Source organism: Hoplias malabaricus, chromosome 4, assembly GCF_029633855.1.
Source record: "Hoplias malabaricus isolate fHopMal1 chromosome 4, fHopMal1.hap1, whole genome shotgun sequence".
In the NCBI taxonomy this organism is placed as follows: domain Eukaryota; kingdom Metazoa; phylum Chordata; class Actinopteri; order Characiformes; family Erythrinidae; genus Hoplias; species Hoplias malabaricus.
Window position 1 is genome coordinate 51,225,568 of NC_089803.1, and position 255,455 is coordinate 51,481,022.

Below are 255,455 nucleotides of genomic sequence, written 5' to 3' on the forward strand. Positions count from 1 at the left end.
CTGGGTACCTACTTAAAAAGTAAGAAACGGCAAAAAATAAGTCAACATTACCCTCTAATGGAGCAGGATTTAAGTCATATCCTCATGTCTTTTCATGACTTTCAACATTTGCAGTGCTTTTTGCCATTTTTTCTGCACTGAGCAGAGAGGAAGCCTAGCCTGTCTGACTAAGCCACTTTATTTTTTACTGCTTTACTAACACTGGGGCTTCATAAAAATTTTAGACCAGTTTCCAGCTCACAAACAGACTGGAGAGCTAACACACTGTGAGGAAACATCTTTGTAATTTTATAAAAAGTATATTTTGATTACAATTGTGAACTTTGCCTTTAACTGCATTGTTTGAATATAGTGGAAGGCCTGAGGTTTCATTACATTTTGGCTTTAAATGTAGGCTTTATTTTGGGGTACATCACTATTAATTGGCTATAGGTATATGTTGTGTGCTGGTGTATGGATAGTGTAAGACAAGCAGATTGCTAAAAAAGCTGCTTTGCAGGATATTTTCTATTCTATATCTGTACAGAGGCAATTTACATGTTGTATTTCAACAAACTCAAAACAGAATGTGAAAAAAAATGACAGAATACAAGATAATAAGACGTGTGTGTGTGTGTGTGTGTGTGTGTGTGTGTTCTGTAGCTGGTAAACAGAGCTGCAGGCTAACTGAAGCAGCTCCTGTTTTCCTGGTAGTCCCACTCTGAGGCTAGATTTCTTTACCTATTGTATGAGAGTGAGATAATACTGTAGCCTTGCAGTAACTCGAACCCAGATTCACAGGGAGGAATGAGAGAGACTCCAAAGAGATGAATAGAGAGACCCAGAAAGGAGAGGAAGAAGGAATGGATGGAGGGATCCCAGAAAAAATAGGACTCTGGTCTGGGTCAGCCGACAAAATCCCCCACCCCCTTCCAGAACACCTGGGAGATGAGGCTGAAACACATTCTATTCTTCACTTCACTAGTAAAGCATGCTATTTTGGGCCCAATATGAGGAATTGGTGGCACAAGCAAAAATAATAATTTAGTAATGTTCTTTTTACTCCATTCATCACTGACCACATTTGTTTTTTCATTTGATTATATAATTTAAACACATTAGCTGCATTTTACACTGTGTTATAATATTATGACAAATGGATTAATTAGTCATTGGTGGAATAGGGCTGTATAGAACTGTGTACCAGCCCCTACCTCTGCACAACACAAGTTACGGTCTCAAACACATTAAGAAGGCCAGCAGTTCTACAAATTAACTCTTGATGAGGCCACAGCTGTTCACTGAAAACCATTCCAGGTGATGACCTCATGAAGCTGATTAAGAGAACGCCAAGAGTGTGCAAAGTTGTCATCAAAGCAAAAGGGGGCTACTGGAGAATCTAAAGTATAAAACATATTCTGGTTTGTTTAATACTTTTTTGTTTACTACATCATTCCATAAGTGTTCCTTCATAGTTGTAAAGTCTTCCATATTCATTTACAATGCAGAAAATAATAATAATAATAAAAAAAAGAAAAACTATTAAATGGTACTGTACATTCACAATATGTGGAAAAAAGCCCAGAACAAACAACCCTCCCTGAGGGTTTTATATATGTGAGTGTATGCTCACCATTTCCTACTCAAAATGTATTGATTTTTTACTTTTCTTAATATTGGTTTCATATTGAGTTCTATATTATTTTAAATAAGTTCACACACCCTTCTTTGTAGGCTTAAGGTTTGGAATGAATTACTGACCAAGCCAGTGAGGTAAGCAGCAATTACTGTGCCCAAGGGTCTCTTGTCAGAGGCCTTAGGGGGTCTATAACCACCAGTCCCATGGGGATTATAATACTTGGGAAAACCCCATTCCAGATATTAATATTAGATGAACAAACAGTCATTTAAAATAGCCAAATGAAAATGAAAATAAGCCACCTGTTTTCAAGCCCCTGAGGTTTTTTTAATCATTCTTATTATTGATTCATGGGATAGGAAAATAAAACACACATGCCATTAGGCTAGATGCTATTATATCTGGGATTTTTTATTCAGTTTTTTTATATTTTTTTGTTTAGATAAGAGATTACTATAAATTAGTCATAACTAATGAAAATGACCAAAAAAAAACCCTCTTTGCCAAGCAATCGAGGATAAAGTTGAGGTTGTGCCTATGGACTATTCATGTAGTGAGATTTATCCTCCTCTCTCTCTCTCGCTCTCTCTCTCTCTTGCTCTTTCTCTTTCTCTCTAGCTCTCTCTCGCAGCATCCCATAAGCCTCCTGCAGTACCATAACTCAACATGCCAACAAGCCTCAAAATGCTAATCACATCCACCAAGACACACACACAAACACACAGCAAGACGCTCACAATAGATTTGTGGGCGAAACCCTATGTGGCCAGTCCATCACTTTGACTGATGCGGAGTCCCTGTAGGGCCCACCTCCTCTGTGTGTTTATTGCTGTTGAAAAGCTGTAACTCTTCCTCATCTTCATGAGGCGAATGTTTTACAGCCCTTCTAATCAGCAGGAGTGACCCGCTACGAGCTAACAAAGAGGTCCCTACAGCGCATCATACACTGTAAATGCCCTATTTCCATACATCAGCTGCAGTTGCAGAGTGAAGAGTCCCATCCTCATCCAAAGAACATACAGTTCTGATTAATAGAAACCTGTACCGCTCCCTACTGTCAAACGTGAGAATGTGAATCTGCAAGTAATGCGTGATCTGCGTCTGCTCACGTAAGCTAAATAATTTGCTACCTTAAAAAAACTGTCATTAGTATTTTGTATAGTTTGATTGTTTTGAAAATGCAATTAACAATTTTACACTGTGCCATTTACACTCCTGAAAAATAGACCAATAGAAATGCAGCAAACTGTGCTTTTAATAAAGCCTTATGTCATCAGCTTACATTGAAAACTAGGACGATTTCTTTGTTTCCTGTAAGATTTAATTCTTTAGTGATACAAGGTTTTTTCTGTTTGTTTGTTTTCTTCAGCAATGATGTACTGTTTTGCTTACAGACATTTTCCTTCTGTTTCTTTTTAGAACATGTAGACAAACACAAAAACAAGCCAGTGGGGGGACATACCCAAGACAGGAGGAGCAGATTGCATTTCAGCGTGCCGCAGTAGCCTACCATGGCCACGATGATTAGAAAACAACACACGGCGATGACAACGGGGTGGACAACAGGGGAATATGTGAGGATTGCTGCCTCTTCCAGCCTGAGAGAGAGAGACAGAGAGAGAGAGAGAGGAACATGGAAGTCATTCTTGGCAGTCTTTATGTTTATTTATCAATCCATCCTTCTTGCCCCCCACTCTTCCCCACCCCCTCACTCCATCTCATCCCACTCTCTCTGAGGACAGCATTTTTATTAATCCACCAAGCTACAAGTAAATAGTGATTGCACTCGGTAGGAATGCAAGCATCTTGACTCTCTCTCTCTCTCTCTCTCTCTCTCTCTCTCTCTCTCACATACACACAGACACAGACATCTTACTTTTTACTCCACTACATTATGAAATCTGCTGTTCCCCTCGGTTTATATGTGAAAAAAATAGTAATAGTAAATTTAGTAATGTTCTTTTTATTCCATTCATCACTGTTCACATATTTTTATTATATCATTTAAAAATATTAGTTGCATTTTACAGTGTGTTATAATATTACGACAAATGGACTAATAGAATAGAAAATATATTCCATTCTAAGACTTTATTCTGTACATTGGTGTTTTTGTCTCTGTTGGTTTGGAGGAGCAGCGGTTTGGAGGAGCAGCATCTTGAGTGTATTTAATAGTTGATATAACATCATTCGTTGATTTAATCTTTGACCATTTCTGCTGTGTTTATCCATTTCAGAGTAATTCATGACAATCTATTAAAAGACTGGGGAACCAGGAGTGACACTAGAGTCTTTTCACCTACAACGTGTTAAGCATGAGACTTGTTACAAAAATGATAATAGGACATTAGAGCCATAATTAGTCATGGTACTTTTACTTTTGAGACTTAAGTACATTTGAAGGTTTGTACTTTTGTACATTTACTCAAGTAGAGATCAACAACGAGGACTTTTACTGGAGTACTATTTTAATTTGAGTACCTGTACTTTTACTCAAGTACATTATTTGTGTAGTTTGTCCACCACTGCTCTTTACTGTATTCAGCAGAGGCAACTACGGGAATGCCATGTTTGGATATTGAGGCTAATCATGAATCAGTGTGGTGACCATTTGCTCAAGGATATGTGTGAACCACCAGCAACCCCTACACACCCACCCACACACACACACACACACATACACACATACACACACACACATCCTTCCACAAAACCTCCTAATTTCTCAATTTTCTCTTCCTGTTGTTTTTTGACACTGTGGAATGATATCTTTTCCCCCTAGAGAGAGGTTTTTAATGGCCCTCAAAAAACATGCACACACACACACACACACACACACACACACACACACACACACACACACACATATGAACCTGAATTTCTGCACTCAGCTGTTATATCATTATGTGGCATTCAGTGCAGATGAGATCTTCATTGCTGCAGAAAGACTGGAGTCAACAAGTTGGGAAGAAGCACCTTTTGTTGCATGCATGCAGGTCACTCTCTAACCACACTTGCATTATGAAATAAATTTTTAATATATTCATTCATTCATTCATTATCTGTAACCCTTATCCAGTTCAGGGTCGTGGTGGGTCCAGAGTCTACCTGGAATCATTGGGCGCAAAGTGGGAATACACCCTGGAGGGGGCGCCAGTCCTTCACAGGGCAACACACACTCACACTCACACACACCTACGGACACTTTTTTTTTGAGTCGCCAATCCACCTACCAACGTGTGTTTTTGGACTGTGGGTGGAAATTCTTTATATATATATATATATATATATATATATATATATATATATATATAGAGAGAGAGAGAGAGAGAGAGAGAGAGAGAGAGAGAGAGAGAGAGAAAACGGGACTCCTAATCATGCCATACCTGATGATAATCAAAACAGTTACTGAATGATAAAGAATAATTAACCTTAATTTTACTGAGCTCTCAAAAAGCTATTACTGATCAAGGAAATAGAGAAACAAGTCAAATATATTTGGCATTTACAGAATTTCTCAACCTCTCTTAATATGTTTGGGATTTTATGGATCCCAAGCATGTCACAGAGAAAGGGTTTAATTTATGAGATATAAAATAACCTGCAGATTTCTGACAAGTAATGATTAAACGTAAGTGTCCTGAAAGACGAGGAAATTGAAATAGTAAATGCTGAAACATTTGATATGGTTTTTTTTTTTCATAATTTTGAATTTTGTCATCATTTCAAAAAGGTTACTTTAGAGAAGACAGGATGTTAGAGTGGTGGAGTTTTGACATCATGCAAAAAAATGTAACATGTACTTAATGGCAGTTTACACTGAAATAAAGGTTGTCTCTGACCTGCACAAAAACATACTGCTGGGGTGGGGTGGGGTGGGGGTAAATACTGATGACATCAGCGTGTGTTTAGAAATGGTGTTTACTGTGTGAGGAGAGGCTTTGAAAGGTTAAATTACTTCAGGTGGACAGTGCACTTCACACCTGCCCCTCTCAGATGCCCTCACCTGGTGTCGGCGGTTAAGGTGAGCACATTGTTCAGGTAATCCCTGAGCCATGCTGCCACTCCCAACACGCACACAGCCATGACCTAAAAGGAAATAGAAAAAGTAGCTTTAGTGCATGACCAGACACACGTACAGTTATGCATCTGGAGAGGTACTCACAATTTTTAGTACACACTACCCCCAACCCTGTTTGTACATGCGTTGGCCTTGGGAGCCTATTTGTGTCTAGTGGAAACGTCTGACACACTGAGATATGAGTAGTAGTTTAGGCACTCGTTGGCATTCTTGGTCCTAAAAATGACACCCAGCACACATCATCACATCTAATTCCCTAAATATAGTGCACTGCAGAATATGAGACCTGCAGATGGGCTTCAAGCTGCCTACAAACAGATAAAGTGTGTGTGTGTGTGTGTGTGTGTGTGTTAGGGGGAGTGAAAATGGGCCCTCAGTCTCTGTGTTGAGTGTTGAGTTGAGCAAAATCTGAACCCACTGTAACGTGAGCGCGCACTCAACCACCTGCTGCTTGGCTTTGCTTTTTCCCACCTGTATTCTGACAAACCCCGCCCACCTTCCATGGTGTTGGCTAACTGAAGCTAGCGCTGTGCTAGGATTAGCTAATAGACAGCTTGTGTACATAAATTCTTTTTTGGCACTATTCAGTTACTTCTTGTCTGATTTATTGCCTGGGATATTGTCTAGTAGTCTATGTGGAAAGCAGTCATTTCTATTGACCTAATTCTGTATATCCTAACATCTTGATTATGGTGCTCTGTTAAAAGAGCTTCTATATATTTTTGAATTCTCTGTGTTCCAAATAAACTTGAATAGAAATCTTGATAGGAATCTTTAAATCATGAATTCGAAGGATTCAATCAGAAGAATTCAGATATGCACATAAGGCATACATTAAAAAAATACATTACAATATTATTAACTAAAACATGAACACTGAAAGGGCAATTGGTGCTGACAAAGATTTATTATTACACACATATTGCATTAAATGTACTAGTTCATTCATTCCACAAGGCGAGATGCTTTTAGCCAACCAGAGTACGATGCGCGACATTACTAGCCAATCAGTGCACGAGGCAGGACATTCACAGCGTTGGAGACGTTCCGTGCCTTAATACAGGCGGAAAAACAAAGAGACAAGAGCCAACGCTATTTAAACTACAGACAGACCGACACTTTCAGTCAACACACAAGTCAGATGCGACAATATTAACCCTCTAACTGAAAATTAACCAATTTATCTATAATAATATTACGTTTAATATTCCATACACCATTCATTGAGCTTGTACCAAACTAATTACTGGAAAATGCATATCATTACTAGATTCACACTGGATACATATTGAGAGGCAGGAATTTTAAAGGCATATCCATCAACAATACGTTAAAATTAATTTACACACATTTGTTCCCAGTAAAACAAGGAACGTCCCTGGGCGTTCAAAATAGGTGTAAAAGTAGTCTGTCCGTCAAGGACATCTTTTAAAAGTCAATGGACGTGCAAAATCCATCTTAATATTAGTTAATAATAGTTAAGTGGTGACCAATCGATAACGTCTGTGGACGTCCAAAACGCGTTTTATACAAGTAATTTATTTCGGGACCAATTAATAACATCAATGGACGTCCAAAATACGTCTACTAGTCGTCTTTTCAATGTCTTTGTTTGGACGTCTTTTCAACTTTCATTTTCAACCTTAAGAGAACGTTGATTAGACGGCAGTCATTGCGTTATTTCAACGTTGAATCAACGGCTAATTGTTTACTGGGTTAGTTCAAACTTCACAATATATATCGCTTCAATCTAAACACAAATAGTAACAAATGCTCAGTAGTACCCAGCCAATTTTATTATAACTAATTCAATTTCTTGCTAGCACGTCAAGCATTGTTTAGATTACCACATTTTCTCCACGATAGAAAAATCACACAAGTATTAGAGGTAGCGGAGTGTCGGAGCTGAAATGTGTCCTGTTTTGATAAAGTGAGTGAATTATAATGACTATTCAGCTATGTTGACATTATATCTACCCAAATGCCCTGTTTTTATTTATTTGGAAAAAAAAATGTTCGAGTCGGCTCCCACAGTTTACCTAAGAGTCAATGAGTCATTTCAATGAACCGATTCAAAGAGCCGAATCCAACTGAGTCCAACTGAAGCGTGTTCTTACCCAGAAGAGTAAGTTGAGCGCGTAGAGCAGGCAGCGCAGGCACTTCACCGAGTCCTCACGGGCCATGGCGCACGCTCTGCGGCCGCGAGACTCATCTCAACTGCCCACGAGCGAACGGTGCCAACTCGCACCTGGCAAAGTTGGCGGTCCACTCGAGCGCTGTTCGGCCTCAGGCAGTTCACAGTAGCACGTGCAACAGGTGATCCCCACCGCTGCCCCCCAACTCTGTTCCTGCGCAAACACGCAGTAAGACGATTTATTCTTATAGCGAATGATCAGTGGGCCGCTGGGAGTTATCAATAATCCTCTTACAGGTTGCGTGTTTAGAAGCACGCGCCTCTAAAGTTTTGCGCTCGTCCATCTGATCCAATGATAGAAGTTAATGTGCGCGGCTGACCTGTTCGGTCCCGTCCGCCGGACACGGCGGGACTGGACACTCGTTCGCGCCCGGAAAGATTCGTCCACCGGGTCCTAAAGGCGAGCAGCAAGTTACGGACCCAGACAGCTGGAGTTTTAGAGCAGAGAGAAGGAATGCAGCCAGCACTCCGCCTCCGAGAGAGCGAGAGGGGGGATAGGAAGAGGGAGTGCGTGAGAGGAGGTATGCACGAGGTTAGGAAGTCCCAATGAGATGTGCATATTGCTGTCAACACAGACAAACTGAATATTGCATTGAAGAGAAATGTGTGTCACGCCTTAACACACATGAGACGTAGATATAAAACAAACCGCGACTGATTTGTGAGTTATGAGTTTGCTTAAAATGGTCGACATTCCGAAATAAGTCTCTGTTAATAATAACAAACGTTTGCGCTTTTGTGTCGTACAGTTTTAGCAGCAGTTTAGACAGAATCTGTTAAACGGCTGTAGCTTTAATTAGTGTATAATTGACATTATGAACATAAAACAAACAAACATCTAAAATAGATAACTAAAATATAAATTATGGAGCCCTGGTGACATACCTCATAATAAACCTAAGGTGTGGAAACGACTCAAAAGTAGAACCAGACAATACCCAGTAAACATTTAGCCGTTGATTCAACGTTGAAATAACGTAATGACTGACGACTAATCAACGTTCCCTTAAGGTTGAAAATGAAAGTTGAAAACACGTCCAAACAAAGACATTGAAAAGACGACTATTAGACGTATTTTCGACGTCCATTGACGTTATTAATTGGTCCCGAAATAAATTACTTGTATAAAACGCGTTTTGGACGTCCACTGACGTTATCGATTGGTCACCACTTAACTAACTTATTAAGATGGATTTTGGACGTCCATTGACGTTTAAAATATGTCCTTGACGGACAGACTACTTTTAGACCTATTTTGAACGTCCAGGGACGTTCCTTGTTTACTGGGTAATGCGCGGGAACCAGTTAATATGGTGAATGAGATATTTAATTTGTGCATACACTTTTATAAGGCGTGAGAATTAGATATTTGAAGCATTTAAGGTGTGTAAAAAAGAGACTTAGTGCATGAAGGGCTACATAGAAAGACTGGGAAAGAGATACCTGCAGCAGCGAGGGCTACAGAACAACTTTGCTGGAAATGGAGAATAAATTGACTTCTGTTTATTTTAAACTTGAAATAAAATATGCTTCTATACTCATTACTGTGAGGTGTGTGATAATTCTGACCATACTAAAAGCACGTGGCCTCAGATATGAAAATTAAAATCCTTCAACCTACAAAATAAAGGCCATGTGTGTGTGTGGCTAAACGGCTAACTCTTGGACCTATGCCCAATGTATAAAGCAAGGCATTGAAACAATGAATAAAAATGTTGAATTCGTTTTCGCAGCTCTAAGCTCTGACGTCACGGCCATGTGTCGCTATAGGCGGCTTAAGCGTAGGTGTTATTTTGCTAAAGGGATATATCTGACCTGATTCTTAGACAAGTGAATATAGATTTATATCCATGGTTGCATCTCAGCCTGACCTAACCAGCTGTACAAGTGTCATGCCACCAGGGGGCAGTAAAGACTAAGCTAGTATGCACTACCAACTCCAGCCACCAGAGGGATGCAGAGATAGACATGGGGAGCTAATTAGCTCTGACTGCCCTCACCTGCTAGGCATGACTTGTATGTTGTCACCTTTTACGCCTATACAGAGCGGTTAACAGTATGACTTCTCAGAGATTTTATTTTCTACATACAGAGGTAATAAGAAAAAAATGAGGAAAATAGCCGTAGCAAGAGAACACGACAGAGAAGAGGGGAAAATAATAAAAAAGAACAAGGAACAAAAGGAAAACAGTGTTCTTCTGTTTATTTCACTCTTTAAATTATACTTTTTTATTTTAAGACACCATCTTTTTGTTTCGTGAATAGCTAGAATAACTGCCTAATTCCACTAAGAATCCATGAGCATTGCTGATCACAACTTCTGTCAGTCCTGTTGACAGCATGAGCAGCAACGAACCCAACAGGCTTAATGCCATTAGCACTGTTCTACAGAGCAAGGAACTCTCCATAAACAGCAATGACAAGCTGTTTTCATAGTACTGGACACTATGAAGTTTCCTTAATCGAAAAAGTTATTTGTACTGTATTTGTCCAGAGTCTAAGGAAGCATTACACAACCATTTTTCAATCACAAAACAATTTAAAAGTATGAAAAGTCACCCCCATCTATCTAAAATATATAAAATAATACTTGTTCTGAATCTGTCTGACACACACACATACAGGCACCAGTAGCTGTTTTTAAACATCTTCCCACTCTGCACTCAAAATCTACTACAGACATGCATCTGTACTGAAATAAAGAAGAACAATGTTCTAGAGTACAATCATACCCTCTTGGAAAATTCTGTTGACTAACATCTATCTATCGTTACACTTATATAGCGCCTTTCTAGGCACCCAAGGACGCTTTACAATCCACACACTGCTCAGAACACTCAATCCACACACACACTGGGGAGAAGCAGCAGCCAAACGCGCACAGCGTACTCTCGACCAGGAACGACCGTCCACCTGGAGGACTGCATCGGGCACTAGGATTTCACCCAGGACAGAGCGCCAATTTCACCCAGGACAGAGCGCCAATCCATATCTGGGCACACACACATAGAGACATTCACTCACACACTAGGACAGTTATAACAGAAGCCAATTCACCTACCCTCCATATTTTTGGACTGTGGGAGGAAACCGGAGACCCCGGAGGAAACCCACGCAGACACGGGGAGAACATGGAAACTCCACCCAGATGGGACTTGAACCCAAGATCCCAGCGCTGGGAGGCGAACGTGCTCACCACTAAGCCACCGTGCCCCCCTAACATACTTAGATGCTGGGATACGTCTCTGTGGACACAGTGTTTACTTCAAGATGGACCCCTCAATATTCACTGATAATTATTACTGTTTGGATTACAGCCTTGATTTATGAGATCATAGAGTGAAATTGCAGCTGTGGTCCAAAGCGTAGGCTGCAGCTGAGGTAGAACTGTTCTATTAAGACCCCTTCTTAATAAACTAGGTCAAACAAATGGAACAGTCTAATGAAGCTGTGTCGTGACGTCACCAGAAAGGTCTTATCTTTCTATATGACTAAGTTAAAGTAGGTTTTATTATTAATATTATACTGTAAGATAATACTGAATATAAAAATGTTATTAAAACGGACACGTTCCCATTTTGCAGTCAGTTTGTCTCTGCTTACACTCAAATTTCAACCTTATACCAGTGGAGGCAGGATATATCTGATTATAGCATCCTTATCTTGAGCCCTGTAATACAACAATCAGAATAGTAAGAAACATTTTATTGACATTTATTTCCAAACGTTCTGTTTACTTATTCATTTAACAGGGAACCGAGACAAGTTAATGTTTAATATTGATGTTTGACCTACTCTACATGCAAGAAGTGAAAGGTAGGGATTAGGGACATAATTATGAAAGCACCTATTGTCAGGTAACACATATCTAACCTGAAATGAAGTGGATTACATTACATTTTCAAGCCACAGTAATGTGACTGCTTGGCAAATGTTTCCTTACAGGATATCGGGATCTTACAGTCAAGTGTACTTTTTAAATTGTGACCTGCATGGATTAAAACAAGATGAGCACACGTCTGAAGATGAGTATGCATCTGAGGTATTCCAGATAACTTAATTTGGAGATAGATGGCGCAAAGCTGCTTGGGAAAGTCTACAGCCTCAAAAGTAAACTAATGGATTTAACTGTTTGTACACAAGTTAAGGCACAGACTGGCTGCTTCCCTTTCAATCCCATGAGAACTTTTTGCTCTTATAATTCTGGGAACTTGCTGATCTTTGTGTTTGTTTTAGTGCTGAGTGATGCTTACTGTGGAATGCGGTCAATGAAATTCATTTCCCTGGCACAGTAAAAGGACAGAAATGTTTGTAGAGTGGACACTTGAAACAAAGAGCAGCTTCCCATTCCCGTTTTCCTACATTCAAATCATCTTGGAGCACTGTTTCACATAGGATACAGGATACTGGTGGTTCATAGTGTGCACTTCATTTTTGGCTGATTTAACACGCTCTAGTATTGTGTTTTTCCTTTTGGTATTAATAATATTGTATGAATATCATACTCTTTGTTCTGAACATGGCTGAATATTTAAAACAAATTATAACACTATGACTGATATAAGGCAGCACAGTGGTGCAGCAGGTAGGTGTCGCAGTCACGCAGCTCCAGGGACCCAGAGGTTGTGGGTTCAAGCCCTGCTCCGGGTGACTGTCTGTGAGGAGTGTGGTGTGTTCTCCCTGTGTCTGTGTGGGTTTCCTCCGGGTGACTGTGAGCAGTGTGGTGTGTTCTCCCTGTGTCTGTGTGGGTTTCCTCCGGGTGACTGTCTGTGAGGAGTGAGGTGTGTTCTCCCTGTGTCTGCGTGGGTTTCCTCCGGGTGACTGTCTGTGAGGAGTGTGGTGTGTTCTCCCTGTGTCTGCGTGGGTTTCCTCCGGGTGACTGTCTGTGAGGAGTGTGGTGTGTTCTCCCTGTGTCTGTGTGGGTTTCCTCCGGGTGACTGTCTGTGAGGAGTGTGGTGTGTTCTCCCTGTGTCTGCGTGGGTTTCCTCCGGGTAACTGTCTGTGAGGAGTGTGGTGTGTTCTTCCTGTGTCTGTGTGGATTTCCTCCAGGTGACTGTCTGTGAGGAGTGTGGTGTGTTCTCCCTGTGTCCGTGTGGGTTTCCTCCAGGTGTTCTGGTTTCCTTCCACGGTCCAAAAAAATGTGTTTATTAAAACACTGACATGATGTCCTATGTATCCTGTGTCTGACCATTTTTTTAAGTGAAGCTAACCTTTCCTCAATAAGTAATAGAAAATTAGGCATGTTGATAAATTCATAATAGAAAATGATATAATAAATGAATAATTACTTACAAGAGTTAATGTAATTCTCTCCTTATAGAGAAACATTTGAGTAATGTTTATAGAAATATATGTTTTACCTAATTTCTTTTACTGTGTCATAACTGTTACTTTTAGGGCATCTTTTGTCAAAGTATAGGGTAAAATCTAATTAAACAAAGTGTGAACTTTTTTCCTTGCTTTTCTCTACAAAAAGAACATGGATTTGGATTTATATAAAAAAGTAAGATTTTCCACATAAAACAGCTAGTAATTTGAACAGGCCCTGTATTCAAGTAAAAGTCACTAACAATTCCTGTTGAAATTAATTAATCATATTAAAATATATATATTACCTTCATAAGAACTAGCTATTTGCAAAATTCCTGCAAACTAAGCATTCCAAAACATTTTTATATTACGTATATATAGTTATCTATTTTAATTTATTTAAACTTTGGTTAATGTTGTTTATTAACTTTAATTTTATTCCTAAATAATTGCTGTACATTTGTTTATAGATTGATTTATGTTTATTTTATAATTTATTTGAAAATGTTAACAGAAAATTAATTTGTGCTCATTTTTGCAGCCTCTGTTAAAATAGAATCTGAGTCTTGAAATAGCAGAGATAACAGGGAACCAGTCTAATCCAGCCTTTACAGTAATATTTTAGATCATTTAAGGATCCTAAACACAATTATGTGAGAGGTCATCAAAGGAGGGCTCTGGAAATCAATACAGTGCAAGGACATATTTTTGGGTGTGACTTCTGTCAAATTATCGGTGCTCAGTGCTTCAATGTATATTTAGCTTAACAAGGCAGAAAGCTGGTTCTAGACCATTTTTATTTTCAACATAACGTGAGAGTGAAAGAATTGGCTCACAACGCAGAGGTTCTTTTACTTAGAAAGATCATTTGACTATTGACTGTAATCCAGCTGAAATATATCACCTGCGGGAATGTGTATTAAAGAGAATGTCTACAGTTGTCTACAATCTCTTTACTAGTTACAGCAGTGGTTACATTAGTTTTTAATCTGACTCACAATGGAAGCTCATAACTTTACTTTGTGCTGTTGTGAACAAGTTCAAATGCTTCTTGGATCAGTAGCTGAAGAAATCTCCAGTAAAAGCCAAAAGTGAATACTGGGGCACAAACCGTGCTCAGTCCAAAAAAATTAAAAAAAAAAACAACAACATGCAAAATACACAATGAATAAACAGCGGCTTTTACAGGGAATAAACTTTACCACCACCATTGTGGTTTTCAAAGCCTTCAGTTCCTGTTAGACACTGGGATTTGTGACGTCACCAGCTCCAGTTCGAGCATGAGCTATGCTAGTGGCAAAGCGACCAGCTAAAAGCGTGTCAAGCGGTGCCGAGCCGAGTTAAGTCGAGCTGATCCCATGCAGTGGAAAAGTCCATTGTTGCAAAGAGCTGTGCTGACCCACAGGGAATTTTATACATGATGACGTTCACACACAGAGCAATGTCGAATTGACCCCGGATTGTCTCTATACCTGCTGGAGAACTACACACTCTCCATTTCTTTGGCCAATAAGAGGAGATGGAGTTTAAAAAAGAATGGTCTGCTAGAGTGAACAGAAAGACCGCACAATACTTTGAACATGATACAAACTGGATTCCAAAAAAGTTGGGACACTAAACAAATTGTGAATAAAAACTGAATGCAATGATGTGGAGGTGGCAAATGTCAATATTTTATTCATAATAGAACATAGATGACAGATCAAAAGTTTAATCTGAGTAAATGTAACATTTTAAAGGAAAAATATGTTGATTCAAAATTTCACAGTGTCAACAAATCCCAAAAAAGTTGGGACAAGTAGCAATAAGTGGCTGGAAAAAGGAAATTGAGCATATAACCAACAGCTGGAAGACCAATTAACACTAATTAGGTCAATTGACAACATGATTGGGTATAAAAAGAGCTTCTCAGAGTGTCAGTGTCTCTCTGAAGCCAAGATGGTAAGAGGATCACCAATTCCACCATTGTTGCGCAGAAAGATAGTGCAGCGATACCAGAATGGTGTTACCCAGCGTAAAATAGTACAGACTTTTAAGTTATCAACCCTGCATAACATCATCAAAAGATTCAGAGAATCTGGAACAATTGCTGTGCGTAAGGGTCAAGGCCGTAAAACTCTACTGGATGCTCGTGATCTCCGGGCCCTTAAACGTCACTGCACCTCAAACAGGAATGCCACTGTCAAGGAAATAACAGAATGGGCTCAGGAATACTTCCAGAAAGGATTGTCAGTGAACACAATCCACCTTGCCATCCGCCGTTGCCAGCTGAAACTCTACAGTGCAAAGAGGAAGCCATTTCTAAGCAAGCTCCACAAGCTCAGACGTTTGCACTGGGCCAGGGGTCTTTTAAAATGGAGTGTGGCAAAATGGAAGACTGTTCTGTGGTCAGAGGAGTCACGATTTGAAGTTCTTTAAGGAACACTGGGACGCCATGTCATCCGGACCAGAGAGGACAAGGATAACCCAAGTTGTTATCAACGCTCCGTTCAGAAGCCTGCATCACTGATGGTATGGGGTTGCATGAGTGCTTGTGGCATGGGCAGCTTGCATGTCTGGAAAGGCACCATTAATGCAGAGAACTATGTTCAGGTTCTAGAACAACATGCTCCCATCTAGACGTCATCTCTTTCAGGGAAGACCCTGCATTTTTCAACAAGATAATGCCAGACCACATTCTGCAGCAATCACAACATCATGGCTACGTAGGAGAAGGATCCGGGGACTGAAATGGCAGCCTGCGGTCCAGATCTTTCACCTGTAGAGAACATTTGGCGCATCATAAAGAGGAAGGTGCGACAAAGAAGGCCCAAGACGATTGAACAGTTAGAGGCCTGTATTAGACATGAATGGGAGAGCATTCCTATTTCTAAACTTGAGAAACTGGTCTCCTCTGTCCCCAGACGTCTGTTGAGTGTTGTAAGAAGAAGGGGGGATGACACACAGTGGTAAAAAATGGCCTTGTCCCGACTTTTTTGGGATTTGTTGACGCCATGAAATTTTGAAACAACATATTTTTCCCTTAAAATGATACATTCTCTCAGTTTAAACTTTTGATCTGTGATTTGTGTTCTATTCTGAATAAAATATTAGATGTTGGCACCTCCTCATCATTGCATTCAGTTTTTATTCACAATTTGTTTGGAATCCGGTTTGTAGAATATAAAACACTGTGGTAAAAAAAGAATCTAAGCATTAAACGTGTGATCAGTGTTTGTTTCAATGGAGAAGACGTACAGATCTGGACTGCTGACAGATGCTGGTTCAATTTTTATTCAGGGATAAATGTAAATATCTGGTATATTTTTTAGTTAATTATGTTACACTAGTGGCTGAGGTGTATAAGCTTTGGCTCTGCACACTAAAAAGGGATTTTGGAGGGTGGTTTAAGCCAAGTAAATAAATTAAATTGTTCTATTTGCCAGCGAGTGTAATATATATTAATGGGTAAATTGTATTTTGCTATAAATATATTTTAAAAGAAATAACTGCAGCTTAAATTATATAATCAAAAATACTCCAAAATTATTGATTAGGCCTGTGCTGCATCATGCACACCCACAATAGTTCTCGGGCATGAGGAGCTGCTGCTGCATGCTTTGTGAGCTTTTGGACCCATAGTTGGCTTTGCCCTGATTGGCTGACCGAGATGGAACGCTGTGAAAATTAAAAAATCATATTCGGGAATGCAGTTTCATTCACATTCTGTATGATATCAATACTGCTTCCATATTATTCAGAATAACACAAAACAAAAAATAAACAAAGCTTTTTATACACTTTATATGTTGCACAGTTGAACATTGTACAGTTTTAACTTTATTCATTTTAGATATAGTTTATTATATATATTTTATTCTATTTCTATTTCTATTTCCTATTTCCTTTGCTCTTGAATTTGTTTAACATGTGCAGACATTCATCAAAGCATATCACTGCGAGATGTACCCTGTACAATTATGTATGTGACAAATAAACTTTGATTTGATTTGATAAATCTGAAAAATGGTCATGGTTCATGAAATGCATATGCAAATTCCCATCCACTATTAGTTAGCCTATTTAAGGATCTAAAAACCCTGAATCTGAAATAGTGGTTATAAACCGTTGAAGGAAATTTCTCTGAACAGGAATGAAACTTGATAAAAACATTTTTACAAAAAATATTGCTTTTTTAAAATAAACAGAGAGAATAAAAAGACTAGTTTTGGGGCAGTCATATAATATAATATAATATAAGTGGGCTTGGGCCTGAAAAGTTGCTGGTTCAATTCCCAGGACCAACAGGAAAAACAGAGGAGGCAGTAGGGACCAGTTATAATAATAATAATAATAATAATAATAATAATAATAATAATAATAATACCATGACCATGAAATGGATTAAGTGGCCAGTGGATTAAAGTGGATAAAGTGTATTCCCAGACATTATTAATTAGAAATTCATGCTGTGGTCCTGTAATCCTTAAATAATTTTTCAACATTTTGTCTAAATGTCTTATTATTATTTAATAAAAAGAAGATGTTTTAAAAAGTTTAAATATACAGTGATCTAGATTCAAATGAAAAAAAAAGACAAAACTGCACTAAATGTTAAAAATAGATTCACGTTTATAATGAAGAGGGTGTCACAAACAGGACTTTGTAGTTTTCTATTGTAAAACTAATATTATTATGGGTAGTATTAATATTACATTTATTTCTTTTCATTCAACCGCATTTTAGATTGAAACGTGTAGTCCGTGTTCAAACAAGAACTACATATACCATGAGTACGGCCGATGAAGGCCGTTTCTACGTCACTGAACTGTTCGTCCAATCACGGCGCTCGTCCTTGAGTTGAGACACCACCTCTTTTACATCGTCTTTTTTTCGGCGTACATCGAGGCAAGGCGCCATATTGAAGAGACCTCTGTTTTGTGTAAAACAGACGAAAACAACACACTCGCCAAAATGCTGTACCTGGAGGACTACCTGGAGAGTGAGTTTGTGCGCTGTGTAGTGGGTTCTGGTCGGTGTGTGTGAGCGTGGTGCCCGCTATGACCAGTGTGAGGGAATAATAGCTGGTTGCGGGAATTAGCCGCGGGGCTAACTGTGCTAACAGCGGTGTGTGTTTTTTTGTGCAGTGATCGAGCAGCTTCCCATGGATCTCCGCGACAGGTTTACGGAAATGAGAGAGATGGACCTGCAGGTTCAGAGTGAGTCCCACACACACACACACACACACACACACACACACACACACACTCACACTCACGCACGCTGCAAATAACAATGTAAAGCCTTTATACACTCAGCTCACATTTACGCCTCGTAGATCTTGTGGTGTGATCTGAATTCAAATAGTGTTTCAGTGTGAGTTAAAATGAGATAATAGTGCAAGACGCTGAGACTTATCGGAACCAAGTTAGTCACAGACCCGAGTAGTTTGAGATAGTAACTTTGCAGAGCAGTTGCCCACATTCAGATAGTAAACAACGGTCTATACACACGCTCCAAGTCCTGAAATGAGTGGAGTTTAAATATAATCTAGAAAAAGCAAAAACGTAACGGTGCACAGAACGTAAGCTTAACTGACATAAGCTAAGATCAGTTCGAGACACGAACATTACATTTATTTCAGTCCCAATAATCGTTATTATCTACATAAGCAATAAACGGATTCTTCAGAGTTTCAACACGTCATGAAAAGAAACATTTTCTTTCTTTTTATAGGATGTTCTGTTATGTATGTAAACAAACATATAAATGTACAATAGTTCATGTACAGAAAGTAAGCTGCCAACACCTTGAATTAAAAATGTCACTTACGGGTTTATTTTTTTATGTTAATTGTTTATATAGTGTTTTTAATGAGCAAGATTGCTTTTTAGATAAATCAAGAATATAAATATGGTGGTGAATTACTCATTTTGCTGATTTTAAATGAAAATACATTAAGACATGCTTTACACAGAATGCACTTTTGTGCATTTTCTTACACAAGTTATATTTATTTGCTGAATGCAATGTTAAATAAAGATGAAAAGGTGTCCTGTATCATATTTATTGCACATTTTGTGATTTATCTTTTTATTTCTTCAATGTATAAACTCATCACATTTCCCGGTTGTAGATGCTTTATGTAAGAACAAAAAAAAATACATAAGAGGCTGTGCAACTTTCTGCATGGCACTGTCCAGCGCTGCACCTAAGTCTCATGCACTTTTAAAACTGTTGAGTGTTGTCATCATTGCCCCGTCCCTTATATATGAAAATAATGGCAGCGAAAAGCGTTATTATTTATATCAGTAAAATGAATTATCTTGTGGGGTAGCTGGAATAAATATGGCTTCCAATTTCTCCTGGAAACCTTTACAGATTTGTAACAGTAGCATATTTGATATTACATAATAAAAGTATTGATCGGCCAAACCAGGTGTTGAATGATAAGTGTAAATGAAACATGGGGAAAACATAAAAACACACATCATGTTGTACTTATTGTTATTGTTATTAATCCTAATACTAGTAATTTCCCAGAACATATGTTATTTACATGTTGGTGCTGTTGGACATTGTGTCTTCAGAAATGCAACTCTACATCATCAGAATTCAAATTATTTCTTTTGTTCCATGCGTCATAAACCTACACACAGACCACGGTATCAAAATGTATATTGGAAATGGGCACGAAATAATGAATTATAACTAAATACAAGAAAACTGTAAGGTATGGATCGTTTTAAAACATTTTACCAGCAGATAAAAGTCTGTCTGACGTATATTTAACTCAACAGATATGCCTTTGAAGAACTCGTTAACCTACACTATGTGAAATTCAAAATTTTGTGTAGAAGTGTGTAGCTTAAATTTTTAAACAGGGAGCTCTTAGTAAGAAAAAAAAATCAAAGTTTAGTATTATATTTAATTATCTATTTTCAAGTCATAACGCTATTCTTGTTTTTCAGACGCCATGGACCAGTTGGAGCAGAGAGTTAATGAGTTCTTTGCCAATGCTAAGAAAAACAAACCAGAATGGAGGGAAGAGCAAATGGAGGTTATTAAGAAGGTACGATGCATATTTATATTATATTGTAATATATATTGATAAAGTGGCGGTATTGAGAAGCAGCTGTTACCTTTCAGTAGCACTTTACAGATTGTGGTAGTGTTACCGTTCATAGGAGAGTTTTCCTACAGTTAATGAATTTAACTTTAAAGTTTCCTTAGCTGCTTCAGTTTTACGCTCAGTGATGCAGGTTGTTAATAATATAGAGTATGTTTAGTTCATTTGATTGTAGAATTCATAAGTGATGTGTAGTTTAATCTGACCATTTTAATAGTTCTGTTTCATGTCGTTATTTTGGGCACGTGTGCAGGGCAGATTACAGTAAACAAGACAACTGCAAAGTAATCACCTTCCTTCTCTTTCTGTCTCTTAGGATTATTATAAGGCTTTAGAAGATGCGGATGAAAAAGTTCAATTAGCCAATCAAATATATGATTTGGTGAGTAATGACAAATAGAAAGCACTTTCAACGTTAATCCGCTAGGTGGCAGCAACACATTGTAAAATTATGTCGGGATTGAAGGTCCCCCCCACCCCCCCAAAAAATGCTGCAGTTTATTTGCACATTGCTCATGGATTCATTGTGGAAATACATTTGGCAATGCATTTCTGCTCCTAATAACTGCACATGATACAACAACACAGATGTAATCAAAGCTTTAAAGTGGATGATTCACAGTGTTTCCTTTAGAATGAATTTTTTGAGCAGTGGTGGCAGGCACCCTCACCCTCACACACCACTCCTCCAACCGGTGCAGCATAGAATTAATGAAAAAGTGAAGAACACATAGACTACAGAATAAATTTTACACATAATTTTTATATATATATTTATATGAATTCAGTTGCATACACTGCAGGCTTAGAGCACTTAATGTTTAGCGATTTCTTTTTTTAAAAATAGCTCCATGGCTCCATCACAGGGAAACTCTGACAACGGTTTTATCACTGGATTAATCACACTTTTCTTTTTTTAAGATTAAAGCTTTTAATAAATGTTTTTTTTTTTTCAAATTTAAAATAAAATAATCAATTTAAGAACAGCACAATCAACAAGACACATTATATTAATGTTCAATACTTTTATTAATTGCAACAAAATTCTGTGATAAATTACAAGTTAAAATACTAGTAATATAAAAACAAATACATAGTGTAGTATACAAGACAAACTGGATAGAGGAATCTTTATTATTCTCTCTGTTGTTTTGATGATTTCTGAATAAAAATCTCTTAATTTACTAAATAATTGTTGGGGTCAAACTTGGTCAGGTGGTTAATCCGTTTTAAAAATGAACACGTTAGCTTTGAAAGCACTATTTTAAAGCTAATATGTAGAATCTAAACAGGCTCCATTCATTAGGCAGTATGGGCAAAACCGAAAATCTATCTTACATTTCCTTTTAAACTACCTTTCTTTCCTCTCCTCTATTTCTCCCACTCTCACGCTCACTTGTCAGGTTTGTAGAGATAGAAGCATTGCTATAGGCATAATTTTTTCACTTCTTGTATTCCTCATTCCAAAATAGAAGCCCCCTGCTTTTGTAATTGCAGTTTCATGTAATTATTTAAATTCTGATGAAGCAGTGGCAGTAATTAAGCCCCCACAAAATACATGTAACGGAACACTGACTCCTTTTCAAGTCTACTCTGGAAGAATAAGTATGTGTATAATCGGCCAACGTACCCTGCCACTGCTAGATTTTAAGGATGAAGGCTGTGCAGAGAACTACAAGAGACTTCAGAAAAACAAAAGATTACTCTGGCTAAAGAGCACAGGTCAAAAACTTTCAAAACCCTACATCACTTATAAGACATTTAGACCTGTCAAAAACACAAAGTACACTTTTTTTTAATGTTTGGTAGCCTCAGTGCCGTATACAAGTTGTTTTTAGTGTTCGCTATGACCAGTGTTACAAGACATCAAGCGAAACAACGATCCAAGTCTGTGTTATTTCATTATGTGCATTTAATATTATATAACTTGTTACAAATGGTACAAAATATCCCTGTGCCATTAATGAGGTTTTATTTTGGTATGTTACATCAGGTGGATCGACATTTGAGGAAGTTGGATCAAGAGTTGGCAAAGTTCAAAATGGAGCTGGAGGCAGATAATGCAGGAATCACAGAGATTTTGGAGAGACGTATGTAGCAGCTCAACCACAACTACATACTCTATTTAGTATAAAACTGTGTGAATTTTGTAGGTAAAATTGGTGAACAATAGTTGGTTAGATAATTATTTTTTTAATAATGATGTCTTAGCTTTGCATACATAATTATATTAATTACATGTACATGTTTGTTTGTATTCTCTAGTAAGATTGATGATATTGATTTTCTTTTCAGTCTGCTTAAGCTTTTCTTGAGATTGCACAGAAATAATTGCTTTTATCTGCTGTAGGGTCGTTGGAAATGGATAGCCCTTCTCAACCTGTTAATAACCACCACGTCCACTCTCACACTACAGGAGAAAGTAAGGCCATTTTCATGTGTATACTTTTGATCATATCTATCTGTTGTGTGTTTAAAATATCAGTCATTATGGCAGAGAAAATGTAAACGAAAAATTCAGTGATATTTGATACAAAAAAATGTCTGTTTGTACATTAGAGAATACTTCTAAGATAAGTATTTACATATTTTTTATAAAAAAAAATTTTAAATAAAGATTTTAACTTATGTTTAGCTTACAATAATTGCTAGAGAAATGTTTACAATATGTAGTCATTGTGTAATTGATTTATTTTTATTATTTAAAAGGGGGGAGAAAAAAAATAGCTTAGAGGAATAGCTTTCTCACACTTTCTCTCTAATATATTTTTGTCATGTTTTCTTTCTTTTTCTCGTGTGTGTGTGTCTCTCTCTGTGCTCATCAGAGAGGAAGTATAGCGCGCCAACCCACCACACTACCGAGCATGTGCCAGAGAAGAAGTTCAAATCTGAAGCTCTGCTCTCGACGCTCACATCAGACGCCTCTAAAGAGAACACGCCGGGTAGGCCCAACACACACACACACACACACATTGCATCCGTCCTTTCATTATATTATTATTCTGTCATTTATTTTGTCAAACTTCATAAGCTAAGTTTGTAAGAGGATTTTGTGCTAAAAGGATCTGTCGTATCTGTCTATACTTGGGTAATGAATTATGAATGTGTGTATTTGGACTACATTTTTTTAATGTATTCATTTTCTAACTGCAGAGATCTGATCTAAATTTAAATATTTTGGTTATTTATACAATATATGTGTGGCAAATTGAGGTTAGGTTTAAAACACCATGCACGAAAGGTGTATTGATGTGTGTGTGTGTGTGTGTGAGACAGGCTGCAGGGTGAACAGTACCTCTACATCTTCAAACAATGTGTACAGTGCAAACCCATCTCAGCCTATTTCCTCCTACAACCTGAACTCTCTGCCAGCGGGCCCAGCTGCTGGTGCAGGAGCTATCACTATGGCAGCAGCCCAGGCAGTACAGGCCACAGCACAGGTAAAGCATGTCCCTCACTCATTGTTTGCTGTAATATACCCTCCCTCCCTTCCTTCTTTCCTTCCTGCCTTGCTCCCTTTATACTTCCCTATCCACGTTTCTGTATGTCTGTCTTTTTTTTTTTTCAGGACGACACCACATGTCAAAAATGTTACATTGATTTTCTTTATGACCACAATTAACATATTCTATATAGCAGGGGTTCTCAACTGGTCTCAGCCCTCGGGTCATTAATTCGTGGCCCACTTTTATAGAATACAATCCAAGCAAATTTATTTTTGAAAAATAGCCTTCAAAAACACATTTAAACATACATATGCAGGCAAAGTGAATTTAAGAGCAATTCTTTTGTTAAAGATATTGAGGAGGAATATGACAACTGCATGTAGTTACTATAAAAAAATGAATATCAAAACTGCACAAAATAAATAAGGCCACAAAATGAGATATTTCACTTCTCTGCATATCTCTGCATTCAGAGTACAATGGTAAGAAACTGAGGGGCACCATGCCAACTGCATGTATAAAAGTTTTGTTTGTAAACGGCACATTAGTTTGCGTGGTTTCATGCTCTCATGTCCCAGCACTTCATTACAAATAACACACTGGGGTTTCTGTTTGTGTTTGTCCTCATGAACGAAAACCCACATACTCCGGGTTATATTTGCATTTCGCCTCTGAACAGCATCACAAATTTAAAGAGTAGGGCAACCGACAAACGAATGGTGGTTACCATGGCAATGAGAATGCTGCATGTTTCTGATGCGTGCCTCTCTTGTTTTCTTTTCTCAAGATAAAAGACGAGTACAAAATCAGATGAGCATTAATTATTCTTAATCTTTATTATTAATATTTGTTAATTTATTCATTTATTTTTCTCAACCCACCAGTGGAGACAGTTGAGAATCGCTGCTATACATTGACCTGAAATGCTTTGAGAAGCGTTAGTGTAAATAACATATTTGTTTGCACTCTCGTTTCCTCCAAAAAAAAAGAACGCTCCTTGGTAGGTGGATTGGCGACTCAAGAGTATCGTGTGTGTGTGTGTGTGTGTGTGTGTGTGTGTGTGTGAGAGAGACCCTGTGAAAGACTGGGTGTGATTCTGGGTAGGCTCCGGCCCCACTGTGACCCTGAACTGGAAAAATCAGTTACTGAGTGTGCATGCATGAATGAATGTTAGGTTGCTGTTGTGAGGTTTCATTTTGAAATGGACATTTATGGTTTTTGTAAATTCTGTATTTCAACAATTAGATCCTTGTCCTGTGAACTGTTAAATGTATGAAATGTGCTTTGTGAGATGAATGCATGCTCTCACGTGTCTGTGTGTGCACTTGTGTTACAGATGAAAGAGGGCAGAAGGACGTCCAGTCTAAAGGCGAGTTATGAGGCCATTAAGAACAATGATTTTCTGGGTCGTGAATTTGCCCTGAACAGAGAGTCTTCTGGCTACTCTTCCTCTGCACTGGCCTCCACTCTCACACAGTCCCTCACACCCAGCAACAGCTCAGATTCCCGCACAGGACGCAAGAACAAGTAAGAAATACAGATGCACCAACTAGGAGTAATTAGATTGTTAGTTGTTTTTATTTGTTTTTGTTTTTTTTTCTTTCTACTAATTGTCTCATATTAAGAAATAAGACAATGTCAGTGAAATACTTAATATAATGGCCATAGTGTTATCCAGTTTGATTACTGGTATTGTTGATTTTGCATGTGCTTATTGGTTGTGTATATTAATCATACAAAGGGATTTGATGTTAGAACAGTGCCTGGCAAATCAGGACTCTCTTTGAATTGTACAAGGCAAACTCACTAACAAATAACTTTTTTTAAACAAAAACTTTCCCCAAGGAACACTCTAGTGACATTGTGTCCTTGCTTTTTGAATCTTGTTTAAAAAAAAAAAAAAAAAAAAAAACCTAATCAGCCACAACATTAAAATCACTGACCAGTGAATTGAATAACATTTATATCTTGTTATAATGGCACTTGTCAAAGAATAGGATAGTAGTTATTAGTACCTACTCATATTGGTCCAAGGATGGACAGCCAGTGGACTGGTGACAGTGTCATGGACACCCTTGGCTCATTGATGTTCATGGGCAGCAAAGGTTAGCCCGTCTGATTTGATCCCACCAAAGCATTACTGTAGCACGTTTTGCTAAAAATGTTTAAACCTGCCGTGATAGAAACGTATGAATAAAGAGTGCATTGCAGCTTGCTGCGTATGGCACTGCAGACTGGACAGTACCCATGTGGAAACCTCTCCGTAACAGAAATCTATGTGGGGTCTATATTGGGCATGAACATCTGCTGCTTATATTTTGGTGCCACAAAACATAGGACACTTTCAAAGTTCTTATGGAGTCCAAGATTTGGTGTGTATGAGCTGTTTTAATATGGGGAAGATCTATACAGTATTAGGCATGGTTTTAATGTTATGGCTGATTGTTATAGAATCTTCACGATGCAAAATTGACTGCAATCTTTCATGAAAAATATTACATTAAGTAATGTGTGCTATATTGCTATTCTCAACGGAAACCTCAGGAAGTGTGTTTTTCCGGACTTGTACCGTTTGTAAATGTGCAGGCTAAATACCCACTTCCCCTCTTCTCTCTTTCCCTCTGTGTGTCTGTATTTATCTGTCTATCTTTTGCACCGTAACTGTGTATGAGCATCTCTCTCTCTCTCTCTCATTCACTCTCATTCATTGTGTGTGTGTGCCTCCCCCCCTTTCTCTGGCAGAGGCAACACGAAGTCTTCCAACCACCAGTCCTCCTCCTCTTCCTCCTCCTCTTCTCTTTCGTCCTGCTCCTCCTCTTCAGCTCTGGCCCATGAACTGGTCCAGCAGACAGCTGCACTGCCTGAGAGTGACAGTAGCGGTCAAGTGGACTGGACCTATGACCCCAATGAGCCTCGCTACTGTATCTGTAACCAGGTATACACACACACACCCTTTGCTTTAAGCAGGCTACACTTCAGTGAAGGTGACCAGAAGTCAAAATGACTGTGCATTCCTGAACAGGTATAAAAAGGACCAAGAAACACTGATAATAATTACATTACTTCAGACGTTACTTGAATGAGGAGTGTACATTCGGGTGGGTCAAGATTACACATGTTCTATGGCTGTGCTCGGTGCACGACCTTAAATGCACATGCTTGGCTGCACATATATTTAAAAGAGAGTTTTGTTCTGTATCCATTCTAAGTTGCATTGAGTGAATATATTTTTCAGAAATCTGAACATATAAATCTTTGTCTTGTTTACTGCTTTGCCCTGTATTTAAACTGTTAGTTATACTGGTTGCCTAATATATAAATAGTTATGGTTATAAAATACCATTTAATAATGTAACATCATTCTGCATCAGCTTTGTACATTCCCCAAACATTCCAGTTTAGCAGCTAGCTCTAAAGTTCCTTGACCACAACACACTTTGGCCTACCACAACTACTGAATCTACTGATCATATATCAACAATTCCTGAATCTTCAGAACAAACAGCTGTTCATTTGTTGTGCTGAATCTCATAGATTACATAAGTAAAATAAATAGTGGTCTCTTACTCTGATAAAAAATATTAATGAGTATTAAACTTACAGTGACTTTCCAATGAGTTTGAGTATTGTTCCAGTCGTAACATTTTGACATGCACACCATTGTCAAAGAAAATCATTTTAAATAAATATTTTAATTCAAACTTTGTTTATTATATTACATTTGCTGTTGGAGATTTTTCAGTGTTTCCCCTGCACCTTCTCAATATGGTGGTAGTTCTTAGTCTGAAGCCAAATTAGCTTCTGTGGGTGCATACAAATAAAATGTAATGTGCCTAATAAAATGTAATTTCACCTAAAAAAGCCACAGATATTGGCCCTAAATAGTTTTCTTATAGCAGTGTAATACATGTGATTATCAGGGTGTTCACTCGGTGGCATGTATTCTTTTGGTATGTGTGCAAATGCATTGTCTCCTTCAGAAGACTTTTTTTTTTTTTTTGTCTTTGCACGTTCCACCAAACAATATTGCTTTTGTTGAAACTGTGTTGACGAAAGATTAGTTAGTGTGTGTGTGTGTGTGTGTGTGTGTGCGCGCATCAAAGCACCAACTAGAGCCATGTCTCTCTGTCTGCAGGTGCACGCCTGCATCAGTGTGTTTGTGTGTACTTGGGTACATAGTTGTCTAAAAACACCTCTTTGTGTTTTCAGGTGTCTTATGGTGAGATGGTTGGCTGTGATAACCAGGATGTAAGTACTAAATCCTTTGCTGCAGGCTCACTCTCTTCCACATATCGTCCCTGTCAACCATATAAACACACACACACACACACACTTAGTCACTCACTGACCTCTTCATAATGGATTCTACAAGAGCCCTTAATTTCCTCCCTCTCTTAACTATGAATTATATTATACCTGCTGATTACTAGACGGATTATTAAGATTATTAACTGAATAGTTGGGGTTCAGGTAAAGATAAACTTACATATATATACCACCAGATTCTGTAAAACAATGATGACAGCAAAATACCCTAATACTAATAAAATATTATAAAATCAGTACATTATTTTAGTTATATTTATGGATTTAAATTTATATATTTTTGTATTGTTTGTTAATTTAAGGTTGTATTATTATTGTTGTTGTTATTAATAATAATAATATTATCAGCATTAATCCATTTCAGGGTCTCGGTAGAATCAAACTATTGAGTTCTGAGTTCTGTAAAATCCAAAAACCTGCATTTTCTCATTCCCATTTTTATGAAAACCATAATTTAGTCTCTTTTTTCCGTGTCTTTTTCACGTTCTATATTCCAAGTCATAATCAATTTTAAGTTAATTTTTTCTGCTTGGTCTCCGTAATAACTCTCATGAATCACTTTATTTAGTGAAAGAAGCTTGCTGTCCATTAAACTTTAGAGTCTCTGACTGTTGGATAGGATTTACAAACGGATCTATCCTTTCTTGTGTTGCTCAGTAGTTGAATGGTCAACAGCTCAAAGATGTGAAAGTCATACACTGAAAAATAAAGTAGTGTATTGCAAATAGCTCTATGGGAGTCTCCACTTCTGGTTTTATAAAAGCATTTTAGAATTTTAAACATTGCACAGTAACACACAATCCCATGATATTCACTTTTGCCCTGACATGAAGTCAAAGGATTTAACAGGAAATAGAGATTTGTATTCTCAGATCTCTATACGGGAAAAAAGTATGTATTACATCCACAGTGTAATAATAAATATTCAGGATAATCCTTGTGAAAAAGCAGATTGGCTTTCTTTCCCCCTTCAGGTTGCAGTCAGTCTGTGTTAGTTCACTCCTATATGATTGTTGCCATTTTTAGAAGAGTTGAATTTGGGAAGTGCTTTGATCTTAACTATCCTTTCTTCTTTCTGCAGTGTCCAATCGAGTGGTTCCACTACGGCTGTGTTGGCTTGACTGAGGCACCCAAAGGAAAATGGTATTGCCCACAGTGCACAGCAGCCATGAAGAGGAGGGGAAGTAGGCATAAATAGACATTCATCATCCCAGGGCTGATCCTTCTACTTTACAGTCCACAACATTTGCCCATATTTTTCAAACTGGCTGATGCCCCCTTCCCTCTTTAAAAGCTGTCTTAGAGACCGTTTTACCAGTGTGATCTGTGGTTGCATCCATCTAGGTGGTAAAAAATATGCCTTTGAAGGAAATGTATCCGGTCGGAGGTCTCCCTGGCTGTAATTGTAAATGGTTTGAGATTACTTCAGGCCATTCTGTTATTCATCTTCCACGAGTCCTAATTGGTGGGGGAGGGTTTGCCGTGCACCCAAAACTCAGACATTCCTCAGTCTGCCACGCGTGATGGAGGGGGCCGTCATGACCTCCAGCACACATTAGTGCTGTGTGCTCTTCTTAAAACCATATTCACAGAGACGAGACAGACTTGGAAAACAAGTCCACAGCTGCGTGGACTATGAACCCCAGACATAAGATTTTTAGATTTTGCCATGCACATGAACCAATTAGGGTGGTTAAAAATGGTTTTGTAACAAGTACCAGTGAGGACTGATTTAACACAAGTAGCCCAAGACAAGCCATTGTCCTACGTTTTTATGAAGGTTTTGCTTATATCTGCTTATCTGTTGGTGTGCCCTTTCCTTTTTTTTTTACTGCAGAGTACCCTGTATTGACAAAATCTTAGCAAGTCTTGCATGCTGACCAAATTACAAATGACTGCGGAAGTTGCCCACTAGCAGTCAAGCCTAAATGTGTGGTATCCTGTGTTTATGAATGGATGACAATGTCATGTCTTGGGGAAGGACTTTTAAAAATATAAGATCTCTGTATGATGTACTATAAAAAGAACAAATTGATAATAATCAGGGCCCTGTGAATGTATAAAGTATGTGTATGTGTCTAGCCTGTACTGCACTGAAATGGTGATTCAAAATTCAAAATCCAGAGATGTAGGGGAAAAAAATCAATAAAACGATCAACATCTTTTGGTATTTCTTCTGCTAAAGGATCTCTTTTTTTATTTTTATTATTATTTATTTTGGATCCTGTCACTGAACTACACTCAAGTTCAAAATGTGAGCCTTGTTAAATTTAAGCTAGCGTTTTGTAAGGTGTGCATTCTGAATTAAACCAAGTCAGCTTTAAACCAAGTCAGCTTGGTTACTCTTCTCGCAGGATGTTGGTTGCAGTGTGCTTAAATATCCACGTTTTTTCCCTCTTTACCCTCTCCCCACACGTTTTTTTCCTCTTTACCCTCTCCCTACACGTTTATTTCCTCTTTACCCTCTCCCCACGCGTTTTTTTTTTCCTCTTTACCCTCTCCCCACGCGTTTATTTCCTCTTTACCCTCTCCCCACGCGTTTTTTTCCTCTTTACCCTCTCCCCACGCGTTTTTTTTCCTCTTTACCCTCTCCCCACACGTTTTTTTCCTCTTTACCCTCTCCCCACACGTTTATTTCCTCTTTACCCTCTCCCCACAATTTTTTTTCCTCTTTACCCTCTCCCCACACGTTTTTTTCCTCTTTACCCTCTCCCCACACGTTTTTTCCTCTTTACCCTCTCCCCACACGTTTATTTCCTCTTTACCCTCTCCCCACACGTTTATTTCCTCTTTACCCTCTCCCCACGCGTTTTTTTCCTCTTTACCCTCTCCCCACGCGTTTTTTTTCCTCTTTACCCTCTCCCCAAGCGTTTTTTTCCTCTTTACCCTCTCCCCACGCGTTTTTTTCCTCTTTACCCTCTCCCCACGCGTTTTTTTCCTCTTTACCCTCTCCCCACGCGTTTTTTTTCCTCTTTACCCTCTCCCCACGCGTTTATTTCCTCTGTACCCTCTCCCCACGCGTTTATTTCCTCTGTACCCTCTCCCCACGCGTTTTTTTCCTCTTTAACCTCTCCCCATGCGTTTTTTCCCTCTTTACCCTCTCCCCACGCGTTTTTTTCCCTCTTTACCCTCTCCCCACGCGTTTTTTTCCCTCTTTACCCTCTCCCCACGCGTTTTTTCCCTCTTTACCCTCTCCCCACGCGTTTTTTTCCCTCTTTACCCTCTCCCCACGCGTTTTTTTCCTCTTTACCCTCTCCCCACGCGTTTTTTTCCCTCTTTACCCTCTCCCCACGCGTTTTTTTCCCTCTTTACCCTCTCCCCACGCGTTTTTTTCCTCTTTACCCTCTCCCCACGCGTTTTTTTTCCTCTTTACCCTCTCCCCACGCGTTTTTTCCCTCTTTACCCTCTCCCCACGCGTTTATTTCCTCTTTACCCTCTCCCCACGCGTTTTTTTCCTCTTTACCCTCTCCCCACGCGTTTTTTTCCTCTTTACCCTCTCCCCACGCGTTTTTTTTTCTCTTTACCCTCTCCCCACGCGTTTTTTTCCTCTTTACCCTCTCCCCACGCGTTTTTTCCTCTTTACCCTCTCCCCACGCGTTTATTTCCTCTTTACCCTCTCCCCACGCGTTTTTTTCCTCTTTACCCTCTCCCCACGCGTTTTTTTCCTCTTTAACCTCTCCCCACGCGTTTTTTCCCTCTTTAACCTCTCCCCACGCGTTTTTTCCCTCTTTACCCTCTCCCCACGCGTTTTTTCCCTCTTTACCCTCTCCCCACGCGTTTTTTTCCCTCTTTACCCTCTCCCCACGCGTTTTTTTCCCTCTTTACCCTCTCCCCACGCGTTTTTTTCCCTCTTTACCCTCTCCCCACGCGTTTTTTTCCCTCTTTACCCTCTCCCCACGCGTTTTTTTCCCTCTTTACCCTCTCCCCACGCGTTTTTTTCCCTCTTTACCCTCTCCCCACACGTTTTTATTTATTCATTTTTTAACAGTAATAACTTTCCTATAATGGTAAGTTTTAATTAACTTTAAATAAAACACTGATTAACACCAGCAGTGAGTTCTTTGCTCCTGCTCCCCTTTTCTAGGTTGAACTTAGCTTCACTTCATAGAATCCACTGCTCTTAATCTCAGACTAAAGGCAACATTTTTTCCTCCCTGAGGATCAGGAGAGCAGTAGCAGCTCCAGCACAGCTCTCTACCCCCAGGAGGAAGTTACTGTTGATTTTCTGTCCCTCACATATACACACAGATTTTTTTTTCTTTCCCCCCCTTCTGTGGACTAACTCAGACCAGGTGCTGAACTAAAGCCCTCCTGCTCTGCTCTCTGCACTCACAACACCTTCAGACTGTAGTGCTGTTGTTTACCGGTTCTTACTCTGACCTGTGTATTTTATTTTCTTCTGTAGCCAGGAGACATGTTTTCTTCCATCGGAGGGTGGGGGGTGGGCAGTAGTAGTCTCAGTCATGAGCCTTCTATGATGAGAGTGTTTTTCATCAGCACTGTGGCTCAGCTGGAAGAAGAAAGATTTTTTTTTTCTGTTCTCACCATTCCATGAACAAACCAGCAACACTGGGAAGGTTCTGAGCAGTTAAAGCCTTGTAGTGCTTTAAATAATTGTTCAGCTTGTGAAGAGTTGCAGTACATTCCGCATGTGTACAAAGATTTGAACACCTACGGAAAACTAAAGGAATATACAGGAACATGAATGTGGTCTTTCATAGTAGATTTATATTAAATGATTAGTTTCAGGTGTGATATATTCAGGTACACAGCCAATTTACATTAAAATATTCATATATATGTTCTCTCTTGTCCCTGTATTTATTTTCACCTGATCAAAAATTGAATGTGTCCTGTGCAACTACCAGCTGCGAGGAGAGCTGTGAAAATCTTATTCTATAATGCACTGTTTGGCCAGAAATGTGTGGACATGTGCTCATAGAAGAAACAACATATTAATCCCCTTGGGGAAATTGAGAAAAGATTTACAGATCCACCATGACCTTGATCCTGATGAAGTGGTTACAAAAACATGAACGCCTACTCTTTAAACTTTCCCTCTTTGACATGTTCCCACTTTTTGCTGCAGTAACAGCTTCCACCCTTCGGGGAAGGCATTTAACTACATTTGAACATTTCTGTGTGTATTTGGTAGAATTGAACCTGGTAAACCACAGATTTTGGATGATGATGATCCTGAACCCTGCTCCAACTCGTTCCGAGGGTTTTGAGTTCTTTATTAATCACTCCAGAGGACACAGGTCCACTGCCCAATGCTCCATCCCTCGGGCTAATGCTTGGTATTGGACATGGGGTTTTAGACTCGTGTACAGCTGCTCCACAGCATCCCATTTCATGCCTTTTAAGATTTGTTTGAAAACGTTTGATACGTTGGACATTTGTGTTCATGGGGAGCAATGGGTTGAGGAAAAAATTCAAAATCATTTATGATTCCAGTTGTGTTTGTACACTTTTTTTTCTTGCTTTTATGTGTATGTTTTACTGGTGACTATTTTTCTATTATTTAAATATTATTGTATCTGCTCAACCCCTTCTATCTTCCATAATAACTTTTCATGTATCATGAGCATTGTTACTGGAGAGAACATATGTGTGAGTGAAATAACCTAAGATTTAGTTTAAAACTGCCTTATTAACATGTCCATGTGGGTGAGAATACGCTAGAATACGTACCATGTGATAAATCCACACCACTTAAAGCCTCTGTGGATGACATCTAAATATTAAATGTGATGAACAAAGAGGGACTAATACATTGACTGGACACTACTTGTTTAAAATGAGGGCATAGTTAATAGATGGAGCTAAATATTACGAATTTTTTACACTCTAAATATGTTTTTATAAGCTGATTTTTATTATATTTGAATGTGGGTGGGATTAAGGGCTGTAAATATGTTTTTCTAACTTCTTAGGGCCATCGCAGTACTGTAAGGAAACATTTCAAAGTGAGAAAGAGGAGATTCTTTTAAAGTCCCGCCCCTCTCCGTGCTCGGGAGCGGAGTGAATTGTGGAGGTCTCGTCTCTGAAGGAGCTCCAGGCGTTCCTCCGGAGAGTTGTGTTTTCCTCCCTGGTTTGTCTCGGAGGGCTGCTGCGTTTGACGGATACTCGTCCCCGATGCTGTGCCGTGGCTGTGAGTGCGGAGCGCGCTTCTCTGATCGTGGGGATGCTGCTCGCGCCACGGCGGTGTAGGAGCTGCACAGCTCCCGCGCTCCTGCTCGCGCTCACCGCTCTCTTCTTCTACAACTCCTCCACCGTGGACCGGACAAGGCTCCGTACCGCCCAGCAGGACCCGACCAACGAATCTCGGATGGACCGGAGTGGCAGGGACGCGCTGCTCTTTGAGCCACGACAACTTCTCTCCCTGCTGGAAGTAAGTGTCAGCTTCTGGTGTGGCCAAAAGTTTCTGGACACTCGCTCGTCCAACATCTGTGGAACGTTTGAAGGCATTAAGAAGGATTGTGTCCCCTCTACTGTGGTAATAGCTTCTGTAGAGGCATCTATGTGAGGATTTCACTGCTTTCTCACACATAAATACCCTATTTGTGAGGCCGGGTCCTAATGTTGGATGATGCTCTCTAAATCGTACTAAATACTCTTTAGTAGAAATATCATCTTTCCAGGGAACACTAGCTTAACAACCACAGTGTTGACACATTTATATATCCCACTGGTGGTCCTAAAATAATATCCTGATCCAGATGTCAGGCAATGTTGTAATCACATTAAATAAAACTTTTGGGGGTGGCTAAAATCCACCGATGTCTGGTTACTATCACTTCCATTGGTTTCTTGAAGAATTTAGCATTTGACACCATTGACTTTGACTGCATTAAAAGAACACTTGGTAATATTTTTACATTAAAAGTACAGCTTCAAAATAATTGTGATGCTCCACTGACCTGTAATACAGACCTGTAATCTATTCCAGACTCTGCACTGCAGAAATGTCACTATGTAACACCAACCCCCACCCCCACCCATCCTTGATTTCAGAACAGTGATGTAAAATTGAATTACACCTTGCATTAGCAAAAACACCCAGTTATACCAAGTGTTCCTTTAAATAGTTAATTATGCAGCAGTTGTCTTAAAGATGCTTTTGGCCTGGTGAAAATTTAGAGGTGAAAATGAGAGGTCAGAGGAGCAGAACCAAATGAAATAAACTCACAACATGGATTAGATAATGGGCTTTTTTTTAAAAAAAAAAGGCAGATAAATATGTGGGAGAACCTGTTGATGCAGAATTCTCTAATAAAACATAACACAAATTTTATAATTGCAAATTAAAAACATTATGAAGCCAATCATCAGGTATTCTCTTGCTTTGTTTAAGTGAGTGGTGTGGTTTAGAACATTTTCCCCCATTTCTGGTCCTCATCATCTACTGCCCTGCACAAATTAGGGATTTTTCGGGTTTAACACACACACTTCACCCAGTGAGGGGCTGAGCTAATTAGTTGCATGATGTGTGTTGAGCAAGGCGAACACCAAAATGTGCAGAAGAGCAGGCCTCTAAGACGATAATTAGGAAAGACGTGCAGATAATAAACACATTTATTGGACTAATTTGATAGTACAGAGCCCTGCTGGTGACATGCATTATTGCATATTTACAAATTACTAACGTGAGGGAATAATGTTCTAAAGCATAGCCACATCTTAGTAAAGCATGTACGGTATCTACAATCAATGCTATGACTTAATTTTTTTTTTTTTCTTGCAACTTAGCTACTCCACCCCCACCCCCCACCAACATCCCAGTCGACAAGGAACGTTCCAACAACTTTGGCTAACGTTATGTAAAAGTTTGCCTAATGTTAGAAGCAAATGTGCTTACAGTAACAACAATGGAACATTCCATAAACGTTACTTGACATTGATAAAAGTTCTCTAAATGTTAGTCTGAAACGTTCCATATGAACATTCCATGAACGTTCTTTTAAATATATATATATATACACATACGTGTGTGTGTGGAAATATATGTATGGTATTATTTAGACACATTTTAGGAAATATCACCTGATTTACCTTTTACATCAATGAACTTTTTATATTTAAATCGTATTATATATAATTCAATAATATATTTAATATACTACTTTTTATCTTATCTTTTACATTTCTCCTAAATTTTCTAAACGGAAATTTCATAAATAATGCATGAAAAACTTCTGTTAAGAGAAATAACCATTTTCCACAGTGCATACTGTTGCCAGGTTACAGAGATTTAGCGGTTAGAGGAACAAGTTTAATCCGGATGGAGTCTGTTTTGTCACTTTATTGTAGACGGGCCCTGTACTGACAAGATAAGTGAGGAATAAAATAATGTTTTAATATCATTACCTGTTTTGTAAGGTTTATTGAACATTATATAAATACATCCCATAGATTTAGTAGCTTTACAGTTTTAACAGAGCAAATATTAGTTCACGGCTATTTAGCTAGCTAGCTAGCTATCACGCTATCTAGCTTAGCTAGTGCTAGCTCTGTATTAAACCTTAGGTAAAACTGATTGTATAGGCTCTTAAATTTTCTCGCAAATGTTACTGAATAAGTTATTCATTTTCAGGCTGTTTTCTGGTATGTGGCACATTTTTTTAAACATCGTTTATATTGTTTCTGGTATTGTTTATTTCATCAGTATTACAGGTCTGTTATAGACAGTCAAGGTAGCTTTACATCTCTGCTTTACATTGATTTTGAGTCAAATAAGTTTCTCGCTTTTGACTTTTGACCAGGGGGAGTGGGGCGGGGGGACGGGGGACTACAAACTGGTTAATCCCCCCGTCAAAGGCAAGAAACTTCTGTGATTCCGGGTAGGCTCTGGACCCACCGTGACCCTGAACTGGCAGACAATGAATGAATGAATGAATGAATGAATGGTTTCTGCAGTAGTTATGGGAATTATGTTATCCTGAGACATATTCGAAAGCAAGCAGACATTACTCTTGTGTACAGTCATAAACTATCAAAAGAACACAAAAAGAGCTACCAGATTGTGTTCTTGCTAAATTCTTCAGTAAATTTATTTGCATTGCTCTTTAAACTTATGCTGTACAGTACAACCTTAACACAGGTGAGTAATTTAGTCATGAATAAGAAGGAATAAGACCTCACCTCTTTCACAGGGCAACACAGACACACACACACACATTCACTCAGACCTACGGACAATCTTGTCACCAATCCACCTACCAACGTGTGTTTTTGGACTGTGGGAGGAAACCGGAGCACCCGGAGGAAACCGACGTGGACACAGAGAGAACACACCACACTCCTCACAGACAGTCACCCGGAGGAAACCCACGCAGACACAGGGAGAACACACCACACTCCTCACAGACAGTCACCCGGAGCGGGAATCGAACCCACTGCAGCAGTATTCTCTTTACAAATTTGTTTTATATATATAAATATATATATATATTTTTTTTTAAATCTGGAAGTAATCCCACTAATTCAAATAATTTAATTAAAATTTGCCTGAGATTTCACCAAGCCAAAAATTTACAGCTTTTGAACATAAATTTTAGAAGTATTAAAGTATTTTTGGAGGAAAAGCTGAATGCTGGCTAGCAATGGGCTAAGTGACAGTGTGGAAGAGGGTTTATTTATGTGCACACATGATTCTGCTCAGTATCGATATAACACACCTGCACCAGTTCATAATAGACACAGGGCAGAATATATGTGTCAAGACATCCCAGATGCCCCGACACAGATTTATTAATCTTTGACTTTAGTCCAAATGGAAAGTGTATGTGTGTGTTGCGAGAGGTGGCATGAACCAAAGGTTGAAAAGAAAGTTGAGAAGAGTGAGCGAGAGAGCTGCAGGAGCTTAAGCTTGTATTGTTGACATGTGCCTATGATAATCCCCCTGTTAACTAACTTTAAGCAGGAAGAGTGTGTTCCATGGAGTATGACAGCTGTGTCTCTGTCGGCTGTGAACCCCCAACCTGCTACCCACCATGACCTCTCTTTTTCTCTCTCTCTCTCTCTCTCTCTCTCTCTCTCTCTCTCTCTCTTTCTCTCTCTCTATCTACCCAGATATTGTTATCCAATATCCTACATAGAGCACCGTGTGTGATGCCAATTGACTGTCATTTGAAATATTCATGAATTTTGATCATTTTATATACAATGTAATTATACAATGGACATTTTTTTATTTCTTATTTTTCTGCAAAAATCTCTAATAAACATGAAGTGTTGATAAATGGAAAGCGGTGATTATTAAATTTACAGTGTATTTCTGGGGGGAAAAAATAATCTTAAAGATATAGATTTTTGAATCTGTAGATTGTGATGTTAGAAATATTAGTAAACTTCATACATCTTTATTTCATTGCACATAATTATATAAATATGTAAATATGTAAAAAACAAAATTTCCTAAAACCCTTTGTTGTTTATTTACAGCCTGAAATGTAAAAATGTTTTTAGAAACAAGGAATGTTTTTAGATGTAAAATGTGTTCTAATGTCGTCAGTGTTATACAACTTCTCAGTGTCTACAATCATTTGTGCTTCTTTACTTTCTGGAAACATGTCATTTTTTTTTTCATGCTAACATCTAATCCTAATTCTTTACCAACTGTGAAGCTTTATTTTGAGCAGTTCACAGCAGTCATCTGTGTTAATATTATGTTCAAAGCAACACCTGTGTTCTTAGGCATGCAGACTGTGTGTGTGTGTGTGTGGAGGCATCCTGGCTCAGGTCAGATGTCATGTGTTTGTCTCGGCAGAATTAGGTTGTATGCTTATCTCATGGTTGTTAAGTTTGTTTGCTGCTCCACAGCAACAAGCACTTCAACAGACCTAATGACTGAGTCGCACTGTTTTGTGGATCACCATAATAAGTAGATGTGTTGCCCCAAAACTTAACATGATGGTCTCCATTTAGTCTGAAAGCAGTTAATGTTTGTGTGTGTGTGTGTGTGTGTGTGTGTGAATGGACAAGATTTGTGTTTTGTTACATAATGAGTCAGTTTATCAACTGGGCTCTGGGCTTAGGTCCTTTGACTCTCTTCCAAAATCCTTACAGTTCCATTCATGCTTTCTCTACAGCTTATACATCCTCAGTCTAGACCTCCCCCAACACTCAACCCACCCTAACCGGCACACACACATACACACATCCTCACAGTGAGCAGGGATTACCTCATGATGCTGAATTTAGTGACATATCAGCCTTGAAAGACAACCAGTATCCTGGCCAATAGGGCTTCAGGTCAGGAGGCTGATGAAAGCAACAAGGCTTCAGTCATACTGTGTTCTTCTCTTTTTAAATTAGATTAAACAAACCTGATTATATTTTTTAGTGAAGGCTTAAAACTTGCCTTTCATTGGCAGTCACTACAGTAGAGAAGAACAGAGCAGAGAGCATCCAAATTTACATAAGAGAGTCCCCGCTGCTTAGTATGTTAGGTATGATTTGGGTTGTGGATCATTCTCAGAGCTGCAGTGACAATGATGTGGTGGTGTGTTAGTGTGTGTTGTGCTGGTATGAGCTGTTACTGCACAGTCTGTGTCGGTCAAACTTTAGACCTTCATCAGTGGCTGGATATTTTTGGTTGTATAATAGAGAGGGTTGTGTCAGGAAGGGCATCTGGTGCAAAACTGTGCCAAATTGACAACGTGGATAAATTGATCCGCTGTGGCATCCCTGATGGGGGCAGCTGAAGGTAGAAGAAGAAGGACTATTCTCAGTCGAGCCGTGACACTGAGGGGTCCAGCAGCACTGCTTTGTCTCTTCCACTCATACCAGCACCACATGAATGTTACTGCAGTGCTAGTATAACCCACCACTCAAATCATACCTGCTCTGTGGTGGTACTGTGGGGTACCTGACCATTAAAGAGCAGGGTGAAATGGGGAAAAGAAAGTATGCAGTATAAATAGATGGACTAGTCTGTAACTGGAGAACTGCAAAGTCAATAAAATGGACAATGAGTGTAGTACATACAAGGTGTTCCTAACCCAGTTATCATTATATATATATGTTCATTTACTGTAATATTCTTTATGTAGTTTAAATCAGTTGTGCTCATGAGAATCTTAACCATTTGACTGCTTTTGGTGTACGTTTATATGTACAGTTTGAAATCGTCAGATGATCTTTACCTTGATAAACAGATGATGAATGAAACAATAGAAATAGTCACAGCTCATGACATTTACTGAGGTTTCGTCACTTAAAACTAGACATGCATGGGCGCAAGAGTTAGGGATTAATTGTACAGACGACTTGTAGAGTGGGGCGATTAAAACCATTCGTACGGGTGCACCCTGTGTCAGACTTCAGTTTTTACAATTCAAGGTTCTACATAGAGTAGTCACAATTACTCAAATGTTATCCATTATCAGTAGATTATTGTTGTAATAGATGTGCCGAGTCCCCTTGTAACATATGTCACGTTTTATTTTTGCACTATGATCACTGGTGTAAACATTGCCCCAGATGTTTCCCTTGTCATATTCGGATATTCCGTAAAATCTCCCTTATTTGTCAGCCATGCTGTCTGGGGTACTGGCCTTCACTTCACTAATAGCCAGACGCTGTATCCTTCGCCTGTGGAAATCTCCTAATCCTCCTCTAATTTCAATTTGGCTTAGGGAAGTGTTACAACACTAAAAATGGAAAAAATCCTGGCAACCTCCAATGGCCGTATCACTAACTTCTATGACAAATGGCGCCCTTTTCTTGCATATATTGCATCATTGACCTCTTTATCTGTGGATTGAGTACCTACTCCCCCCAGCCCTCACTTCTTTCCCTCTTTTTTCTTTTTCTTTCTTTTCTTCTTTGTTCTAATTTGAATATGGAGACCTATATTTATATTATTACTTTACATGAGTTCTGTTATTTATGCTACTTAACATATTTTGTACTCTATGCTTTTACATCTGTTTGTAGTTGTGTCTCTGTTAAAAAAAAAAACAAAAAAACAAACAATAGAAATAGTTCAGGATTTTGTTATTTTAAGGCACATTAAATTTAAGAATATCTTTATGAGACATCTTTACAAGCATGTCCCCATAAAGCTGCCATTACAGATATGAGGTGTTGTTACAGTAGTAACAATGTATAGCTTTAGCCATGGCATTTCTGTCCTTGAGGAATGATGGATGTTTCCCAGCACGATCTCTGTGGTTTAAGTGTGTAGGCTGCATGTAAGAATGTAATCTGAGTGACATGATTGAGTGCAGAAAATGGCTTGCGTGATGTTGACCACTTCAGCAGTATGCCTGGATATTAAATGTATATATAGTGAGTGAACATATTGTACAGTTTTACCAGGCGTTGCTTGTGCTGCAGAGGCTAATGTCTTTTAAGTGAGAGAGAGAGAGAGAGAGAGAGAGAGAGAGAGAGAGAGAGAGAGAGAGAGAGAATGGTTTAATGGTTTGAGTATTTTGTTGTTGAGAGTATTTTTAACTTGGGACTCAGCCGACATGGTAGACTTTTGAACCTAATCCATGGAGCCAGTGGTAACAGAACTCCACTTTGAGAGAGAGAGAGAAAGGGCCTTGATGAGAAGTATTAGAAGAAAGAAGGATGGGGAGACATAGAGGGGGACAAGTGTAGAAAGTTTGAATAAAAATGTGGAGTTGTTGCCAAATTTTCTGCCAGTAACAAAGTAAAGCATCCTCTTAGTATGGACAAACAGGCTCAGAAGCCATCAGTGAATACCAACAACCCACACCCCCACCCCCCCCCCCCCCCTCTCTCTCTCTCTCTCTCTCTCTCTTTCTGTCTCAATCTGTATGTGTGTGTCTTTCATATGCACAGTTGTTCACACAGTAACTGCATTTCTTTGCAATTTCTTTAGGTTCTTAGCTATGTCCCACTGTCAAGAGATATTAGTAAAACTGTTAAAATGTATTCAGAAAAAGTTGGCACAACTGAACATTTTTTAACATGTTCTCATTTGGGCTTGACTTCCCCAAGTTCTAATTTGGGGGTCCAAAATTTAATACACACCGCTGGCAAAGCCAGAATTCCATTTTAGGGAACACTGTCACAGTACTCTGTGCACAGGGCCGTTATGTCCCAGAAACGTTGCTGTATGTTGCCAGACAAATAAAGTCTCTTATTTATAGACATGTTTTGGAATATTAAAAAATAATAAATATATAAATAAAAATAACCACCTTCTTAATAGCCGGTGACCTGGTACAAAATTGTACTTTTTTTAACAATATAATTTAGTTCAACAATTTAAGGGAATGTTTACATTTGTAGGGTACTGCAGTTCTCTCTGGTTTGTTTATGTTCAGAAGCCCTTTTATGTTGTAATGGTATGTTTGAGAGAAAAAATTACTTTTAATTTGTCTGTAAATTTTTATTCGTTCTTTTTAAATTACCACAGCAACACATTTGTAACTTGAGCTGTTTAGTTTTGTACACTTTCTGTCTGTGTTTACTTTCATGCAGTTCGCCATCTTGTGAATTTGAAGACACTTCCACCTTAAGCAATCCGAAACAGCAAAAATAAGTGAATATATTCTACCTATGGAGCAGGAATAGTTCAATATCCTCATCTTGGTTCATGCTTTTTGAGTTCTCTTTGTTGTCTGCCATGAGGAGAGAGAGAGAGAGAGAGAGAGAGAGAGAGAGAGAGAGAAAGAGAGAGAGAGAGAGAGAGAGAGTCTGACTAGCATGCCTGTTTTAAGCATGCAAACAGACCTGAGACCTAGCAAACAATGAGGAAACCTATTCAGATTTTTATATACAATCGTGACCATTGCCTTTGATCATGTTCTCAGCAGCTGCTTATAGTACACACAAACATTTGACTTTATCTACGTGTCTCTAAACAATACTGTTACTTTTTTCATGTCCTGAAAGGGTTATAATAAACATGTTGTTTTACACTAAAACATTAAAGCATAGACAGCATGTTTGAAGCCTTTGTGAAGTCTTCCAGCGATTATACTGCTTTGGCACCGTGAAGTGAGAAAGGAGTATAATAGTTGCTTGTTTGATTTGGAGAGGACTTGCTTTAAATGAAGCAGATGGAAGCCACCCTAGACATGCAAAACATTCCAAGTATAGTCTTTTGACCTTGACTGGACAGCCTAATGGTTTGTGTGTGTGTGTGTGTCCTCTATTTTGGGGTGGTCAGAACTCTCTGTGAGTGTTTGTGCATTTGCGTGCAATGTCATATGAACTGTAAGAAGCTCTAGGGCTCCAGGGGTTATGACCCTTTAGGGACAGGACAGGAGGTGGCCTTTTTCAAAATAGTTGGATTATTTATAGCTGGGTACAGTGTGGAATTTCGTACCCCACGTAGCAAATGAAGTTTCACACACACACACACAGGCCCTGGTCAGAGTGACTTGACATGGGAGTCCCCAATGTCTCAGTGTCATTGCTCCTGTTTGTGGACAACAGCTCATTTCTTCTAAAATCAAGACTGTTTATAGGATATTGGTCCCCATTTACTGCAGTGATATTCTTTGTTTGGATTTAACAGCATTCAGCCACAGTAATCCAAGTGAGATCAGGGGGCTGATGTGGATGGAAAAAGCCACTCTACTCCAGAGGAATTGGACTGAGTGAGAATGCAGTTCCTTAGTCCAATGTTGGGGTCAGGGCTTTATTCCCTATTGGGGATGCTTGGTATTGAGTAAGATAAAGGACCCTGTGTGCAGTTTTCCATGGAGATTATACTAACTGTGTGTCCACACTGGTGCAGCTTTGAAATAGCAGAATTCCTTAAGTAAATTTGTAAGACAAAATGCAGACACTGTGTTTTTGCTGTTTTGTATATTAATTTATTAATTCGTCCATTAATAATAATAATAATAATAATAATAATAATAATAATAATAATAATAGCCTTTCCTCGTCTCTATTATTAAATCTCTATCCATAAAATTTTCTGGCTAAATCTCAGAGGATTGGAGGAGTTTCAAAACAATGTCAAACTGTGGAGCTGGTCTGGTTCTGAACACTCCCACTAACATTCCCTGTGATGTTAACACTGCAGTTACTGACAGTATAAAAAGTGCAAACAATCCATACTGACAGTTTAGAGTAAAACTCCACTGATAAACTCTGAATTTTAACATCTCTCTATCCACTCTCAGTCTTTATCCCTGTTTTTTTTCTCTATCTGTTTTAGTTTCTGCCATCTCGGTTTTCTCTTTCCATTACTTTCTCTGTCTGTTTATCTCTCTTCCCTTTGCTGTGTATTAGTCTATTACTTTCTTCCTGTTTCCTTTTTTCCACTCTGTTAACTTTCTCTCGTACTTTCTCACCATCTTTTTTATTCTCTCTTACAGTTTTACTGACTTTTAGACACTTATTTTCTTAATCTTCTGTATTTTCTTTCTGTTACTCTCTCTGTTTATTTCTTCCTTTGTAGTGTTTAATATCTCTCTCTCTCTCTCTCTTTCTCTCTTTCTCTCTCTCTTTCTCTCTTTCTCTCTCTCTCTCTCTCTCTCTCTTAAATCAAAGTAGCTTTAAAAAAAAAAGTAAAAAGTAGTTAACACACAAAGTAGTAGACACACACACACACACACATTCATTCACACCTACGGACAATTTTGAGTCACCAATCCACCTACCAACGTGTTTTTGGACTGTGGGAGGAAACCGGAGCACCCGGAGGAAACCCACGCGGACACGGGGAGAACACACCAACTCCTCACAGACAGTCACCCGGAGCGGGAATCGAACCCACAACCTCCAGATCCCTGGAGCTGTGTGACTGCGACACTACCTGCTGCACCACTGTGCCACCCACAATAATACTAATGAAAGTAAAATTAGAAAATAGTTAAATACATAAATAAATGTAATACCATTAGTAATACTACTTTATGTTTAGATGTGTGTAGTTAAAGTGAGGGGTCTAAACAGGGTGCTAGACAGTTACTCACTGTCCCTCAACTGGTTGCCACATGTTTTGCAGCAAGGGACACTGCATTCCCTTCACAAAGCAGAATTCTTTATTTTTTTGGTTTCTGTCGAAATCTCAAAATTTGGGAGTGTCTTTTGTTTTGATAAAAATGTCGTCGAATTGGAATACATTTTTGACAGTGGAGGTGAAAGTGCAGCTCTGTCTCAACCTCATCACTCTCACAGGGATCAAACAGTCTTCTGAGTGCTTCATTTATCTGCATGTCACTGTGGTCACTGAGCCTGTACTTGGTTAGGATAGGTCTTCGCTGTGGATCTCTGACTGTGTACAGATGTTCTGTTAATCCGGGTCCAGTAGCATCGTTGTTCAGAGTGTCTTTTAGTTTCAGTGTCTCAGTGTTCCAGATATGTGTTTTTGCTGTGTTTACACTGATTTGACTGTGGTCACTAATGCTGGACTGGGGCTGCTGTGGGTTAGTGGTCCATGGGTTAATTATGGTGCTTTTTCACTTACTTGCTCTACACGACTCTACACGGCCTTGGGACCTATCACCCACCCCCACAAAAAGTTGTTTTTTATTTTATTTTATTTATTTATTTATTTATTTTTTTTCTGCCAGTGATATCCCCGTCTCTAACAGGAACCACAGGCTTTGGAATCCACAACAACAGTGGCTGTATTTTTAAGTGTTGTTGCCTCATTGTGTATTTGTGTGTTGTTGTTGTTGTTGTTGTTTGGGACTGAACCACAGTTCCATGTCCCAGTTCTTTGTTGCTTCATCTTCCCAGTGATCAAATCTAAGGAGTGTTTGAACTTCTTCAAAAGACTGTGGTGTAATTTTTACAAGCTGCAGTTGTGAGTGGGATAAAAACAAATGTGATATTTACAGTAATTTGATGAGCAAGTTTGTAATGGGTGCCCGCATTTTGTTTGCTTTGTAAAGTTTACATGTAAAATTTAGTCCCTACTTGGCTCATTTGGAACCACAAATAATGGGACTAAATAATATCCCGTTCCACATCCCAGGTACCAACTTTGCCTATTGAAGTCGAGTAAATTATGGACTATGCAGTAGAAAAGCACCATTGGTCTCAGAACCAGCTGACAGAGGGTACTTTGTCTAGAGCTGAACTCTTGAGTTTGAAGTGCTTTATACTGCAATGTGCTCAGATCACTGGATTTTTGATGGAGCCAAAATTGTAAAATCAATGGGGATCGGCCTAATGTGTTGAACTTTTAATACCTTTCTGCAGAATTTTGCATGAAGGCCCTGTTTGGGATGCTTTTGGTATTTAGGAGTTCAGAACCAGTTTTTGATCTGAATTTTGTGGAAATATTTTATGCTTGTCTAAAAAGCGCTTCATGCATTTTCTCTCGGTTCATTCAATCGGTCTCTCTCTCTCTCACTCTCTCATTGAGGGGCCTAGTTCCCTCAGCTCATAAATATTTCCATCTGGGAGCTCGGCCACATGACAATTTAGAGAACTCAAAAGCTAGCTCTCTCTCTCTCTCTCTCTCTCTCTCTCTCTCTCTCTCTCTCTCCCTCCTTCTTTCCCAATTTTCTTCACTGAAATCTCACTTCCACCTTTTAGTTCTCTGTAGTTTTTCCCAACTTTCTCTCTACTGCATCAGCCATTTCCTCCTTCTGCCCCTTCATGCTCCTTCTCCACTTCACTATAGTCCCTTTTTGCTCCTCTTTCCCCCTCACTGTAGATGCTAATCTAAACCATGCAATTACACTGCTGCCTTAGTTTCCCCAGGCCCAACCACGACCAGGACACAAACATTATTATTTCATTATAGAACTGCCCCAAACAGGCCTAAACTGAGTGCTCCCCAGAGAGAGAGAGAGAGAGAGAGAGAGAGAGAGAGAGAGAGAGAGATGCAAAAGAGCAGAAAGGAGAGAGAGAGAGATGCAAAAGAGCAGAAAGGAGAGAGAGAGATGGGCAAGCAAAACAGGAAGAGTTCAAACCCAGCAAATTTAGGTCATATTTACTTATAAAGAACATTAAAAAAATGACAGTGGCAGTGGAATCCTATCATCATAATTACTTAAAGGAACACTAAGTAATACTTGTACCCTAAAATCATAGCTTTTAAATAATTGTGATACTTTGCTGACCTGCAGTAGTGAGAATAGAGCATCTGGCACTGATTCTCAGAAACTGCATTATATAACTTTTGGAGGAGGACAGGGTATTGGTGTTGTCATCATCAACAGATATTGACATGAAAAATATAGATTACCACCGTGGTGCTGCAGGTGGTGTCGAAGTCACATAGCTACAGGGGCCTGGAGGGTGTGGATTCAGGTCCTGCTCCAGGTGACTGTCTGTGAGGAGTTTGGTGTGTTCTCCCCGTGTCTGTGTGGGTTTCCTCCAGGTTTTCCATTTCCTCCCACAGTCCAAAAACACACGTTGGTAGGTGAATTGGCGACTCAAAATTGTCTATAGGTGTGAGTGTGAAGGACTGGCGCCCTCTCCAGTGTGTGTTGCTGCCTTGCGCCAAGTGATTCTGGGTAGGTTCCGGCTCCACCATGACCCTGAACTGGGTAAGTGGTTACAGGCAATGAATAAATGAATATAGATTATCAGGATCAAACTATATTATCTGTAACTGCTTATCAAGTTCAGGGTCGCGGTGGGTCCAGAGCCTACCTGGAATCATTGGGCGCAAGGTGGTCATTGGGCCCAATGTCCGCCTTGCACCCAATGATTCCAGGTAGGCTCTGGATCCACCGCGACCCTGAACTGGATAAGCAGTTACAGAAAATGAATGAATGAATGAATGAATGAATGAAGGATCAAACTACATTTCTCACAGTGATACACCCCAAGAATCAAAAGCTTACAATGAAATGGTCATCATAAAATAAGAAATTAATATCACACAATCAGCACTAATAGTGTATACATGCCACACTTAAGGAATACTCTGTAAGAAGTTTTATGTCTCCTGAGCTCCCCCTACCTGTTGTTGAGTGTAATTCACATTTACAGTATTGTTGTGAAATCATGTCTCTTGCACACACACACACACACACACACACACACACACACCTGAGCCAAGGGGTATTTACATCACAACAGCTCTCAGGGCTTAAATTGATGAGCACACTCAGGGCTTCTGGTGATCCCACACACTACCTCATGGGAAATGAGAAATGTGTAATAAAAAAATGATGACTACAAGATAAAACCCATATAATGCTTATAATATACACTGGAGTATGTTATTACAGCCAAAAATGCAACTTTGGTGGTACTCTAGCTATTATAACTACACAGCAACCAATAGAAAAACACTTACTAGCAGAATTGCTGTCTAACGCTAAAAAGTGTGCTACCAATGGCCCTCATTCATCAGTAGCTCTCAGAACCTGATTATAACATTGTTGTCAACAAAGCTTGGATTCCACTGACACAAAGTTTATCTCTGGCCATTACAACCCCACAACAGCTACAGTAGATCACTTATTATTATTAGAATCAGTGTCTAATGCTAAAATGTTCGCAAATCGGGCTAAAGTTAGCAGCTGCAAACCCTGCTCAGTAACACTCAACAACCTGATCATAACACTTTTGTCAACAAAACTTCTCACTAATACATAAAAAAGGGCACCAACATTACTTACTACTCTTACAAGAATAGGAAAGTGTCTATCTTGTGTCCTCATATCTGTTCCAAGTCACTCCACTGAGTAAAGTCAGGTCATTAAGTCTTGAAGAGCTGTTCTTACTCCCTCTCTTTCTCCTCCTTGCTCTCTCTGCCATAATGTCCGTACTGGGAAATCCGAGCTAGATTCTTCTTGTAGCAAGGTAAACAACCATGTGCTGTAAAGTGTTACACAGTTCTTGTGAGAGATATGTGCCCCGTAATTCTAAGATTGCTTGGCCAAGTATTTTAGGGGAGCAGCCCCGGGAGCAGTAACAGAGGCACTATTCATCGTATTATAGGGCGAAAGAGCCTCACAGACATTTTGAAGCTTTCTTTTTATGGTAAAAATGCTGCATAGTGTTCCTTTAAATGCAGTACAGTACCACTGAGGAGGAAATCAAAACAGTGTTCATCTTTACTCTGATTGAGTAAAGAGAAAAGAGCTTAGCTGTTCTAAAAAGAGCTCCACTTCTACAGATTCTGTCTTCTTTCTCCAAAAAGAAAAGAATTGCCTTGAATTGCAGTAAGTTCCAACTCAAGTTGTATTTTCAGTTGTTTGTAATCAGCTGCCCCTGTTCCATTGCAGATTGAATGTAGATGTAAGAGTCAAGTTGGCTAATTCAAACAAATCTAATATTTTAACCAATGTATTACTTGAATGGATCTCCTCGCAGATATAGCAATCCAACACAGTGTTGGTCGATTGATTTAAAGTGAAATGCTACAATGACCCTGCTACAACATACCAAAATATCACTGAATATGCTTGTCAGTATGTAGATGGTGAGAGCATGTGCTCTTATGGTTTTATTTTATGGCATTATTTGAATCTTGTTTGTGAGAGCATTGTTCATGGAGCACTCAGAGATTCGTTGCTGTGGTACAAAACAAATGTGCTTGCGCATACTTGTGCCTGACATGCTCAAACGTACATTGCTCACGTTCAGGTTTCACCAATTCATGCTCAGATGTTCAGTGCACAGTTTTATCCTGTGTACTCGCTATCCATTTGTGATCATGCATGGATATTCAGTGAATTTAATATTGGTCTCTATGACTCCTCATAATCCAAGAGCTTTGAATCTGTTGAAGTCAAAGCAGGCTGGAGCGGTGTGCATGCTGACCTTTCTCTTTTCAACCAATGAAAATGGGGAGAGGAGCAGTGGTAGAAATTTCATTGGTCAAAATTCATAACATTTTCTAATTGGCTGAGGACTGACTGGAGGCGTTGTTCTGTCAAAGTTAATGAGACTATATTTAAAAGGAATTTAATCCATAGTGGGAAATGAATTGGAGCATACTCCAGTATCAAATATTTGCACATGAATACAATAAAATGTATTTAAAATTTAACGTAGTTCGACAGCTATGACAAGGGAAGAGGTTTACTACTTTTAGTTAATTTTCTTATAGTTATTGTCCCTAAGACATTAACTGACCAGTTGCAATGTTGAATGTTCTGTCTCATGCCTTAAGGTAATGTCTAAGATTGTGGGTCTGCTGGTTTGTTAATGTTCAGAAACTCTGTATCTATTAAAGTGGAATGGTATGTATGAGGAGATGTGCTATGTTTGTTGTTTGTACGTGGCTGAAGCTTAACTTGTCTGTACGTATTTATTCACTGTTTGAATTACCACAGAAACTAATTTGTCCTTTGAGTTGTTTAGTTCTGTAGCACTTTTAGTTTCCTTTTTTGTAGTTAGTACTCTGCCAAATTTAGAGTCAGTTCCAACTGAAATAATCTGAAACAACAAAAATAAGTCAGTATTACCCACCTATGGAGCAGGAATAAAGCAATATCCTCATTGCTTTTCAAGATTTTTCTCTCAAGCGATTTGGGGCTTCATAACATTAGAATGGTTTCCAGCTCGCAAACAGACCAGAGAGATAGCAAATGGTGAAGAAACATCATCTGAATTTTATAAAAAATAAAATCAAATACAATTTTTTGTATATTTCTCCAACGTATCATGAGCAGTCAGCACCTGCAGAGTGTTTTCACTTTCAAACTGCAGTGTCTTAAACGGACAAATTAAAAGAGCCAGGATTTCATACATCAGAGGTCTAAAGAACCAATCCTGCTAACTTGGGTTTGGGCTTATGATTCGCAGGTTAGGTGGCACAGTGGAAGTGGAGAGAGAGGTGGGGACTTATGTTATTGCATAATCCCTGCTCACTTTATGAAAGCAAAAGTATACATGTTTATGATTTTATTGCACTCAAAAACACTTTTTCTATAATTATAATTCAGAGGATGTTTCCTCACCATTTGCTAGCTTTCTAATCAGTTTGCATGCTGGAAAAATCTCTGGCGTTGGTACACAGCCCTAGCTTGTTTAATGTGGAAAAAAAATGTAAGGCTCTTGGTCCAGAATGGCTCAGGCATTTTCTTTGTGTGTTGCTGGCTGTGCTGCTGGAAACGGCATCTGGAGGCGTCTGGATGGTGGGGAAACTTATTTTTGATGTCACAGATTAAGGTGGAATTGACTCCAAATTTGGGAGAAGTGCATGAAAGTAACCACGTACCAAATGTGCTACAAAACTAAGTAGCTTGAGTTACAAATAAGTTTCAGTGGTAGCTCAACCAGTGAATAAAAACGTACAGACAAGTTAAACTTCTGCCACGTACAAACAGTCCGTTTCCTACTCAAGATTATCATTTCACCTTAAATAATGCGGATCTTCTGAATGCACACCATGGGGTTGAAGGGTGTGATTAGCTGTGAGAACAGCCGTTCCCCAGAATCATCTATGTGATCTATGTGACGTCGCCACTGTTTTGAAGGCTACATGACACCTACAGAATCCCTTCATGAGAAGTGACACATACATAAACATTTATAAATACTTATTCCAAAATGGGTCAATTTTGATGTCACATTGACAGCTTATTTTCTATCTCTTTTTTATTTTGGTATGACAGGGTGACAGGTTTTCACTGGCTCCTAAATTGAGTTCCATTTTACTATTTAAAATATTTCTATGAATACCCATTCAAATACATGACACTCTAATCAAACCTTTATGAATGTTTTCACTGGCCCTTCATAAAAGTATATTAAAGATATTAAAATGGAACTTGCTAGAGAAATGTTTGCTTTCAGTTTGTTCTCAAAAAGAATGTTGAGTTGTGAGTGTCACCGACAAAATGAACCTCCCAAGACAGTGAATCAGTGAAGGGATCAAAAGCCAACATCTGTCATCGTATTGGTGTTCATCAGTGCCCAAGAAATAGGTGACATGCATTTATGTGAAGGTGCCTTTGGGATTTTATAGAGCTGTATTCTCTTTTGCAAGGAAGCACATGGTTATTTCTGCATGACTATGCCTGGTTCCTTGCTGTGCTGTACACCAGAGTCTTTTTATTGACACAGAGTTTGTATGCTCGACTGTTCTACAGTCCAGACCTGTCTCTTTTAGCTCATCCTGAAGAGGAGAATCATCCAATTCCTGCAGATGAAGTCTTATATGGAAGAATACAGAGTAAAAATTCCACTTGCACAATGTCAACATTTAGTACTCTCAGTTCCCAAATAAAATAAATAAAAAGAGCAATTAAAAGGAAAAGTTATTTATCAAAGTGGGTCCCAACTTTCTCTTACAGCTGAGTTGGTCAGTGACAACATTGGATATCTATCTATTTATCTACCTACTACATTAAGATTTGATCATTTATAGTTTAATATCATTATCAAAATAATTGTGACATGTCAGACGTATAGCAAAAATGACACCAATATATTTGTACATCAAAGAGTTAACCTGTGGTAAATGTTTTGACCAAGTTTGGAGCAGTTCCTAGTTGGCAGTCTCTCCTCTCCCACACTACTCTTGCGTGACGGCCACCACATCAGTCTCCTCCTCTTGGCTGCATGCTTGGCTTTTTGAAGTCCTAATCCTGTGCAGAGTATAAACTTGGCTTTCTCTTCCCTAACCTTTTTACCTGACCCATTGTAGAGGCTTAAGTGGGTCTGTAATATAATGAATACAGGTCTTTCAGACTGACTGGCGGCCTGACTGATTAGCCACTGATGTTATGATCCCTACATTTTATACAATGATAGAGATTCTTTCCAGAGATCATCTCGTTAAGTGAGCCATTTACTAACCATTGAACAAGAAGTCTATAAATTATTTACTCCTCTTAAGTCATGTTTACACTTATTATTAGTCTCTGTCAAATATAAATATCAGTTAATTACCATGACTGATAACTGTTGTATGTTGTAAGTTATGTAGTTAGGAAGAATGCCTTCAACATGGAAGAATGCCTAACTCAAGATGAGGTTGCATCACCTTCACACATTTATTCATGCATCTTTCTCTCTCTCTTTCTCTTTCTCTTTCTCTTTCTCTTTCTCTCTCTCTCTCTCTTTCTCTCTCTCTCTCTCTCTCTCTCTCTCTCTCTCTCTCTCTCTCTCTCTCTCTCTCTCTATAACCTCCTTTAGGAGCACAGGTCTAAGAGGAATTGTGCAGGAAAAGCCATTTTGTTAACTGGTCATCACATTGCCTCAGATACAGAGGTCCAGTTGTATCAGAGGGTGCTCCAGGAACAGGGCTACCATGTGGATCAGGGGCGCTACGCTGAGACAAGTTCAGGCCTTAGACACGATGGGAGAGGTAAGTGTGTGAAGTGATTCTGCCAGTGCTTTGACTGTTTGTCTTTGGCTTTCTGTTTTAGCATAAAACGTCATTACACGATTTGATTTTCTAATATAATTTAACATTTTTGACACAAAAATGAAAGGTAGATTTAAAGTAAAGCCACTAATTGTTTAAAAAGACAGTTTTTTCTGACCAGTTCTATTGGCTCAAAACATATATTAGTTTTGTTTCCAATAAACAGCAGCTGCTATCTGATATGATCAGGTTTGATATTTTTTAGTTACTTATGTGAGTGCAATAGACTACAGGTAGTAGGGTGACCAGACGTCCTCTTTTACCCGGACATGTCCTCTTTTTTTAGACTTCAAAAAATGTCTGGGATTTTGTTTTTCTAGAGTTTATATAGAATTTGGAGAAGCGTTTCGTTCACAAACTAGTCCCGCCCTCCCCTACTCCGATTGGTTCGCTTGAGTGAGAAGGGGGAGTGGTGAAGTAGCCTAAAATCTTCTGATTGGACGGTCTGACTGTAGAGCTACCGTTATTGGTCGATTAACCTTCTCTGTAAACATTTAATTGGTCAGTCTGCACGTCAGAATTCGCCCCCCCCCCTCCCCACACACACACACACACTTTTTTTTTCTTTTCACCATCTCAGATCTGGTCACACAATGGACCAGTTTTCCAGAGGGCAACAGCATCACTACAACATTATCAACAGCAAACACCCATTAGTTCTAAGACGGACAGTTGTGGTGTGTGATAGAATGATAACTACACCATTTCAAACTACTGATAAAATTGTATTTCCATATTTAGTCATGTAACTGTTGTAGTATCTTAACTCTGTGGTTCTCAGGATATTGCATTTGCAGCTCTCTCTGTCCTACTTCTCCATGAAGCATTCAGAAACTTCCCCTGTAGGTTAACACGGCAATAAACATAAGTTACAAGCACACGTCACACTGCTAGTAAGCAGTATACTTCGTGGCACCTAACAAACACTTGAAAGATATGACACATGAAATATTTGACTATGCTTTTGCAGCACAGCCATTCAAAAAATGTTAATGATGGTAAACATGAACGCTAGCGGAGACAGTCCCTTGACTAAGATTTCTGAACAAGCTGCATGTTTTGTCATAAGGATTTCATTGGACCTGAATATTTCATGCCAAAACATCAATAACATATTTTATGAATGCATTTTAGCCTGCAGCCATCCACATTTTCCCATATTTATCACACAAGGTCCACCACTTTATAGATATAAATGGGGAAAAAAAAACTAAGGCTACAATTTAAATATTATACTGGATTAAACAATTTTCTTTCGTTTTTTGTTGTTCATTTCATATATTGCATATCCAAAAGTATATTGCAACTACAGACCCCCTTCCCCTGTGGATAATTTCCAAAGATATGGAAAAACTTAACTACTAATATTTAAGCATATTGTCAGCTATTTTTAATATCGCTAAACTAAGCACATAAGCAGTTTCAGACAATGAATTAATTAATATTTTTAAAATAAATGTATCTGTTTTTACCACTTATTGTGTTGTTGAACTAGTCAGACGTTACAATGAAAGCTTGTTTGAATAAGTATTTAACAATGACAGTTTTTCAGATTTTTATACAGTAAATGAAAGAATGATTTTCACAGCACAGATGCTATCGTAAAGCCCATGACTTTAATGAATCATTTCTATGTATTCCTTTATATGTAAATATATCATTTGTGTAAAGAGTACATTTTGATTTTTATGTTTGTTTGTTGTATTCTTGATTTATATATATATATATATATACATTACAGTTCATTACACAAAGCAAAAGCCTTTAAAATGATAATCATGCAAGTGTGTTTACAATATAGGGAAGTTTAGTGTAAAAATAGAGGAAATAATCTGATTGCTTTGGTAACAGATAGTGACTGGACCGGTAGCCTACACATTACACTCACACATACTTATAAAGATGAAAGATTCTTAGGATAAGGGGTTCATTTGGATTAATGACCTCTACTCATTCTTTTCTTTACACACACACACACATTTTCCATCTGGCCTTGTAGGGGTGTGTAGAAAGATGTTGGGGGTATAAGGGACCTGATTGTTTGATTAATGGACAGGTGGGTAAGGTCTGATCATTTTGACCCCTGCTGAGCTGCAGTACTGCTGAAGCATCACAGCTTGCCTCCCAGACCCACCCTGCCATAATCAAGCCCCTCCACCCACTCATATAATCCTGTAGAGAGGTCATTGTGTTGGAACAATGGGACAGCTCTGACCAAATATACCATCTAATTCTTTACCGGGGTTGATCATAATACAGGTGCTGGGCATAAAATTAGAATGTCATGAAAAAGTTGATTTATTTCAATAATTCCATTCAAAAAGTGAAACTTGTAGATTATAATCATTCATTACACACAGACTGATATATTTTAAGTGTTTATTTCTTTTTATTTGATGATTATAGTTGACAACTAATGAAAACCCCAAACAGCAGGTAGCGTCGCAGTCACACAGCTCCAGGGACCTGGACGTTGTGGGTTTAAATCCCGCTCCGGGTGACTGTCTGTGAGGAGTGTGGTGTGTTCTCCCTGTGTCTGGGTGGGTTTCCTCCGGGTGCTCTGGTTTCCTCTCACAGTCCAAAAACACACGTTGGTAGGTGGATTGGCGACTCAAAAGTGTCTGTGTGTGTGAGTGAATGTGTGTGTGTGTTTGTGTTGCCCTGTGAAGGACTGGCGCCCCCTCCAGGGTGTATTCCTGCCTTGCGCTCAATGATTCCGCGTAGGCTCCGGACCCACCACGACCCTGAACTGGATAAGCAGTTACAGATAATGAATGAATGAATGGCCAACTGAAAAGTATGAACATGAAAAGTATGAGCATGTACAGCACTGAATAGTTAGTTGGGGGTCCTTTTGCCTTAAATTACTGCAGCAATGTGGCATGGAGTCGATCAGTCTGCGGCACTGTTAGGTGTTATATGAGAGCCCAGGTTGCTCTGATACTGGCCTTAAGCTCTTCTGCATTGGGTCTAGTGTATTGCATCTTCCTCTTCACAATACCCTATAGATTTTCTATGGGGTTAAGGTCAGGCGAGTTTGCTGGCCAATTAAGAACAGGGAGACCATGGTCCTTAAACCAGGTACTGGTAGCTTTGTCACTGTGTGCAGGTGCCATGTCCTGTTGGAAAATGAAATCTGCTTCTCCATAAAGTTGGTCAGCAGCAGGAAGCATGAAGTGCTCTAAAACTTCCTGGTAGACAGCTGCTTTGACCTTGGACCTCAGAAAACACAGTGGATCAACACCAGCAGATGACATGGCACCCCAAGCAATCATTGACTGTGGAAACTTTAAACTGGACCTCAAGCAACGTGGATCAGACCAGTCCAGTCCTTTTAGAAAGTAAGACGCTTCTGACACTGTCTCTGAAACCCATGTCTTACATAAGTCTGTGCGTGGTGGTTCTTGAAGCACTGACTCCAACTGCAATCCAGTCTTTGTGAATCTCCCCCACATTTTTGAATGGGTTTTGTTTCGCAATACTCTCCAGGGTGCGGTTATCCCTATTGCTTGTACACGTTTTTACATCTTTTGCTTCCCTTCGACTCTCTATTAATGAGCTTGGACACAGAGCTCTGTGAACAGCCAGCCTCTTTAGCTATGACCTTTTGTGTCTCGTCCTGCTTGTGTAAGGTGTCAATTGCCGTCTTTTAGACAACTGTCAAGTCAGCAGGCTTCTCCATGATTGTGGAGCCTACAGAACTAGACTGAGAGACCATTTAAAGGCCTTTGCAGGTGCTTTGAGTTAATTCACTGATTAGAGTGTGACACCACGTATCTTCAATATTGAACCTTTTCACAATATTCTAATTTTCTGAGATACTGAATTTGGGAGTTTCATTAGTTGTCAGTTATAATCATCAAATGAAAAGAAATAAACACTTAAAATATATCAGTCTGTGTGTAATGAATGACTATAATCTACAAGTTTCACTTTCTGAATGGAATTATTGAAATAAATCAACTTTTTCATGACATTCTAATTTTATGCCCAGCACCTGTATGTTACCCTAGCATCTTTTCATACGCTATTACTTTTTAATCAGTAAGGTGTGTGTGTGTGAAATGTTTTAGTTAAGATTATATAGGAAACTAAACAAACATAGAGCTTCAGGTCAGTTTTATTTGAATTATTGTCATCTGTTTATATATATATATATATATATATATATATATATATATATATATATATATATATATATATATATATTAGGGCTGGCGATATGAGCCCAAATCATTATCATGATCAATTCTACATTTTACCATGATTACGATTAATGAATGATTATATTATTTTTGTATTTTTGACCCTCATAGAAAATGCTTGTACTATAAATATGCTCCAGTATAAAATATGGAATATTTTCTCTCTAATGCTGCTGGGAGCTTGTTCCTCTATTGATGTCTGAGCACTGTTTACTGTCCAATGTCGTCTTAATTAAAGTCAAAGCAAAACACATCCAAACCACAGACGTTGTGTTTTTCTTTGGTACGAGCCGCTTGAGTCACTGGTTTAGCCTCTGCATTTAGGTTGTATCCATGCTAAAGGTGAGTAGCATGATTTTAAAGGGACAGTACATGAACACACAGTGGGAACATAACACATTTTTATATTTTTTTTAAAGACTCCTTGAATCCACTTATGTTAAATGTATAGTACTTTTGGTAACTTGCGGTCACAATTTATCTCCACAAAACAAGTTTTTAAATAAACTGGAATAAATGCCTTTGAGTATCGTAGGCTCATACCAGCAGACTGGTGCTTCTTTTGTGTGTGTGTGTGTGTGTGTGTGTGTGTGTGTGTGTGTGTGTGTGTGTGTGTGTGTGTGTGAGAGAGAGAGAGAGAGAGATGTGTTACATGCTTTCACATGGACATGTGTGTATTTAACACATATACTGTCGGCAGATGACTGTCAGTCAGATTGACGAGTGGCCTTGCTGAACACACACTGGCCAGATCAAAGCATAGCATAGTTTTTTTTCATAATTAAAAAGGGTACTTTCTGGCTTTGGCACAGAATTGTACAAACTGTTAATGTGATTGCTGAAGTAGAGGAAAAACATCAGCAATAAGAGTGGTGTACACAAGGTGTCTACGTAATCACTGTGTAGAAGATTTGCCATGCTTATGTTTGTGGAGTGTTGGCTGCAATTTGAAGTCAGGCATGTGCGTGGTCTAGATGTTCATGTTGTGGGAACCAAAATCTGCCTTCACACACACATTGTGGGGACTTGTTGTCCTTATGGAGACAAAAACCATGTCCCCATGACATAAATCATAACATTTTAAGGTGAAGATGTTTTAAGGTCAGGGTTAGGGGTGGTTGTATTAGTACAAGTATTTTTCATCAAATGAAAGGAGGTTTATGTAATGTCCACTTCAACCATGAAGGTGCTTGTGTGTGCGTAATACACTGACAGAGATAAAGACACTCATTAATCTATGAGCTGCTTGTGAGCTGAGCCTGTCCAGTGCTGACATTAAAGGTTTTGTGCTGTTAACCCAGACAATAACAAAGTGTGGGCTTTGTTATTGTCTGAATCTTTGTAAGTGCAGTGTCTTCTTCCTGATTGGAAGCCCATGTACATGTTAGAAAGATTTCTCCTGAGCAGAGCACTATGTAATAACAGAATGCTGAATAGACTCATTACACTCACTGCTTTGTGTTGGATATGGACATTTGTTGAGATTCAGCATGCTATCATAATTCTCCATTTCCCTATTCATAATACACTGCAAGGTTATATAATATATTGTTTGATAATCATTATTGCAATATTGGCCTCAACAGTACTGCTGCAGTATTCAAATGAGCTTTCAAATGAGAATCATTAAATTAATTTTCACAAGGGTGCTGAAATTCAATTTTCCAGCAGTCTGAAGGGAAAAAATCCCAGGAATCCTGATTCAGATCAGATATTTGAACATGCAACTTTCATATTTCACTTACTTTTTTTTATAATTCAGGGCAGGTTACAATGAATATTACCAAAAGTGACCACAATGTGTCAATTTTCACAATCTTAAATACGTAAATACGGTTTGATCCTCTGAGATGCCTCTCAGAGAGAACAGAACTGACCTTGCTTTCACTATGCGTAGGTTGAAACCATTTCTATAGAATCAGATTAGTGAAATAAATAAATAAATAAACAAACATTTAAACGATACTTCTAGACAATCAAATTCAAAAAAACAGCTTTGAGCGAGAATAAAACTTACTGAAGCAAAATGTGATCGCAAACATAGAACTTATAAATCACATACAAATTATATATATAATCCTAAACTATTTCGCATTTTACTACTTTAATAATATGTCCTTTTGCGAACATATTTTGTCTGAGATCATTTTTGAAATATAAGCAGGTTTTTTGCCGAACTGCCTACAGGGCATTTTCCCTTACTGACTGACTGAGTGACTGACTCCTATTGTTGAAATACGCATACGCGAATAGTTATTTCACTTTCTGCTGTATGTTCAGAGATATTTCCAGAGAGAACTTAAGGTGGTGCTACACATTGTGCTTTTCCATCTGTTCATGAACTAAATTTATAACCATTCAGTTCATTTCCACTGACGCAAACCAGAAAAATTAGTTTCCAGTTGAAATCAAAGAAAAGTAGGTTCTTCAGCAGGAACCCGTGGCTTCGTCCGTGGACAGGTCGAGGTTCAGTATCTCGAGAAAGAGCTCAGAAAGAGCTTGGAACTCGGCAACATTTACACATGTATTATATCTCACAGAGAGAGGAGGACTGCTGAATTTGTCTTATTTCTTTGCCTTATTGTCTTTGCCTGGAATATTGTAACGGGAAGTGGTGGGGAGACATTCTGTGGCATTAGTGTGTTTATAAAACTACACATGCTTTACTCTAAAGGGTTATATTGAATAAATAAGTAATTGTAATTCTTAAAATCAACAAAATGTTCTTGTTCTCCCTTTTTCTTTGTTGGTAGATCATCTAGTATTTATCTTTACACAAAATGAACAAGAGAAACATTAATGCTGGTGTTAAATATTATGAACAAACTTTGTGCTTCTTTTTAATTGGTGCATTTATTAGAGACATTACAGATCAGGGTAGGGGCCATTCTTCAAACAATTGGAGGGTGAATTTAGGGAGTTCTATTTAGAGATGCTAATGGTTGAGGAGAAAATTGGAGGAAACCCTACCCTTCTCTGCTTGCAAAAACTGAGCTTTTGATGGATGATCCTTTTATAGTCATTCTTCAGATCCACATCTATTTACCAGCTCGAGTTTAAAATGATGTACTTTGAATTTTCACTCTTATTTTGCCTGTGTTGCATGCATCAAATTAAAAATGTGTTTATATTTACATGATCGCGGCGATCAGTGAGAACATTAAAAGTAATTTATTTGTATGTTTGCCGGGTAAATAATGGCTACAGGGAATTAACAAAAATGTTCATGCATTTAACAAAATATCACAGCTTCTCTAGAAATTAGGCTTGTATTTACTTCTGTTTGTTCATTAGCTTTATTGAATTTGGAGGCTATTCTTATGTAATGCACATAATAGACACAGAGTATATTGTTGAGTATATGAGGCTTAGTATTAAAGGGATGGAAATAGCTTCCATATGAAGTAGATTGTTTGTAGAGATTCGTTAGTAGAGCAGGATAGAGAGGCGATTTCCCACAATGCCCTAAGGTTTTACACAGAGCTTCCTGTCATTCAGAACAGGGCGGTACACAGACCTCAGTGCCAGACATACACTAGCCAATTTCCTCCAGCTCTGCTGACCACCACAATAAATCCCAGATGTGGCCCTGTTGCATTTAGTCTTTTTTCTCTCTCTCTCTCAAATGCTCTCCTGCTTTTTGCTCAGCTCATTTACACACCCTTCTCCAGGCATTTGGTCCATGGGGTCTCTGAGCTTCGGAAGTGATTTCAGAATGAACTGGAAGCAGAGGGATTTTCTGTGATGATTAAACAGTGTGTGTTGGCCGTTGTCAGACAGTGGAAACTAGCTCTATGACACTGATGCTTGGACAGGGGTGACCTGCCCTATGGCTTTACTGTTCTATGAAAGGCTCACTGCAGCAGGCTAATTAGGAACGTTAGGCCTTCTGTGCTTTAATTTGGAATACTGAAAGTTAAAAGAATTTGCCCTCTGGCTTTGATGTTTTAAAACAACAGATGTATTCATTTTGCAACATCTGCTGTTGTTTTATTTTCATGAAATGCAAGATTATGTTTATCCTGTTTATATGGGTTCCAACACAGTCCAGTTTTATCTTTTTCTCTTTGTGTTTCTTGTTTACTCTTGCACGCCTTCTCTCTCTCTCTCTCTCTCTCTCTCTCTCTCTTGCCCTCTCTACCTCTACCTTATCCTATCCCACACTTTTTCTATTATTTCTTACTTAAACTTGCTATTTATTACTTTTTATTATCATTTTGAGGCTGAAAGAAGATATAATGATTTTATGGTCTAAGATTTAATTGGAATATTCTGTTCCCTTTATTCAGTGTGAGAGTGGGAAAGAGTCTTTTAATTCAGCTATTCTCTCTCTCTCTCTCTCTCTCTCTCTCTCTCTCTCTCTCTCTCAGTCCGTCAGGAATGGTCGCTCCTGATATGCCTTAAAGGCTCTGAAAAAAGCTGTCTACGCAAAATCAACTTTGCCCACCCACAACCATTCCAGAGGGTAAGTCTAACCACTTTTTCACTTGTGGTCTGTTTTTGGACCATGAGCAGATAAGGTAATGCCAAGAAATCAAAGTCTTTGGGGGGGTTTGTGTTTGTTTTATATAACACACACTTTGCACTTCATCCTGCTTGTTGTTATTAGGACCGGATGTGAAATCAGATCTAGCCATAAGATTCAGTGGCAAAAATATTTATAGAACACACAGGCCCAGTCCAAGTAGCGAAAGAGCTTTCCCTCATGCTGAGATCTTAGCTCACTCTCCACATAAAGCCTGAACTCCATTACAAGCAAAAACACTGTCAGTGTGTCTTTAACATGTCACCATAACCAAGCCAATGCATGCCAGGCCTCATAAAAAAACATTCACTGGTCTTTGATAAAAGCCTGTCGACTAGCCCTAAAAGCAGTTCTGCCGTGCCTCACAATTATAGTCCAAGCACAAGTGTTGTTCACTGTTAAAATTGTGGACAAAATGACCATAGATATTTACAGGTTATTTTAAAATTGTAACCATGACTCCCGGTGGACATTGAAAACATTCAAATTGTGCTTTCAAATCTCTTCCCAGGTCAACATTATACCAGCATTTGTTGGCGCATTTTTGGACATGAGTGGAGTCTGTCGGTTTCTGACAAACAGCCATTTGACAGGTGAGTGAAATGTCATTTAAAGGAACAGTAGATAGCATTTTTACATTAAAATTGCATTCATTTTGATTCTTCATCATCCTGTAATAGGAATAACAGAAACTCTGTTGTGACCACTCCAAGTTCAGCACTGCAGAAACTACACTATGTAAATTTTGGAGGATGGTAGGAAACCACCTTCCTCCTCACTGATTTCAGGGTAATATTGTAAAAGTCAATCATGCCCTGCAGCTCTAGGGAAAGCTCAGGAGCAAAAATAGCAACTCCTACCTCATGTTCTTTTAAATGTATGTATTCACTGTGGTTCTTCATTCAGTTGTTGCTAGTATGATTAGTTCATTGAATTGTTTTGACACCTTTGTCTGTACCTAAGGCAACAAATAGATTCTAGATTAATACAAAATTTCTCTGAAAGTCATGAGCCGTCAAAAGGCTTTTGTTGCTTGTTAAAAGCACTGTTCTGGGTCAATATTAAACTTCTTACTTGTTGTATGAAAAGTGGAGTGTGCCATATGACAGATTCCTCATATATCAAAACTGATTATGAGAATAACTATTTGCTGTAGTACACTAGCATTTACTCTGGTGTAGAAGGTTTCCTGGTAAAAAGCCCAGGGATTAAAGCAGGGCCGAATTATGTAGAGCTGGTCCACTTCTATCATGCTGCTGAGGGTCAATGAGGTTCTGTGTGTTGTGATGTGTGTTTAATTTAATGTTGTGTCTGAATAGCAGAGAATTACAACTAGCAAATATTTGTGACACCTGTTGTTAGAAAAAGGATCACCGCTTTGAAACGCAGGAGAAATCAGCTAGCACCCAAATGGATTGAAACTTGGCCTCGGTTTAATGATTTAAAGAATTTAGGGACAATCATTGCAAAGCTGTTTTTGTTGTTTGGTCACTAAGGTCAAATCAGTGCTGTTTGGTGCTTTTAGTGAGAAATCATAGCCTCTTGCTCCAGCCTCTTTCTCCACTTCTGTACTCATAGCCACTACACCTGTAGAGACAAACCTGAAATGGGTATCAGTTTTCACAAAGTTTCAGGCTTATGGTGAATATTTTCAATAATCGCAATTACATTAATCTATTTAATGCTTCTGCAGTTTGCAGGGCTTAGAGGCATTGTTTTCTTGTCTGTAAACAGTTGATTGTTCGTCAAGTGACTTTGATTTCATAGATTTACAACAGCATAAAAATCACACGAAGGCTAACAATAGAAAAACTGTTCAAGTCTGGGTTCAAGTCCCATCTGGGTGGAGTTTCCATGTTCTCCCTGTGTCTGCGTGGGTTTCCTCCAGGGTCTCCGGTTTCCTCCCACAGTCCAAAAACATGGAGGATAGGTGAATTGGCTTCTCTAATAACTGTCCTGGTGTGTGAGTGAGTGTGTATGAGTGAATGTGTGTGAGCCCAGATATGGATTGGCGCTCTGTCCTGGGTGAAACCCTAGTGCCCGATGCAGTCCTCCAGGTGGACGGTCGTTCCTGGTCGAGAGTACGCTGTGCGCGTTTGGCTGCCGTTTCTCACCAGTGTGTGTGGATTGAGCGTTCTGAGCAGTGTGGATTGTAAAGCGTCCTTGGGTGTCTAGAAAGGCGCTATATAAGTGTAACGATAGATAGATACATACATAAAACCCCATTGTTACTCAAGCATTTAAATTAAGTGTAGGTTAAAGCCTTTTTTTTTTTTTTTTGTTTATTTCTTGTAAGCATCTTAAAACATGGAGTTTGATATAAATGTGGAGGTGACAAGAGATAATGAAAGAATCACAGAGCATTTAAAAATTCAGTTTTGATTAAGGAAGATCTTCATTTAGACTGCGTGTATGTGTCTGCCACAGTCACACTCTTCCAATTAAGCATTGTTTGGCTGACTCATGTAAGTGCTTTTGTGTCCCAGGTCTAAACTCACTGTGTAATTACTGAGAAAGGTCAGCGTCTTAGGTGATATTTACATAGACTGCCTCCTCACTGTAACTGTTTAACAGGGTAAATATACACTTCACATGCCTCATAATTATAGTAATAGGAACGTTAGCTCAGGTTCATAATGCAGCTACATATAATATACTCATCATTTTGTTCAGTTTAGCCAGATGAGACAGTGAATAGCCGGCATTCAACAATAAGCTTTGAAGATTAAAAGGTCTATTTGTGTTCTCTTTTTCAAGGCAATAACGGTCATCATCAGTGAGTTTGTGGGATGCAGATAAGAGCAGTTCTCCACTTTGAGACAACAGAGATTGATTTTGACACATTGCCATGTAGCCGTGGCGTCTTCATGAAAGGAAGACTTTGTCTTTGGGTCTGGAACAATATTGTCTTTCCCCTTGGCCCGTTGCCCACACAAACGCTGATGTCCGATTGAGTCCTGGTGGTTTGAGGGACTGCTGGGGAAGGCTGGGTGCTTTTCATGATTACATCTGGAGGCATGGAACACACACAAACATGCAGGTTATGTGCAGGGTTACTGACTGAGCTGAATAAGGATTCAGTATTGGTCTTGCACTCAAGCACTGAATGTGGTCTGTGGTAAAGGCGCAGCTTATGAACATATTTATGAACTTTCCGTGAAAGCCAGCCTTGCTGCTTTTCCAAGATTCAGCTTCATTGCTTTAGTTTGGTTTGAGTGGAAAAGAGTAAATGCTGGTGTCTGTTTTTGTATAGTAACGTATAATTCCGCAGTGATTAGCTGGCAGCTTAAAGAATAATGCATTTTTTTATATATTTTTGCAAGGGTTTATCTTACAATAAGAAATAGACCCTATGTCTAAAATGGCTCCCTATTCACTATTCACTATATTATTCACTATATAGTGTACTACTAGGAAACTGAATTCAGGATGGTAGCGAAGGATTTCCGACACTAGCTTATGTGCTTGCCAGACCACCAACCGGGTTGGCCTTGAAATGGTATTTTCGCTTACTGATTGACTGACTGTCTGACTCCTAATGCTGAAACACGCATGTGCGATTAGGAACTGTTAGTTCAGCTGTATTTCACAAAGAGAACTTAAGGTGGTGCTGCCACTACACTATCTATTGTTAGTTAAGCCATATTTCACATTCCAGTTTGTGAACTAAATTTGGAACCATTCGGCAGGTTTGCGAACCAGAAAAATTTTTTCCCGGCTGGAACCAAAGACCAATAGGTTCTTCAGTGAAACTGTGGCTGAATAATAGTAAATAAGACAGGAACACATTCAGTTTGTGTGTGTTTCTGGGGCTGTGTTTGGCTCTGTGTTAGTTACGTTTCTCCACTGTTCACGAGCTCAGCAGGACGGCTTGGACCTCGGCAGGACCTCGGCAACACTGACACATGTATTACATCTCACAGAGAAAGGAGGACAGCTGAATTTGTCTTATTTCCCGTGAGTGTATGGCAAAACATTTTGTGGCATTAGTGTGTTTATAAATCTCATGGACATCATTAGACCTGTTTTGGGGTGATGTAGCCTCCCCTAAATGTTTTTTAGCCCCCCAATTCTTTCATTTTCAACAATGGTTCTCTATCTCCACTTAGCTGTTAGCTATTGGTCTGTATTGCTATATTGTCCCATATTTGGACACTGAAAGATGCATTCCATTTTGAAACGATACAGGGCGCATTTGTGGCATATTTTTCAAGTAAGACTTTTATATTAGAGACAGACACATGCAGCACTCTCTCTCTCTCTCTCTCAGTCAGAGCGAGAGGCAGACTCCTAAAGAGAGAGCACACTTTTCATTGGTCATCACCTTTATTTACCCAGTCAGCAACCAGAGTTATCTGTTCATCATTCAGTGCTGCAGCCAGTGGAGTCACAGTCCCTCCTACAGCGGTCTGAAACACTGAGAACTACAGCTCTGCTTTAGATAGAACTAATGTTATCTTAGCTCCTTGTGGCTTTGCTTAATCTATACATCATCAAAGAAATTTGCTGCTATGAGGCAACACATTGTATGGATAAGTAATTGTAACTTATAAAATCAGGATGGCATGGTGGCGCAGCAGGTAGTGTCGCAGTCACACAGCTTCAGGGACCTGGAGGTTGTGGGTTCAAGCCAAAAACACCTCTATGATAATGGCTATATGGCTAATGGTGGTCTGGCAAAACTAAGTTTGCCTAATTTCTCTTTGCCCTTGTTCTCACCAAACAACCCAGTGGATTATGGGTAATCTGCTACCTGCTAGTGTACACTACTTTTTGCAGTGCATTGTGGGATTTATTGAGTGCATTGAAAATTTTCCACTATGTTTTTGGGCACCAGTACAAAATGACAGAACCCCAAAGTAGTGCATTATGTAGTGAATAGGGCACAGTTTTGGACATGGAGTTTATTTATAGGGATCTTCACCGTAGTAATATTTCAATATACTTTCACAGAATGGTATTGTATTGTTAAACCATTTTTATTGTTTTATTTTAATCTATTTTATTTCTATTTATTTTTATGACTTTCATTTTAGATTACTGAGTCACTAATATAACTGATAATGACAACTGTTAAAGTTAGAGTAAACGATTTACATGTGTTTTAACTAATAGATGTTGTAAAAATAGAACTTTGTGCTTATTTATAAGAATATGAACATGAAGTGTGTGGTGTGTCACCAAAGGGACTGAACTGCAGAGGCATTTTTATGAGCAGAGCAGAGCCAGACACACATTAGCTAGATATGTTGAGCAAGGAAAATATTCATATTACATAAAACATTTCTGTGCTAACCACTCTCAGTAACACCTTTAATCCTTAAACTGTCAATTTCAGTTCTGTTCTTCCTTCTTATAATACCAATCCATCTTGTCCTAACTGTACATTATTATAGTCCCCTTTTAATCATGTTCTTCAATGGTAAATATTCCCTCATAGCTTCAACACGTTTAATTTGGTTGGTGTTGAATTGTTAGTGCTGCAGTGACACTAACATGGTGGTGGTGTGTTACTGTGTGTTGCCCTGTTACAAATGGATCAGACAAAGCAGTGCTGCCTAACCTAAGGAAGACCAACACAAACTATGCCTCAGCTGTCTCTGACTTCACATCTTTTAGGTGGGAAATAGAGGACAGTGGATTTGCAGTGTTTAAAAGCTTCAGCAATACTACAGTGTCTGATCCACTTGTACTAGTGCAACACACACTAGCAAACCACCACCACAACAGTGTCACTGCAGCCCTGTGGTAACACTGGCCATTCATGAACAGGGTGAAAGAAAGCTATTAAAGGTCTGCAGATTATATTTCTACATTTACAGATTTTGAATTACAAAATGGAACTGATAAAATAGACAATAGGTGTAGAATCTAGGAGTTGGTTTTAATGTTATAGCTGATCTGTGTCTGTGTTCCTCATGTGCATAGTTTGCCTTTATGACTAAGAGATGAATTCTCCTGAGTATTAATCCAGCTGAACTGCACAGCTCCAGATACAATTACAAATATTTCTCCATTCTTACATGTCCCCGTGTAAAGCATTGTAATTGTTCTGCCTTTTTTTGCCAGTAGAAGGCTTTGCTTCTGTTTTAATGTCTTGCTCCTAAACATTATATGTTTAGCTGACATAGATCTTTGTTTTTCCCTCCAGAAGCATCATTACCCATAATTCCATCTGCATGTACGCCCTCCAGGCCAGGACAGGAAGGGACTAAAAAAGACAGGTCAGATCACCTTAAACATAATAACCTAACCCAGTGGTTCTTTTTTTCTACACTCACTGTACATTCTCTGAGTTCCACTGACCAGGAGCACTTTGTAGATATATAATTATAGACTCATAGTCCATTTGTAGCTCTGCACATTTTAATTTCACCATGTTCTTTAATGGTCAGGACCACCACAGAGCAGGTATGTTTTGGGTAGTGGATCATTCTCAGCGCTGCAGTGGCACTGACATTGTGGTCGTGTATTAATGTGCATTGTAGTGTGTATTAGTGTGTGGTACAGTTGGATCAGACACAGCAGTGGAGTTCACTCTGTTAGACACACCTACCGTAGCTCATATGTTTCTGCATGGTTTGTGCTCATCATCCTGTAGTCCTTCATCGCTCAGCAACGCTGAGAATGATCCATCACCCAAATCATACCTGCTTTCAGGGGGTTTTGTAGGTGTCCTGAGCATTGATGAACAGGGTGAAAGTGGGAAACAATGTATACAGAGCAACAGATGGACTCCAGTAGAACTACAAAGTGCTCTTGTGGGGTCAGTGGAGCTGAGAAAATGGAACTAGTGAGTGTAAAAACAAGGAGATGGTCATAATGTTTGATTGGTTGATTGTTGGAAATGTTGCTATTCACTCTAAAACATGCGCTCTAATATAAAGTTTTTCCCCCTTTGTTTTTGATTGTTTTTCAAATAATACACATTGTTAGAACAACATATTAAGTGAAGTTAAAACCTTTGTGTAGATTGCCCCATTTTTCTTATCCTTGTGTTTGCTCCTGTTTTTTAGGAACCTACCTTCAACCAATGAAGGCCTTTTTGCTATGGTGAATGTATATGTTTTGGTCACATCAGCTACACCCCTCACTGCGTTCCTTCATCAAACAGGTCTGGTCAAGTCTCAGCTGGACAAATACAGTTATGCAACCAAGGTAAAGTAGCTTGCCCATCTGTGTAATTAACCACACTGCTACAATGCTAACATGATCAGAGACTAGTGCACTAAAGGCATTCTGGTCTGGAATGGACAGGCAGTAACCAGAAATTTCTTATTAATAAATGTATATAAATATATTTCATTATGAATTCTGCTACCAAATGTTCTCTAACTTTTATTAATACTTGATATTATTGTTGGCTTTATTAATGGTTGGTTAACGATTTTGTGAGGTATTCTTCTTTAAGCAGTGGTAGAGAACCCCAAGAAACACGCTCATGCACACAAACACCTATCTGTGTTCAATTTCAGAGTCTTTGTAATGCTCTTCTTTTTTAGTTTAATCATTCACCCAAGGACTGGGAATGTTCTTTTTCTCTTATTTTCCCTGTAGCAAGTGAGACTGTGATAGCCGATTCAGTCCTGCTATCAGCTTCTAACAAATGGACAGCATTGTATGGGCAATGGCAATTTAGGGCATATTCACGCTTGGATAAAAGCAAACCCTGCTGCGATTGCCCTGATAGTGTGGTTAGAACAACTCTAATACTAGTATTAGGACCAAGAATTGAACACCAAATAAGTGGACTGAGACCCCACCAGAATGTAGGTCTTTGTCTGCTTTCAGGCTCACTCAGTTTGTTTGAAATATGATGGGACTGAAGATATGTAAATGGATCAAACATAGAATCAACTGTCATCTCTTCTCTACATGCCCTCTGTTATCTGCAACAGCAAAAAAGTCTGACACCAGCACAGTGTCTGTTCACAACCTTCAAATCTGGGAATATGGAAAGGATTGAGTTGTAAAACATGGTTGATGCATGTTCAAAGAATGTTTGATTGTTTTAATTTCTCATGCGACTGCATTTCTGTATGCGTGTGCGTGTGCTTGTGTGTGTCCATGCAACACGTAATCATAAACTTACAATGAAGGTGGCCAATAAGCGTGAACCATGTCTAAAAACTCCAGCAACACTGCTGTGCCGGTCATCCATCAGTGTGTCCCATCTTTCATCAGTGGTCACAGTACACCAACAGGACCCTGCCCATGGGACACAGTTGGCAGGATATTTTTGCTTGGTATATTGATACAGCAGTGACACATAGTTGGTTAAAAACATCAATAGAACTGCTGTATTCGTCCCACTTGCCACAAAGATACATACTATCACGCAGTCAGCATGTCAGGGTTACTTTAGTGCAGACTATAGAAGGACAGGACTTTTAAACTACCGTGAAGTCCTTTTCTCTCAAACTGTATTTAATTATCATGTTGTTGAAAACGATATCTCACTACTCATTAATTTACTTCAATTTTAGTCTAAAACCTACACATATGCACCAACTACAAACTAAGTTGGAAAGTTGGAATTTATTGTATAATAAAATAAAAAATAAAATCTGTGGTTTGTTTATTCTCTTAAGACTTTATTTAACTGAAAATGGTACAAGAATATATTTCCTATATATTTCACTGGCCAACCTGATTGTAATTTGTAAATATAAGAACATTTTGAAATTGATGCCTATAACACACTCCAAAATCTGGGACAGAAGCATGTTTACCCCTGTATTTAGCCTCATTTATTCTCAACGTTAAACATGAATAAACAGATTAAACCTTGGAAGTGAATGTTAAAAGATTTGATTCTATGTAATTTCATCATGAAATTTTTGCACGATGTGAAGAACAGCTGCTGTGTCCAAATAATGCAGAAAACAAAAACTTGACAAAAATTGAGATGTTTGCTTTTAATTGGACAGCGAATATCTCAGGACGTTGAAGCTTTTCCACACATTTTAACCTCAACCCGTTTATTAATCGACTATTAGTTCACTATAAGCTGGATGTGGACTAGATCATTGTTGGAACCTCACATTGTCAGCTGTTGAAACTCCTTTTTGTAAGCCATCTGATCTTCATTGCTGTCCAGCTTACCACCATGAGCTTGGAAATCAGCTTGGAATGGTTGACCATGATGAAGGCAGCATTCTAGTATTCTAATGTACACTCTCAGAAAAAGGGTGGCACAGTGGCGCAGCAGGTAGTGTCGCAGTCACACAGCTCCAGGGGCCTGGAGTTTGTGGGTTTGATTCCCGCTCCGGGTGACTGTCTGTGAGGAGTTGGTGTGTTCTCCCCGTGTCCATGTGGGTTTCCTCCGGGTGCTCCGGTTTCCTCCCACAGTCCAAAAACACACGTTGGTAGGTGGATTGGCGACTCAAAAGTGACTGTGTGTGTGTTGCCCTGTGAAGGACTGGCGCCCCCTCCAGGGTGTATTCCCGCCTTGTGCCCAATGATTCCAGGTAGGCTCTGGACCCACCGCGACCCTGAACTGGATAAGGGTTACAGATAATGAATGAATGACTCTCAGAAAAAGAGGTACGAGTACATTATTGGTCACTTAAGGTACAAACAGTGTAAATGCACTTTTAAAGGTACAACAGAGGTTTTAAAGTTCTGTTGTGTTCCCTAAAGGTACATTACATTCTCTTGTCCAGAAGGAGAGGTGAATGTGAATCTTTATTATAGATCTGTGTAAAATAAGGACATGAACTGAGGTGTATGAAATCAAAACAAATTTCAAATCTAATTATAACAGAATAAGGTACAATATTGTTCTCTAAATACAAGTTCTGAATATGTACCTTGATGGTACCATCACAGTGATCAGTGTAGGATATGGAATTGTCCAGGTGGGTCAAGGTGAAGTGACACCCTAATGGCTTTGAAGGCCTGCTGCAGTGGTAGGCAAACCGATAACAAACCAGCGTAGAGGGTAGGCAGGATGGGAGGGGACCAGTCTCTCACTTTGAAACAATGGGGATGAGGGCAACAGGACATAATTCATTCATTCACAAGGGTCGTGCCCAAAATATAAAAATAAAGAAATAATAAAAGAAAATTCAGAACTGACACTATTATCACTTTAAACATGTAGGAGCTACTGTTTGGCAAAGGGATAGGTCTTAAAATATCCGTGAAAATCCATGCCAGCTGTTTAGAACAGACTCTGAACACCCAGTTAAAGGCAAATTTAGATGTTGTGCTCTAGGTCGCTGTTTATGATGAGGGTGTAGTGTTGCTTAGTTTGTAGACAGTGATTGTCTGGATAGTATACCACATGCCTCCTTTTTGGATTTCCTAATACATTTCTTAGGTTGTCCTTGGATGAGCTGTAAGCCTCCTGGTTTCCAGACCTTCAAGCAGCAGAGTACTTTACTCCCAGAATGTAGTGTGTTAGGTTTTGCATACAGCATTTAAGGCATAGTTCTATAACTGATTGAACTCAACAAAACAAAATTGACCTCCAGAGAAACGATAGGCAAAGTCTTTGTTCCTTAAACAAGATGAACATACAAAGATTTTGCACTTTCAGTACTTGCCATATGCTGCTCATTAGGTTTTTATTGCTTTGTAAGTGTGCTCATCACAAGCAGAGTGAGGAGGAGAGAGTGTGTGACATATTTCAGTGCATTTAAGAGGCTTTAGGCAGATCAAGCCAGTCTGCATTTGGAATCCACATGTAGATATGAAGGAGCAGCAGCAACATGTTTTAAATCTTTACAAACAATTGCTATTCAAAAGAATCTATATGTTTTTGTGTGTGTACTGTGTTGTATATTTGTGTGTTCAGGTTTCTTTTTTAATTTTATTTTACTATTATTCATTTTTTAATGCAGACCTGTGATATTTACAGAGAGAGAGAGAGGAACAGAGCACTCATAAATCAGAGTAGCCATATGCAGCGCACTCATCTCATCTTCATCTCATTTACAGTCATAAACAAACTCACTACACACTGCTGCCACCTGTTGTGCCATAACCAGCAGGCTGAGGGTTTAATGATTGCTTTCAGAAGGCAAAATGTGCAACCGTGTGGTTTCTCCTAAGTCATAAGTGTAAATACAGTTGAAACCAAAAGTGTATACACATCTCACGCCACACATTTCAGTGTCTCAATGTTTATTTTGACATCAGTCAGGGAATCTACTTTGTTTAATCAGAGGAAACCTTAAAATTAAACCTTAAAAATATTAATTTCATTTAATTATATATTACTTATGAATCAGATTCACAATATACATTTTACTGGAACAATATTTTACACACACCATGTTGATTGTCTCTTTAATAAGTCGGTAGGATTCCAGAAATGAGTGTAAAAACCTTTAGAAACATCTGATTGGTTGTTCATTGTTTAATTTGAAAATTTCAGACCACTGACCATTCACAAGTGCAGGATGTGTCCAGAGGAACAGGAGGAGACAGGAACAAAACACACACACAAAAAAACGTGATCAAAATAACAGAGATTCAGAGTACAAGGCGTGGGCAGATATAGACTGTACATATGCTTATGTTTATTAATCATTAATTGAGATTGGTAATTAATGCATACATTAGCTGAAATTAATTTTAATGTTAATCCAAGTCCCAAATTCACAGAGTCAGTACCAAAGTTATGATGGCATTTCTCGCTCTGTTTGCCCTGTATCTTTGTTCAAATATTGCCTCCTACCGGTGAAGAAACAAATGACATGTCTTATGTTGCCATGTCTATAGGAACTCAGAAACAACACCTTGCTTTTTTTACACAGATGTTTCCTTTTGCTGGACATATCTTGCAGCACTAGCACTGAGTGTACAATTTTTATGTTACAGCTGCTGGGATTTTTTTGTGAGAGGCTGGAGCACCCAAAGGCTCGCCAGGCATTTGAACTCATGAAGCAAGTCATCAGTGAGGTGCTGACTGCTGCTATTCTAGCCACAGGGGAGTCCAGCTCACCACTCAGGTTTCTGTTCCATTCATATGCTCATACACACATACACAGTTATTCAAATATACACAGCAGCAGACTGTTTACCCCAATATAAGTTACAAAAATAGCTTGGTGAAAAATCCAATGCAATATAATGTCCCACTTGCTCCAAATGTAGTCAGAAATTGTAAAAGAATTTGTTGCTCTTTTTCTGTCCCTATGATTCTCATACATCCATTCACACGAACACTCAGATATATATAAATGTGCTGTAAGGCAAATTTGTAATCATTGGCATACAGCTGTCTCTGAAAACTGGAACAAACTAACATGTTTGTAAAGCAAAGACAGATAAGACACGACGTAAATTTTCTCTGTACTTTGTAATTTGTAGAATGCCTTGAACCATATTAGCATTAATTTATTCGTTCATCTTCTTCATTCATAATTGCTTCTTCCTTGTCAGCTGTTGTGGTTTGGGAGCTAGCACTAAATCATTGGGCACAAGGCAGGAACACACACACAGGGTGCCGGTCCATCACAGGAGAACATACACACACCCAGTCACCACATAAGCTTGTGTACTATGTGTATATGTAAAGTGAGTTCAGTTTAAGGCAAGTGTTTAATGATTAAGCCATGCATTTTAGATGATGGAGTGGCAAGGTGGCGCAACAGTTAGTGTCACCGTCACACAGTGTGTGATGCCCTGTGACCCTGAGAGCAAGGAGACGGCGGACTACTGTTGGCCCACTGAGGGCAAAGTTGGAGGTCCACTAGTGCGCTGGTGATTAAACAGAATTTTTGACAAAATGCCACATTTCATACATTAGGTTCTTTAATTATCCTTTATACATAAGTTTAGTAAATCATTTTAATCCAGCACAGTGTCAACATTTTTAGCAGAATCATTGTGTATTAGGCATACACATTATTATATCTCTCAGAGTTGTTGGTAATATTTGTATTAGTTTGTTTTCCAGAATAAAAGTCTCTGTGAATGTAAAATCTGTTTGAGGAGATTATAAATGAGTTATATCCGGTACAGGACAGTGATCTGAGTGGTCCGATGGTGGACTGTGGTCTACAGTCAGTGGTGTGCCAGCCTTTTTATGCCAGTGGACCGATATATGCTCGCTGTCTGGGGATGGACTGGCACCTAATCCGGGGTGTGTACCTGTGTTGCACCCAGAGATTCTGTGTCGGCTATGGACCCTAACTGGATGAGTGCTTACAGACAGTAAATTAATATTATGTTTCATGGTTCTAATAGATGAGTTAAAGCTTCCATGACTTCTTTACTACCAGGCTTTACAGTTAGGTCGGCCATCTTGACAAAGCCGTCCACTCCCACAATTCGTTCACGTTTGCGCGTGGCTTTTTTCCCTGTATGTCCAGTGATCCGTGATGAATCAATCCATCCCAGTAAACAAGAAACGTCCCTGGACGTTCAAAATAGGTCTAAATGTAGTCTGCCCGTCAAGGACATATTTTAAACGTCAATGGACGTCCAAATTACTTCTTAATAAGTTAGTTAAGTGGTGACCAATCGATAAGGTCAGTGGACGTCCAAAATGCGTTTTATACAAGTAATTTATTTCGGGACCAATTAATAACGTCAATGGACGTCCAAACTACGTCTAATAGTCTTCAATGTCTGTGTTTCGACGTCTTTTCAACTTTCATTTTCAACCGTTGATTAGACGGCAGTCATTACGTTATTTCAACGTTGAATCAACGGCTAAATGTTTACTGGGATTGTAGAAAACACCCAATAATAAGAGATCCTTCAAAGTTTTCCGTTCCAAACACGCGTTCTGAAGTATAACACAGTGTTTAAGACGAGCTGTGTGTCGTCTCTGAGTTTCCCTGCGGCTGTGTTTACACGAGATCTGAGCATATACAGTCCATGCTTGTATACAATGTTTTGAATCATTTATTTTAATTTGCACTCGATTCATGAACCGATTCACCCAATGAGTCGACTCTAAACTCAACCCATCGTGCAAGTCCCTCAAAGTGTCCAACAACCACACACAGCACATAATTCACGAAACATCAGTGGATTTTTATATCTATCACCATTTCTTGAGCTTTGATTCTCGAGCACGCGTGTGGGCGGTTACAAGGTTGTTGCCCTGTTGTCCACCACCGCCCGGTCATAAACAAGAACCAGTGAATCAACAAAGGTACCGCGTTGACTAACCGATTTTCTGAGGGAAACCCTGAATACATAAGCTCTGAGAGAAAGGAAAATTGGCTTAATTGCTCTCTCTCTCTCTCTCTCTCTCTCTCTCTCTCTCTCTCTCTCTCTCTGTTCATAGGTGCCGATTATGCTTTCAGTTACTTACCTTTACTTTGCACTACAATGACTCGGTTCATCCGGTGGTGGTCAGGGTAAGACTGGACACCTGGTATTAACATGATGTTTATTGCCATATATTTCAGACTCCTTAAGAGTTTAACAAAAAATTAATGTTTAGGACATAACATTTAGAAATGCTAACCTCAGAAGAGATTTTGAGCATTAGTGGATGTGTAAATTTGTTTTTAGAAGTTTAGAAGTCAGACAGGATCAAGAGGTACGTCACTGTTCTGGGGGGGTCCCAGATAAAATTTCAGTCAAATTTCTTGTACCCCTTCAGCTTTCTTTAATACCAAAAAACGGCAAACATATTTTCTCATCTCCCTGCTGCTTTCATAAGATTGATGAGTTTTCTTTTACAAGGAATGTAGCTGCTATTTTATCTTCATCATTCCTCCCACATTTCTCAGAGTGTCTGTAAATGCTTCACAACACGTGGTGCGATGGAAACTTGGCTTTACATTCACTGATAAAACTACCTAATCGGTTTTGGACACTAGATGGCAGACCAAATCCACCCTTTATACCCTCCAGCAGTTCAATTCCTTTTTCACTGTCTCTCCTCACTCACTTAGGTACAAACTGACTTACACTTTGACGGTATGAAGGATCCAAAGTTGAATGGACAGATCACTAAAGAGTATGTGTTAGAAGATATGTTGAGGCTGCTGGTTCCAGCATGCAGTCACAATGATGGATGGCCTGCTCAGGACACAGCTGAAATTAAGGTACAGAAAAAACCTATATGAGCATTTCAGAAATCTATAAACACTGCCTACTCCATGATTTCTTTCCATTTTATACTGTGAAAACGTTTAAATGTTGTAATGTTAGTTTTTAGCATGATAGATTGTTTATGTGCACATTTATATTTCATTTATTTAATTTCATTGATCTGTACAATACATTGTCTCAACAATGACTCATTGCTGTAATATAATTGTTTTTTTTTATTATTATTTATTTATACATTTTTCCCCTTTTTAACATGACTTTCAAGTGCAGTTCCACTGTTTATCCTTTGATATTTTTTAATACAATATTTGTTTTATAGAATTTCCGTTAAGTGCGTTGAGCTGCGTTTATGTATGAAATGTTCAATACAAATGAAGTCTCTATAATAATGAATAATAGTAAAAAAGTTATATTATATTATTATTTTTTACTCTATTAATTTCTGTTGTTATTAAACTGGCAGTTATTCTTAATTTACTCAATCATTCTTAAATTTTCCATTTACTCAGAGATTCAGAGTTTTGAATATAGACTTGATTTGAATGCTCTATCTCTGTGCAGTACAGTGATTGTGTCTCGCCAGACGGTTTTTGTTTGTCAACGGATGAAATGCAGTTACTCCTTCAATTTTATCAACATCTAAAGGCACCAGACAACTTTCATCTGGTATGTCACTATTGTTTAATTCAGTAACTGCTGCTTATTACACAGATGTCGATCGTTGTAACAGTGCTGACTATATACTAGAGCAATATGCTACAGACAGCATATACTTGTAATAGTTACCTCCATCTTTTATTCCCCTTTCATTTTGTTGCATACTTTAATGTAGAGATGCTTTTGGAATGAAGACATTGATTGTGGTATTCCTCTTTTTTGTGTGTGTGTCTTCACAGCTACACCCAAGATCATCTAATTTCTCCAATCTCCAGGATGATCTCATTCAGAAGTTCCCTGCTGCAAAGGTTAAAGGGAAAGGGCCAATGATCTCAGTCCTGCTCCAACAGCTCAGCTCTTACTTTACAAAGAACTTTACAGAGAAGTAACTATCATACACATATAACATTTCTATTCCACAGTTTTGTCTTGAGGAAACATTTATTCATAATAAACCCTATTGCTGGAGGTTAAAGCTTTTATTATCCTAAAATTAATTAAATTTATATTTCCTATCATGCATTATCATATTAATACATTTAATAATATTAATAATCTTGACTTCACATCTGTTAATTATTTATTTTTCTTAGGTACCAATGATTTTTTTCATATCATGACATCTAACAGTACATGTGTAATAAAATGGTTGAGTATTTTGTTTCATTTTGCTAATTCTGTAAAAAAAAAAAAACATTATTATTAATAATAATAAACTACAAAATAAAATTCATATTTAAATATAATATTTAAAAGTAAAATTTCTCTTTTAGGTACTGCATGAATTTAAATACATGTGATATATGCATGTTAGCATTGTAATGTGTGGTAAGATGTCTGCAAGTATGTTCTAAAATATAACATCAGGCAGATTATTTAGCAAATGATTTCATAAGAGTACTGTATGTTGTAGATATTGAACTGCAGAAGTGTTGAGTTGATACAAATATTCTGCACTTTTCACTCTATAGAAATATATTTCCTGTGATGTTAATCCAGGCAGTAGTGCCAACTTCAGCATATTCCCACATTTGCCCTATCTGCTTTCTTTTGATGAAAATATTTATGTCATTCAAATAAATATATTCACACTGAAGCAGACCAAGAAATTACTTACACTGTCATTATGTGTGGGATAAATATAATTGATACATTATAGAGTAAAACCAAATGAGCAGAAAAATCCTTATTTGGATCACTGGTTTAAGAAGCACAAGTGTATATAATCAAATATCATTCACAAGCCTGTTACAGTCTGCTTTTTTCCCCTTTCTAATCTTTCATAGCTGTATCAGCCTGAATCACACACATAAAATCCATCTGTCCAGATGTTTGTTTAAATAAACCAAATGCTTTTTTTTCCTGTGGGGTCTGGAATAATCAGTTGTTTTTATGTTAGTGTTATGATTAAAACAATTAGAGAAATCTGACTTGCCTGCTGCTACAATAGAGGCTGTTGTTATAAGTGTATAAGTGAGTTCATGTTTGAGAGAGAGAAGAGAGAGAGAAGAGAGAGAGAGAAGAGAGAGAGAGAGAGAGAGAGAGAGAGAGAGAGAGAAAAGAGAGAGAGAGAGAAAGGAGAGAGAGAGAGAAAGGAGAGAGAGAGAGAAGAGAGAGAGAGAGAGGTGACTAGTTGCAGCAATCTTGAGGCACTTTGTAAAAGTGGTAAAACACATCCTACATGGGTCATTATCATGTCTGGGTCGCTGAAGCTCAATCAAAAAATAAAAATAAAAATGACAAATTAGAACCCTTTAGCAAACCGAGGCTACTTTGTGTGTTCATGTGTTTGTGTGTTTCCTTATGTCTGGGCACTTAGATGTGAACAGGGAGAGTGACAGAAAATCACTAATTTTAGTGTGACTGGATTTCCTCATTAGTGGTTTGTTTGCCAGTTTTATTAAATATGTGTGTAGAATAAATAGAATTAATAAAGAGCTTTTTTTTCCCCACAGCCAGGATGACCATTCAAGTCTTGGACACAATAGGTGGCATTCAGATACATCATATTCAGGTATTTCCAGTTCATTAATATATGCAAAATTAGAAAATATGAGTTAATGTTCCTAACTAAATAAAATATTAATGGCATGACTGTGTCAGTTGTTGCTCTGTCGTAGAAATATTGCAAGTTCAAACCTTGATTATGTTTTATCTGTTTGAGGCTAAGAGTCCGCCAGTGCATTAGGGCATACCTGGCCTCACGCCTTATGTGTGGGTAGGGTGTTCTCCCTCTCCCCATCGTCATTCAGTGCAATACAAATGCAAGCATGTGTTGGCTGAGGCGACATATGGCAGTCAAGTGTGTGAGATGTCCTGTGATATTGCATGAGCAGCAGTTCTAAAAGATGCACTTTCACTCTTATTGGTTGGTGGTATTGTATTGCCAGTGGTAATATGACATGATTTACTGATTTGTGAAACTACAACCAATAATTTGTACTAGGCAAACACACTGACCAGTCACTGGATAAATATCACGCACCTTGTATCTATATTCACTGTCCATTTTATCAGTTCCACTGGCCATACAGGAACACTTGTTTTGCAATATTTATACAATTACAGACTGTAGTCCACCTGTTTCTCTGCGTACTTCCGTTTCCCATATAACATCCTGATTTTCAATGGCCAGGACCCCCATGTGACAACCAGTGAGCAGTTATTATTTGGGTGGTGGATCATTCTCAGTGGTGCAGTGGTGGTGATGTGTTAGTGTGTGCACAAACTGTGGTGCAACAGATGAGCTACTGTCTATGACTTTACATCTACAAGGTGGATCAACGAGGTAGGTCTGTCTGACAGAGAGGACAGTGCGTGGACACAGGGTTTAAAAACTCCAGCAGCACTGATGTGTCTGATCCACTGAGAATGGTGGATTACCCAAATCGTACCTGCTCTGTGGTGCGCTGAGGGTCCTATCCATTGAAGAACAAGGTGAAATGGGGACAAGAAAGTATGCAAAGAAACAGGTGGACTACTATCTACAAAGAGCTCCTTTATGGTCCTGTATGAACAATGAGGTGTTCGAGGTAGGTGTTCCAGTCCAGTGATTGTTTATTGTGTATATTGTGGAATATATTAGATTTCATGTTATATATGTTTAAATGACTTGTTCTCTATATAAATGTGTAAATTTAATTTCACTTAGAAAATTAACCAAACGTAACTTGTCCAGGGATTTTAAACGGGTATCTAATAATAACCTTTATTTTGCAACAGCTGGCATTTGTTTGATTGAAGTTATTCTATTGGTCTATAGAAAGGTGTGTGGATCCCCATCTTTGGCAGCTGTACACAGATCCTCCTCTAGTTCTGGCTCCACCCTTTAATCCCTGGGTGAAAGAATACAGGGCTGAAGTTCCATTTGATGTAATCACAATACGGATCAGGCCAGAACCTATGAATGCACAGTGCCACGTTCACCTTGATGAGCACAATGGACCCAGGTACGTCTGAATTGTAACAGTTCATTAAAATTCTGTTCACCGTATAACCTGCCCACTTTTCCAAGTGTATGCGTTGTTGAATTAACTGTATGTTTGTGCCAAGTCATGCAACCACTAAATAAATGCCTTGACACACACACACACACACATATGCAAACACACCCATACCTCAGCAATGGAACAATGAACAAAGATCCAGCCTGGTACTGTTCCAGCTTTCTTGCACTAATCATCCTCCACCTCTGATGTGTCAACTCACGATCTTGTTGGCCCTTGATTGATTTATTAGATTTATTTCTGGAGTTGCGTTCCCATGCCTTCTGACCACCTACACACACACACACACACACATTCAGTCCTAGATTACAGTTTAACATAACATGCCCCTTTTTTATTGTAGTGCATGTGCTCCTCTCAGTGAAAGAAGATGAATTAGAATTTTCGAATGTAATGCTGAAGTACACATTCATGCCTGGAACAAAAATATAAAAATCCCTCTTTTTTTATATCTGAAGTGAAATAATGTCATTTTAAAATATACAAAACAGGGAGTAATGTCACATGAATGGATTACTTTGCTAGCAGACCTGAGTGAGACCACAGACTTGCCTGGAAATATGCCAAAAAGAAGCCCAGAAAATGCTGTGACAGACTGGGGGTAGTGTTGACAGGTGCAGACTAGGATGAAGGCAACTATCATATTAGTGTTATATTGTTCAGTGTTTAATAAACTGAGCTGAATCGGCTAATGCTTGACTTGGTTGCTCATGTAAACAAATAGTGGTGTAAAGTTTCAGTGTGGTTCTGTGAACATTATGTTCATGATTATGAAATGATAACCATTTTACCTCCCAGTGGATAATGTGCACTAAAGGACATTTATACATGTGTTGAGATGATGTTGTAAGATAAATAATATTTTTTGCATCATGGTTCCTGTCACACGCACCATCAATCTAACCATAGTGTGCTTTTCTGGCATGAAATCATTAATTTGTGGTGTATAGGGCCAGAACCATAATTAAGGAAATATATCTCATAGAAATACGTCATTATACAACACGGTCTTAGTCATCAAGCAGAATACTCATGTGGATACCCTTAGATGTATAAATAGAAAGTAATATATACAAAAGAGGTTTAAATCACCCATGAGGTTTAACATGTGCGACGTGTTCAGTTTAGTAAATCACTTTCTCAGTTTAACTAAAGTGTGCTCTTAGCTTATAATTTCCTCTGCATTATAATATGTGATCAAAAGGAATGAGACGTTATACTGGAATCAATTATATACTGAGGAAACTGAAGGCCTTATATGTTCAGCTGAATATTTAAGTCCCTAAATATATGTTATGTCTGATTATTATCAGACTACAACATCTTAGGGTTAGGGTTAATCATGCTCTGTTTCTCAGAACTCTTTTCGCTGTTTTCCTCAGAATCGCAAACTACCCTGTTGGCCTGGGCAACAGCCGAATCAACATTTTGGTCATGGATGAATCAGGGGCAGAGCCTGTCGTCATGACGATATACACTCTGCACATATTCCGGGAGAGCCGACCCAGTCTGCCCATGTTTGACGAATATGTGATGTGCGGCTTTGTACAGGTACAAATGACTCATGTAAATACACACACTATTAGTTCTGTACTGTTTTTGCTATGTCTTGTTAATAACAAAGAAAGGCTCTGGGATGATACACATGGGAAAAAAAATTCTGTGTAATATATATGTATATAAATATATTTCTTAGAATAACTTGGAATAACATTGCCTGTATAGTTTAAAATCACTGTAGAAATCAGGACTACTTCCCATATCCAGCACATTCTCTTTTGGTTAAATTGCTGAGTATTCCTTTTCTCAGTATTCGGAGTGTTCATGAAAGTTGGCTGCTCCTTCCTCTCATAATTTTAGAAAAACTTTGCGATCAGACAACAAGAAAGTGTAATATGATTGAAGTATGGATTTATGGCACTTAGCAGAGTGGTGTCTGTGTGGATGTGTGTAGACCAAGTGTTCTGTGTGCAATGTGATGGTGGTGAGGAATTGAGGAAATTGGTGGCAGATCATTGGAAGCAAAGAGATTCAAGCAAATTCCACCATTTGATGCTAAATCCGAGCTTTCGCACTTCAGCATGACTTCGGCCGTTTCTGGTGTGTGAAAAGGGAAGAGGATCATTCAGCATGTCTTTGATTGGATGTTTTTAAAAAGCCTTCATTTTACCATCTGATAAGTTATAAGTAAACAGGAGCTGTTATTTTTCCCAGATCTCTAGTTTTCTAATTTGGAAAATTCAACTTGTTAATCATTCTTTTAAGCAAATGAATCATTTTACCAAATTTGGCCACAATTTCCCATAATCCACTCTTTTAACACAGCCTAGTGAAATGCTAGTGCTTTTATTAGGCAACGTAAACAGCATTCAGAAGGTAGATTATAGAGTTTTTATGTTGTTTGTGAGCTGTGCTGCAGTTTTCTCAATTAAAACATTTAATATTGATGTAAATGTTACACCTGCCACATTCCTGGTGAATCCTGACTGGATGATAGCGTTCACGATCCCATTTAGTTACTTGCTTAAAGATGCACACTCTTATTGTAAGAAATGTGCCAAAATGGTCAGTCTACCACAAAGTCATATGACAAATATATTTAGAAATTGCAGCAGACCAACGTATTCAAGTGTTGGAGATGTTTAAGTGAAATATGTGACGAATAGGAAAGATTGCTTTGAATATGGTGGCTGTTTTATTTTAAAATATCAGTATTGTTTCAGTATTACTGAATTGCAGGCATGTGCAAATATTTTTTGAACACAGTTGTGAGAATTGTAACCAAGAATTAGTTAACAAAAATAGGTTATGCATAATTTGCGAATGATCAAATATGAAAGTGGGTGGAGCTCAACAGACTAAATTGCAAAGTGCTTATCTTAACAACCTTCAATTTCAGTGCAAATCTCATTTCTTCCCCTTGATCATGAAATATGGTCACTGATATAGTAGTTTTGTAGCGGCTGTACATTATGTATACCCAACTCAGCCACTACATCGCTAGCTGTTCACAGGGGTCATCAGGTAGGCACCTCCCTTGAATTAACCCACAACACCTTTGCAAGGCTCAACAGTAAAGTCTGGCATCTCAGACCCAACCCCCTCCAAGCCAGCTATATAGCCAGTTATATAGTTATATAACCCTTAGGCTATATAACCTACAACCGTAAAACCACACCGGCCTAAGAGGCTGTGTCTTGATCCACTGAGCCCCATTCATCAGTGTGCACTATAGCGACCCCCGGAGGCTAATCAGACCCATGCAGTGCATCTGAGTAATGAGAGGGACTACTAACAGATGATGAAGGTTAATGTCTCTATGATTTATTGTTTGATCTTATAGTATTTCAACAGGGTTTCTGTACTATGAACTTGAAGCCCTAATTATAATACACATTCATTTCACTGACAAGGAAAACCGAACCAGCTTAACCATGCTTCAAAAATACTTTATTAAACGTTACAGTGTTTCTTAAGAATGTAAGCCTTTTGTTATTGATCGTACTGCATGACATTTAAGTAATATAGCAAATTCATTTAGTTGACAGATGAGATTTCTTATTTGTGTCTGTGCATATGGATGTGTGCAAATTTGAAGCGTGCGCTTCAAAGAAAGTTCATTGAAAGTTGAAATTCTGTTCTTGCATGGCTTTAATTTATTAGTCACATAAACCATTTTAGGGTTTTTAATGGGCTATAAACATGGAAAGCAATGAACATTCAGTTAAAGGTGTATGTAATAGATGTTTGGACCTGCTTAAAAATCCAGGCAATTTAAGGTGTTAATAAACTCCTAGGTGTTTGTATGTGTGAATAGTGATGAAACAGATCTAAACCATACATCTGTATTAACATTCTCAAACATAATAGTTTCATTTTTATATTTAGTTCTGGCCAAAAACACAAGTTTAATTGTGCCTTTAATTCCACAAGTCGCTGTCCCACACGAACACACACTCTGCACAGAAGAGAACATTATGTTTAAACAAGATTAATTACTGAAAACATGGTCAGTCTCTCACATGCTCTTACCGTAATTTTTTCATTTTTTTTTTGCACACACACACACACACACACACACACACACTACAGTACTACAGCCTATGCTTCTGCCTTTCATCCCAGCCATAATGTAGATATTCAGGTTTCAGTGCAAGCTGATAGGGCTGATCATGGCCACAATGATAGTGTGGATCTGTCACACTTCTCCACAGCGAATAACCGTGGCAGTGTGTATTGATACAAAGGTCACACTAGACTGGGTCAAAGTCAGGTTGACTGCAAAACTAAATGTATTTTACATGAGAACTGAAAAATCTGAAACTTTACATAACTGAGGACCATTGTTTCACATTAGATTCACATCCTGCATTGACTGGTTTTAGGGTTAGGTTTTAAGATTCATGAATAAGTAATGAATAAGTGAATAAATAATCACTCTTGTTGTTTCTTATTATACACACACATGTGATTGGATTGGATTATTAGAATTCACAACACAACACAACACCACAGCAGAACACTGCTTTGAGGAAATAACTTTGGCTGTGCAGCAGGTTTGTAGTCATATTTTAAAAGGGTGCTAACAAGTTTTTCCCAAGCATTTGTGTTTGGATGCTATTTCAGGGCATGTTTATTCTTGTACATCAGCTGGTGGGTCTCTGCACATTTCTAAACTAATTTGGATGCATAAAAAATATGAGCACAATATGAGCTGAAACCAGACACTGAATGTGAAGTCACAAGACTTAAACGGTAAATAAACGTGCCGAGAGAGAAGCAGAATTGTTGAAAACAAACAGCGTACCTCTTTGGTTTGTGCAGCAGAGGAATTTCTGCAAATATTTTGAATCTTTTGTTTATTTTGCCACCTATTTGCAACCCCCAAAATGCATAATGCCCAAATTGGTGCTTTGTTCTGATGACTGGCTCACGAAATATACTTCATACATTTTTTTTAACTTATTTGTGTTCAGTTTTAAATGTCAAACCATGACAAGAATCATGGAAGACTTTTGCCTTCCTCTTGGGAATGTTATGTTGCTCAGTATGTTACTCTGTAAGGGTTTGTAGCGTGCCTTTTCTACTCCTCTTGAGATTTTGCTTGGTCCCTGGCATTGCTGTGCAGCTGGATGCTCTTCAGGCAATGTGTCACCAATCAGAGGTCTGGATTCACACCATAAATACAAGGGCGGTAAACATTGCTTTTGTTCCCAGTGAGAAACTGCTGGGGTGTCAGAATCCAGGGCATATTTATTTTCCTTTTTTTTTTTCGTGTGTGTGTGTGTGTGTGTGTGTGTGTGTGAGAGAGAGAGAGAGAGAGACAGAGAGGCGGTAAGGGTGAGCACTAACTGTAAGATTTAATCCATACCTCAAGATAAAAACAGAATAATCTACCTTCTGAATGTTATCATATAATGTTATATATGTCACTAGTTTTTAATTTAATGTTTATAATTAAACTATATACTGTGAACTGGCAGCTAGATCGAAGAAAATGAACAAATGCTACTTTCCAAACAAAAAAAGATGGAACTCAATACAAAACGTCACAAAAAATAAATTAATTAGTTCATTCATTCATTGTCTGTAACGGCTTATCCAGTTCAGGGTCGCAGTGGGTCCGAAGCCTACCTGGAATCACTGGGCGCAATCAGGAAGTGGTTACAGACAATGAACGAAAGAAATCATTCATTCATTCATTCATTTCATTCCAATTCAGGGTCGCGGTGGGTCCAGAGCCTACCTGGAATCATTGGGCGCAAGGCGGGAATACACCCTGGAGGGGGCGCCAATCCTTCACAGGGCAACACACACACACATTCACTCACACACTCACGTACACTTTTGAGTCATCAATCCATCTACCAACGTGTGTTTTTGGACTGTGGGAGGAAACTGGAGCACCCGGAGGAAACCCACACAGACACAGGGAGAACACACCAACTCCTCACAGACAGCCACCCGGAGCGGGAATCGAACCCACAACCTCCAGGTCCCTGGAGCTGTGTGACTGCGACACTACCTGCTGCGCCACCGTGCCGCCCAAGAATAAATCAATAATCTTTTTTTTATTTGATGCCAGCATCATGTGTGAAAAAAAGCAAAAATACTGTAGAATGTCTGTAATGCTGCCAAAAAAAACTAATTAACTTATTTGGCCACAGGGCATTGACATGATTGGTCTTAAAAAGAAAATCTTATAGAGGCTTTCAGAAATAATATATGGAAGGATTCATCATTGGGTGAAAGGCTGCATGGGCAAATAATGAAACTATTCAAGGATCATGTTTCTCAGTGTAAAATAACAATAAAGGTGGACATTTCTTCATCTACGGTACATAAAGTAATTGAAAACTTCAGAGAAAACGGAGAAATCTATTCAAGGTACATGGCCCAAAACCAATATTGGCTGACTGTAGTCTTCAGGCCTTTATTCTGTTGTGGATACACTGTCAGAATATTGCTGTCACTGTGGAGGTACCCTGGAGAGTACATTTCTGTACCTTTATTACAAATATTATTGTGCCATATTCTAAATTAACTGTAGATATAAAAGTTGATTTGATTTCATATGTCCCATGTAATCTGCAGGACTTATTTTACACAGTTCTGTAAGGAAAGATTACAGATATTCACCTCTCCTTCTGGAGAAGAGAATGTAATGTACCTTAAGGGAACACAACTGGACTCTAACACCACTGCTTTACCCTTTATTCTGAAAGTGGATCACAGCCTGGGGTTCGAAAAACCACTGTGACTATGAACAGTTTTTGTTGCATCCACAAACGCAAGTTAAAACACTATCGTGTCAAGAAGAAACCGTATTAATTCACAGGATCCAGAAGTACTGCTGCCTTTTCTGGACCTGAGCTCATTTAAAACCAACTGAAGTGAAGAGGAAAATGTGTTAGACGCTGCGCACTTCTTAATTTAAAGATTTGCATGGTTGCAGTCATGTTCTCATTTGTTTTAATATTTCAAAATCCAGCTGTGTTTAACATTTTTTTTTCTATAAACAGATTGTTATATATAACATCTCTGCAGGAAACTCTTGAAGAAATGAATAACTTTGAGTTAATTGCCATTTTGGCTGAGATAAATATGGTTTTATATAGTCAGGAATATTACAGTTTATATTACATGTAGTTATTTTTATATTAAATATGGCCAAGATTTAATATGTCCGGTTTTAACAGACTCATCAAATATTCATAATATACAGCTTTTAAATTGTTAGTACAGCGTTTTAAATGCTTTCTGAGCTGAAAAGGCTGCCTTTCCCTCGGACGATGATTATAACGCCTGTTATTAGCGATTCATGTTCTCATGTTATTGTGGCTGTGGTCTTGTTCCACTGGCTCTGCTTGGCTAACCACACTTCATTAGGAGATATGCTAAAAGATGCTTTTGCTGGTGACTCATGCTCTGTTTTGTGTGAAGCACCATGCAGCATATGGCAGCATATGCTTGTATCTGATGTGGAGCTAACAAGCGCAATTAAAGCGCAGCTCTTTTGAAATGATTGATTTGCTGCTAAATGAATGGAAACTGTGTGGAAAATCAACATCTCTTTGGTTGTGGTAAACCAAACAGCTGTAATTTATAGCAAATTGCTAAAACAGCGATAAGATATTGCTAGTGCTGCTAAAAGTGCTGCACGCATCATGCTGAGAATTCTACTATGCATTTAAATCTTTCAACTACTATAGTGACATTTATCTTGCTTGATGTGCAAACAGACATTTGTGTGGGAGGACAGGGAGTAGCAGGAGCATACCAGCGATGGCCTGGGAAATAAATAGGGGATTTTGTGTGTGTGTGTTGGTGTGTAGATTTGTTGGCTCTGAAGGCCCCATGCCTTCACGTTCCTGATAAATTACTGTGAAAGAACACACCCATTGAACCGGCAAACAAGTCAAAATTTTGAATATGTTTTTGTGACAAATTAAATTGAATGTCCCTGCCCTATATTATGAGTAAAATTACCTTGTCCTAAGAGTACTGATGTTAATACAGAGATCATTTTAACTAATAGTTTTCTATCTGTAATTCACTAATGCCAGTTCCACTCATGCACTTTCTTTCAAATATAGATTTTAAATTACACATTTTATTGACAGCTCATTTAATAAAATGTATTTACAGCTGTCATCATGCTGTGCATTTGTTTCATTTACCAGCAAAACACTTATTGCACAATTTCAGTGAGCAATATTGGTCATTTTAAGGCATGATATATGCAATATGTATTGTATGGAGCTTTCTTTAGGATGAAATTTTAACGTATTTATATATAAATTTCAACTGTTTGGGCATTACTTATCTTTAAATGCCCAAAGGTTTCAGCAGCCAACAAGTGTTTAGCACAGCTTGGAACAGTATGCTTCTCTCTCTCTCTCTCTCTCACACACACACACACACACACACACACACTCAGTTCATCTGTGTTTATTTTTTATTTGCTTTTCAATTTTTTTTGGATTCGGGTTTGTAAATCTTAGAACCATAATGCTTTTCTGTCTTTCTCACTATGAGAGCTGTAGGAATAGTTTTTGTGGAGGAAACTACATTTGGGAGCAGAAACCACAGTGTGGTTTTGGGGGAACTGGAAGTTTTCCTGCTGAAGTGATGGGCGTTTTTGCGCCTGAAGTTGACATTCAGACATTGCCCAAGGAGCTGGGTTATTTAAAGTGAAGCATAACAATTCATTGAACACCAGAACAAAGCTTGAATGATTTGTCTTCTAGATGTGAAAAAATTGTGTAACAATAGCAAAGCATATGAGGCAAATACACAAAAGTAAATAAACAAATAAAAACAAAAAACACCATAGATGCTGTGTTTATTGTTTGTGTGTGTGTGTGTGTGAGAGAGAGAGAGAGAGAGAGAGGAGACGGAGATGCATGGGACAGGCACGGTGGTCTTTAGGGAAAAACAATGCTTCAAACTTAATTCTTTCCAACTGTACAGCGTTTAGGGATGAGCCTTTATGCGTCAGAAAAATCGTGTCATTTAACCACTTCCATTCACACATGCATCTCCAGTGGCATCTAAAATCTGTACGTAATGCGCCCTATGTAAAAACAAAATCCGAACCAACTGGACTGGTGCATTGCAAGTTTGGAGCTTGTCTTTAGAAACACAATGGATTTAAGAGTTGTGTCCAAATAATTCTTTTTTTTTTTTGTGAATTTATCATGATTTTTGGCACAAAAAGTGCTATCTCAGTTCTTTGCCTTAAATTTTGATGACCACATTTAACATAACAAATTTAATATATCATTTAAAAATGTGAATACATTTTAACTAATTATTTATTATTATAATAATACCTATTTTAATAATACATACAGTTCTTATCATTCTGTATCTATATCTTTTTTTATTTGTTACTATCTATCAGTACCTTTTGAATTTGTAGATTAATAGTGTCATTACGCTGTAAGAAAATGAGTTTATAGTAATTGCCAACATATACACATTATTCCAGGCTTTTAAATTGAAGTGTAATTTTGCAGCTGGTCGACAGCCATTTTATAGCATACACACTGACAACTCTAAAAAGTAATGTGAATAAATTGTGGAATAACAACAAACATACTGGGCTACACTTAGAAACACAGTTTATATCGTTTTGGGTTTGGGTTTTTAAGTCACATTTTGTGTTCAAAGTAATGCAAAAAGTGTTGTCCTTAACCAAACACATTAATATTATCTAGGACAGAATGTGTTGTTTTTAATACGTCAGTTTTAAGAGCAGACAAGCTGTGCACTTAAGCTCAACTCACTATAATGCACATTGTCTTACAGTTTTCATTTGAATCACATTTTGTTTTCAAAGTAACACAGAATGAGATGTCCTTAATTAAGCACTTGGATATATCTAGGACAGAGTGTTTTCTTTAAATACATCTGTTTTAAGAGCAAATGTATGACTTTTATGCACAGACAAGAAGTTCATCTTAAATGTAATCCATTGTTCAGGCCTTAAAATATGAGTGCAGCTATGGGCCAATGAGGAAGAGCTTCAATTATTTTGAAGCTGAACTGCACATTTTCTTACCCACCGTCTGATCCCCTTTTCTTAATTTTCTTTCTTTTTTCTCTCCTCGTCTAAGTTTGCCTTTACATTCCTCCATGCAGCAGGCAATGCACACATTGTTAATTTTCTTGCTCCATCATACACACCTCAGCTCAGAACGTAAATTAGCTGCTTAGCTGGAGGAGATATGTAGTTGGTGGATAGTAGCAAGTTACATTTGCTGGTTACTAGGTTTCTATTATTATACATTAATATATGACGTGGGCGGCATGGTGGCGCAGCAGGTAGGTGTCGCAGTCACTCAGCTCCAGGGTCCTGGAGGTTGTGGATTTGAGTCACGCTCCGGGTGACTGTCTGTGAGGAGTGTGGTGTGTTCTCCCCATGTCCACGTGGGTTTCCTCTGGGTGCTTCAATTTCCTCCCACAGTCCAAACCACACATTGGTTGATGGATTGGCGACTCAGAAGTATCCATAGGTGTGAGTGTGTAAGTGAATTTGTGAGTTGCACAGTGAAGGACTGCCGCCCCCTCCAGGGTGTGATCCCGCCTTGTGTCCAGTGATTCTGGGTAGGCTCCGGACCCACCGTGACCCTATACTGGATAAGCTGTTACAGACAATGAATGAACTATATGACTTATAATGTGACCATATGTTGTCTATTTTGTGATAAATGATGTAATATGTATGTTTATAGGGTATATATTTTAGGTATCAAAGAACACTCAACAGCTGTGTATATTATTGTAAAAGAGCTTTACACAAATTACAGTCTCTATATAAGAATAGAATATGTTATATAATAAATACTATATAGAACTTATATTTTTATTTTTTCAAAATTACTACTATTCCTTCTATATTTTTCTTTAATCATAGTACTATGTTTATAGCGACTGCTGGTTTGTAAGAATCTCTTTGCTCCATTTAGAAGCAGAAAGTCAACCTCTGATCTCAGTGTACGGTCAGTCCCATGCCTGGAGTTGTCATTAGTTGAATGACCCTTACATCCCCAACCTCTTTCCTCATCTGTGGATTCTATGTCCGCAATTAGCAGAGGAAAGCTATCATATGTCCTCTTGGTACTGCAGAGTCACAGAAGAGGTCCTGCTTAACCAATATATCCTTTTCACTGCAGTGTTGCAGAAACCCATGAATGTCTCCAAGACATAACGGTCCATTACGAGATTTTTTTTTTTCCTCTCAGCATGGCAGTTGGCATATGCTTGACATTCAGACAAATGGCTCTCTTCTCAAACTTAATTTGTCTGACCCTAACCGCAAGGACAGAGAAGAGAAAAAGAGAATGTCAGAAACCTGGAATATTTTCCAGAATCCCCTTCCTCATATGGTTTGATTTTGATGAATTGTGGATTACTACACAACGAACATGGCAACTGCATATCAATAAATGCAGCACTGCATGATTTCACTTTGGAAAATGACCAAAGAGAATCCACATATGGGCTTTCTCTTTCTTGTCTGTCAAATCACAGGTTCCACTGACGTGAATCGCAGTCTATGAAAATAAAACTGCATTTTGGTTTGTGCTGCAAGATTCTCCCACCAACTGCTATATCATCTTGTCTCTACTTCAATTCACCACATCCCTCTCTTTTTCTCCTTCCATGGGTCACTGCGATGTCCAGGCTATAGATGGGGGGATGGACCACCAGGCATCCCCTTCTAAAAACACAGAGTCCATTCACCCCAGCAGGCTTTGAAGTATTCTCATGTGTCAGAGATTCTGGTGGAGGACATTGTCAGGCTAATGGGAAAAGCTTGCCTGGATGTTGAGGCAATTTGATTTTTAATAAGTTGAACAAGGCCTAATGCCAATGTAGCAGGTATGCAAACAAACGTCACTCCCTCCCACAATGCACTGATACATACAGTCTCTTTCTATTCTATGATACCAGTGTGGCATAACAGAGGAATATGTTAAAAAACAAAAAAAACTAAATACCTGTTTTGCCTGTTGAACAGATCTACTGCAATCCTTATCTTGGGATTTTGGCAATGGCTTTATCTTCAGGCTGAAGTCTGTCATGAGATTACACTGCTGAAATTGGACAAATAATTACTAAAATAACTTTTCAGGGGAATAAAATACAGTCCTAAATTTTAATGCTCTGGTTCTCAAAGTTGGCTGGGCAAGGCAAATTAATGAAGCATGTTTGAGCACTCCTAGCACAATGTGTCCGAGTGGGGGCAAGGGGCATAGCCACGGGTAGATTAAGGCCCCCAAACTGCCCACTCTATCGTTCATAGAGAATTCCCCACATGTGAGTTTATGCACGTGTGTGTGTTATTGTATGTGTTCGACTTGGTGTGTGGGGGTTTTAGCGGGCGAGGCGTTATTCACCCTCCTCTGCCAGTTCTGCCAAACAACAAGCCTTTTCCCTGTTCACCTTTTTAAGGTTGTTTTAAACTGAATGGGTTATATTAGAGTAAAAGTAAAATATTTACAAAATAAAATATAAATATTTGATTTATATATAAATGTTTGATGCATTTGTATCCTGAAGCATTAAAAATGTTTTTTTTAAACTACTTATAGATAGACAGTAAAACTAGTGCTAATTTATCATGTATTATGAAGTATCTACAGACCATAGATTACTGCCTGTGCATCTTCTGAAAACAACAGCATAGTAGGGCTACAGCTCATGATTCTCTTTTTTCTGTGTTCTGAAATAATGGCCAGTGCTCAGAAAAAACTGACAAGATGCCACATTGCACACTAATGTTGTAATACATTTCAGCTTAAAACTCTCATGACTGCACAACTTACATAGTACTTTTGTAGCTGTCACAAAAAGCTTTATAGTTGTTACCACATAATGAGTGTTATATTTCTTATGAATTCAACTCAGTAACAGGTTTGTCATTTCAGCTGCTTGATAAGATAATTGCCCCATTTGAAAGATAATTTTAATCACCGCATTTTTTTTTCTTCTTTTACATAATTTAACCCTACATGCGTTTGCCGTTATGTAAAAATGTTCATGAGCAATTTCCAAATAAAAAAAGAACCAATTTGAATGTATTTTGCTTTTCTTGCAAAGATACCCTTTTGGAACTGAGAGGTTTTAATCTGACAACATCGTATTTCTATAACCTTAGTACCAGTTTCCAGCTCATTGTGTACTTGTGTGCATGGGTGTGTGTGTTTTTGTACATCTAAATGGTGACAGGGAGCAAAGCACTCATTTCCTCACATTGTCAGGAAGGTTTAAGTTGAGCGTAGCGAGGGCTTTGAAGTGTGCCAGATGGGAATTCATGTCTTGTGATGGAGAAAAGCACCACTGTGCATCTCATCGTAAGCGCTAGATCACCCTCACCAATGCTTCACAAACACTCCCTCTGTTCACCTCAGCCCAGTTATCCAAGGCCACAGAGTGCACTCCCACAATGCTTCACTTCATCTAACCTTATTAGTCAAAGGAAAGAGCAAACCTGACGTACTGTGTCACATTCACACAACGTTAAATGGAACACAGGTGTTTTTTTTCTGGCTGGAATATAACTAGCGAAGGTTTTCTTTTTGGGGTCTTAAAGTCTCTGTTCATATTGACAATCTGAAAAAGTAAACAGAGGCGTGAAAACTTTATAGGTCGATGCTGCATGGCCATCTGCTGCAGAATAGTCCCCTAAGGTCCTGGAAGTCCATTGAGCGTCCGCCCCCACCCCCGGAGATAACTTATAATTATAGATAGTGTTTGGTAAAAACAAAACAATTGCTTCAGCTGTTTCGCAGCAGACATGACTGCCTGTTCCGTGCTGTAGGCATTTAATGCTTGGTCATTAGCCATGGCCTAATGGTTAGAGAAGAGGGCTTTTGGACTGAAAGTTTGTTGGTTCGATTCCCATGACTTCCAGGAAAATTGTGGGTGGTGGGTTAGGAATACATACCTTCTTTCTACACTCATTGTTCATTTCGTCAGCTCCACTGGCCATACAGGAGCACTAGATAGCTCTAGAGTTGCAGACTGTAGTCCATCTGTTTCTCTGCATACTTTTTTATCCCAATTTTACCCTGTTTTTCAATGATCAAGACCCGCCCACAAGACCACCACACAGCAAGTATGATTTGGGTGGTGGATCATTCTCAGCACTGCAATGACACTAACATGGTGGTTGTGTGTTTGTGCTGGAGTAGAGTGGATCAGACACAGCATGGTACTTGAGTTTTAAACACTGTCTACTCTATTAGACACTCCTACCACATTAGTCCACCTTGTAGATGTAAAGTCAGAGACAATAGCTCACCTGTTGCTGCAGTTTGTGTTGGTCATCCTCTAGTCCTTCATCAGTGACACAGGGCACTCTTGGCTGGATGTTTTTGGTTGGTGGGCTATTTTCAGTCCAGCAGTTACTTAAACAATCTAGCAGCACTGCTGTGTCTGAGATTTATCCACCACCCAATTCATGTCTGCTTTGTGGTGGTTCTGTGGGGTCCTAACCATTGAGGAGCAGGATGAAATGGGGATAAGAAAGTATGCAGAGAAACAGGTGGACTGCAGTCTGTAATTGTATATGTCTAACACACTAACGCTTCACTGTACATTTCAACAAATGAAAGCAAACATAGCATAGAATCATGGGGAAAATGGGGAGCTATTGCAGAGGAGTTACAGCAAGGCAAATTAATGCATGAAGGCATGTTTGAGCACTGCTATCATTGTGTGTCATAGTGAGGAGGACTCCTTGATGTTCTTGATGAACTTTTTCAATGAGGGTCAATGGTTCCCAAAACTTTTCTGCAGTGTTTGGGAACCCTTTGGCCCACATTGAAAAAGTTGAACATCAAGCAATATAGTTGTACAAGGAATGAACACATGTACTGTAGACAGATTTTAGTACACAAATGAACACACACACACACACACTTCTTTAGTTGTTCCCGTTAAAGTGCTATTTTTGGTTGTTAAAACAAAAAAGTTTTAGAAGTTATGAGGACCACTGACATGTGCTCACAATTTCACAGTACAACTAAATGTGAAATATTCTTATCCATGTAAGGACATCTGGTCCTCACAGATATCTAAAAACACGCCCCCTGCACACACACACACACACAACTGTGTCCAGAGCTGCTGCAAGGATCAGTTCTGGAAATGAAGGGATTGTAACTGATCAGTGTATGCGCGTGATCAGACTGGGCTTTTGAAGTCTGTCAGATTGAGCTGCTCACACAGAGCTAACACTCTCCCAACCAGAATAAAACAGAGAGAGAGAGACAAACAGGGAAAAAGAGATGTACCACCCACTTGGAGAATTTTATGTAGCAGACAAACTAATGTCATTCTGATGGATGTGTATATACCCCTATCTGCTATAACATTAAAGCCACCTCCTTGTCTCTACAGTAAACATAATTTTTATCAGCTGACCATATAAGATCAATTTGTTCTACAGTTACGGACTGAAGTCCATCTGTTGCTCTGCACACAATGTAAGCCCCCTTACTTGGTAATGGCATGTTACTGTGTTGTGCTGGAATGAGTGGATCAGACACAGCAATGCTTTTTGAAACACTGCCCACTCACCATCCAGTCTGTTATTAAATTAAATCAAAATTAATTTGTATAGCCTATCACCACCTTAGTATGTTGTTATGCTCCTGTGTACTGATATAATCATAGTAGTGATAGTAAGTAATGACGCTGGTGGTAATAATAATAATAGGGCAGCACAGTAGCACAACAAAGTCTCTGAGGAGTTTGTTGTGTTCTCCCTGTGTCTGCGTGGGTTTCTTCCGTGTGCTCCGGTTTTCTACCATGGTTTAAAACACACATTGGTAGGTGAATTGGCGACTTAAAAGTGTCCTTAGGTGTAAGTGTGTGAGTGAATGTGTGAGTGTGTGTCGCCCTGTGAAGGACTGGCGCTCCAGGGAGTGTCTTGCGCCCAGTGATTCCCGGGTAGGCTCCGGACCCACCACAATCCTGAACTGGATTAGTGATTACAGAAAATGAATTAATGAATTAATAATAATAATAATAGTAATAGTTAAGAGTCCATGAAAACTTCATTGGGGGTAGGCTGCTCGTCCAAGGCAAGTGGCAGTATCTGGAGCATGCGTAGCTGGTCTCAAAGGGGTAACAGGAGAGCCCGACAGTCAGTCCTTCATTAGTATCTGGCTGAAAAGATAGGCAGTCATTTATTCAGAAAACGTTTCCTGCACACTGACCTTGTTGGTCTAAATCTTTCATATATACCTGAGATTTAAGAGAGAGAGAGAGAGAGAGAGAGAGATAGAGATACATATATTTGTGTAAGACATATACATTGTGTGCTTGTTTTGTACAACTCTTCTCTTTTTAAAAGGTTTATGTATGCGTATGTACTTGTGAGCTTGTGAGGTGCCCAATGCCAGGATTAGCAAGGGAGAACAAGTTGGCCTATGCCTTGCTGATGCACATCTGGAATCAGTGCATGGAGCCAGAGCTGTTGAGTTGATGGAAGAGAAGTGGAACATTTTTACTCTTTCACATATGAGGCTAATGAGGTGGAATCTACTTCTTTCTTTCACCTACCACTCCACTGTTACTCCTTTGTTTGGCAGCTGCACTATATGGCGAAGATGTCTGCTCCGCATTGGTGTGGTTGTGTAGATATATGTGAGGAGATCAATGGTCCGGGTGTGTGACGCATGTTGAAAACAGGATATGGGCTCTGGCTTCTTGATAAGCTCTGGCAGAGGTGTGTGTGTGTGTGTGTGTGTGTGTGAGTGTAAATGGAAACAGGTTTCAGTCTGGCTGGTTGATGTGGTGGAATGAAATGAGCCAGTTCCGTTCCAGGAACCCACTCTAGGACATGTGGGTTTTCTGTAGTAGCCATAAATGTGTTTTAGGGGATTTGTGTCATGGTAATCCTTACCACCATGAAGCCAGAGCCTCATTAAGGAAATGAATTGGTGTTTGGGTGTGTGATAATACTTATTCACACATAAATAGATGCATGGGTCTTCTGGAATAGAAGAAGTTTGACTTTGTGGATATGAGTAGGTTAGTGATTTGTGTATGGAATACCCTCTCAGCAGCTGGATAACTGACATATATATATATATATATATCTTTTTTTTTTTTTGTGGCCATAATTCACGCTTCATTACACCCAGGCAGAATGAGCATTAATTGTGCCTCAAACAGCCTTGAAGGACATCTGGTCCCCAGATCAGTGATGCAAATCACCACTCATACATTCTCAATAGATAATATACATATACATTTGAGACTATACTTTGATAAGTGGTCCACGACCCTCCACCCAAATGCAATAGTTCCATGCCCCCCACTAGGTGGCCCACCACCCATTTTTGTAACCAATGATAGAAAGGAACACTATGAAGTACAAACCGGATTCCAAAAAAGTTGGGACACTAAACAAATTGTGAATAAAAACTGAATGCAATGATGTGGAGATGGCAAATGTCAATATTTTATTCAGAATAGAACATAGATGATAGATCAGAAGTTTAATCTGAGTAAATGTAACGTTTTAAAGGAAAAATATGTTGATTCAAAATTTCACAGTGTCAACAAATCCTAAAAAAGTTGGGACAAGTAGCAATAAGTGGCTGGAAAAAGGAAATTGAGCATATAACGGACAGCTGGAAGACCAATTAACACTAGTTAGGTCAATTGACAACATGATTGGGTATAAAAAGAGCCTCTCAGAGTGTCAGAGTCTCTCTGAAGCCAAGATGGTAAGAGGATCACCAATTCCACCATTGTTGCGCAGAAAGATAGTGCAGCGATACCAGAATGGTGTTACCCAGCGTAAAATAGCAAAGACTTTTAAGTTATCATCATCAACCGTGCATAACATCATCAAACGATTCAGAGAATCTGGAACAATTGCTGTGTGTAAGGGTCAAGGCAGTAAAACTCTACTGGATGCTCGTGATCTCCGGGCCCTTAAACGTCACTGCACCTCAAACAGGAATGCCACTGTCAAGGAAATAACAGAATGGGCTCAGGAATCCTTCCATAAAGCATTGTCAGTGAACACAATCCACCGTGCCGTCCGCCGTTGCCAGCTGAAACTCTACAGTTCAAAGAGGAAGCCATTTCTAAGCAAGCTCCACAAGCTCAGACATTTGCACTGGGCCAGGGGTCTTTTAAAATGGAGTGTGGCAAAATGGAAGACTGTTCTGTGGTCAGATGAGTCACGATTTGAAGTTCTTTATGGAACACTGGGACGCCATGTCATCCGGACCAGAGAGGACAAGGATAACCCAAGTTGTTATCAACGCTCCGTTCAGAAGCCTGCATCACTGATGGTATGGGGTTGCATGAGTGCTTGTGGCATGGGCAGCTTGCATGTCTGGAAAGGCACCATCAATGCAGAGAACTATGTTCAGGTTCTAGAACAACATGTGCTCCCATCTAGACGTCATCTCTTTCAGGGAAGACCCTGCATTTTTCAACAAGATAATGCCAGACCACATTCTGCAGCAATCACAACATCATGGCTACGTAGGAGAAGGATCCGGGTACTGAAATGGCAGCCTGCAGTTCAGATCTCTCACCTATAGAGAACATTTGGCGCATCATAAAGAGGAAGGTGCGACAAAGAAGGCCCAAGACGATTGAACAGTTAGAGGCCTGTATTAGACATGAATGGGAGAGCATTCCTATTTCTAAACTTGAGAAACTGGTCTCCTCTGTCCCCAGACGTCTGTTGAGTGTTGTAAGAAGAAGGGGGGATGCCACACAGTGGTAAAAAATGGCCTTGTCCCAACTTTTTTGGGATTTGTTGACGCCATGAAATTTTGAAACAACATATTTTTCCCTTAAAATGATACATTCTCTCAGTTTAAACTTTTGATCTGTGATTTGTGTTCTATTCTGAAAAAAATATTAGATGTTGGCACCTCCACATCATTGCATTCAGTTTTTATTCACAATTTGTTTAGTGTCCCAACTTTTTTGGAATCCGGTTTGTATTTTTACTTTAAAATAACAGCATCAAAATCATTGATTTTTTTCAGTCACATGTAATAAGTCATTTCTACTTTGGGCTCAGCACTCCAGAAACAGCACAAGGGCAGCTGTGGCCTTGAGGTTAATGAAGCGATGTCAGAGAGTCACCAGTTCTCTGGACCTGCAAGAGAATATTCATTCACGGCTGAAGTGCCCTTGAGCAAGGCACCTAACTCCTAACAAAATTGCTCCCCCCACACCGAGGTTGTTGACAGCCCCATACTCCAGTTGTGTGTGTGGTCACTGCCCCTAGTATGGGTGCAGAATTGCTCACTAGTGTGTTCACGGCCACCAATGGGTCAAATGCAGGGAATCAATAAATAGATGTTTCTTCTTCTTTCTTCTAGGAAACCACCCCATTCCCTTTAAAATCAGGACAGTCCTGTAATAGAGAATTACAGTCTGCATTTCTAGGGGGAGCCCAGGAGAAAACTTACCTAGTGTTCCTTAAATTAAATAATTAGCAGGGACAACATTCATTCATTCATTATCTGTAACCGCTTATCCAGTTCAGGGTCGCAGTGGGTCCAGAGCCTACCTGGAATTATTGGGTGCAAGGCGGGAATACACCCTGGAGGGGGCAACACAGACACACACACACATTCACTCACACACTCACACCTACGGACAATCTTGAGTCGCCAATCCACCTACCAACGTGTGTTTTTGGACTGTGGGAGGAAACCGGAGCACCCGGAGGAAACTCACGCGGACACGGGGAGAACACGCAGGGACAACAGTCAACTGAAATACGAAAGGCTACATCACATTCAAGATTGGTAATGTGCACACTTGGAACAAGCACGTCTGTGCATTCACTGAACAACTTTGCGGTTCTGTTTAGTGTCCGTACACTTCAGCTAAAGGCCTTAAATTTCATCTGATGCCCACATTATTTAATCAAACCTGACAACCACAGATACACACACTGAAAGATCTGTGGAGTGTCGAGTTCATATAACATTGCAGCATAGGCCGGCCTGGCACTGGAAGACTGATATGCTGCCAGGGTCTTTACAGAGAGCAAAAGCAGGAGTGATCTCAGTCATCCTCTACAACACAGCTGTAGCTCAGCCAACACAAACCCTTGCCTCAACCCAAAGGCCCCAGCCTTTTTTTATACAGCTGTTCATCATCAAATCAAACTGGACGTTTAATGCATTTTTTTATGTCTGAATATCTGTATATCAGTCAAGTAAATAAGTGTGCAGCTGTTACTGTAAACCATAGCAACTATTCTATGTCTTCAAGTTCAAATCTTGATGTTTCAGGCCATATTTAGGGCAGCCATATGATTAAAACCTCAGTAGTATTGATTCTCTTGTTACGGTCACACCTGTCAAAGGGTAGGACACATTCGGCAGTCAGTTGATGTGGTGGAAACAGGAACACTGTACAAGGATCTGAGCAACAATGACAAGGGTCTAATTGTGATGATCATATGGTTTTGTTCAGGGCATCTCTAAATCACCATGTCTTGTGGGGTGTTCCTTGTGTGCAGTACCTACCAAAAGGTGTTCAATAAAATTGGACAACGGGTTAACCAGCGAATGGATTTGTTCTGGGTCCAGTCCCTAAGAGATGCCCTTTTTCAAGCCTTTTGGTGTGTGTGTGTGTGTGTGTGTGTGTGTGTGTGTGTGTGTGTGTGTGTTTGTTTATTAAGTACTGAAGGAAGACTACCCTTGAAAAGGCACATATAATGGTGAACCGTAACAACTTAATATAGAGCAGTCAGGAGTTTTTTATTTGTGTGTGTGTGAGTACTCCCTGATAACAAGCCTTATATGGACATCTACATTATCATGCCTCTAAACACTAAGAATGTGTTAACATTTTAAATCAATTTAAGAATTTCATTTATAAGGAATTTGCTTAGATTGAATGGTATTATTTTATTCATTTTTGACATGTTTTGGGATTTGTCCATATTTTTTCCTGGAAAATTATATATGGACATTGGCAGGTTATTGGAATCAATGGAAGTTAAGATATTTTAGCCTGTGTTATCTTTGAAAGCAAGACTGTACTCTATGACTGCAATAATAAAAAAAATGACTTGAATGAAAAGATGATGTCATCTAAGCTACATCCCTTGGGTCCCCAGGTGATTACAGAATGCACATGATGCAATCCTTACGCCTTCTGAAGTATTATGTGTTTAGGTTTATTGCTTTAATTGCCTAGCCACAGGTCGTGGTATGGCTTGTAAAGCTTTCTCCATAAAATATCTCAAAACATTCCACAGTGACGAATGCTCGTTTTCCTTCTGTTGCTACCCGACTGGGATGGGGCCAAAAAGTAGTGAGCACTGAAATGTCTGTATGATGTTTTTACTGCTACTCTCCTGTTTTAAAGTGATGTAAAATCAACTTCTGTTAAGTAATCTTTAATTAATTGTTATGACTGTATTATTTTCAAAATAAAATAACATTTTAACCATGGTGTGAATAACAAAAACAAATCACACAAGGCATTAAATTTTGAAGATCTCCAGGGTCTCCAGGTTTTTTCTTTTGGTTCAAAACCCACCTCTGGTCAGGGCCAGTGAGTTTGATGTGTTCTACCTGTGTCTGTGTGGGTTTCCTATGGGTGCTCTTGTTTCCTCCCACAGTCCAAAAACATAGGTTCGTAGATGGGTTGGTTATTTCAAAATGTCCATAGCTAAGAGTGTGGGAATGACTGAGTGAGTGCGTCATGCCCTTTGATAGATTGGGTGTGTTACTGTCTTGTAATTCTAGCTAGGCTCTGGACCAGAGGTGATTGCTCTAAGACTGCAAGGGAAGCTCAGCTTTCCCTAAAATGTAAAAAAATAAGTGATCAAATATATTCTGTTTTGTGTACATGTCATTGAATAAATATGCACTACAACACGCTCAGCATTTGTTCAGAATCAGCTTCTTATCACTGGTAAAGACGCAGCTTTCCTCTCAATCATTCCCACAGCTTCACAGTGCTTTAAACAGTGAGGACGCTGAGCGTCCACAGAGTTCAATAGCGAAGCAGCGAAGTGCAGTGTCATTGGATAAATGCTGGGCTTTGTCCCGCCCATCGTCTCTGGGGGTCTATGGGGCAGTGGGCTGGCCTCGGCTGGCCCGGACGCTCAGCTTCTGCATGTTGATTGGATGATCTGTCTGAGGCTGAATCCCTTTTTGATTGACAGCGAAATGAGCGAATCAGCGATCCTTTGGTGTAAAGATCTGTGTAAGCATTAAATTTTCATTCTGTTCTGAGTTGAACCGGAGAATTTCTTAAACCTCTTAGCGGCATTTTCTTTGTTGAAAACGACTAGCGACAAATCGAGCTTCTATTTCTGGTGGGTTTTTTGTAGCTGCTTGTGTTTGGAGACTGACTTCTATCACTCTTTCTGACTTCTATCACAGTTTCTGTCCAGCGGGTGCTGCTGAGCCCCTCCACCGTCACAAAGCACTCACAGGCGGACACACTTCACATGGGTCAAGACCGTTTAAGCCTAGCTCTGCTGGCCATTGAGAGGACACTAGTCAAGTCACTGGAAAAGACACCTTGTTGGTACGACAGGGGCACAGATCATTTTCTTGAAAAGGAACGGTGGGTAGAATTTACGTATAAATAAACCGACATATTTTATGATGTAGGCCGAAATTGAGCTTCCCCTCCTTGAAAGACCAGCATCCGCCACTGCTCTGGACCCACTGTAACCATGAACAGGATTAAGCAGTTGCAGGAAATGAATGAATGAATGGAGTACATAAGTATATTTGTTAAAATTCAATTACATTTATATGTGTCAAGGAGAGTCATCTCAACAAAAATATGTATATACTTAAAAAGGACATCTGCTGTGGGGAAACTCGGTTCTCTGGTTTGTTTAAGTTCAGAAGCTCAGCATTTTAAATGTGAATTGGTATGACTTGTTTGAATGTGGCTGAAGTTTAACTTTAATTCACTCTTTTAAATACCACAGAATCTCATTTGTAACTTGAGATGAATAGTTCTGTAGCACTGTTGGTAATGCAATTAGCTGTCTCCTGATTTTGGAGATATTCCACCTTAAGTAATAAGAAAGAGCACAAATAAGTATTGCCCACCTATGGAGCAGGACTAGAGCAGTATCCTCATCTTGGTTCGTGCTTTTCAATGTTTGGAGGTCTCTCCACTGTCTAAAAAAAAAACTCCAAATGCCTTTGAAAGAGAGAGAAAACTGTGCATATTGTAAACACATTAGACCAGTTTTGTGCACACAAACAGACTGGTGAGATGTGAACATTACCTTGAATGATTGAATAAATGAATGAAGTATATTTGAACAAAAGTATTTTTGTTAAAATCAAATTATATTTGTCAAGGAGAGTCATTCCAATGGATAACAACCACTCGAGTCATTCCAGAGTCATTCCAATGGATTTCAACCACTCACATTCTCTTCCCTTACATGATATTAGCTCTGTTCGTCTGTTATTTCACTGACTGTTCAGATCCGCTAATGTGAACTGACTGAGTCCTGGATGCCTTTGCTTTTGTTCCATTAGACTGCAGATCGGCCCCGACAGTCGCTGTCAAACAGATAGCTTTCATTTGAAACTGTGAAGCGGCTAAAGGATACCACAAATCTGCACACTCTAAATCTGACCGAACATGCTTTGATCTGCCATGAGATTGGACACTTCGGGCTGATGATGCAGTACAAGGTTACAATGTTTGACCTTGTTGGGTGACCCCAGCTACCAACAGCTTTCATCCTGACCTGTAAAGTGATTGCATTGGTAATCACTGTCTTAATATCAACCACAACAGTGTTAGTGTCATTTAGTGTGTTTCGGATCTTTCTAGGGCATCAGCTTGAGGTTAGGAAAATTACCTAAGAGTCATCTCTGCGGCAACTGCATTATCAAGCCTGTATGATAGCAATATCTTTTTCGAGGAAGATTTAAAACACACGTTTTCCTTAAATAGGTCTAAGGAGGTTCTGTCTTTCTGTCTTCGATTTTGTGTAATAGTTAGCTCATCATAGATATTTATGTGCGGTAGCCCCAGAGGCTCATGTTCCTCCTCTTCAGTTTATCCCTTGCTATGAATCCCTTTCCCTTGTGTCCTGAAGTTAGGCTGCAATAATGGAAGTGTCTGGGAATGTGTTTGAGAGGAAAAGAGAGGAAAGCGCATATGCATGTGCATGTATTTCATTTGTGCATGTGCCTGAGTATGAGAGTTGATCTGTCCAGGTCCATGCAGTTATCATTCTATTTCCATATGGTGTTTAGCTGCCAGCAATTGCTCACTAATCTCTAATACAGATCAAAATGGGAGCACAGAAAGTAAAAATCCTCTCCACTTGAACACTAACACAGAGGTAGGGGAATGCTTGGCTTCGATCTGCTACAGATTATTGCATCCATGTGTATGCATGTACAGTATGTATAACAAGGGTTCTGATAGTATGTGTTTATATATTTCTTTATAAATAAATATATATTTTAAGAAAAAGAGAGAGCTTAACAGTGGTTTCACCATTTAAAAACAACATCTGGCCTTTACATTATCTGATCATTTCATGGTGAATGGACCAATAAAAATGATCCAGTTTTTCTGTGAGTTGACATTTAACAGATGTGCAATAGTTTGTAATGAGTTCAGGTACCTTAAGGAGCACCCACTGTGGACACAGACATTCAGTTGTACATGCATAGTTGTATAATATTCACAGTAAAGAATGAACTAAATCTAACAACTCTAGAGCAGCTGCACCATGCCTATTGCCAATAGTGGGCTAGCCCTGTAGTATTGGGCTACAAAGCTGCATACTCTGGAGTGATGGACCACCACCCAATACCTCTGGGATGAATAGGAGTGGCTTTTGTAATACAATTATAAAACATTCCTAATACAGACAGAATTCCCTGTTTTGGGAATTCAGTGAGAATGAGATCACAGGCCATGACATGTATATGGAGACATTAACCTCTAACAGAATCATTATTATTGCTTGTTCATAAAATGTTTTGGGAAATTTCTTTGGTAAACTGTTAGGACCTTTTCTTTCATTCATTGTCTGTAACAATTCAGGGTCATGGTGGGTCCTGAGCCCACCCAGAATCACTGAGCACAAGGCAGGAACACACCCTGGACGGGGTGCCTGTCCATCACAGCATTGTGCACTCACATTATAACTCAGTTTAGCATGTCCAGTCCATCTACCAGCTTGTGTTTTTGGACTGTGTGAGCTAAACTGAGCACCCCGGAGAAAAACCCATGCAAACACAAGGAGAACGCACCAAACTTCAGACTGTCAAGGCTTAAACAAGGCTTAAACCCATTATTTTTTGTTTTTATCATTAGGAGCGATGTACCTTTAGTTCCAGTAGTTTCATGAGCAACTATGAAGAATCAAACGGAATTATACTTTTTGACTTTATCTGTGTCTAATAAAACAACATAATACTAGCATTGCTCATTTTGGCCATGAATCTATCAGGAAAGAACAAAACAGCCCCTCAGGCTCACCCCCCACTGACCCTCGTTCAGCTGAATTTATATAAAATTCAGTTTATAAAATTGTTTAAATTCTATGCTATTCGTTATAAATGCAATATTTTAAATGGCATAATATCAGCCACCATATTTAAAGGTAACATTTTATTAAAGCGATGGAATGTTAATATTGATGTTGTTTGCTTGAATTAAATGAACAAAGACTTTTAAACAATAGGCACAGTGGCGCAGCAGGTAGGTGTCGCAGTCACACAGCTCCAGGGACCTGGAGGTTGTGGGTTCAAGACCCACTCCGGGTGACTGTGAATTTGTTGTGTTCTCCCCATGTCGGCGTGGGTTTCCTCCAGGTGCTCCAGTTTCCTCCCACGGGGTAGGTGGATTGGCGACTCAAAAGTTTCCATAGGTGTGAATATGTGAGTGTGTGTCGCCCTGTGAAGGACTGGCACCCCCTCCAGAGTGTGTTCCTGCCTTGTGCCCAATGATTCCGGATAGGCTCCGGACCCACAGCGACCCTGAACTGGATAAGCGGATAAAGACAATGAATTAATAAATTAATAACAATAATCATGAATATATTACTGTACCTATACATACTTTGGGAAAACTCAGCACAACTGAACAATTCATTTAAAGAAAAATGAAGCTTTACAGATACATAGCACTTCATATGTACAAAGGCCCTAATATATTTTTACATCTGTTTGCTATTTTGTGTGAAGACATCTGCCTGCAATGAACTGTGGAAACTCCTAGCCAGTGCCCAATGAAAGAGGCATTTTGGCTTGTAGTCCAAAGCTGTCAGTCAACAGGTGAAGCCCACATAAATGTAAAACGTTTTTATTTAGGATAGAGGCATGTGATAGAGGATGTGTAGGATGTTGCTGCTCTATCTTAATTGTTGATAGCTCTTATTATCAGAGTTCTTTTATTTTTTTTTTTATTGTATTTTATTTATTTTATTTTTTTGATCGTCCTTCTCATTTCATCACTCTATTAGTCACTCCTCCTGACTCCTACAGACCCTGACATGTTTATTCAGTTCTCTTAATGCACTTATTCTTTTCCTTCATTCGTCTTTTCCACTTTGCCCTTTTGATCCTTCCAGATCCTTCTCAGAAATGGACAGCATCCAGTCCATCAACCAAACAAAACATGGTCAAACGGTTAAGAACAAAGCCAATCTGCTTTTATTCTACCTAATTTTCCCTTGAATAATGAATAAAGGACTGTTGCAAATTGCTTCCATTTTTATCCAGCTAGTCTCTTTCAGAAGGACTCTATAGAGGTTGGGATTAGCTGTAAACCCAACAATTCCATAAGATTACATCCTTATCTAATCCTATTCTCACTGGATTACATGGAGTTGCCTTTGTGGGGCCACTTCACTCTGTCACAACAAAGGATACACCACAGATGGACTAAAATGGCAGCTGTGCACCTGCTCCAGTCAGACGGCAGCATTCATTGTGCAGCTTTACTGTGACATTAATTAAATGGCAGGGGAATCTGTAAAGACAGATGTGATTAGCACTTATTGCTTTTATGTCTTTATATACCTGGACTGCCCTATACACTCACTACGCTCGCTGCGTAGGGCCCCGCAAATTAACGAAAGGCCCCTCATCTCCCCTTCACATGAAATTAAAGAAGATGAAGTGAAACCTTCCTGTGGGATATGAAAATAGGAAAAACAAGAGCACAGCGAACTAGGCAAGCTTAGTTTTGCCTGACCACCATTAGGCATATAGCCAATTACACAGAGGTATTTCTAGCATTTCAAAAATAGGAAAGCCCGCATTACATACCCTTGGAAGGCCTGGAGAAGCTTTGGTGCTTCAAATCAATGTCTTAGTGTTTATTATGTGATTGTGTTGTACAGATATGGAGGGCAGGACTGATAAATGCAGAAATGAAAAAGGAACACAAAGTTTTGTTCATAGCATATTACACCGGCATCAGTGTTTTTGTTCATTTTATTTAAAAAGAAAGACTAGATGATCTACCATTAAAAAGAACAAAGAAGACCATTTAGTTGATTTTTAGAATTACAATTACTTATTTATTTAATGTAACAGGTTAAAATACGGGAAGTTTAACGTGGCTGTGCGCAGCTATATGGAGTTTTATAAACACACTTACACCACAAAATGTCTCTCCATTTCAGGCAAAGAGACACACTCAAAGACACATGAAATAAGACAAATTCAGCAGTCTTCCTCTCTCTGTAAGATATAATACATGTGGAAATTTTGCCGAGTTCTGAGTTTGTCCTGCTGAGCTTGTGAACTCAACAATGTTGAGGTGAGGCTCTGGCCAATGCACATGGTGTCATGCCAAACACAGCCCCAGAAACATACACAAACCGACAATGTTCCTGTCTTATTTCCTTATATTCAGCCACAGTTCTCGCTGAAGAACCTACTGTTCTTTGGTTAAAGCTGGGAACACATTTTTCTGGTTCAGTTTATGTCAGTGAATACGCGCTGAACGGTTCCAAATTTAGTTCACAAACTGGAATGTGAAATATGGCTGAACTAACAACAGACAGTGTAATAGCTATGATTCTAAGTTCTTTCTGTGAAATACAGCTGAACTGACAGTTCCTAATCACATGTGAGTTTCAACATTAGGAGTCAGTCAGTAAGTAATGCCGGGATTAGACTATACAAATGTATCCCGATTTGGCATGATTTTGTTGTATCCGCAAATTTCCAGTGTCTGAATGGAATATGAGCATGGGGGTGATTAATAGTCGTGTAGTGTGACATAATCAAAGAACAGTGTGGCGTCTGGTATGCTCGATGACAACACAACAAACAGTTTAACATGTAACCGTTTAGAAACTGATGAAATGCTCTTGACATGTTAAAACATTACCTCAAGTTCTCTTTGCAGGATAGACAGTTTATTCTCTCCTCCTCGAAACACACAGGAATGGGTTCCCAATTTTGTTTTGTTCTCTTCTTTTTGGAACACAAAACCGCCAGCAGCACACACGGCACTTCTGTAGCTATGATTGACAGTGTCTTGACCCGCCTCCATGAGAAACTCTGAACTCACGCATGTACGTGAACGAAGTATGGTCCGCATCATACGTGTAGTGTTACCAGTCTCCCGACCAAGACACAATTTTATAGAGCTAGCCTGACAAAGTGAATGTTGTATATCGTTTCGTCTGATCCAGGCATAAGCAAAAATGCCTCTTCTAGGTCGGCCCAGTCCTGGAAAAAGATTCTATGAGACAGAGCTGCTGGAACAGTAGCCAGGTAAACCTATTACCGTTCTTCTTGAGGTTGGATTTTTAATGAATAATAGTCTACAAACATAGCCGCAGGAATATATTTTAGAGAGAGAGAGAGAGAGAGAGAGGTGGCATGCTCAGCTGCTCTCCACAAACTTAAATGCCTCGAAGCGCCACAGAATCATGAACCAAAACTTGAAGCTGAAAGTGAATTTCTAATCAACGTAATCTTGTCTATATCGATTATATCGATTATTATTATTATTTTATGTCCCCACTGTGTGTTCATGTACTTTAAAACAACGCTACCAAGCTGTAGTCTGCAGTCATATGACATGGAAGCAACCTCAACACTGAGGCAGACCCAAGCAACTCGAGCAGCTCATACCAAATAAAAACACAGCGTCTGTGGTTTGTGGTGAACATTTTGTGTTTTGACTATAATTAATACGACACTGAACAAAAAGAAATCAAATGTAAAAAACAGTTTTAGCGACTAAAGCGTATTCACACCCCAAATATAAACAGAGCTCAAAAAACAAGAGAGGAAGAAGTTACCATCAGCATTTATAAACAATCCTATATTTAATATTGGAGTATACTTACATTACAAGCTTCATCACTGAAGTATAAGGGCCAAAAATACAAAGTCATTCATTAATTGTGAACGTGGTAAAATGTACAATTAATTGTGATATTGATTTGTGCTCACATCACCCAGCACTAACATATTCTGATGTTTTTATACTGTCTGGTACTTGTTTAAACTTCCTCAAATACACCAGTACACTCTAAAAGTATTTACTATTCCATTCCACATTAAAAAATGACTTCCAAGTTACTTCCAAGTGCCAAGTTGAGTTCTTCCAAGTTTCACTTCCACCTTAAATGACTAATGCCGAGTTGGATGCTAGAGAGCTAATCATAAAGTTAATTATGTTAAAACTGTTTATTTATATATTGTTTTTTAATAAATATTGTTTATTTTTTTCTGTATATGGCTGTTTATTCTTAAGCCAAAAAAGGAGGGAGAATACTTGTGGAGAATCAGGTGTAACTGTCAAAAAAAATGGTCACATTTTGGCTCACAGAATTCATGTAGGAGGGCCCCTTATCAAAATTTTGCTATGTGCCCCAGGAAAGTCTGGACTGTCTCTGCGCCTGGATCATATCAAATTGGATCATATTGGAAGAAATATAACTTAATCTCTGTCAGTGTAATTGAATTCAGAGCTACTCAAGTTCAGTAAGGTTTTGTTTTCTGACAAATGCATTGACTTGAAAAATGTGCATAAAAATCATGAAATGCCGGCTGGCTTATGGCAACCACTCAGATATTTCACCATTTTTTACTGTTTTTTTTTTTTTACTCTCTGGAAGAGTTTCTTGCTTCTGCTGTAAAACTACTCAATTCTTAATCTCTGCAAAATACTTAAAGTACTTAAATAACAAAATTGCTGTATTTTACTGTTTATAATAATTTTTGTTTTATCTGCTTTGTGGTTTGACATTTGAGTATTAAGTACAAACCGGATTCCAAAACAGTTGGGACACTAAACAAATTGTGAATAAAAACTGAATGCAATGATGTGGAGATGGCAAATGTCAATATTTTATTCGTAATAGAACATAGATGACAGATCAAACGTTTAATCTGAGTAAATGTAACATTTTAAAGGAAAAATATGTTGATTCACAATTTCTCAGTGTCAACAAATCCCAAAAAAGTTGGGACAAGTAGCAATAAGTGGCTGGAAAAAGGAAATTGAGCATATAACGGACAGCTGGAAGACCAATTAACACTAATTAGGTCAATTGACCACATGATTGGGTATAAAAAGAGCTTCTCAGAGTGTCAGTGTCTCTCTGAAGCCAAGATGGTAAGAGGATCACCAATTCCACCATTGTTGCGCAGAAAGATAGTGCAGCGATACCAGAATGGTGTTACCCAGCGTAAAATAGCAAAGATTTTTAAATTATCATCATCAACCGTGCATAACATCATCAAACGATTCAGAGAATCTGGAACAATTGCTGTGCGTAAGGGTCAAGGCCGTAAAACTCTACTGGATGCTCGTGATCTCCGGGCCCTTAAACGTCACTGCACCTAAAACAGGAATGCCACTGTCAAGGAAATAACAGAATGGGCTCAGGAATCCTTCCATAAAGCATTGTCAGTGAACACAATCCACCGTGCCATCCGTCGTCGCCAGCTGAAACTCTACAGTGCAAAGAGGAAGCCATTTCTAAGTAAGCTCCACAAGCTCAGACGTTTGCACTGGGCCAGGGGTCTTTTAAAATGGAGTGTGGCAAAATGGAAGACTGTTCTGTGGTCAGATGAGTCACGATTTGAAGTTCTTTATGGAACACTGGGACGCCATGTCATCCGGACCAGAGAGGACAAGGATAACCCAAGTTGTTATCAACGCTCCGTTCAGAAGCCTGCATCACTGATGGTATGGGGTTGCATGAGTGCTTGTGACATGGGCAGCTTGCATGTCTGGAAAGGCACCATTAATGCAGAGAACTATGTTCAGGTTCTAGAACAACATATGCTCCCATCTAGACATCATCTCTTTCAGGAGACCCTGCATTTTTCAACAAGATAATGCCAGACCACATTCTGCAGCAATCACAACATCATGGCTCCGTAGGAGAAGGATCCGGGGACTGAAATGACAGTCTGCAGTCCAGATCTTTCACCTGTAGAGAACATTTGGCGCATCATAAAGAGGAAGGTGCGACAAAGAAGGCCCAAGACAATTGAACAGTTAGAGGCCTGTATTAGACATGAATGGGAGAGCGTTCCTATTTCTAAACTTGAGAAACTGGTCTCCTCTGTCCCCAGATGTCTGTTGAGTGTTGTAAGAAGAAGGGGGGATGCCACACAGTGGTAAAAAATGGCCTTGTCCCAAGTTTTTTGGGATTTGTTGACGCCATGAAATTTTGAAACAACATATTTTTCCTTTAAAATGTTACATTCTCTCAATTTAAACTTTTGACCTGTGATTTGTGTTCTATTAAGAATAAAATATTGACATTTGCCATCTCCACATCATTGCATTCAGTTTTTATTCACAATTTGTTTAGTGTCCCAACTTTTTTGGAATCCGTTTTATATTAAGCTATTATCTTTTTTAAATATTATGATAGTAACTTTTATTATTTACCGTTTTCTCTGTTTTTTTTTTCTCAGAATCATCGTTTTTTTAGAAGTTCTTTTTTGGCACAGAGAACTTATTACTGAGATTATTGAGATTACTCAATTATAACTGAGAAATATATAATATAGTATACATAATGTATGCAAACACAACTTAATATGTTCAGTGTTAACAGGCTCAGATTTGGCCATTATATGGATGCATTTGTTGCTAAAATATAATTGTTAGTTTAGTTAGTTAGTTAAAAAAAATGGATTGAATTACCAATTACAGAAAATGGTTTTATTTTTCCTGCCACACACGCAACATTTCCAAACTCATTTCCACATTGCAGCTTTGTGTTAATTACCTGAAACTACTGAAGCAACAAAAACAATTTATAGACATTATATTCATTTTATAAACACACAGAAATGCTGCCAAATGGGTTTTGTTTTGGAAAACATTGAAACATTTGTAAAGTAGTATATGTTTTCATCTCTTGTATCCAGTGTCTTTGTTCCCCTACACCAGCTCATTACAAAGCAGCCCTGAAGAGGCAGACTTTTTTTCTAAGAGCTCTGGGCTTTCTCTCGAGGGCTGGTCTTGGAAGATAAAGGCTGGCTGTAGAGGTTGTTGAGGAGTGTAGAAGGCTTTTTTGGGGCCCCTGTCAGAGCAGGTGCTTCAGAGGCCTTAGAGAACATGATCTAATGGAGGATGCTGGGGAGTAATCCAGACAGCTCTATTGGTGCGCTTAAGACCAGCACTTTGATCACAGAAGATTAACCCGCTGTTTCTTTTAGACAGCAACTGCTGTAACTGACTTGAGTGGCTCCTTCAGCACAAGAAATATTCACTCATTTTGGATAACAGAACACATACTTACATAGCATATAGGAGTGGAGAAAGAGAGCAGGAATGCTGTTTGAGGCACATGGGTCTTAAAGATGACAACAGTTCAGATATATATATAAATACACACACTGAACACCTACCTTGTATCTACACACACTGTCCATTTTATCAGCTCTACTGGCCGTACAGGAGCACTTTGTAATTCTACAATTACGGACTGCACCAGTCCTTCACAGGGTGACACACACTCACACATTCACACCTTTGGACACTTTTGAGTCGCCAATCCACCTACCAACATGTGTTTTTGGACCGTGGGAAGAAACCGGAGCACCTGGAGGAAACCCACGCGGACACGGGGAGAACGCAAGTCCTCACAGAAAGTCACCCGGGCGCCACTGTACAGCCCAGGAACATACTATGTTTATGTTTTATAATGTATTTTCATCTGCTGCTTTCCTACCTGCTAATGTGAACACAGGCTAACAGAGTCATAGTAGCTTGCCTCTAGCCAGTCATGAGTTCAAACACAAGGTTAAGACCTAAGAATGCAAGCTATGTCCCTACATCCTATGAATTAATTTCAGTTGAATGCCCTAAATTGTATGTATTGTATGAACATCACAGAACAAAACAAAATGGCTAAACTCCTACATGTATGAAGATCCATTGATACAGAAATGCACTCGCCCCCACCATTTGTAAGGGTGCTGTAATTACAAACATTTTTCTTTGGTGCAGAGGTGCGAGGTTTCTGAGCGACGTGTGGCAGGAGAAAAGCGCCAGGCCGCTTTCAGGGCTGATTTATGCAGCTTCGGTGCTGAATCAAAAAGTCCGCCCGTGTTTGTGCGGATGCACCATCCGCAGGTATGAACAAGAAAATCCCTGTTAAGTCGTCTTGTGGCACTTTGTTGACAGCAGTGGCAGGAGAGTGGGGAATGTGGTGTGTCCCTGCGAAGCCCCTGTGTAAAGTGTAGAGGTGGGTAAAGAGGCCTGGAAGAGAGGGGATACAGCAGGCTTTCTCTCTCTGAAGTGGAGCCAGACCTGGTGGCTCCTGCCAGCACCTGCAGAGGGCAATCCGGTCACTTCACTGCCATTAGGTTAGTTTGATCTCTGACCCCTGCCCATTTGTGAGTACGCAGTGGAATGGACAGCACATTCCACTTTGATTTGGCTGAAGGGGAAACGAGGAGGAAAACCACATGAAAGAGCAGACAGAATATGGGAGAATATACATGGAAAGATTAACTTTGATGAATACACATTCAGTCAGAAAGCTGGTTTAGATTGTCTTGCCTACATAGCTTTTAAAGTGGGCAGTATTCTACAGTGTTGCTGTATTAGAAGGGACAGTGTACTATTGTACTAAAAAGCATGTTGTAATTTTACAGCACTTCTGTACTTCTGACATATTTCAGCACTTCTGTCTAACATCTGGTAAAAATGATGGACAAGTCCGTGTTTTATAAATTTCATTTTTGAAATAAATTGAAAATATCACTTGTACTTTATATTGTTTCCAAATTCCAAGAAAAGAAGACTAATAGAAGTGGTCACAAATGACTTAAAATTGATGTAAGTTAAATTACATTAACCTTTTAAGAATCTTCTCATGGAGGATGGGTGTGTGTACAGCGTTTACATGTTTTGTTGGAGCTGGCAGTCTGCATGTAAATCTCAAGATAAGACTTTTAAAATAACTGGAATTTATTTTGTAACTGGCATCTAATTATCAATGCAGGGAGATAAATGCCATGGGGACATATATGTCACAAACTCTTTATAAAGTCTGGATACATTTATCCTTCACTTTAAATCATGATGTTCCTATGTGACATTTACTAAACTTCCTTAATGCAGTCATATGACAGTTTGTAAATTTGTGATCTCATTTACAGAATGATGGTGTTCTTGGTGATTACATAGAGACCATCCAAATGCTATTTTAAAATCACATGACCCATTTTGACTGCGTTTCAAGAAGAAAATGTTGAAATACAAGTTATAAAATGGTTGTTGTGATGTTTATGTCACATTGGGTTTTTAACCCAAAAATATTTACAGAATATGGCAAGAAATGTGTGGGAAATATAATTGTGTTCCATGATTCTTTGGTCTGTTTTATATTTCTCATAATTTGGCTTTATGGTGAACTTATGGGTTAACTGAACAACAGTACTAGAGTCTTCAGTCTGTGTCTCAGACTGGGATTAAGCTTAGTTTAGGGATTTTCCTTTCAAAAGAAAATAAATCTGGGATTTGGTTTTATCTTGGTCCAGATAACAGACAACTAGTCTTCGGCTTCTAAATGTTAAACTTGTGCTATCGCTTTTAGCTTTCGTCTGTTTTATTATTCCTTTCTCACTTCCTCATGGTATATGTCTTTCTATTTTGTGTATACTTACAGGACTGTGGTCTAGTGGTCAGACCTGATCAGCCTTGTGGCCTGGAGCCAGTTTCTGGACTTACGTCTTCAGACAAGGCCCAGTCTGTAGCACAGCCGTGCTCTTCAGGAGATGAACCTGGTGAGCTGGTACAGTTCCCTACTAATATGAGCACAACTGTCTTCTGTAACAACCACTCGATATATTGCCCTCTCTCTTAGCTATGCTCATGGTCATAATACATAAAAGTACAAAACAGATGGTGCAGATTGTTTTATGATTTTATGATGTCAGTAATAATGTATGATTTTGACCCAGAGGTACCTTTAAGGCTAATATATTCTCCTCAGCCATAGATGGCAGAGTCTGTAAGTGCAACCTTTTCCACCTTATATCCTTTAACGGATGTGTGATGGATGGTAAAGACTTAAGATTTACAGTATATAAACAATCTGGATTGGTGAAATTTAGCTGGAAACAATTTTGACTGGCAGTAGAAACACGACTGAAAAACGAATGCACTAGTAGGTATGGCAATTTGAGTAAATCTCTGTTTATTTCAGTACAATTTCAGCAGGTTATAAAACATTATTCAACACTATTGAGTGTATTAGCTGTAATATCTCTCTGTCCTTTCTATGGTGTGTGTTGTTGTGTTTTTAATGTACAACACTGAACAACTATCATCATCTCAGCTTATAGTTGTACATCAGTATTTCAAAGGAACCCTTTCTAAATTAAGCTCATGATCGCTGATGCAGGGCATGATATTCTGATGATGTTTCCTAATGGTTTTGCAGCTGCATCAGAGCATATTAAAACAATGCTCAAATGCAGAAACCTGTGAGATATTTGTGTATGATTTCTTAATTCTGGGTTAAAGGCCTAATGTTGATCTGTCTTGTGACCTCAGCTGAACCCTATCAGAAGCAGTATGTCAGCTTGTATCAGGAGGAGTTAGGAAAGCTGGCTATAGACAACATTCACATCAGGTTCTAGAGTTCATATGTCAGTATATTAAAGAAATGTTTAGATAAACATAAAAGAAAGGTTTAGTGCAGCATCTCTTAAAATATTTTGTCTAAACAATATTTTGACATCTAGTTCTTTTTCATGGCGTACCAATAAACAAGCTGAGCTTTCACATTAGCAATTCGGAAGAGTCTTTTGGGTCTTGGTTCCTTTCAAGGTTTCTTCCTCCAGCTCTGAGGGAGTTTTTCCTTGCCACTGTCACCTTTGGCCTGTTCACCTAGGGATATTAATTAAATTTTGTTTACATTCTCAGCCTCTGTAAAGCTGCTTTGAGACACCATCTCAGCGCTGTACAAATCTCTAAAAATTGTTCTCACAGCATATTTTATAGCATGTCTACTCAGACAGGCACATGTACAGACATTCATAAGTACAGATACCTACACATCCACACTCTAGGTCCTGTGCCATGACTTTTTCCTGAAAGAAAGGTGAAAGGACGTTTCATGATCTTGATGTTATTTCAGTCAACTTAAGCTTGGCCTATTTTATCTCTGTTTGTTTGAGGTGGTGGGGCATGTAAACAACAGAAAAGTTTGAGGAGCACTGGTACAGTGAAATTGTCAATGTTCTGAATGTCTGTTTATAGGTCGTTGGGTCGTGCCATGCTTAAGCTGTTCAGACAACAGAACATGTGACTGGAGGGAAGTTGCTTGGAAACCAGACAACTGTTTTTACCCTGTGTTGGAGCAACCCCTGTTGCAGAGATGCATGATGGACAAGAAGGTGAGAAAATTGAGTATTAACCACTAGCTTCTGAGCTTAAATCTACAGTTCATCTATGACTTGTACATCACCTTTTAAAAAATGAAGTTTATTTATTTATTTATATTTTTTTATGAATTCTGTTCTAAATTTGTAATAGTCCTGAAAATAGTACAACTATGATATAACAATTATATTGAATCTATGAAACAGTGGCTTTCTTCAAAATACTTCATAACAACTGATTGGCATACTGCATACTGTTCAACCTTAAATCATATGAATGTTCTCATTTTTACAATACACACATAGAGATCAAACGTTCAAATATAAGCCTTTAGATTTTAAAGACTGGATTGATTGCAAAAAATATACCTTTAATTGAACTTTAGCTTTCAACCATTACTGAACCATGTATCTCAGAGCATTTTTATCCACTGTACATAAAAAACATTGCATAATTAGAGTATTAAATTAAGCTACAAAGCTACAACCCTAGGCAAAATGATTGAAGCAGTGTGCAGTCTGCTTACCAGACATGTCTACTACGTATGTTCACAGCAGCCAAATTAATCAATTATAGATAGTTTAATTAATAAATATATAAATAAATAATAATAATAATAATAATAATAAATGCTACAATACTTTTGCCCAATAAATATTTTCTGTTTTCTTCCCTTCTTCCTGGATAAACAGGCTGCCTGTATTTAGAAACAGTGATAAAAGTGGAAGGAAATTTATCATAATACAACAATAATAATAACTAGAAATCATACATTCTGTGCAAAGGTTTTCAGGTTCTTATTAGTGTAACTTTGGAGGACCGACATTTTTTAATCAATCCTAAATGTCAGTGGCAGCTACTGAAGAGAGGCGAGCACTGGTCTGGTATGATCCCTTGGTCTAGTTTATTTTAGAGGCTAAGCAACTGCACACTAAGCCAATTGAAGTCTTACCGTAGCTCCTTGAATTACACAAGGCACTGAAGAGATAAAACCCATAAATAATTCTAAGTCCTAAAAAAGCTAAATGTGATCTTTGCAGTATTTCTTAGCTGAAGAAAACAGAAATGAGCTTATTTGTATTCATTGTAAATGAGATTCAAGAACAACACCCAGATTTATGAGTACCAAGAGCCACCTGCAAATCCCTGGGTATGCTGTCAAAACCAACAAACAAGACCTCAGTTTTTTCTCATCTTAACTTCAAAAATTGGAGTTCATTTAGTCTATAATATTTTTAAGGTACTCTGTCAGCTATCCTACTGAAGTCATTCCATTTGATAGAAAGCTCCAGTCTCATGTAATCTGCATAAAAATGAAAAGAAATATTGAAAGGTCTTATTATAAGAGGAAATATTTAAATACTTTTTTTAAAAAGTAGGGCCAGCAATAGAACCCTGAGGTACTCCACATGTAATATCAACAAAGGGACACCATGTGTCCAGTAGACAGTGAATTTTTTTATAAGCTCAATAAAATAAAAGAGGGCCTATGGGAGACCCATTCACTGAGTCTGTTTTTTAAACTATCATGATACACTCTAACAAAGGCTGCACAACAATCAAGTAGTACCAAGAGTGGTACCTCCCCAGAGACAGAGTACCTTAACATATTATTCAAAATCCAGACTGGAAGTTTCCAAAAATACTATTAGCCCCCTGTGCATGTAGAAGTTGATCTGAAACCACATTCTCCAAAATGTTTGTAATAAAAAGATGTTTAAGAATGAGTCTAAATCATGAACAATAATTAAGGTCAAGGCCCAGATTCTTCAGAAGAGGCTATACACTGGACACTTTAAAACAATCTGGAACACAGCCAGGGGTGAGAGAAAGGTTCAGAATAGCTTGCAGATGAGGCATAAAAGACGTTGATCCAATTTTAGACATAAGCTGTGGGGGAAGGGGGAAACCGCAGCCTAAAAGGTTTCACCATTCTGCCACAGATTGTGTCTAGAATTGAATCATTGTGTTTTACACTTTTATATGAAAAGACACACTTGGTGTGTATGTTTGTATATAACTGGTATTTAGACTATTTATATATTTATTTATTTGTGTGTATTTAGACGCACAGGAAACTATGTTTTATATATTTTATTAACTCATTTCTATTTCCTAACCAATGCTTTTTTTGTTTGTTTTTTAATGTGTACTTCTTAGGTTTGGAACTCAGGCTGTGAAACTAAGAATTATTATTGTTATTGTTATTGGTGTTGTTGCTGTTATTATTAAAAATTAAAATATTAAATATATATATAAATATAAATATAGTTGGCCAATTTTAATATCTTAATTTTAAAAGTACAAATATTATCAGTTTTTTAGCTATGCAAATATATTTCACTATTTTAATTTTAAATTATTACTTTTTATTACTAGATTAACTACAACTTAGTTTGACAACTATGCTTTTTAACTAAATAAAGTTGAACATGTTTTTTTTGTATCTTTTTTTGTATCTTTCATTTTATGTTTCCATGTCTGCTTGATCTGTCTTTAAATTATTGTTGCTATAATTTATTGTTATTCATTTTATTATTATTATTATTAGTATTAGTAACATTAACAAGTTGAATGCTAAACTTTGTAAAAAAAAAAAAAAAAAAGTATAACGTTGAAGTTAGAGTTAAAGCCATATCATAAGCGCTATAATGTTTTCTAACTCACACAATCCTGACTTTCACTTTACTGTCCTTACAATACCATGCTTGTTTATGCCATCTCTCTTTCATTCTTCGTTTTCTTCATTCATGGCAGCACACTGAGAAAGGGAGTCTGGTGGAGAGAGCTGTGAGGTGGCAGACGTGTGTGTGTGCGTGTGTTTGAGTTTCTGAGTTTGATCTGTACTGTTTGTCTCCGATGTCATGGTGACATTGCATATGTGTGTGTGTAGTCTGGCACACGTAAAGACTGGTGAGATGACTTATGCTCTGACTGCAAACGCATCTCTGTCCATCACCCCTATCAGCATGCATGCCTCTTTGTCTCTTCAGCCAGATTCCAGACTATTTGTTGACCTCTTGCTAATTTTTTCGCCTAATGTGCTGTACTGACTTATTAGTTGTATATCACATAACTTTGCAGTTTAACAATGTAGTGCAATCTGAAATGCACTGTAGAGTTTATATATTCTATAAGTTTATGCATCCTTTTACCTCTTCAGCTTATGCCTTGCATATTTACCTGATTAATACTTCATCATAGAAATATAGAAATCATAGAAATACTCATAGTACAAATGAGTTTTTAGTTCCTACTGAACCAGAACCTTCCTTTTTTTTTTTTTGTAATGCAACATTTTTTGCGTAAATAAATAAATAGCATAAATTTTTGAGTGATACACTCTTTCATCTCTAATAAAATCATAAGCTAAAATCATACATAATATTTCCTTTCTGCATACAAACACATGGTCACATGACAAGTGAAAACTAAATTAAAAATATGAAGTAAATGTTACTTTAAAGAGAAAATACAGTGATACAAGCAGAAACCCTGTGAATAGTCTATGTATGACTATATGAATATATAAAGTCTGATTTGTAGTTTAAGAGGGGCACTATAACACATCCTGTTTTTTTAGGTGCTGTTTATCGGTGACTCTACTAACCGGGGGATGATGTACTATTTAATGGAGCGAGTGAACACTACATTGCAGGACTGGGACAAGGCTCATGACACTATCATGTACCACAATGTGAATCAGGGCACAACACTCATCAGCTACTCCTATTACCCACAGTTCTGGCTTGACAAGAGTCAGAGACCCACCTTCCAAAGAGCTCTGCAACAGCTCATATACAGGTCTGTGTGTGTGTGTCTCTGTCCTTGTCTGTGTTTGAAAAAGAGAAGAAGACATTTACTACCTGTGCATGTGTTACAGTTGTTTTATTCAGTATATTATATATAAAAAGGAAAAATAAAGATCTTGCTTTTTGTCAGTATATCAGGATATATCCAAAACATTTATGGTATGAAGGAAACATCATCTATTTGCCATATTAGGTTCCCTGAATATGAGATACATATTTTAATGTAATTTTGTAGTGTTTTAAGAAGCTACACATAATGTGAATTTGTGCATTTTAACACAAAATGTATTATATTGGTGCATCACAGTATAATATTATGCTTTGTTTATATGTATGTATGATTTGTGTGGGTGTATTTACAATGTGTGGGGATGGATGATGGTCTCTGTGTCTTGGACGAGATGCTTATAGCCTGAAAGCTGTGAATATGTTGGTATGGTAACTGGAAAGCTTTGATCACAGACAACATTACTTTGACAGTATGCAATGTGTGCAACCATATGCCACTATGATGTGGTCTGTGTAAGTAGCTACGCAATGCCTCCTTTAGTGTGTGTGTGTGTGTGTGTGTATGTGTGTATGCTTATGTGTATCAGAGTGACAGAATGGCAGTGTTTCATTCCTTTAATTACTGTCTAATTGCTATAGTGTTGTTATATGTATATAGATAGATCGTGTGTGTGTGTGTGTGTGTGTGTGTGTCTGTGTCTGTGTGCGGTTTTACTTGCACATTTTTGCCCACTTGTGTATTATGGCTCATTAATATCACTGGGTTGATGATTTGCTGACAAATGTGACTGTGATCTTTAACCTGTGATGCTGTGGCTTCTGACCCATGGCAGGTCACAACCTCTAGAAAACTCTCCTCAGACTGTGTTGGTTGTTGGAGGGGTTCAATGGCTCAGTGTGGACCATCTGAAGACCATACAGCAGGTTCTGGAGAGGTAAAACATGCACAAAGAACATACAGAATTGCACACACACACACACACACACACACACACACACACACACACACACACACATATAAATTGGTTTAAATGTGTGCTGTTGATTTAACAAATTCTTGCAATTCTCCTGCAAAAGGAGAATCTGAACAAAACACTTTTCTTCAAACTCACTCACATCTACTACTTTATGGAAAAAAGGTCTTATATTTCTTATTTGTTTTAAATTATAATTTTTTTGTATTTACTGTGATTATATATAATTTTATACAAGCGCCACGCTTATTGAGAAGGCTTTAGTTTAAATATATCCAATTATCTTAGCTGCCTAAGACTTCTGTACAATAATGCACACATTGCTCTCACTGCTCACAGTGAGATGAAGACCACTGAAAACTGAATGTGCTGTTGTACTGAAATAATATTTTTTATGAAGAGGACTAAGTGTTTTATGGAAGATGAAAAGTAAAATAATCTGTCAGATATATATGGGTAAACACAAAGGGAGCAGGATGGGGTGGCTTTGAAATTGTATACATTTAATGCTCAATATTTATGGAGTAAACCGGTGTATGGATAGACAATCACTTTTTGCACCTATTTGCAATTATTTAAATGTTTTATGCTATCAGTTGACAATGGTAATATCACAGAAGCAGCATCATAACCATTGCCTGCTGAGTAACAGGTATATGTGAAAGATGCATCCTCCTTTTTATGACATTTTATGTATTTTTTTTTCAATTATTACTATTTAGAGAGGAGCTGCAAAATATTATTGTGGTGGTGAAGTCTTTGGGAATGGGCTTCCATCTTCCAGTGGATGGCATTCGCTCCCTGTCTCTGGTAAGTGGTATGGAAGCCTTCGGGTCATTTTTTAGGAATACTTAGGAACAGTTATTTTCATAGGAATAGAAATAATGTAAGTTTGATTACTGTCAGTGCAAATGAGGTCAATTATTGTGTTTAATTATCAGATACTTTTTAAAAATCTTGTTTCCTATATAAAATTTGGCCTATAATGCTTTAAATGGGGATGTAGAAATGTGATGCCTCATGTTTAAAAATGGAATACTCAAAAGTTTGGCGTGACATTCTCTTCACAACCTTTAGGCTGCAGTGCAGGACCTGTATGAAGTGAACAGGAACGTTCTGGAAACTGCAAAGCATTTTGGGTACGAAGTGATCGACACTTTCAGTATTACAATGGGCCGCTATAAAGAGTTCCTGCAGGGGCGCTGTGCTTGCCATTTCCACGAGGTAAACCTTGTTCTCTCAATGCCATATCTAGAAATACTCAGTTACCTTTTATGTGCCTGATTAATAAGCTTAGTAATGAATTTGCAATATCCACACGTTGTTATAAAACTATGGTTTTGGAAATGCTACACAAGGGGCAGCTATTAGCATTCACAGTTCAATTTTGTGAGCGACAATAAAAGACAGGAAACCCACACCAGCAGTATTTCATTAATGCACATAGCTTTATAATTAATACTTTAGTATTTACAAAGTTATATGAAGAAAAGTTGAAAGACCACTACATTGGTGTTCAGCAAGGATACACTAAAGGGTTTATTTTCAAACTGCAGCATATGTACAGAATATGACACAAATGACTGTACGAGCACTTTTATATGCAGAACTAGCATACGTAGGATTAAAGTCTTTGTGGGACCTCTTTTTTTTAGTTAGAATTTAATGAAATGGCAAAAAAAAATGATTGTCAAAATACCTACCCTGTCAAAATGGTTTAAGTATTTATTCATATGAATGACGGTGAGCTTTTTGAGGTTACATGACAATTCAGGGTGCGATGTTGTAGAGGAGATGGTAAATGAATGGCTCTGACATAAAACAACAATATACCGTGCAGGTTGGTCATATTATCATATAAACAAAGTAAGCTGCTGTTCGGTGTAATTGTTATATATAACTTATTACGTTATTATGAGGTTTAACATTTGAGGAATAATACCACAGTGGATAACTGCTCTGATGTTATCTCACTGAAGTTATTATATTAATCTCTTCCAGTGGTGTGTGAAACATGAGGAGCCAATGTATGGCCTTTGTGCTAATGCTGTGAATTTGTTTCTGTAATTATAGAATTATGGGCTGCATTTACCACCCAGTCGACACTCTCGCTGACCCACCATCTTTAGGCATAAACCCAACTTTCCTGGAATAAGAGGCTAGGCACCAATCCAGTCCACATTGTTTTCCATATGCGTGTGTGTGTGTGTGTGCATGTGTGAGTAGGAATGATGCTGTTCCTCTAAACACACAGGCCAAACCATTAGGTTTATACAAATGGATCCTTCTAGAAACACATCCTGTACATCCAGTCTGCACATCCAGCCCAGTAAATCTCTTTTTAAAGAGCATTCATGCTGCTTTTTTATTTGACTATGAATTGGCTGTTGGATAAGTTAATGAGTAATTTACAATTAGGCAGGATTTTACAAGCTCGTAAAGTCCAGGTTGGGTGCAGATGAGGGAGGCACAGACTGTGTGAAGTGGTGGCATTTTGCTTCCATATGGATCTGTAAAAACTACAAACCCATCTGACACAACCACATGTTTTGTCCTAAGGCTTTAAATGAGCTGGTCTTTAACTCCCTTTGCTCTCCAATGGCACATATGCTTCTTATACAATTATATATTCATTCATTCATTCATTATCTGTAACCCGTATCTGTATTATCTTATTCATTCTTATTCTTATTCATTCTTATTATCATATCTTATTCATTCATTCATTATCTGTAATATATATATATATTTTTTTTTTTTTTCAAAATCTAATTTTTTCTTAGATGTTGTTTCCATTATTTTTCTTCTTCTCACTGTCCATTCCTTCATTCTGAGAACACCAGCAGAGTAGTTGTTTTGAAAATGGTCTTCAATTGTGTTCCTGTCTTTTAAAAATGAGAGCTTCAGGTAACTGTCCATTATGAGCAAAGCATCAAATCTGAAAAACTGGTGAGAATTTGGGTCTGCTGTCCGTGCTAAATTGCTGTCAATGTGTCATTCACAGGTTGGTAGGCCATTGTTTCCCACAATGCCTGTCCATGAAGCGTTGCAGATAGTGAGGCATGCTGGGCAGACTGTAAGTGAGACAAGCACACGACCGTCATCTGTGCTCCACCAGGAGCTGTGGTCTCTACCCACCTCATCGTACCACGTGAAAGGAGCAGTAAACCAAGTGTATTCTGAGATCCTGCTTAGTCGAGTGTGTGTGCCTTACATCTGCAATGGGACATTACGCCAGGACTGACAAAGACAGAGCTCGCAGCTGGTGATGCTGAGCATGTGTGTAGGTGTGTGTGTCTGTGAAAGAAAAAAAAAAGAAACACTCGTTTACATTATAAACTATTTCCTAAGGTATTAATGAATCTAGCATTGAAACTTTGGACTCTCTTGCTTAATTACTATTTTATGTGCAAATATCCTACAGAGATTAACATTGGTAAAGAATCTGAAAAGTTTAACTGCGGTACATTTTTCAGTTTATATTTTAGCATGTTTTATTTTTAAAATATTCTAATATGTAGTATTATTTTTTTACTAAGAACATTTACAGAATATGTAATTGATCAGGGGTGTCCAAACTTGTACATGTGTTAAATTCAGTGGTAATACTGAGGTGTGTGTGTGTGTGTGTGTGTGCGTGTGCGTGCGTGTGTGCCCATATGTGTGTGTGTGTGTTTGTATTGAAGGTCTGAAAATGACTTAAGCAGCTCTGGTTCTTAGAGCAGGCAGCGGCTGGAGTGTGACCCTATCAACACTAACTGTGAGTGTAACCAGCCCCCCAACAAATCGCCACGTTCAAACCTTTCAGCCACATTCCCACAATGTTGCCTCAACGCTGCTGCTGACCTGATGTTCCCAAGATGTTTTTAGCAAGTTTTCATGGTTGTCACACAGTGCCTTTGATGTCACGCGACATCACATTGTCACTTTTATGGAAGTTTGGGTGACGTTTTAAAGTCCCAGCCCTGACCAACCTCCTTCACAAGTGCTGTGGAAAATTATGCCAAAGGTCTTATGAAGGTTATGTTATGTTACGTTTTATACAATCTTAGGTGTGCCTCGTGTTACTGTAGCTCATATATTTTTATACAGATGTGATTTATTTCCACGACTTTTATGGTCAATATAAAATATGGTTAAAATATTTTGCACAAGCTGTTTACAGAAAACCGGTTTATTGTCATATGTTATTGATATTGAATATTGACTCTATGGATTACTCCTTTTTTTTTTTTCCTTGGAATGCTGGAATGCACCAGGTTTGATCACTTTTACGAAGACCTGAACTTCTTTATCTAAAAGAGTTTGTAATGAAATTATCTAAAAAGAATATCCCACAAAGTATTTCTTTCCTATCCAGACAGTAAGCTAGACAGTGTTCTGTTGTACTGTGTTGAAGGCCTGGGCTGTGTTCTCAACAGCTCACACGTTGGCCCTGCAGCTCTGTGGTCACACACCTGGGGGAAGCACACACATGTTGACTGGTAAAAGTGTTAAAAGTTCTTATAAGTGGATAAGCAGGACTCTGTGCCAAAATGATATTTTTATGTTTATTCCAGTGTTTGTTTCTGGGGAATCCCTGTATAAAAGACGAATACAAAAACTATATAAAATCTATTTTCTTACTGTAAAAATGTTTTCTTTTTGTCTTTTTTCAGCTCTTTCATGAAGACTCTTAAAAACAATGTATATGAAAATGCATAAAAAAAATTAATTTAAACTTGTATGAGTTTTAATTAATTATGCCCATAATTCACACTTTTTCATGTTCTGAATGTCATTCTTCATCCTATTCCTCGTTGCTAGGTTTTAATATATATATTTTGAATTATATAAATAATTAAATTAATTATTTGACTGATTGTTTGTGCCTTAGAATTTATTTTTTCATTATTATTATTATTATTATTATTATTATTATTATTTTCATTTGGAAGGAGGAGAAAGGGAAAGCTTTAATTACACTTTCATTCGCTAAATTAAAACGTATTTAAGGTCAATATCCTGGCAATGTACTGTTGTAATGGTACAGTAATTTACTACTGTATAATTGCCATGAGCAACTCTGCAAATCTGTATTATGTATAGTCATTACAGCAGATATTTTTATGCGTTCGTGTTTGTTTGCGTATGCTTACATCGTTTGCTGTTCATTTAGTTTTCCCCACCTGTATTCTAAGCAAAATCGTGAACAAGTAGCCAATTACAGCGCAGGAGATGGAAATCCATCCAATCTGTGTGCATGAGACCGAATTCCAGCCAATCACTGCGCACGAGACGGAATTCCAGCCAATCACCGCCGAGCTAGACACAGACCCAGGTCGGAAAACGGGTGGAGGAAAAAAAAAGGGTTCCCTCCTTGTACATTTTGTCCAATGGGAGGTTCGCTTATTTAAATATTATCAGAGTGTTTGGCCAATCGGGACCTGGCAGGTGGGACATTCAAAGCGTGAGGAGCTGAATTTAACACCCACGGTGAGGGAGTTCAGTTAAAAAAAAAGGAGGGGGGCTAAAGTAAATCTTGAAATCCACCTGAGAGTGTCTCAAACCCCCGAGACGAAAACTGACAGCTTTCGAGTGTCTATTGAATGGACAAAAAGGAAAAAAAAAAACGTAATAAACAGCCAAGAACAAAGTAGGTATTTTCGGATTACAGCGGTCAGTTCGATGTAGATGTCGGTTATGAGGGGAATTTTGTCGGAGCGCGCGCGCCCTCTCTGTACTTTTAAATGAAGCGGACATGGAGAAGACCCGCCGCCGCTGGACGCCTTCCCTGCGCTTCTTCATCCTCGTCTTTCTGTCCTCTCAGCCGCTCTGGTGCCAGGCCAGCTGGATGTGAGTACTCCATACAACCCATAGCCGCTAACATAACCTAAATTACCAGGGAAATCTGTTAGTTAACTAGTCCGTTTCATAAAGTCAGAGTTGTGTGTATAAGAACGTACATTGTCAGGATGAGCTCCGTTAACGGTTCACATTACATTAGGCTACATGTTTGAAAAGATTAAATACATCTCAACGTTTTCCACTCAAACAGTTTTTATCTGTTTTATTTGTTTTATCTGTTTGCTATCACTCGGTTAAGTCCTTACAAGTAATTCTCTTGTAATTACGATACAAGTTATTCAGCGACACAAATGACCAGTACGTGTTTTGTAGTAAGTGTCTGAGCGCTTTTGTTTATTTTCTGAGAGGGAATAAAAAATAAATGCTGAAATAAAATGTATTTATTCCGCACAACCGATTAACTTGATAACTCTTGCTCATAAATTCTATTTATTTTATTTTTTTAAAAGGCTATAAATACCCAGAATTACACTCACAGGATAAAGTTATACATTATTGTCCACGTAAGAAACAAGCTGTGAAAAATAATGGTTTTAAAGTCCAGTCGTGTTTATTACATCTACAGTACATCCTGTGAGTATTTGTAAACATCCATTATAAAAAATAAAACCTCAAATAAAATGACATAATATAAGCCCTGGCGTATATTGGGACATATTCAATCAGCACTTTAAAGTCTACAACAGTTATAGAATATGGTACTCTTAATAATGTTCACTAAAGAGAGTGCAAACTGCGGCCTGTTTAATTTCCCCAAATGATGTACTGTACTCAGGAAGTTAATCAGCTGCGTTCTCACGTTCTCAGCCTTTAAACCGGCAGCTTTAAAGTTAAGTTCTGTTCAAAGAACCTCTCAAGACCTTTCAAAGAACACACGATGAAGATTTATTCACAGTTTGTTTAAAAATGAAGAAAGTCGTCAATCTCAGGACACTTCCCAAAAATACGTCTAATAATCGTCTTTTCAATGTCTGTGTTTGGACGTCTTTTCAACTTTCATTTTCAACCTTAAGAGAACGTTGATTAGACGTCAATCATTACGTTATTTCAACCTTGAATCAACGGCTAAATGTTTACTGGGTTCACTGGTTTTGTGTTTGTGTGTTACCAGAAAAAAAAGTGTGCCTGGTGGGTTTTGGAGCATGTGCAGCTGCTTCAGAACGTCTTGTTTCATTTAATGCTTTTCATGTAGATTATATGCTAATAAATTGATTTGTATAACCCTTCTGGACCCCCCCCCCCCATCTCTCTCTCTACAGGTGGCTGGGTGTTTCCTCTATCGGTGGTCTGTCGGAGAAGTCGACCTGCACCACGCTACCTCTGTCCGCCCGGCAGAAAGACGTGTGTCGCCGGAAGCCCCACCTGCTCACGAGCGTGGCGGAGGGCGCGCGCCTGGCCGTTTCTGAGTGCAGGACACAGTTCAGGCACGAGCGCTGGAACTGCAGCACGACGCGCGAGCCGCCCGGCTTCGGCTATGAGCTCACGAGCGGTGAGAGCAAGAGAGAAACATCGTACAACCCACCAACCCTCACATAAGATTTCTCTTTTTATTAAATAGTTTTTTTCTATTTCTTTCGTTCGCCATCCAGCTTGGGTTTTTCTTGCTTGCAATAGTTTAATACTGCTTTTCTTCTTTCTTTCTTTCTTTGGTTCTAATTATACTTATTATTTTATTAATGGAAATTAATGCGAGCACTTGAATATAACGTCTGACAGAGTAGGTTGCGATTTTCCAACAGCTTTGCTGAAATCCTCTAAGAATCTCGTTTAATGCATTAATTTCGGTAAATATTTAAAAAAAAAAAAAGAAAATTCACTAGAGCAAAAGCAAATACACACAAGTGAAGGCGAATATAACACATTACAATATGTTTCATGTTTTACTCCGCCTACATAAGAGCCTTAAACTGATTATTGTGTAAATAATGGCCAAAACCATTTGCTGATTCAGAAGGGATATATATATATATGCTGCACTCATAGATATTTCTATAGGTTTCCTTCACAGACTATTAGTCGGTTAGAATGGTGGAGCAGCTGGACAGCACATCTGCTTCATTTTAGCCAGCCCTCAGCATGAACCGTCTCCACAGTTTGGTGCTGGACACAAGCAGAAGTGGCCTCTTAGTTTTTAATAGGAGGGGATTTGTGACATTAAAGTTTTACTTTACAGACTGTTAAAAGTCAGGTTTCTGACCCACCATGAATGTGTTAAAGTAAACTGAAGAAAAGAAAGCAAAAATAGCTTAGATATGTTCTTTTTCTTTGATTTAATCCTCACGTTACTTTATAGTGCTTTATTTCATTGGCTACATTTTATGTTGACACTGAACACATTGCGAGTATGAGCATATGGAGTCTAGCCTACTGTCGCCAGTGATCTCAATATTCAGGAGCATCATATAATATATTAATGTTTATGCAGATATGTTTTCTACACATTTAGGTGATTCATGAAGCCTTGATCAAGACACATTATTATTATACATTCCTGAACATGAAACAAACTTTTCATTATCTGTTAAAAAAATCGTTAATTCACTTAAATTCTGACTGAGTTTTTATATGTGTTTGTAACAATTTTGAGCACCCGGAGGAAACCCACGCAGACACAGGGAGTTTTTTATGCAGTGTAGGACATGATACAGTATCTATCGTGGCTGCATAGCATTTATGTAGCTTTGTAGTTTGCCAGTGCAATTGCATATGTTTTGACCGATTAAAGTATAATTTCCTATTCAGGTGCAAACCAGGCGTGTCCATATGAGGGTGAACTAATTGATTTAGCGCTGAACTAATTGATTTGACGAGAAAAGTTTCTTATAACATAAACAATAAACAAAGGGATATGGGAGGCAGGATTTGTTTTGTTTTTTGTTTGGTTTTTATTGACATAAGCTCTAAACATATTATTTTGATTTATGTCTTTTTTGGGGTTTAATCAATGACAGGAGGGAGGAGGGGGGAATTATTAGAGTTAAAGCGTGGAAGGAAATCAAATTAGATACATACTTAATTATGTTTGTGTACAGCTCCAGGGTCCTTGGGTTGTGGGTTAGATTCCTGCTCCGGGTGACTGTCTGTGAGGAGTGTGGTGTGTTCTCCCTGTGTCTGCGTGGGTTTCCTCTGGGTGACCATCTGTGAGGAGTGTGGTGTGTTCTCCCTGTGTCTGCATGGGTTTCCTCCGGGTGACCGTTTGTGAGGAGTGTGGTGTGTTCTCCCTGTGTCTGCGTGGGTTTCCTCCGGGTGACTGTCTGTGAGGAGTGTGGTGTGTTCTCCCTGTGTCTGTGTGGGTTTCCTCCGGGTGACTGTCTGTGAGGAGTGTGGTGTATTCTCCCTGTGTCTGCGTGGGTTTCCTCCGGGTGACTGTCTGTGAGGAGTGTGGTGTGTTCTCCCCATGTCTGCGTGGGTTTCCTCCGGGTGCTCCGGTTTCCTCCCACAGTCCAAAAACACATGTTGGTAGATGTACTGGAGACTCATAAGTGTCCATAGGTGTGAGTGTGTGTCGCCCTATAAAAGACTGACGTCTCTCCAGGGTGTAATCCCACTTTGCGCCCGGTGATTCTGGACCGACTGCGATCCTGAACTGGCTAAGCAGTTACAGACAATGAATTAATGAATGAATGTATATGGAAAGTTGTTTATTGTTTTTACTTGTATTGTTTTCCTTATACATAACCAGGGGTACATTTTTGTTCATCAATATACAAACAGTATAAATAAACTCTCAGATGTATAACAAAGACCTTAAAGTTCAGTTGGGTGCATTACTGAAGTTTTAGGTAATAAAACTAATTAGGTAATAATTATAGGGTAAAGAGTATCTTTAAATTATATTATTCGTTAAAATAGATATAGAATATAATATAATAAAAAAAGCAGTTCAACAAATATATTTTAATAAAATAGGATACAATTATATTTCCTGACTAATGATACAGAATATGTAGTTTGTGTGGATACTACCCAAGGCCATTTATTTATTTATTTATTTATTTATTTATTGGGGACTGCTGTTGCATTTTAAGTTTTTATTTAGTTTTTTAAGTACCTAATAGCTCACTTTGAACTAAGAGTCAGGCTGATGTCATTTCTGTCTCTCTGTTGTTGATTCCCAGGAACAAAAGAAACAGCATTCATTTACGCTATAATGGCTGCAGGCCTGGTCCATGCAGTCACTCGCTCATGCAGCACAGGGAATATGACAGAATGTTCATGTGACAGCACCCTGACTGGCAGTGGCTCTCTCACTGAGGGCTGGCACTGGGGCGGTTGTTCGGACGACATTGCGTATGGGACATGGTTCAGCCGCCGCTTCATTGACAACATGCCCAAAAACACCTCTACCCGTGGGGAAGATGCCTTGCTCATCATGAACCAGCATAACAGCGAGGCAGGGAGACAGGTGAGAGATAAATACACAGTGATCTTTGACTTACCAGGTGTACCATAACAACTCCTCACACCTTAAAGATGACGTTCAGAGTTTTAATCAATAAAAGACTTTTTATAAAATTCTGAGGATATTTCCTCTCCATTTGCCAAAGTCTGACTGCACTCCAAGCAGCTTTAGTGTGTTTACAAAGCCTGTAAATGTCTGTAAATTGGTAACAAAATACAAACTATTTTGGTCCCGTATGCTAGGCTTTATCTCTCTCTCTCTCTCTGCTGACAGCAGGAAAAATGTATTTTTTAGGGTTTAGGACAACAAAGAGATCTCCAAACATAGAAAAGCATGAAGAGAGGTAATGATATTGCACTATTCCTGCTCCACATATGGGTAAAATTGATGTACTTTTGGTGTAGGTTGAACTGACTCTAAATTCAGGAGAGTGCTAACTGCATGAAAGTAAACACAGACCGAACGACATACGAAACTAAACAACTCATAACAAATGAGTTTCTGTGGTAATTCAAACTGTGAATAAATACTTACCGACAGGTTCAACTTCAGCCACGTACAAACAACAGCCCTTTTTTTCCCTCAAATTTATTCCACCTTAAAAGACATGGAGCTTCTAAAAACCGAACACCATTTCCCCACAGTCATAGAAATTGCCTTTAATCCTAAGTCTATCTTCTTCCTGCAGAATTCATAAAACTACACTTCTACAATGGTGCACTAAAAGTTAGAGGGAGCTGCAACTTATATTGGAATATAAAAGATTTCGTACGTAGACTTCTTATGTAGATTTGGGGCAGAGGCATTATATACACCCATATTTAAATTCCAGTATGTATGGGTGTAAATTATGTACTTTTTAGATGTAAAGCACCAGAGAGCTGACTTGTAACACACACATACATTTAATCATGTTTAAAGAAATACTCAGATCAGAGCATCACATCAATGAAACCTATATAAATAGTATTCAAGGAACACAGAGGAGTAAGTGTAGGGAAAGATATGATCAGATGATCTGTGCTAGAGATAAAAGAGAGATTTACGAGAGGGCAATGCTACTTCATACTAATATGAATAAATATGTAAGGCATGACAGTGTGGAAAAAAGGTCTTTTTCCTTTCAAAATCTTGTGTTAGATTCTGAACTCGTCTCATTCCATAGCACTAGCTAATCTTTTTGAATTGGCAGCACACCTCTAGCTTTTCCTGTCCTCCATTCCTTCTTCTACTCCTTTATTGGACATTGCCAATAAAAGAAAGCAGATGACCACAAATTTCTGCAGTAAGCCACTGTGTGAATTGATAAAAACGCCTTGCAGATGTTCTAGCTGCCTGAAAACAAGCCATTTTAAAATGGCAATATAATAAAATCAGACTGTTATAACTGCAACAATTTGTTGGTCAAATGAGTTACACCCTTCCTTCTGAGTCTGTTCTCCATTACTGTGAGAGGTTTATGTTTGCCAGTTGGAAATTAGAAGGCAGATTTGTGCTGAATTCCTCAGCCTTTCCTGCAAATTGCTCAAGAGAATTTAGAGACACTCTACACCAAGACATAGGTTTGGAACCACAGAGCATCGTACAGACATGTACCACAGTGCAAGGTCTCACCAATACATCTGCCAAATAGATCAACCAGCTCAACAGGGTTAGAATCTCACAAATCCACAGCTTTCCCACTGTCTGGTTGCCACCAAAGTGGTTGTGGTTATGAGTGAAAAATCATGAGGTAAATTTTCCTGGTGGTTGACATTTGGTTCAGTGTTTTGCTTCGTGTTCAGGATGTCTGTCGTACTGTGTAATATTTGGCGCACTGGGCCTCTTTGCTTCAGGGTTTGTTTGTACACACACTCATATTTTTCACATGTTGGGATGCAGTCTTCACATTTTTTTTACACAGTTCAAACCATTCACAGAAACTGAGAAAACAAAACTGTGTCTGTCAAAATGTGAAGACACAGCTTTTCAATAACACACACGACTGATTTTTGATATTCACAAATGTGATTAAGGCGGCACGGTGGCGCTGCAGGTAGGTGTCACAGTCACACAGCTCCAGGGACCTGGAGGTTGTGGGTTCCATTCCCGCTCCGGGTGACTGTCTGTGAGGAGTTGGTGTGTTCTCCCTGTGTCTGCGTGGGTTTCCTCCAGGTGACTGTCTGTGAGGAGTTGGTGTGTTCTCCCTGTGTCTGCGTGGGTTTCCTCCGGGTGACTGTCTGTGAGGAGTTGGTGTGTTCTCCCTGTGTCTGCGTGAGTTTCCTCCGGGTCACTGTCTGTGAGGAGTTGGTGTGTTCTCCCTGTGTCTGTGTGGGTTTCCTCCGGGTGACTGTCTGTGAGGAGTTGGTGTGTTCTCCCTGTGTCTGCGTGGGTTTCCTCCGGGTGACTGTCTGTGAGGAGTTGGTGTGTTCTCCCTGTGTCTGCGTGGGTTTCCTCCGGGTGACTGTCTGTGAGGAGTTGGTGTGTTCTCCCTTTGTCTGTGTGGGTTTCCTCCGGGTGACTGTCTGTGAGGAGTGTGGTGTGTTCTCCCTGTGTGTGCGTGGGTTTCCTCCGGGTGATTGTCTGTGAGGAGTTGGTGTGTTCTCCCTGTGTCTGCGTGGGTTTCCTCCGGGTGACTGTCTGTGAGGAGTTGGCGTGTTCTCCCTGTGTCTGTGTGGGTTTCCTCCAGGTGACTGTCTTTGAGGAGTTGGTGTGTTCTCTGTGTCCGTGTGGGTTTCCTCCGGGTGCTCCGGTTTCCTCCCACAGTCCAAAAACACACGTTGGTAGGTGGATTGGTGACTCAAAAGTGTCCGTGAGTGTGTGTGTCGCCCGGTGAAGGATGGGCACCCCCTCCCAGGTGTGTTCCTGCCATATGCCCGATGATTCCAGGTAGGCTCCGGACCCACAGTGACCCTGACAGGATAAGCAGTTACACACAATGAATGAATGAAGAGTTTGTGATTATTTGTGATAATCTTAAGACTTATTATATTTATTAATTAAAATTGTAAAGGGACAACTTTTAACGTAGAATCTTCCTCAACTAAAAGTAGTGAATATGTGCCCTAGAACGTATGACATAGTGACAGGTTTTCTGAAAGTGTATTGAGGCATGCCTGAAAGATAGTTTTTTGCTGAACATCCACAAGCTTGTGAAGTTATCCTTTTCTAAGCTTTCCAATACTTTCAAATAAATCATGTATCGTTACTGAAACAAGCTGCAATCATCAAACATTTCCTAGAAAACTGGAAAAGGAGGAATGTCACCAAACCACTGCATTGGCCTTGTACGTTAATGAAAATGAATTAAATAAGTGAGTAGTTGCACACCTTGGAGTAGGACTTTATCCTACATACAAACAAGATTTGAAAAAGAGCGTTTTTATGGTTTGTTTAACACCAAGATTTTGTACAATTTTCTCCACAATTATTAATAGTGATGCATGATATATTACTTGTGGATTATCCGATATGTGGATTTTTTAGTTAATGTTATCGGTCCGATGTTGGAATTATAGCCGATATTACAACTGCTAACTTTGCACTGTCGCATATAAATACACAACTACATCTGCTTTGTGGATGTTTTTCACACTTTCTGTAGAGAACAGTCTCTGGAATTAAATTTCTCTGTCAAAAACTAATTTAAAATATAAGTGACACTCAGTACACGCACACACAGAGGTGTAAACACACACACACACAGCAGGTTAAACCAAAGATATACTCAGCCACCAGAGTGCAGGAGCCCTTCTGATATAAAACACATGAAAATAGATATAGAGTCATCTAGTGTCTGAATTTATTACTGAAACACGATGATAAATGATTACAAACACACTCTCTCCCTCGCTTGGGGCTGCTTTATGTCACTCTCCCCCTCGCTCTCCAAAACAAACACGGTGCTGCACTAATCAGTGCCCCTCTAGAAACCATTCATTGCACCAGCGGTACATCACAACTAATAAACTTAAAAGATAAAATGAAAAAGTACAGAAATGCCCAAATATTGAAGAAAAGGCTTGTCATGTGGAAACCTATGATAAAAAGAATTAGTTTAGCTTTAATCCAAGGGGAATTTGCTGTAGTTACAAACAGATAATTATCAGTTATTAATATCGGTATTGGCTACTCCAAGGTGCTAATTATCGGTTATCGCATCAGCCCAAAAAATGTAAAAGAGGCGCATCCCTAATTATTAGTTGTGTCCAGTTCCACTCAAACAACCTGTCTCCCCCGATCGTGTCAGGAGTGTGGTCTCCTCCAGGACCTGAGGCCAACCCACCACTTCTTTTTGAACCAATTTGATTGTTGAAGTGTTATCAGTTTTCCATATTCAATATTTCAAATTTTCTTATTGCAGCTCCAAAATATAACAGGGTGCTTCATATTGTTTTGAAAGAGTAGTTTAGAAGCACAAACTCACTGTGATGGTCAATTGTCACCCACTGGTGTAGACACATTTTTAAGAAAAAAGAAATATATAAATGAAGGGTATAATGTAAATATTATTGGACACCATGAAATATTTTGCAAATAAAATTAAATAAAAAAGTTTCATCTATAGTACTAGATATACTTAATGACTATTGCTTTTTTAATTATTATTTCACCCAACAGAATGAACAGTGCCGAACAGCATTCAGTTTCTCTGCTGGTAGATTCTAATTGTATGAAGAAAGTTCTATTAGTAACTTGTAGATTAATTCGTCTGAGCTGCTTTGTTCATGTGGTTATTAATTTCATGCATCTTGGTCTTTATCAGTCTCTCGGTGTGAAAAGCCCAGTTGAAAACCTGTCGACCATATGCTCTTCACTCTTTCAGGCCATCGCCAAAACGATGTCGACAGACTGCCGTTGCCACGGCGTCTCGGGCTCGTGCGCGGTGAAGACGTGCTGGCGGACGATGGCGTCGTTCGAGCGCGTGGGCAGCTACCTGAAGGAGCGCTACGAGAACAGCGTGCAGGTGCTGGACCGCTCCGCGCGCAAGTTCCGCCGCAAGGAGAAGGAGCAGCGGCGTGTGCCCATCGGCCGCGAGGAGCTCATCTTCCTCAACAAGTCGCCCAACTACTGCCTGGAGGACCCGCGTCTAGGCGTGGCGGGAACGCGCGGGCGCCGCTGTAACCGAACTTCCGCCGGGCCGGAGGGCTGCAACCTGCTGTGCTGCGGCCGAGGATACAACACGCACGTGGTGAGGCACGTGGAGCGCTGCGAGTGCAAGTTCATCTGGTGCTGCTACGTGCGTTGCCGGCGGTGCGAGACCATGAACGACATCCACACGTGCAAATAGAAGGCTAGGGGCGAGGATAAAAACAATCTGAGGAGGGATGAGGACGACTCTGCTTCCAACTGGCCTCTTTGCTCAGTTGCTTGGAAACCATTGCTCAGAACAGGGGAGAAATGAGTTGTATCTTCTTTTTTATTTTAAATGGTGGCTGGATCCTCAGGAAGTTATTAACAAAGTACTTCGAGGGAGGTGATGACAGGGGTTTCTACTCTCACGGAAATGGAGACGGTCTTACCTTGTTCTAATGGACGATATTTTCCTTCCACTTATTTGACCGAATGCTTAAAGGCTAACATAACTGTGGACAGCATAGCCAGGGTTATAAAGTCCAAACAAGTCACTCAGTGGAACACCGTGTCTGTATTCATCCTTAATGCAATGGTCAAATGTTACGCATTACTGTTTGGGCTTCGTTTCATTTTCATAATCAAAAAATTTAAATTGTGCAAGAGCTGCTACTTTAATCATAGGGAGGATTATTAAAAACGTTAGCTTAACATTGCAGCTTGATTAAGCTTGTGAACTGCCTGGACATGAGTTTGATCAATCAGGATTAATAATCAAACAAGAATGCTGTGCACTAGTTTAAACAAGCAAGCCCCACGCCATGAACACGGATATGGCCAAAATAAAACATAGAACGTATCACAGGTTTAGTAAGTCTTGCTGTAAGGTTCTGACAGGAACATAAAGGGAATGGAAATGTTAGCTTAAACACACAGAAGTGGTGTAAATAGATGTTGATGTAAAGTCTAACTGTAAGGTCAGTATTTAAAAAAAAAAAGGAAGTTTTACATTTTTTGGCTGTAGGCAGCTGCCCACGTCTGGAATGTATTTTTTAAAATATTATTTGGCTCATTTTTTTTTCAGATATTTTGACCGAACCAGCCATCAGAAACTCATGATAGATTGTGTATTCATGTTAATAAATTGAAGTGTTTGGACAACGTAGACACAGTCCACAAAATACATTAGGATAATTGTTTTTAATATTCCAAATGTGAATTGAAGTGTTTGTAAATATTAAAGTATGTAATTAGTTCTCAGAATGAAGTGTATAGTGGCATGTATTAAGTTTCGGACTATCTTTTGTACCCCTCACTTATTTAATGCACTTTTTTTTCTCGTTTTCCACATTCTCCTCTGCAAGAAGTGATTTGCTAGAAGTCACAGACCTGTGCCAAATACCACAAGTGCTTCCTCTTAAAAAGGGCCCTTAAATGCTAATGTAAATGACCCTTTAACATAGGCTCACTCTCTCGGTAAGCAAGAGGACAGCAGTTATTTAGAGCTAAAGCTAAACTGTTACAGACAGCACACACATGCGCACTTATTTGGAAATCTTCTCTAAATGAACAGGAGGTTGGCATCTGCTTGGCAAGTCTGACGTTTACTGTTTATAGTCACATTGGGCTCATGTTTCGGTGCTCCATTTGGAATGGATTTTAACAATTCAAACAGGCTGTCATTTTTTTTATATGACAGCAAATGAGTAATCAGCCATTTACTTGAAAGATAATTCAAATAAACAGTGTTTTTAAAGAATGCCCAACAGAAATGGACTTAACTGAAGAAAAGGTGACCATTCATAGCCTCTCATTGTTTATAGGCGAAGAAGGAAAGTGAGACACCACCGATAGAATTCAAACTATGCCTCATCATTCAAATTGCTGACTAATCACTGCTGATTTATCAAGAAAATACATGTTTTAGATGCAGTGCACCAAAGGGATCTAGCTTGTAACAAAACACATGTTGTTTAACTCCATAAAGGGTGCCATTTAGTGCATCACTTTAATGACCCTGTGTGTTTTTTGTGAGTTGTTGAGATGAATGGAAAGAAAGCTGTTCAGAGCACACACACTTTTGCATAATGTCTTATGTATGTGAATGCACCTCTAAGGGAAAATCATCTCTATCTGCCTCTGTCTCTTTTACACAGTCAATATCAGTGTCACGCTGTGGGAACCTGGTCTCAGGAGGAGCTCGCTATAGTGCTCCAGAGTAAATGAAAAACAGCCTGTGCATCAAAGTCCGTGTGCAAACATCCTATTAGAGCCATCTCTCGCTCTCGCAATCCAATAAATGATTTAATCTGGACACTACCTCAAGCGATGTGTCTCATGGTGTTTCATGGTTGTTTATGGTAACCATGTCTTGGATGTCTGACTTAGAGCTTATCTTCTAGAAACGTCTAAATAAGAACTGATCGTTTGTTTCGTTCAGTTCATTGGAGTGACCACACAAGTTCATTCCAGAGTGGAATGCACAGTTCTGAAAACAATACTCTCCCCTCATCAAATTGCAAATCATGTTCCTCCTGGGCAAATGTCCTGCCAGTCATGGCTCCACTATGCGGAATCTCAGCCAGCTGCAGATAGTATCTCATTTGTTGAAATCCCACAGTCTTTGATTATGTTATATATTATGTTAGAATATGTATTCTAATCAGAGGTGGCTTCTAGCTAGTGCCATTTCCTCAGATGTGTGTCGCAAGTTTAATCCGGCTGTATGGTTTGCCTTGAGATTTTTTTTTTCATGTGATATTTTTACTTATAACATATTGTCGCTAATGTCCTGACAGAGCGCAAGCCTCTGAACAGTTTATCATTATTGCTCACACCTAAAATGTATACTATTTTGTTGTAGACAAAAAGGATCCCAAAGAGAAGCAGGCCTCCAAACAAATGTCAGTGCTCTGCAAAAGATGCTAGATGTCCAAAGAAGATGTAGAAGCAGTTCTGTATGAACCAGCTACTTTAATACTTCTCATGTTTTTCTTTTGGTATGTTTGGGTCGTGGTGGGTCCAGAGCCTACCTGGAATCATTGGGCGCAAGGCGGGAATACACCCTGGAGGGGGCACCAGTCCTTCACAGGGCAACACAGACACACACACACATTCACTCACACACTCACACCTACGGACACTTTTGAGTCGCCAATCCACCTACCAACGTGTGTTTTTTGGACTGTGGGAGGAAACCGGAGCACCCGGAGGAAACCCACGCAGACACAGGGAGAACACACCACACTCCTCACAGACAGTCACCCGGAGGAAACCCACGCAGACACAGGGAAAACACACCACACACCTCACAGACAGTCACCCGGAGGAAACCCACGCAGACACAGAGAGAACACACCACACTCCTCACAGACAGTCACCCGGAGGAAACCCACGCAGACACAGGGAGAACACACCACACTCCTCACAGACAGTCACCCGGAGGAAACCCACGCAGACACAGAGAGAACACACCACACTCCTCACAGACAGTCACCCGGAGGAAACCCACGTAGACACAGGGAGAACACACCACACTCCTCACAGACAGTCACCCGGAGGAAACCCACGCAGACACAGGGAGAACACACCACACTCCTCACAGACAGTCACCCGGAGGAAACCCACGCAGACACAGGGAGAACACACCACACTCCTCACAGACAGTCACCCGGAGGAAACCCACGTAGACACAGGGAGAACACACCACACTCCTCACAGACAGTCACCCGGAGGAAACCCACGCAGACACAGGGAGAACACACCACACTCCTCACAGACAGTCACCCGGAGGAAACCCACACAGACACAGGGAGAACACACCACACTCCTCACAGACAGTCACCCGGAGCAGGAATCGAACCCACAACCTCTAGGACGCCGGAGCTGTGGGACTGCGACACCTACCTGCTGCGCCACCGTGCCACCCTTACGTTTACATTAACTTTCATTATATTTATGACATTTGGCAAATGTTCTTATTCAAAGTGACTTAAAACATATTCATGCTGCTGAGGATGCCAGCTGTAGCATTAGGGTTAGGGTTTTGTCCAAGGACTATCTACAGCTTTAGTTTCCCAGTGGGTAAAATTAATAATAAATGTACAGTTTTATGCCAATCTACACATTTTTGTTGGTTTTCTTATGGACTAGGATTTGGCATCTGCAAGATAGGAATTGAAGGCCAGCATCAGCATGAATGATTAGGCCAAGGAGCAAGCCTAGTTTTAAACCCACACTGTAGAGAAAACCAATCCAGCGAGCCCATATGGAAGACTCTGTCCTCAAACCTAGCCAACTGTGCATGTGACTTGAAAATGATATTTTCCCTCATGCCTTCACACTCATCCTTTTCCTTACAGAGTTGAGGTTTATTGTCCTATTAAAGATAAGGTATGCAGAGGTGTGAAATTTGCCCAAAACAGTCCAATGTTCTGCAGGCCATTTGGCCATTTTGTTCTCTCACAGTCTTGTTAATGATGTGTAACTCCTTCGCTAAATGTACTGTGTGCAGCTCAGCAAAGCCACATGAGCTTTGCTGGCTCCCCAACTGTCCAAACAATGAAAAATGGATCTTGTGGGTGGACAAGAACCACAACATAATATTTTTTGGGTAATGGAAAGTTTTTTTATCCTTTCATAATCCCTTAATGCAATATTTCTACATTATCCTTTCGGCATGTGGAGATGAGGAATGTGCACGCAATTACTGTATTGTTCTCAAAGTAAAAGATATAACATTATTAATATGAAAGGGAAATTAAGAGCTGTCCAGCAGCATACACATAAAACAAACAGAATAAGCTCAAAATAAAGGTGCAAAATATGAAAATACTTTTCATTCATTAGCACAGTTCATCAGACAATGCATCCAATGAACGTCTGCAGCACTGGTTTTAATACACACTGAATGAGCACTGGATTAGGAACACTTACCTTGTATCTGTCCATTTGATCAGATCCGCCGACCATACAGGAGCCCACTGTAGTTCTATAATTACAGAGTGTAGTCCACCTGTTTCTCCACAGACTTTCTTATTGCCGTTTTCCCTGCTCTTCAATGGTCAGGACCCCCACAGAGCAGGAACGACCTGGGTGGTGGATCATTCTCACCGCTGCAGTGACACTGACATGGTGGTGATGTGTTGGTGTGTGTTGGGCTACTACGAGTGGATCAGACACAACAGTGCTTCTAGATTTTTTAAAGCACCCAGTGTCATAAAAATATCCAACCAACAGCGTCCTATGGGTGATACCCTGCGTCCACTCATGAAGGACTAGAGGACGACCAACACAAACTGTACAGCAACAGATGAGCTACTATCTCTGACTCTAACAGAGTGGACAGTGTTGAAAAAGTTGTGTAGCCCAGCTGTGTCTGATCCACTCATTTCAGCACATCACACATTACCACACCATAGCTGCAGTGTGGTGGTCCTGTCCATTGAAGAGCAGGGTAAATTGAGGAAAAAGAAAGTATGCAGAGAAACGTGGACTACAACCTGTAATTGCTCCAAACTACAAATTGCTCCTGTATGGTCAGTGGAGCTGATAAAATGGACAGACACAAGGTAAATGTTCTGAATCCAGTGCTGCAGACGTTCATTGAAGGGTGTACATATTTGCCAATATGGGATGCATCGTCTTACTTACTTGGGCACACATGACATTTGATGTTAGCGTGCTCCATGCTGCTTTATGGAGCCCATAACTTCTAGTGTCATGGCTTATCTTTTGTCTGTCTCTGAATGGTCAGTGATGGCCATCCAAGCATGGAGTTAAAGCCCCAAGCCAAAAGTAATGCTCTTTGTCAGTGTCCCATTTCTCCGCACTCGGCGAGGGGTGCAGCGGTCTGTAAGCGTTCCCAGAAGTCTGTGGGGGTTCATGGCTGGCACTAGCAGAGCTAGAAAGCCCAAAGGGGTTTGGATTAGTGATGGAAACTTTCTGCCAGTAAGTGTTTCTTTAATAATAGTAATCAATCAACCTGCTTCATGCACAATCGTGTATTCTCCCTCTGCATCTTTCCATCTATCCGTCTTCCTGTTTGTGTGTTTTTCTCTACTCAGCGTAAACAAATCTCGACCAAAGGAAAACTAATAAATACCAATGGAATTCTAGGCTTTGCCCGTGTTCTTTTAGGTTGCAGAAAAGACGTTAACAGGGATCCATCAGCATCTGTATAATCCTGAATAAGCATTATCAGTACATAGAGTAGTACACTAGGCTTTTTTCCCTATGAAACATTAGGCCTATTAAGTACTTTCTTTTTCGGCTGTTTGTCTCCATCTAGTGGACAGAACTGCACATTGACGATCGTCTGGGTAATGATAAAACCACACACGTTAGGCTATATTACAAGTAAAACAATCAAAGATCACCAGACTACTACCGTAATGTAACACTGCGAAACTAAATACGGTGGGCCATTCATGCCAAAATGCACTACAAATCCAAAGTATAAACAAAAGCACTTTATGCAAAGTTTATAGATACAATTCAGTAATTATAGAGTTTATCAGCTTATTTGTGCCTGTTCTGAAGTAGCTGCTAATTAGCTTAAGCTCACCATGCTCAATGCCATGTGTGGGCTGGAGGGTTAAAAGACATTGTGAAGCTGTGGAATTGCATTATCAGGAGTGGTGTTTTTAATCCAGAATGTATTACCCAACATCAGTACCTGACTTCACTAAGGTTCTTGTGACAATAAATGACACCAAATACGCAGAAATGATCTAACATCTGATGTAAATTCATCCTTGGAATAACTGGTGGAGGTGTTACCGTAGCAAAGAAGGAAAGAGCTGCTCTTGATTTCAGTTTAGTTGGATGAGCATATGTCCAGGAACCTTTGGCCATATAAAGTATTTTGAAGTGTAATACATTGTAAAATTCACATCTATTTTAAAAACTTTTCTTGCCATGAAAACAAATGTTTCATTAATTTTAAATAAAGGCACTTAATCTTCATATGTTCAGTTCACGTTCTGAGATGGCACACTGTAGATGTCAGGCCAAAAAGCATGGCTAGACCTCTCATTTTGGCATGAATAACCTTCCATAAATATAAAAGTTGACAAAAATCACACTAAAATAACAGTATTTAACTTAGAAAAAAAATGGGTTCAGTTTTTAAGTTGTTTAATCCTTAAACTGTGTCAGCAATGATTTCAATGCTTCAGAACTGTGCTTGATGTTGCTGGAAGTTTTAGGTAGTGGGTTCCGGTTGTACGCTGTTCGGTGACAGATGTTTGGTGCATTCCTCCACTGCTGACACTTCACTAGTATTGTCAGACATGATGGATGAAGGGGTGTAAAAGCCACACAACACAATCTGCAGGGCACTGTCCCTGAACTGAGAGAGAGAGAGAGAGAGAGAGAGAGAGAGAGAGAGAGAGAGAGAAAGAGAGAGAGAGAAAGAGAGAGAGAGAGAGAGAGAGAGAGAGAGAAGAGAGAGAGAGAGAGAGAGAGAGAGAGAGAGAGAGAGAGAGAGAGAGAGAGAGAGAGAAACACTGTTCTGCAAATTCAGTTGTAATTTATTGGGAAGCTGTTGGTTTTCATTCCAGTTCTTTGTACAAAATCACTATTGAAAATTGTTCTGAAGGCAGTGCTGCTTTTGAGGAAAAGTGAATGTAATTTGTAACCAACCAACGGCAGGGATGAATGTGACTGTTTAGAAATATGTGTGCAATGTACATTTCTATTTTATCACTGGTATCTATTTTGTTATCCCAGTTTTTGATTATCCCAGGGTAACCTGGTGGCACAGCAGGTAGTGTCACACAGCTCCAGGGTGTTGGGGCTGTGGGTTTGAGCCCCGCTCCGGGTGACTCGGGGTTCTCCCCGTGTCCATGTGGGTTTTCTCCTGGTGCTCCGGTTTCCTCCAATGGTCCAAAAACATGTTGGTAGCTGGATTGGGGACTCAAAAGTCCATATGTGTGAGTGAATGTGTGAGTGTGTGTCACCCTGCGAGGACTAGTGCCCCCTCCATAGTGTGTTTCTGCGCTCAGTAATTCCGTGTGGGCTCTGGACCCATCACGACTCTGAACTGTCACATTCATCCCCCCCTGTTGGCGATTGCATTCATTCTTCCTGAAGGTGATGCTCCCTTCAGAACCATTTGAGTAGTGTTTTTGCACTCAGAAGCATTGAGAGCTCACCTGCTTGTTAGCCAGGAAGAAGATGATGGGGTTGTACACAGGGCTGGTCTTAGCAAAGTATGCCGGCATAGAAGCGAGGAGTGGAGATATGTGGAGCTCTGGCAGGAGGATCACAAGTATGGAGAGAACAGCATAAGGTAGCCAGCAAAGAAAGAAGGAACCAATCATGGCCGCTACCATGAACGCAGCCCGTCTGTCTTCATGCTGCCGGGACTTTCCTCCCTGACTCTCCACACTCAGGTTCAGCTGCACACACAATTACATTTACTGTTACAATTGTTTTATACCAGTTCATTTAACTGTATTACCTCTGCTCTGTTTATTCTTCTTTAGCACATCAGCTAATTAGCAAGCCTCTGAAAAGATTACATGACTATGGTAGAATTGAGAACACTAAAATATACTATATGCCGTATGTTGGGTTTGGAATATGTAAATAGAGATGAATATAGTATGTACTGTATTACCTTCCTGATAGAGATGAGTATGTGGCAGTAGCAGTAGATAATAATACCAGTGGGTAACAGGAAACAAAAGAACCAGTAAGGGATCAGGTAGCTGAAGCTGGCTAGAGTGCGCTCCTCCCAGTCCAGGGAGCAGGAGGTCTGAACTCCCTCAGGTCCATAAGAGCTCCAGCCCAGCAGAGGAGCTGCAGCCCAGAAAAGACAGTGAAGCCACACCAACAGAAGACCCCTACTGCTGCGCTGGATGGTGATCTTGAAGGTGCCCATGGGTTTGCAGACCACATTGTAGCGCTCATAGGCTAGCAGTGTTAGTGTACAGAGAGAGACAAGGCCTATAAAGAGGGGGAAAAAAGAGAAAAATTAGTGGTCGAGTTCATGATACTTTTAAACAGGAATTTTGGCGCATCAGTCCTTAAAGTGTCCTAAAGTTCAAGCCAAAAATCCCATTCATGTCAAAAAAATTCACATTTAACTTTTACTTAAATGTAATAGATGTGTAATATTTGTTTTGACTTATTATCAAACTTCAGAAAAGGGCATCGTGGTGCAACAGGTAGTGTCGCTGTCACACTGCTCCAGGGTCCTGGATTTCTGGGTCCGAGCCGCATCCGTGACTTTGAGGGGTTTGATGTGTTCTCCTCATGTCGGTGTGGGTTTCCTCCAGGTACGCAGCTTCCTCCCACAGCCCAAAAACACACACTGGTAGGTGAATTGGCTAATAAGAAGTGTCCAAAGGTGTGAATGTGTGTTCTGACCACACTCCAGCGTTCCTTCCTGCCTTGCAGTGAATTTCTTGTAAATTCATACCACCAATACATTCTGCACATTTGAATTGCCAAAAGCAAAATGAAACAAAATGTTCCCAGTAAACATTGTGCTGTTGATGCAACGTTGAAATAACATAATGACTGCCGTCTAATCAACGTATTATTAACGTTGAAAATGAAAGTTGAAAAGACGTTCAAACACAGACGTTGAAAACACGACTATTAGACGTATTTTGGACGTCCATTGACGTTATTAATTGGTCCCGAAATAAATGACTTGTTTGAAACGCATTTTGGACGTCCAATGACGTTATCAATTGGTCACCATTTTTAAGATGGATTTTGGACGTCCATTGACGTTTAAAATATGTCATTGACGGACAGACTACTTTTAGACCTATTTTGAACGTCCAGGGACGTTTCTCGTTTACTGGGTTTGGTCTGATTTTCCTTCTATGAGACGGGTGCTCACACTGCATATGAAACACAAAAACTCTCAACAATTCTTCCTATGGAAGACAGTCAAATAATTTACAGCAATGTTTCAACATCAAGCCTTTTCTGAAAAATAGTAGACGCTACTGCAGCAAAAGGGAACAAACTGCATTAATTAATATTATTATTAATTTCACAAGGTTTGTTGGATGAGCTGGTGTCTAAACATTTTTGGCCATATGATACATACTGGTCAGATGATTGCGTTAATTTGAACATCAGCCCCTCACTCACCAAAGTAATTGACAGCGAATCCCTGGAAGACGCAGAGTTCACTGCCCATGAAAAACTGACCATAATAGTTGGTAACTGTTGCAATCGCTGATCCACAGATGGTCATGAGCAGGTCTGAGATGGCCAGACTGAGGATGAGGATGTTCATGGGAAAGAAGAGTTGACGGTTCCGTAACATGACCACAATGACCAGGAAGTTATTGAAAACAGAAAATATTGTGATAAGGAACATCCAGAATGACAGAATGGCATATCCCGATGGAGGCAAGAGAGTTGGAATAGGCGAAACCTCTGCTATTGCTTCCTCTGCCATTTTCTCTTTGCTTTGTTCCATATGTGTGCTGTTTTGTTCCAGTGTAATTTCCATGTGTGCAGAAGCAGATTTCACTTTTCTTTCTTGAGGAAAATCTTCAAAGACATAAAATATGAACTCTTGCTTCTGTTGAGCAGAGCCCAAATGGATTATCCAAGAACCAATGGAAAATGAACAGTAATCTAATGACATCTGTGCAAATCCAGATTACAGATGGTGTACAGTTAAGAACCAGTGAGTATGAGACACCATTTGTCAGAAGGATTTTATGATTATCCAAGAGTCTTAAGCATGTGAAATATTAATGCTAATGGGATTATTTAATCTGACTAATTCGATGAAGCAAAAATTGTTCTCAGGGGCACAGCCAAGACGAGTATTTTGTGTCTTTTGTGTCCAACATGGCTGATAACTCCATTATATATATATATTTATGAAATAACATGACCAGTATAGTTCATTCATTCATTGTCTGTAACCCATTATCAAGTTCAGGGTTGCAGTGGGTCTGGAGCCAACCCAGAATCACTGGGCACAAGGCAGGGCACAACCTGGAGGGGGGCGCCAGTCCATCACAGGGTGACACACACCCTGTGATTTACTCACACCTATGGTCACTTTTAAGCAGCCAATCCACCATGTGAGGAAACCGAGACACCTGGAGGAAACCCGCACTCACACTGGGAGAACACACCAAACTCCTCATAAGATGGTCACGTGGTGCGGGGCTCGAACCCACAACCCCAGGTCAAATTAATGTCAAAATACACAGAATGTGCTTTTCACCTTTGTATATATGAATCTTACAAAAAGTAGAAGTAGAAGAAAGGGAGTGAAGTTGCAAGACATGCATTGGAACACATTCTGCCATTTTGTGAAGAATTTTCCCTATTTTTAAAAATTAAACATACACTCAATTACAAACACATTCAATTCTTAAAAGACTTTGAGAGATTTTCTTGTAAATATTGGATTTAATGTTGTTTACACTTTACTATACAGTGATTAATAAGCCATGCTAATCTGCTTTATATCAAGCAGCAGGTGGTGAGAATGAATAAGTGCTCAGTGGCTGTATTAAAAGTAATTAAAAAAGAATTAGGTCTGATTCATATATCAGGGCCTTCAACAAACGTGGATCCATTTTCTATATGTGTTTATATATGTGTGTGTGTGTTTGCGTCTGTCACTAGCACTTTGACAAGAAGTCCAGTGTGAAAATGATAGAGACATATTGCACGCACTGTTACCCCAAAAGAAACATCTCTATATTAGCTATATTCGTCTGCTAAATGTGCTCTACTTACACAGTTGTATGCATGGGATGCAATTTATTGTTCATAATGGCAAGCAGATTGCTGAGATTTTGCTGTTCTACCACAATGTCCAGAGTCCAGTCTGACTCCACAAAAGAGCCAGCTTTACCAGCCTGATCAGGTCATCCAAAGCACTTTTTTTATGCTGTTGCCCCAGCACAAGACACTAGCAACAGCAGACTAGTAGAATGGCAGTAAATGACTGTGATCATTTACTAAGAGTTTTACTAAGTTTTACTAAAAAGAGTTTTGCCAGACCACCATTAGCCACATAGTCAATGTTACAGAAGTGTTTCTGGCATTTCAAAAACAGAAAAGCCCAAAATACATACCCTTGTCAGTGGAAAGTGGAAGCTTTGGTGCTTCATTTCAATGTCTTTATTTACATGTGACCGCGACCCTGAACTGGATAAGCGGTTACAGACAATGAATGAATGAATGTTTACATGTGATTTTCATTATGTGATTATGTTGTACAGAAAATATAAAGGGCAGAATTAATAAATGCAGAAATGAAAAAAGGAACACAAAGATTTGTTCATAATATATAACAACAGCGTCAGTGTTTTTCTTGTTCATTTTATATAAAAAAAATACTAGATGATCTACCACCAAAGAACAAAGACGATCAAGAACATTTTGTTGATTTTAAGAATTACAATGATTTATTTATTTAAATGGGTGGCACGGTGGCACAGCAGGGAGTGTCGCAGTCCCACAGCTCCAGGGACCTGGAAGTTGTGGGTTTGAGTCCTGCTCTGGGTGACTGTCTGTGAGGAGTTGTCCGAGTGGGTTTCCTCCAGGTGCTCTGGTTTCCCGGCACAGTCCAACAACACACGTTGGTAGGTGGATTGGCGTGTCTGTAGGTGTGAGTGACTGTGTGTGTGTTGCCCTGTGAAGGACTGGCCCCACCCTCTAGGGTGTGTTCCTGCCTTGCTCCCAGTGATTCCAGGTAGCCTCTGGACCCACCGTAAACCTGAACTGGAAAGCTGTTACAGATAATGAATGAATATTTATTTAATGTAACAGGTTAAAGCATGTGAAGTTTAAGTAGCCTGTGCACAGCAATTTGCTGTTTTATAAACACGCTAATGCAATTTACAATATTTCAGGCAAAGACACACACTCACATGAAATAAGACAAACTCAGCAATTCTCCTCTCTCTGTGAGTTATAATACGTGTGTAAATGTTGCCAAGTTCTAAGCCGTCTTGCTGAGCTTGTGAACTAACCAATGCTGAGCTGAGACTCTGGCTAACACACATGGTGTTGCATCAAACACAGCCCCAGAAACACACACAAATGGAGTTTGTTCCTGTCTTACTTCTTATTATGCAGCCAAGGTTTGTGCTGAAGAACCTGTTCTCTGGATCCTGTTAGGAGCATATTTTTCTATTCTGCGAAACGCGTTCCAAATTTAGTTCACAAACTGAAATGTGAAATATGGCTGAAATAACAACAGACAGTGTAGTAGTGCTACCTTAAGTTCTCTCTGTAAAATACGGCTGAATTAACAGTTCCTACTTGCGCATGTGCATTTAAACCTTAGAAGTCAGTCAGTAAGTGGAAATGCCTTTTCTAGGCTGGCATAATTATGACTTAGAATCTAATAATTATGACTTGTCATCTCATAACTATGACACAATATCACAGAATTATGAGTTACTCTTGTAATAATTATGATATAATGTCTCATATTTATGACTTAGTAGTTATGACTTATTATCTCATAATTTTGACTCTGCAAAGTATGAGATATTTATAAGAGGTGGTGGAAATGGGCTTTCATAAAAACCTGTAATTCATGAGAAAGAAAACAAATGCAAGAATCTAACTGAATGGCAGCAGCAAAAATGACTAAACTGAAGACAGTTTCACTATACAGAGGCCTCTTGTGCAAATTTAGTTGTGTTTCTGGTAGTGGTGGTTTTAAACCTTCACAAGTGCACAGCCACAGTAACAACTGTGTAAAACACAATGCTCATTTCTCACAAATGCTCTGAAGCTGAAGTCAGCTTTTTATTTGGTGTTCTCATTCCACCTTAAATTGTGCAGCAGGAGCCAGAATGTACCTGCTGCACCTTTTAAAGGTGGCGTTCACTATTAAAAAAAAACCCCACACTTTTTAAAATAAAAGTTCTGAGGATGTTTCCTCACCATTTGCTAGCTCTCCAGTCTGTCTGCATGCTCGAAACTGGTCTAATGTGTTTAATGTCTGTGTCAGACTATATGTAAATATAGTCTGAACTAATGTAAATTAGTTAAAAAAAGAAAACGCAACATTTCTCGGTCCAGTATGCTAGGCTTTCTCTCTCTACTCACAAGAGTAAAATGCCAATTTTAAGGACTTTACACAAGGAACAGACCTCCACATATTGAAAAGCATGAATTGAGATTTTTGCTCTATTCCTGTTCCATAGGTGGATAACGTTGACTTTGCTGTAGATGGCTCTAAATGACTCTAAATTCAGGAGAGTTCTAACAGCATGAAAGAAAACACAGACCTAAAGTGCTACAAAGCTAAACAACTCAAGTAACAAATGAGTTTCTGTGGTAATTCAAAAAGTGAATAAAAACTTACAAATAGGTTCAACTTCAGCCACAAAGAAAGAGCAGTTGTTTTTTTTACTTCATACCACTCCACCTTAAACTGTCTTGATATCAGCTCAGTTCAGTTAAACAATGCTCTCCACATCACCTTCAACATGTTGTGATTATATGTTTGTATCTTTCCCTTGTAATATTGTCGAAAGTACACACTTTAAAATGATTCATTAAGAGTGTAGTGTTTTCCACCTCCATCTTGGTTTTGCATATCCTCTAAATCATGTGACTGAAAACAACTTATTCTGATCCTCCAGTGACAGCACCATAGGCTCCAGATGTGCTGCAGGATATGTGGACTGCATGACAGCTATGTAGATGCAGAGCAGTGAGTTCCCAGTGCCACTTGCAGAGTGGCAGAGGTAAAGTATATTTATTGCTACACAATTCTACAATACCTCTGCACTGCAGCCTAACCTGTGCCATGTGAGTTTTCTCAATGGTTGGTGAGGTAGTAAACCAGAAGAGAAACAGTCTAAAACCTAACACTACAGAGAAACATATTCTTAACAAAAGTTGTCAGCATAAACACTCTTCAGCAGATCTCAGTGTATTGAAACTGCTGTTGGTTTGGAGAGATCCCCAGCCATACTGGCTCCTTGGATAAGATTCTCCACCTCTGGTTAGTGTTCTGTTTCCAGAGGCACATTCCGCTATACCTCAGCAAAACAATTCCTCAAATCATATTTCCAAACACAACTTAGTGACTATTAGTAGACTATTTTCACATTGCCTACATGAATCATGGTTACACGATGCATCCAAAAATATAAGTGGTTATCTTGCTGATAATGGATCTGATATGTTTCTTTTTCCATTGGCCTTATACATTCTATGATCTATAATGACAACATGCAAGATTGTTTAGAAACAATAATTAAACGTGATTACTTGCCGACCAGGAAATATGTTGGATGAACTGTAAAATCAAGTAAGGTTTATACACCAATCGACCATAACATTATGACCACCTCCTTGTTTCTACATTCACTGTTCATTCTCTCAGCTCCAATGACTATACACGAGCACTATGTAATTCTACAATTACAGACTGGAGTCCATCTGTGGGTCTTTATACATTGTTTTCCCCCATTCACCCTGTTCTTCAATGGTCAGGACATCCACAGAAGGCCACCACAAAGCAGGTATGATTTGGGTGATGGATTTTTCTCAGCATTCAGTGGACAGTGAGTGGAAACAGTGTTTAAAAACTCCACACAACACAACATTCATTAACACATCACAGGGTGGCACGGTGGAGCAGCAGGTAGTGTCGCAGTCACACAGCTCCAGGGACCTGGAGGTTGTGGGTTCGATTCCCGCTCCAGGTGTCTGTAAGGAATTGGTGTGTTCTCCCTGTGTCTGCGTGGGTTTCCTCCGGGTGCTCTGGTTTCCTCCCACAGTCCAAAAACACAATTTGGTAGGTGGATTGACGACTCAAAAGTGTCCGTAGGTGTGAATGTGTGTGTGTCTGTGTTGCCCTGTGAAGGACTGGCGCCCCCTCCTGGGTGTATTCCTGCCTTGCGCCCAATGATTCCAGGTAGGCTCTGGACCCACCGCAACCCTGAATTGGATAAGAGTTACAGATAATGATAATAATCACCACCACACGAGTGTCACTGCTGCACTGAGAATGATCCACCTCCCAATACCTCCTCTGTGTACGGAGTGATATTACTGTCAAAAATAAACGATTATAAGGATTTAAGCATATGACTTGAATTATTACTACAACATCTAAATTATGAACATGAATTGAAAAGTGAGAAAACACTCGTTTCTGTCTTAATGTGTTTAAACTGAGAATGAGTAAATGAGACGGTTTTATTTTCGTTTCAATCCAATAATATGTACACGGACAATGCTGCCGCCACTTGTTCAATACAAGGCGTAGCAAACCACACATACACACTATATTAAATCGATTCGTCGTCTGCTGGATCCATTTTGCCTGTGAGCGACGTATTTTTGACAGTGTTTTCTCACGTTTCAATTCTTGCTCATAATCTAGAAGTCGTACCCATTCAAGTCATATGCATAAATCTTTATATTCTTATATATTTTAAGCTGTATTTCTACAGAACACACACACACACAACAGGCTTTTGTGTACAACGTAAATATTTACGCACGAATGAAGATGAGCATGTATACGCTTATTTTTGACAGAAACCATTCTCTTTACTCTGTTGTGGTCTAACCATAGAAGCACAGAGTGAAATGGGGACATAAATTATACAGAGCAAAAATGGACTATAGTGCTGTATGGTCAGCGTACCTCAGAGAATGAACAGTGAGTGCAAAAACATGGAGGTGGTCATGTTATGGTAGATCGGTGTATGCTTCACAGTGTTGAGCTGACGGCTGCAATCATTTCTTAATGCCATCAGATGTCACTGATCCCTGATGTTGGATTTAAATTCTCCAAAACTTCGAAAAATGTTCGGCATAGTCGGAAAGATGTTCCAAAAGACACTGTTTACTCGGGAACAGAACACGCAACACAAATTCACTATAGGAACTACATTTCCCATAATGCCCCAGCAGCTTTTCAAAAGTTGAGCTGCTAACGCTTTCAGTCAGAGCCAGTTCATTTTGTAATTTTAACGGAATGGACATCCGTACATGTTTAAAAGAAAATCAACCACCCAACAGACAGGTCATTATTGCTCATAGCATTATATTTTGGTTATAGCCACATATAACCTCATAACCTACCAAAATGCATAATACAATACTAAAGCAAACAGACATTACCAGCCCACAGAATGTAACAGCATGTAACCCCACTCAACAGGACTTCTCCTGAGCATGCTGATTTTAAAGACTGTCATTTATGAACTTTAGACTATTAAAAATGAGCTTCCATACCCCATGTGTTTATCAGAGTAAACATGGACGGTTTTTGGCAAGTAATGTAAAACTAAAAGGGTTACTGTTTGTTCAAGAACGTGCACAGAATGATGGCAATATTTTATTTAAAAAGCTGGTGACAGACTTCCACAGGTCAAAGTTCTCTTCATCTACCTCAAGGAACAATCATGGAAGGGACATTGAGATTTTCAGATCCTATAAGTAGGTGTCAATTGCCGATCGACGAGTTTTAGGGCCACGGCATTGAAAGGAAAAAAACAATTCAGATAATAGGCTCGGACCCGTACAATAAACTAAAGCCGTATGCATTACAGTCAGGGTCTGCACTGATGGAGTTAGTCGTCATCTCGTGTGGATGCGTTTAATACTTAATTCTGTTTACTTCACTGACTGCTTCTTTCACAATTCACTCTGTGGCGCACAGACTGTGTGTCTGTCTGAATATTATAATAAATAATAACCCAAAACAATGTTTCTCTAAATATTCTGACATTATTCTCTGAATTATACAGACATTTTTTCTCAGAATTATTCTGACATTATTCTCAGTATTATTCCAAGATTTATTTCTTTATTGAATTTTTTTTTTCCCCAATGCCGTGGCCCGAGGGGGAAAGATTATACTCAAGTACAAGTACTGTTATTCTGATTAAATTTGACTTAAATACAAGTAAAATTACTGATCTAAAAATGTACTCAAGTAAATGTAAAAATTAGTGCAACTGGAATGTACTCAGAGTAAATATTACTTAGTTATTTTTTTTAATAGTGTGGGGTCAGAAGGGTCTCTCCTGTGTAGCAGAAAATAGTACAAGGGGATATACATTTCAAACCAGTCGGTTTTAATAAAAGTAATAATTTTAGTATTATTCAGGGGGTATTCTTATCCCTAATGAGAAAGGTGCTGTGAGTATAGAACGGTTTGCTGCTTATTTGAAAGCAAACAAATTAAATGATACATCAGTACAAAAGGCAAGGGTTTCTGATTTTGCAGGATATTTGGAACATAGCATGATCTGGTATCAGATTCAGACAGCTAAGAAGGAGAGTAGGGATTTAAATGTTGTTTTCCTAGATTTAACTAATGCATTTGGCTCAGTGCCACATAAAATTATGTGGAAAGCCTTTGAATTCTGCCAGGGGTCAGATAAAGTTACTAGGCTGGTTAAAGCATACTTTGAGGATATTCAGTTTTGCTTTAGTACTGGGGAGTTTTTTACATCATGGCAGCGTTTAGAAATATGTATTAATGGCTGGATGTTCAATTTCACCATTAGCATTTACGATGGCAATGAAGGTAGTAATTAGGGCCTCTTAGTGGTTGTAGGCAGGGAAAGATTGCATGACAGTACTCTACTCCCCCCGATTAGCGCTTACATGGATGACATGATGACGCTAACGACTACTGTGCCTTGCACATGATGATTGTTGGAGAAGTTAAATGATAATCTAAGGTTGGCTGCGCTGAAAGTTAAACCAAGCAAGTCTAAAAGTCTGTCGATTGTAAAAGGAAAACTTGTGCAAGAACATTTTTGATAGAAGGAGAAATGATCCCTACAATACTGGAGAGACCAGTGAAGAGTTTAGGTAGATGGTACAGTGCAGCGCTACAGAATAAGTTGTGGAACTAAAAGCTGAACTGGGGAAGGCTGTTAATAGCATGGATAGATCGTGTTTGCCAGGGAAGTTGAAATGACGGTGTCTGCAGTTTGGCTTACTGCTTCATATTAGGTGGCCATTGACAGATTATGATGTTTCATAATGTTTAATGTTTAAGTAGCATGGCATGGTATGGGAGAGTGGTATTGTTGTTACCACTCACAAGTTTACTATGTGCAAAGGTGTGTCATGAGATGATTTTGTCAGGATCGAAAGATGCAGTGGTCAAAGCAGCAGCACCAGTCACAAAAACAGGAAGGAAGTGGGATGTGAAAATGGCCGTGCAGGTAGCCAGGAGCTCATTAAAACTAAGGGATGTGATTGGCCATGTACAAATGTGGAAGAGCAGGCCTTGGGTCAGTTGATGTGTGGAAAGCTTTTAGTAAGGCCACATCACTAGAGAGAAGGCAAATGTTGACTAGTTTTATTAGGAGGAGGAGTCACGGTGTGCAACAACACACAGGCAAAACAAGGCCAGTGGCTTCAATAAGAGAATCTAGAGAAGCGGAACATTTCCTGGCAAGAGCTGTGGGCGTTGGAGGCAAGTCATATTAAGTTTTTGCTGGGAGCAACTTCCAACACCACAAAATCTTGGACAGTGGGTAGGTGAAGACCCTAGTTGTGGATTATGTACAGGGTTGGCATGCTGAAGCATGTTCTATCAGCTTGTAAAGTTAGTTTGTCACAGGTTTGATATACATGGAGACATAATTAGGTGCTAAGGGTTTTAGCATGTTGGTTGGACAGCAAACGGCTAGAGGTTAATGCGTTGACGAGTAGCTGTAGTAATAAAATAGTTAGCTAATATCTAGTTACCAGCAGGTTGCTAGCTAGATAATTTTTACTAATTCATTCATTGTCTGTAATCGCTTAACCAGTTCACGGTTGTGGTGGTTCCAGAGCCTGCCCAGAATCATTGGACGCAAAGCAGGAATACCCCCTGGAGGGGGCGTCAGTTCTTCACAGGGCAATACACACACACTCACACCTATGAACTCCTCACAGACAGTCACCTGGAGCAGGACTTGAACCCACAACCTCCAGGTTCCTGGAGCTGTGTGACTGCAACACTGCCTGCTCCTGCCACCTTGCCGCCCTACTCTGGTATATTCCGGTGCGTTACTATTTATGTGTTTACACAGTAATGGGTTTGATTTAAAATATAGTTTAGTACAATAATTCAAGCAAAATATATTTAAGTAAAAGTAAAATTACAGATTATATAAATTACTTTAAACTATTCAATTACAGTGAGTCAATGTAATTCATCACTTTTCACCTCTGTCTATTGTAAAGTATCTGTATATTTGTTTTACAGTACCTGTATAACAAACTGGGCTGAACCGACAGTCCACAGACTCCACTTGCTGAGCAGACCACAGCCGCAGTACAGGTTGTGCTTCACCATTCTTTCTATGTATCTGTGGTGACATCAATCATCTTTTATGGAATTGCCTGCTAGGGAAGTGGTATTACATCAGCAGATAGGAAGAAGCTGGAAAAAAGTAGTCCATGCACACATTGTTTGTTCCCTTTCACCATGTTCTTCAATGGTCAGGACCCCTACAGTGCAGCAGTTATGATCTGGGTGGTGGACTTTCTCAGCACTGCAGTGACACGGATGTGGAGTGATGTGCTGCACTAATACGAGTGGATCAGACACAGCAGTGCTGCTCGAGTTTGTAAATAGAGTCCACACTGTTAGACACACCTACCTCATTGGTCCACCTTTTAGATGGTAAGTCAGAGACTATTCTCGGTCCAGCTGTGACACTGAGAGGTTTAAATACTCCAGCAGCATTGTTGTGTCCGAATCAATTGTACCAGCACAATACACTAATACACTACCATCATGTCAGTGTCACTGCAGTGCTGAGAATGATCCATCACCCAAATCATACCTGTTCTGTGGTGGTCCTGACCATTGAGAAATAGGGTGAAAGTGGGCAAACAATGTATACAGAACAACAGATGGACTCCAGGTGGGATTTAGTATTAATATTATGGTTGATCGGTGCCATAGAACATTCTTGTGCAATATATATGTTTTTTTTTCTGGGCATTTAGGTTTGGATGCTATGTTTTACTTTTGATAATGGATGTTTTATATTTACAGTTTATTCTAAATCTTAGGGTGGCACAGTGTGTTTCCTGTCACAGCTCCAGGGTCCTGGGGTTGCAGGTTCGATCCCCACCTTGGGTGACTTGGGAGGTATGTGTGTTCCCCCTGTGCCTGTGAGGGTTTTCTCTAGGTGTTCCAGTTTCCTCCCAGAGTTCAAAAACACTAAAAGTCTATCTTATTTCATCCTGTTCAGAGTCACATAGGTCCAAACGCCTACCTAGAATCACAGGGCACAAGGTAGGGACACTCCCAAAGTAACTCATTTAGTAATGTTAGCAATCGCTTTGCACCCCAAAAATTGAATATCGCTGTCAGAGCATTTGCCGTCTGTGACAGATCACACTGAAGAGTGTGTTCAACTGTCCTCTATTAATGAAACTGATTTGGAGAGACACATGTTCTGAGATGTTACCGCTTGGCCATCCCCCACATGGCTGAACATGGTGCCTACTGAATTTTGCCTTGGTTGCAGCATTGCACTTGAGTATACATTATAAGCTATGTTTGTTATTTTTTGTAACACATCACATACTTAAGGTCCTGGCTTTGGTTCCCAAGCAAGATATTAGTTAAATGGCCTTTTCTAAGCCGCCTGGGAAAATGTTCCACAAGTAGAAAGATTCTAGAAGTAAAAGACCAAATCCAGAAGCAGAAATATAAGGACAATCAGTAAAAAGAACAAAAATGAAAGCAAAGCTAACACTGGCAAAATGAAGATACCATGATGAATGGAATGAATGATAATCTTTTTGAAAAATCTACATTTAAACATCAAAATTCAACTGTTAATGTTTGCAACAGATTTTGTAACTTAATATTTGTGGGTTTTATTTTATTTCAACTTTAACACAAAATGGACTCTTATATACCCTTCTACAGCATTTATCAGTGGTCAGTATATACCAATTTATCCTGTTTCTCTACATTATCTTTCCAAAAGTATGTCTGCTGATAAACCTTTTGTTTCCCAAACCAGGTTGCAACTGGTCCTACGTAATGGTGGACAATCATTTCTCAACTGTAAAATACTTTTTGTTTTACTCTGTTATTGTTTGTGTAGGTCTGTTTGAGCAGTATAGGCAACTCTGGAAATATGTCATCATTTAAGAAATTAAGATGAAAATGTAAGGCCAAAGTTGATAGACAAGCAGAGTTAATCCAGCTGCAGGATACAAGAGACTTTGTCTATTCAAATGAATATGTTGCTCTGCTGTGCATACCTCTTCCAAAAGACGATAGGACATTGTTGGACATGGCTTGATTTATTTGCCAATTCTTGCTATGGTTCAGAAATTTCCCCACAGCGAGCCTGCAGTTGCTGGATTGTTCTGTGGAACAAAGAAACCAAAGAGATAGCCAAATGTGTTCAACAATTTGTTACATAAATTGTGGATCTAAAAATTGGTTTTCAGTATGAAGGCATTACACTGAAGTTGAACATGTCTATGGTTTCTGATGCACCAGTTTATGCCTTTTTTAAAATATCAAAAGACATTCTGGATATTGTGGGTGTGAAGTATGTACACAAGAGAGGGCATGAGGACAACAGAAAAAAAAAGCCATAGGGACACATGGGCTTTAAGAAAAAAATGAGCAATGGAGAACATCATCTTGGTCTTTCCCCACTACAGAAAACCTCCTTAGGAATGGTATCAGGTTTTCCTCTGACTACGTTCATCTGGTGTACCTTGGTGTGATGCGATGTCTCTTGAAGATTTGGCTGAGAGGTCCACTTGATTGTAGGTCATCCAACTTTAAAGTCAGTAAGCTCTCCTTAAAGGCTAAGCAACACTTAATGGACCCCCATGAATATTTCACATTATTTTAGTTACTGACTTATATAAGTATGAATTAAAATGAAAATAGCAGCTTAATTTGCTTTAAAACTGACAATTGTATTAAATTGATGGAAAAACTAATACTAACTAAAATAGTTATATATATATTTATAAATTTATTACAAAATGACTATTATTCCTTTTTATAATTTTACTCCTAAGATACAGTACCAGACAATGAAAGGCATTCTGACAGCTCTGATCATAATTCAGATGCAGAAATGAAAATCTGTTGTTTTTTTCAAAGGCCACATTAAAACAAATATGTAAATCATATTTGTTCTGTCATTAATCACATGAAAAATTGTGGCTGTATTTTTTTCTTGCTGCTTTTTCCTAATTCTAAATATTAGTATGTCTGATATTTTGACTGGATATTAAAGTGGACGTCTACGTTTGTGGGGAAACACTGTTCTCTCTGGTTTGTTTATGCTCAGGACTTCTGTGTCTTTTAAAGTGGAACGAAAAAAAAAAAAAAAACTTTGTACATGGCTGAAGTTTAACTTGTCAAAGTTTTTAATCACTGTTGGAATTATCTTGGAAAGTCATTGGTAAATCATGGTGTAGTTTTTTAGCACTTTGATAATGATAATTATAATAATGTGCAATTTTTTGTCATTGTACACCAAAATGTCTTCCACATTTAACCCATCTGTGGCAGTGAACACAGACACACTAGTGCATTAGGGGCTGTGAACACACCCAGAGCGGCGGGCAGCCATCCCCGGCACCCAGTGCCAGATTTTAGCCATTTACTGACACCAGGGGTTCACAATCAAACTGGAGAACTAGCAGATTGTGAGGAAACATGCTCAGAATAATATAAAAAGTGTGTTTTTTTATTACAAACCTGAAGGTTGTCTTTAAATGAATGGTTGTTTCTGAGAGAAACAATCATTCATTTAATTTCCAGTCAAAATATCTCACATTTGACTTTTTTTTAAGTAAAAATTCTAAGAGAAACCTTTTTTCTTTTTTTTGTAATTGTATTATTTTTTGTGCATGTGCTTTTCTCAGGACAGCTAGACATTCTCTCAGAACCATTCTCACAGTGGAAGGATGCCCAGAAACATCTGTGGATTTTTTTTCAGACCCGTAGCAAGTGTGGAGCTTGATTTTCTCCCATCCCAAAGATGAAAGAATTAAGTACTGTTTATTTGATGGTGACAGTTTTTAATGTCTACCAGCTCATGTTATCTGTCCCAATTTTTTTTATTTTATCTTTTTTAAATATTTTTTCCAAGTGGATTATCTCATCAGAATTTCTCAGAGATATTTCTATAAAAAATTAATAGCTTGTTCTAATCAGATGTTTTGACTACTGTAAATTAAATAGGTGGTCTGACTTGCAGAATACTGTATGTTTCATAATTGGTTACAGTGCTCTTCAGCAATGCTGTTCAGCACCACAAGAGAGAGCTGATGACCCTCCTCAATGGACAAATTCCAATGGACACTTTTCAAAGTAAGAAAGCATTTCCTTTCTGAAATCATCACAGTTAGTTCTGACTTTGCAGTGTGACTGACGTAGTGTTGTTAATGGAGTGCCAATTTTGCACGATAATGGCACCCTGACCAAAGATCTTCAACTGTTTTACCTTGTGGATTGTTGATAAACAAACAAAAACATTTTAAGTACTCGTTATCTTAAAACCGAACAATAACAGAATTGGGGTATAATTTCAATAATATGTTTGAGGTTCATGCTATAAACGTTATATTGGCACTGCTGTACTGATCTTTTGAGACTGCAGTATACAAGTGCCAATATCTCACAGGATTAATATTAAAAATTAAAGATGAAATCTGTTATGTTAATGTTGCTTAAACCTATTAATGTTTTCATGTTTTTTTAACAGCATCAAACCGTCCGTACACAGACAGCGAGTGGGTTTTATAACAATGTCCTACTGTCAGAGTAAGGTTATAGGGTACAATAATATAGACAGTCTATGTAAACTTAACCTGCTGCATACACAATCTACACATGTCCATATGACATTATTTAGTGAATACAAAATCTTACCATAGTGTCAGAGCCAGACGTAATGCTGAGCTTGGCCTTGAACTTTAACCATATATATAATCACTAAATGCCTCCTCCAGGCCCTCCATTCTGGAGAAGACTCATGAAAAACTCCTTTAACCCAGGATATGATGTAGTATTTACCCATAGGTCCATTCACATGGGATTAATATATGACCGAAGAATTCTCTGAGATTCTCTGATAATAAATTTACCACACGTCCACAGGCAAAGCTTATCACATCGGAATGGGCCTTATGACAGCCAGACTTTGTGTTCATTTTGCAGAGAAAATTACTGGATGACAGTTAGGCAACGGAAGAGGCAATATATTAAAATATGGTCAAATTTCTCAAGGGATCATAAAAAGACAGCTGACACATCTGTGTTCAGTAAAAACAATGACTTGGAACTGGCCAATGTGGGCAGAATTCTCAGATTAAACACCAACAGATTCTGGAAGTGAACAAAACAAAATACCCACACCCACAAAGAAATATCAGAATGGGCTAGCATGTTCCAGGTGAAAAACAAAGCTATGGATGCTCTAATACACATCCTTGACAAGACAAGGACATTCACTAGTTGTGACAGAAAAAAAAGCTAAAAGCTGCTTGTCTACGATATAAGACCAGAACTGACAAAAGTACTGGAGGATGGTCTACGGTGGGAAGGCAAGTATATAAAAATTCAGGAACTGTCACCTGTGATGTTCCAATTAAGGCAATGGCAAAATACACAAAGCAATACTCTGGGTATTATGGATGTGAAAAGTGTACCCAGAAAGGTCACTAGGATGGTCACATGGCATATCCTAAAGTTGACAACCTCACCTTGAGGACTGATCAATCATTTGGAGAAGGCTGGCAACTAGAACCCCATTTACAGGAGTGTCTCTGTCCTTTCTGCATCCTTTCCATGACATTTTTCCTGCTGACCACAAGCACCAGGCACTGCCTGGGAGTGATGAAGAAACTACTGCTTTTGTGGAGGAGGGAAAACATTCTACAGATTGTCATCTGGAGACCTGGCCTGTGTCTGAATGTCTGGATAGACTAAAATCAAGCATTCCTTATTGTTTTGCAAGGAAGCCAAGGGGTTGTACTGAAACGCTAGCTGACAGTTTGTTCTTTATACAGGGGAGATTGTTTTAAAGGGAGTTTTATAACATGAGCTTTATGAGCACTTGTTGATCTTCAGCACCGCTTGGTGTATGGACAGCGTATGGAGAGTCCTTCTTAATCGACAATGTGCATTCAATGATGCACATTAAAGGAGAAATTCCATAAATGTAAAGCAAGAAGCAAGATATAGATTTGAGGCAACAAGGTGAATGAAGTGGCCAACAATGCCAACAATGAGACTGGGCGACCAGTAGACCAGATGAGCTCAAAAACATTACCTGGCAATGAAAGAGGGGCTGTTTATTCATTACCTGCCTTCTTCAACCATCAGCTGGTGCATGGATCTTGGTGAAAGCACTTGTGATATCATTGGTAACTGGAGTTGCAGAAGGTCGTGCAGGCTTTTGGCAGTAAGTTACACAAATCATTTTTAGATGTGGCTTTTGGACAGGCTAACAGTACTCTGGAAGAAAAATACCTACACATTTTAATTCCTCATTCACGCTCTTCCTCATGACAGGCCACTACCAAGCCCCCTTCAAGAAGCACATACACATTTTATATATATATATATATATATATATATATATATATATATATATATATATATATATATATATATAAAAATAGAAGCACTCACTACAAATAATTAAATAAAAGGCTAAAAGAGAACTCTAACTATGGGACATTATGTTAAAATATGACAGTGATTGAAGAGGCATCATCAGAGTGGAGCCGAAGGGTCCGTGTAACAATACAACAGATTGGGCATCTTAATTGGTGACATGTATGGACCAGTTTCATGAACAGTTTTGATGATATTTCAAACACACACCTTATTCATTTAAATAATCAGTTAGTAGGTTTAATTAAAGTGTTAGAACAGGAATATAACCAAACTGTACTGGACTCGGTTCACATCCCAATTTATGTTTTTATTTTGTACCCTTGGTTGTAAATATAACCATTTTGTTACTTTATCAATTTTTAGCAGGTGTATCGTATTGTAGTTCATTAATTGGATGGCAATGAGGTTGAGGTTGCATCATCAAGTTTACCATTTTTTTTGGCATAGTTTGGAAATGTCACTTGCTATTTACAGTTACAGCTTTATCAGCTGTTATATATGCAGAATTCCAATTCGCATTAGTGTTTTCATTCTCAGCCATTGACAGTGGCTCTATGGGAGATTCTGCATCCATCCATCCATTATCTGTAACCGCTTATCCAATTTAGGGTCGCGGGGGGTCCAGAGCCTACCTGGAATCATTGGGCACAAGGCGGGAATACACCCTGGAGGGGACGCCAGTCCTTCACAGGGCAACACAGACACACACACATTCACACCTACGGACACTTTCGAGTCGCCAATCCACCTGCAACGTGTGTTTTTGGACTGTGGGAGGAAACCGGAGCACCCGGAGGAGGAGATTCTGCATGCTAAGGGATAATTCATTAACACAGAGCCACACAGTGATGATGACTCTGATAAATTAATGTAATTATATTGTCCTTTGCGTATATCTGTAATCACATTACAGTTACTGAGAAATACAGGCAATGTGTAACTTGGATTATTCATATGTCTCAAATAGAACCAAATTAGTTACGTGCAGTGCAATGCATCCAGTGCCAAATGAGTACAGAGACTGAGATAACCTCAGCCAACTGTTGAAATATGGCAAAGCAGCAGTTCATAATTAATATGACTTTAGTATCAAATGTAAAATGATTCAGATATGTTAACAATTCAGTTCTCTTTCGTATTAAAAGAAAAACATGAAAATTGTTCTCAGTGTATTTACACAAACAGACCCCTCTTGCCTGCTACTTCAGTAGCTCTGCTCTCCCAAATTTCAGCAATATGCATTTATGAACCGAAACATGTACAGCAAAAAACAGCAATTAAAGAGCAAATATATAGCAATGCTACACAAGTAGGGAGTGAGAACAACATCCTCATTACTTTTCATGCCTCTCAACATTCAGAGATCTCTCCACTCTCCAGACACCTCCAAATTATATTTCTTTGCCATTTCTTCTTGATGAGGAGTGCTGAGACATGTAGAGAATGTTGTAGCATTTCCCCATGCACTAATAGAACACTGAAAGAACTAAGAAATAAAACTATTGTTCAAAACAGGGAAAATGAGGACACAATAAAATCAACCAAGCAAAACTGGCTAAACACTTTTGCTCACCCAAGGGAACCATGTTAACATGTGGAAAAGGTATATAATATGCTCGTCCCCATTAAGTTTAGGATGCCTGAAAGTGGGCAGGCAGAGCAAAGTTCAGCACACAATAAGAAATTTTAGGCCATGCCAATAAATGTAGTGAATGCAAGCTTGCCCATTCCACAAAACATAACTAAAATACCATTCTTACCTCACATGCTTTAGTATTTAGTCTATAATGCCATCTTTTGTGAGCTTTGTGTGGAGGAACTAAACTGACAGGGGCAGATCTCACTTGTGTCAATTTATGTGAACTGGAATGTCAATTACCAGCCGCCACTTATTCAACATCAGTGCCTGACCTAGATGCAAAGGTATAGATGGCAGCTGGTTTTAGAATGTGATGACTAGCTGATGTAAATCTGCTTTTATTATACGTATTCTTCATTTTGGTGCTCATTGGAAGGTTGTATATACCAGGTGGTTAACTATTAAAATACAACATATCTGATCTTAAAACTTGATTGATTGATATCTACAGGAAAAATACATAATGAGCCAGTTCACAGGCATATTTGCCATGGCCTCCCAGGGAAGAAGTGAAAGGTTGCCATATACATCACGTCTCGTAAACTCATTTATGATCTAGAATCCTGAGTTTAGCAGCAAATACAAATTTGTCAGCTGTCCGGATACAAATTACAAGTGGGAAAACTGTCAGTTCCTGACACCACTTCAACACAGCAATAGTGACAATCAAACCAGGAACCATGCAATAAACTGTGCTGACTTAGGGGCTGGACATGTGTAGGGTCATTGGTTGTTTTGGATAGTAAATAAAATCCAAAAGGAAGCTGGATGTGTACACATGAAACAAAGCAGAGAGGAAATAGCAGAGGATGCAGCAGCAGATGTTTCTCCTCTTCCTACATTCCTGTCTCCATTGGGAAATGGCACTTTGTTGTTTTAGATGTTCATCTTCTGGTGTTAACAGAGTTACTTCAAAACACCTCCAAAACCTTTTAGAGGCTAGGGCCTACCCCAAAAGTTTTACACCAATCTTGAAGCATATAATTGTTCAAAGTGCCTATGTATGCTGCTACAGTAACAGTCCATTCCACAGGAACGAGTGGCCTACACTAAAACCAGATTAACAGCTACAAACCATCAACTTTTATGAATCAGACTAATGCATTCAGTTAGGTGGCATTTTCCATTTTCCAGCCAAGTAAGAAAGTAAAAGTAGTTTCCATAGCATATTTAAGACAATTGAAATGCTTTACACAAAACACTTAATGGCAAATAACTGATATATACACAGTACTGTGTAGAAGTCTTAGGCACCTAAGATAATTATATATTTAAACTAATGCCTTCTCAGTACGTGTGGTGCTTGTATAAAGTCATATATAATCACAGTAAATCCAAAAAACAGTGATATAAATAAGAAATTTAAGATCTTTTTTTCTATAAAGTAGTAGGTGTGAGTGAGTTTGAAGAGCAATGTTTTGTTCAGATTCTCCTTGATTGCAAGAAATTGTTAAATCAACAGCACGCATTATTTAAAATCATTATTTATTAACACATTCTAAAATATGCTAAAACTAGGTATTGGATGATAACCTCAAATAATACGGACCAACACGTTCACACACACAATATCACATTTACTGGAATAATGTTATTTGGTTTTATTCTAATGTTGTTTTTTTGTTTGTTTTTAAACAAATAAACACTTACTCCTCAGATAAATAGCTTTTTAAATCTCATAATCTTGGGTGCCTAAAACTTTTGCACAGTACTGTATGTCTTAATTTTTTATTTTAAAAAGGAGGGAGTGGGTCAAATCTCAATAGAAAGACTGTTCCAGAGCCATGGGGCTGCTACTATGTGAACTCAGTCACCCTTCAGAAGAACTGGTCAGCAGATTTAGTAGGGGAACACTTGAAACACTACACTGTTCAGTTTCAAGGGGCAAGATAACACTCAAAAACAAGGGGTAGGTGTAAAATAAAGAAAGTCATGCTTTTTCAGTTGATGTTACTAAAGTTACATCAGTTTAAGACACACATGAACAACACTAGTAGTTGAAAATGAATTAATGACACTGTGGTTTATCACAACAACTGTCTCCTTAAAGAGTTGGGAAAATGTCAAGAGAACAATACACTGGCTTTATACAAGACACTCACCCTCTTAGTTTGGAGATGCAGATGGACTCACAGTGATTTAGCGAAGCTGTGCATGGCCAGCATTGAAAAAGACCTGGTCTAACAGGTTTGATCCCAAGGGGGTTTACCACAGCATTAATCATGCAACAAAAGAAAGTTTGGTTTGTGAGAGTTGTTCGTAATAACAGAAGGCCTGCCTCTTGAAATTTCCAGCCAAACCCATATTGATTAAATGAAGAATGATTTATCACTCCAGAGAACATTTTCATTCCTCGAGAATCCTGTGGCTGCATGGTATACACCATTTTTTGTAACACCTGAAATTTCATTCATTGATCAGAAAGTTATTTCATGAAGCTCTTGACTCACACAGTTCTTGTGCTGATGTTGCTTCCAGAATAGTTAATGGTTCAGCAAAGGATGGGCAGTCTTTTTTTTGAGCACTAGCAAAGTTAGCAGAGCATACTTGGTTAATATGCGGTCCAGTTACCTGTGTGTATGCATCTTCAGGGTTGTGAAAAGTGGAGAAAGGATGAAACGTTGATAAACATTTAAACACATTTTGTCAGTGAACTGTGTAGGCCTTGGGTTTTAAACTCAGCAGACTGAGTCTGTCTGAGAAATAAAGAAAACCTGATTCAGGTTTTTTTTTTCAACAACATCTCTGCTACAAATGTACGACAACAGCATGCTTACACAGCTACTCACACCACCAGAATAGGCTACATATCATTACCGAACTTGTAGAACTTGGAAAGTTATGAACCAGCAGAACGTGCAGGAAATGTGTGTTGGAATCTTCATCCTCTTAGCCTGCTTATTTACAAGTACGGACATCCTGTAATTCTGCTGCCTGCAGCTCACATTTGCTGTAAATAGTCCCTAACACACACTCATTGTAGTTAAAAGTGCCCAACTCATTTCCAGGTTTCTATGCTTGACAATGCTACACTCATGGTTTCCAGGTATTCTGTGTTAGAGTGTGTTGTGCATAATTGTGTCCTACGTGTCAAGTCAAATATATTTGTATAAAAATGTTTACAGCCTGATGGTGTCACAAAGCAGCTTTACAGACTTCCAAGATTTAAACAAAAACAACTTCATGTGACTCCGGTTTCCTCCCAGCGTCCAAAAACACACGTTGGTAGGTGGATTGGCGACTCAAAAAGTGTCCGTAGGTGTGAGTGAATGTGTGAGTGTGTGTCACTCTGTGAAGGACTGGCGCCCCCTCCAGGGTGTATTCCCGCCTTGCGCCCAATGATTCCAGGTAGGCTCTGGACCCACCGTGACCCTGAATTGGATAAGGGTTACAGATAATGGATGAATGAATGAACTTCATGTGAACAAGCCAAAGGCATCAGTGGCAAGGAGAAACTCCCTTGAAGCTGGGGGAAGAAACCTTGGGAGGAACCAAGATTCACAGTGGAGACCCATCTTCTTCTGCTTAATAATTGTAAAGAGACTAACTTTAACTTAACCCTGTGTAGATAGAAGCAGCCTTGGAGACTTTATGAGTAGTGGAGATCATTAGTATATGTCTGTGCTGAGTATGTTCCATCAGAGTTTGTGTATCAGAATGACAAGGTTCCAGAGATATAAGGTTGCAGACTGTGGTGTGGAGTTGTGGAGTGTAGCTACACTGAAGGAATGAAGGGCAGATTACTGGTCTAAAGCAGGTGAGCAGAAGCAGTTTTTCATCCAAACAGAGTTTCACAGGACAGCAATAATTACAATTACAATACGATATTTGTTGTGAAAAATGTTTTATGAACGTTTTTATAAACAGAACATTCAGTTTTATGTGTTAGTTCAACCTCATCTCTCAAAATTCAAATGAACATCGAATGTCCTCTATGTTTAAGATAAAGGTTTTAATTGGGTGTCTTATCTTTTCCCCATAATTGTGCATTGAAAAAAAATCAGTTATAAAGCAAAGCAAAAAAAAATGTCAGAAAAACATTTTTATTTGTCAAACTAAAGACTGAAGTACATGTCAAATGAATTAATTTACAGACCTGCAGTGTCTGTAATAAAGTGCTTTTAAGAACAGTGTAAAGGCTTCGGCTCTGTGCTCCCAGTGTGGACTTCTGGGAAATAGCTCGTCTGCAGACACGCATTTGAATCTCCCAATCTTCAATAAAGTGGATAATCACGCTCAAATATGGCTCACAGGTGTGGCTTGACCATATATCTGTCGTCGAGGCAAACTGTTTTACTCTCGCGAGCCGGTTGGAAAGTGTCTGTCTGACTTAAATGTACAAGTTAGGCAGCGCTTCTAGTGCAATGAAATTGCGACTGGACAATTGGTAATAGTGATGGGAATTTCGGCTCTTTTTGGGGAGCCGGCTCTTTTGGCTCGGCTCTTCATAAAGAGCCGGCTCCTTCGGCTCCTAAATGGCTCTTTGTTTTACCACTTATTTCCACGTGTACAGAACAATATTACCTACATTTTACATGACTATATGGACAAAATATTATTGTTCAATATTAAAAATAATAAATAGTGTTGCAATGGCCAATTGTTTTTATGGCTGTCTTGTAATAACTCACTGATTGCACTCATACATTCAATTGTATAAATAACTGGATTTTTATTTAAACACCTCAATAAAAAATCACTTGTAAACTCTGAAATACAGCCAATGGAACCCAAAAGGTAAGTATTACAAAATAGATTATTAAATTAAATAATCATCCATTTCTGGGTAATAAAATAAACAAATACTCTGCAAAGTGCAAAACAGCAGCATTCAACGGTAGTGATTAAAACAACCACAACTGTCAACAAACATTTAACTGATTTAACATTTTCTTCAACCATTTTTTGGAAGGCAGATCGGCATTCAGGAAAACCAAGTGTCTCAGCTCGGAGGGTTGGAGCTTGCTTGTTGTTCTCTGATTGGTTGAATGACAAGCCTTAGAAAAAAAATGGCTCGGTCTTAGACGGGAACCGGCTCTCATCGTTCACTTACAAGAGCCGGCTCTTTGAACCGGTTGGTTCGCGACCGACACATCACTAATTGGTAACGTGGGCAAAGAGTTTTAATAAGCCTTTTGGAGCCCTTTTGCTCTACTGTTGATATGGGGCGCACACCCTTTGCTATATAGTAAACTATGCTACCGCTTTAGTAATACCATGCCACTTCATACTTTTCTTTTCGTAAGGCACAGCGTTAGCTAAAGAAGCTTGTAATGCTGTCTAAACTGGTTTAGTGAACACTTTAGGACAGTAGCAGGAGCACCTCGGAGTTTAACAGCTTCGTACAGAAGTTTGTGCAGCTGTTGTAAGTGTTGAAGTAGGCAGAGAGTACTCCCGCATTTTGATACTACCTCCTTTCGGCATTCCCTGCAGATACTCAATTTCTGCTCCTCATTTGACCGGTAAAATCCGAACCATTTACATATAACCGAACCGCTTTTCTTCCTTTTCACGCTCCTTTTCCTTTTCACTCGGCTCCATTGTGTGTGTGTGTGTGTGTGTGTGTGTGAGAGAGAGAGAGAGAGAGAGAGAACGCGGGTGGGGGCGGGACTGTGAGCAGACGAGCTGAGCAGAGCACAAAATAGCCATGTACAAGATTTAGACTTTAAAAGCTAAGCACCACTTAATGGACCTCCATGAATATTCCACATTATTGTAGTTACTGACAGATATAAGTATGAATTAAAATGAAAATAGCAGCTTAATTTGCTTTAAAACTGACAATTGTATTAAATTGACGGAAAAACCCGAGCTCTCTACGGAAATTCTTGAACGCAACCGTGACGTCACTGGTGGACAACAGCTGAACAACGCCGCGGTAAAACACCGTTATGACTGACTGTTATGACAGTATCTAGCTAAATAACCAACATTATTCATGACGATAGCCCAGCAATAAGCTAAACTCAAATGTAGAGGTACCGTTATTCTTGTAAATGTGATCGAAGTCGAACTCGAATTCATCCGACACTATAAACCTCCGTAATGCAGCTACGTAGCCGAGTATAACCTGAGCCACCGAGTTTAGCAAGTCAAGCTAACGTTAACTAACACCAACTAAAACAGGCGAAGTGAGTGTACTTACCCTGTTTACCTCCATGTTACAGAGGCTCTTGAACACCTTTCGTTGGTGTCCTTACATGCCCATATTGTTGGAAAAGCGCCAGTGAAATGAGCTACAGATAACGGAGTGAGCGGATGGTCCTTTCCAAAGTGCCCGTTTAAAGTTGACAAATTTAGTCCATTTTCTGGATATTTTGGGATCTTTGGGCCATTTGTGCACAGATGTCCCACTGTACATTGAGTGATTGCAGCCAAAAACAACACACCTTTTCCTCATTCTGCATTAAATTAAGTGCAACTTCTAGAGTTGTTGTCCACCATCTACGTCACAGGCAAGACGCCTATTAGAGTTTCCCAACACCGTTGGGGGGGGGGCAACGGTCTTTTAAACCTTATTCCTTCAATTAATAAGAAATAACATGTTTTCTGATCATCAATAAACACAAGTTAGGAACTCAAACTCCACTGTATTTATTTGTTTGACACTTTCATAGAGCTGGTGATTAGCCTTTAAAATAACTTAAAATATCAATATAAACGATATAGCCCCACTCAATATTTCGCACTGTTCTATCTCGCCCACCCCTAAGAGAGAGTACCAAAAGTGATAGAGTGTGGTCTATTAATACAGACTGTCTAAAAGTAGAGTACCAAAACTGACACAAGAGCACCCTGAAACATTAGCATCCCCTGCTCCACCGTCATCAAACCTGTTAGTGTTGGGACAACGGCACACCTCAGTTTATCACATTTCCCAATCAATGAATCAATCCATGGATCTGTAATCTTTATCTAATGGGAAAGGTTAATTACTAACAGTTACATACCTTCTCTTTATTAATAATTTTTGTTATTCACTCAAACTATATACGATTTCTAAATAATACAGCCATTACAGTTTAAGAAAGCTTTAGCTGTCAATGTATATATTAAACAATTATTAATTGCTTAATTTGCTGTGATAAGTCACGATTAATTCCAATGTCTCTTCATAAGACTAAAGCTTTTAATAACGGATGTTTAACTGTATAATAAACAATTAATGTGAGATAAACACAAGGGAATTATATTTATATTAGTAGTGTCTATCCATTAAAAATGTAATCACAGCAATAAAGTAAAAAAAAAAAAAGTACAATTTTGGGGAGATGAATATGAAGTGTGATGCATGTCAAAGTGCTTAGAGGAAACTATACTTTTTTACTTTATTATAATCTCTCAGTGTAGTTTTGATGATTTTTAATTTAGAATATCTTAAATGAACACTACATTGCAGCTTGTGGCTCAAAGATTGAGAGGTTCATTTATCACTAAACTCTGAGAAAAGAGTGAATTATAGGAGGAGGTTGTGGCCAAATTAGGTAAAATTAAGAGTGTAATTTTTCCCCAACTGTTGGCATCTGAACTGCTGAGGCCTAACCACTAAGTGTCAGTCTTCCTTTTATAGAATGGACACAATGGCAGCCCACCTAGTCACAAAAGAAATGCAACTTTGGCAGTTTGGGAGAATTTCACCTTTCAACCAAGGTCTCAGTGAAATGGCGAATTTGAGATCCCATCTAGCTACCTATCATCCAGCTATCATAGTCCAACTGCCTCCACCATCTCCTACTCACGGAACAGCCTCAAAAGGAACAGTTCAGGACAATTCCAGGTGACAGTTAGTAGTGTAGCACTAGAATCAGGATAAATTAAGTAATATGTGGCAGTAATACCACATATAAAACAAACACCACACAGGATTGTTTTTCACCATGATAGCCCTACCAATGGGGACAAGCAACTTAATTTTAACTGGAGGGGGCCTTGTACTAAAGTTTATTAAAGGTTATTACTCTCGTTTATTTAGCAATCAATGTATTCATCAGGTAATTATTATTATGTTAATCAACATATGCCTTAATACCATTACTTCATCAGTTAATCATTTAACCACAGGAAAATCATTTGTTATACTTTGTAGCCACACTTGTCTTGTTAGAGGTCCAATGCAGCCGGTTGACATGTGCACAGAGCTGCACAGAAAGGCTGGCTTCTATTGGAGAGTCAAGGCTAGTTTCTTCTGGGAGAGCATGGACATTCAGCCATAATTTGATAAGCACAAAGTGAGTGTGAAGTGGGACATAGTTCAATAAAACACTGCTTACTAAAATTTCAAAAGAATACAAGAGCCACTAACTCAAACAACATTGCAGACTTTTTCTTGCTTGCTGATGAGGTGAATGCTGCAAATCATGGGCTGTGAGTGGAAGGTCTTGGTTCCTGTGTCCTGCACAATTACCTCACAGGAAAAAGAAGAGGAAAGGAGAGGAAAAGAAAGGCAGGGGATTTTCATGAACTGTCCACAGTTTAGAGAGGAGCAGAGAGCAAGACACTTGAAGAGTAATGGAGGTCGGACTGAACACTGTGTGTGGACCTGGAGTTCTCTTCATGTTGATCTTAATAGGAACAGAGATATACTCTTCTGCTGCACAGGTAAGACACACACTGAATCACTCAATGTGGCTTGAAAGTACAATGCAGGTATAAATGCATTTTTTATTATTTCTACAATTCTGATACAGTTTTATGCCCCTTTGCTGGAGGTTAAAGTTCTGTATCTAAGATTTAAAAAGAATCTCATCTGGAACTGAATGACTTTCAGTCTTTCAGCATGGAAACACTGTCATAGGTTTTGAAACTTATTCCTTTGCTGTTATTTTTTGAGGTCAGTGCATTACAGATGGTACACTTGGCAAAGCAACTACTTTAAAATCGTTCTTTTTTTCACATTTTACATTTAATGTACCCCGATGCACAAAAATGCACCTTTAAAGAACATTGACCAGGTATGATCCTTAATGTTTCATGGCAGTAAATATGTATTGCCCCACAATAAATGTATTGCCCTACAATACTATAAGCAATAATATACTGAAATTACAAAAAATATCTTCTGTCCTTAATGTACAGTGGTTATTAAGTCATGCTAATTTGCTCAGCAGTGAATAGCAGGTGGTAATGATGACACTGATGAATGAATGCGTTTTGATGGAATCCAGTGGGTTACTGCGAAAGTTGATCTCCTAATATATTTTTGGCTACGTTTGAAGTTCATCTAATGCCTTTGTAAATTTTGTCAAAAATGTGTCACTAATTAGCTCATGACACTGAAATATTACTAAATAAAATATGCCATGACAACACATTAGCACAGCATATTAAATCTGCAGTCATGAGTTGTCATAGCATTTTTTTATTCAATAATATTTCAGTGTCATGTCACCTTTATCAGGTAATGTCATGATGGATGCCACAAAGTTTGATTTTATAAGCCTGTGTCACACTAATGTTATGTCAAGTAGATTCTGATGCTGATTCATGTACTTTTTATGAAAAGTGTAGACAATGGCAGTAACAGTAGTTGACGTAGGTTTATGGTAATTATCCTTATGAGTTTAGGGGTAATATATAGGCTTATAAACACTTACAAATATTTTATGTGTCTTAATCTGCTATTACTTCACACTTCCAGCAAGAATGAATATGGACATGATGTGATTTGTATGTGTGTATGTATGTTGCCAATAGAATCGCTGTGACAAGACCATTGAAGTGATGACAAAGACAGGTTGCCATTCTTGTACCTTAAGTGCTCTAGTGAATTGCCCAAAAGGCTACCAAAAGAAGACCCCGGGCAAAGGGCAACAAGACTGCAGGTTAGTGTGTGTGCCTTTGAGTCAGTGCTGAGTCAGTTTTCCCATAATATTTCAAATTCTTCCACAAGTCCTTCAGTAGCACCTACTGCATTCAATAACCAGCTTTTTCAATGGCACATATAATTAAAAAAGTTATATACCCAAATTATTCTAGAGAAGTTACATTACTGTGCCTTTAAATGAATAAACCAGTGTTAAAGAGCCACAGTTACAAAAATATTCTCTTCAAATGTATGTCATGTAAAAAACTATTTACACACTAATGAGGGGAAATATACTAATGTATATAAGATTACAAAATACGTATTAAATTCTAGCTTATAATGCTGCAAGAAAACAAAATCATACAGAGTGTACCTGGAGTTTTTAAAAGTAAACAATACTTGAAAGAAAAGGCTACATAGCTATAGAAAAGACCTTAAATATCCCTGTCAGTATAATTTCTCAGTAATGCCAGTGGAATGTTGATGGAATCACATTTAATTGTTCCCATAGTAGATTCCACATTGTGGCCTCAGACTGTGATAAGGGAAGGTAAAGTGAAGCCAATAATTTAGAAAGGATAACCTAAAATCTTTGGGAACAAAAGTTGAATAGAGGAAAAGTAAGCAATGAACTGCAACACAATCAAAGAGGAATGTCTGCCATATACGGAAAAAGAGGGTGGCATATGTAATCCCAAGCAAAGAAGAAGGGTGCATCATGATACGTCGCTGAGGCGTAACGTATACAATATATATGTGAAATGATAAGTGTTGACAGAGAATAACGGGTATATATAAATTACTTTTTTTATATGTCATTGGTTAAAAACTAGAGTCTAGAGAGAAATGGACATTTTACCAAAACAGCAAACCCTAAACATGCAACTAAAATGACTGCAATATTAAAAAGAAAGTAAATTCTCCTGAATTGAACCATGCAGACAGAGAAACTTTGAAGCCCACCTGAAGGACTCTTGTGACCTTAAATAATCAGAGACACTTTTAGAAGAGGGTTGGGCAAGTAGAGTGTCATCTCAAAGATTGTATTGCAGACAACAGTGTGCAACAAAGAACTAATGCTGTTAACTGGTGATGTTCAAATACATTCAGATCAAGTACTCTTTAATGTCATTTTTCAGTATAAACTAAGTTAATTGGAGCAACACATTTTCTTCAGGCCCATGGTTTAACACAGTACAGCAGTACAGTAAAGAGGACCTACATATAGTGACTTAACTTTGGTGTCCCTTTGAAGCATTTGAAGAGGACATATATTATACGTCTTTTCCACAAGTTAACACAGTTCTCTCACACGTTCATCTGTGTTGTGCTGTTTTGATGATGTTTTGGCACGACTGTTTCCAAATATAGTAATGCCAATAAAACGTACTGAATTTAATTGATTAGTTTAAATATTACCCAAATGAACTGAGTTACAAAAGTGCATATTTTTGGGTTAGATCAGGCATTAACTGAAGTAACTTAAACTATATGTGTGTGCCTACTTTTGCTTTTATTTGTTTGTTTGTTTAAGTTATTTGAGTTTATAGTGAAATTTATGGCCTGTTAGCAGTTCCAGATCCCCAAATCAGGGTGGGACTTCACTGAAAATGTATTTTGGTAATATGTCCCCTTCATATTTTTAGTATGACTGCTGATGGGAAAATTTGACATTTTTCCCATTTTTCTTATATGTAAAGGTACTTGAGATCCTTTTCCAATATCCCTGGTTGTTCCCATGAATGTTATAAAGAGGTGGTGGAAGAAGGCTGCTGTCCAGGGTACTGGGGCAATGACTGCATGGGTAAGGATAATTAAGTCATGTATATGCCGATATGTTCCATTATGTTTATATCGTTGTAAGATCAGGCACATTAAGATCAGTCTGTGGGTCAAGAAAAAAAACAAAAAAATACAAAACATTTCCTCTACTGTACCAACTGCTGCAGCTTGGATGGTATTTCCTTTATTGTCTGCTCTGGATGGTGCAGGACACTGAGGGAATATTTTGACAGGAAGTGCAAGAGCCAAGAGAGTGAATGGCACACAAAGAAAGGACAAGAGGAAGAGCCTCTTCTGTTTAGGCTCACACAAGTAGAGATAGTGCTGAGTTTGGAAAAGAAAAAAGTTACATTTCAGGGACTAGAGAGAGAGAGATATGGATTTCCATATACAGTTGTGTGTTATATGGTTGTACATATGATCCAGATAAATGTGGAATATATATATACACTACAAATATGGGTCTGTCTGTTTTCTTTGCAAGCAGAAGGCCTACTCAAGCAGGAAAGTGACACTTCCTTGCCCAGAAGGAATGTGCTGACAAGTTGACCCCTTACCCACAAGGTTACAGGAGTCTGCTGCTCTTTATCTGTTGTCATCTTAACTTCCTACATTAGTTCCTCTGTGTGTGAGGTGGGGTTAAGTGATTTGACCTCATGTGTCCCGAGCATTAATGTGATTCAGCAAAAATTCACTCTTACAAATTTTCATTGTGCTAACACCACATTTGATATTTGCTTGTTTAGTGTTTCACTGGAGCTATAAGGCCACTGAAGCTATGTAATGGAAGCATTCAGGACGAATTACAATATTGCACAGAAACTTCACACTGTAAAAATAAAAATTTTTTCAATGTGATGGTACCCTCAAATGTACATCTTCTGTACCTTTACTTAGAGAACATAGTTGTGCCTTATTCTAATTGTGCATCTGAAAATTGTGTTGATTTCATTCGCCCCATTTCATCACCAAATCTTTTATATTGCTATTTTACTTTACACCGTTCTATAATGAAATCTTACAAATATTCACCTCCCCTTCTGGAGATGAACTGCTCCTTAAGGGAACACAATTTGACTTTTACATCTCTGTTGTACCTTTAAGAAAAATAATGTACTTCTTCCATACCTTTTTTTTTCTGAGAATACACCAGTGAGAAATTAACACTATCAGTGTTAAACTAATAGAGGGTGTCACACACAGAGTGTTGATTTAACACTGTGTAACGTTTATCAGTTCTATTTCCTGATATTTTGAGGCTAGATGGGAAACTGGGTTAAAAACTTATTTTTACATTTTTTAATTTGGTATATTAAGAGAAGAATGGTGGGTGGCACGGTGGTGCAGCAGGTAGTGTCGCAGTCACACAGCTCCAGGGGCCTGGAGGTTGTGGGTTCGATTCCCGCTCCGGGTGACTGTCTGTGAGGAGTTTGGTGTGTTCTCCCCGTGTCCGTGTGGGTTTCCTCCGGGTGACTGTCTGTGAGGAGTTGATGTGTTCTCCCTGTGTCTGCGTGGGTTTCCTCCGGGTGACTGTCTGTGAGGAGTGTGGTGTGTTCTCTCTGTGTCTGCGTGGGTTTCCTCCGGGTGACTGTCTGTGAGGAGTGTGGGGTGTTGTCCGCGTGGTTTTCCTCCGGGTGAGAGAGAAAGAGAGAGAGAGAGCGCGAAAGTTTCAAATGCTAACTCTTTTCAGCACATGATTATTGTTTTTTTTTTTGGTCCAAGAAAATATATTTAATCTGTATCATATTTATTTGCTAGAAATTATGAATTACTCATAATAAATTTATTTTTGCATTGTTCTCTTACACCACTTAATGCACATATTTCACTTTCTACCACCTTTTTATTCTATGGTTATATATACGTTTTTGTCTTCTTTTCCTTCTCCTTTTTTCTCTCTCTCCCCCCCTTTCTGTCCCTCCCAGAGTGTCCAGGATCAGCTGCTAATCCTTGTAGTAATAATGGTGTCTGTTCAGATGGCATGGGTGGTAATGGAACTTGCACTTGTAAAGTAAGAGTTCTCTCTCTCTCTCTCTCTCTCTCTCTCTCTCTCTCTCTCTCTCTTACACACACACACACGGAAAGTTACCGATTTGTGTTTTTCTCAGGCAGGTTTTGTGGGGACAGCATGTGAGAAATGTGATGAGAATCTATATGGATCCACATGCAGCAACGGTAACAAAAATCACATTAACACAGTTTAATTTTTTCAACAATAATGTTGGTCACTGTTCTGCCCCACCGGGCTTTTTTTTATCACTAGCTTGCTCACTCTGTGTGTGTGTGTGTGTCTGTCATACAGTGTGTACCTGTAAGAATGGTCTGTGTAACAGTGGAGTGAAGGGAGATGGACATTGCACCTGTTTTTCAGGATACACAGGTCCAGACTGTGACCAGGGTGAGATAAAGTTTTCTATTTATAATAATTATTCTTTGTCAACTTAACTATTGTAATGTTTTAAAGTTTATTCAGTTGTTGCTGTGATGTCCCGTATTACTATGGCCATCTTGAATGCAGCATGGTGGCGCAGCAGGTAGTGTCGCTGACACACAGCTCCAGGGACCTGGAGGTTGTGGGTTCGAGCCACGCTCAGGGTAACTGTCTGTGAGGAGTGTGGTGTGTTCTCCCTGTGTCCAAGTGGGTTTCCTCCCACAGTCCAAAAACACACGTTGGTAGGTGGATTGGCGACTCAAAGTGTTTGCATGTGTAAATGTGTGAGTGTGTGTCACCCTGCAAAGGATTGGCACCCCTTCCAGAGTGTGTTCCTGCCTTGCCCCCAGTGATTCCGGGTGGGCTCCAGACTCATGACCCTTAACAGGATAACAGTTACAGATAATGAATGAAAAATATAATGTTTATTGTTTTTCTAGAAAATATCTTCACATAAAAAATTCAAATGCAATTAAATAAAAAAAATGTTCGATTAACATCGATAACTTGAGTTAAATGTTTGCTGATCTTGTTAGAGTCATATAATATATTATGTATTATCAGTTATCTCACAGTAATGTTGTGTTTTCTCAGAGCTGCCAGGTTGTGCTGCTTTACGCTGTAAACCCAATGCACTTTGTTTCGAAGACTTTGCCTCTGGAACGCTGAGGTGTAAATGTAAACCTGGATACACTGGCCTAGAATGCACCTGTGAGTACTGACTGACTGTCTCCTAAAAACAGTAGTAATGTTGTTGGTTTTAGCTCAAATCCTAGAACTTAGATGAATGGGTGTTTGAACAAAACATATTTTATAAATGATTGAAAGGCTTGAAAATATGTTTCTGTATTTGCATAATTCATTAAGGGAGAGCTCCTTTTACACACGGGTTATTTTTTAAAGATATTTGAATTATTCTTTTTTTAATGAAGGGTTTGGCCCAAGTCGGCCATGTGCCACAAAATAATTATTATGTGTAAAAAGAATGAGAAAGTTACTAATTACAAAACACTTGAATTGATTTAGTTTTGCTGCTGTTGTTTACAGCTATAAACCCTTGTCTGAAGAAGGTGTGTCATGAGCATGCAGCGTGTATGCACACAGGGCCAAATCAATACTCATGTACATGTGCAGAGGGCTATCAGGGAGACGGATTGGTCTGCATGCCTGTTGACCCCTGCCAGACAGATTTCGGAGGTTGCCACAGCCAGTCTACCCAATGTGTGTATGATGGACCTGGGAAGGTGTGTGTTTGAATGCTTAGTCATAGTTTTTATTTCCTACTCACTCATTCATTAATTCTTATTAATAAATATCAAATCATTTCTCGTTAGAGATACATACTTGCATCTTCATGGCTATTTTTGGTCTATATTATAGGCTCATTGCGAATGTCTGCAAGGCTTTGAGAAGTCGGTACTAGGGGTGAGCTGCAGGTTGAAAGACGTATGCAAACCAGATTCATGTCATAAGAATGCAAACTGCACTACAGTGGCACCAGGAACAGTTGAGTAAGTTTGACTGAGAAGCTTTTGCACGTCTGCGTGGATTGATGATTTATCAGAAGTGCAGCTGTTCAATTTTTGCCGTTAATATTCATGCTAATTATTAATACAGTTTATGATAAGAATTACTCTCAGGTGACATATTGGTATCCATCAAAAATCAAACAAACAAAATAATTAATATTCACAGCTTTTGTATAATGGACTTGTTTGAAAGTAGAGGTCAGTGTTTGTGGGAAATTCATTCAAATACCAAAACTGTTTCTTCTCCATGTTGTTTCACATCATAAATGACTGAAGCCTGACTCAAAAGCTGTCTCCTAGTGGATGATGTGTGATAAACTCTAAATATTTACTTGAATAAATTTCATGCATTCTTGCTTGCTGTCATTTGCATCTAAATCATATTAGTTTTTGATTGATGCCAAAATGTGCTTGGGAACCCAACCTTCATAAGAGATTTGATGGAGCATACCATGAGAAAGCTAATAGGAGATGGTATGGGGCTGTTCATTCCAGCTCTTGAAATGTAGTAGGTGAAATACTCATTTGATTAAAATTGAATTGCTTTCATTTGAATGAAGAACATGATTAATTGCCACAATGTTTGAATTAGTTGCAACACACACAACAAACCAGAATCAAAAGTTTTTTTGATTCTGGTTAGTGTTCTTTCTAGGCTAACAATTAATGGAAAATAATACCTCACCAAACAGCATTTTTCAAGCATGTCTAAATTATCACATACTTGCTTATGTGGTTTCTGACAGTGCATGATATAATTAAATTTTAAGAATATACAGAAGTGGGGCGGGACCTGGAGTTTGTGGGTTCTAGTCCCACTTCAGGTGACTGTCTCTGAGGAGTGGGTTTCCTCTTAGTGCTCCGGGTTCCTCCCACAGTCCAAAAACACACGTTGGTACACAAGTGTCTGTAGGTGTGAGTGTGTGTGTGTTGCCCTCTGAAGGACTGGCGGCCCCTCAAGGGTGTATTCCCGCCTTGCGCCCAATGATTCCAGGTAGGCTCTGGACCCACCGTGACCCTGAACTGGATAAGAGTTACAGATAATGGACAGATGGATGAATATACAGAAGTATTACCAGCATTAATAGCTGCATTTCTATTAATTTAACTTGTACTAGCGTAGACCACGCCCAGAGAAGAGGGGGGGGGGGCAAACTCAGAACCCCCCCCCTCCCAGGGCTTAAATGGTCAGAAAGAATGTTGTTCGACACAGGGATGGAGTGAGAGTGAAGGGGTATAAATGAAGCTGTGGAGAGGTAATTGGGGCGTAGTGTAGCTCCCAAAACTAAGTCACATGGTGAACTATATTTATTCTACATATGTTTATAACATTTATTGTAAAGTATTTTATACGTTTTTGTATTGTTCTTATGCTTCTGTGTGTTTTAAATAGGCTCTGCCTTTTGACAGGCTGTCCTTGTAAATAAGAAGCTGTTCTGAATGATTTTCCCTAGATGCATATAATATGTAAAATCTATTATTATTATTATCATTATAAGGGCAGCACAGTGGCACAACAGATAATTTTGCTGATACACAGCCCCCGGATTCTGGTTAATGCCTGCCTCAGGTCTCTGTGTGCAAACGTTGGTCAATGGATTGCCTATGCAAAAAGGTGTTAATGTGTGAGCAAATGTTGCCCTGTGATGGACTGGCCCCCTGTCCAGGGTGTGTTCCTGCCTTGCACCCAATAATTCTGGTTTGAATCCTAAACGAGCACAACACTCAACCTGATAAAGCAGTTGCAGAGAATTAAGTAAATATTATTATACATGTTATTTTTTTCAGGGATTTATAATTTTAAGATGTTTTGGCTCTATGTAGGTCTATATAATATAATACAAAACACACAAACACTCTCTTAATTTTACAGTAGTACAGTAGTGTATTTTTCTACAGGTGTACTTGTCTTGACGATTTCCTTGGAAATGGCAAAGTCTGTTTTGGTAATATAATGCAACGACTTCGGGACCTCAACTCAGGACCTAGCAGCCGCTGGACCGGTCAACTGTCCAATGCCATTAATCTGTTTGGTGAGTCAGGTCTTTATATCTCTGTAAATGTATCCATAATGTGCAAGAAATATTTTGTCAAAAAATATGTGCTATAAAATCCATTTGCAGATTATTTTGTCTGGTGTTTTGTATATTTCCTGTTCTGACATAAACTCATATGTTGGGAATCACTTGACACCAATAAAAACGTTATTTCATGTAATAAATATTTAAATATCAAAAACTAGACATTGTCATATATTTTACATGTTTTCTTCAGTATAATAAGTCTTATTGGAATGACAAGAATTTATAACTATTTAAAATCTGCGATATTTTACAGCTATGTGAAGCCATAAATGTGAATTTTATGTTCCAATGTGCTTTGCTGATATTCCAGGGTCAGTCATGTCTTGGCCTCTAATCTCGCCCGGTCCTTTCACTGTATTTGTGCCAAACAACAAAGCTTTCAAATCCACATCTGTGAGTTTACTGTGAATACCTTATCACACATGCCTTCTACTGACACTGGTTGAACATGAAATTTTATACAGTATATACCTGATGTTGTCCTGCTACAGGTGGCAACTCTGCTGGCAGATGAAGCAAAGGCTCGCTATCTGGTAAAGATGCACATGGTTGCTGGAGAAATAAACTCAGATTCTCTGAAGTTAGGAATGCTCTATTACACGTTGACTGGGAAACCTGCTGAGTCAGTATCAGAGGTATGTACATCTGCTTGTTTTCATACTTTTTCTGAACTAAATTTTTAGAGTAGAGAAAAACAAGACTAACCAAAGATTTGGACCAAATTAAAGTGAAACGTGGTCCAGTAGAAATTCCCAATTCTACATTGCTTCTGGGACTTAATTGTTTCAAATATATACTTACAGTCCCATTTTTTTTCTTTTTTTTGGTAAAAATATATTCTCTTTACTTCTCTTTTTTGTCTATTTGTCTGTTCACACAGTCACAGCAGGTAAAAGTTCGTATCCATGGCAGCCGTAGGAAAGGGACCCTGGTGGAGTCAGACGTCATCGCTTCAAATGGAATGATCCATATCATTGATAAAATGATGGACACTGTCGCCCCCACTGTAATAAGTGACAACCAGGTTTGTTGATGTAGAACATTTTTGTAAAAAAACTATAAGATTTTTGTAATGCTACATGTAATAGACATCAGTATATTTCTTTTTAGCAGCTTTATATATAGTATTCATATTAAAGTATGTTTTGATGGATTACTATGACAAAATCCTTTTATTTGTATAATGCAAAACTAAGAGAATCTTTATTGTATTTAGTCCTAGACATAATTGTATTTATTGTTTTCTCAGGAAAATCTTATGAAGATTCTGTCAGACAATGGGAAGTTTTCCCAGTTCAAATCTCTATTTGAGGTATGAGTGCGTCCTAGTGTTTTAAATATATACACACTGCTGCAAAGACCTTACTGCATGTCCCAACTGCTTTAGAAAGCCTCCATGGCGGGTATTTTGGATGAATCAGGTCCCTACACATTGTTCGCCCCAACAAATGCTGCTTTTTCATTAATGAAGGATGGCTACCTAGAACATCTTATGTCTGAGGAGGTAGGCATACATTGCAAATACAAATTACAGTCAAGGATTACATATGTATATAATCCTTGGTTTATTAATTCATGTTGGTTTTTCAGTGTATCTCTTTATTTCCTTGCTCATACATAGGGTAAACCAAAGCTTCTGGAACTTCTGCGAAACCACATTATAGCCTCTGCTCAGGTATGGTTACTGATCGTAGAATGAAACAGCTTTGGAAGTTGATTTCTGGTGCTTTTTTCATATACACACTCTGAAATTGAACCATGTCTTTTTTCTTTCTAATCTCGCTAGCTGAGAGTTAGCTACGTTGTTTCAAATCCACGGACCGATTCGATGGCTAACCAAGTTCTGGCATTTAATGTGACTACTGCTGTGAGTACCCAAGTCTGTTCATGTTCATAAAACTTCCAAAAAAACAACATTAATAATTTTGCTAACTTGGCTCTGCTAAATGTTATTAAGTGCTATTCCAAAAAGGACACAAGCCAATGTATGTGAATACTGTACCTAATATATTAAAAATTGGTCAAAAATATGAATTCTTTGGCTGTACATTAGAAATGGTGCGTGGCAAAGCAACAGAAATTGTTTCCCTTTGAGTATTGCTTTGGCTTATAATCAGGGTCAAATATTGGTCAACGGGATAGCTGTGATTGAAGCAGATGTTGAAGCAAAGAATGGCTGCCTCTATTCACTGGAAGGAGTTTTAATTCCACCATCTATAGAGCCCATCCTCCCTCACCGCTGCGACATCACAGAGAACAATGTTTACAGGGTAAGTGTAAGCAGTCCATCAATTTCTATGTTTAGCAATCCTGTCTGTTTGAATCCTACACTAGAGACTGGGTTTAGTGTTGACTAAACCTCTTCAGTAATTGCAGATTTCTTTGGTATACCATATTTTGCCTGTTACATGTAATGACTTTCACAAGCACCAATTTTAAAAACTTCTTAAGGCTACAAAATGTTGGCTGCACTTAACCATATAAAATGTAAAAAAATAAAGCAAAACGCTGTACTTTTTGTTTTTCTATGAGTGTGCATCCATTATGTTGTCCCACTCTGGCACTCCATTGTTAGGACACTGTAAAACAAAATAAAAATCATATTTAAGAGTAAGGTCAGACATTGATAAAGGATTTGTAATACTAGTAATAATTTAACTTAAATTACTGAAATTGTCCTTAGGACTGGCGCCCCCTCCAAGGGTGTGTTCCAGCCTTGCGCCCAATTACTCTGGACCCTGAACTGGATAAGCAGTTTCAGACAGTGAATGAATGTATGAATGGTTGTGATGTGTCACCTGTTTATGAAACCTTTATTTGTGATACCAGTATAATTCACCATATTTTATACAAATAATATGACATTTACTGGACAAAAACTACACTTTATTCTTGTAAATTAGGAACTTTATGAATTTTATATTGCCACTTTTTTTATTACATTATTTTAGTTTTTTTTCTTTTAAAATAGCTTTATTCTTAAGAACATGTTCAACATTTCACTCAGTGCGTGGCACTTTATACCCATCTAGCCCACATTTAGTATGGTAACTATAGACACATGTAAAGCTGCTCTAGAGCAATGTTTAATCATGTTTAATCTTGTCTTTTGTCCTCAGGGCTCATGTGTGAGCTGTACATTTGTCAGTTTGTCCACCTGTCCAACTGGAGTCTCACTTGTAAGCACCATAAATATTCAAATTAAATTTAAATTTACAAGATAATAGAATAATGTTTACATTGTAAATAAAAAGACCAGATATAAAACAGTGTTTTTTTTCTTGTGAGACTTTTCTAAATATCAGTAATCTCTCTCCTCTGGCCACTTTGTGAAGAACACATTTACTCGAGGCTGCGTGTTCATAAGGAAGACTTTAGGAGTGAATGTTCCTGTTCTGGGCTGCAGTATGCTCTGCAATGAAACAAGAACAGTGAGTACGAGACTTCAAATCCTAAGCCCAAATTGCTTCATATGATTACAATCTTCTCTGCAATATCACCCAACAATTGTAATTGTAACAACTCATGGTCATTTTAGACCTTAACGTTTAAGATCTTAACTTGAAGAGATTGTATTTTTATTCTAAACACGTACAAACAAAATGTAACACTGTAAGGCTGACTGCCTCTGTCTTTTTATACTTTTTAAAGATCCCTAAATGCTGCAAAGGCTTTTTTGGTCCAGAGTGTTCTCCTTGCCCTGGTGGTTTCAACTCATCCTGCTCCTCCCATGGCAAGGTATTATACATACACAGTTTTTTTTTTTATATGCATTATGGGGCAATTATATAGACTTAACTTACCCTTACCCAATCTTTAGTTTCTACCAGCGTAAAAGTAACCCTTATGTTAACCCTAATCCTAACCCTAATATTAGATTAACATCAGACCATATTCACTTTAATTTTTTATGATTTACTACAAAGCACTGTGAAATATAAATATGTGTGAATTTTGTGGACAGAGCTGACAGGGTTTTTGGGTGTCTTAAATAGCCATCTTGAATCCAAGATTTGTTACTATAAATCACCTTAAATCACCTATGTCCACCAATACATTGTACTGGACATAGAATTCAGAAAATTAATGCAATGATTGCTGTACATCTAGAAATCATTTATGTTCTTTCAATTAGTGTGTACAATATGAATTACTGCTATGAAAATAATTTTTGATTCTATTTATTTTAACTCTTTTTTGCAGTACATATCATCTGCTTGTTTTCAGTGCTGTTCTAAAACTCATTATATACAACATTGTTACAAATGGACATACATTTGTTATTTCAGTGCTTTGATGGTATAGATGGCAATGGCACTTGTAAATGTGAGCCCAACTTCAAAGGTTCACGTTGCCAGTACTGCGCCGACCCCAACAAATATGGGCCATCCTGTGACCAAAGTAAGCTTTTCCCTTCTACTTCTAGCAGAGAAGCAATAGAGAAACTTTTCATACATTCTTAAAAATCCTACAAAAAAGAATACAATAAAGTAATTGCTTTTGGATCTTTTCAGTAGTGGTTTTAATAGAATTAATTAATGGAGCAATAAGAAATTTCTTCCAATAATTGTTTTACACATTAAACTGACATCTAGTGGCCTATACCCCTGTATGTATTACTTAACCTATTTTAAACATGGCTAACCCCATGTGAGTGACCCACTCTCTGTAGCACAAACTGGTTCATTAAGGGACTACAAAACAGTCTGATTATTCACCTTATGTGAGTTACACCATAAAAAAACAAATAAATAAATACATTTATAAATATGGATTGATACATCTGTGTGGTAACAATGAATGATTGTTTTTTAAACAAGTACTTGAGGGTCCTCAATGCAAGTGATAGATTTTCTTGAGTATTTCATTAAAAAGAAAATGAACCAAATGTACATGAAAGGGTCCAGTTTGTAATTTTGTATTGTACTGATATTCTGTTATTTTAAAGTTGATAAAAGTCTGGTCTATTATTTTTACAATGTTTTGCTTATCTTTAAACCTAAATACTTTAAATCAATTAAAACAAAAGCTACTTTATCAAAGCTGATAAATAATACCATCATCTTTCTTGTTCTTCAGCATGTGGGTGTGTGCAGGGTGTGTGTGATAATCGTCCGGGAGCTCATGGCACATGTAAACCAGGCTCATGTAAGACAGGCTTTGCTGGACAGCTGTGTGATAAACATGCTCAGCCCTGTGGACCCCACCAGCCATGCCACGCCCATGCTGACTGTGTTTACAATAAGGGGGCGCTGACGTGAGTACCACACTTTTACCAAATAAGTCTGCAATAACACCAGGTCAAAAAAAAAAATTAAAAATTAAACAGACACTTAAGCCATATTTGGACAGGATTTAACATTGAAGGTGGGGTATTGAAATTTTAATGCAAGGTCAGATGGGATAAAAAAGTGCCCCATTTTGTATACCCCTTTGTAGTAAAATTTTAACCTGCTAAACATGAGTGAATGACTGAATTACAAGTCAGTTTCAACGGAGCTTTGTATCTAAATATGTCTTAATGTGTAAAGTGAAAAAATATAAAAATTTAACATTAATATTATAACAGTTTCTAAATAAAAAAATCTAAAAAATAAAAAACCTTAGAAACTGAAGTAAGGTTATATACAATGAATGAATATAATGAATGTTCCTATTTAATAAAGTGCTTGTTTTGCTTTATTTGTGTGTCAACCACTATTAAGTTGTGTGTGTAAGCCTGGTTTCCAAGGGGATGGATTCTTGTGTGTGGAGATCAATCCATGTGGTTCTCCTCCCAATGGGGGATGCAGTGAAAATGTAAGTCTAGTGTGTGTGTGTGTGTGTGTGTGTGTGTGTGAGAGAGAGAGAACAAGCATAATTGTATCGTAGTATTGACTTTTGCTGAGACATAGTATTTGGAAACAGACATAGTATTTGAGATATTGATGGTTTGTATTGAATGACAATTTTTTAAAGAATTTTTAGGAAAACTGAATCATTTGTGTGTGTTTGCCAGTTTGTGTGACTGAATGTGATTATCCTCTATATTCCAGGCTATATGTATAAAAACAGGGCCAGGCTCAAGGCGGTGTGAGTGTATGAGAGGATGGAGAGAGGATGGAGATGAGTGTCAGCCTATTAATAATTGTCTGGAGCCCTCTAGAGGCGGGTGCCATTCTAATGCCTCCTGCGTTCATGTGGGCCCAGGACAGGTGAGAAGAGCTGCTTCTAAACCTGATATTCCATCTTAAGGTTAAATAAACCTTGATATTCCCATGGCTGCTTGTTTAATGCATTTAGAGGTTTGCACTCTGGCCGTATTTCTATGTTTTTAATGCCTATTTTACAGTGGAATTACATTAGTCACAAAGAGAGATTCTGTAGTTTAAGCACTAGAAAATACCCTGATGTACAGTGAAGGTGGTATTATACTACTTATTGTACAAACATTTTTATTTGTTTATTTATATTAGAAGTGATGGGTTTTCCTTCTGAGTCTTTTGAGGTTTCTTCTGCTATTGTTAATACTGTAAATAAAATAAAACTGAATTGAAGGATTAAATAAAGTGGTTAAACTCTGAATAAATAAAATTAATTTTTTTTTTATTTTATTCTCACGAGGCCAAGTAGCTAAAGTATCTGTTAGGAAGTATTTACATTTTTAGCCTCAACATGAAGGATACATCAGTGAATTCCTTTATTACAGTGGGGATGACTCAAATAGTTGTGTGATATTTGTTTGATTACTTTTAGAACTATTGTGTGTGTAAAAAGAACTACCGTGGCAATGGGATAGAGTGTGAGCCTGTCAACGAGTGTGTACAACAGGGTGGAGGATGTCACGAGCAGGTAAATACACCCATAAACACATATTTTCACTGAAATTAAAACCTGTATTCGTGAAGAACTATCATGTCACATTGTAAACCATTACATAATCTGGTCATTTCATTAGAATTAACTTTACATTATCACATTATACCTTCAGGCTACGTGCACACCTGCTGGAGGAGGGGTGTTTCATTGTGTGTGTCAGACTGGTTTCTCAGGAGATGGACGTGTCTGCTATGGAACTCTTGCACAGGTTCAACATTAATCTCCAGATATTAGAGCAGTACCGCAATTTCATTTACAGCCACATTTGACTGCCTTTACATGAATATAATTGTCTGTTAACATAGAAAATCTAATATATTTAAGCTGACAGCATGTACAAGCAATCTAGTAATGTGAAAATGGTAATGTGAAAATGCTGAATCTGATTTGATTTGAATTGATTATTCAGTATTCACAAAAATTTGAATAATCAAAAAACTGCCAAATATATTTATAGCTGTGCATGTAAACACACTCATCATCATTCTGTAATGTGACACAATACATGTCAGAGTATTTAGATGCATGTGAATTCTGTACATTGAAAAACAAATATCCAAATACATTTACTTTTATTTATTTTTTTTTATAGGAAGTCGAAAACAACCCTGACCTAAGTGATTTCAAATCATGGGTTACTGTAAGTACTCATATGGGACTTGTGGGTAGATTCTTATATTCATTCATTCATTCAGTATCTGTAACCCTTATCCAATTCAGGGTCGTGGTGGGTCCAGGGCCTACCTGGAATCATTGGGCGCAAGGCGGGAATACACCCTGGAGGGGGCGCCAGTCCTTCACAGGGCAACACAGACACACACATTCACTCACACACTCACACCCCTACGGACACTTTTTTTTAATTTTATTTTTTATTTTTTTTTTTTTTGAGTCGCCAATCCACCTGCAACGTGTTTTTGGACTGTGGGAGGAAACTGGAGCACCCGGAGGAAACCCATGCAGACACGGGGAGAACACACCAACTCCTCACAGACAGTCACCCGGAGCGGGAATTGAACCCACAACCTCCAGATCCCTGGAGCTGTGTGACTGCAACACTACCTGCTGCGCCACCGTGCCACCCAGATTCTTATATTCTATATTTAATATATACATACAAATATTTGACACTTACGCTCACTTTTTTTCTATAAAGAAGGGTATTAATATGTAGTTCACTGCAGTGCTAACCTTCTGGAAAGATTTGAAAGTACGCATAAACATGAGCGAGGGCAGGTACTGATTTTAGATGATTAATTATGGATCCAAAAAGTCAACTCATGCCAAAGGTGTTGATGGCACGCCAGAGAATACAATTCCTTTGCTTTACATTCCAATGCCTATGGGGGTTATGACCCCTGTAGCCAATGCTTGGCATAGCCCATGTATGGCATATCCAGACACAGATGTTTTTCTTTAAGGGTTTTACAAGCTGTATGTACATGAATAAGTCTTATTCAGGAATAAGTGTATCTTAAAGTTGCTGAATTCTCCAGTTAAGAGATTTTGTGTGAGTTTTTGTGCATTGATGCATTTCACATTCAAAAGCTTTGAATAAACTTGAACCTGAAGCAGTAATTCCCTGAGAGCAAGGAGACGGCGGACCACTGTTGGCCCACTGAGGGCAAAGTTGGAGGTCCACTAGTGTTTTGCACAGCGTTTTCTGGGCGGACCGCTGGTGATTAAACAGAATTTTAGACAAAATGCCACATTTTAGCACTTTTCCATTTCCATTAGGTTCTTTTATTACCCTTTATAAATAAGATTAGTAAATCATTTTAATCCAGCACAGTGTCAACATTTTTAGCATAATCATTGTGTATTAGGCATACACATTATTATATCTCTCATAGTTTTTGGTAATATTTGTATTAGTGTGTTTTCCAGAATAAAAGTCTCTGTGAGTGTAAAATCTGTTTGAGGAGATTATAAATGAGTTATATCCGGTACAGGACAGTAATCTGAGTGGTCCGATAGTGGACTGTGGTCTACAGTCAGTGGTGTGCCAGCCTTTTTATGCCAGTGGACCGATATATGCTCGCTGTCTGGGTTTGTTTATTCAATAAATGCTGTGTATTCTTACCAACAGTAATACCTGGGACAACGCAAACAAATATATCAACACGGGAAGTGTCCTCAAATACATTGACAGGAAACTGCAGTAAAGTTGGCTTTCGGTTAGCGATTCTGATTTCTATCGGCTCTAAAAAATTGTCCGGGCGGAATTTCACAAACGTCCGGGATTTTGTTTTTCTAGAGCTTACGTAGTTTCGAGAAGCTTTTCATTTACAAACTAGTCCCGCCCTCCCCTACTCCGATTGGTTCGCTTGAGTGAAGAGGGGGAGTGGTGAAGTAGCGTAAAATCTTCTGATTGGACGGTCTGACTGTAGAGCTACCGTTATTGGTCGATAACCTTCTCTGTAAGCAGTTAATTGGTCAGTCAGGCAAAGCCTGGCTAAATTTATGTATCCACGTGCACTTTTTCAAGAGAACCCTCTTCTGAAGATTTGAGAATCTATTATTTTTCCTCATATTTCACTGTGTTGTATGGCTTAGTTCACCACATCCCACTCTTCTCAACATGGTTGCTTCTCTGGTTGTGGAAACAAAGTAAACAGTCTGCTGTACACAAAGCCGAACCAGACAAGGAATAGTCTACTCTCTCTTCATTGACAAAATGCAAAGGGCGATCAGCTCCCTTAAGTAGGGTGACCAGACGTCCTCTTTTCGCCGGACATGTCCTCTTTTCGGACCCTAAATAATGCGTCCGGGATTTTGCCATCCACAGCCTTCCCACTGTCCCAATTCTTACAATAAGCCCTAATCCCTTTCCGCAGGAATCAAATGTTCAAGGGGTGGGAGCTCAGAGCAAAAATGGGACACACTGCGCCGTGCTCACCTTTTCGTGCTTACATTACTTTCAGCCAAGCTCCACTCCATATATTAATGGTTTACTGGAGCCTCAAACAGAAATGTGTTGAAAGTTGTGAAGGTAATTTATCATAGTCTCTTCTTCGCATTTGGAAGAGTTTCTGTGTCAAAGGAGCCTTTCACTTTGTGCTCTACTTTTCAAAACTGAAAGTCGTAACGACACAAATACACGGACACACCTGACCGTTACTGATGTTCAGAGTTAATCAAGTTACATCTGCGCAGTTTTTCTGTTTAACATTAACTTTAGAAGAAAACAGGGACAGACTGAATTATACCTCTCACATACAGCACGTTTTATCAGCTAGACCTTATATACTATGAAATATATAAGTATTTTTACATAACGTCTGGATCCCAGCGATCCTCTGATCATTTATCAAGTCTGTATTACTTCTCGTTGATAAAATGTGGTGCTTGCTTTTAGTAACGTTTAAAAAACACAGTTAAAAGATAAACTTGTCTGTTTCTTTCATAATCATGAGTTTTCTGGTGTAAACAAGTTGCTTCAGGGCTTCAGTTTTGAAGATTGGTGTGAACAGAAAATAATAGGTTTCAATAATAATAAATCGTCAAGAAATGATAGAAATATTATTTTATTATTTTTGCTTAGGGCCAGATGTTGAATGGAAAGGAATCTGTCCGAAAAGGCATTTGTTATTTATAAATAAATGTATATGTAAAATGATTTACTAAATTGCCTGTCTGTGTTGCTCTGCAAGGTAACAGTTCTATATCTTGGACATGTTGTTCTACAGCAAACATGAGACAAGTTGAAAAAATGTTTTAAAACATATGTTCTGATCTGGATTAATCCACAGCGAGCCGACATTGCACAGCTGCTGTCCCAGCCACAGAACATGACGCTTTTTGTGCCTTCAACACAAGCTATAAGCCATATAAGTAAAGAAGACCAGGATTTCTGGCTGTCCAGCAGCAATCTTCCGAGTCTGGTCAAGTGAGAACACTATCATTATCTTGTCTGGATATTTAAAGAAGCAATGAGTCATTTTTATCATTAAAATAAACCAAATAATATTTATGGTCTATAGAGCAGAACTCCCACCTGAAGTAGAGCACAAATGATGTTTTTCCTTTGGCTGTAAATTTGTTTTTGAATCTTAGAGATATAAATGCATATACAAATTATTGTTGAGGCTTTCCAGCTATTGACCTTCTTTTCTATCTTTAGGAGTCACATTGTGTCGGGTGTCTTTGGGTTGTCTGAGATATGCGGCTCCCCCTCTCCTCAACTGGTCTCACTTTTGAAAAGGACGCTTCCTGTTTCCTGCACAAATGAGGTGAACTGAGTGGGCTTTTTTGTTGAATATGTCCATGTTTACTTCCTTTTAAAAAGCAAGCCATGAAGTTACTTTCCTGTTAAGATTTGTCTGTCTTATACTTTAGACTACCACAGTTGCCGGAGCTACAATTTTATCAGGAGATATTATCACAAAGAATGGCCTCATTCATCTGATTGACAGAGCAAGTTTTTCTTTTTCTTGTTATTATGTAAATTTAATGTAAAAGTAAATATGCTGTTTTATGATATACTAAATATGATGTCTTGTTTCCAGGTTCTTATCTCAGACCGTAAGCTGAGCGAAGGTTTACTGGAGGTGTTGAATCAGCGACCAGAGTTCTCTCTCTTCAGGAGCGCGCTCATAGTAGGTATCCCAGATAGTCTTAAACCCTTAAACCAGTGATACTCAAATGGTGGACCTGGACCTAAAATCAGTTTATTATGGATCAATGGCAAAATACCAGAGATGGAAACAAACTCTCTATAAAATGTATAGGAATCTCTTTTCACAATCTCTTGTACATTCTTGTGGTGCAATCAAACAGCTTGTAAAACAGTTCTTGTAAAGCAATGCCATCATCCAGTAGGCAGTTAGTTTGCCAACTTGTGCTCATTCAAAGCTGCTTAGCAAATTGACAAAAGCGCAGTTATATCATGTCCAAAAACTAAAATTGCATCTTCAAAATTTCAATGTACAATTGAAAGGAAGATCCACAGTGACAACTGTCATTTAAAAATCAATGGAATGAAAAAAATGCATTTATAAGTCTCACAGTGTAAATAGATCATTTACATTTATTCATGCCCCCTCCTTGCACCCCAATGATTCCAGGTAGGCTCTGGACCCACCACGACCCTGAACTGGATAAGCGGATACAGACAATGAATGAATGAACTGAACATTTATTCATTAATTTTTTCATTTCTTCATTTATTCGTCTTCTGTAACCATTTAGAGGTGCCTGTTCTACAGGGCATCACTCACTCACACAATCACTCACTCGCACCTACAGACAGTTTTGCAAAACCAACCCACAAACCAACATATCAGACAGCAGTGAATTTTTGGCCCAGATTTGGGACATCTGCAGTTCTTATATAGCCCATATTTGGTCTTGAATAACAGGGATGCCTCAGGGTGAATCTGGATGCCTTCAAGTCCACCTTATATAGGCCAGAAGTGTGTAGTGGAAAACAAATGTCTGGCCCACACAACACACCTCAGTGTCATAAATGAGCCCAAAGGTAAGCACCAAAAGTGGCACAGATTAGACTCAAAGGTGTCTAGCATCTGGTTTGGGTTTGGCTTATGGGAGCAGACCAAAACACACAGAATAAAACCCACACAGATTTAATGGGAACACACTAAACTCAGGATGCAGCCCAGAACCATCAGACCCTTGAGCTGTATGTTCTGACACTACTACATGGTTCTGTAGCAGCACCATGATGCCCAAATTATTTACCAATGTTCAGTTAATTGCATTATTTTAAAGATTAAGCTCATTCCTAAAAAAGACAACAGCTTTAAACATCTATATCACCACAAAGCCAGCATATATAAAATGAGGATTAGGTTAAAAACAAGACTAAATTCAATTTATGGTTATGTATATTAAGTTTAATATTTGAATGGCTGTATATCAGTATGCTTTAACAACAAAATGTATCAAAGAGTGATTATTTAGTGTTTGTACAAAAAACTCACATGAGATGAAGAACCTAATTATTTTGAAGCCCCTGAAAGAAAAAGTTTAAATGTAAATGTAATGTAGAGGTAAATATTTATGCTCACAAGCTATGTTTATAATATGTTTTATACAAAATGACTTAATACATCCAGGCCCATAGGTGTCAGTATAATAGCTGTTTCATTATATGAGGAGTCATAGTAGAAAATGGTTTTGATTGACTTTTGAAGCCAATTATTTATTATCTGAGAAGACGATATTAAAATTATATTAGTTTGAACATAAGAGACAATGGAGAAAATTTTGTCGATGTAATCAAGACCTCAGACTTAAAACTACAGTAAATGTAACAGAACTAAATTAATTTGGTTTTTGTTTTAGAATTATAACTTGACTGAAGATATCGAGAAGGCATCTGGCTATACACTGTTCGCTCCTACAGACACAGCCATCACTGCATACTTGAAGAACACAAGCCAAGACTCAATGGTGACAAACACACACACACACTCTACAAAACAAAATTTTTGATGGTTAAACACAGAAAGGTTTAGTTTGTTATTTTATTTATTTATTTATTTACATTTTGAGTACCAGTTAATCAGAACTGAAATTATGTAAAAATGAAAAAGTGATAAACAATTCAAAACAACCCGTATTTTAGATCTTATTTTCTTATATGGATTTATATACCATATATACCGTTATTTTCAATGGGGAAACCATTGTTAAATACTGTATATAATTTTGATGCCTAATTTTGCACAGAGGCAACATATTGTATTATTCTTTGCATTCATTTTAGAATTAGTTTTCACTTGATCATAATATATATATATATATATATATATATATATATATATATATATATATATATATATATATATATATTTATATATGTTTTTTGTTGTTGTTATTTTGTCAACAGGATTTGAATATTACAAAATATCACATTGTCCTAGGAGAGACTCTGAAGCTGACTGATTTACAGGATGGTCTATATAAAGATACCATGCTGGGATTCTCCTATCAGATTGGCATCTTCTACAATGGTAGCAACGTATGTCAAAAAACTCTCACTTATCTGCATAAAGCATATAATCTAAAGTTGTAAACAAACAGAAATCACATTAAGCTGTGGCAGGCAGTTCAGATGTTTATAGGTTTATGCTACTTGAGCAAGGCATATAGTGTTTGTGATACATTGAATGTACTTGATTCCAATGTATGCATCATTAGTTATATACATGCATTGTTTTTTTTCCGTCAAGATTATTTAAGTTGACTTTTGTTTTTCTGTCAATTTAATAATCTGAAATTTTCACATTTTAACCTTTATGTTTCTATTGAATAATAATTTAAACTAGAAATGTAAATAAAAAAAATATTTAAGAATTAAGAAGCAGTAAGTTATTGTCCTGTAAGCTATAAAGAAAATGAGATTTTATATGAGGTTTGATATAATTTATGTATTCTCCCTCTCTCTGTCTCTCTCTAAGTGGTTTGTGAATAAGGCAGAGCTGGGTGCTACAGAGACAGAAAGCACTAAAGGAGTGATCCATGGAATATCTGTCATATTGAAAATTCCTAAAAACCGCTGTGACACGGCCTCCTCCAAAGTAATCCGGGTATGGCTTGTCACCATCTACCTCTCCTATTTCCTGCCACTGTTAAAATAATACCTACCCAATATATGTTTGTATTTATATCACTTCTCCTTACTGATTACTAAAAGCATACATAAAATACTATTAATAATCACAAACACATTCACTTTGTCAATATATAGGAACTAAGTGGTTAGTCCCACATTAAAATAAACATACGGTAGTAATCAAAGTAGGATTGGGACATAAGGACATTAAATGTTTTAATTACTAGCATTAATACAGTTGTATTGATTAACCATGCAGTATATTAGTAATAAAATTTATAATATACTGCATGATCAATCAAAATAACTATTAATGCTGTAACTAAAACAGTTTGTGTCCTTACAGTGTACTAATATACCACATAGATTATGTCATATCACTTTACTTTAAATAATAACTGTTTAAAGCAGGAAGCAGGTTATTCAGATACAGAAATGTACAACTAATATAAATAACTGATGCTGGAATCGTATTTAGATAAAAATTAAATAGATATTTGTGGTGGCTGTTTATTATAAAAAAGATATTACGTTTTTATCCAGTGTTAAGATGTCCTACCTTTGTATATTGGGAGTTAAACCAGTAAATACACACTGGGTAGCACGATCTGACAAAGTAGCATAAGTCAGGTATCAATAACATTTGTAACATCAGTATCACTATCTAGCTATGCTAAGTCTGCTTAGCTAAAGCTGCCGCAGCTAGAAAACAGGGTTTGAATAGCAGTTCTACACACATTAGTAACTAAACTTTCAATTTGCCCTCACAAAGTCATCACGTTAATGTCATAGCAGCAGTGTTGTATGTTAGTCTGTAATATATGCATAACATACCTCTCAACGGTTAGTTATTGAAATGTCTTGTGAGAGCAGGTTGGCAATGCTAACGGCAAACTGAGAGCAGGGTTGCCAGGTCCAGCAAAAATATCCACACCAAAGTCTGTCTAAAACCCGTGTCCTAGAAATATGGGAGAAGGGTACGTAAAACGTAAAAAAAAACCTCGGTGTCCTCGTAGCTAGTTACGGTCATGAATAGTAGTAGTCTGAAACTTTTTCATGAACCTCCATTATTACGAAAAATGTTTTTTTTTTTCATAGAAAGTTAACATTTATAAGAAACAATTTTTTTGTTCAAAAGTCACAATATGATAGTTACACACTTTGATGACTGTGTGGTATTTTGAATTTTAATATTGTGTGTTTAGGGACCATGTATGGACTGCTTTTATCCAACAGAGAGACGCTGCCCAGTTGGAACAGAGGAAGTTAAGACGGTAAAGGGATATTTCTTTAAAACGGTTTAAAGCATTAATATGTTTAATTCTGCTGTTAATATTTAAAAGCTTGTATAATCCTTCAACATCAGTACCTGAATTCACTAACAATCCCTAATGGCGGAATGCAATTAAATCCTCACAGCAATATTTATTATAAAACATTAATAGAATAAATTCTGTATTAATCCTTAAAACAAGTCTTGAAGGAGGTGTCTGAATGTGCAATCACTTCTGCTATTTTTAATCAATCGTATTTTCCATATCCACAGAGTTCTGAAATAAAATCATTGGTAATATGCCTCTGTAATGTTGTGATTCTGTCTGGCTGTATTTCCCAAAGGTAATAACTAAGAAGAAATGTGCATACAGTAAAAGAAATCATGGCATGTTCATCGGCTGTCAGGCTACCTGCCAGAAGCTCACCATTGTAAGTGAGATTAGTGGTTTTTGTTGATGTTGTATCATAAGTAGTAATGTTAGACATGATTTTTGATTCATTTCCTCTCTCTCTCTCTCTCTCTCTCTCTCTCTCTCTCTCTCTCTCTCTCTCTAGAAGAGGAAGTGCTGTGAAGGGTTTTATGGTAATAACTGTGAGAACTGTCCAGGGCCAGAGGGTCAACCATGTTTTGGTAATGGTGCGTGCATGGACGGTGTAAATGGCACTGGAGTGTGCCAGTGTAAACCAGGCTTCAATGGCACAGCCTGTGAGTCCTGTCAGTCTGGCAAATACGGGATCCACTGTGACCAAGGTAACCTGAACCACCCATATGGCACAGTCTCTAAGAAAATCATCTAACTCTACTCACAGTTTACTGTATTCACTATCATCCAACAAACGTACAATTCTGTGCATCAGTCAGGGACCACTATTATTTGATGTTGGATAATCTGCTTCCATAAATAACACGAATAAAAGAGAATTTCCAAAACAATATTTGAAAATAAAAATGATTTAAAGCATGCATAAAAAAGATACAGGAAATCTGTATTTTAATCTCTGTTCATGTCTCCATTCTTTGCTTGATTTCTTTGGGTGGGTGGTATGGCACTCCCACTCTCCATCACTCAGCAGGATGCTAGCCAGATTAATCTCTTGCTTAAGGTCTGAAAAAAGACCCTGAAATGATTTATAGCAGTAAAGAGACCCTTGTTTACAAAAGGAACAAGGAACCTTTGTAATTCAAATAGTGGTTGAACCTTTTTTGTGATGCTGAAATGTCATTGCTGTCCAAAGGAAAACATGTATCTCAAAAGAAGTCGTTTGGAGCACATTCATCGTAAACATTTCACACAATATGAGATACCTGCATTGTTCAAATGATGTAAAATTCAAATAGACAAAATTGGAAGTAAATGTTTTTCTTTAGACAGCGACAATAAGTAACTGAAGACTGAAGCAGTCACAAATGTGCACTGAATATAAACTCTGCAGTGTTTGATAAACCTCCTTTTGTTCAACTCTACTTTAATATGCCTTTTCCATTCCCCTGTATTCCCTGCTCTGTTTTTGTCTCTCCCTCTCTGTATATACAGACTGTAAGTGTGTAAACGGATGGTGTAATGATGGTGTGGATGGGGATGGCACCTGTCAGTGTGAGGTGGGCTGGAGAGGCATATCTTGCTCTATAGGTACAGTCTCAGAAAAACACACACATAAAGAAAAAGCCCCAGCTAAAATATATGAATTATTATTATTATTATTATTATTATTATTATTGTTATTGTTATTGAGAGCATGGATCTTTGTGTTCCAGCCATTACTTCAGACTCTTGCGGAGGAAAATGCCACACAAGTGCAAAGTGAGTGTAGTCTCTAAATATTCCAGCCATCTGTTTATGATGGAAAATTAAACAGCATTTAGTGTAATATTTTGCTTTGTGTTGTTCTTTGGTCCTCTGCAGTGTATGCTCTTGCCATATGATATAAACTGGATTAGATTATGCACTTGCGCATGTTAAAATATAGGTCTTAAGAGTTGCATCACAAAGGTCACTCATTATTTTTAACAGCCACGTCCAAAGTAATTCCATCAGGTAAAGATCTGTAAGAGACAATATAAAAGATCTTGGGTTCTGTTAGGTCTGGAAATTCACAGTGGGTCTAAAAGAATCTGTAGCCCTCAAGAAACCATTACATACAAAACACAGTAAAATGCTGCTGTTATTCACAGAACAGTGGACTGGCCATCCTAAAATCCAGACCTCAGCAACACGGAACAGTTTTGGGATTACTTGGTTCAGTGGAGACACAAAATGCCATCAACATTTACACTTCCACTTCTATGCGTAACTTAGGGGGTGTGGAAAAAGAGTGGAAGCTGTGATAAAGCAATAAATGAATATATATACAATTCAAAATTAACTAACATTTCAACAGGAAATTTCATAAATGTAGCAAAGGCTGCTGCACAATAAAATAACATCACAATTACATTAATATTTATGGATTATGGCAGATGCTTGTGTCCAGAGGGACTGACATTTGTAAAGTCAAAGGTTATCTCATGTCACAATAGTAGTGATTGTATGTATGTGTATTTGTGTATGTGTGCGTGTGTGTGTGTATGAGTGTTATCCCGTTACCTGCAAAAAAGACACATATATATTTATGGTATTATATATAATATTTATATTATTATAGCTGGAGTGTATATGTGTTTCTGTTATACCAGTTGCCTCCTGAAAGTTGAAGACAGGTCATATTACTGTAGTTGTGCAGCTGGATATGAGGGGAATGGTACACACTGCACAGGTAAGAGATGAAGGTTCTGTTTTAATATTCTCTCTACTGCATATTTCAGTGGATGCTATGTGTCTGACCCCTTTTTGTGCTTGTGTGTGTGTGTGTGTTTTATGTCCTTAGCGGCAAATGCTTGTGTCAAAGATAATGGGGGCTGCTCCTACAATGCAGTGTGTAAGAGGACTCTACCGGGACGCAGGAAGTGTGTGTGTAATCCTGGTTATGCAGGGGACGGAAAAGTGTGTGTTTGTAAGTCTGCCATAGAATTTTTGATTGTTGCATAATTAGAGAGTACGTATGTAAGTTTAGTAGGCCTAAATGTATGTGTAATATGTATTATCTAAAATTGTACAGATAATTAATTTCATCTAAATAACTACTTTCTGTTGATTTGATCCTCTGCTCTGCCTCAGGCGTCTGAGGCCAGGATTCCAATGGCTATTCTTCATCACAAGCTTAAGGCCATCCAGTGCCATTTAATGCAATTGCATTAAACTCTTGCTCATCTCTTCAGTGTGTGATTAAGGAAGTCCTAGCTAATGAGGTTAATTGGTGACAGTAAATATTTTCCTTAGTTTAACCAGATAAACTAACGGAAAACTAGATTAGATTTGGGTTTTTCTGCTCCTGGGCTCCCCCTACAGAGGGTAATTCATTTTTGCAGCACTATCATGATATCAACGGGAGGTGGGTTGTTATGGTGTCTATCCTCCTTCAAAAGTTACATAGTGCAGTTTTTGCAGTGCTAACCCAGGAGTAGCAGAGACAGAGGCTCTATTCTCCCTATTACAGGTCAGTGAATCACCACAATGATTGTGAAGCGGTAATTTCTAAGGTAAAAAGTCTACCTAACGTTCTTTTAAACCCAAAATCAAGGCAGAAAAGAGCAGAGAGACATTACTACAGGACAATTCTCAACTTTGGGTTAAGATACTTGGCTTACTGTGGAATCCTGATTTATGGAATATCCTAAATTTGTGCAAAGCTGCTCTGGGACAATGCGTTATTAAAATAAACTGAACTAAATGAAAATGTGAATCTCCAGCTATCAACCCCTGCTTGGATGGAAATGGAGGCTGCAACACAAATTCAGACTGCATTCACACAGGCCCCAACAAGGTCAGTAACAATGTATTCATTTATGATAAAATCTCATGTTTGTCAACAATATTCCTGTATCATATTCACATTGATCCTGAGAAGATTGGGAACATGTTGTTACATTTTGTTTTTGCACATTTTTGAGTAAGGCAGTGCAGGTACTATAGTACGTTAAGAAAATGCAGTGAAAGTATATGGTGCCAAATACTTACACTGAAATGCCAGATTGAATCAAACCAATTTGATGCAATTAGATGTCATTCCCTGATATGACCGAGGAACGGTATATAGTTTAACAGCAGCACACAACAGTCAAAAATGCCGACAAATAAAATAAATACAATAAAACTAACAGAACTATACATATACAAACATAAAACTATACAAATCAATTAATCAATAATTAAGTGCAGGACAGCAGAGATAAGCATGAGTAAATTTGGAGTATGACATTTTAAAAATACACATATTCACACAGTATCTTGCAAAGTGGTTGCTGCAGTTGGTTTAGTGCAACAGAGTATACAACACAGAGTTTTTTTTTTTTTTTTTCAGACATCCTGCGTGTGTAAACCTGGCTATTCAGGTGATGGAAAAAAGTGTACTCCTATCAACTTGTGTAACAAGGTAAGAAACACAGTTTTTTTTTTTAAATCCCACATTTCTGTTGCCTTTTCAAGCTTTATTGGACATCTCAGCACACTTGGTGGAGAACACTTACTGTTAAATTTTGTTAGGTTAGTAACAGACACTTTTGTTAGTAATAGGGCATGGGTAGGAACCTTTGGCTCATCTAGAGAGAACAATCCATAAGTGGGCCATAGTGCCCACCACTAAAGGTGCTGTTCGGCCAAGATAGAGAGATAGAGCCATAATATAATTACTTTATCATTCAGCATTTATATATATTTATATTTATATTCAGCATATATATATATATAAACCCCAGGGTGCAGACGGTAGTGTCGCAGTCACACAGCTCCAGGGACCTGGAGGTTGTGGGTTTAAGTCCTGCTCCGGGTGAGTGTCTGAGAGGAGTTTGGTCTGTTCTCCCCGTGTCTCCGGGTGGTCCGGTTTCCTCCCACAGTCCAAAAACAGGTTAATAGGTGGATTGGCGACTCAAATGTCTCCGTAGGTGTGTGTGTTTCCAGGATCTCTGCCTTGCGCCCAGTGATTCCGGGTAGGCTCTGGACCCACCGTGACCCTGAACTGGATAATCGGTTGCAGACAATTAATTAATGAATAAATATAACCCCTAACCCCTGCAGAAAAACGGAGGCTGCCACAAGCTTGCCACCTGTACAATGACTGGACCAGGACAGAGGAACTGCAGCTGCCCAGGGGATTTAATCGGAGATGGATTTTACTGCAAAGACAACATCATGCAGGTTAAATAAAGGAGCTGTCCTTTATTCAATATTCTCTCTCCCGCTATCTCTCTCTATCTTTCTTACTCTCTGTTTCTCTTACACACATTTGGTATATGCTACTTGCTAAAAATACAATGTTAAATAGTTAGAATGTCTCTTCTCTCGGATGGAAAGCCTCTTGTAAATTGTTCTTTTTACAGAGAGATCATTTTTAGCACATAAATGCGTTTTATGGTTGTTCATAACGGGTAGATTATTTCTGGTGTTTAACATATGTACCTGGTTTGTCAACAGGAAATTCGAAACCGAGACTTGAATGACTTCTTCTACAGTCTGCTGGTAAGTCTTGTATTGTTGAATATACATATATCATCACTGCCCTATTAAAAACATATTTCATGCATTTCTGATGGCTCATTTATTAGCTCGGTTCAAATGATGACAAAAAATGGAGATATATGATTTTAGTTTTTGACGATATATATGTACAGTAATATGCAGAAATCTTAGGCACCTAAGATAATTATATATATTTAAACTAATGTCTTCTCAGTAAGCATGGTGCTTGTATAAAGTCATATATAATCACAGTATATACAAAAAAACAGTGATATAAAACAAAAAAGAAATATAACATGATTTATTTTTCTATAAAGTAGTAGGTGTGAGTGAGTTTGAGGAAGGTTTTGTTCAGATTCTTCTTGATTTTAAGAATTTTGTTAAATCGACAGCACGCATTATTTAAAATCATTATTTATTAACTGCTAAAATTAGGTATTGGATAAAATCAATTAATATGGACTGCCACGAGGAGAGATTTGGAAAAAAATAAACCAAAACATTCACACACAGAATATCTCACTTAACTGATATAATGTTATTTGGTTTAATCTAATGTTGGGCGTTATTTGTTGTTTGTATGTTTGTTTTTTTATTTTTAAATATACCCCACCCCAATTTGTTAAATTCAGCAAATAAACTTTTATGTACATAAAAATAAACAGAAACCTTCACTTCATCTCATTTCAAAATAAACTATCACCAAAATGTGATATTTTACCAGGAGCATTCAGTCTTTAGTTTGATTGTATGATGTATATGTAAGTTAATGACATATTAGATGCACATTTTTGAAAACTATAATCAATAAATCAATATTCCTGTAAGCCTAAAATTAAGACATGCCAAAAGCTATAAATTATACATTTGAATCCTCCAGATCTGAAAACCAATTGGCTGGGCTGTGTCAGAAGTGGCTGAAATATAATTAATAGACACAAATTAATTGAATTCTGAATTAATGCACCATGTGTTCCTTCTATAGACGCTGAAATGTGTTGGTGAGAATGTGAAAGTGGTGGTCTTGCTTAAGAATGTATACAAACAGTTATATTGCTAATATGTTTAAAATTATATTGTATATGACAGTAAAAATTACAGTTACTTCAGTAACCATGAAGGCCATCAATATTCACCATGTTCTTCTCTATTTGCTGCTGCTTATATAAGTGACATTGCACTGCTGAAAGTATATAACTTTTCAATGGACAATCTGGATAGGAACATGTCTTTGAATAACTTTATGGTATTTAAGTTTTTGTAGTGAACACTGTCAGGAAATAATCAATATTTCTACCGTTTCAGAAAGCTGACATGTCTTTTCTTCAAGGACGTGGTCCATACACTGTGTTTGCTCCTAATAAGCAGGCATTTAACAAGCCAGAAGTAAGTGCAAAATTTTAAGGAGCGCTAATGTGTCTATATTCTGATATTTTTTGTTTATTCTTTATTATCAAGTCTTGTCAAACCCTGCCACATTTATTTTAATTTCCATGTCACTACCTAGGTAGGACTGTTATATATTATGTCTTCTATAAACAATAAGTGCATTGGACTTCTAGCTATATAACTAGATATGTTGTTGTGTTATTAATTAATTGTGGTTTGGAAATTAGTGTCATAGGCATTAATTACATAACATTTCAAAAGTAGGAACATATTTTAAAAATATACTTTTGGAAATATTTTAGAAATAATTCATTTAGCCTTCAACAGCCACGGAACAATGTGTTTGTTGACACCTGATTTAATTACAGATTTAATATTTCAAATTATTCAACTGATTGGCAGACGTATTGTCTTACAGTAGTAGCATCACGCTCAATGCACACTGACAGTTCTCTCAGAAGAAGGTGAGGCAGGCAGCTGCTTTGATAACATCAGTTTTTAAAAAAAATATCCATATAATAATACCTCCTGAAGCTCTCCTCCTTTTTATTTATTTATTTATATGTCTTCTATTATACACATACACAGCTCAGTGCATGTCACTTAACATCAGTGTTAAGAAACAATATCAGAATGAACCATGTTAAACATGTTATTGACCAGAACATATGGTTATACAACATTCCTTAAACATCAATATTGTTCAACACTCATCTCATTTTGGATCTTTAAAAACCATTCACAAGTGTCTTCAGGGAAAAGTTGTTTCTATGTTGTGTCACTCAAATGAACCCTTTTTGGAACGTTTATTATTTTTATAAGACTATTTTACATGTTTATTGGTGATAAGTGTTCCTTACACAGGCCAGTGTTTTTATCCCTACAAACTCATAATTTAACATTTGCAGAATTAAACTAGATCAGCAGTAAAGCTCTGCAGGACAACCACCCGGATAAAAATAAAATATAAGTTTAATTAGGTTTATTAGTTTAAACCCTTTTCCCCCCTATAGTCAAACCCTTTTGAATTGTGTTCTGTTAAAGTAAGTTCTGCTCCTGGCCCTGTATATATTTTTCTGTTTCATCTCTAGTCATTTACCTTTTCATTTCATAAATTCCTCCCCTCTGTCATGTCATTCTCTGGTTGATTTATCCTGTGTTTTTAGTATGAAAAACCATTGAATAAAGCAAGCTATGCTGCACTCATGATGTATCACATAGTGTCTTGTCAGACACTCCTCCCAGAGGACCTCACACAGTCTCGCAACCTCACTACCCTCTCCGGGGAAATCCTTGCCATCTCCTACTCACAGGTATGCACACTTACAGCTATAACTGAAATGTACTTGTTTTTGTAAGTCAAAAGGTTGCATGAAATTAAATCAGTTGTTTTAAATTCAAAGTGTCATTTTTGCCGGAAGTCCTGCAGCTTAGAAGAGGCATGTGCGCTGACTGACTGACTGACTGACTGACAGACTGACAGACTGACTGACTGACTGACTGACTGACAGACAGACAGACTGACTGACTGACAAACAGACAGACAGACAGACAGACAGACAGACTGACTGACTGACTGACTGACTGACTGACTGATAGACTGACTGACAAACTGACAGACAGGCAGAGAGAGAGAGAGAGAGTTGAAACACGCGAGTAGGAACTGTTAATTCAGCCGTATTTCACAGAGAGAACTTAAGGTGGCGCCATTACACCATCTGTTGTTAGTTCAGACATATTTCACATTCCAATTCGTGAACTATATGGAACCGTTCGGTGGTGACCAGAGGTCCTCTTTTCCCTGAACAAGTACTCTTTTTGGGACCTAAAAAATGTGTGTTCAAAAGGTCAGAGAGTTGAGAGCTGGGACACACTCACGGCGCTTCAGCACTGGAATTTATCATAGTCTCGTCTTTAAGTTTGGAGAATGTTTCTGTGACCCAGCCTTTTGTTTTCTACTATATATTTAACAAACAGAAAGTCATCTTGTCTGTTGTCTGTCCCTATAATAACATGGATACACGGACACATCCCACCGTTACATGGATTTTTGTTTAAATTTACACGAAAACTGACAAAATCTTCAGGTTATTAAAGCCAGAACACCAGAGCAAGGTGTTACTCAAATAAATGAAGCTGTGAATTTGTTAAAGCACTGTTTTATCAGTCAGACCCTTATAGAAATGTAGGTCAGTAATAAATATCTAGTTCCCAGTGATGCCCTGTTCCTTTATCAAGTGTAGATTACTTGGTTGATAAAATGGTAAGGTGCTTGGTTTTAGAAATGTACACAGTGCTTCAGTTTTATAGCATTGTATGAACAGAAAATAACAGACTTTCCATGATCACACACAGCACTTCAGCAACTGACAAGATAAAGTAGTTTTGTAGTTATTATTTGTTATTATTGTAAACAAAGACATTAATATGAAGCACCAAATCTGCTTCAGTTATCTTCCAATGACAAGTGGGTGGATTTGGGGCTTTCCTACTTTTGAAATGCCAGAAAAACCTCTGTGAGAATGGCTATACGGCTAATGGTGGTTTGGCTAAACTAGGCTTACCTAGTTTCCCTTTGCTCTTGTTTTCAGTGTGCATATTGCAATTTTCTGTGTTATGAGTATTACAGAGGCTAATAATGATTAACATACTGAAATGTATAATTGTAACTTTCAGGGTGTAATATCCATCAATAACAAAGCCAAAGTGGTGTACAGTGATCAAGAAAGCAGCAATGGGATCTTCCATGAGATTGATACTGTTTTGATACCTCCCAGTTTTCAGAACATTAACGCAATGAACAACACACTCAATGTAGGTGTAACATTTAACCTTCACCCTCACGTTGTTTTCTGTTATTTATGTATTTTCTTTTTATTTTACACGAATGGGATTGATTTATAGTAAATGTTTATAATTTTACGGACACCTTATAATACATGAATTCAGATTTGGTACACCAAAAAATGTTTCCATAAACTCCACAGAAGATCTTGTAATTAAATAGAGATTCTTCAAAAGCTGAAGCACAATGCTTAATGCCAATCCAAGGTTAGAAGGTTACAACCCCATCACTGGACTTGAGTGGTAAAACTCCATCCAGGTGCTTTCATTGCTTTGAGATGATTTGTAAATTTGTTTGCAGTCCAGAACAATTGAAGTTGTTACCCAAAAAAAAATACGACCTCACTAATGAATCTTATAATTTACGATAAGGTTATAAGATACAATCATTTATAAATGGGAATAATTCATTTTTGATCATACAGATTTCTGAATTTTGTTTGTGTTCTTATATAACAGTGAACTATAATGGTTGTTTATAGTAACAAACGGTTAAATAGTAGTTTGCATTATTAATTCAGCAATTGCAGAAAATAAACGATGTCTCTAATATCAGAAAGAAAGTGAAAAAGCACTTTACTGAAGAATATATTAGAATTTTTTGCAATTATCTATCATTTTTAAATCACATCAAATTACCAATAGTGGTGAAATGAAGTTTAGCTTTTCAATGTCCAAGCATTTCAATAAACCAAGTATGTTGATTTTATTTAACATTTTATTTTTGGACACAGCTAAAAGACATAGCAGATCAACATGGCTTCAGGATATTTTTCAAACTGCTGGAGGTATGTATAAAGTCACAGTCTTAGTCATCAATTTACTAACTTCAGCATTTTAAGAAACAGTATTTTCTTTGCAAGTAAAACAACAAACAACAAATATGACATCTGACCAGAAGTGTCTGTACATTTGTAATTCAAATCAAATCAAATTTATTTATATAGCGCTTTTCACAACTGATGTTGTCACAAAGCAGCTTCACAGAATTCCAGTAAGACAAGATTTGACATGAAATGTAAAGACAAATGTAAAACCCTCAAGTGAGCAAGCCAGGGGCGACAGTGGCAAGGAAAAACTCCCCCAGCTGAGGAAGAAACCTTGGGAGGAACCAAGGCTCACAAGGGGTGACCCATCCTCCTCTGGTCAATCTTATAATTGTCAATCAATAATTGACTGTCAACTAAAATTTTAACACATTAGAGGTTTACTAGCATCTTCTCTTATGTAAAATTTCCCAGCCTTTTGGATTGTGTAGATTTTTCATCATATGTAAAGTGAACAGGACAGATTTTCTGCAGTTTATTGATAGAGTTTCATGAAATATTTTTTTTCCAAATGAATTTAAGCCAAAGATATTAGTGGTTCAATTTTGATTCAAATACACCTATAATATGACAATAACATATCAGATTTTGACATTTACAAATTGTAATATTGACCATCTATCTAAAAATTTGAAGGAACAAATTATATTCATCCTACAGCAATTGTTATTGTTGTACTGTAAAGTGTCCTTGAGTATCCTGAAAGGCGCTTTTAAATAAAATGAGTTATTATTATTGTTATTATTATTATTAAAATTAGCAATGTCTATTGATCTTGTCTAGGACACAGATGTGATGAAGAATTTGATGGACTCCATGCACCAGCCAGTTACTCTCTTCCTGCCAACTGACCGCATTATGTCTGCTCTGCCTCAGGAGCAGCAAGACTTCCTATATGCTCCACATAATCGTGCCCAGCTTGTGGAGTACATTGAGTACCACGTTGTCCGTGACCAAAAGGTAAGGAACTTACTGTTAGGTTGCACAGGATTTAGGGTAATGTGTGATATTGCATAGTAATTGTGATAACAGTTATTCCTTTTCAGCATATTGTTTATGTCATCCATACATTACTGTACTGGGGTGCGCATCCCTATAATGATAAATCTTCGCGATGTATGCACAACTTTAACGAAGACATAAGTTTAAGAATGGTGATTTTAGGTGTTTTCCAAAAGCCTTCTTTAGTCTCTAAAATTACGAATGAGATTTAAGTAGATCTTTGTTGACTCCGCCTCTGCATCTGTGCTGAAAATTCAGGCCAGTCAAAACCTGTATCACCGATTTACATTCATTTTCACGTTTTTACATCATAAATGTATCATTAGGCAAATAATTATTACTTAAAAAACTAATTTACATTGCTGGTATTAAAAATAACCTGACAAAACATTACACTTGCTATTCCTACTCGGTGAATATCAAATATAGGCAAACGACCCATATTCCTCAGCAAAGAAAGAATGATTAACTTACTGCTACTACTACACTAAAAACAATATAATTAAATTTATTTCATGTAAATGACAGGGTTTGTATGGGTGCTTGAAACCCTCGAAAATGCTTGAATATTAATGTTGTATTTTCCAGGTTTGAAAAGTGCTGGAATTTTGGATAAAGTGCTTGAAAATGCTTGAAATTGTAATTGTATTTCTTTCACAACAAATGGCTGAATGGCTAGTTCACTTATTAGATGGAAAAATAAAATAAGTTGCAGAGCCTAAAACAAAAACTGCTCCACATGGACTTGCTAGCGCCAATGCATGTCGTAAGGATCATTTCACTCGGCTCACCCAGAAGTGCCAACTCCTAAGGATTCCTAAGCCTCTTCATTATACTACAGTGGATAAAATCACCATAACATTCTGATTACATCCTGATTACAGGGAAGAAAGAAAGGAATGAATGAATGACTTTTGGACAGGAGCCTGCTCCTATTGTTCACCTAAAAGGCCTGGCTCAAATAGCATGTTTGCGACCAATACATTGCTAGCTAATAAAACTGTGATCTGTCAGTGTGTTTTCATATGTGACCCACCTCCCCGAAGACACAGTGAGTCAGAGGGAACTTCTTAAATATGCGGAAAGTTGCCATTTTAATTAGTGCTGCATAGAAAACAACAAATACAAACAATGGATAAGACAGGGACAAAACCCACAAGTAGCCTTCTGCAAAGTCTACAAAAAGCACCTGCATCTTTTCACAGTGGGAGAGTCTGCATTCTTGAGATTCAGAGGTACATTGTAGTGGAAAATTTTCAAGAACACGTGAATGCTAATTTGTTTACTAGCTGCTGAATTTGCAGTCTTAATGATGAGCACTGTGTGATACAATTGGGTAATGCTAGTTTTCATTGAATCATTTTCATGCCAATACTAGAAAATACGAGGTGAAAATAAACATGCACGTTTAAACATTTCATGCACAAAAGCACAGGGCAAAAAAAAACAGGTAGACTCATTTTTGATAGCATAGAAAGTCTACTTATAAACAGGTGACACATTTTGAAACTTCGATTTCTTTTTAAATTCTTATCCTTCTGCAATTACCAAATAGAGTTAAGAATTTTTATTATCCCTTTTATAAAGATATATAAAAAAGTGAAGCTATCATTTTGAGTATGTATGTATTTAAATAAATCTGCAATTTACTGTAAGGTGCTGGAAAAGCTTAAAAATGGACCTAGAAAGTTTTTGAAAAGTCCTTGAATTTGACTTTAACTGTTTGAGCCCTGAAATTAAGTTATTTGTTTCACGTGAATGAAATGATTTAAATACTGGAATAAATAGAAACATTTTATGATTTTATGCTCAGACTTGAACAAAGAACTTTCAAAGTGGGAGGCTATTGAGGGAGGTACACGATACACACAACTTGCTTTTAATGCTAGGAAGGTATTAACCGCATAATTTAGTACGTAACTAGTAGCTTCGATTTTTGTTGATCATGCATGTAGTATATGGAACTCAGTTGTTTTCAATAATAAATATTGATTTTCATGAATGTTTGTTTTTACATATACATATAAATGTGTTGTGATGTGTATAGAATCAGCAAGTTTGTTAATAGTATATTAACAGACTCTTATTTTTGTGGCAGAACTGCACATGAACTTAAAGATAAGAAGTATTTAGTGAGTTATGAATGGTTCAGAATGCACTTGATTTATGAATGAATTTTACTACATTTGTGTTTCCTGAAATGCTTATATTTTTAAGATGGTTTTTGGGTACAAGGTTACAAATTACTTAGGGTTATAAATGTTTTGGGAAACCTACTACTGATTGTTCAATGTTAAATAAAATATTATTTAATGGCAACTTTTAAATGCATCACTAATGAATTTTAATGTATATTTTGTAACATATAATGCTGCAATTTACACTGTGTATAATAAAAAGGTTTTAAAATATATAATATTTTTGCCCCACAGTGAACTGCTATTTGCAGCCCAGCAGTGTACTAAAATAAAACTCTAATTTTTGTTTTTTTATGTGTGGTTTAGGCACAGCCTGCTGGACTGATCTATTACCCACTGAAGACTCTTCAGGGCTCTGATGTTTCTGTGAGCTGCGTTGGAGAAGACGATGTAGTGAGTGACCAAAAACAGAAAATCATGAATCTAGATTAGTTTACAAGTTATTTACGCAATAATACATGAGAGGGAGTGCTATAATGTGATATATTGGCACTGGTCTGCTTCGGCCGAAGATCAGTCACCAATGTCAGTATATCCTGTTATAGCTTGAACCTCACGTGTATAATTGTGATACCACTATACCACAGTTCGTTATCGCCATTTATTATTAGGTTTTATTATTATTAGATAGACCGTGCAAAATTATTAGAATTTTTTTTATCAACCTTCCGCGAGGTAAAATAGTTCCATTCCATCACACATTCCTTTTTGCTGTTTTCAACGAACTCTGGATCTTTAACTTGTGAGATGTTAAACCCAGGATTTCTGAACTTCTCTCCAGGAGCCGGTCCATGTTCACACTAGATTTGTTGGTAAACAAGGCTGCATTATTCTGAGCTGCCCTCTGTCCAAATCAGAATAGAAGCAGAGATAAACGCATCAAGTCAATGAAATCTCATGTTTTAACCATTGTTTACAGCGGATTCAGATTGAAGTTATATATATCATACATTAAACAATATGCCAAGTTAAAAGTTAGTATTTTGGAGTATTGCTCCAGAGCTGTGTTGGTGAACAAGAGTAGCAGAGAAAAAAGATGTGCCTGGACTCAAGTTAAACACCATCACAGAAACCAAATAGACATAGCCAGTTACTTTTTATTTATTTCAGATTTTCTTTTGTTTACAAAAAAGAAAGCAGATAACGGCCCACTGCGTCATAACCCTTTACTCTCTTCAAAATAATGTGCGAAAAGGTAAATGAACTGGATGACATTGGGGTGAAAAAGTCCAGGCACAGCTCTGTCTTGTAAGCGCTGGCATCATTGCTAGGTTACATGTATTTTGCAGAGTGATACCTGAAGAGCTTCAGTCAGAGTGCCAGTATCGTATAATATTGGCACTTCTTGAAGGTCTCTCAGCCAATCACATTGCACGGTCGAAACTAACTGTTGTATAATTCATAACAAGGCACATACTACAGCCAGTTGGTGCAGGTTGAGGTTCTCATTTTGTCCATCTGAGGATTATAAACATTGTCTAAATCACCCATACTTAAATGCAGATGCCTGCAGATAAACCTCAGCTTTAAATTTCATGTTTTTTTAATTTGGCAAAAACATCAGTTATTAATCTCTGCTCCTCCAGACATCTTGAAATTTAATGTCAAATTTAATTTCAGTTGACATATAGACTTTATGGTAAGACTTTCCAGTAAGGGCACATTAATTAATGATAGCATAAACATTACTAAATGGTTGTAAAATGTATCTGATTATCATACTCAAAATGTTTGCTGTCAAGTAAACAATGACAGTAAACTCTGCATAAACTAATTAAACAAATTAAATGAATGCATATTAAAATAGTGCAAATTATTTCTGCTGTTTTAATTGGCAAATAATCAACTTTTTTTTCATGTATTGCAGCAACATGATTTTTAGGCACATGTAGCCTGGCTTTAGAGCATCATCATTGTCATCATTGAATAGCATCCATTTAGACAGAATGTGGCCTTTTGGCTATTACTTAAAGTAGAAGTTTATTATCCTTCAAAATTAGCTGCTATAAAATCTGGGTTTTACTGCTTTGCATATGTAGTCTAGTTGAGCCATTTTAAAAGTTAAAAGGTTCCACTTTACATTGTTTTAGCTGAATTACATTTTATTATTTCAACATTTGTGCAACTTTGTGGTACATTCACTGTTCTAGAGGGAATACGGCAGTACTTATGTAAATGTGTGAGTAATCATGATTTGAAATAATATAATCCGCCTGTAACAGTCACATTACTAGTAGTTACATAGGTAATGTGCGACTACAGTTATTAAAGACACTCAATACAAAGAGTTGGAGTGGTTTAAAAAATGACTAATCAGATGTTTAATTTCTCTCTCTCCTTTAGGGAGAACTCTACATCAATGACAAGAGTTGCCAAATTGTAAAGAGGAACTTGAATTTCAACGGGGGAATTGTGTATGGAATTAACTGCCTTCTTACACCTCCCAGTCTGGGAGGACGTTGTGATCAGAAAGAAGTTGTAGACATCACTGTGAGTTCCACACAGATCGTTTGCCTTTCATTGAAAATCTGTATAAATACATAAATTTCCCAATGTGTAAGATTACTGTTAAAATACAGTATATACTATATTGTCAAAAGTACTCACTAACCTACCACAATCATTGAATTCAGGTGTTCATATTCATTCCAAGGCCACAGGTGTATAAAATCAGGAATGCATGCTGCTTCTACAAGAAAGAATGTGTATCTCTCAGGAGCTCAGTGAATTCCAGCATGATACCATAATAGGATGCCCCCTGTGCAACATGTCAAGTCATGAACTTTCCACACTACTAAATATTCCAAAGTCAACTGTCAGTAGTATTATGACCACAGGTGGAAACTACTACTGACAAGCCGATGGACAAGTCTGGGTTGAGTGGTTACCAGGAGAACGGTACTAGTCTGACTGCATTTTGCCAAGTGTAAAGTTTTGCAGAGTGGATTATGGTGTGGCTAGTTTTTCAGGTTCTGAGCTCAGCTCTTTAGTTCCAATAAAAGGAACTCTTAATGCTTCAGCACACCAAGAGAGTTTAGACATTTTCATGCTCCCAACTTTGTAGGAACAGTTTGGGGATGGCCCCTTCCTGTTCCAGCATGACTATGCACCAGTGCACAAAGCAAGGCAAATAAAGGCATGGGTGAGAGTTTGATGAGGAAGAACCTGATTTGCCTGCACAGAGTTCTGACAAATTTGATAAAACACCTTTGGGATGAATTAGAGCAGAGGCTTCGAGCCAGGCCTTCTCGTCCAACATCTGTGTCTGACATCCATGTCTCAAAAATTTCCATAAACACACTCCTAAACCTTGTGGAAAGCATTCCCAGTAAAACTGAAGCTGCAAAGGGTGGGCTGACATCATATTAAACCCTATTGATTAAGAAGTTGATGCCACTTAAGTTCACATGTGTGTGAAAGCAGACAAGCAAATACTTTTAGCAATATAGTGTATGTCCAAAGGTTCACCATGCTCAATGCCTAGTATGGGCTAGAGGTGTGCTAACACACTGAATCAGGACTGTATTCTTTGGAGTGATGCAACTCAATGTAATAAGTTTGGGATGAGCTGCAGAACTAATTATATAACATGGGAACCTGACCTCGCTAATTTTCTCATTGCTGAGATTTTTTCAATTGCTTTTGTCAAGTCCTCATGACAAAGTTTCACCATCTAGAGTAAAGTGTTCACAGAAGTGTAGGTGCTGAAGAAATATTGGAGATGTTGCAGTTTACAAACATTTGGCCACAGTGTACAACACAGTCTTTCTACTACTACCTCATTCTTGAAAATCAGTTGACACGAAACGTAGATCAGTGAATATTAATATGCTTATCTTATATTAAATCTTTAGGATTGTTTGTTAAGATTTTTAATTCTCAAGTTTGACATTAATTGCAAGATGAATGTGACATTAACAGTTTCTTTTTTTTGTGGTAGATGCCCTGCAGAAGCTGTGTTAGCAAGATTTCTTCAGACTGCCCTGGTAATAGCAAACCAAAGGTATGGCTCAGTTGTTTTCTAACCTAAGATGTTGAAAGTGGTTGATACAAATATCATGAAGGCTTTGTCCAGTCCATTTATTAGAAGTGAGGCTATTTTTGTTTTTAAATATTGTCACTGTTTCCTTGCTTCCACATGTATGTATTTGGTTCCAGAAGACAATGAGACCAACTGCAGTCCTCCAAAATGTCTAGGAATATTTTTTTACAAGTTTTGTTGTGGTACTGTAAATTTACTGAGGTTCTAACAGTCACAATATACATAATTTGCAAAAACATAATGTGCATTTTGCTAGAATCAGACATTTGTATAACTGTAACTTAAATTCAGTATTCTTTAAACACAGACCACACAAAAGTGTGACCTGCCGAGACGTTATTTGTCCTTAAATGCTGGATGCCAGGCTGTGTGCTCTATGGTCATTTGGAAGCCAAAATGTTGCTCTGGCTACTATGGCAGGGATTGTCTTGGTAAGCTGGATTTTACTGCATAGTCACTTCATAATATACTAAAAATTAACCATGTTAGTGATTTTGCTTACAACGTAAGCTTTTGTCAAATCTTGGTACTCATCAGTTACTTTATATATAGTAAACCTAACACCTTAGTTCTAGTGAATTCACATTGAAATCATGTTTTTACAATATATAATACATATATGATTGCCCAAAGAATGTTTATTGTGGAACAAAAATTAACTTGTAAAGTCAGCAATAACTGCAAACAATAATCCTTTTTTTAAATCACTCCTAGTCTCTCTGCTCTATTAAACATATTTATTTTAGAATTAACTGATAATATTAAAAATCACATATCAATATTGAAATTGTTGACCACGAATACTTATGTAAGCTACTGCTTTGGGCTAATAATAATAAAAATTATTATTTTGTTAATAATGAATGAATTTTGAATATTTAATAATTTTAAAAGGTAATTTGCTAATAGATTCACCAATGGAAAAATTACATTAAGTTAATCATCTGGACTGGTGCAATATACATGGATTGGATTGTACTCACATACACTGTGTGTATGCATTGCATTGGATATGCAACTAGCACAAATTTAAACATCACAGTGCAATATAATTTATCGATTATTTGCATCATACAGCAGCATCATATGGACAGTTATAGTATAATTATATACTTATATATTTATATTATAATTATAATCACACTATCATATACTGTAGCTGTCCATATGGCTGTAAATACTAGTTTATTTATAATTATTATTATTATTATATTAGTGCCCTTCACTCATTACCTTGGGTCTTTCACCTGGAACCCTTATATTGGTTCTGTTGTTTGCTTTTTTTCTATTCTTGTTTTGTTTTTTGTTTTGTTTTTTGTTGTTGTTTTTTTTTATCTTTTTGCATTTTACTTGTTATAAATAGTCTGTATACATGTTTGTTCATGCCTGATTTATATGTTACTTTTCATACATATGTGCACTCACTAGGATAAATTTCTATGAGTGACATGTTTGGTAAAATAAATAGTTTTTGATTTATCCTCTTTTCCAGCTTGTCCTGGAGGTCCAGGGTCCCCTTGCAGTAACCATGGGCAGTGTGATGAGGGTCACTTAGGCAACGGCACCTGCACATGTCAACCAGGGTTCCAAGGAGTGGCATGTGAACTGTGCACAAAGGGACATTTTGGACCTGAGTGTAAAGGTGTGGTCAATGCTTACTGAAATCTTACAGACATAAAAAGTTCTGACATTCCTGCTTTAAAAAGTGTATTAGAGTAATGCGCTGAAAGTTTGTGTCCCTCACATTCACACCCCACAACATTGTGCCCCACAACATTGAGCAGTGTTGATTGTAAAGGCGCTATATAAATGTAACAATAACTAACTAACTAACTAACATTCTATTCTATCCGCAGCTTGTAACTGCACTGACCATGGGTCATGTGATGAGGGTCCAAAAGGCACTGGCTCCTGTTTCTGTGATGAGGGCTGGACGGGTCCAAGATGTGAGCACAAATTAGGTAATACTTTAAAAATGTTATGGGGTATAAATCATCACTAACAATAATACACACAATTTTATTTGATAACATGACACTGTAAGGCTAAAAGACACCTGTATAAACCTTTCATACCCATTTTGTTTTCCTGTTTGTTTGTTTCTGCTTTTTTTTTTTTTTCTTCTAATGTCTCATGTCTTTTCTCATGTTTTCCTTCATATTTATCTGTCCCTGTCTCTCATGTGCTTTCTGTTTATATTTTGTCTCTGTGCTTGTCTACTCATCTTTCCTAGCCACTCCCCATTCTTCATGTGACTGCTACAGCTGTCCATCCTTAGTCTGTGTTTGTAAGCCCAGTCCTTTTGTCTTCTCGTTTGTCTGTCATTGGTGGTTAGTTGTTTCTCTTGTGGTGTTTCTCTGATGGTGTTTCCTTGGTAGTTTCTTTGATGGTCTGCTACTGGTTCCTTTGTTTCTCCCTGTCTGCAAGCACATCTGCATCTTGCCTTCTTGAACCTCATCTTGACATAAATAAACATTATTTAAAGGTTTGCCTTTGAGCACCATTTATAAATCAAGTAAGTGGTGACTATGGAGATATCCATAAGACGTAAAACTTGGCCACAGTTAAAATGACAACTCTTTGGAACAGTGAAATCCTCATTTTCTTTGATATGTACTCCATATGATGTTGAAAAAATTACTAGATTTATGTTAAAATGGACCAACAACAAAGAGATTTTAGGGACTCGTTTAAGTCAGATCAGGCTGGTGCAGAAATGAATGTTTCTGGATGTTGGGCTCTGGTCCATTTGTGTTCCCTGGGTTACTCCACCAAGTGTCAGTTGTCATGAGACTTTTCAGGGCAAAATTGATAAATGTATCTTTTTTTAATATGGTTAAAAATGATTTTAAAAAAAACAAATATGACATATGGCTGAATATGGTTGTACCACATGTACTTATGTACTAATATTAAAATTATTCTGGTTCCTTAGCTGATGGTCCTCTTTGTGTCCCTGCTTGCCATGAGAAGGCAGTCTGTACTGAAAACAGCACTTGTATATGTAAACCTTTCTACGAGGGAGATGGGATCAAATGCACAGGTGACTATTAAATTGTCAACTACAAACCCATTTCTAAAAATGTTTGGGACATTTTCTGAAAGTTCAATAAAAATTGAAATCTATTATTTGTTAAATCACCTGAGCCTTTATTTAACAGACACACTGACAAAGAAAATAAATAGTTTTTAATGACAAAAATGATACTGTTTGTTAAATCTAAACTAATTTAAAAATTGATGTCTGAAATGCACTCAAAAACATTACATAATTATACTTTTAAATTATTTGGGAAATTTCCAAGCTTTCCAAGTGAAGTACTTGCCCGTTCTTTCTGTATACAACAGTAGAGTTGCTCAACCCTCCGTAGTTATTATTGTCGGATCCCGCTTTTCATGATGTTTCATACATTTTTAAAATGAGGCAGGTCTGTACTGTGGGCAGGCCAGTAAAACACTCTATACCTATGAAGCCACTGTTCATAGCAACCCTGGCATTGTCCTGTTGAAATAGACATGTAGTTTTTGAGAAAAGGCATCACCTTGAAGGCAGCATATGTCTCTGCAAATAACAGTATAAATGTCCACATTAATGGTACTTGCTCTATATGCAGATATATAAATCCAAAGAATAATGCCGCCAAAACATTTTCATACAATTTTGAATTTTAAATTAAGAAAGTCAAATGAGATAAATCAAAAATAATCTCTTTATCAGTAGTAATATCAGAACAATGAAGATCACACATTTATAATCTTTTTTTGCCATTGATCTCTCTTCCTGTCAAGTAACCGATATGTGCCAGTTTTGGAATGGAGGATGCTCAAAGGATGCTCAATGTTCTCAGAAGGAGGAGAAGGTGAACTGCACCTGTGTGCAAGGTTACTCTGGAGATGGTCATGTCTGCTTGCCAGTGGATCCCTGTGTTGAAGAGGATAATGGAGGCTGCCATGAGCATGCCACCTGCACCATAACAGGAGCTGTAAGCATTCTTCTCTTACTGAACACCTTTATTATTAACCAGATGTGGTTAAACAAGCCATATTCAAGAAAAGTTATTTCAACGTTGGTAAATTAATGAAACAAATTAAATGAAAAGTACAAGCAATAGTGCCTGAAACACACTCACAAATATCTAGGACAGAGGCTTGTTTACCACTGGGTCACATCACCATTTTCTTTAACTCTACTTCATAATCATTTGGGAAGTGTAGACAGTTTTTTTCTATACTGCTGATTTACAAGATGTGGATGTGATGGACAACCTTGTGCCTCATGCATTATTAACAACAAAGGATCCAGCAATCAGGAAATATAACAGAGATTGGCATTCAGCAGAGCAAGGATGAGGTTTTCAAATGTAATGTTCTCGTAACAAAGATCAGAATTGTCCAGACTGTTTATTTCCTTGTGAAAGCTGGACAGTAAAAAGCCAGACAGTAAGAATATTGATGCCTTTGAACATTGGTGTTAGAGAAATCCTTGGACTGCAGAGAAGACAAACAAATGGGTCCTGCACCAAATCAAGCCTCACCCATTCAATAGAAGCCCAGATAACCAGACTGAAGCGCTCTCATTTTATACACATTATGAGAAAAACCAGTTCATTCGAAAGGACAGGCATGCTTGGAAGAGGAAGGCCAACAACAAGATGAAACAGAAGACAGCAGGCAGAGTCAACATGACAGCGCATTGAGTCATTCATTCATTGCCTATAACTGCTTATCCACTTCAGGGTTGCAGTGGGTCACTAACAGCAAAGGTGCAAAAAAACTAAGAAATGACTGGCATAAAATGTAAAATGTTAAAAGTGGACATTCTTAAAAGTAAATGAACTGAAAATACTGAAATTACATATCCATGAACCGTTTTTACAATTAGTGTACATTAATTAATCATTATTATATATAATAATTATTAATTATTAACTGTTATTATTTTTTTTATTACTTAATGGTTGATTGAGACCTTACCTAACTATCTTGTAAGCTTATTACTTTAAATACATACAAATGTGTGTGTGTGTGTGTGTGTGTGTGTGTGTGTGTGTGTGTGTTTAAATCCAGGGTAAGAGGATGTGCGAATGTAAGGATAACTATGTTGGGGACGGGCTGATGTGTGAGCTGAAAATCCTTCCTGTGGACCGTTGTATGCAGGACAACGGCCAGTGTGATTCAGGCGCACAGTGCACTGACCTGCACTACCAGGGTCAGTCCTTCAGTCTCTCTGTATACCTCAGTCAATCAAAACAATAAAACCACATCCATGTTTCTGTACTCAATTTTATCAGCTCCTTATTGGTGTAATTTGTAGTTCTACAGATTGTAGTCAGTCTGCTGCTTTACATCGTATTTATGTGTTAAACATTCTACTATTCAACAGTAATGACCCCATAACACCACCAGAGGGAAGGAATTATGTGGGTGGTGGTGTATTGTGCTGGTACAAGTGGATCGGACACAGCAGTGCTGCTAGAGTTTAAGTCTGATCCCTCTCCCTCTCCACTCTATTCGACACACCTACCTCATTGGTTCACCTTCTTAATGTACGTTAGACACAGTAACTCATCTGCACAGTTGTGTTGGAGCTGATAAAATGGACATCAAGAGCACTATTTTTAATAATGTCTAATCTAATCCTCCTGATGTGAAGTTTCTAAATAAACAACAAATCAGGAAGGGATTTAATTTTTTTAATAAACCCTACATAAAATGTTATATTTTGCAAATTAAAATTAATCATACATAAACAATACCTATATTTAGGCTTGTAGATAACTAATTTTCTTCTATAACAGGTGTTACGAATAGGCAAACCATGGTCCAGGTCTGGACACTGACCCAGACACTGTCCTATCCAGACCTGGACCTGTAACTGATAAACAATTAAGAGCTGTTTAATTTTGAACTTTGAAGTGTTTGTGGTTGTGGTTAGTGGTGTGACTCTTCAAGTCATGACAGTTCAGGTTTAGCGCGCCAGGAAACTCCCAGACTAATCGCATACCTTTCTGCATATCACACGCTACTCAGCATCTGTGCATTATGATGAGCACTGTGACTAGAATGAATTCAACTGAAACTACAAAAGTCATTAGGGACTTTATTTAAAATATTATTTTTTAAGATTCTCTTCCAAATCATTGTTTTCTTTGTAAATTTTACTTGAAGTATGAAAAGGAAATTGTATTTAAAGTATTTTTTATTTATAATTATTAATAATTATTATCTTTATTATTAAATAATAACGAGATTATTAAAGACGGACTGACTGATAATGACGGAATATAAGCTCTTTAGATTGCATTCAAATTTAAGATATATTCTTTTCCTGTAAAACAAAACAAACACAAAAACATTTTGGAGAGCAAAAATAATGTCTTATGTCTGTTTTCATTTCAGATAAGACTGTTGGAGTCTTCCATTATCGGTCTCCATTTGGAGTGTACAAACTTAACTACACACAGGCTCAGGAGGCCTGCAAGCAGGAGGGCGGCACCATCGCTACTTACATTCAGCTCTCTTATGCTCAGCAGGTAAATATACTGTACACAAGCATACAAACTAAAAGATGTGACAACGGGTGTGTTCAGTTTGTACTGAGGTGTTAGTGTCTTGTTTATGTGATTCCTAGGCTGGATACAGCATGTGTTCAGCAGGATGGCTTGCAGAGGCAAGGGTGGGTTATCCAATGAGCTTCTCCAATGCAAAATGTGGTTTCGGCCATGTGGGCATTGTGGACTATGGTACTCAAACAGATCTGAGTAAGACCTGGGACACCTTTTGCTACCGAATAAAGGGTAAGCTAATATGGGTTTGATAGACATAAAACAAGCTCTACACCATCTCACATTAAAGGAAGAAATACTTGGGCTAAAAATACGTATTTGATGTCTGAAGTTTACTTCTTCTTCATGTACAACAAAAGATTAAGATTTACCAGTATCATAAAAACTGCATGTCAAATTTAATATGTATAAAAGTATAAAAAAGGCTTAGTTTGATAAGGCTTAGCCTTATCCCTCTATGTTGCCTAGTGTTAGGGTGTCTCAATTATGGTGTATGGTGAAGTATCGTGAAGGGTTATGGCTATATTACTCCTAAAACATAGTTATAGAAACATGCTCAGTGTCACCAGCGAGATGCTTATGCAAGCACCCAAATAAAACCAAATGTCAGTATTAAGTAGTACATAAGGGGTGTCAACAAACTTGCACATACATTATGCTGCTAAAAGAGCAAGCTCAAAATCTGGATTTTGTCAACCAATTTATATATCTCGTTGAATTAGAATCAAGGTTCAGTGAAGGATTATCTAAAGTTCAATATCCCCATTCATTTTTCGATTGGTTCACAGTTGGCCCAGCCATTTATTTATCCATTTTTTCTGCCTAATGGAACATTTTATGTTTGACAGAGCTGACACAACATCCTAGCTGATATACACTGAGAAACAGCACTACATCAACCTCTGGAGAGTAGGCACACTAACACAGAAGTGTTTATATGTATCACTCTGTTTTGGCTGCATTTTAGACATCTTTGTATGCTATTGAAATATTAATCAGCAGACATTACCTAAACTGGTAGATATTTCTGATTGCTGTAAATGATCCTCCCTTGCAGATTCTTGCCTGTTTGGCCATGTCATAATTTTGACAGAATGTTGCTCTTTTTTTTTTAACATGTGAAAAATTAATTTACATTTACATTTATGCATTTGGCAGACGCTTTTATCCAAAGTGACTTACAAAAAGAGGATCTAACATTCAAACTACAGCACAATTTATACAAAATACCTTACATTGAGTGCAATATGCAGGAAATAATAAGTGCATTAAAGAAAGACTTTCAGTGCAAAAGATACTCTCGGAAGAGCTGGGTTTTCAAGGATTTCTTGAATGTGGAGAGGGTTCCTGTTGCTCTGATGGTGCTTGGAAGCTCGTTCCACCAGCGTGGTACCAGAGATGAGACTAGCCTCGACTGACCTGTTGGTCGTGTTAGTTGGCGCTCCTTTGAGGAACGGAGAGGGCGGGCACTAACGTATGGTTTTAAGAGTCTATTGAGGGAGATGGGAGCAGAACCAGTGAATACTCTGAAGGCCATCATTAGTGATTTAAATCTGATGCAAGCAGCTAAGGGTAGCCAATGCAGCTCAACTAATAGGGGCGTGACATGTGCTCTTTTAGGCTGGTTGAAAACCAGGCGTGCTGCAGCATTCTGGATCGTCTGTAGCGGTCTCACAGCACAGGCCGGAAGACCTGTCAGGAGGGTGTTGCAATAGTCTAGACGGGAGATTACTAACGCCTGAACAAGGAGCTGTGTAATTTACATGTTTTTCTGTACTGCAGTCCAAAGAAACCAAGAGTAATATTGTTTGCTGACCATTGTACTGATGTGTGCACAGCAGTCATTCCTGCACTAGACCTACAATAGCAGATTTCAACAGTTCTACATATAAGCTATTTTACTGAGGGAGTTGGAGAGGAACAAACATGTTATTATCATTGCACTATGAAACATGGTTAAGAATCTATCTGTACCTTTATCTGTAAAGTGATGAATATTGATATTGTTGTTATTGTTTCAGATGTGAAATGTGAGTGTAAAGTTGGATACATTGGTGATGGATATTCTTGCACTGGAAACCTATTTCAGGTTCTCTCCACCAAGCCCAACTTTTCCAACTTTCTCTCTGTGAGTTTTCAACCAAGTCATCAGCTTCATTAAAGTATAGTCCTGCTCTCAATGCACCACAATGTCTTTAAAAATATTAATAATACTGTCTCTTTAGTGCTGGAATGTTTCTGAGCAACACACTTTAAACCAGTAATGATTGTTGAGCTGTATTTTCAAAAATACCTCCAAACTTCTTGTTAAATTTCAAAAGTACAAAAAAAAAAGTTTAGAACCGCAGCTCCTTTGGAAACAAAATGGCGTGTAGTGTGCAGTGCTAACCTTCATGTTTGAGACATGACACTGTGAGCCAATGTAGAGTGACTTAAAAATAAGTTTTAATTTTTTTTTTTTGGGGGGCAATTCAATTTCTAATTCAAAATGTAAACATTTTCACAGAGTTTTGAATAAGATGATTCAAAGATGGCGGTTTCTATGTTCTAGATTGTGAATGGAGCACAATACTTTTTTTTTTGGATTATATTATTTAAATAATATGACATTTGTAATTCTTAACAGCGCACTTTTTTGAGAGCCACTGTTACCAATATACAGGTCATCATGATCTACCTTTAGCAGTGGTGGTGGACAGCTGGGTTGTACTAACTACTCCAAATTGTAACACATTTGTGTATCCCTGGTTTAGACAGTCAGCGTTTGCATATGTAATGATGAGGATGTGTTAATGACTAAGGCTAACCCTTTGGAAAAGCTACGGCTGAAAACTGTCCAATCACAGAATGACAGGATTACATAAACAATGTCTAAATTACATTCATTCAGACTGGTACTGGTTTTGTTGTTCCCACCATAGGTTATGTTTTTCCTTCAGTTGACAATGAAATTAATGTTTAGAGACCATTTAGAATTGAGGCTAATGGTTTCTGATATGAATATGGTACCAATATGGGTTTTTATCACACAGTTTAGTAAGAGTTTTTTTTCTTATAGATTATCTGTTTGCAATACAAACAACAGTAACCATGGGAAATATAAACTGATTAGACTAATCCTCCTGTTTCTTCTTCAGCAAATCCTGAATTATTCCAAAGCTTCAGCAGCAGGTCAAGAGTTTGTGAAGCAACTCAGCAACATCACCACACAGTCCACTTTATTTGTTCCTGATAACAATGGCCTCTTGGACAATGAGGTACATTTCTTAGTAACATACTGTACATATACTTTGCAATCTCAAACTCAAATCTGACTTTACATGCACTCTCTCTCTCTCTCTCTCTCTGAACTGAACAGACGCTGTCCTACAGGGATTTAGAGCACCACCTGCTGGACGGGAGAGCTTTCATGCTGCAGGCTCTCATTAACGTCACTCATATTCGCACTCGTCTTGGACATACACTGAATGTGAAAGGTGTCCCCAGCATTCAGAATCCTCAAGCACAGGTAAACTATATGCTCACTCAAACTCAATAAGTGGCGCATCACTCTGATGGTGCTGAATGAACATGTCCATGTTGGAACATTTATAACTAATAACTATAAACTAAAGCATGTGCATATTGCTACAGCAGGGTTTTAGGGCCATAGCATTAAAATATAATAAACAATAATATTCAGATAATAAATTAGAATATTCTGAGAATAGAGTCAGAAAAATTCAGAGAACTAATTAATCCTGAGAAAAAGTCAGAATAATTCTGAGATTAATGTCTGAGATTAAAAAAATTCAAATACTTCATTGACACAACCCTGAAAATGAAGAATGTGGTGTGCTGTTGGTGATATACTCTCAAATAGATTTCAGGAATAAATACTTATGGAATATTAGTTCCAGGGTTTTATTAGTATTTGAATGCTGATTTGGTTCTGCAATAACCAGAAGAGAGCATGCAGTTTCACATGATACAACTGGAATGATCATAAAACTGATCAGTCCAGAGGGAGTGGAAATGAGGCTCCATCGCATTATGACTTATGGACACTTACAATAAATTTATATGCATCAAAGTCAGTGTCTGCACTGATGGGTTTAGTTATTATCGTGTAGATGGAAGAGTATAGTAAACAATTCTGTTTACTTGACTGATTCTTTCACAAATCACTCTATGGCACACAGACTGGGAGTGTGTCTAAGTGTTTAGATAAATCTCTTAATACAAAAAAAGTTTTTCTCTAAAGTGTTTTTCCCATTTTAATCTCAGAAATGTTCTGATTTTATTCTCAGAATGAATCTCAGATTGACGACTTTATTTTCTAGACTTTCCTGCTTTAATTTCAGAATAATTTTGACTATTTCTCAGAATAATTCTGACTTCAATTTTCCCCATATTGAGGCCATAAAACCCCTTTGCATATTGCTTATGTTGAAAATTAAAATACTTCAGGGGGGAATAAATTTTGTGATTCCAATGAATATTTAATCATTTTGAATCATGCCAAAATAATTACTTATAACTATTAAGACTTACATCCACTTACAAAGAATGTCTTACAGCCTAGAAATTAATTATTTACCACCAAATTATAACTCACTCTTTCTGCTCATTAGGCATTTTCTGGCTACGTCAATGACCAATATATAATTGAACCAAACATCCTGACATCCAATGGGATCATCCATGTGCTGCAAGGGCCTCTGAAAGCTCCACCCCCTCCACCCCCATCACTACCACAGTCACATAAGGCAGGGATGGGGATTGGTGTCCTGCTGCTAATAATCCTTATTGTAGGTGCTGTATTTGTGGCTTATCATTTCTACAACCAACAAACCAAGCCATTCCACTTTCATTATTTTAGGGTAAGTGCGCACATATGTATTTGTATGTTATTTTGAAAGATACATTTTTTAAAGTATCTGTAAGAATATTACAGTATGAATCGTATAATTACAAGATAAATTAAACAATGAACTATGACTGTTACTTTAAAAAAGAGTAGCTAGTTCTTCATTTTTGGCAGTAAATGTCAAAATTGTTAAGTAGTTTAAAAAAAATACATAAATACAAAATCACCTCTGATATACATTTCTGATGTGAGGCTGGAACTGTGTTAGAGCTATCGCATCACCAAGTGACAAGAAGGGTTTCTGTTCTCTCTAGAAAGACTTAGGAGCCATTTTAAAACATCTAGGATTTTCAGTTTTCACCGAGAGAGCGGATTTTTCTCACACAATTGTTCCAAATTGAAAATCAAGACATCATTGAGTTCAGATCCTGAAGCACTAAAATGACTCTTTTGCAAATACAATGGAAAAGAAACATTACAATAATTATATTAATTATAAAACTTGTAATAAGGAATACATTTTGAAAAAGCTAAAATATTTATACAATTTATTACAGTAACAGTGAATTTCTCTGAAGGAAAAAATTTATACTGGTGGAGTTTCTAACGTGTTCGACATCCACATTTAAAACATTATGTATGTTTTCAGGAGGATGACAGGGAAGATTCAAGCCCTTCTGATTCCACTCCTTATGTGTGTAACCCTGCATACGAAGCCACACCCACCCCCAGTGACCCAGCACCACCAGTGGAAGATGTAAGTATATAGAAATATGACCGAAACATCTATATAGAATCCAAGTTATACAACTAAACCTAAAGGTGTTTAATAAACATTAATCTTTATTGCAGAAGCGTGATAAGCATCAGGTTGTTGCCGGTGGCTCCTATGACCTTCTCCAGGACAGCTGAAGGTATCTGCTGAATGACTGTGGAGAAATGGAAGGGAAGAACAAAAGTTCTGCAGTACATCTAAAGGCCACACCAGGACAACAGTAAAAACTGTTTGACTAAGATGGAATGGTGATTTCATAGATCTAAACTGAAAGAAATGGGCTGATGATGATGATCCTGCACTCTGGTCAGGGTTTTAGTGGTTAAGTGTGCACTGAACAGTTCACACTTCTGTGTATGTGTGTGATTGCGTTGAATGATAGTGTATTTTTTTGTTACTCTTAATTTCTTTTGGCATTTTGGTATATTTCTGGTTTTCTAAAAGCACAAATAAACAAGGAAATACTATTTGCGTCATTTCTGATTCACACAAAGCATTTTCAGTTAATTCTTTATTGATGATATACAGCTCCCATGAGTACATTTACAGCAAGTTTCACAAGATTTTTTTGACATCATAGGATCTGAGTGTTTATTTTAGCAATAAATCAAAAGTATTCAGAAAACCCAGTCCATTTAAGCCAAGTGATTTAAACATAAACATTTGGACATGCACTGTAACAATTACACAAAAATGTAACATTATTTAACCTTTATCTTGTCTCTGACAGAGCTGACACTACTACAGTACATTTATAAAATGATGTTAAGTTATGCTTTCAGATAATTATCACTGCATTTTTTCAGTTCAAAAATTATAGACTGCAAAAATAAACAGAAATTAAAGTGACAATCTGTTGAAGAGAGTAACATATTAATCACTTAAATAGCATTGTTTTATATAAATCCAGTTATTTTAAAGATTGGATAATTATTAATTATTTTTAATTATATGATGGATGATTATTAATTATATACTATCGTTAATTATGTAACTGTGGCATTTATTCATCAGAGTAAAAACTATTAGGCATAAAAAGATCATGATTTCTTCATTGTTGACATATTGCCCATTTTGTATGAAGTGGGTTTTATTTCAGCGAATAGAGGGGAGCTGGTCCTTAAAAACCTTCACTGGACATTCCTGGACTTTTCCTGACTTTCCTTAAACTGCTCCATATACGGCAGTACTGCGTCCCACACCTAAACACAGACATCAACACACTCAGCACATTAAGTGGATTCTGACCAAAAAAGAAAACATTTCGTGGACATCCCTTATAACTAAGCCCTGTTAACAAAAAACATAAACCACAATTAAGCCCCTTTTAGCCCCTACTGGTTGCTTGTCCAATCTTGGTAGTGGATATAAACAATATTTCTGACTGGTTGTACATTTAATTTGCAAAAAGACTTTTTAGTAAATGGAAGAAATGCTTTACTGCACATCTGATTATGAACTGAAAACTTCAATTAATGTAATTTCAAGGTTCACCAGTTCTGAGAAAATATATCTTAACGTAAGCTTTGTCTTGGAAATGTCTCCCTTATTGAATTAAAGTGCATCTGTTGCTGACACAGATATTCAATTGTGCATACACAGCTTGCGTAATATAAAACATGAAATTAAATAGAATACTCTGGGGCTGTCACACATGATGCCAAGTGCCAGATAGAAGGGTATAAGGGTCTACTCTGCCTTAGAAGAGTAGAAGCTGTTGCTGTACCAAAGGGGGACAAACTACTTATTATTACCCATCATATGCGCCCCACACCCTCTCTGTCTGCACCAAGCACTGTGGCGAATGTGTGTTTCCACTCTGCCCAACAGATGGCCCTCCTATCATTCAGAAGTGGCATGATTTCTGTCCTCTGCACACATATTAAATTCTGACCCTCCTGAGCACATGAGTGATTGAAGTACCAGCATCAAATATCCAAACAGGATTTTATTCATGGTACTTCATGAATACTTCCTTATCCCCCAAAAAAGTCAGGGAAATGCACTCCATTTTGGATTTACATACATTTCAGACCCTCAGTACAAATTCAAAAGGTTGAGCCCCAAAACCCTGATTCGCTCCATTTGTCCTGGTTCCCCACATACAACCCATATTTTCATAGGCATCCACTAAACTCACAGAAAATATGCTCACATCTGCTAGTGCAGTAAATGCCAGTGTAAATGTAAATGTATTTATTAATTACCACACACAGATATGTAATATGGGATGATTTGATACTAGTAACCAAGTTTAAAATTTATTTTCTCATTTGTTTAATTGGGTTCTTTATAGCCTTGCGTGCTTATGTTTTAGATCACATTTATGCCAAAATGTAGAAAAGTCTTTCTAGCACCTCTGTATGTAGATTTTCTCCTACTCCCCCTCTCAGAGGCAAGCGGAGGCAATCCTGGTGTCCTATCTGTCCAGCCTGGTCTTCAAAATAAACCACACCAATAGCTGTTTAAATCCCAGCCAGGAGATAACATATCTGGGGCTAAAGATAAATTCTGTCCCATACCGCAACACGCCCTCAAAGAGGCAGACACTGACTTTCAGAGGCAGTTTGCTTGGCATCGTGGACCAATGCTTTACTATATGAGCAAACTTGGCTCACGTCCCACCTCTGGTAAGTTGATGAATGTCTCTCAAGACTGTGAGCTGGGGTTCCACAGGGTGCAAAGCATTCCCTCTCTTAAGGGTAAGGACATTCTGATCCTCCACGTTGGAGATTCCCCTCGCCAGGCATTCATCCCCCCATTTGGGTTTCCAAGTTCCAAAGACCCAGGGGGCTGGATGTGTGGTAGCAAAAGCAGAACAGGACAGGCTTTGCGCTTGTAATGTGTGCAATTATTTGTCATTGTACAACGCACAACGAAATGTGTCTTCCGCATTTAAACCATCTGTGGCAGTGAACACACACATACACTAATGCACTAGGGGCTGTGAACACACACTCAGAGAGGCAGGCAGCTATTCCTGGAGCCTGGGGAGCATTTGGGGGTTCAGTGCCTTGCTCAAGGGCACTTCAGCCATGGATGTTCCTGCCGGTCCTGGGGATCAAACCAGAAACCTCCGGTACCAAACCTGGTCCTCTAACAATTAGACCAAGGATGCCCCTATATTGTGCCCACTATTTGGTGTTTTTCCATTGCACGGAACCTACTCAGCTCAGCTTTTTTTGCTATTCCACCAGGCAAATCTAGTACCTGGTACTTTTTTAGTACATGCTCACGTTGGGTTCCAAGTGAGCTGAGTAGGGATTAAACATAACATGTTAACCTTGTAGGTTGCTGACTGGCCAGAGAAACTTGTCAATCACGATGTAATGCAGCACAAACTAACCATTGGAAAAATCTCCCAAATACAGCAGAGATCACATTTGGTTTTGTCGGACTCACAACAGCAGCTCATAAAACTGCGCCATGGTCTTTTAAAGAGGTGCTCCTTTGACTGGTGGCTGATGAAAAGACTCCAGCAAGAGGCAGATTAGCAAAATGGAATGTTAAAAACTTTTCTGTTCTGTGAGAACTTTGGCTTGGAGTCACCACTAAGCTTCATACTGGCCATGGCCAAGTTAAGACAATATAGTTTGCTTTCCTGCTGGTAACTATGCACTTCACAGGGAGACCAGCAGGTAGCAAAAGTAATTTAGATTCTGTCAGGGGAGTCCTTGCCTCTCCCAGCATGCCGGACCTGCTGTCTAAAGCCCAGGGCCAAATTTTTCACCCACTTCTTGTGAAAGAATGAGCCTGAGTGCAATGGATCTGCCACTAAAAGTGGTAATGACAATTTAGTACCAGGGCCTCATCCATTTGTACACTGTACAACTCCAGGTGGTGCATTTTTGACACATGGTATGAGTATAAGGGGATTGTCTCTTCTATGCTCAGTCCCAGATGTGCTGTGATTCCTGCAAAACCTTCTGGATCGATGGAGGGCATTTTCTGCCATCAGTGGGTATTGGGCTGCAATGTAGTCACATGTATTGACCCAGAACCTTACTGTTTCAGCAGTGAACTGGAATTGAAATTCCAACTTAGCTGTATGACCACATGGCTTTGGAACAGTGTTGCATCTTTTACGTCTTGTAAGTTGTGCTCCTATTTGAATCTCTACTGTATGTAAAAAAAAATCAAATAGGGATATGTCAAAAGGGAGAGATTGAAACTCTAAATCATTAAAGAAGATACTCACTTTTTCCTCTAGGAGGAGCTTGTGAGCTGCTTCGATGTCAAAGCTCATGACCCTGTCTTTGTCCAACGGCCTAACAGGAAACACAGAGTTTGATCCTGAGTTTCAGTGACATCACATACTGGAAAGAACAATGTAAGACCAATGACATCATCTTAACAGTGACCAGGACAGTCATCCTTTCTGACTCTATGACAGGAAGCTCAGATCGCTACTGACCAGGTCAAGACTGAATGATGCAGCGCTCTTTCATTCTGTAAGTTTCAGTGAAGCCCCAAACACATTTTTAATTAATGCAAAATTCTCTGTTGTTTATCTTCTATGTATGAATGAAAGTAGATTAAAAAAATAGGCAAATAAATGGACAGAACTGGGGGCATGGGCCACTGCATTTATTTTATGAAACGGTACTACCTTAATAAAGTCAGATTAATTTTAAATTATGAAATGATCAAAGTTAATTTAAAGGTACCAGAATTTTCTCTAATTATCATTTATATAATTTATTTTTAAGCACATATTATTGTATATATACTACTACTAGTAGTGTGTCATGTATATCAGCACGTAATATGAACAGTTTTTCCAAATATCATTTACATCAATGTTTTAGATAGCTTGTAAAATTATAGTATAGACGATGATAACTGAGATAACATGGAAACAAATCCGTCACAGGATAGTTCTCAAATGGGCTGAATTTAAATTTACTGTGACAATTAAAAAAAATGAAATAAGACTATTACACAAGCCAAGTTTAAATACAACAAATTATGTGCATTCCATTCAATGATTATTAACTTAAATTCACAAACGCAAACAAATTATTCCATAAGATTCATTAGGTTACCTCAGAAGGTCTATCAGACTATAACATTAATAATTTCTATTTACTATAGTATCATTATATACAGTATTGGTCACCTGACTACGGAGCGCAGGAGCTCATAGACCTTCTCCAGTGGGGCTGTGGTCTTCAAGGGTCGGTGGAACTCTAGGGCCTGGCAGGCTGCCAGCAACTCTATTGCAAGAACTGTGATTATGGAGACAGTGATGATAATTGTGTTATTCAATAACGAAATTACACAACACAGGGGAGGTCACAAACAGTGCTAGGACACATGGGAACGGTGGAGACATATACACTGCCACTGTCTCTTTGTCCCTAAATTAAACACTACTACAGCACAAGACCAAAAACATAAACAACATTAACAATCCTTACATATGAATTAATTACATAAAGAAGAGTTTATTATGAGCTTATTGCTAAGAAAATTATAATTTCTTGCCAGGAATATTTTATAAGGGTTCATGGGTCTAATATTCTGTGATGTTCTGTATAAAGTGTGAATTGATTTCAGAACTGCTGAATCCCATTTTGAACATCTTTTTTCCAGTGTATTGTGTCAGCACTGGGAGCGACAGAAAATCATTCAATCATTGTCTGAAACCGCTTACCAGCAGTGATAGAAAATCATCTTCTTTTTTATTTGTTTATTATTATTATTATTATTTATAGTTTTTTTTTTTTTTTTTTTTCAGTGTTAGCACTGACAACAAATAATTAACTTTGGGCAACATTGTCATTTTGATTACAGCTATTCTGCCTCAGAAGGTGTTTTTCCCATTCTTTTCCCATTGAAGATCAATGCTTACTGTTTCGTGAAGTGAGGTATAGTATACCTAAAATATAAATATAAATACATTAAACATAGCTAAAATGAAAAGTGATTTCAATTTGTGTTGGTCTATTTCTGTTAGGTGAGTTTCCTGTACACTCTCAGAAAAAAGGAACAGTAGAGGTACATTATTATTCACTAAATGTACAGTGTAAATGTACTTTAAGGGTACAACAGGTGGGTAAAGTCCAGTTTTGTTTCTTAAAAGTACTCCAGAAAGAGAGGTGGATACTTGTAATCTTTTCTTTTAGAACCGTGTAAAATAAAACAACATAATATAAGTCATGGACATGAAATGGGGTGTATGAACTCAACACAATTTTAAAATCTACAATTATAATAGAATAAGTACAATTATGTTCCCTAAATAAAAGCACAGAACTGTACCCCTGAGGGTACCACCACAGTGACAGCAAAAAGCCGTCATCCCTGCCATCCTAGTTTGTGTGGGTTGGAGCAAACATCACACTTTTATTTGACCCTGCGATGGGATATTTTAGTAGCTCTTGCTGGAGGCATACCTTGCTCTACATGTTGGACAACCCTAAGGGCTTTCCTGGCTGACCATCCACCCATAGACACATGGTCCTCAGTGGCTGCGGAGGTGGATAGGGAGTCCACAGAGCTTGGGTGACACAGGACCTTATTCTCTGACACTACAACATGGTAAAGAGAAAATACCAGTCAAAGCTTTGACTCCTGTAGGTGAATGTATGTTTTTAGATGAGAAACACAGGAACAGGCTTGATACTTATTTATTTATCCATTCATGTTTAGCAGGGTAAAAAAATGTAATATATATATATTTAAACAAATTTGAACAAAATGTTTTATCACCAAGGGCAGCAGCTGTGCAATGGGCCACCATGAAGCCTGAGTTGAAGCCTCCATCTTTCACCAAAAAGGCAGGAAGTTCACTGAGTGAGGGATTACAGAGTCTTTCTATTCGCCGCTCGCTAATATTTGCTAGTTCATGCACTCCTATAGATAGGAAGTCCAGTGCCTTAAAGAGGAAGTGGAGCTTGGTTAGGAGCATTAGTATTGGACCTTATGTTTCTTAGACTGAAAAATCCTGTGAGTTTTTACTGGAGGCCTCAAAGATTATACAAAGAAAACAAACCAAATCTCTGTCATTTTTTTAGTTCATATTTTAATCATCCTGCAGTTATTAAACTTTGCAGTTGTTTTTTGCAATTAAAAACTTGGCAGCACTGTTTCTCTGCAGTATCTATACTAAAAGAGTCACTGTAAAACTGCTATGAGGTAAATATATGGCAATATATAATACAAGTTTCAATTCAAATATAGAACGCAAATATAAAATCAACCCAAAAATGCAAAAATATCCTTTTTTAACCTTATACCTTGGCAGGATATTCTCCATGGAAATTTCCACCTGAAACAGTTTTTCCTTGATCAGCAAAAACCAGCTGAGGGACTGAAGTTAAAGTCAAGTTGCGATAAAAACTGACCTTTGATATTAAGCACAATTCATCATATCATGTCACTTAAATTGCAAATTTCAAAATCATAAAATGTATATTTCATACTTCTGAATTTTTCCACTTAAAATGTTCTTTCTGTTAATTATAATCTTTTTTGTCTGTCTGTATGTATTCATGATTATTGATTAGAATAAGAATAGGTTTTTATATACAGTGATAAACATACCTTGCATCAACATGCATTGTCCATTTTTATCAGCACCACTGACCAGGAGTACTTTCTAGTTCTACAATTACAGATTGTAGTTCATCTTTTTCTCTTCATGCATTCTTATACCTATTACACCTTGCTCCTCAGTGATCAGGACCCCACTGAATTACACAGTGGAGGATCATCCTCAGCGCTGCAGTGACACTGATGTGGTGGTGGTGGTGTGTCAGTGTGGTACGCTGTTGGCAGGGTATTTTTTTTATCTCTGGGCTATTCTCAGTCCAGCAATGACAATGAGGGCTTTTAAAATTCAAGCAGCCTTGCTGTGTCTGATCCATTGTCACTGCCACCATGTCACTGTCACTGCAGCACTGAGAACAATCCACCACCCAAATCATACCTGCTGTGTTGAGATCCTGACCAATGAAGAGCAGGGTGAAATGGGGATAAAAATGTATGTGTAGAAACAGGTGGACTAAAAATGTAGAGCTACAAAGTGCTCCTGTATGGTCAGTGGATACAAGGTAGGAGGTAGGTGTTCCTAATGCAATTATTCATATATATATATATATATATATATATATATATATATATGAGAGACAGACAGAGAGAGAGAGAGAGAGAGAGAGAGAGAGAGAGAGAGAAGAGCATCTGTAAAAGGATACAGGATTATCTGTGCCGCTGTTCAGTTCTGTGTTAAGGATTTTCTTCACAAAATCAATTGTGTCATTGGCCACACCATGCACCTGTAGAGAGATGAGAAAAGAATCCTGCTTGATTTGTTTTGTTGCAGGTATATCTTCAGACTTGTAACTGAATTGTGAGCAGCTACCTGAGGGCAGCATCGCAGGGTATAAGCATCCTGAACACGATCGTATGCCTTCACTTCTAAAGAAACATAAAATCAAAAAGTACCTGTTTTACATATCTTTACATGCAATGTGTAATAGGAAATAGTGGAGCTCCTAACTTCTACCACAGTGCTTTCTCTCAGTATGTGTAAACCCATTTATGTTTGGCTGGGGAACTCACAGAGCCCCACAAACCATATTATTGTAGAACACTTTAAATAACTCTGTTTAAAAAGTATATTATCTTTTTTTACTTTTTGTATAGTTTTGTTTTTCAAGTCTGATTATACTAACCTCATGACTGAATTATTATTTTTTTAAATGCAATAAATATGTATGTTGTAAATATACACCAATTGCAAATTTGATATATGAATTACACAAAGAAACAAACAAAAATCTAAACTATTCAGTGCAGAATATAACCAATGTTGGTCTTGGGAAAAACTGTTACAGTAAGTGTGTTTTCCAATAAAACATCAACAGGATTCAGTTTTTGTGATTTTACCTGCAATCTGAGACGGGAAGACATCGGAGTGAAGAAGAGAACGAAAACGCTGGGCTACCACAATCTGCCCTGGGTGAGGCCTCAATGCATGAATATCTAACAACGGACAAGATGCTATTACTGGAAAGGACTGTACAGAATACAGGATAAAAAATAATTGGGCACAAGCATGTCTATTAATAAACAACATTAGACACATTGTAGAAAGACTCAGCCCTCTACCATATGCTTTAGCTATTTCCACTATAACACATGAATACCCAGATTTCACTTTAGACTTCCAGTTATAGATACATTATTCCTACAAATGTTTTTGATAAACTGTTAAACAGTGTTATATTCACACACACCCCTCCCGTTAGATAGGTGAATACAAGAAAAAGAATGCAGGTGGGGGCAAGTTTGTCTGACACAGAATTGATGTGGGTTTGGATGGTTAATATAGGACTGAAGGGAGGTGTTTTGGTGTGGTCCTTCTCCCAAAATTACGTCATTTATATAATAAATGAAATGTTTAACCTTTTGCTAGGGTTGCCACATCTAAGTAGTGGAAAACGAGGATGCCCCTGGGGCAAGTGGTGTCTTATTACTACTAATGGGGTAGAGGTTGGAGGCTAACCCTAGCTGTCTACGTTTTTAAACACAGCCTACATAACAACCGATCAAATCAAAGCATCCATCCTCTACAGCAACAAAGAGACCAGCACGCCACGCCTATGTAGGTGCAGGGAAGAGAACACTGACGCAACAGCAGAATATACGTTTATTTAAAGGTGAATGAATATGTGAATGGAAGTGTGTTTTCACGAAAAAAACCGGGACAATAGGCGTCCCGAGAAGGATGATTTTCTGGGACAGACAGTAAAAAAAGAGAACAATCCCCGCAAAACAAGGACGTGTGGCAACACTACCTTTTGCGTGTGATTCCAATTTCTATTTCCGCAGCAGTAGGTGCTTCTTGGCACCAGACCCTCTCTCACAATTATGGTAATCATGACTACCTCTAACCTAACATTGCATAGGGAAACGGGTGCCTATATTGTTCATTGATTTTATTGATTTAAATTAATATAACACTGTGCCACTGAATCATTTTATTTTGAATTGTGCTGATGATAAAATATCATTTTTTACTGCATTAGTACATTCATTTGGGGATCAGAAGCTCTTACCAACCCAAATAGTAAGATATAACAGGAGACCTTTGGAGTGCCTAAGTGCTTGTGTGCAAGATCACTAAACAAAATGGTTCTTGAGTCAGAAGAAATGTGATTGGTTAGCATACATTAGGCAGTCAAAACAGGGAAACCATAAACCACTACAGAACCACCTAGACCTCCATGGCATCCTTGCTTTGACTGCCAGAAATTACTTTGGAAGTCCTGTTTCATAATATGTTCGAAGTGTTGCAATAAATTACAGAATTTTGTTTTGCTTGAATGGAGAAAAATGTTACTGCCTCTGAGAAAGCTTCAGAATGTTATAATGCTCTGCTGCCTCTGAGGAAGATTTCCTTTCTTTTTCATTTCCTGCAGATTTAGGTTATGATTGCTGCCACAAAGGAAACTGCAGAATGTTATACAATACAATTCTGCTGCTTCTGAGGCAGATTCTAAATGAGTACATATTGCACACTTTTTCCGAATCGGTCTCAGATACAGAAGAGCATTAGAATATGCTGCAGAGACTGCAAGTTACATTCATTTTTATTCAAGCAACACAAAATGCTTGATTTGCAGAACTTTCAACTATGAAACAGGACTAAATCTCCAGTAACAATATATTGCACGCTTATTTCTCACACAAACATTGGTTCACAGTCAGAGCTGGCAAACACAGGGGTCTAGGTGGAGCTTTCTCAGTTCATAACACAATATTTGAAAATCTCCACCCAATCATATTCAACCCTGCCTTTTGGCTAGTAACCACCTACATTTGTTCCGCCTCGAAGGCAGTGCTGCCTCCAGAACCATTTTGAGTAGTGATATTGCACACAAGCTGCCTAAGTCTAAAACAGGTCATAAACCGAGTCCTTCTGATTTTGCCTTGCACCTTTTATAGACTGCAGACACTTAAGAATTGTCCCACTGCCTCAACTGAGTTGGTCCAATCACAGTACTGGACCCTCATTTATGTGAGATCACAAAGACTAGGTTAAACAATGTAGACAATGTAAACAAAAGAACAATGTAGTACATGTACTGATTAAATATGGTGAAAACAAGAGTGGAGAAGAAAAGAAAAAAGTGAAAAATCCCAGGGTTTCAGCTTCTTTCACCTGGGAGCGTACAGAGGCTCAATTAAAATGTAATGAAAACTGTTGCTAAAATCTTTCATTCTGAACAGAGCTGTTCAGACAAGGAAAGGAAACTGCTCTGTTGTTTGATCTTTGTGTTACACACTGAGGTAACAAAAAAAACACACCTCTAATAAGAGACTTACCTTTGTCAAATGCCTTATTTGTTCCTCTCAGAGCTTCCAAAGTAAGTGCAGCAATGACATCGGCTTGTCGGGCAATGGCTTGCGCTCTTTCTACTGCTTCAGCACCCAGTGATGTCATCATCTGAGTCCCATTAATTAGAGCAAGACCCTGAAATATATTCCCAGACCATTATTCACACAACCTGAAGAATAGGGATACAATAAAACCATCTTTCCTAGCAGGCATAAGCACCTCTTTGGGTTTCAGTGATATAGGGGTCAAGCCATGGCCCTCCAGTACCTATGGAGGAAAAGAGAAAAATGTTGATGAAAGAATGATGCTCTCTTGAAACATTCTGAATCATAAGCTTCAGTTAATTTTTTTTATCTTAATATATGAGCAAATATTTATGTGTGAGGAAGTGGATGGTAGGAAATTGTGTCTCACAGTTCTTGAATCAGTCCAGCCAGTCTGTGGAGACCACATTCGTCCCTCTCCCATCAGCCCCAGCGTGAGGTGAGCTAGGGGGGCAAGGTCTCCACTCGCCCCTACTGTCCCCTGCTCAGGAACCCAGGATAGACAGGACTCTAGAGAAACAAACAAACATAAAGGTAATATCTTTTGCATCATTAGAAAGAAAGTTTCCTCATCTTTCAACTTGAAAATCTGAGTCCGTAAATACCTGAGGCTAGGAAAACAAGTAATCAGAGGAAATCAGAGCAAACTAATGCCCTGAAATTTTATTTTAGTGTGTGGTGCCTAGGAATACACCCTGGAGGGGGCACCGGTCCTTCACAGGGTGACACACACTCACCCATTCACTCACACACACACACACACACACACACACACACACCAACGGACACTTTTGAGTTGCCAATCCACCTACAAACGTGTGTTTTTGGACTGTGGGAGGAAACCGGAGCACCCGAAGGAAACCCACGCGGACACAGGGAGAACACACCACACTCCTCACAGACAGTCACCTGGAATGGGACTTGAACCCACAACCTCCAGGACAATGGAGCTGTGTGATTGCAACACTACCAGCTGCGCCACCATACCCCCACAACAAATAACATATAATACAAACAGAAAATGTAAATAATAAAAAATATATTAATTTGAAGCTATAAATACCATTGAAAGCTGCTACAATTTTCTGAAGATTCTCCAATGAAATACCACTATGACCTTTGGCTAGAGTATTAATCCTAAGAGCAAGCAGCATCCGAGTCCTCTCTGGACTTAAAGGGGGTCCGACTCCTGCATGCACATACACGCAAAATACACACAATATTTGAAATAAACTTTGTTTCAAGCTGAGAGAAAACAGATAGTTTCAACTGAAATTATGAAACACTGATTACACTGTCAATTATTTTAAATCAAACCATCAATACTCACCAGCACTGCTGGAGCGGACCAGATTCTCCTGCAGCTCCCTGTAAATCAAAAACACACACACACAGAGAGAGAGAGAGAGAGAGAGAGAGAGAGAGAGAGAGATTATTACATTCATACATTCTTAAGCAGATTAAATATCAAACAGAGTTTATATCCAACTTACTTGAGTTGATCATTTCTTACAACAGTCTGTGCAAATTTTCCAAAACCTGTGTTAATACCGTAAACAACTGAAATAAAAACACATAAAAAAAAGCTAATTTCAGAATTTAGCATGAGTTCAACATGAATGATAAAGTCAAAGAGAAAAGGTATCAGAGAAGTTTGCAAAGTTGGAGTTCATTAAAAGAAAATTGGACTCCAAAACAGACATGAAAAACCTGCTAGAGCACCAATCTGTTGCCATGAGAATGCTTTCTTCTTTAAGAGGCAGGAGAAAATAAAGCTTCACTCTTGCCTCACAACAGAAATATATATATATTACACCATGGATCTGATAGAATTTGCAGCTGTTAAGAATCTGTTACTGAGAAAATGTAAGAGACAAATGGGCTTTTGAGTCCAGGCATCCGCATTTTTACTAATCCCATTTGTAAATAAGATTTTGTAAATATAAATCTGTCGATATTTCATTCTTTTGAGGCTTTATTTAACTTACAAAAGGCACAGATAAAGTTCCAATAATATAAATATAAACACATTTAGAACTAGACAATTGACACACACTCCAAAGAAGACGGGACAGAGTCATGTATACCATCACCTTTCCTTTTAATTACACTGTTCGATCATTTCAGAACTGAGGATACTAACTGTTTGCCAAAGTTTGCAAGTAAGAATTTTATTACCTATTCTGGCCTGATACAAGACTTCAGCTGCACCTATCTCTGAAAACACTCTGGATGATGTCTTTTGTTATTAGCATGGAAAAAAAGGTTCATTACAGAAAAAAACTGGAAAACAAAATTGTCTTTTGGAAAAAAGACAAAAGCACATGTGCAAAAAAGCACAGAATCCTTGCATGAGAGAATTTCAGGCTGCATTTCAGACTGCATGATGCAGTGGTGGATTGTTAAGTGGCAAATGTTTGGAAGTAATCCCAAGCTTATGTGGCCTTATTTATCAACATTTATTTATATATAAATATGGGCTCAATGGCCATGTTCATTTACTATCGGGGTCCAGTCTCACCCTACTTGGACTCTAGATTTCCTGAATTATTTCACTAAATTAAATATGGTATATAACAATGACTTGAGTTCTGTACAATTTTGCCATGGAAAATGTTTTGTTTGAGCAATTCTCTCATTATTTTGGCATAAAATGATGAGCAACTACTTATTTTTACTTGCAAAGACTGAGCCTTTGGTGAATGTTCTTTTTATATGGTTTGAATTCACCTGTTTATTGTGTAATGCTTCAAGAATGTGTTGTAAGGATTTTCTATGAATATTACACATTTATTTCATCATGTCCCATCAGTTTTGGAGTGTGTTGTAGGCATACAATAAATTTAAATATATGTGTCTCTTGAAAAAGACCAGAAGCTGTTGTCAAAGCTAAGTGTGGACAAATTAATGACTTAAAAAGCAGACAAAAAGGTAAATTAATTGTATTCTCTGATTTTGCACAGTATTTTCAGTAAATATTTTAAGTAATTTTGGAAAAATACTCCATCTCATTCAACAATTAGAGCTTTTAATATGAAACTTTCATATAAATCAATACTCTACCTCTGTTTTCTGAAAGGACCTTCTCAATGACATTTCTGGCTCTGGTCACAATTTTCTCTGATTCAGAACTGAGCTAAAGAAACAAAATAATTCTACAGGTTCATAAGCTACGCTTTATGACAAACAAACAAACAAACAAACAATATATGTACTGCACAATCCACAGCTTGGATAATCTGGTCAGTCAGTACGTTCATATACTCCAGTGTTATCCAGGGGATATCTTTTTGGATGTGCTTGTTTGATTATATGTGAACCTTCTATACTACATGCATCAGTTTGAGTTAAAAGGATTGTTGCAAGCTGAAACATATTAATCACTTCATTATTAAGTCAATCATCCTCTCAAACAAAAGCTTAAAAAATGTATAGCACCTTTATTTTGCCAGGTAGGCATTTAAAAAAAGACAAAATATATTTTTGTATACTTATATCACTGAAAAGCTGTTATGCTTTACTGCAGATATATAACTAACCTTAATTTTGTAAATCCCCTTCCCCAAATTGACCAAATCAGCAGTGGTGAGGCTATTGCCATCCAAATAGATATACTGTGAAAAAAGAAACAGACTGTGTATAACATACATACATGGGGAGTGTTTTAAATGCCTTTAATAATTGTTTTTAAATATTAAAATATTAAATAATATTAAAATACTAGATGGAGAGTGGAAGAGCTTCCCACCTCAACTTTTGAGTGACTTTTAATAATAGATTTGGTTAAGAATAATAAGCGCTGAACTGAAGTAAAATCAATACATCGTTTTTCATAGGAGAAGAAAAAATATCATTCTTAATATTGAGCCAGTGTTAATCATGAAACATTCATCGAGTAATACTCACATAGTTTAAAGGGCAGGTGATTACATGAAACTAAATAAAACATTGTCAGTTCATGTTAAATAAAAAGCAGATGAAGGATACATATTTGTGGGCAGGGAAACATGAGACTTTCTCCAAGTTCCTCCATGAATAACTGCAAAAGGTAAATTAATTAAATGTCAGCTCTAGTGCAGTAGATCAGTATAATGTCATGAAATATATCCTCAAAGCTAATTATCATATTAAATGGTATTGTGTGAAACAAAGTTTTTAACTAAAATGTGGTGATGTACCATGTGAAAATCAAATTAAACTCGTAGTTACTTGCATTACCTATAAAATGTAGATTCAACTGTCATTTTTGAGAAAAACATTTTCCTGTTACTACCACTGTAAAGGTTTTTTGACTGCACATATCACATCAAACACTTGTTAATAAATAAACACATTTCATTGAGTGATTTATGCAAATTCTTTTAAAAAATAGTGGGTAAATCACAATACTGAAAATGTTCCCAGAAAACATGTTGTAATATGCAGTATAAACAAGAATCTGGACTTTGTTCAATCTATTAATCTTTTATTTAGCTGAAAACATGCAAGAAAAATATTAGTAAAACTATGACAGTTTGATGTCTAAAAGACGTTCAGAATTTGAGAACATAGGAAAAGACAACACCTTGATGGCAGCAGATGTGTGTCTCTAAATCTCTATACAACTTGATTGTGATTTCCTCACATTTTTGCTCGCAAAGGCCAGACGTAACGAATTACATTTACTCACTCTACTGTAATCGAGTACCCAGTAAACAAGGAACGTCCCTGGACGTTCAAAATAGGTCTAAAAGTAGTCTGTCCATCAAGGACATATTTTAAACGTCAATGGACGTCCAAAGTCCATCTTAATAAGTTAGTTAAGTGGTGACCAATCGATAACGTCAGTGGACGTCCAAAATGCGTTTTATACAAGTAATTTATTTCGGGACCAATTAATAACGTCAATGGACGTCCAAAATACGTCTAATAGTCGCCTTTTTAATGTCTGTGTTTGGACGTCTTTTCAACTTTCATTTTCAACCTTAAGAGAACATTGATTAGACGGCAGTCATTACGTTATTTCAACGTTAAATCAAAGGCTAAATGTTTACTGGGTAGTTCTTTTTGTAGTGATGTGCGGAATGATAAATATTGATACCTCCTATACCAGATGTTTATTCTCTTAAATCAATTCTCAAATTAAAATATCTTTACTTTTGATGTTTCAGTCATTTAAGATAACGTGTATTATTAACAGGAACACAGTGGAAAGTAACTAAACTATTGAAATCTTGTTTAAGTGATACACGGTGTGTGGGAACTACTTTTTCTTTATCCAGAAGATGGATAAGAAAATAACATTTCACTATATGCATATATTTGTATATATAATTCTGATGTCCTGTAATATTTATGAAGCTATGATTTGAAATAAACTGCTTTTTTTAGATTTACCAAACACATTAGGTTTATTGACACAAAGTATCTGTATTGGATTGGTAACGCCGACACAACCCTGAATTTTACTCAATACCAAATCATTAAGGAAATTGGTTTCGAACGTACTTCTTTTGTAAATGTAAATAAAAATGCAAGAAAAAAAAAAACATTACGCACTAGAATCTACCAGAATGAATGATGGGCTGTAGAGAAATCTACCTCTAAAATCGCAAGAAATATGGAGACAGTCCTCTTCAAATTCTGAGTTACTCTGGAAATTAACCCCTGGCCATATTTAAGGAACCACTTTGGCATCAAGTGCAAGAAAGGCAACATCTTAATAATGCAGTGTAAGCTGTGTTTGCCAAGAGAGATGCAGCAGCTCATAAAAACCCAACATCAAACCTGCGCATGTAGGGCATGGTTAAATAATTCTTTACCATTGCATCAGTAGTTAAAAATAAGTTTTCCTATTTTAGTAAGTGGCTCAAATTAGCAAAAACACATTAGTGTGTTGGTTGGTATTATTGAACTGCTACCTCTATTTGTCTTTGTGTTACGACATGATCTGCACCAATTAATTTTATTTATCTTCCATACTTTCATATTCTATTAACATACTTCTATGAATTTTTTACACATTTCTCTGTTTGAGGTATTATAGCTCTGTATTTAAAATTAACCCCCCCCACACACACACACACACACACAAACACACTGTTAAAAAAGTAGGCAACTTTTAAAAACCGAGTTAGGATTTATACATGACCTACACTTAAAGCCCTACATTGGAAGTTAATCTTCTAAATGAACATTTTGACATTTTTGACTTACGTAGCTCAATGAAGTCATTGTCCTCCAGCACACTGCTGATGGAGTCCTCTAGATTTAATAGTTTGCCATCCACACACCTTCGGAGCACAAAGCTTTCCTCACCACTCAATCCTTTTCTGGGCTGAGCAGTGGTATAGTGCTGCAGGGCCTCCAAAGCCAGCCAGCGCAAACTTTGAGAACGGTCAGCAAATGGCACTGTCAGCCATTCACCACAAACACACACTGTGACACGGGGCATTTTCCTGATATTTTGAAAATGAGAAAAAATCAGACGTCTGGATGTAAAACTGAAGAAGTAAACTAGCCCAAATCCAAAGGTCTAAGAACAAACTCTAAACTGATCAACCATGGATATTAACGCTCTCTTTAGACTGTCAGCATTTTACCATGACATTCAAACCACAAGCACTGGACATCCCTCGGCATGTAAGGTAACTGTTTGTGATCTAAATTTTAACTGAAAGAGTAACTCAGCGGACTTACTTGGTAACCAATTTGCACACATGATAAAACTTGTGCTGCGTAGGTAACAGATTTTTCACAAAGAAATTAATTATTCATCACTACAAAAATACATTTATCATGAGTATTAAAAAAGATATTTTATGATTTTATATTATATTTTTGATTACATCTCATACGTATTTTTATAAAGTAATATAACATAAGTATTTAAATATGTAAATGTAATATGTAAATAATTATCATTCAAATATAGAAATCATATAGCAATAGATAGTAAACATATAATAGCAATAGATAGTAAACATAGACTCACTCTGGGTTTTATGCCACCTGACAAAGCTGCTGGACATAATTTATTTAAAATGAGAGCTGGCAATTGTTAGCAACTTGAAGCAGCACAAGTTTTGCCAACGCAACAGGTGAGCAAAGTTTAACCTTATGCAAATAAGCAGCTAAGCAATGTGTCAATTTCCAGTGTGAACCATTAAGTTGCTTAACAAAAATTAACAAAAAATTAACAAAAATTCTTACTCATATTCATCTTAAAATATCAAGGAAGTCTATGATGAAGAGTTCATTTTACTTTCTTGTATGTATACTTTATTTTACACATAACCCACTGAACATTTCTTGTCATTTTTGCTAAACATCTGCAAAAAACATTGTCAAAACCTCTGAATGTGACTTTGTGTCTTTACTTACAAACATATGTTATGCCAAGTCAGTATAATTAAGTTGGAGTAACATGTTTGTAAGTAAAACATGAAGTGATATTTTAGTGAAGTAAGTTTTGTGGATTATACTTTAAAATACACCTCAAAAACTGTTTCATTGTTACATGTTTAAGTAAAATCAACACCATTTACAGTGTAGGTAACAGAAAACTAGGCCCTTCATTGCTGGAACAGTTGCCAATAGAAAAAACAGTGTTAAAACAGTCAAAGATAGAAAAAATATAACAAATCCAATGTTTTTTAGTTCATATATATATACAAACAACATTTTATGTCTTAATACACATTCCATTGTTAGAGATTCAAAATATGTTTGGCCTCCTCACTAGCCTTGTAATATCTAGAATGTGTATAAGAAAAACAAGATTCAGAGTATGTTGTCTTTTTGTGTGTAAATGGATTGCAGCGGTCAGTAACTCTTGAGGATGAAGGTCTAGTGCAAGTATGGAGAGGGGACAAGCTGTGAGCAGATAAAGAAGAAGTGAATTCCTGGTGGATCCCATGGCTGGGGAGGAGTGTAAATCAGAGCAAAGGAAAGAGTTAGGGAGGGGTGTATAAAATACACACACTCAGGCCAGAATCTTATGTCATCACTAGATTCCCACATGCAGTAACAGTAGGCTACATCACTATGGGAGGTAAATCCTGCCAAAATTAAAACTGAAGTGAAAACTATTTCTTTTTCCAAACGTGTGCGCAAATATCATGACAAAATTAAAAATTAAATGATATAATGTCATTTGCAATTTAATTTTTCACTCAAGCATGTGTCAGAACTGATAAAATTACACATCTATCACAGAAGCTCCGCCCAGCAGCTCTGCAGGTATCACGTGCCCCACCCACTGCTAATCAGCATATATTTACATGTTGTTCAGCCTGAAAATGAAAAGGCAAATTGAAAAATGAAAAATTGATCGGCAGTGGTGCTTTTCGTTTTCATTTTGATTAGTGAAACCACCTACAGAGCTGAAAACGGAATCTTAAACGGAATCTTTTATTTTTCCATTTTCGTTTTAATTTGGTCTCATTTGCTACATTCTGCACTTGATGAAAAGCTATATGCGTATTTCATTGTAATTTTAACTTTGAATCTTTTTATCCAGTTCATGAAGGAAAAACAAAGCCAAAGTGGTGTTTGAATTTTCTTTTCCTCATTATTCTTTTCATTTTAGATTTGATTTGACTATGAAATACCAGTATAGTTGTGAAAATGAAATGACAAAAAGCTTTTTTAATTGTAATTTTGGCAGGATTTACTGTGATTACACCGAGGGCAGGATCAAAATCCCAAATTCCAAAGTAGATCTGCTCCAGAATGGAACTTCCTCACTGAGGAATATACCGGCTGGAGCACCGCTATCAATGATGCCAATGTTTCAACTTCATCCTGTTTCCTTATTCTCTGATGACACACCCTGTTCATTTTATGACTGAGCACAGTAAATATATTGCAGATAGACAAGACAACTTTCTTCATTCATTCATTCATTGTGTAACCACATATCCAGTTAAGGGTTGCGGTGGGTCCTGAGCCTATCACTGGGCACAAAGCGGGTGGGGGTGCCAGTTGACTAATTTATTTATATGGAATATTTGAAAGACAGCAAGTGTCAACCAGAGAGCTTCACATTAAGAAAATCAAAGAAATATAACAACAGGTATGTAGTTGTGTCTAATATACATTTGAATAAAATAAAATAAAATCACCTCAACTAAAGTAAAGCAATAAGAATGATAAATATAAAATAAAAACGTATATATAAGGCAATTGTGCAAGTGAAAGGCATCTGGGACACCAACAAAACAAAGTGATTAATGCATAATCTTTAAGAAACACTAAACACACAGATGAATAATAAAGTTTTAATGTTTGCCTTCTGTGTGGAGTTGGTGTGTTCTCCCTGTGTCCGCGTGGGTTTCCTCAGGGTGCTCCGGTTTCCTCCCACACTCCAAAAACACACGTTGGTAGGTGGATTGGCAACTCAAAAGTGTCCGTAGGTGTGAGTGTGTGAGTGAATGTGAGTGTGTGTGTGTCGCCCTGTGAAGGACTGGCGCCCCCTCCAGGGTGTATTCCTGCCTTGCACCCAATGATTCCAGGTAGACTCTGGACCCACTGAATTGGATAAGGGTTACAGATAATGAATGAATGAATGAATGAATGTTTGCCTTGAAAAGTACAGGGGAAGACTATGTAACGTGGAATACCATTTCAGAGTTTATGTGCAGTAAATGAAACTCATACTGAAAAATCCTTTTGAGCTTTACCTGGAAGCATGGGACATCCGGTTAGAGCTGGTCTGTGGAATATGATTGAGATGGGCGGTAAAAAACAAGCATGTCAGATATGTAGCTGGGTGCCATACAGTGGCGGATGCCGGTCTTTCAAGGAGGGGAAGCTCAATTTCGGCCTACATCATAAAGTGTCCTCTCAATGGCCAGCAGAGCTAGGCTGCTTAAACGGCCTTGGCCCATGTGAAGTGTGTCCACCTGTGCTACCACGGATCTCTACACCAAAGGGTCGCTGATTCGCTCATTTCGCTGTCAATCAAAAAGGGATTCGGCCTCAGACAGATCATCCAATCATCATGCAGAAGCTGAGCGTCTGGGGCAGCCGAGGCCAGCCCACTGGCCAAAATGTGGCTTAAACAAAATGTGTTTAAGTTGTGAAATACTTCTAAGATGGAAAAAAAACATGCTCGTGATGAGCCCTGTCAAAATAGATTTCTCCTTTAAATTCATCCAGTGATGATATATCTGTTATTTTTTCATGTAATTAAGCAAATGAAATTATATATAGCATATGGTGGCGCAGCAGGAAGTGTCACAGTAACACAGCCCCAGGGACCTGGAGGTTGTGGGTTCAAGTCTCCCTCTGGGAGACTGTCTGTGAGGAGTTTGGTGTGTTCTCCCTGTGGCCGCGTGGGTTTCCTTCAGGTGCTCCGGTTTCCCACATTCCAAAAACACACATTGGTAGCTGGATTGGCAACTCAAAAGTGTCCGTAGGTGTGAGTGAGTGTGTGTGTTACCTGTGAAGGACTTCAGCGTGTGTTCCCGCTTGTGCCTCTGGCCTCTGGCACTGGACACATTGCAACCCTGAATTGGATAAGCGGTTACAGACAATGAATGAATATATAAAACATATTAAGAATATTCAAAATTGTGTTGTTTATTGGACATTCTCTGGGTACTTTGCTTAGCAAGCATCACTGTATAGATAGATAGAAAGATAGTGAGAGTGAGAGAGAGAGAGAGAGAGAAATAAAGATAAAGACAGAAAGAGACATTTGTTGCCCATTTAATAACTTTAAACAATGGCCATCATAGATTTAAACTCATTTAACCTTTCAGCAACACATTGTGTTGTCCATTCTTTTTCCAATAACTAAAAATAACAAATGCTCCTGCATGAAACAAACTCCCCTTTTGATGTCATCATGGAATAAAATCCCCACACCCTGTTTCCTTTGCAATACACACAAACATATGCCCTCAAAGCCTGAGAAACGCACTAAACACTCTGGAAAATTTAAACAATTTCACATGGTAATTTTCCAATACCTACATCCTCTCAAACATGCAGAGGCCAAAGTGCCCTCACTGCTGCTGCTGGATCATTGGATCTCAAGGTGATCCAGACTGCCGGTTTTGCCTGGGCAAACAGAGTTTGAAGGCTTTGAAGGAGGAGATTGTAAAGAGGCTGGAGGAATGTGCAGGACAAACAGCCTGGCTGAGGAGAGTACAGCATGACTAGGGACAGGAATTATAGTCCAGGCAGAAGCTGCCTAACACCTGTCAGCGCCAGTGAGGGTATGGGAAAATCTGTCTATCTGCCCACAACTGTTAGATTTGTCTAGGACATGATTTTAAATTACTCCCTACAGTAACACAGTATGATGCTAACATAATAAACATGGGTATTTAGTGTTCTCCTCCAAGCATATTAAGCTTTTTGTTTTTTTCTGTTAGTTATTTGAAATGATGAAGCCTTCAATTGTCTTAGAGGAAGTACACTTCCTCTCATTGTCCATTTTATCAGCTCCAATGACTATACAGGAGCACTTTGTAGTTATACGATTACAGATTCAGTCCATCTATTTCTCTGCATACGTCAAAGATTAGGACCACCACATGTATTATTCGGGTGGTGGATCATTCTAAGTGCTGCAGTGACACTAACATGGTTGTGGAGTGTTAGTGTGTGTTGCTGTGGTACTACTAGATCAGACACAGCAGTGGTGCTGGAGTTTTTAAACACTGTCCGCTTACTGTCCACTCTGTTAGACACACCTACCTTGTTGGAAACTCAGAGACAGTAGCTCATCTATTGCTACACAGCATTCTAGCAGTCCTGCTATGTCTGATCCAATTGTACCATGAATATGAAAATGAAATAAAACCAATATCTGTGATTTGTCAGTTCTATTGAATAGTTTATATTTCTGACAACAAAAGTACAATGTTCCAGTGTTTTCACAGACCCACTTAACTGTATTTTGTAAGTATAAACAAGCTTAATGGCAGCATGTTTTTCTCTAAAATTCCATTGTACACCTCTATATCAATGGTAGTTTCTGACACATACGTGCCACCTATGCTGTGAGCGTTGTTTACCTTCATATCATGAGAGATGTTGGCGTTTGCACCTTTTACTGATAACAGTCTGAATGGTCCCTTTCATCTTTGACACAGAGAACTGATGTCCAATTTTCCTGAAAACAAGGACTCCTCTGATAACAGCACACATTTCCACTGTCCTTAAAGGGTATGTCTACGATTGTGGGAAACTGCAATTCTGGTTTGTTTTTGTTCAGAAGCTCTTTTAAGGTGGACAGTGTGTAAGAGGAAAAAAACTGACTCTCATTTGTATGTAACTAAATTTTAACGTCTGTAAGTTTTACTTATGTTTGAATTACCAAAGAAACTCGTGCTTAACTTGAGTTGTATAGTTTTTTAGTATCTGCACTGTGTTTACATTCATGAAGTTAGCACCCTCCCAAATTTTTCCACATTAAGTATTCCCAAACTGCCAAAAAATGTCAATATTTCCCACCTATGGAGAAGGAACAGAGCAATATCCTTATCTTGGTCGGTGCTTTCCAACGCTTGGAGATCTCTTTATTGATTAAAATACTCCAGATGCCTTTTCAATGCTTGAGCAAGTTAAGAGAACTGAGAGCTAGAAAATGGTAAGGAAACCATTTATTTATTTTAATTATTACAATTGTTAACATCTGTAATTCTGCACAGGAGTATCTTTCTCCTTGCTTACTAGTGATTCAACTTGCATTTTTTGATGCAGAAGTTTTAAGAAGTACTCCTGAGCCCTTGAGCTGTTTAACAATTCTGTCATTAAACCTGGCGTTGAACCATGACCTATGTTTGCTTGCAAAGACTTTATTGCTTTTATATTTCTCTAAGTGTGGAGCAGTTCTAATCTGCATTTTCTATAAACCTTTCACACCTATTTAGCCTCTGTCCCTTTTTGTGTGGTTGTGTGTGTGTGTGTGTGTTGCAGGAATCTAATTCTAAATGTATTTATATTTACAAAATACAATCAAGTTGGCAAGCCAAAACACTGGAAATTTTTTTAGTTTAGTTTTTTACTTTTGTCAGTTAAATGAAGGTTCATGAATATGTTATAGTTATAAATAAAACTATATGTTATACAGTTTTATTTATAAGCTTAATTTATGTAGTTTTAATTGCCATATATAATCAGCTTTTAGCAAATTCTCCAAATTGTTCACACTGTGTTTCCAGCTATTTGTTTTCACAATTTGTTCTACATTATTAGAAATGAAAGAAATTACAAAAAAATGACTGTAGGAGAACAAAGAACTGAGAACATGGTCTAGAACTCTAGGTGATCTTTGATTAAGAAAACTATGAAACATGTACGAGATTAGATCTTTGTCTTATATAGATCTTCTTTCCTATGACAAAATCTTTGTCATAGGAAACAGCGCAGAGAAGGGAAATTTACTCCTCCCAAACTTCCGTGATTTTGTAAGTACATTAATAATAATAATAATAATAATAATAATATATATATATATTGTTATTTTTTTTTTTAATGTACTGCAATAATTATCAACTGTACAGATACATTTCCATACTATCCAGATCTTTCTTTCATTTAATGAGTGCATTCAGCTATGTTTTGCATACATTTCTACAGTATGTATTCCATATTGGTGCGCACACACACACACATCTTGTATACGTAGGAAAGCACTTCTAATTGAACAACATGGTCTAATGTATATATGTTTATAGTGTGAATATATGTATCTGTCGCTAATAGAAAATGGAGATTACTATCAGATATTAATGAGTAAATAAACCCTAAATTAAATTAATTTTTGTAGAATAATCAGAATTCAATCACAAGTTCAGTTGTGTATTCTATTGGTGCAATATTTACTTTTCCACAAAAATAAAAAAAAGATAAACTGCAGTTTCTTTTATTTAGGGGTCTGAAAAATCCAGGGAGCTGAAACTGTGGCCACAACCCCACCATCTACATTCTCTGTATTTGAGTAACCATTACACACAAAGTTCCTTTCACAAGGTTCTTTGTACAGTAACCCAGAGATTTTCTCCAGTTGACCTGGAGGATCTGTATGTGTGAACACAAACACCTGCAATATATATCCCAGACTTTTACGCAGACTTTATCCCACTAGTGCCTTGGTAGAATCTTGGGGTAAAGTCAGAGTAAGTGCATGTGTGAATAGAGCCACTAATGTCCCAGAGTATCTCCTGCATGTGCTGCACAAACACTGCTCACTTTTCCTGCTGCTGGAACTCATCTGACACAGAAAATC

The 255,455-nt window shown here is 38.2% G+C and overlaps 7 protein-coding genes and 1 long non-coding RNA gene across 9 annotated transcripts in view; 4 read left to right on the forward strand and 4 right to left on the reverse strand.

Annotated features, from left to right (window-relative positions):
- Nucleotides 1–7,942, reverse strand: part of tspan12 (tetraspanin 12) — a 20,399-nt gene extending 12,457 nt beyond the window's left edge. The window contains exons 1-3 of the mRNA XM_066669620.1: nucleotides 7,817–7,942; nucleotides 5,625–5,707; nucleotides 3,081–3,216 (exon numbers count right to left, since the gene is read on the reverse strand). Of these exons, the coding sequence (XP_066525717.1) occupies nucleotides 3,081–3,216; nucleotides 5,625–5,707; nucleotides 7,817–7,882 (285 nt within the window). The 5' untranslated portion in view covers nucleotides 7,883–7,942. The remainder of the gene's footprint in view (nucleotides 1–3,080; nucleotides 3,217–5,624; nucleotides 5,708–7,816) is intronic.
- A 10,086-nt stretch (nucleotides 7,943–18,028) lies between these two features.
- Nucleotides 18,029–30,279, forward strand: ing3 (inhibitor of growth family, member 3). The gene is made up of 12 exons (XM_066668533.1): nucleotides 18,029–18,184; nucleotides 18,330–18,401; nucleotides 20,154–20,254; nucleotides 20,628–20,693; nucleotides 22,305–22,401; nucleotides 22,662–22,733; nucleotides 23,137–23,253; nucleotides 23,588–23,751; nucleotides 25,094–25,284; nucleotides 26,500–26,692; nucleotides 27,967–28,005; nucleotides 29,165–30,279. Exons 1-12 carry the CDS (start codon nucleotides 18,157–18,159, stop codon nucleotides 29,279–29,281), a joined length of 1,257 nt encoding a protein of 418 aa, XP_066524630.1. The 5' UTR covers nucleotides 18,029–18,156; the 3' UTR covers nucleotides 29,282–30,279.
- A 3,834-nt stretch (nucleotides 30,280–34,113) lies between these two features.
- On the forward strand, nucleotides 34,114–127,603 carry cped1 (cadherin-like and PC-esterase domain containing 1). 2 transcript variants are annotated; one of them, XM_066669919.1, is made up of 22 exons: nucleotides 34,114–34,477; nucleotides 53,083–53,254; nucleotides 61,890–61,984; nucleotides 62,556–62,637; nucleotides 68,199–68,268; nucleotides 69,061–69,202; nucleotides 73,874–74,004; nucleotides 76,296–76,368; nucleotides 76,912–77,064; nucleotides 77,633–77,737; nucleotides 77,968–78,113; nucleotides 79,684–79,742; nucleotides 80,991–81,177; nucleotides 82,617–82,785; nucleotides 116,378–116,495; nucleotides 117,976–118,112; nucleotides 121,682–121,902; nucleotides 122,753–122,854; nucleotides 123,616–123,703; nucleotides 123,971–124,117; nucleotides 125,898–126,180; nucleotides 126,580–127,603. In XM_066669919.1, exons 1-21 carry the CDS (start codon nucleotides 34,271–34,273, stop codon nucleotides 126,135–126,137), a joined length of 2,844 nt encoding a protein of 947 aa, XP_066526016.1. In that variant the 5' UTR covers nucleotides 34,114–34,270; the 3' UTR covers nucleotides 126,138–126,180; nucleotides 126,580–127,603. The 2 variants fall into 2 exon arrangements, with proteins under 2 accessions (XP_066526016.1, XP_066526015.1); XM_066669918.1 differs by having other exon boundaries at nucleotides 68,196–68,268; nucleotides 126,580–127,602.
- An 834-nt stretch (nucleotides 127,604–128,437) lies between these two features.
- Nucleotides 128,438–139,379, forward strand: wnt16 (wingless-type MMTV integration site family, member 16). The gene is made up of 4 exons (XM_066669147.1): nucleotides 128,438–128,728; nucleotides 130,000–130,229; nucleotides 132,859–133,145; nucleotides 137,947–139,379. Exons 1-4 carry the CDS (start codon nucleotides 128,634–128,636, stop codon nucleotides 138,409–138,411), a joined length of 1,077 nt encoding a protein of 358 aa, XP_066525244.1. The 5' UTR covers nucleotides 128,438–128,633; the 3' UTR covers nucleotides 138,412–139,379.
- A 5,791-nt stretch (nucleotides 139,380–145,170) lies between these two features.
- LOC136695039 (opsin-VA-like) lies at nucleotides 145,171–148,623 on the reverse strand. The gene is made up of 5 exons (XM_066668857.1): nucleotides 148,311–148,623; nucleotides 146,818–147,146; nucleotides 146,351–146,596; nucleotides 145,423–145,545; nucleotides 145,171–145,245 (listed from the first exon to the last, which is right to left on the reverse strand). The coding sequence occupies exons 1-5, from the start codon at nucleotides 148,621–148,623 to the stop codon at nucleotides 145,171–145,173; spliced, it is 1,086 nt and encodes a 361-aa protein (XP_066524954.1).
- A 25,948-nt stretch (nucleotides 148,624–174,571) lies between these two features.
- On the forward strand, nucleotides 174,572–230,281 carry stab2 (stabilin 2). Its single transcript, XM_066667834.1, has 69 exons — nucleotides 174,572–174,681; nucleotides 174,772–175,051; nucleotides 176,147–176,274; nucleotides 177,959–178,062; nucleotides 179,966–180,051; nucleotides 180,149–180,215; nucleotides 180,343–180,438; nucleotides 181,066–181,182; nucleotides 181,519–181,715; nucleotides 181,852–181,982; nucleotides 183,900–184,033; nucleotides 184,395–184,477; nucleotides 184,576–184,719; nucleotides 184,965–185,108; nucleotides 185,334–185,396; nucleotides 185,472–185,588; nucleotides 185,706–185,759; nucleotides 185,871–185,951; nucleotides 186,202–186,354; nucleotides 187,204–187,263; nucleotides 187,420–187,515; nucleotides 187,736–187,822; nucleotides 188,374–188,485; nucleotides 189,164–189,341; nucleotides 189,790–189,883; nucleotides 190,120–190,278; nucleotides 190,820–190,915; nucleotides 191,055–191,150; nucleotides 191,535–191,582; nucleotides 194,695–194,831; nucleotides 195,066–195,174; nucleotides 195,281–195,358; nucleotides 195,451–195,540; nucleotides 197,249–197,356; nucleotides 197,796–197,927; nucleotides 198,367–198,495; nucleotides 199,727–199,795; nucleotides 200,139–200,225; nucleotides 200,352–200,547; nucleotides 201,332–201,427; nucleotides 201,553–201,598; nucleotides 202,471–202,550; nucleotides 202,662–202,787; nucleotides 203,584–203,657; nucleotides 204,195–204,266; nucleotides 204,908–205,027; nucleotides 205,304–205,348; nucleotides 206,654–206,734; nucleotides 207,904–208,050; nucleotides 209,414–209,551; nucleotides 210,316–210,369; nucleotides 211,192–211,368; nucleotides 213,915–214,001; nucleotides 215,952–216,098; nucleotides 217,549–217,611; nucleotides 217,958–218,081; nucleotides 219,143–219,292; nucleotides 219,507–219,611; nucleotides 220,586–220,693; nucleotides 221,440–221,633; nucleotides 222,718–222,859; nucleotides 224,050–224,183; nucleotides 224,282–224,447; nucleotides 226,238–226,344; nucleotides 227,354–227,473; nucleotides 227,575–227,724; nucleotides 228,830–229,078; nucleotides 229,715–229,822; nucleotides 229,918–230,281. Exons 2-69 carry the CDS (start codon nucleotides 174,962–174,964, stop codon nucleotides 229,975–229,977), a joined length of 7,620 nt encoding a protein of 2,539 aa, XP_066523931.1. The 5' UTR covers nucleotides 174,572–174,681; nucleotides 174,772–174,961; the 3' UTR covers nucleotides 229,978–230,281.
- On the reverse strand, nucleotides 185,851–199,475 carry LOC136694353 (uncharacterized). The gene is made up of 3 exons (XR_010802189.1): nucleotides 199,356–199,475; nucleotides 196,885–196,916; nucleotides 185,851–186,663 (listed from the first exon to the last, which is right to left on the reverse strand). It is a non-coding gene; the product is annotated as an uncharacterized lncRNA (long non-coding RNA).
- A 190-nt stretch (nucleotides 230,282–230,471) lies between the features above and the next one.
- On the reverse strand, nucleotides 230,472–244,842 carry LOC136694352 (histidine ammonia-lyase-like). The gene is made up of 17 exons (XM_066667835.1): nucleotides 244,771–244,842; nucleotides 244,295–244,367; nucleotides 242,725–242,791; nucleotides 242,562–242,599; nucleotides 242,295–242,420; nucleotides 241,602–241,741; nucleotides 241,407–241,454; nucleotides 241,175–241,322; nucleotides 238,733–238,828; nucleotides 238,206–238,261; nucleotides 238,039–238,119; nucleotides 237,082–237,147; nucleotides 236,555–236,720; nucleotides 236,239–236,373; nucleotides 234,960–235,068; nucleotides 234,039–234,108; nucleotides 230,472–231,042 (listed from the first exon to the last, which is right to left on the reverse strand). The coding sequence occupies exons 5-17, from the start codon at nucleotides 242,383–242,385 to the stop codon at nucleotides 230,971–230,973; spliced, it is 1,278 nt and encodes a 425-aa protein (XP_066523932.1). The 5' UTR covers nucleotides 242,386–242,420; nucleotides 242,562–242,599; nucleotides 242,725–242,791; nucleotides 244,295–244,367; nucleotides 244,771–244,842; the 3' UTR covers nucleotides 230,472–230,970.
- Nucleotides 244,843–255,455: the final 10,613 nt, after the last annotated feature.

Bases quoted from the DNA above. Each gene is read 5' to 3' on its own strand.
- ing3 (XM_066668533.1), top strand. From the start codon at position 18,157: ATGCTGTACCTGGAGGACTACCTGGAGA. The intron at 20,694-22,304 runs GTGAGTAATGAC...ATGTTACATCAG, and splicing joins CCAATCAAATATATGATTTG to GTGGATCGACATTTGAGGAA. The intron at 25,285-26,499 runs GTAAGAAATACA...TTTCTCTGGCAG, and splicing joins CGCACAGGACGCAAGAACAA to AGGCAACACGAAGTCTTCCA.
- cped1 (XM_066669918.1), top strand. From the start codon at position 34,271: ATGCTGCTCGCGCCACGGCGGTGTAGGAGCTGCACAGCTCCCGCGCTC. The intron at 53,255-61,889 runs GTAAGTGTGTGA...TCTCTCTCTCAG, and splicing joins CCTTAGACACGATGGGAGAG to TCCGTCAGGAATGGTCGCTC. The intron at 62,638-68,195 runs GTGAGTGAAATG...TTTTCCCTCCAG, and splicing joins GACAAACAGCCATTTGACAG to AAGCATCATTACCCATAATT.
- wnt16 (XM_066669147.1), top strand. From the start codon at position 128,634: ATGGAGAAGACCCGCCGCCGCTGGACGCCTTCCCTGCGCTTCTTCATC. The intron at 128,729-129,999 runs GTGAGTACTCCA...CTCTCTCTACAG, and splicing joins TGGTGCCAGGCCAGCTGGAT to GTGGCTGGGTGTTTCCTCTA. The intron at 130,230-132,858 runs GTGAGAGCAAGA...GTTGATTCCCAG, and splicing joins CGGCTATGAGCTCACGAGCG to GAACAAAAGAAACAGCATTC.
- LOC136695039 (XM_066668857.1), bottom strand. From the start codon at position 148,623: ATGGCAGAGGAAGCAATAGCAGAGGTTTCGCCTATTCCAACTCTCTTG. The intron at 147,147-148,310 runs GTGAGTGAGGGG...CCCTCTTTATAG, and splicing joins ATTCGCTGTCAATTACTTTG to GCCTTGTCTCTCTCTGTACA. The intron at 145,246-145,422 runs GTACAACCGGAA...TATTTATGGAAG, and splicing joins AACATCTGTCACCGAACAGC to GTTATTCATGCCAAAATGAG.
- stab2 (XM_066667834.1), top strand. From the start codon at position 174,962: ATGGAGGTCGGACTGAACACTGTGTGTGGACCTGGAGTTCTCTTCATG. The intron at 216,099-217,548 runs GTGAGTTCCACA...TTTTTGTGGTAG, and splicing joins AAGAAGTTGTAGACATCACT to ATGCCCTGCAGAAGCTGTGT. The intron at 221,634-222,717 runs GTAAGCATTCTT...GTTTAAATCCAG, and splicing joins CCTGCACCATAACAGGAGCT to GGTAAGAGGATGTGCGAATG.
- LOC136694352 (XM_066667835.1), bottom strand. From the start codon at position 242,385: ATGCTGCTTGCTCTTAGGATTAATACTCTAGCCAAAGGTCATAGTGGT. The intron at 238,262-238,732 runs GTAAAATCACAA...ATGTTTCTTTAG, and splicing joins CTTCCCGTCTCAGATTGCAG to AAGTGAAGGCATACGATCGT. The intron at 236,721-237,081 runs GTATAAGGTTAA...TTCCTCTTTAAG, and splicing joins ATGGAGAATATCCTGCCAAG to GCACTGGACTTCCTATCTAT.